Source organism: Synchiropus splendidus, chromosome 7 (genome assembly GCF_027744825.2).
Source record: "Synchiropus splendidus isolate RoL2022-P1 chromosome 7, RoL_Sspl_1.0, whole genome shotgun sequence".
Lineage (NCBI taxonomy): Eukaryota > Metazoa > Chordata > Actinopteri > Syngnathiformes > Callionymidae > Synchiropus > Synchiropus splendidus.
In genome coordinates this window covers 7886842-8175199 of record NC_071340.1, presented here as the reverse complement: position 1 = coordinate 8175199, position 288358 = coordinate 7886842, and the positions used below count along the sequence as shown (strand labels likewise).

At 41.8% G+C, this 288358-nt stretch overlaps 2 protein-coding genes across 3 annotated transcripts; both read left to right on the top strand.

Moving 5' to 3' along the window:
• Positions 1 to 39093: 39093 nt before the first annotated feature.
• On the top strand, positions 39094 to 75950 carry smarca2 (SWI/SNF related, matrix associated, actin dependent regulator of chromatin, subfamily a, member 2). Its single transcript, XM_053870311.1, has 34 exons — positions 39094 to 39243; positions 40752 to 41012; positions 41192 to 41321; positions 42619 to 42990; positions 43075 to 43176; positions 44612 to 44864; positions 47877 to 48003; positions 48525 to 48698; positions 49005 to 49178; positions 49973 to 50143; positions 50929 to 50979; positions 51800 to 51930; positions 52237 to 52294; positions 52505 to 52602; positions 52880 to 53027; positions 53840 to 54003; positions 56333 to 56399; positions 56478 to 56588; positions 57881 to 58123; positions 58404 to 58517; positions 59252 to 59356; positions 59681 to 59767; positions 60581 to 60627; positions 61354 to 61520; positions 62377 to 62540; positions 62881 to 63108; positions 63253 to 63330; positions 63786 to 64004; positions 65583 to 65806; positions 69922 to 70027; positions 71080 to 71181; positions 71788 to 71914; positions 72971 to 73104; positions 74005 to 75950. Exons 2-34 carry the CDS (start codon positions 40782 to 40784, stop codon positions 74032 to 74034), a joined length of 4737 nt encoding a protein of 1578 aa, XP_053726286.1. The 5' UTR covers positions 39094 to 39243; positions 40752 to 40781; the 3' UTR covers positions 74035 to 75950.
• A 56879-nt stretch (positions 75951 to 132829) lies between these two features.
• adamts3 (ADAM metallopeptidase with thrombospondin type 1 motif, 3) lies at positions 132830 to 262079 on the top strand. Of its 2 annotated transcripts, none has more exons than XM_053871529.1 (22): positions 132830 to 133115; positions 133440 to 133461; positions 139916 to 140322; positions 159419 to 159575; positions 191781 to 191974; positions 200887 to 200970; positions 201778 to 201934; positions 207556 to 207661; positions 219699 to 219842; positions 221109 to 221241; positions 223431 to 223544; positions 223656 to 223801; positions 224720 to 224895; positions 226454 to 226587; positions 229508 to 229631; positions 230935 to 231015; positions 236234 to 236397; positions 240964 to 241120; positions 241422 to 241554; positions 251232 to 251439; positions 256673 to 256790; positions 258128 to 262079. In XM_053871529.1, the coding sequence occupies exons 1-22, from the start codon at positions 133056 to 133058 to the stop codon at positions 258589 to 258591; spliced, it is 3483 nt and encodes a 1160-aa protein (XP_053727504.1). In that variant the 5' UTR covers positions 132830 to 133055; the 3' UTR covers positions 258592 to 262079. The 2 variants fall into 2 exon arrangements, with proteins under 2 accessions (XP_053727504.1, XP_053727502.1); XM_053871527.1 differs by lacking the exon at positions 230935 to 231015 and adding an exon at positions 230546 to 230629.
• The last annotated feature ends 26279 nt before the right edge of the window (positions 262080 to 288358 follow it).

Sequence of the window (288358 nt, the reverse complement as noted above, 5' to 3'; positions counted from 1 at the left end):
ACTTACTGCTGGTGCCCTGTAGTTGTTGCTAACATGGCTGGTGTTGTAACTGGACATGAGCTCTTTGAAGAGGAAATAACACTCTCAATAAGCACAAAAGGGGCCCCACAGTCACAAACTTCACCAGCCAGTTCTCTACAGGAAACCCCGGTGTGCGTTGATTTAAAAAAAAAAGGGAAAATAAACTGTTGTAATCGAATCTATGAAATCTTACCTGTAGTAGAATCACAATATAATTCAAGTTGTCTTACACATATCGGGATAAAATGTAGTCTGAGCAAAAGCATATGGTCCCAGCTCCAATGTTGAGAAGCTCTGGAGAAGCACGTGTTTTGCTTAGGTGTTATGTATATCTCATGATTGCACAGCTGCTTAAATAATGTTTCTAATATTTCAAACACTAAAATACATGGAGTGGATGGAACAAAGGGAGAAGCAATCCCTTCTTACCTAACCTTCTTGACTTCAGGCTGGCGCACGCTCAGTTTGACCCATTTATGTCAGCTGAAGTGTTGTCCTGCGACAAGTATGACAGTGACTTGTAATAAGAATAATGACTTCACAAAAGCTGCCAGAAAGAACTTTGGACTCACAGGTTCAGTTTTGGAACCATCAGGAGGCATGATACAAGTTTAACCTGAAGCCTGCTGAGGTCTGTAGTGAAGTCCTACAATGCAATGTCAAACATTCCATCTAGTGCCAGGTTAAGTTCAAAGTTCATCAACTTTTAGATTGACTCAGAATCTCGAGAATGAATTTATTTTCCCTGGTGGTCAGCAAGAAGGTCAGTTAGATTTCAGCTCAGGCAACCCTCCGGGTGGACCTTTCCTTGTGCCTGCGTGGGCTTTGGCTGGGCACTCCGGCTACTTCCCACAGCCCAAAACCATAGACATGTTTAACTGATAATGCTGTGTTGCCCATGAGGGTATGTACTGCAAGATGCAACAAGATCAGGGTTTTCCCCTCTGTTCACCCCAAACATCTTGGATGAGAGGTCCAGCTACTCATGGCATGAATGAATGGAAGAAGTAGAATCATTCACAGTTTTAATGAAGACACAAAAGTCAATCATTTCAGTAAAATGAAATACTCGACACTTGAGTGAAGAAAAAAAAAAAAAAAAACATCCACCAGTATTACACGTCTTTTACATACGCCAAGCCAACGGGGCATTTGCCCAACGGAGCTCATCACATTTCTTATTAGATCAATTTAAAAGGCAGATTTATGCAAAAGGAAGGCTTGGAAAATGTCATAGCCGTAGGATACTGTTACATAAACTCAGAAACCAACTTTTTTTAGATGTAAAGTCCCCAAAAATGTGCCCCTTCTGTCTGTCTTCTTAAAATAAAAAGGTTATTTTAATCACTTATTTTATTACTACAAATAAAACTCTAGAAACTGAGCCTTCCAACAGCTATTTTTTGTCTTGGCCAAGACACGTTTATAGCATTAAGACTATGTCTAATACCAGGAAAAGTTAAAGTTAATATGTAAAACCAATCAAACATTTTTTCATTTCAATTGCTAGGATTATATGCACTACATTTTTAACAGAAATTGTGTGAAGTACCGATTGATGTTTTAAACAGCTGCAAAATTGTTCCACGGAGCTATCAGTTAAAAACCCAAGAATCAGGTTTGTGAAGTAAAAAATATAATTGTGCCAAAAACAACGGATAGGCCAACGGGACCTGATCAAATAAGTTACATTCCAGCCGACACATGTGTCCCTGCAGCCTGACATAAAAGCGAAGGTGTAAGTCGATGTCCGTGACCTCGCATAAACACTTGCAGTAAAAGTTAACAGAGGATTTAAAACTCTGCTGCTCCTTGATGTGGCCTCGCTGATGACCGACACAGATCTGCTTCTCCCGGCGGAGACCAGCTGCTAGTGCGGCTACTCCGCTGTGACGCAGCTATTTCCGTGCAAACAGGTTACAATAGGAAGAGGAATTCTCACAAAGCGGTAAAGATCTCAAATGGTGGATCTGGAATCTAGATTGGAACTTATAAAACCAAGCATGTTATCTCGGCAGGGGTTTTCGTGGTGTGGAAGTGGTTTTCCACACAGATACAGTAGGATGAACACTACTGTACACAGCTCAGACTTGGACAGTCCAACATGCTGCTCTTAGAGTTAATCTTTTGTTCTTTTTTTTGTCTATAAAAATGTGGTCTCACATAAGACGCAACAATGCGAACAGAACCATGGAATAAATCCACAATAATCTAAGTACAAAGAAATAAAAACACTCAGTGACGATGATCAAACACACGCTCGTGGTGACAGCCTAAGGCACGGGTTACAAACTGGTCCTCAGAGGGCCGCGGTGTGTGCAGACCCTTTTGTGGACCCTGGCCAAAGGTCCAGTCTAAGCAACGGTACATAACATGGTCAAAAACTCACACATGGGGAAGAGAGAAGAATGGGAGAGGCAGAAATACAGTGGCTTTATGGATCACTTAACTATAAAAGCTCAAGGATGCAAACATGAAGAGAAAACAGAGCGAGAACAAACAAGCTCCACATTGTCTGCACTGTCGATCTGGCACACACCTGAGGGAGAGAAGAGGGCTTGTAACAGGTGAGTTGATGGCAGGTGCGCGTCATCTCCGGCACTCTCTGGGAAAACAGAGGGAGAAGTGATGAGCGACAAAAAATAAAAATAAAAGCTAAGCATGACAGTCCTGTCATTGTGAGGAGAAATATTTGGGCCTGAACTAGCCTACTCTTGTGGCTCAAGTGTCGGTTATATTGGGCAATATTATATTGGAAAAGCTTTTTATACAGTATTGGAACCATTGTGAATGACTTATATGTAGTAAAAGGCAGAAGGTGAAGATTGTTAGAACGACCTGTAAAGCATGTTTGGTCATACTGTGCTCAGCTTGCGCTCTTATACAGAAACCCAGTGAATAAATCAGATGAGCGCTCCGTCTTCTCCTGAAACCATCCGTCCTTTTGTTCTTTTTTTGTTCACATGTGCCCGATATATCAGAGCGGCTTTATCGCCTTATCCCTTTGTTTATCATCTCCCTGGATAACCATGTGGAATCCCCATCTCACCCGCTCCCTCCCATCGCTGAACCCACTTTTACAAGCCACCAGTTGCCGGGTCTAATGGGTTGCAGCAGCAGAGCTGGTAGCACACATGATATCTTGAATGTAACAATCAAAAAGGCATGCGAGATTTTGGTATTTCCGTCGGCCTACAGAGGGACGTCCAGCTCCAGAAGCAGTTCTTTAAATAAGAGACAGGAGGGAGGAATAAACAGAGAACTTCAAACAAGGAACATCTTACTGCCATGTGTCACCGGCATTGAAGATATCTTCTGCAGAATAGGTTAATATGAGCCTCAAAATGTAGGTTATAACTTCCGTCAACAACTGGCACGAGTGGCTGGAAAAGAAAAATAAAACAATAATATTATATCCACTAACATCAAAAATATATGCATTTATTAACAGCAAGGTCATTTGCTTTATACTTTTTCTTGGTGGAAAGTGAATGATTGCCTGCCGCCTTGTTTTAATAATCATAAACTTACACGTCGACCAAAATGTTTCTTTCAATTTTGGAGAGATAAAGCACATGTTCATGTTTCAATTTGTCTGAGGCCCCTTGAGTTTCTGGTCGGCTTTGGTGCAACACGTGTGCTTAATGTAAAGCAAACTCCTCACTGCCTGATGCCTTTCAGATGTGTCTGCTGCATATGAATCCTGCAGCACATGCGCCTTCGATTATAAAATAATCTCACAGAAGGTATAAATAAATCTTTAGCGGTTTCCTTTAATTCCACTGACGCCTGATTTATACCTTTCTTCCTTTGGAGATGGGAAGTAATTAGAAGCATGTTTGTGGAGGAGATACAAGCAAACCGTCACAGCTTGTTGGCATTGAAGCAACAATTGATGTTTGCTTTCCTTTCTTTTGAGCAGAAAGACACTCTGAGAAGGTAGAGCTCTGTCAAGCAGCTCCTTTGCTGAGACCTTTGACACACACACAGTAGACTATCAAATCAACAATCTTGGCTCCCAAATCACTGCATATGCTCAATTGAAGTTCCCGCACCAACTGAAGAATGGTCATTGAAGGTATGGAGGATCTTGAAAAATGCTTTGAGCAAGCTGTAATTCGCCTTTGTCGAACCCCATCTTTTCTGCGCAATGTTACATACGGTTCTGGATATGGGCGGAGCCTTCTGTCCGTGCTCTGCGTTCATGTCATCTATATTTCTTCTTGTTTCCACAAAGCGTACGGATACGGACCGGACAGAGCAGTACCATTGTGTTGTGTTGCCCGATACGTAGGTATTTGTCATTGGCATTACTTTTGACTCTGGACTCCTCCCTCAGTGGCTATATTGGTGATGGTGTCACTACATATGATGAAAGACATGAGACAGTGACCAACTACACATTTGAGTGTTTCTAGCATCTCTGCTGTCACTTGCTACATACTCCATCGACCCTGGCAAGGGAGTAGTCTGTCAAGTATGGAATTCAATTAGATTTTAGTTCTTCCTAGATTCTGGTCTGGGAAAATAAATGTGAGGTTTGTGACAGGCTTCTGTGTCCCGCAGCATGTTTGTGTTCAGTTGTTTGCTGCTCCTTATGATGAAAGAGTTGAAGATTTTCTGTTATTTAGAATACATTGGAACAATTGAGATCCACTCTGTAGTCTGCAGGTGTTGCTGTGAAGTGATGATTTTTGGGGAGAGGGCAGAGACCGATTGGGTCGTGACATCATTGCTTCAAAACGTTGCAGACCAGCTGTCCACTCAAGTATCCGGATGTTCAATACAGAACAGGGGCATACAATCGATTTTGTCACGGGTCAAGGACGTGGAGCGGGACCCAAGTGCAGTGGTGAAAGTTACAGGGAGGCAGGAGCGAGTCAAAAATAATCTTTTAATCATTAAACAAGAAAAACTACAACAGAAAGCGTCACCGAACCAGGAGAAACAGAGCAAAAACTGAATGTCCAAACGGAGTAACCAAAACTAGCAGAAGTCCATAAACATGAGTAAAAAAAGTCCAAACAGAAAGCGTCACCGAACCGGGAGAAAACTAACTTAAATCACAGGGAACTAGAGGAGACGAAAGCACAATGAACCGAGAGTCAATCACAAAAGAAATCAGGAAACGCACGTAAACAGGAAGAAACAAAACAGTAACTCAGGCACCAGGGTTTGAGACAAAGTAATCAAAATAAGCTATCTAGCGCACAGAACGGGAGAACGAATGAGGAGAGCCAATTTACCGCAGGGAACAAGAGGAGTAGCGTCACCGAACCGGGAGAAACAAACAAACTCAAATCACAGGGAACAATAGGAGACAATCACAGGGAGCAAAAGGAGACGATCTGGCACACGGTGCTGGAGTCCAGGTGTTTTTGTACATAGGTGAGAAACGGAGGGAGAAAACAAAAACAGGACTCACGTGACAAAATAAGAGCAGAGTTATGACAAATTTCGTTTCAGTGACATGGCTTTAGCTAGAGCAGAGATGAGGACAAATGGCAAATGAGTTTGATAGATAGATGCGTCACCATTCATCTATTTTGAATGTGTTGCTGAAAGCGATTGCGTGGTGTTCTTCCCACTATTATGTGTTCTACAAGTGACTAAAAATGATGAAGAAAATGCTGTTAAATACTTAGATTGTTGTTGTGTTTAATGAGTGGATTTGTTCTTTTAATATCCTTTTAAATAAGAAAAATAAAGAAAACACTGCACACACTGCAAACAAACCGTCATAAATATCTAGATGTTTTCCATGACGTACAAAAGTGTACCAATGTGTCCGTGGAATCCTCGTGCGCGTGACTGAGTCTTCATAAAAATCATATCACGACGACTGATGGCCGAATCCAAAGGAAAAGCACGACTGTGGTTGCAAAGAAAATACTCAATAACAGACCGACATTTAATCTTCCACGTAAAGATGGCAGGATAAATCACATCACCTTTCCCCTGAGAGCTGAAGACGTTCCAAGGAGTGAATTCAGCATTCGCACTGTAAATCACAGGCTCAAAGGCAGCAGGAGCAGCGCTTGGACGGCTCTCAGGTTCTCAGAGGAAGCCAGAAGGTCTGTTTGCCTGCACAGCTTTTGTGCCGAAATATCTTCATGTGCATCTCTCAAGCAAATGGAGACAGAATAACTTGGAACATGATTTAGTTCTCAATCAGCAGAGACAAACTATATTTTAATTCTTTAGTTCAAGTGTATGTTTAAATTCTGGATTCACTTGCAACATTTGCAGCAGAGTGACACACAGTTATGAAAAAGGGCAACACATGTTTTTGTCTTTTTTGATTCCATGTGTGTTATGTACGGAGTAGTGGTAGGTTTGACCACTGCACTTCCGTAGGTAAATCAACCTTCTGGGTGAAGGTTGACTTTGTATCGCCTCAGTGTGTTTGTAGGACACTGAGCCGCGATGGTGCACCGACTGGAGAAGACTGTGGGGACTTTCCATGAAATCCGCCACTCGTATTCAGCAAAGGAGAAATTCTTGTTACAGTGGAAAATAATGACAAGCCGTGTTGTGATGCAAAACATCATGTCTCATATTAGAGGACGCCTCATAGCTGTTTGCACGCCTGAAATGTGTGCAAAACAGCTGCACTTGCTATGTAATAATGAAGTACAGAGTGGTCGGTGATATAAATGAAGACACACATTAAAAGGTAATGCAATTATAATGTGAAATATGATAAGAAAACAACAAATTATCACAAAAAGAACTGCAAATTGTTACTTGATTTTTTCTTAGTTGCAAAACAGTGAATCAGAATAAAATTGGAATGCAAAAAAGCCAAATAGTTTAGACTAAAATCTCATAAAATAAACAGTGGAAAAACGAACAGAAAAGAGAATCTACTGAAGCTGAAGCTAATACCCCAACAGCTCCTTTTACTCTTGATAAATGATTTCTTGTAGGCTTCAGTACAGCTGGACCTAATGAGGCTCTGCGTCAAAGCTTAAACCCCTAACACAGATGTATAAATCAAGAACAGATTTGTTCCTCAGGCCCTTTGCAGCGGTTTAACTGGGTGATGAAAAAAAAAAAAAAAGAGTCCGGATTTGAAGTCTCGGTAGCGCTTCTTGAATTGGACAAGAAATGACTGGACTCTTCAACACGTGCTTAAAAGGTTCTTAGTGATCTTGGGCATATGAGTAAGCTCGGTCAGGGACGCTGACAGTCTCTATTACCGCTAAGCTGGAGAGGAAAAATATGCTTTGTGCCTCATGAGTCGGTCAAGTGGAGTGACCCCATCTGGCCTGGTCAGACTGTCTGGTAACTGTGGCGTAGAATTAAGTGAGAAAATAAGGATTTAACTTCATACTGCCAAACAAAACAACTAAACTGTATTCCTTAGAATAGTCCAGTCTACATCTGCAATGTAGTGACAGACTTAAGAACTGACTGTTATGACTTATTATGTCTAGATCGAACACTGCCACTGCAAGTTAGCTTGTAGTTTGGTAAGTTCCTCCTTTGGAACATTTAAACACTCCTTTTAGTTTACAAATTTACAAATGGATTGCAACTTATAGCTATTAGGTGCAGAAGTTAGCTTGTTTTCACTGCTCTTAAGTTTTGATCTCGACTCACAGTGTGAGGTTGGCTGGGTTACAGCTGCGGTCACAGTTTGCAAGACTTTGGCTATAATGGTTTATAAAAGTTTATCAATAGTGTTTGGAATTAAGCTATTTACATAACTACAAAAAAGGGCAAATAAAAGCCTTTCAATTTGTTCTACATGTGTTTGTTAAATACATGTTTAACTGAATTAATAGGTGGTTTTTATTGAATATGTTGACAGAAGTCAGAAGACTAAAAGATATCTCAGGTCTTGCTTGATGTTGAAGTTAAATAGCACATTTCAAGGTGCTGAATACTGAAGAAGGTGAAGCAACTTTTAAAAATACCTTTTCCTTTCTCAAACTGATTATCATGACTAAAGATCATGATACTGTGTGGTCTTTGAACCTGTGGCGTAAATGGGTCATGCATGCACAAAGTCATTGTACATGTGAGATGATGGCATTTAGCAACATCTAGGACCACCAATAGCTATTTTCCTTAGTTGGTTACAGTCCTCCTGTAGTTTAAGAATCAGCTCTGGGAACCTCTACTTGTTATACTTTACACTGCATATGCACTGAGCTGCCACTGGATGGATGATGTTTTAAATGTTTTTATGCGTGAGAAATATCCCGTCTTGTGGGAGAGTGTGTGAAATGGTTGTAATGCGAGGGAATTGAGAGCCCTGTGTTTGCTTGATTTGTTGACAAAGTTGCTGATGCAGTGTTGATAATACTTACATACTTAATGTAATAGGCAAATGAAACTGTCATAAAAAGTGTGTTCAGAGTGATTTCCTTGCGACATGACACGCAGGTGATGCAAATTTTTGCCATATTCTTGCAGTCATTACTCATCTGTGTTTGTGCTTCTTTCTTTGGCCTGAAAATGATCGCACATTAACCCTGTATGTACCATTGCATTTAAACAAGCCAAGCTACGAACATGGAGCCTGATGTAGTTAGTACTTTACACAAGTAGTAGTGTGACTTCTTTACCTGTAACTTTAGTCTGAGCAATATTTTGGGCATGTATCTATCAATGTGTAAATAGACTATGAAAAGCATTCTCCGGCCAAGGAGACAATGGAGGCTGTAGTTTCATAGTAGATGAAGGTCAAGCGCAGGGATACAGAAAGTGGCGCCAGAGTAGTGACAGGGACACATACCAGCGCTGATGCATCTCTGTGCCTGGAGACATGGTCGAGGCGTGGTTTAAACACTGCCCAACCATCATCATTGTTGTTTGTAAGATGAAGAAACGCATCACTAGTGGTCCATATAAATGTCTGTAAAGGTTACGCGCAGTGCACTATGGCGCTGCCTAGTGATCTCATAATATACCCATCAGATGAGTGAGTTTACTTCTGCTAACCATTTTCAAGCTACAGCCTTTCAAATTGGTGATGTCAAAGTGGAATATTTCATTGCATAAACTTCATTGACAAAAGGGACAAGGTTTTCTCCTGAGACCCTCCTGATTCTGAGATTCCTCAAAACATGTTCGAAATAGGATCCAAGCTTTCATTGAATGACAGGATGCTAGTGACTGCAGTGACCTTCTGCATTCTCTTCAGGTAACACTCAGGTATTCTACTTTTCAAGTGATTTCTTGCCTGATCTGACCTTTGTTCCTTCAATTTTAATATAAAAGAAACCCAACTGAAGCAGCGGAGGCTTGTTAACTCTCACATTATTGAACTTAAAACACGAGCTAAACTGAATCTCTGACTGGTGACTATTCTTCTCCAAGACTTTGTCTTACCAAGATTACAAGCAGCCACAAAAGACATAATCACTTTGGCAGAAGCCAGGAAACTGAAGAAAACCTCAAAGTGTGATTGAACAAAAATATGTCACTGCTGCTCGCCACATTATCCAAAACCCAGTAAAAATATTCAGCATGGTGGTGTGACTGTCGACGGAAACTTGACCCTGGTTTCTGTGAAAATACAACATTGCACTTTTATGAGCCAATCACATTTAATGGCTTCCCAAGTAATGAAACTATAGAAACAGATTAACTCAAAATGAAAGCACACTTTATGGTTGATGATGTCACGCCGCCACAGAGACTATTTTGGTGTTTTGGGGGGAAAGCTCTCACACTGTGGAGGTTTGCACAGTATTCTTACCCAAAGTCTTTGCATTGATGTTTCACAGTGTAGGAGTGATTTACACGCCGATGGCTGTCTTTCTGTTAAACACCAGACTGACTTTGGCAGCTGACACCATGATTAATAGTACACATCACTGGTGCAAGGATGTATTTTCAGTCTTTTCCAATACTTGCTGCGGTGTGTGCACATCTTGTGAGAATAATCAGCGCAAGCCAGGCCCTTAAGCAACAGTTTAAACTTGTTGCATCAAGCAATGAGGCTCAATGGAACGATGAAAAGAGTGTTTTGGTAGCAGAATAAAGTTTGAAGCGCAAGGTGAAGCGGGACGTTTCTTCTCCTGTGTGAGTTGGAATCCATTGGTTAGACCTTAGGTTGTAAACCACCTGACTTCAGGTGACAAGTTGCACCAGAGACAGTTTTGACTTTATAAACGTCAATAATGTATCATAATCATTTATAGTTGAACGTTTCAACCTCACCATCTCCAATTTATATACAGTTAATACCTTCCGATAGTGAGAGGTTGAGGCTTTATTGCTCAGATGAGAACACAGTATTTCAACATCCAAACTAAACTTATCTATCAATACTGGAATCTCAGTTTTTCTAGTCATCTTTTTTACATTTTGTTTTGTTACAACAACAAAACAATTTGTCTGACCATTCTACTCTATCATTTTGCAAATGATAAACTCCACCAATAGTCAGTATCTATAAATTAGCATTTTACTCACTCAATAAAGTATGTTGATACAAATTTGATGGCATTTCCAAACAGAAACAAAATTAATACATAAATCAAAAATAGAGTGAGAATTAAAGTGACTGCCTGACTTGAAACGGATTGTAGAAACCATCTTCATTCTCCAATGTTCTCCTCTGTGGAAATCAAATTTTACATCCTTTCTTTTATTTGATTTTATTCGTTCCGGCAAAGTCCACTATACATATGTTGACAACCACCAATAGTGAAAAACATGTGATCATCCTTACAGTTGTGTGTAGTCAAATATATATAATATAGGAGGTCAATGTGCACATTTCATTCAATGTATATATTTATTTCAAACAATTCAATTTTTGCGAACAGTATTTTGCCATCTGCAGTCCGTGGAGCTCATTGAAAATATGCTGTTTTTGACTCAGTAATTTGGTTTGCATATAGTGAATAGTAGCGGATCATGAAAAGCATTTTGACTTTCTGCAGAGAAATGCTGCGTCTAATAAGTGAAGGGAACTATCAAAGAAGCAATGTGACTGAGGAAGGATTTCACCTTTATTTTGCTCTGAGAGAAAAGGGCTGAGGTCAGTTCTACACACTTAGCAATAGAAAGTATCGTCCAACAGATGAAAAAACAAACAGGATAAACATGGGAAGCAATTAAAGTTGAGTGGTCTTCCAGCGCGTAACTCTCGACGTCTGGAGAAGAGATAAACCTTCACTTTCTGCTGCTCCTTCTCCACCGCGCGACCCCCTTAACGCATGGCTATTTATTTGCTTACACAGCTTTACAGCGACCGGCTGAGCCCCGGAAAGGTCAACAAGCCCTCAGCACCTGCCTGAGTCAAGACTAATTGGAACACAGTCTGCCGTGTTCTTTGTTTTGAATACTTGTTCTTTGACACAAAATATTTTGATATACTTTAATGGATTTTTAATTGACGACCATTGAAGTGTGTGACGGCTTCATGTGAATCATGTTTAGACTATTTACACATGCTAGAGTGTGCACTTGTTTACACTCATGAGGACACGCACACATTACTACACACACGTTATGTTTTTATGTTTGGCTAACCTCAACCAGGACTCTGAACAAACATAAATTCAATTTCAAACAGACATTTTACTGCTAAAATGGGGGCTTAAACTTGTGAGGACCGGCAAAAAGTCCCCACAAATATAGCTACACGAGGACAGACGCACACACACACAAAGCAAAATGTCCTCACAAGAAGGTGGCTTGTCAAGACTTGGCACTCACAAGTATGATAAAACCTGCCCGCACACACACACACACACACACACGTTTGTCTTCCTATCTTAGTGAGAACTGTCACTGACATACATTAAAAAACCTTTACACTTAACCAAACTAAATCCCTATTATTATCCAGATATTTTGGAGTTTTAACCCTCAAAATGAGGCTTGACAAAGCAAGGCCTGGCCAAAATGTCCTCACTTTGCAAAAATGTCCACACTCTGTTGACTAAAAACTCACACAGATTCTCACAAAGATAGAACTACAAGAACACACACACACTCAGCGAAAGAAAACCTGTCTGCTTGTGTTGAGTATTTATGGTGAGAAGAGAGGACACCAGTGGAACCTGACACCACATTTACTGGTGATTGCTGTGGAATGATGAAGAGGCCCGTTCGGTTCAGATTCATTGTTGGTCTCTTTGTTCAGAACCTCTGATGATCCATCATGTCAGGCAGTCAGCGGGAGGTCCGTGTGTGTGTGTAGAACGGTGGGGCTAATGATTATATTTTGGATTTAGACAAATGAGTACCTGTGGTGAAGAAAAACTGTATGAGTTGAGGATGTACTCGGTCAGATGTTCTAACCAAAAAACAACAAAAAAGAAATAATAATAATTTAGCGATACAACTAAGAATAATTAAACTTATGTATGTATTGAACTAGAATGTATTCATGTATTCAATGTTTGATTTATAGATAGATTGTTTATTCAAGAATAAAAACAAGTGTAAATAAAAGAATATAGTACATTAATAAAGACAAATGAAACGTCAATGTTAAAAATGTGGAATTAAAATGCTATTTAAAAAGTATGTGTATGAAAGTAGAAAAAGATGTAAAGTCAGTTTTCAAATGACCATCTTGCTAAATCCTAGTATATGTTTATATTTTCTGGGAAAATTGATGACTGAATTGAATTGAATAATGAATTCATTAAAATGTAAAAAATTATGTTACAATTTTGACAAAACAGTAACAGAGCATGCTTAATGTATTTAACACCTTACAAGATGTTGCACATTATAGACATTAATTTATTTTCTAAGCTGTTGAAATATCAAGCAACATGGTTCCATAAAAAAAAGAATAATTCAAAGCGAATTGCATGATTGAGGATAGCTCTTCTCTTTGGCCTGGTACGAGCGTTCTGTTTCCGCAACAGCAGCAGAGTTCACAGAGAAGCGTAGCGACGTCTAAATCATCTGGGCTCACCGAGCTGCAGTTGTTTTAACTTTTGCCTGCTTCTGGTTTTACTGCCAGACAGATTTTGGCTCTCGTCTTCCCTCTGCCGAGTCCTACAATCCGCACCAAATGTTTCACATTACCCCAGTGTGAAAACCCTCCTTCTTCTCGGATTCTTTTTTACAAGCCCATACTTCCACAGAAATTTGATATTTCATATTTCATTCTGGTTTGTGGATGTCATTGCAAGTGGACGCCCGTTCACATGCAACCGCCCGAACTGTGGCCTTTGATCAGCCTGACCAAGACTAATTGTCGCCGGAGAACAAATGAAAGCAATATCGGCAGATTTCATGGGAATTGCCACTCTGCCCTGAGCTGCCCGCCGCTGCTATTAGCAGTTAAAATAGTTAGCAGTTGGTTTCCTTGTGTGCTATTGCAGCAATTCCAGTGAGACCCAGGGATTATAACACTTGTTATTGCTAAAATCTTGAAATCCTTCGTTTGTTTACACAAAAACATCAGTGTTTCTCGACTTCATCACTTCAAATGACCTCACTGGTGAAAGTCCTTTGACAGTCACCTGAATATTGGAAATTTGCACGAGAAAATCAGACTTCATTTTGCATGGAAGCCTCAGAGTTAAGTGTTATTATATTAAGAACACTCTTTTCATTTTACATGATAAAATCTTGACTCATTAGATAAGGCTATATTTGTAGCACAAAAGCTCACAAGCCTTTTTCTGCATCACAGCAGTTATCACAAGATTGCTGCTTAACAAATATACAGTAACATGTGCCCAGAAAATTGACATTACTATTAAAAAATATAGCAGGAGATGACGGTAAAAAGTAAAAGCCCAAGCCATTAATGTTGCAGTTTCACAAAGCAACATGCAATAAGTGAGACCTGATATATTTTTGGACAGTAGTGCTACTGAACGCACTTGAGTGAAGTGCTGTAAGTGACAGCAGGTGTAACATAGTCCGACGCAAGTCAACACTAAGCCGTTGAAATGACTCCAATGAAGACTTGTTTCATTGAGAGCTAAGAACAGACAGATGGCTCAAACTGCGAAGAGTAAGATTTCTCTTGATGTTATGATAGAGACCCCAAGTCTTCTGACCAATTTCATGTTTCCTTTGTGTGCATCAAGAAACAAGATTGTCCCAGCAAGTTAAATTCATTCCACAGCCAAATATCGAGGGAAAACGTTACGGGGAAGGAAGAAGCAAAATTTAAAGCGGTGTAAATGTTCCAAATGTTTTAGTTTGGTCAGGGAATCCCGAGGGGCTCGTTCACTGTTGCGCTTTGTTCCGCGCACAGGATGTGAGCTGGTTTTAATCCCAGCTCGGACCATTTATTATTTCCTTCTTGGAGCAGGTTTTGGTTCGCGGGGTCGGCTGAAACAAAACAATTTGGTTTACAAACATGGCAATAAGTGATGTGTCCATCAAAGTAGCACGCTGACCTGCGCTGCTTTAGCCGACGTTTGTTAAAAAGGCGGCCGATTTTCTGGTTAGCAAGGCAGGTTAGCCACGGTCCCAGCAGCAGGTGACTGGAATGAGGTCATGATGTGGTCATGGGAGGGTGGAGGGGGGATAGACAGGCCGAGTGTGTGTGTGTGTGTGTGTACAAATGTGTGTGTTGAAACTTTGGAACAACTGCTGTGAGGGAGGTGGAAGACATCAGAGGCAGAGCTGCACCGTGTTTTCTCTCCTTTTCCTCTCGGATCAAGGTGTCGTTTCACACCGACGATCCCTTCTGCTGCCCGGTTGTCAAAGTGACAGCGCTGGATTGATTTGCTCCTCCATGAAAGAGATGGGCCGCTACTATGAGCCCCGGGAGATAACTGATCACCACCATGGAGAAAGACTCAACCACCTGTGATGCATTTAGAGCGCTTTCCTCAGATCTGCCTTCTTATTGCTGGCAAAGTGGAGTCCAGAATCAAGAGCCAGCTATTATTTGGACTTCACCTTCCACTTAACCAGGAAACACGACAAATGTCCCCTGCTTGTGTCCAAATGTTGTGGAAGTTGAACCACTTGCTGCAGTTAGTGTCCTGCTGAGCGCTGGGCGTGTGTTTAATGGTGCATTCAGGGGCTCCTTGTAAACAAAACAATACCATTAGTCAGAGGGTGACAGGTGTAACAGCAGTAAAATAGGAACATAAATGATGGATATGATTTGCTGCATCAACATGCTACAGGGGTCTTGCTACACTTGTAAACACACTTTAAGACCCTGTAATTCTTAACACAATGATTTGTTTCACACATAATAGTACAAGCCTTGTTTGCACCTCAACTCACTCCATTCCTCAAATCCAGATTTTTTTTATCCAGCATCCCCAGTATATTAGCTACATGAAACAAAAGTGTCATAAAGACAGCTGAAGTAAATGTGATTTTTCAAAAGTTATTATCAGTTTGAAACCTTAATGCTGCATTGCATCGTAAATCCCGTCGTCCAGATTGGAGCAAAGTACACACTTCAAGTTTCATTCCGCCCTTAGCATCATTCATCTTGTGTCAGTGGTTAAGTGCTATCGCTGCGCACCCGTCTTTCATCTGCGGCCTGCAGTGGCGTTCGGCGGCAGTTAAGGCCACTCGCTGACTCTGCTGGGCATCCGTGGGGCTTGGCATGTTTTGGCAAGTCTTCCCCTCGATATCGTGTTCAGTGAGGTGTCTGCTTTCAATCCTTCACTTCCCATTGCACTCTATGTTGCTGCAGAGGCGACAAAGAGTCATAAATCTCTTGAACAACCTGTCTGATATCAGGCCAAAGACATCCACCCATCCTTGCCTCCGCTGGGAGCTGCATTGGGTCTCAGAAAGACAAATAGTAAGAAGTTGGGATAGAATATTTAAAATGTAACCTGTTATCTGAGATGATTCAGTGAGTTGCCTTGAGAAGGGTAGTTGGCTGTCTCACCTTCTCCACTTGATGTCTCAGGCCTTCACATACAACAAGATGAATGAGCTTGATGACTTCTTCAGTTTCCATCTCACATTTGGCTTTCAAAGATACGCTCATTTGCAGCTGAGCTACTTTACGGGAGTCCTGAGAGAAGCCGTCGTCAAGGCATGACTTGATAGGACGTTGTGAGCTGATCCAAAGTGAGAGATAGTAAAAGAGAATGGGAGGAAAAAGGGCTGTAATGCATCATAAATTGTGCCTTTTACGGAATGCCGTGATTTGATCCGGGTGTCAGCTCAGCCGAATAGATCGAAGCGTGGTGGGGTTTCTCCGGCTGTTTGTGCTCCAGATGGCCCTGGATTTGAGAAGAGAGGCCCAAACAATTGGTCACCATGGATTGATGGAACGCTATGGTGCCAAAAACAAGGAGAAATGAGAATCTCAGATGTGATGATCGGAAAAGTCGGGGCTGGTTGATCTGTTTGTAGATTTTGTTTCAATGCAGAAATTGAAGGTCATTTCCAACATTCTCTTGGACGATTAATCTTGGCCTGGATTTCGACTCCGGCTGCAGTCACTCCGTCACTGTTGTATAGCGTCATCGCTTTTGTTTTTCAGCACACAAAAATTGTCGTCAAATGTAATCCGTTAAAGGGGACTGAGAGTGTCGTGCTTTATTGATGCATTTTTTTTCTTTTCAGTAACGTTGGGCATGGAGCTTTTTTTGAGTACCGTAATTACTGGACTTTAAGCCGCTACTTTTTTCTCGAGATATTGAGCTTCGTCACATCACACAGGCATTTTATTTACCTTGAAGCGCACAAAATTTGCTACTTACGCCCGGAGTCTGCAGCCCTGCCAACAGAGCCGATCTCCTGGAGGACCTGAAAAGCAGCAGCTGACCATGACTCTGGTGTCTGACGTGGGTGAAAGCAGCACAATTTGTGTACTTTAATGTAAATAAAATTTGTAAGGAGTTCATGATTCAAGTTCAGAACAGAAATGATCCTCATGCATTTTTAGGAACCACTGACCTTACTACGGTGTCGACAGCACCGCTGCACCCACAGCTTATATGTGGCTTGCCGTATGTATGAACAAGAGCTATTTTCTATCCCAAATTTACTAGGTGTGGCTAATATTCTTGATAGCGCTTGATAGTTGATAATTCTGTTGTCAGCCAAACTGGACAAACTCTGCAGCTTTTTGTTCTGAGCCCATGTTTTGTAACAAATTAAGAAAACATTCTCTGTGTGTATCTACAGTATGTTGGTATATTATAAGGGTGACATTCTCAAGTGTTTTTCAACTTTGCACATTCTGGGCTAACACGTTCCTAAGCGTTTAACACTTGACTTGGATATTTCAAAGGTTGATCGCCTCCTGCTGTCAGTACGGGGTCAAATCCCAAAAACCTGTCAGGAAGATTTCTTCTCTGTCGATCATCAAGTAATCCACCCAGATCTTCTCTTTGTCTGCCGAACTTTTGTAAGTTATTTATGTGCGCAACAGGTGATAAAACCTCTGTTCTTGCTTTTCATTTGCGTCCATATTAAATGATAATTTTCTGTGCCGGCTCACATTTTTCAAAAAGTTACGACTCGGTTGTAGCGAAACATTTGAGCAGGAGGGTATCGAATCCCCTTGAAGTGGAGCACAAAACATCAGACGGCTCAAGAAGAGTCTCAGCAAGTGCGGCCGTCACATTCCACGTTTTTAACAAGTATCTCACCAAACTCACGCTGTAACCAAGTCAAACCATATGGACCTAAGGGAGAGGTGGGGTCTACTGGGGGGCAAGGGGGTGGACTAACAGAGGAATCCCTTCTCAGGATCAAGTCATAAGTCATGATGAAATACCTCGCAGGAATACAACGTGTGGACAATTGCCATCAGGGAGGTGGAAAACAAAAACCAGCAGTCAGTTAACACAGTGATAAGACTGCTCAACTTTATTGGTCCAAGTGGAGGGAAGTGTGTGGTAACAGATGAAAAGTTACTACGCTCTGCAGCAAAGTGCTTCTGAAAAGTTGTGAAAATAAGTGCACGTCTATGACATTACAGGCTGCTATAAGGAGGAGGAGGATGGTGAAGAATTGTAATTATTACTCAATTAAATGATAAAAACAAACAAACATTTATCCATTCATAATATGAACAGTAAGGTGAGTACAACATTTTAAATTCAGAGTTTATATTCGTCAGCTTTTCTGCTACAAGATGTGAAGAAGAACCATTTCCCTCTTCTGCTTATTAAGATAAAGAACCGTCTTCCTGCGTGACGGCCAGCAGATGAGTGAATAATCGTGTTTCTAATGTCGGGGCCAGTTAAAAGTATCTGTGGCAGAGTAAAAAATGACCCTGCTGCTCAATTGGCCAAACTTTCCACCCAGTGAGACATGCAGAATGTTTTAGTTCTACACAGCAGGAGACTCGCTGGTCAGACACCTGGTTCCACTGCAGTTTTTTTTTTTTTTTATGTGGGAATTTCAGACTAATTCGGGAAGGAATGTCAGATGTTTTCTCAAGATGATGCACCTGATACTAAAAAGCACTTCACAAGAGCTTCAGTGGAAGACGAATCGCTCCCCGGGGAGATCTGCAACTTTTCCAGCAACAGAGACGCCTGCTGGTCCAAACTGGAGAGCCCTGAATCTTGTCACCTAAAATCTGCAAGAGTTATGGTCATAAATGGGCACCTGGTCCAGTTCATTGCACATCACTAGAAACATGCACTGGGTACAAAGAGTGATGCCAGAAACCTGTCCTGTGAACTTGGACTATAAAAATGACAAGCTGGGACCAGCAGGGCTCAGCTCAGCCAGGGGAAGTGGGTCTGCTATGCCTAAAAGAATTTGGCATTCAATTCATGGGGCACATCAGGATCAGATCGATGAAGTTGTGCATATCTGTGCCCTTATTTAAAATCATTTTTTTGGAAGATTGGAACTTCTTTGTCAGTCGGAAGAGGGGAGACAGGTTTTTTCTTCAGTCCTGATTCCCCAATCGGTGTAACCTGATGAAGCCAACCGATGAACAGGCCAGTGGAACCTTCACTCTGCTCCTGTTTAACCTCTCACACCAATGAAAAGGCCTTCACACACATCTTAACTATTGGAAGTTTGCAGGAGACACCTCTTGTATACTGCGCGCAACAATAGCAGCACTTTTCACATCATCTGCTGTTTCAATAGTTATTATGTTGTATGTTAAAAAAACATTGGTAGCCAGTGATTTAGCTTTCAACTGCAAAACACAATGCCTGGTTTCCTTAAGAATTTCTACACTTTGATTACGGTTTTGGAAGGACTTGGATTCTCACCATAAAGACAGTTTAAATCCAGGCCAGAATTCCATATGTTTAGTGTAAGGCTTATGCACTGTAGCAGGGTTGTTTTAAAAGCAGCAGGGAAGAATAAACACCCCTCCTCTGGGTTTCCATCACTCACCAAAGCCACTGACATTGGAGTTGAATTTGTGAACTCAGTGGGGCGGTCCACAGCCGTGGGGTCGGAACTGACCTCAAAACTAAAGAGCTCTCCAACTGTCACTGTGAGGTACAAAATGAGCAGCTTATCACTACATATAGATTTTTTCTTTCTTAGATTTGTTGAAGGCAAAATAATATCTTGATCTTGACATTGTCACTCGAGTTGCATAATATATTGACATTGGAGAAGTGGACTTCTGCCCCATGTATTGACGCAGAAGGTGGTCTAAAGCGGAGCCTAAAGCATGGTGACACATCAGGCTTTCAACTGAAGCACATGCTCTGGCCTCTGCAGCATGTCCTGACACCGTGGGGCGCACGACACGTAAAAGTAAGACGGAGGTTGGGGTTAGATAAGGCATGGTATGGCGCTCCTTTCATTCTACATGAAGCAATGTGTCAGTTACTACATTATTTAGAGGCTGTGAATTGGCTCGTGCATTTCAGTCACGGTGGCTTCAGAGTAGGATGCAACAGTGCACCTACTCAACGTGAACATATTACGCCATGTGAGTGAGGATGAGTTGAAACTGCAGAAGGTGGGAGCAAAACACGTTCCCGTTACACTGTTTATTGATGTTAAAGTCCGCCTTATTATCATTTTCTTTGTGAATAAACAAATTAGGCTACTGCTAGTTCTTACAAAAATAACGTTTTAGAGAGGGATAATTTTACAGACAGTAAAAGATGTAGGTATGTTTGTCATCGTCTGTGACAGGAAAGAAAGTGATGGACGCTGGTATGCAAATCTGTCGAGTTAGGAAAATCAGCAGCGCCTATCTTCTCCTGGGGCGACCGTAAAAGCGAGGAAAAGCCCACTGGGAGATTTTAGTGGGCTTTTTAAAACTTTTTTTAAATGACCTTCAATACTGTCAGCGATATCTGGGTTGACCTGCAGCAGTGGCCACACACTCTCTCCGTTGTTGAGAAGAATTGCCCATTAAAACACAAGTGAGTTTCATTTTTGTGAGCAGACTTAGTCTCTGTCTTCCAGTAACTCATCAACCAGTGGCTCCATTTGGGTGGCCATATGTTGAAATGACTCACATGGTACTTTCTCCCACCACCAGAGCGGAGCGAAGCATTCCTGACACATCAATAAAGCGCTTCACATGCAGAAAATACCAAACTATCAGTCAAACAGCAGGCGGTAGGGTCGAGTCCCAGGACTTGATCTCACGTCCTCTCCAGACCATGTGTGTTCAGAATGCATGCCACCTTTTCTCTCCTTCACACTACTGAAAAAAAGACAGACTATAAATCATATTTAACCTCCTCCTTTGTGTCCCATCCTTCAAACATGGATTCAGACCTGCGGAGGTGATTGAGAGCTTTGAAGGCTGAGACATACAAAAGCAATGAAGCCAAATGTTTGAATCTGAAGTGCTTGGAAATATAGCTGATTTTCACAAGCACTGTGTAAAATTCTTTATGTCAAACAGGTGGTAACAAGAGTTTTCACTAATAATTAAAATAATAGTTTTTGCATTGAAAATCATGATAAAATAATGAAAGCCAATTTTCTACAGTAGTTTTCCAAATGTTTTTTCATCTTTACTAAAAACGTTTTAGTATAAATATAGACGATGAAGTTGCTAGAAAACACCATTCCCTGAACCTGCTGAACCAACTGAAAACTGAGTCTCATTCCTGGTTCCTACTCTGCGGGAATGCAGGTATTTAGATATTTAATGATGGACTATCATCACAAACCACCGAAGAAGACTGATATGATTACGACCAGTGATAAATCCTGATATGGTGAGAGCAAGAACAGAAACAGCAGCATTATTTTCTGAGATGTCATTCTAAATCGACCGCTATAGTATGATGGACGGCTGCGATCGCCATCCTGGGTTCGTGATGAACTCTGACTCACTGAGTTTGAAAAATTCCCTCACGGGTTTGAGATCTTTGCTTTGATGATGACCAGAAAAATCTCTCCTCTGATCTCGGTGGTACAGTACCAACACCTGCATAAGTGTTGTTTAGCTCTGCTCCATTGGCGGTCAATCCGTGCAAGCGCTGATAGACCGCCCGGTCTGCCTACCAAACACGAGACCGACCCACCGGTGGCAAGAAACTCCCAGGAGAGTTGAACAATTCAGCTGTAGCCGAGACCAGTGGGAAATGTAAATAAGATGAGCTGATAAATGAACACAAAAAGGTGCAAATGAAACACTTTATTATTCTTATCTGAAGCACACTGCAGCTCTACACTAGATTGAGTTGAGATTATTACCAACACTGAAATACTACACTGTGTTTTTACGGTTAGTTTTACGGTATCAACCCATGCATGGCATGACCTGCAATACACTGCCTTTTCATCAGTCTTATCGCCTGTACTTAGTAATATAAAAGTAATGCACTTCATTTTGGAACCATCTTCAGAATTATGTTGCCTGAACATTTGCCGAAAAACCTTCACCTCGCTGAATTGACAAGCATAATCTTGAAAAGAAGAGCTAAATGCTGTGACTTAACACACTGTGACGCCACGCTTGGCAGTGTTGGGAGTGAAGAACCTGAGTCTTGCTTGGTTGCCAGATCTCTCTCTTTGGGCACGTATTCACAGGCTGTTGAAAATACTTGCCATGACACACATTGACAGGTGAGACAAATACCAAATTCCTATGTGAATTAGTGCAATAGTATAGTAGTGAATTGATCTTATCTGAACAAGATTGAAAGCCAGAGTTTTCAAGGGAGACGATAATGATAAATACTGACCCGACTGGATGAGTGTTAGGAGCTGGACCGGCAACGGTACCGCGAGGGTTCAATCCAGGTCATTTATTAGCCTGACTCGTTTTATGAATCCTGTGCATGACAGTTTTCTCTACTTCAGTTGGGACACCTTCATATTAGGAGATGAACAGTCTTTCTAGTCATGTGGCCTTTTTGCGGATCTACTGAATTATTTCTTTTGATGCATGGTTAAATCTCAATAAGAATGACATGCTCTTCCAAGATGACATCATAGGAGCATTTTTCAAAGAGAGCAACAGCTGCTGGAACACTTTTAATACTCGAGCTTTTATGAGCTCCTTTGTCCACAACAGTGCTCCCGTCCCTCGGGGGTCATTACCCAGCTCCGGACTTCATATTAGTACTCAACGATTCCAATAAAGGGGGATCCAGTGACTCCGAACAGCCCTGCAGACACTTAAGTGTTCTTGAGTGGAGGGAGCTGATGATTGAATCAGGGGGATAATCCGGGATACACGACAAACGTCCGGCTCAGATCCTCTGAGCAGATCTGCCGTCGACATTACACATGACGGCTTGGCGCCAACTTGAGGGGAACCCCGAGCCATGTGCCACCGGTCAGTGGTGAGAAGTACTGCTCAACTGACAGACTTGTCAAAGCAGCACTGGTATCTCTGCTGCGATCAAAGATCCTTGGCAGGATCTGCCTCTGTGCACCAAGCTCATTGCATCTGTCCAAAAATGGCCTCTCAAAACAAAACAGTGACTTTGTGGCTGTTTCTGTCAGTTTCAAGCACTGTCAGTGTTAGAGGTCGACATTTATGGCATTACGTTAGATCGGTGCTGGGAATTTTTTTGAACTGTGTTGATAGGAATATCAAGATTGGGGTACACATATCACCTATTGATAAACTTTTGATTTATTTATTATTTTTTATGATTAATATTTGGTTATTTAGTGTTTAGTGTGACCTTTCGGTGACTATTCCAGGGTAAAATCTGATCACTCTCGCTCACTAATCCATACTTGAATGATTCATTAATGGCTAACATGCTGAAAATAAATAAATAATAAAAAAAATATATATTTTGTGTAATAAATGTTAATCTAAAGTGACCCATGATCTTTTGTTTTGCATTTAGAAATGTTATGAAAACATATGAACATTAATGTTCATATGGTGCACAGTTGGATTTAAACATATCGTGAAATATAAATTAATTATAGATTTCATTCCAAGATTATGTCAGTGTAAGCACCAAATAAAAGCTATTATTATTATTATTATTATTATTATTGTTGTTGTTGTTGTTATATTATAATACATCCATGGTGTGTTACAAATATTGTTGACATTATTAATTTTGTTTTAAAATGGACGGAAACAGATTGGAAAAACAGGACAAAACTAGACTAAAGAAGATTAAGCAACACCTTTGAAATAAGATAATAAGTAATAATGTTACGAGCAACTTTACAAATAGATGATTGTTCACTTAACTGCTAACTGCTGTAACTTGCTCCTGTGTCTTATCAAGGTAGAAAAGTGAGTACACCAATGTTGGGGTAGCTTTAGGAAGTACTTCTACTCTACTGTACGCTAAATAGATATGAGATGTATATGAAAGAAAATATAACATCTTACGGGAAAATGATGCTTGTAAGATCAAGTTGTGGGATGTCCTCTGTGTTTTGATGCAGTGGTGTCAGGCCTGGTGGAAGGCTGCACATGTGTGCACGTGAAACTGCTCAAGACAAGGGAAAAAATATTTCTTCATTCTGGTCTGCCCCAGCTTGTCAAAACAGCTCTCTCTATCAAAGAAACATTTCTGACAGCTCTTTCTAAAGTATCACTTTAGCTTGATTTGCATCACTTTAAAAATAACACCTGATCACATTTGCCTTCTGGGTTCATGAACGTGACATATCGCTGTTGTCTTTGCCTTTTGTTGTATGTTCCATCATGAAGTCAGTTGGCATTTGCAACTGCCAAGACATAATCTCTCCGTGCTGAGTGAAGGATGTAGCGGTGTTGTTCAAGGATTGAGATTCACTGGAGCCAGTTGCGCTTCTCATGAAACGGTTTCTTTTTTTTACTCCTTCATACTCTACGACATTCATTCAATGAAATGTATTAAATGCTGCTGACAAGTCCCTTCTGGATAATTGTTGCTTCAGTAGTGCCTGCCCAACTATTTCATCTTTGTTTCGATAATACACAGCCATGTTTGAATATTAAATAAACATCCAGGGTTGACTTGTATTTATCCAACTTGGTTTTAAAGGGTACCATTACTCTCATCAAACAAGCGGCAGCTGTTATGTAAATATGAACACATTCACTCTTACTGGGAATATGGCACATGTTTTGCTGCAGGTTGGGATCTCAGAGCTGACTGGGTAGCAACACTGACAAACAAGGGCTTAGTGGATCATTTAAATATTTGGTTTGAAAGCAAACAAGTCCATTTTTGATGATAATGGTGCACTTGTCTGCCTCATTCTTCCGTTGAGGTACAGCAGAGTGTAAAGTGCAGTTGAAACGACCTGCCCTCTTTTTGGTTTATATATATAGCGTATACAGCATTGCATTCCTACAGAAGAAACGCTATCAAGAAAGGGCAGGAATCCTTTACTAGCTCATGATTCGATTTAGATTTCTGGGGCCAAGATTTGAATTAAAATCAGTTTTTTGATTCAAAACTTTTTTTTTTTTTTCATACTGATGACAGCTCTGTGTCTGTGGTCTCTGGGTGACGCCTCTCAATACAAGCTGGCACATTTGCTGGGTTGCCTAACTTGAGTTTTGCTATGCTTGCACTCTATATACGCCATTTGTGCGGCATTTGGTAAAACCTGAAATGACGCCAAACTCTAGACTTTATCTTAGAGGCAGCTGGTTGGGGTCGCTCTTCTGCCATCTTTGTTTTGGTATTTTCCCGTGTGTTCCAGGAAGAGCTGCACAGTGACATAGTTGCAAAATAGCGGAAAGCTGTCAGATTTTTGGGACATTTTAAATCAATTCTGAATCGTTTCTATATGAATCCATTTTTTATCCACCCACTGTATCAATGTACTGCCACAGTCATTCATGAAAGTAATGCTGAAGTGACTTTTTTCTGTATCAGGTCTCTCAAATTTCGATTTGTAATATGAGATATGTAATATGTAATATTTGCTTGTAACATGAGATTGGCTGGTTTGCGACCACAGACAAACATGTATTAAGGAATAAGTTTCTTTCACTGACTTTTCAGTTTCTTCACCTGACCAGCGTGTAGACTCGGCACCAGCTCGGCCCAACGGCTTGACACTCTCTGGTTTCTCTCTCCTGTGCATGTGCAACTCTGCTGTGTGTGTCACTGGCCTCTTCCTGACCCTGTTTCTCATTTGCATGCGCATTTTGACAAATCACATGTGAATTTAACAGAAAAAAATGGGAAATAAGAAATATACCAGCTCCCATATTAGCTCAAAGAACCTGTAGTTGCGCCGCATTGTGCTGCATGTATATTTCCACTCGGTGAGCGTGTGAAATTTGGAAAATGCTTGTGTTACACTATAAAGACTTGAGAGCCTTGCTGTGTGCTGCTTCAAATAAAATGTTCTTTGGCTTACGATTCAGAGACGATTATTTTTCAACAGGATCTAAATTCCAATCATCTGTACTTGCACTAGCCACTGTCAATCAATCCATCATTCATTCATTTTTTCCCTTTATAACAGGGAAAGAAGTCTGCCAAAGTTCATAGTGTGATGACATTTAAAAGTCACAACATGAAAACGCACAAAACAATAACCCACAGAAATGCAGAGGCTACACTGATTTTTCTAAATACAGCACAACTGCCTTCTCTGTCTTTTCCTTAAATTCCTTTGTGTGACTCGATCTGATACTTTTATGTGCTTTTGGAATTCCTGACTTCAAAAGCTATTATCCCCTACTTCAGTGTGACTGTGTTCGTGTACTTCTACCTTTGTGAGAACCACTATGAGTTTTTAACCAACAGATTTTTGCAAAGTGAGGACATTTTGGGCGGATTATTGGGTTTTAGAATAAAGGTTCACTTTAGAGAGGTCGGAGAAAGCATTATGTCAATGACGGATAGAAAGACAAACGTGACTGTGTGTGTGTTTATGCATATATATATATATATATATATATATATATATATATAAACCTTATGGGTTCATGCTTCACAGGTGCAACCTTTCAAATGCTGCAAGTTCTTTTGAAGTAAAACAAGATTTCAAACGGCAACGGAAACACTGCAACACTTGAGACGTGACTTTCACGGAGCAATCTGCACCAATTCACAAGTACAATAAGTTACTGTCAAATAAAAGAGTTTCGCATATCCGCAGTGTTGTTGCTGCAATGCTGATCCACACACGCAGAGCATGATTGATAGACTTATAGGGCTAAATCTTGCGGCTTTGTAACATGACGCAGGCTGGCACACGCTCAACAATCGGATCATATTTCAATAAAAGTGCAGCTATATCTGAAAAGTGCACGTCAACTCGCGCTATTGAAGGACAAGTGCTCTCGTTCAACACCTTTTCTCACGAGCTGGCTTAATTTTAGCAAGTGAAAGGAGCTTGCTGCGTTCCTCTCTGACACTTTTCATTTTCACCTGCACAAAAAACAACAACAGTGAATGACAAGGAAGAAGAGGAGAAGTGGAAACCTGTCGCTACCCCCAAGCTCATTTATCATCACCATAGGTATCTGATGTGAGTGTGTGTCAATAAAGCTCAGTGAAACTGGAGCTGATTTCTTGCTAAATTCCGTCATTAGTCACAGGCCCATAGTTAAGGATTAGTCGAACCTAAAAGGAGTGACTGTGGCTCATAGCTGTCTCTTTTGAGAGCATCTGGCACTTAACATCTACGAGGTGTTTGTTTAGCCAAAACCATCTTTCTTTATGGAAAAAGCCATGTCATTCTTGCGCACGGTTGAATTCCTCAGCTTGAGCGGTGTTATGCTTGGTCGGAGGGCACATGGAAACATGACGTGTTTACTTTCTGGATGTGGTCAGTTTTCATGTTTCCATTGTCTGTAAGTGATGCACAGATGGAGCCTGTGTCTTGTTGACTTCTGAAGCCAAGGTGACGTTCTCTCCGTTGAAAGATCACTGAATTGGTCGGAGGCGAAGCAGTCGAACTGAACGTCTGCAAAGGAATGCCTCAGTAAACCAGTCAGAGAAGGCAGGAGTGCCGATCGCGAGCGAGGTGTGGCGTCAGTGTGAGCTGTCAGTAAGCACTAGCTCACTTATGCTTTTCCTCTTTTATTCCTGGGCACCCGCTTACTCACCAAGTGTAACTGTATACCAGACAGCTGCTAGTAAACACAAATAATGGACTGATCCCGGCTAATGGAGAAGGTCATTTGTCACACGCAGAAGCAGATGACAATTTAACAACCTACCCCTTAGGTACGGAGCCAAAATAAGAATTTTATTTGAGAGTAGCATTGCTGAGTTGATCTTGAATCACAGTGCAGTCAGAGAAATGGCTTCGATCACTTGTCTCATTGTCAGTCAGTCATTGATACGTGCTAAAATGGCTGAATTCAGGGGCTCAACTTCTTTGCCATTCCTTTGCCTTCTTCACTGTTGCCTGCATGGTGTAAAGAAGGGGTCTCAAATTGTGGCCCACTTGAAGCAGTTCGGTGACCATCCACTAGGTGTCCAATTATAGCGTGGGTGTGGCCTCATATGGGCACTCTTGATCATATTAAATGGTTAGAAAACAGTGTAAGTGAATTCCTGTGATGACATATGAGCTTGAAAATGTGTACTTAAATTGTAAACTAAAGGTGCAGATGCCCCACTTATATTTGTACTACACTGAATTTTGCAAGTTTGGTGGATGTAGCAAGCAATTTTTGTCACTTGTCCAAGAATAGTCATCATACTGTGCCCTTCAACCACTCCTGTATTGTGCAATGCAGGCTGGGAAGGTGACAATAGCAGCCTAGAATCAAGGCGATTCAAGGCAGTTTATTTCAAAATATATTTCCAATATTCCTTCCATGTATTTTGAGGAACAAGAAAAACACACAAAAATGGCCAGTGAAATAGACTCCAAACAAGAACATGCTACATTTACTGATGAAGTGGTGGTGTTGACTAAAAAAGAAAAAAAAGCAGAAAAATTACCACATATCAGTTGTAGTTTTAGTTTGACATCAAAAGGGCCACGAAAATACAGCCATCGGGCCGCATATGGCCCCCGGGCCACACTTTGCTCTGGTGTAGCCTGCCCACCCTGCAATGGTCTCCAACACTGTATGGATTGAAGTCGCTACTCTGAATATTTCCAAAATATTTGAACTGCGAAAGAGATTTGTCTTTGCTTTTAATGTTTGACTGCTGCACTTCCAATTATGAATTGATAACAGCAGCATTACATTCTTCTTTGAAAGGTCAGTACTGAGTGAGAGTGGCCCTAATGGTTGAGTGCGTGGTCCAAAAATCTAATGCCGCTCCATTACGGTTGCTGTCGTAGTGACCTCTTGAAAACTACTGAAGTATATAAATGTGTGCCATTATTATTATAAGTAAGGTTCAAATGTAACTAGTTCTGCCAAAGAGGTGAGTGTTTGTCTGAGATGACAAAATGTTCCAGACGTCTATCTGGGTCCATGACTCTTGAAGAGAGGGAGCGGAGCTGCAGTGCGAGTTTGCTATTTACTGTATATAAAACTGTGAGTAGGACTGTGATACGGGGTAAAAACAAACAAAACAACAACATAGATATAAATGAGCGGACTCGGTCTGAGCACTCTTCAAGGTTTTTTTTTTGGTGGTTATTTGGCATTTCAATTTTTTCAAAAAGTGATGTGTTAATCCAGAACAAAGTGGGACAGTTGCTCTTGAAGTTGATGCATCTTTTCGAGGTATTCCACACATCAAGCATGTTAAATAGTTTTCCTATCTGGGGACACTTTTAGCACCTGTAACAAGAACCACCAAGGACTTCACCATTATTTGCAACCTTATCCCATTTGATTCCAGTGAAAGGAAATAGCTCTCATTGAGCTCAGCGAGACACTATTACTTATGGTCAGCGTCTCCCTTGTGGTTAGAGGGGAAACCAAAATATTCCGTTCAGAACAAGCTTCCACAGGCTTGAACTCGTGGTGAACTGCTTGTTAATGATTATAACCCAGATATATGCTGGTATAGATGGTATATGAGGGCACACTTAGGAAAACCACAGGGGCCTTGTTATGCGTTTGCTATTTTCTTACAGCTTAAGGAGGTCCACCTGTTCCCAGTTGAGTCAAACCATGTTACTGTGAACTGGGAATATTTTACTCAGCGCTGTCAACGAGTCACATCCAATCATTCATGTTCATGTCCCCTAATGAAAACATAATACCCCACAGTTGGATATTAGGGCCCACACTAATTCATAAATGAATCATTAAAGAAAGGCTCCTCCGTGCAATATTCACTAATATCAATGAAATACAGCTGCAAAAGTGTAACAAAGCTTTTTTTTTTGAGTCATGCAGCGGGCAGTCACCTAAGGTAGTCCTGGATGGTATGTACCAGCAACTATGGCAACAGGTTTCTCTATGTCTCTATGATATAAAAGTAAGATAACAAAATAACTTAACTGAAGAACTAAAGAAACATACAACGAATTGATTCTAATTGCATTTTAAACAATGTTTAGAATTTGGTTTCAGTTGTCAAGTTTTTGTCTTTGTCATAAAAGCATGAGTTTTTAAACTTTTTTTCGCTCATTTGAACAAGATCCTTGTTTACTGTGCAGACACTCATCGCAAGAGGCATTTGTCACCATATTTGTAGTTGCATATAAAAGAGTTATATAGATGTATATATAGATATATAGATACATGCACATGTGTGCAGTTCCAAATAATATCTATGATATACTCAAATTCAGTCAAATAGGACCCTGAATTATGCCTCAAGTATTGTTGGTTGTTTTTTTAATGCATTTGAAACTGAACTGTTTTTTTCTCACATTACTTAAGCATTCAGTTCCATGTTAATTTCACCACTGGACTTGCTAAGAGAATGTTTCTGAACAAAGGCGGCACAGCTGTGCGTGGAAAAAGACCTGGGGAATTAATCACCAATTTGAATGTTACTGTCTGTCAGGTGTCTTTTGGAGAAACATTGTTGCCTGTGTGTACATGAACTCTCTTAATGCAACAGGAGCCATCAATAATATTTATTTATTCAGACGACCTAAGAGAGATTAAACAGTTTCTCTTTCAGATTGGCCTGGGGATAGCGCTGCATGGACAAGTTTCTTCATCACTCCACCGGGTAAGGGGTCCTCGCATAGTCTCATGAATGCACTCGGTGTTACAAAACATAGACTTGACAAATGTGACATGTTGGCGTGTTTGTGTGCGACGAGTTGTCACAGGATTCCTGCGCTGGGTGAAATCACTTCACATCTGCGCGGAGAGACGAGAAAGTCTCTCTATTATGGTTTCACCTGCAGAATTGTGGAGGGATTTGAAGGTCCAGACTGACGTGCAGGAAACACTGACAAGCACCTTATGAACAGAGGACTCTCATATAATTGCTGTGCAATGTCAAAGATTTCAGTGAGTAATGTCACAGGATTGCATCCAACTACTAAATAGTTATCCCGTCTTTTGTCCTTTTGAAGTGACTGTTGAGTCAAGAGATGAAGGATGATGCATCTGAAGAGCTCCAGAAACCCAGAAAAAGGCCTTGCGTTCTTCCAACACACTCTTTCCTCTGCAGAAGGACCAGTGTCGACTTGTTTAAATATCCAATACAATCAATGTATGAGGTCATGGAAATCCAGCCTGGACTTTACATACTGTATGTAGAGAGTTATAAATGAAGCCATGCATCGTTCTTCACCATCTCACATTCTGTTCAGGGAGATATGCAGAACAATGACAATAATACCGATTACGTGAGACTTCATAAAGAGAGATGGATGTGGTGAGAACTCCAGCCTTGCGGATCCAATAAGGTCCATGAAGTCACAACTGCAGACCTATGAATCAATATGAATCAGTATGGGGTCCAACCTTTGCTGTTTTCTTGTTTGTAGGTCTGTCTCTTGTGGTTCAGTGAGAGCTTGAATCATCAATAAACAGAGCTCAGTAATCCAAACTAGTACATCCATAGTCCGAAACAAAGACTACACTAAATCTACGCTAACAGTCTGAGGAGAATGGCATGCCAGTTTGGAGACGTGATCATCTAGCATTGCATTCATGGATGCTGGATCCTTTTCAATGGCGCGAAGGTGAGGACTTCTGGTTTCCTCCAGCCGTTTGCATCAACCAGGAGCAGAAAGTGTTTTGTTCACTACACGTTGTTCCAAAGCACTTTCCTAGTTGGTGCGATCCTCACTGACCTTGGAAATAAAGCTGACTCTAATTCTGATACATCAGCACTGCTCTCAAGTTTTCATCGCAACACGTGGCATGTGTTTGCAACCACTTGCGTAGTGGTTGGGACTGCAGACGATGGCGGCTGTGGCGACCGCTGGGTCCAACAGTGTGCAAGACTTTGGCTAAAATGGTTTATAAAGGTCTACAGTATAAACAGTGATGTTAGTTCAGAACATTTAACAGCCATTGAAGGGTCTCATATATAATGCATTATTACAAGATTCATAACACATTTTAATGTATTTATAAGGTTCCACAGACAATGTTCTAAATGTTCAAAATGATGTATGGTAACTTATAACAAGATTTAACTTAGTTAGGAATATCCCTTAACCTTAACCCTTAACCTGAAAATATAATTCATCAGATAAATAAGATAACGCTACTCCTTCAAATTCTGCACCGTATAATACTTAATAAACCATAGTTTAAGTTGCCACACATGATTATGAAGATTCATAACATCTTCTTTGAAGCCTCATACCGCAAAACTATTATGAATGTCGCATTATTAACGCATTATATATGTGACCTGCAAAGTGACGTGCAACCCAAAAAGGATTTATTTAAAGTTGTCAGTTCAAGTGAATAATTATGTAATGTTTTGAAAACTATAGAAAGGGTACTCTTCACATATCAGTATACATATAGGTCCACTGACACTGTAGCATATTCATATTAAAATCAAATAACTCATTTGAAGGCACTGAATATCATAGCACTTGATGCAACTCCCATTTGTTTTTATCCTTTCTCGAACAGCAAAGGATGTCTCGATTCTGAAGCAGAGGAGCGAGATTGAGGAGTATCTTCCTCAATTTTTAGACTTGGCACCTACTTTAGGATTGAGGAATACTCAGCCTACCCAGATTGCTTTGCATATTTTCAGCCTATAGAAAATGCCGTCCAAAGCAGCAAAGAAAGCGAGCTACAAATGTAAGAATTGTCTTTGTTAATGGATTTTCTTAGCCCATTTTATGGCCTATTCACCTCCTTGTCGCACACATTTACTTTTATTTTACTTTTATTGTCAAGCTTGTTCTTCTTCTTCTGAATTGGCAAACTGCATAATGCTGCCCCCCGCAGTCAGACGACGTATCTGCAGTTTAAACTGTGTCCCATTTCTAACACTTGGTTTTGAGGTCTGAGGGCTGAGTGTTAAGATTAAGGGCATCCCTTTTGAAGGACAAATGTTCTGACCTTTAATGAGTAAGTTGCCACATACGCTCCTGCTGTTACAAGTTCAAGTTCAGATTTTCTTGTTTTATTAAACCACTGTGATACAAGGTGTCATTTGCTTAGTGGAATCTAATGAAAAATTATACAGTGTAATGTGTGTCTCATAGTTCTCTAGGGGGGCACAACTGCCCGATAAGCTCTTGAAAAATTCAAACATAAATCTTAAAGTTGTGTGTTTCCTTGTGCAAACTGTCAAGCATCTCGCCAAACAGCCCATAAGCAAGATGAGATGTCATGTCTTTAAATAGCAGAGAGACAAATGGTGAAAGCAAAGTTGACAAAGAACCAAAACTCGAATGAAGAAATGCTGTGTCATATATTATCTCTGTCATGTCGCTGAGGCTGAGCATGTCTTGTTCTGTTGGGCGTTTCTTGGAGCCATTTGTAAAAGCTGAGAAAATATTTCACAGTTCTTATTTTTGGTTCACACTTGTTACACAAGTCAGGTCAGTTGAACTTGGTTAGATTTGGGGTTGGTGAATTGTCATTGTTATTTATTTGTCTACAATTCATCCAAACTAGCGCACATACATCTTGATATTCATTCATGTTTTAGAATGAAATAATGCGACCAAAATCAGACTAGCGTGAGACAGATTCATTTAACCATTGAAGAGGTTGAATTTCAACATTTGTTCACCAGTCGAAGTTAGCTTTACTATGTGCAGGTGCCAAGGCATTTGTGAGGCTGTAAAGAAAGGCATTTCTGATCTGTTATCAGAAGGAAGGAAAGAAGTAGTCAGAGCATCTGGTGATGAAAACATAGTCTTAAAAAGAGCCTCAAATGTGTTTTCATGGCAGGCAAAGATTCATGTTGACATCTGAATTATAAAGCAGTGAATCGGTCAAAGGACAGGAAAGCGGCTTGACCCCTGATTCGACAAAACAACATCTGAAACACTCGAGTGATTTCAAAGTGAATTCCTCCTGTCAAGTCATTTTGGATGATTTAGGGCGAGGCAGTTATTTTTGTTGGACTCCAACTGATGTTTGTTTCCATTTGTCACGACTTTTAAAAAGCACCGCTACGCTTTCCATTGAATGCCCAGATCACTTTTCTCTTGGCTCGATCGACATCACTCGAAGCAGCACTCGCCTTAACTATCATTTATTTATTTCATCTAGACGGACTGAGTCACCTGGATTGCTGCAGCTCACACGCTGCCTGACAGGTACAGAGGGATCTGAACTGCCTTTCCTCGCACCTTCACACACTAACCTCACGTCTGTGATGGAGCATAAGACAAAGTGTTCCTAACAGCTCACAGATGCTCAGGCTGCTTTGGCGGTGGCCTGTTCTTCTCTTCTGACTTCATCCTCCAGTGATTCACTGTGACAAGTTGAAAACACATGCCGGCTTTACACGTCCAGCTTCTCCTCCTCTGCAGGTTGGCTGGATACTCACCCGAGGAGGTGTGAAGTAGCCAAATATTCACATTACATTCAACACATATGATTCAATTTTGCTCCGACAGGAGATCAAACAACTCAATCGCTGGCTATTAATACAAGTGTTGTTGTCTATTATTACTAGTCTATTAAACTTACCTTTATGGAGGGATAAAAAAGGAACTATTTCATGTGAGTTCGTGTTTGACTGTCATGATGAAAGCAATGTGCTGCTTTACTAATTAAGACACGATACAAATCTGATTACTGAAAATGCATTTCTTAAATAAATTCCTTAAATTTCTAATAATAATTTTTTTTTCTGCCACTAGGATCATCATTTGTCTGATCATCAGTTCTTACATTTTAAACTGTCTGATCAATAATGTGTCAAAATAAATAAATGTTGGCAAAAATAGTCAAACAGGTCCACAAAAAGGTCCACTTAATATATAGTTCAAATATATTTTGAACATTGATGTAGAATGTGACAATATTTGGAAATAGAAAAATGAAAGTAATGAATATCAGAATTTATAATAATAATAGTAGTCACATTATTTAGTGACACATGTCTAAATAATTCTTGACTGACATGGAAAGATGAAAAAGGAAAAAAGCCTTGATGTCAAATGGTCTGAAATTTAAGAATATAAACGTCCAGCACAATTTTAATGAATACAGTAAAGACTGCGTAGAACAGTATGTAAAAAAAAAGAAAAGCTTGGAAATCATTGACAGTACATCAAGACTGCTAAAGAATACAACTTCACATGTTTACCGATACACACACTGAATACATTGCTCACGTTCTGCATAATGACCATAATGAACATGACTCGTCTCGGCTCCACCTTGGTGTCTGGGTAGGAACAGTCATTGCAGATATTGTTGAGTGAGATTCTCCTGCTGTGGCTGCGGCCACCAGATGCCAGGCGTGTCGTCCAATAAAACAGACACAATAAATGGCAGAACACCTGCAACAAAGTCAACTACAAAGATCGTTCCTCTGACAGCATTTCCTGTCCTCCTGGCCTCTTACATGACCTCCAGCACCATCTTGAAAAGAGATCTTCGTGCCGGATAGGATGCCAGACATCAGGACAATAATGCAGACGGCGTAATAAAAGCCCATCTGCCTCTTTAATCAAGGTTTCATCCGGAGAAGAAAAATTCTCCCAACATCAGCATGAGAAATGCGTTCAACTGGTCGATCTCCAAAATGACTTCAGCTGACTCTACAAACATAAATGCGCGACAGTGTTGTCGTTGGGATTCCTGTGCAGGTTGCACAAACATAGGCAGTTACAGGGGTAAACTTAATCCACATTGCACAGTTGCAAAAAATTTGACATGCAAATGAGCATGTGATCTTGAAAGAGCCAAAATGGGTAAAAACTGCCGCTAAGCAGTAGGATGGCTTCATCAAGATAAAAGAGATAGGAATCAAAATCCTGTCTAGTGATGTGTTAGTCATTTCAACGGCTGCTTTGTTCTCCTCTGATGCAAAAAACAACAACATCATCATATTACATTTAATAAACATAATAATTTTATACATTTATAAAGCACTGTGTGAACGGCATTAAAAAGTTATATATAAATAAAATGTATTATAATATATTCTGTAAGAGCTTTCCACATAAATATGACTCCTGAAATCCATATATAAATATAAACCATGTAATACAATGACTTTAAAAATGCTGATGGTTGAGTGCTATGAAAATGGGGAAAAAACAAAAACAGTGTAGCACTTGACTTCCTTGGTAGCAACTGCTACATATGGGGGTTTTCTGTCTGCATTTTAAACAAAGTAGTGCCTCCGACTAATGCTTTCCCTCAGCCTGACATAACACTGTTACAAACGTCAAACACTTCAGTCACTAAGCACAATACATTTCCCATAGAAAAGTACCTTACAAAAAAACAAAGTAAAGCAATTATTTCAATGATATTATGTACTTCTTAAAATGTTTTTTCTTTTTTATAATGAGATTAAAGTTAACTGGATACAAATTAACACAGTTTGTTTTACATTTCTATCAGCAGTTACTAATCTAATAAAAGAGAGAACCTGTTTGTAAATTACTTTTCAATAATGACAGCAATTAACAGAAGTCTTGTTGCGGCAGCTTGCTATTAAATATTTGTATTTCGTGGGATGTTCATCCACTTTCAACTGTCGACCGTCAGGATATTTCTGGTCATGAATGCGCCCTCTGTATATTTCTGATGCTGCTTTCTGCGCTGTTCAAACAGTCACTCCATCATCTGCCAGAAATAAAATAAGTGCCCCTCGATGTAAGCACTGGTTATGCAAATGAGGCTCTCCGATAACACAGTGAACCAGCTCCCTGTCAAATGTGGCTCATGTCAAAGTAATTATAGCACACCCTTGTTTGCACACACCTGCGTGTGTGTGTGTGTCTTTGTATGGCTTATGTCAAAATTGTTGTTTCAGGACTGTCAAAGGATTTATTTCTGTTTGAAACCCTTCTAGTACATTAAAAGATTATTGCCTTCAAGCAAGTACACAAGCGTGTGTTAACTTTTTGTTCCGCCCTTTATTGAGGAAGAGCATATTTTAGATGAACACATGAATGTATTGTGTTTCTTTTCAATAACCTTAGGAATCTAATTTCTGAATTTACTATTAGCCAGTTATCTCTTACTCGCAGACATGCCATTGTAATGACTTAACATGTCACTATGCATGTTGAAGTTAAGTGAAGATGAGGCAACTGCGTAATTCGATGATCTTTTAATGACATTTCAAGCCAATAAAAGTTGAACTTTCTTAGGTTATGAAAGGATGTGGTGGAAGAGAGATGACCTCTATCCTTCTGTGAACGAGCCTTCTATTGTTCTGCCTCATCATTTAAAAACCGAAGCAGTTTGAATAAAATCTCATGCCTGTGATTCACTCACCGGAGCTTTTAACAGACGCTTTCAAGGTGAGTGGAAGCCACAACCACTCATCTTTTCACTGTCAAATGACTGCGGCCAAGCCTTTTCCTGCATGGGTGAACTTGAGGGGGTCAGCGACTCCCGCCGCAAAGTTAATTAGGTTATTTTATTTGGCTAAAATTTACATCCACATCCTATATGGGAAGAAATAAGAAAGGAGCAGAACTGTCAAAGGAGGGGAAGTTCAGGTCAAAGTTCAAGTGCTTTGTTTTGTGGGATCTGAGAGGTATTCAAATATTTTAGATGCTTTGTGTCTTCAGGGTTCATATAGGAGTCATCAGTCATATAGGAAACTAGACGACGACATCTGCCGACGGAGCGTTTTGAGCCGCACGTGCTAAATGAAGAGGAAAATTTAAAGCGATTCCAGCTGTCACCATGATGTTGACAGTTATGGTTTTACAAAATAAATACATAAACATAAAAACATTCAAGTGCATTTCACTTGCTCCCACATTCCTGTCTGACAGCGAATGCTGACTGAATCCAGCACTTTGGTGCTTCTTTTTTGCACCTGCTGTTCAGTTATTATACAAAAAGTTTGAATTTCATGATGTCTAGAATATATTGAGTGAGTGGGTTGGTGCGTCTTAAAATGGTGTAGCATGGAAGGGTTGTTGTATGTGAGGGTGGGTTTTATATAGTTAGAGGAGGTAAGTAGGCAGGATGGGTTTGGAAACTATTTCTTAAGTTCCCCAAGTAAGTAAAAGGTTAAGTTAAAAGCAAAGCATAAAAGAGGAAAGAGGATATCTTCTATGTGAAATGTGGGTCTGAACTCCAACAAGAAATACACAGAAAAAAACCCCTTTGTCATTGACAGTTCACTCATTCCTTTCTGTTTGTGTTTGCAGCAACCACAACATCATTCGGACTTTATTGTGCTTTCATTTGTTGACACATTTGTCGACACTTAGATTGTGCAAAAGTGAATCAATACCAGGAGGGGCCCCCGGGGAAGACCCAGGACTCGCTGGAGAGATTATGTCTCCGGTCTGGCCTGGGAACGCCTCGGGATCCCCCGGGAAGAGCTGGAGGAGGTTTGTGCGGACCGGGAAGTTTGGGCTTCCCTGCTCCGAATGCTGCCTCCGCGACCCGACCCCGGATAAGCGGCTGAAGAAGGTCCAAGGACCAAGGTTTTTCTCCCGTATTATCAGAGCTTCTCAATCGTATTGCTCTGAAATAGCTTTAAAAGTATCTAGACATGGAACGTGTTGAGCGAAATACATCTCTGTTTCAGTATCTCCATGTAAATACAAACAGAGCACTGTGTGAACACTGCACAAACAGCATCATCGCAACATAAACAAAACAGAGTTTATGGTATCAGAAGAATGCAAATGATTCTCAACTAAAGCTGTGTCGTATTTGCATGACATGTCTGTCAATATCAACATTGTTGTGACAAGAAATGCTCAGCGAAAGCAAATGAGGTCATCACTCACGCGAACAGGCTTCAGTCAGGAGAGAACCAGCGGCGAATGCCTCCATCTTGTGTTCATGTTGAGAACTGGACACTCAGTGGGGATCATGAAAATAAACCCCTGACAGTGAATTGCACAAAGAAGGAGAAGAACACTCCTAAAGAAGGAGTGGTGAAATTGCCAATGCAATCCGTCAATATTATGCAAATATAATTCAAAACTAAAGCATTAAACGCACTAATATTTTTGAATCGACACTCGCGACTACATAATAACGAGCTGTTATCAGAAATGTATTTGTAGGACATACATTGGTTTGTATCATGTGAACCCTAATACGATTACATGAATACACAAGGGCGACACAATAGTGTCGGCGCCACAATGAAGTTGCATGAAAAGCAGATTCTATGGAAAACGTTGCACGAGTCGTCTGCACAAAAATCCAATGGCGAGATCTTGATATAGATTGATATAATTTGGCATGAGCGACATTCAGTTTGACTGTTTGCAACTCCGAACAACAGTACAGTAACGGAGCAAACACACACACCCAATGAAGAACCCCTTGTGATTGACGTTCTTCCAGGACCAATGGTTGCAGAGAATAGGCGGGTCTATCTGTGACATTGACAAATCAGCAATGGCGACACGAGCCAAACTTTAACCTGTCAGCAAAACAACATCGAGGGGGAGTGAACTTGTGGACTGCAGTCATATTTTGGGAGAAACAATATAACACTTTCACCGATTTGTGTGCAGATTCAGTTCCTACAAGAGGTAAATACGCCTGTTAAGTTTCACATTGCAGTGTACTCGGCGTGTTACGAACACAGCGCGGAGCTAACGGTCAAAACTTTCTGACAGATTCTCTAACGAGAAGCAGCGCCACCCAGGATTGTTAGCATGCTAAGCGCTAGCACAGCTCCTCCGCGAACGCGCTGGAGGCACAACACGTAATGTCTGCGGTATTACACGTTATATCCCTCCGCCGTATGTTCGTAGGTGAACGTCGATGTCTGAATCACCCACCTTGGTCGCAATAGAAGCGTGACGTCCTGTCGAAGTGTGCAATTTTTACCCATATGGTTGATGGCCACCAGTTTTTTGGGGGAAGCCATGATCCAATCAGTGCCCTCTTTACAGTGAGAGTGAAGCAGCAGGCTAGCGCTACTGTTACTGTCCTCCATGATCATCGACATTTGTCTCATTTCATCACATGAAATGGCTTTTCCTCTCTATTTTGCTTCGTGAATTTCCGGGTAAATACGTTATACAACCATTATTACTCGCTAAAAGGACACGTTTATTTCGTAAAATGTTGTTTGTTTATGCAGAAAATACCACGAAGGGCCTGTACATCATCATTATTTTTAACATCGGAAAAATTATTATAGAGTTATTTAGCGACATTTACTCGTGTAATGCTCATTCTCACCAGCCAAAAGTTAATAAAAACAATATCCCGACAATGTCATTAATGTACGCGGGTTTAGTATTATCGGACAATTATAGTCTCTTCGGGCATGATGAAAATATTTGAACAAAGTATCATCACAAATTAACTCGTGTTTGTACTGTGGCCTCCATTGTTTCTGTAAATACAGAATACACGTGTGATGAGTGCCATACCTGACAGTTCTCGTGAAGACACCTTGTTGCGTTGCACTGCATTTACTGTATTTAATACTTAATGGTACATTTACATTGTCAGGTGTTGTTCAGATGATAAAGCACCATCTCAAATTGGAATTGTTATGTGGCTTCTAGGGATTGGAAAAAAGGGCTTTCGAGGGTTTTCTAACACGTAATGAATGTGTCCTGCACTGAATAAAGAACATGCACATGACTTAATTCATTTAGGTGTTCCGAATTTTACCAGGGGCAAAGTGTGTAATAGCATGTGCATGTACCTTGAGATGTATTTGCTGTTGTTTTATTAAATTTGCATTATAATGTACATGCTTTTCTGTTAATACAAGAACAATGACTTTATTGCATGAGCTCACTATCTTACAAATGAAAAACAAAATTTATACTCACACACACACACACACACTCACTCACACTCACACACACACACACACACACACACACACACACACACACACACACACACACACACACACACACACACACACACACACACACACACACACACACACACACACACACACACATACATATATACCATTTTGAATGGTAAATGCCATAATCAAAAGTAAATAGGAAACAATAATTGTATGAAGCCTTATACATTAATTTACTGCATCTTTTCTTTCTTTTAGCTGTCTGGTTTGATTCCAGCGGTTCATTAGATGTCCACCCCAGAAACATCAGGAGGTATGTCCCATCCTGGCCCTTCTCCTGGTGCAGGATTATCCCCAGGTCCAATCCTGGGTCCCAGCCCTGGACCAGACCCTTCTCCTGGCTCGGTTCACAGCATGATGGGCCCAGGTTCTGGCCCTGGAACACCGAATGCACCACATGGCATGCCTGGCCAGGCTCAGAGCGAGTTCTCTCAGGATAGCATGTATTCTATGCACAAGGTAAAACACTCCTTTAATCAAAGTACTGGAGATTATACACTACTTTGACCTATATACTGATGCGATTATTCTACTTCTATACCATTGGAGTTACAGAACAGGAAGAACAAAAAAATATTTTCATATTTCTTTCTTTTAATGTTGCATCATGCGCATATCTATGTTTTATATTTCTTCAGCCCATGGATGCAATGAATGATAAATCCATGACAGATCCTCTGCACTATGGACATATGAAAGATGTGAGGATGAGATCGCTCCACAGTGGCATGGGTCATCCACAGAGTCCAATGGACCAACATAGCCAAGGTATCGTCTTGCCTTTTTAAACTCTTTGGTTGACTCCATTCACATTGGAATGCTTAAGTGGGAGATTTTAGGTTAGATGATATAAATAAAGCTTTATTTATGTGGCACCTTTGAGAACACTGTTCACCAAGTGCATTTACCCATAGTTCTGTTCACAGGATTATAACCACTTAAAAAGATTGGTAGCACTTTTTTTATTACTGCATTATTAGTACATTCATGACACATCATGATGCGTATATAAGACTTTGCAGATGATGTAATGAATGTTCATAATCATGTATGGTAACTTATGACAGGGTCAATATAGTATTAGAAGTCGTGGATTTAATTCCATATAGTTACAAAGTCTCCAGAGCGCTTAACCATGACCCTGACTGTAACTGTAACCTTAACCTAGCCACTTAGTATAACATTATTCGACAAGACAAGATTACACTATTGTTTAACTTTTACCTTTTAATGCTTAATAAACCTTGTTATAAGTTGTCATACATGATTTTGAACATTCATAACATCTTCTATAAAGCATTATAAATGCATTATGATGTCTTATAAATGTAGCAATAATGCTTTATAGGTGAGGTCTTCAAGTAAAGTATAATGAAAATATCTTATCTTGTGTTCTTAATGTGTGTAACATGAATCGAAAATGTTTTGTGGTCCACTGCCAGTGCAAGTTTGTTTTCTTTGTAGTTTTAAAATGAAGAAAAATAAGACATGTGTTGGGTGAAAATGACATGCAGTTAGCCATGGACCGGATCTGTCGCCGTTTTGGAGTCAGGGGCAGCGTTAGTCAGCCACCTTAACCTGAAACTTTCATGAATGCAGTGTTCTCCGTCTCAGAGTCCCGCTACTAGCGGACATAGCACAGTCTCTAGAGATTCACCAAACTGTGACCTCTGACATCTAATGAAATGTTTTTCAGTTGTCCTTTCGACAGAATAGTTGCAGCATTCTGCTAGGGTTTTCTATTTTTTTGCCTCCTTGAAGAGGTATATGAAAACGTGTATCAATTAAAATGATTTAATGGTTATTTTCACATCATGTACACAGGAAGTCTCATCGTTTTAATTACAAATTCATTGTCATTCCATGTGATCGGTAATGGTGATTGGCAGCAAAAATCGGAGCATCCCTACTGTAAATTCTGGATGAACTAGGGCTACAATTTCAGTGGCAATGGCGTCACATCCACTACTTACCACCACCTTATCAAATTAGGCAGTTTTATTTAGCCTAATACCAGTGAACATTTATAATGTATTAGTCTTTTAACAGTTTTTCTCTCTTTCAGGATACATGTCCCCTCATCCATCGCCAATGGGTGTCCATGAGCATGCATCTAGCCCCATGTCATCGGGTGGAGGAGGAAGTGGACCCACACCTCCACACATGCCTCCGTCACAGTCAGGTCCCATGATGCCAATGGACACTCAAGGATCAGGTCCCAGCATGGGTCAACAAGGCCGCGGACCTTCTGCTTTCAGCCCAGTTCAGCTTCAGCAGCTCAGAGCCCAAATCTTGGCCTATAAGATTTTGGGACGTGGACAACCATTGCCTGAAAACCTCCAGCTTGCTGTACAGGGTAAGAGGAGTCTACCAACATTGCCACAGCAGCAGCAGCCGCAGCAGACGCCTGGGTCTAGTCCCTACAGCAGACCTCCAGGTGAGATGAGTTTAAGGCTTACAATTGAAAATAATCAATCCTTTTTATTGGACAAATTGTATTCATATATTTTCTTGGTAACAGGCATGCCCATGGCACAAATGGGTGGTAGCCAATCAAGTCCCTGCCCGACTCCGGCCATGCAAGGTCACAGTCAGAGCTCAGGGCCAAAGCCGTGGTCTGATGGTAAGAGTGATGAAAATTACGTGTCTGGTACAAACACAAGAGTGAGGTGTCAAAGTCAGACACTGAATGAGTTAAATGAAAAATATTTGTATTGAACTTGTCATGTACTAATTATCATTTACTAACCAGATTTTTCATGAAATAGTCAGGTGGGTTGGTCCTGTCGTCTTTATATTAAGATTAATACTAGTGTATAGATGTGTTTCTGAACATGGATCATAGATGCCCCATCATCTTAACTCTGATACGGATATTAGAGCTGCTCAATTAAATGATTTTTTATCAGGATTACGATTATGTCTTCCTACGATTATAAAAACATGATAATCGTCATTATTTAGCCTCTGTTTACACAGAATGGGTTACGCTAATATTAGCCACTGTTAGCTCGGTCGCCTCTAAACGGCGACATGGTATTCAGTACCTCCAAGGAGCAGACGCTCATCCAGCGTTCTGAGTCACAACAGCAATGTTAGCTGCTGGTTGGCGCTGTTTCAAAAACCAGTGATTATTTGGAAGAGGATAAATGCATAAGAACAATCGCTCGCGCTCAACCTGAGATGGGGTGATAAAATCAAGTGCTCCTCCTCATTCCACATTGTTTCCTGTCTCCACTGTTCTCTGAAGCCTGACCATACAGATTGGTGTTTCTAGAGAGAAATATTTAACCTACATCAAGAAGGTTAAATATAACTGTTAGATTATTATTTAAATTTTACACATTGCTTTATTGTAGTTCATCGTTCAATAAAGTTTGAAAGTTTAATGACAGCTAAATCTTAAGTCGTTCAATAATCGTTTGAATAATCGTGATTATAATACAAATCAAAATAAGTGGTTATGATATAAGAGAATTCTTAGATTGGCTCCCAAAATGGTTGTAAATGTTAATCATAATAAGTTGTAAATCACACGACTTCAGTCTTGTTCTTGTGCTTTGTTAAGTTTGAATGAGAAATTGCTGTCAAACCGTCATTTTTTTCCATGCATGATGTGGAACATTATAGCGATCACTGTTTGATTTAAACATAATACTTGCTACAAAGCATGGAGTGAGGGGCCGACCTGCCTCTCTCACTGAAGGCTTCAAATAATGATCGGTGCAAAACAAACTATCACTTATGAATATAGTGTGTTTGACAGTTCAACTGACTTCACAGCCAACAGAAAAGGATCACAAATGACGCTGTACGGTTATATAGAATCATTTTTCCTTATTGGATCTTTTCCCACAGAAGACCCAATACTCAAACTTCCCTGCAAGCACTTCCCCTGGATGAGACCATTGGCGTTCTTATTTATCACTAACATACTTAGCAAATGAATTGTGCTTCACAGTCAGTGATTGGATGTGTGACTGGTTTTATTGTACACTTATGTAAACAGAATGTATAACTCCTTCATTGCTCAACCATTCTATAAAATTCCTCTCTAGGCTCAGGTGGTGAGAATCAAGTCAATGCCCAGAAACATCTCACTCCTGCCACCAGCGGACGCCCATCACCTGCGCCACCACAGACCCTCGGGGTGCCCTCTGCTCCACTGCCTGGCGGTTCACTCGCCCCGCAAGTACCAGGCCAGCAGGTGTCGCCAATGCTCCAGATACAACAGAAGCAGAATCGCATCACACCAATCCAGAAACCTCAGGGCTTGGACCCAGTGGGGATCCTGCAGGAGCGCGAGTACAGGTATTTCTATCCCTTAATGCAGGGGTGTCCAAACTTTTTGCAAAGGGGGCCAGATTTGGTGTGGTAAAAATGTGGGGGGCCGACCTTGGCTGACGTCCTTTACGTACAACAACAATATATTTAAGCAAATTTTAGCCGGCCATTATGTGCTTGCTTTTTTATTATAATTTCAACAATCTTAAGCATGTGTTTTGGTTCATTTGGAACATGCATATCACATGCAGCTGAATATTCACTTAACTTAAGAAGTAATTGTACTCTGGAGTGCAAATTACATGAAACATGAAATATATCACCATGGCAGTTCAATGTTAAGTGAAAGGTGCTCAGTGAAAGGTTTGCAATGCTTTGCGATCAGTGCTGCTACCTCATAACTAGCCTTTGTAGCATTCTCATTTGACTCTCGGGCTCTTGCGAAATACTGCTGCTGTGAGATTAAACTAGCTTCAAGTTGCTTCATTTTCTTGCTGCGTTCCTTCCCTGTAATCTTGTCGTACGTGTCAGCGTGTCTCATTTGGTAATGTCGCTTGACAATGAACTCTTTAAAAACAGCCACTGTCTCTTGGCAAATGAGGCAGACACAGTTGTTGCGTATTTCAGTGAAGAAATAGTCCAATTTCCAACTATCATTGAAGCGTTGGCCCTCACAGTCAACTTTCCTTTTTTTGTTTATTGTCGCCATTTTAGAAAAAAGTGCTGCTGCCCTCTAGTGGGTAAATGAGTAACAGCATTTAGTGTGTAAGCTACTTCATATGCTGGTAGCAGTACTGCTGCTCAATTTAATAAGTCTATGTGCGGGCCAGACGTTATTGATTTTATGACAGAGGCTGCGGGCTGGATGATATTTGACCACGGGCCGCATTTGGCCCCCGGGCTGGACTTTGGACATGTCTGCCTTAATGTCAACCCCCAGATATATTTGTTTTTATTTGTTATTACAATATATTGTCCGGTGTTATTGATACACATTTCATCTGTTGACAAAGGTATTTCTTGAGATTTTTAGAGTCAAAATGAAACCTGCCCTCCTGCACTTCTCCACATGCTGTATTGCAGGATTTCCACTACATGTAAACAATGTGTACCACCTGGGCAAGATAAAAGCAGAAATGCCTTCAGAATTGTGATTTATTTTTAGGGATCACAAATAAAAAATCAGCAAATGAGACTCTGTTCAGCAGATATTTGAATATGAAAAACGCACACTGGAGTCTCAAATTTATTTCAGGTTGCACTGCTTTTCACTCAAGCGTGGTGGCAGCATAGAGGGATAAAAAGATGATAAAAACCTGCTTCCTTGTTTCTCTGTTGGATCACATTCTCATATTCTCTACGTCTTAAGGTAGTTTATAGCTACATGAGCGATTAACGGATGCTTTTACAGCCTCTGTGAAAGTGCTGTTCATTAACTTTGTGCTCATAGACACATGTCGCGGTTCAATGGTGGATTCAATGCTGCATGTTAAGTGGATCTGCAGGGGTTCCTGCCGTGCAGCAAGACTTTACTTACTTTACTTGATTTTAGCATTTAGCGCGAGCCTTCCTTTTGCACTTCCAATGTTTCTAAAGCCAGGGGCCGTAATCAGTTACACAGCAGGATGAAAACACTTTTTTCTGGGCTTCGTGTTGCTGCCTAAAATACTAATTCACTGTGTTCCAGCAGCTTTAATTTAATTCCAGCGTAAACCATTTTTAGATGTTGAGTCGGTGTGACATGTTTTTGTCTTTTTCTCTCTCTAGTTTCTGTGTGTGTCCATGCAGCCAATTTAGTTGTGTTCACAGTGATTTGGTCCAGGATTGCTGCGACTGCTGTTAGCTACTTTTGGGGCGGCAGGGACTGATCCATGCTATCTGATTAAAAACGCGCTTGAAAAATAGATTTTTCCATTTTATGTTGGAAAATGATTGGTAGAAGTATGGCCTGAAGTATTCCAATGTAGCTTGTCGAGCAGGATGTGTCTTTATCATCCAGGCCACAAAATGTACATTAAAAAGTTGCCAGGAAAATCACTGTAACGTGAACAAATCTGAAACGTATGTAATTATGTGTAACAGTAAATAAATGATAAATGCCTCCACAACATACTGGATAGAACTAATGTAAATCAAAGTGTTTTCTTTTTTTGGTAAATCATTAATTTGTTCTATTACCGGTATTTAAATTTGTATTCCTGTACTCTCTTAGTCATACTATTTCTTGCTTCACTGTGGTCTTATTATAAATCCATGAGTACTACCTCTGGCTGAACTATTGCCTGCAGACATATGCAATTAATTAACTCGAAGTAAATTTAATTGCATTACTGCTGAAACTTTGTGAATTCAATTGGCATTAACACAATTAAAATATTGTATGAAAACATAAAAAAGAAAATCCTCCAAAAATGTACTTCGTTTCCCCCCTTCCGTAAGCTTCATTTTGCTTGTCTTCTTCCTGTTCTGCTTGTTCGTCCTCCACTAGATGCTATTTGCTGGTCAATGGAGTATTTTTTTTCCATTGTTAGCTGACCGTTGATTTCACTGTTGCCTTCAGTTGGGTGCATATGTTTTCCCCTTGTGATCGCGCCTGACCTGCACCAGTCAGGGGGCACTTTTTTGGACTTTTGAGCTACCTGCCTTAGGGATCTTTTTTTTCCATAATTCTTCAGGACTGTCCCCCCCTTCTGATTCATTGGATTATTGTATTTTTTTTCATTTCATCATTATTATTTTTGATTTCACTGTCTGCTCTTCTTTTACTTTCACGTTTATGAGAACCTACTCGTAATCCATATTAAAGTCAGTTTAATTCATAGGGGGTAAAACAAGGGCAAAGTGGGCGGCGAAGTAGGTGGTGTGGCGCGAAACTGTATATGGTAATGAGCCCAGTGGGTGACGAAGTGGGCGGTGATTTTCCCGACCAAATATGGTAATGAGAAAAAAACCTACAGATAATTTGTGGTGTTCATCTCTTAGTCCAGTGCAAATGGCAAACCAGCTTCTTTGAGTAACTGTTCTCATTATGTCTTTCAGATTACAGGCTCGAATTGCACATCGAATTCAGGAGCTGGAGAGTCTTCCAGGCTCTCTCCCTCCAGATCTGAGGACCAAAGCCACAGTGGAGCTCAAAGCTCTGCGCCTACTCAACTTCCAACGGCAGGTCAGCGGCAGTTGATCAAAACAGCATGAATACCGATCTTTCTTGCACCGTTTTCTTTGACCTCTCAAAAAGGCATAAAATATGAACTGCTGCTGGCTCACAGTCGCCTTCCATTGATACAGATTTGATGTTGTTTAATTAATAGCTCTCAATAAGTAAAATCTTTCAATCTTAAACCCCAACTTAACTGAGCTATATATATGTTCACATTCTTCAATTGTGTTTTTCTTCATTTTCTCGATAATGAAGAAACAGTGAATCTAATTCTTCATGTAGTTACAGATATTGTGTGATAGTTACATGTTAAGCATGTCAGCACTCATTTCAGGGTCTTTTAAGTGATATGGAACATGTCATAATTTTCGTAGTAATTTTCTGATGTACGGATAACATATCAGTTTGGTTTTTATCTTTACCATCTTGATTAGCTTTTCTCAATCTAGTTAGCCCTCATGAGAAGAATGCATGTTGTTATGTAATGTCTGTATTGATTTTAATGATCTTCCGTCTTCTCTTTGTAGTTGAGGCAGGATGTGGTGGCATGCATGAGGAGAGACACAACTCTTGAGACTGCCCTTAACTCCAAGGCTTACCGACGCAGCAAGCGACAGACTCTCAGAGAAGCTCGAATGACTGAGAAGCTGGAGAAGCAGCAGAAGCTTGAGCAGGAGAAAAAGCGCAGACAGAAGCATCAGGTGATTGACAGAAATACAGTTGAAAAATAACCACCCATCTGTAGAAAGATACTTGAAACACCTACACTGTGTTTGAACTACTTACTTTTGCAATGCTATTAATACCTTGAATTGCATCCTCATGAAGTGGGGAAAGAAGTGGGGAAAAAAGCAAAAGACCAGGGGAAATGACTGCTTCATTCACAGCATGTCAAATCAAAGTGTTAAAAATAAAAAAGTGGAGTGTAGTAGCTTTTCCTCATGGGATTTGTTTTGAGGTGAGATTAATCAACCGGTCCCTGAAAGTTTTATATAATTTGTTTTTAGGAATATCTAAACAGCATTCTCCAGCATGCTAAAGACTTCAAGGAGTATCACCGCTCTGTGTCGGGCAAAATCCAGAAGCTCACCAGGGCCATTGCCACTTGGCACACCAACACAGAGCGGGAGCAGAAGAAGGAGACTGAGAGAATCGAGAAGGAGAGAATGAGAAGGCTTATGGTAAGAAAGTGTCTGTGAAACAATTATGAGTATCATTGAACTATATGAAACTGGGAATCCATGCTTCAGCCTTTGAAATATTACAATAATAATGCATTTATTCATTTCCTATTGCATATTGAATATGGTATGTTAGGGTCCCATTCCGATTCACTCAACCTAAACATGCCAGAGGTGGGGGATGCCACAGACTAGCAATGCAAAAAAAAATATTAATAATAAAAATTCATTTCAGAACCGTAGTTGTGAGTGTTGAGTGACACTGTCCACATAAGCAGAAGCTGCTGGTTTGTTGCATTTTTCTAGGCTTGCCCAAAGGGACCGCAATATTCTGTTCCCCTCCTGAGCTACACAATATTTTATTATATCAGTAACGGCTGGAGTTCACTGTGAGAATCCATTTGAATGGAAATGCAGAGTCAGTGTTTATTTTGTCGTAGCTTTCCTTATAAGCCGTGGAGCAACTGCAAAGCATGTCCGAACAGGCAATATGTTGATGAATTTAAACAACGTCTTCACGGCTTTACTCATTCTGAATTTAGACACTTTTCATTGACGTTGGTTTATTTAAATGTTATTGCACTCATGTTTTCTTCATTGGCATATTTCGCCATTGTAATGCATTTGTAGTACAACACATGGGCATCGACTATTGTATCTTGATTTTTTTTGGACATAATGAAAGTATAAATCTAAGTGTTTTCACTTTTCTATTGTATCTATGCCTTTCATACTATGGCATTTTGTTTTGTCCTTATTTCGGTGCTCATAACTGGTGTGAAATCTTCATCCAGGCAGAAGATGAGGAGGGCTATCGAAAGCTTATTGACCAAAAGAAAGACAAGCGTCTGGCGTACTTGCTGCAGCAGACGGATGAATACGTTGCCAACCTCACTTCCTTAGTGTACGAGCACAAGGCGGCGCAAGCTGCAAAGGAGAAGAAGAGAAGGAAGAAGAAAAAGAAGGTAGGAATGTGGTTAATGTGCAATGTGCTCTGTAGTCTTTGGCGTTTTATACAAATTGTTGTATGTGTTTCTGGAATGAATGATTTGCTTTCCAGTTAAAAAAATATTTTGAAAATATTTAAAAATTGTCTTTGGTGTGTAAGCAGGCTCTTGATAGGTTTTATTTTGATAGGAATGTTTTGAGCTCTTGTTTGAGCTCTTGACATGGATGGAGGAACTGTATCTGTCTTCAGACTGTAGGCAAATTAGGCTTCACGATTACAAGTGTGATGACAAAGACAGTGTTGTCAAAACAGACAGCTGAGATGGGCTTTCTAGAAAATACCTCGAGCACCCTCATTACGATGTTTCTGGACAGGGCAGATGGTTTTGTGTCAACCAGACTGTCATTACTGGTGGCAACAGTGATGGACTCTCATGGTATCATTCCTCATTAGCTTCAGGTTCTGGTGCCACATTTAAGGAAAGTGCTGATCCTCAGCTGCAGCTGTGACAGTGGCTAGCTGGGACGCCTCGTGAAACATCAACATGCACTGTAATGAGATGAACTTATTCAACATCTGCAGATATAGAATGCAGCCCGTCTAGGGGATTATGGGTTCACTGGGGCGCTCTGTGTCTGGATGGTTATTTTTTCTGGAAAGTCAGTAATTGGCATCTTTGCAACTAAACTCAAGTGGGCTGCTGCATAAAGCTGAAGCCTGTTTTGATCCTGCCATGCTGGGGCATTCAATGATGTTTGTGAAGCTGTCTAAGGTTAAGAGCTGCTCTTTTCTCCTGCACAGAAGGTGGATGGAGACGGTGAGGGAACCAGTGCAATCGGTCCAGATGGAGAGGTAAGTTTAAAGACGCTGCGTTTACTTAGGCTTATTATCAGGTTGCCACTCTCCTTCCACTTATATTTAAAAATACTGTTATTAATTTAAACTCTATGCTCCCATAATGTATTGCACTATTTGAAGTATTATATATTAATGCACTCTTAATTACAAGCATTGTTTGTCTTTGCTTAATTGAACTGTTGCAGCGAAAGCCTGTAATGGCTATACATAAAGTTATTTTAAATTTACAAGATAACTTAAAGCTATGCAATATTAATATGCAGTACTTCGTCTGGGCTGTATTTGCTGCGATGGCAGTCTGAACTTCTGTCGGGTGCCTGCTGACGGTGAAGCTTTAGCAGCCACCCTCATATGCATCCCCTTTGTTGCCCCAAGATATGTTTGTTTTCAATGTGTGAGACTTGTGAGAAGCAGCCTTTGCTTTACTTTTGTTATTTATTATTGTCAATTTTTGTCTTTTTTAATTTTTTATTTACAATAAACCCTTTCGTTCATTTTTCCTATTCCGCTCATAATTCTTGTCTTTATTCCTTTATAATCTTTGTAATGCAATTTCAATTATTTATCAATTCACTACTCAGTTCCTTGTGTTGCTTCACTTGATAATTCTTTTATAGTTCTTTAATTCTATGTAATTACTTAATTCATTTTATCTCTGGCCTTACTTAGTCCTTCTTTCATTCCTCAGTGTATAATCCTTGCTTAACTCTTTCACGACCTCATTAAATCCTTTGTAAATTCATTCTTGACTAACGGAATAAACCAACAACGAAAAAAAAAACCTTTTGTAATGTTTTCTTTTATTGATTTGCAGCCCATGGATGAGAGCAGCCAGATGAGTGAGCTCCCTGTCAAAGTGATTCAGACGGAAACTGGCAAAGTCCTGCAGGGAACAGATGCTCCCAAATCCAGCCAACTGGAGGCCTGGCTGGAGATGAACCCGGGGTATGCTAGAACATGTTTATAACACTGGTGAATACATCAGTAAAATTAATGTTCGGGTTTTGACAAAAAAAGAACAGTTTTCCAAACAATAACACGCTTCATTTTCTGTCCAACAGGTGTCACATAAAAACGCATAAAGTATAACCTCAGAGTTGCCCATTTTTTATTGGCACATTCTTTCTCTTTTCCAAAAAGTTCCTGTTTCATTTTATGATCTTGTCCACGTATCTTAACACACAATCCACCGTGACACTGTATGTTAATGAAAAAACGTATTTACTAAACTTCTAATTTCCTCCTAATTAGGTATGAAGTGGCCCCAAGGTCTGACAGCGAGGAGAGCGGCTCTGATTATGATGACGAGGTTTGCAACTTTCTCCTTTATTATAGTAAATCAAATGGAACGACAATTTCACGATTTGTTTTTGCTTTCACATTAACATAAAATACTCTTGAGGCACCACCAGGGGGCTGTAGCTTTACACATCAGTGTGACTCCACCGTTCCTTCTTTGATGTTCTTGCAGTTTTTATTGACTCTTTACTCACTCATCCACCATCTCACTTTCTTTCAGGAAGAGGAGGAAGCGACCAAGGCAGAACCGGATGAGAAGAAGATAGCAGATCCCAGTGGAGAAGGAGTATTTGTTACTGCTGCCAAGCATATCATCGAGTAGGTTATTCCCTCTCTCCTTTGATTGGAGATGGAAGTTTCAAGCAGAAACCATTTCAAATCAATTCAGTGTATTATTTTAGAAAACCGAGGAAATGAATAGAAGAAAAAGAAGTCTCACAGTTGACATTTTGTGGTGGACCAGTTAAATCTTTGATTTGATTTAGATTAACTAGGATAGTTTAGATTTAGGACGAGACCTCCTTTTGTATGTGTTATGCTTTTTGATGTTTGAAATATAGAAGGAGATTAAATATGATCTTTTTTCCTTTCTCAGGTCAGCCAAGCAGGATGTAGATGATGAGTACAGTGTTGATGCAGGACAGACCAGCTCCCAGTCCTACTATGGTGTGGCTCACGCTGTTATTGAGAGGGTGGAGAAGCAATCTTCCCTGCTCATTAATGGGACGCTCAAACATTACCAGGTGAATATGGGCATTTATTCTTTTACAATTTGTCTTCTTTGTTTTCAGGCATGTCCTGTAGTGGAGACTCCTCTATCCCAAATACGAACCTCCGTGTTTTCGTCTTTTTCCCAGTTCACATTTCTAACATTCCTTAACCAACGTGTGGGCTGTCTCCTCTCCATCTGATCTTAGTCTCCAAACTTTCCCGACGATATACTTATTTCCAATCTTCCCGTGTCACCCCCAAAGAAAACCTGAGCATCTTCAACTTTGACAACAACTGTCTCTGCTTCTTGTTTTTGTGTCAGAGCCACTGTTCTCCAGTAAAGGAGGTAGACAGATTCTATGGAGTGAACAAACCAATCTGTGCACTTTCTAATGTCGGCCCTCTGGCCTATAAGGCAGGATATCACGTTATATGAAATCTTAAAAAATATTGCATCATAATGCTCTCCAATTACTGCATTCAAAGAAAAATAAAGTATCTCGTGAGATAGACAAGTTATTGAGGTGGTTTCATGCTTGATCACTGTTTTTTAAGAGAGTTGAACCATTTTGTAAAAGAAGTTGATACGGACATGAAAGGGTACTTCAAAGGCTACGTTTCTCATGCTTAAATAACCTTCTTCAGACACTTCTAAAGGTTTGTGTCATTTGAGATTCGGAAGCAGTTTAAACCCTTTCCATTTTGGCAAATTATACTTTAAGGAGTTGCTTTGGTGGAGGTGAAAATAGTTGTTTCTGACCTTACTTTGCCATGAGCATGCCGCAGCATGACATGAGCATCAGATGCTTGATGCTTAAAAATTGTGAAATATGTCTGTGTTCAGATCCAGGGGCTGGAGTGGATGGTGTCCCTGTACAACAATAATTTGAATGGCATCCTGGCTGATGAGATGGGTCTTGGCAAAACCATCCAAACCATCGCACTCATCACCTACTTGATGGAGCACAAAAGACTCAACGGTCCCTATCTCATCATTGTTCCTCTTTCGTAAGTACCATCCCTGGGAGCCTACTGTTTTTGATGAGCAATAGTAAATTATCACAGACAGCGAAAATGTTCGGAACATTCAGTTTCAGTCGATTAGTGTGACAGCAGCATCAATGCTTCACTCAGAAAAAGTAAGGTTAGCAAGGAATAGGAAATTAAAAAAAAGACCTACTTGGATATTTGCACTTTTTCTATGGATTTTTAATTACATATAATTAAATCCATATCAAATGCAGTGCACATTGTGCTGTTGTAAGGGGCTGTCAAACTAAAAGGCCTGAGAAGTGAATAAGAAGAACCCTAATGGGGAAATGTGAGAAAAAAATGATGAAAAGAAAAAGACAGGTTTAAGTACTGTACATGCTGTACATACAAGATGTCAACAATATGCTTAAGGAGGGCTTCCAAGGGATCCAACTTTCCTGACTCATACATATGTTTCTCTCCACGATGCAGTCTCTCATCAAGTCCCCCCTCATGTTTTGAAGTCATTGCTTTATAAAGTTCTCCCTGGCCTGAAACCTCCGTGAACAAGTACCACCTCTGAACCACCTGCGCATTAGATTGAGCTTTGCTGAAGAGACGTGTCTGCTTTGCATCAGAGATACAATGTCTGATTCAAGTCAGTTAGTTCAGCATTTCACATTGTTAGAATCTTAATTAACATGAGTTGTTTGTGCACATTAACAACACACACTCACAGCACTGGTGAAATGGTCTCTTCTGGAGTGATTTGTCCAAGCAGCCGTGGAAGAGAGAGACACAGAACTGAGCCATGTCTCAGTAATTTACCAGTATTAAGCACAAAATTGCTCTCAATTGAATTTGGAGACAGATTGCAGTAATGCGTAGAACATTTTAAATAACTGTATTAATTTTGCTTGCTTCATTTTTAATTTTATTTTAAGCTTCATTTGAAGCTTGCTTCATTTGTACAATTTTTTTCTCTCTTGACATTTTGGAGCACATTTACTTGGTTCTGCACTTAGTTTAGTGAACTTTTAAACAACAAAGCTTTAACTAGTCTATGAGTGTGGCATTGAAGCCATTTAACTCTCTTCCCTGCAGAGCATTTCCTTGTGCATGTGCTGCAGGATGTCAACTTGACATGACAGATAGAAGAAGCCTCTACAGCAGACATGCTGCCATGAGTGAGCAGTGAGTAGGTAGAGAGGGAGAGGGAGGAGTGGACTCATCACTACCCGCGGGGCTTCATCTGAGATTTCGGCTGATTACGATTGATCGATTGGCTCATCCCCACTTAAAACTACACTTCTTCACATGTAATTTACGGTTGGCACTAAATATCATTATATATGTATGTATGTTTTCCATTGTGAGTTATACATGATATTGAGAGGCAGTGTTTCAGTTTTCCCATAAAGCTCATCTGCTCAACGAAGACATTACTTTTCATCAAGCATTTTTTCACAACTGTAAGTAGTTGTATAGAATGAAAGATGAAAGAGTATTTTTTAAATTGAAACAGCAATGAGTATTGCCTGGATGCAATGAGTCCATTGAATGGCTGTCATTGATATCACCCATCTATATGGGCTAGTTGTCCGCGCTTAGCCCAGGTCTGGTCTAGTTGCATGTCTGTTCTGTATAACATTTGTAACACAAGAACAGTAAGGTCTCTGGAATCATATATTGTCTCCAATTGTTTTTCTATTCCATTAAATTCCTTTGTAAATCACCTTTCTAAAGGAGCACACCTGGCTAAAGGTCACTATGAGTGGGGTTAATGGTCAGTGGCAGAGAAATGACGTCTCTTCTGAAAGTGGACTTCACAGCAAAAGAAAAGAGAGTGACTGGTGGAGAGGCAGTGCCTGAATCCTGAAGTGCTTTTAAAGAGAGCGGAGTTGGAGGAGGAATAGTCCAGGGATGATAACCTTGGGAGGTGACTGGGATGACATCCAATGTTTGCAGCAAAGTACTGATGCAGGACTCATCTGTCTGATGTTGGTTGCATGCTAATGTGACTTTTGTGATTGTTGCCTTGTCTGTGGAAGTCAGACACAGTGTCGCGAGGCAGTAACTCTCACCTGATAAGGGAAAAGGAACTGATTATAAAAAAAAAAAATGTTCATGATGAAGCCACAATGCTGTGTTGGTCAAAATACTGTGCACCAACTTTATTGCAAATAATAGTTTTGTGTCACATCACTACGTCAAACACAATTATACTGTTGTTGCAAATGACAAGAAGTTTTCTTACACACATTGGGGAGAAGTTACTTTTTTAAAAAACTCTCTGGATTGAGTTGTGTTTTGCAAATGTCCTTAGTTGTTCTGTGTTTGACGCTCGATGTCTATGTTCCCTCAGGACTTTGTCAAACTGGGTGTACGAACTTGATAAGTGGGCGCCATCTGTTGTGAAGATTGCCTACAAGGTGAAGAAAAGTCCTGCTGAAATCATTGTTTCACTTAATTGTGTGGCCAAACCTAACTGCTGGTTTTCGTCTTGACAGGGCACCCCAGGTTTGCGTCGTGGACTGGTGCCTCAACTGCGCAGTGGCAAATTCAATGTTTTGATCACGACTTACGAGTACATCATCAAGGACAAACAAATACTTGCCAAGGTAAAATGACTCCTGTTCACTCCCAGCTCTCAGACTTAGTAGGGAACATGGTGGAAGTTAGAACAACCAAATCATTTTATGTGCCCTGGTGGATACACCGGTAAGAATGTCATTCATTATCTTACATTGTATTAGATTAATTAGTCCTGTGACTTACTTTTTTAATTACAAAAATGTGTTCATGTAATTTGCACAAATGAGGCACAATAGTAGATAAACCCTTGACTTGTTGTCAGCAAGGCTCTATATCAGTATTTTGGAATGTGAGTCAACATATCGATTTGGTTAAGAAAAAGTAAGCTGCTTGAATCAAGCAAATCATGTCAATATAGCTAAGGTGGAATTTGTTCTTAAGTCCCTGTGTCTCAGGCCTTGAACAGCTGTAAAATCACCCCGATGTGACCTTCATTCATTCATCCATTATTCAACACGTGGTCTGTAAGGCTGTTGCCATTCTCAATTATCATCTGAGGTGAACATCCTGGATAGGTCAGAGGTTCCACGCAGGTCACCCAGTGGCAATTGCTCACATTCACATTCACACCTTTGGACAGTTTAGAGGGCAGCATGTCAGTAGATAGGATTTGAACCCCTTAGTTTCCAAAGCATGGAGTTGTTTTAATGCCGTCATTGGTTCTGTGAGAATCTTTTGCAAATCAACTGGGGTTATTGTAAAAAACAGACCATTTGATGACATGTCCCGTAAGATGCTGTGAGTCAAGTTCTGGAAAAAAAACAGAACAAAAAAGTAAACTTTTTAATGGTTTTAACATGTCACTATGTTTCATGCATGTTGTCACAATGTTTTTTTTTTTTAACCTGCGATAGATATGTAAATATTACAACAAATAAAAACCAAACCAAATCCAGTATTTGCTTACTCATGGTCGGGAGCTTTTCCTCTGAATCTTAACCACACAGAGAAGTGTACTGGCAAGAGATGTCGATGGAATGTAGCTCCTACTCTTGTCTATTTTTCAAACTTGGAGCAGTACAAAAGAATTCACTTCAACATGAGTTGTTTTTCAGACCCCCTACTGTGAATGTGGTAGAACTTTCTGGTATGAAGTTCATTATGTGAACTTTGAAGTTTATAATTTCAACCAATCATGTCCTGCTGGTCTGTTATAAGGTGAAATCGATCAATATTTTCCATGGTTTCTGCCTTTTTATCACTCTTTGCAAAGTTTTTTAGGGCAGCTATTAGCAGCCAAAACTTTTTGTGTTGGATCAGTGTCCTTTGCCTGGTGTTCAATGCGGAATTATGGCCTTGAAATTCTTTCCTACTTCAGATTCGTTGGAAGTACATGATAGTGGATGAAGGTCACCGTATGAAGAACCACCACTGCAAACTGACACAGGTGCTTAACACCCACTACGTGGCTCCTCGTCGCCTCCTGCTCACCGGCACACCACTGCAGAACAAGCTGCCGGAGCTCTGGGCTCTTCTCAATTTCCTCCTGCCAACCATCTTCAAGAGCTGCAGTACCTTTGAGCAGTGGTTCAACGCTCCGTTTGCCATGACTGGAGAACGGGTATGTTTCATGGCACATTTTCCAAGATTAGAATTCAGAATTCAGAAATGATTTTCTGGCAAACCAACAAAATGCTATGCCTTCATATCAAAACTAAAATTATGCTTCATTCCGTCAGTCTGAACCTGTTAGAATTTACCCAGATTTATGTTTGATCTTGGAGCGGCTGAAATTGAATATGACTGTGTTAATTGTTGCAGTTTTCAGATATCTTGGCTGGAAAACAGTATTTGAAATGCTTGCCAAAAGCAATTCACCTTAACATTTTGCACATTTGTAGGTTGATCTGAATGAAGAAGAGACCATCTTGATCATTCGGCGTTTACACAAAGTGCTCCGCCCTTTTTTGCTGCGTCGACTTAAGAAAGAGGTCGAGTCCCAGCTGCCAGAGAAGGTACTTTATTTACTTGGGCTACATTGTGTTTGTGTTCCAGAGAGGGCCATGTTTTGTTTGTAGTGCAATCTTTTCTTATTTTCACTTTGTTTGTCATTGATTGTGACGCGGGCAGGAAGTCACTGGAGGGCTAGAATATGATCTGGTTGAATATGATCAGTCCTGCCGTGAGCAATCCAACACTCCTGAAATTAAACATTATAGTTAAGTAATATATATAGCCAAAAAGAAAATGAAAGAATTTGTGCTGCGCAATTTGTGTTTTGGTACATGATGCAAGAAAATCCTATCAATTACACACAAGATCAGTCTGGAACACTCCCTCGACAGATCTTTGTACATATCTATCTGTCGAAGTTAGATTAGCGTGTTAACAGAGATTATTCCACTGCCACGGTCAATCTGATTTAAATTTTTAATGCAACTAACCCATCTGCAGCACAGACTCAAAGAATGCCAATTTTTTGTTCACATGAACTGTTACATTTTTTTTTATATTGTTCATTTCCATTTACACTACAGCAACCCTATTGGTTAATCTCAATAAAGATGTTTGTCGTCTGCTGCTTTTTACACATTGCTTTAGTCACAAATTGAGAATGTTTTTTCCATTTTCACTTTTTCCTCTGCCATTTCAGTTGTTTCTCCACATCCTCATTTATACCTCTCCATTGACAGGACTACGATGAATGTCAGTTAAAACAAAGGTATTTGACAACGTGTCATTCCCGCAGGTGGAGTACGTCATCAAATGTGACATGTCTGCCATACAGAAGGTTTTGTACCGCCACATGCAGAAAGGCATCCTTCTCACTGACGGCTCAGAGAAAGACAAGAAGGTAAACACACCGACCTTTTGTGTTTGTTGAAGCGTGAGGCTGTGATTTGTTCGTTTGCTTAAGCCTTCTGACGTGCAGCTCAGACCACAGTAATGAGTGAACTTTTAAAGTTGTATCGGGTAGAGGGTCCTCAAATTTTATTCATTTGAGAATTACAAAATGTTGAGAAATATTAAACCATTTTCCTGGAAGACATAATGGAAAGTGAATTAAGCTGAAAATGTTGAACAAACTGATGACAATGTTCTACCCTGTTGTATTTGTTTGTACCATGGAAGAGGTGGGAGATAGGTTGATAATTTTATTTACTTCTAACCTCTTCAGGGAAAAGGGGGAGCGAAGACCCTAATGAACACCATAATGCAACTGAAGAAAATCTGTAACCATCCCTACATGTTCCAGCACATCGAGGTAAATGTTTTTACCGTTTACGTCTGACTGTATGCAAATCCATTCAAACAGTGAGTTGCTGGTGTAGTGTTTGTTTGAATAACCATGTAGTCAGGCTGGACGATATGGCAAATAATAACTTGTATTTTTTCTCCGTCTCATTTGATCAAAATGCCGGTTTTCAAGTGTCTATATAAAGCAATAAAATTGAATAACTATAATAACATTAGATCAATCTCCACTCATCAAACTGAGATTGAATCGCAGGTGTGTCGTCGTGTTGGAACTGGTGGCTAGTACTATAAACTGACTCTGTGATCTTCAGAAAAAGTTACCCAAAATGCCAAAACATACAAACTGCCTTGTAGATCAGTTTAATTCATGTACTCAATTATAGTCCTGCAACAAGAGATTACATACACTATATTTTGAGCTGGTTCATTTTGCAGTCAGTGTCGTCATCCATCAGATTTACAACACGCCAACTCAGTTTGCTCAAAACAGCAAAAGTGAATTTGTTGCAGTTCAGCGAAAATGTAAACAAGATAACTGGAAAGACATTGTTAACTGCTCCTACTGTGCCTGTATTTGGATGGGGGTGTCAACTTCGTTGTATTCAGTGGTTTGTTTTCCTGTGTTTCGGATTGTAACTGATCATTTAACTTCTTTGAACGAGATAAGTTTATCGACTTGAAACCCTGACGCCACATGATTGTATAGTAATCTGTCATGTCAATTTTGCAACAAATGACGAGACATATGTAGCACCTCAAGGAATCTCAGGTGGAAAGGATTTTTCCATGCTGCCAACTAAATGAATGTCTTTTGTTGTAGGAATCTTTTGCTGAGCACTTGGGTTATCCAAACGGCATCATCAGTGGGTAAGTTTGATTTTAAAGCCTCTTATTGTTTCTGACAGTGACACTCAAAAGATGACATTTTGTAGAATGAACAGATCGTTATTTGTTTCACCTGACAGCAATATTCTGATAAACAAATTGATTTTATGTCTTTTTTTGAGTTAGTTCTCAGGTGGTTGGTTATGAGTCCCTGAAAAAATGCCATCAATAAATGCCATCTCTTGATTTCTTTTATGAAAGGAAATTTACCATAGGTATATTCGATTTTCACATTACTCTAAGCTTCTTGTCTAGACTAACTTATTGAAATCAGTCTGTGTTGCTCTTTTGCTTTCAAGACTGAACAAGAAATTGCCTGAACACCAAGCTGAACTGTGCTACAAAACGTCATTAGTTCTGTATAGATGTCAGTTTTTCTTTGGTTCGAGTTCGAGTTGCGCTGTCAAGTAACACTTTAGGACTGATAATAATTTGTCCAGGCAGTGTAACTTAAACTAAAGCTGGTTAATTTTTCTCTCAACATTATACATTGTATTTCAAAAACTGGCCTGTGTTGGATAAACTTAAACTCAGTCTTATGATCAAGTTTGCAGTCCTTCTATAACCTGAACAGTGATAGTGTAATTCCTGTCATTATACAGGTTCACCTGTCAGTACCGTATGAACTCCTAATTTTTCCTCACGTTTGTGCATGTGACATGTGAACCAGTGCTGACCGCTGTTTTGTTTGCGTGCTCTGCCACTCAGGCATGACCTGTATCGTGCGTCCGGAAAGTTTGAGCTGCTTGATCGGATCCTGCCGAAGCTGCAGGCCACCAACCACAGAGTCCTGCTTTTTTGCCAGATGACCTCCCTCATGACTATAATGGAAGATTACTTCGGCTATCGCAACTTTCAATATCTGCGCTTGGATGGTAGGTGTTTAAAACTTACTTGATTGATAAGACATTAGATGATAGACACAGCAGAGTTGAACTGCGAAGCTGGGTTTATGCATATTGAACTGCAGATGGTGGGCTGGAATCTATTTTAAAAAGTATTGGGTGTGAAGCGAGGCCATCCACTACAGACTCAGAGAAGACTCACCGTTTCTCTGCAATGAAAGGGTTTTTGTTTTGAGATAAATAAACTATAAATGTGCAGTTAACCACACAATATCATCTCAACTTCTGATGGAAAGTTATTGAGTATTGAGAAATCCAAAGAAAGTTTGCTCAGAATATAAAAAAAGAATGCTTAACGGTGTCTGAGGACAAAAGTCCACCCCACTCAGCATGACACCTCAGCTCGACTTCTCAAACAAAAGACCCTCCAATTAGTCTCAAGGCTTGCTATGTCATTGCCTTTCCTTAGATTGTGTGACTCATTTGCTCCCTGGAGGCAACAATCGAGGGCCACTGTTCGATCGCTTCAGCAACTACAACTTAATAACTTGATTGAAATGTTCACATATGAACATGTCGTCGTTCCATGTGTCATAGATGAGATACAGCAACATAGCTGCTGCCATCATCTTCATCATCCAGTGGTTCTCACAGTGCCAATTAAATTATTCCTAAGTCATAAGTCACTAACTTCTTGTGCCTGAATTAAACCAAAGCTGTGTGAGTAGACAACCAAGACTTGAACTTTGGATACAATTAGAGGTTGAATTTAATTGGTCAGTCAAGTTTGCAGCGCCTTGTCAAGTGACACTTTGCCTCTCTGTTAAACAATATCCGTTTTTATAGTGACGTGTCAGACACCGGATGTTTGCCTTCGATCTTTCAGGAACCACCAAATCGGAAGACAGAGCAATGCTGCTGAAGAAATTTAATGAGGAAGGGTCTCAGTACTTCATCTTCCTGCTCAGCACCAGAGCTGGGGGACTGGGGCTCAACCTGCAGGCTGCTGACACTGTCATCATATTCGATAGTGACTGGAACCCCCATCAGGTCGGTCCAGCAGTAATGGCTTCAAAACAAGTGATTTATCTATTTTTTATTCTGCTTTATATTTTTTTGAGGACATAGCAAGCATCTTGCATCTGCCTTTGGATCCTTGCAGAAGCATTTATTTGCTTTATGTTTTGGATTATTTTGCTCTCACTTAGATATGGTACAACGTAAAAGTCAAGACACTGGAGAAATGAAATCGTAGCCTTTCTCCTCCAACCCGAACACCACCCAGCAACGGGTGTTTATAAGTGCAGCTTTGAAGGTTAATCCAATTAAAGGCGTTTCTCATAAATGTTCAAGACGACCTTATATCCTTATCTCCCCCGGTGACTTTTAGGACCTTCAGGCTCAGGACCGTGCTCATCGCATCGGTCAGCAGAACGAAGTGCGGGTCCTTCGTCTCTGCACTGTCAACAGCGTGGAGGAGAAAATCCTGGCAGCTGCCAAATATAAACTCAACGTGGATCAGAAGGTCATCCAGGCTGGGATGTTTGACCAGAAGTCTTCAAGCCATGAGCGTCGTGCGTTCCTCCAAGCCATTTTGGAGCATGAGGAACAGAACGAGGTAAACACAGAGCATGTATGAAAAGTATCATCACTTTATAAACCTCTTGCTAAAGTATTAATGAATTCTGTTTTTCAACCTGACTCTAAATCAATACTGTCATTTGTAGCATTGCATCTTACAATATCTTTTCAATACATCCAGGAAGAAGATGAGGTGCCAGATGATGAAACTCTCAATCAGATGATCGCCCGTAATGAGGACGAGTTTGAGCTCTACATGGTAAGAAAACGTCTCCCGTCACTGTTGTAGTTGAAATTCAAAGCGTATCCTTCGCTACTCGAAAATCTCTTCAGACAGAATGACTTTGACAGCAGTTTTTCTTTCATCTTGCTCCAGTAATTACAGTTGTCAAGACTGATATTTTTCTGAAATATTATCAGCCACCTTCAGTAGACACAAACTACTTTTAATTAATTTCCCTGTGGCTGGCATCGGCGATACACAGGTCGGCTACGAGAACCTGTGGATCATGTTCTGTGCACATATTAATCACGGATTTGTTTAATTTCTATATCTAAACCATCTATTAAGACTGAGATCCTTGTCTCTGAGGTGGACACCAGCTACGCAGCGCTTGTGCAAGCCTCTTGCAACCATATTCAGATTGATTTAGGAACTTGTGACCAATAAATGTGCTGTTGGTGGTCCTGAAAATGTGCTGCCTCCCATGGCAGCGCTTCGACATGGACCGGCGCCGTGAGGATGCCAGGAACCCAAAACGTAAACCACGTCTCATGGAGGAGGATGAACTACCCTCTTGGATTATCAAAGATGATGCTGAAGTGGAACGACTCACCTACGAAGAAGAGGAGGAGAAACTTTTCGGCCGTGGATCTCGCTGTCGTCGCGATGTGGACTACAGTGATGCTCTGACTGAGAAACAATGGCTGCGGGTAAAGTCTGACCTCCACTTATCAGTCATGAGTTAATTATGTCTGAATTTATAAACATACAAAAGTGGAACTGCTCTCCAATATCTCTCTAATGTTTAATTATCATATGAAAAATGAGCACATTGGCAATCTAACTTTTATCTGTTTCATCAGAAGAACAGCTATGGAACATAATGTTTATTGTCGATAGAAACTCATCCAATTATGTTTTTTTTTTTGCGATTTAGACACAAACAGGCTGATAATGTGCTTAGATTGTAATCTGTATGATCCCAGCGACTGAGTAAATTTTATCTTTCTGGGACATCAGTAAATCATCTGTGTCAGTACATAAGTTTTCATTCCTGTTAGAAAGTCAAACACATCATTATTCAGGTCCATAACCACTCAATATTGCTGGTCCGCAATGCTGATCAAACTCCTGTCACCCCCGTCATATAGTAGCATTTGGACAAATATAGTTTCAATGATTTGTAGGCTGTTCAAACCTTGGCTCAAGAGTATTCTCATTTTACCTCTCTTCCTGTTTTTAACTTTGTTTTGAGCACACAATCCCATATGGATGTGTCATGATCACTGCTGTTCCTAACTTTAAATTCTTTTAATGTCAAACTAAAAGCATTTCTTCAATCAAAATCCATATCCTATAAAGTGAAATAGGCTTCAATCAAAACAAACAATAGACACCATAGGATTCATCCTATGGTTCACTTTCGCTCGATGCTAATCACATCCAACCACAAGCAAAACACTCTTTCCCTGGAGAGATACTTAACAACAGCCGCTCTGCTCTGCTCTGGTGTTTTGGGCCCAAAAGAATAGGTGTGTCAGAATGCTTTCTGTGGTTTCTCTTATTAAAGTTGAGAAGCAACACGGAACCAGCAACAGCTTCTTTTAGAAGCGTTACATTCGTTGAAAAAAACATTTTCTAATTTGGAGAAATGTATCTTGGAGCCTCTTGATAGCATGCAAACCAAGTATTATTTTTTATTCATTTTGTGCCGGTGAGAATAAATACATTTAACGAGCCAGCAGTGCTCAAATTCCCAGCTCTGTTATTTATGACTAATACTGATAAACGAGAAACATTTTCTGCAATGTTTTATTTATGGAGCATTACATAGAATCTGTGTGTGTGTGTATTATTACCTCAGATATGAAGAACAAATAAAATAAATCCATGCCAATCGCAATAACATGGTTATTGTGTGATTATCATCTACTTATTTCTTTTGCCATGACTTAAAAATATTGTCCTTATTTGTCTTTCTAAGTCATTCAGTTCTTATAGTCAAACAAACTAAAAATGACAGCCAAGTGAAGCCCACTTATTTCCACGGGGAAAACAAGTGCTGAGCTTCTAATATTTTACTGTCAAAAAAACTCGCAAAAAAACTCAAAGAAATCTCTTTCATGACAGATGGAAATTCTCGCAATCAGATGACTGTCACTTCAATTCTTGGGATGATTTGCGTCCATTTTACTCCGATTGACAATTGTCCTGTTACTCAACACTGTGTATGTAGGTTGACTGATTGCATGTACTGTATGTCTCCCCCCACCCACACACCCACTCAGGCTATTGAGGATGGAAATCTGGAAGAGATGGAGGAGGAGATTCGACTGAAGAAGCGGAAACGTAAGAGACGTCAGGACAAGGACTCTTTGAGCAGAGAGGAGTGGGGTAACAAGGCCAAGAAGAGACGCGGACGTCCACCAGCTGAGAAACTCTCTCCAAATCCCCCGAAACTCACCAAGCAAATGAACACCATCATTGATACCGTCATCAACTACAGAGATGGGTAAGTATTCAACAAGAGAAACACAGAGACATGCTTTTTTTTACCGTTTTACATTATTTTCAGAAACAAACCAATTTACTGTTGTGTTGTGTAGTGTTCCAACAGGTCAAAACTCAGAATCCAGTGATGTTAGTTTGGCAGCTTTCCTGGTATTTTGTCACCTAAGTCACATCGAAGTTAATTCGTTTTTGTGATTCCATTCTATGTTGTTCCGAATGAAGCCAGTTTTTTGCTAGCTCTGAATGGAGGTGGGCACGCTAGCAGCAGTGGCCTGAAGCCATTCGAGTGAAGGACAAATCATTAGAAACCTTTCTGGAGCATCTGTTCAGTGTTCCTTTGTCAATATTTCTGAAAGAAAAATAACGACAGGGAGGAAACTGTCCTTGACAACTTGCATCATGTTGCACTTGTTTGTTCAAGCAGTGCAAATAAGCCTCACATACTAAAGAAATAATTTCTCCTACTTGACGTCTCTTCTGGCTGCGCTCATCATTTTGAAAACAAAGGACTCTCGAGCCTTTAATCAGAATTGGTTTTATGTGAATGCTCATACTTGGAATTCTGTGTTGGCTGATTCTTGTCATCGTCAAATATACCCAAAATATGCTATAAAAGTGCCAGGCATATAAAAATCCCTGCACGTTTTAACAACAAAAAACAACATTGCAGTTCCTTCTATCGACACATACGCAGTTGGACATAAATGCTGCATCATTAAAGTGCCGATGTGAAGATGGGCGAGTGTCTTGTCACCTTGCCACTGCAACAAGGGATTAGTGGATCACCAGAGTGGAGTGGGGTGTTTTAGAGCCAAACATTACACTTTTTTTAAAGGATATGAAAGAAGACGATGCAGTAAGTTTCAGCTTTGTTTCTTTTCAATTGCTTTAAGCCAAACTGAAGCTCTTGCAAATTTAGATCCGCTAAAATAGTCAGTTTCAGGAAGGGAGTTGAAGCACTAAAGTACCTTGGCTTATTTTTGTATCTTCTTTAATATGACTGGGCTTAGTTATCCATCAGGAGGTGAAACTCAGTAGTTTAACCCCAGGCATCTCTCTGTTGGTGAAGAAAGGCTGGCAAGTGGAAGGATTTATGACTTGTGGTCCATCATCAATACTTATCGAGTTCCTATATGTATATGTTTCCATATGTAGATTTTTTTATTTTCTATTTCTGTCAATCCTATCCTCGCTGCAGTCATCACTACCATCTTCCAAAACAAACTCCATATATTAATTGGTGGTACAGATATATGTTACAGGTATAAGATGCTGGCCAGTGCTGAAATCCGAATCATTTCTTATTGCCCTGACAACTTCGATCAACACCAATCTGAAGTGGATCATCAAATGTTTACCAATAACGTATTTTCTAGGGTTGCAGTGCCAATTGCACTGCACTCAAGACATTTAGGAAAAATTGCAATTGTGTTAATCATTCTTCACTCAGTGCAAGGTGAATGAAAGCTAAATTGCATGTGGGTTGTGTCTGTGTTGTCTAAGTGGTTTTATGTCTCTCTGCTGTACGCCTACTCACAGAACAACATGTGTGTTCCTCTTCCTCAAGTATGCTCTGTATTTTTGCTTGCTGGACCCTGCCTTTCCAGATGTTGAGTTCTTTCCACTCCGTATTAATGGTTGTTGTCAGTGCATCTCCATCAAAGTGGTGGCACCCTGTAGATTATACGATGGACGAAATGGTGCGCTGAATTTCTCGGAGGCTTCAAACTCTTTTACCATGCGGTCCTGAACCTTTTGAAGTAACTGTATAGCCTAAGTTCCTAGAAATTCTGATTGTTCAACATTGGTATGAGCGGCATTGCAGCTCCACATCAAAGGGGTAAAACCCTGTTTAATCACACCATTCACCCTTGTCATTTTAGCAGTTTACACAATGGATTTAAGCTTGGAGGCGCCACTCTATGGTGACTGAATAATATCCCTCGAGTTTGGATCCATTGGAATTCAACAGGTTTTCGGCAAGTTATTTCAACCCACTTTCCTGGGAAAACGTTCTGTCATGGAAGTGGATGCTGTTTGTTTTTTATTTCGATATGTTTTAGATTCACTTCATAGCAGTTTTATGCTGATGCGTGGATTACAAATAAAGTCACAAATCGGGCTGCAGGCTTCAGTCTTGCTGTGAGATGGCATTTTTAGGCCAGATGTTGAGACAAATCGTCGACCACGTGAATGCAGAGAGTTGATGGACATGGTAAATGATTGCATCCTGGAAGATAGTTTCCAAAGGAAGAAGGTGTGTGAAAGTGGGTCAGAGCAGATCAAGGGAAACCAATTTAAATAAGGCAGGATCCTCTCCCCCACGTCTTCTTTTCTCAATCTAAGTAGAAGGAGGAAGGGTTTGATTCCACTTGGGACGAAGGAGAGCAGGACGTCTGCAACTCTTTGCAGTGGTGGGCCCAGCATGAAAACAGCTTTGGAGTTTGGCAAAAGTTGTGCAGACATTCTCCTGCTGTGTGAGCCCCTGGCTCACCCAGCACTTGGTCTTTATCTCAGGCTCTATGTCTAAATATCTGACACAGGTAGAGGGTGTTTTCACACGTAACGCAAGATCACACTAACTAAAGATCTGTGTGTGTGATTGAGGTGATGTGTCAGTTGTCACTGATGGAAATGGTCTTCCTCCCTCCCAAAAATGTGTGGATGGCTAAAACTAAAGTATGATGTCATCATATTACCTGTATTTTGAAGCACATGCTTCATTGGGCTGGTTTCCTGCATGATGAGGCACTCTGTTTCTTCAGTGGACAGTGGCAAATGTTGGCGTATCACTTGGTCTTGTTCGCTGCACATTTGCTAAAAAGTGATCTTCCATTTATGAACAAATGTATTTCTGGGGAGCTGTCAGCTGATGTTTGTAGTGGAAGCCATTTATGTTTGTGTTTGTTCTTCGTGAATTCCTCAGGTCTAATTGGGTGTATAGAGGCTTCTGTTGCCTGCAGGGTCACTGCCTCTTCACTCTATTATGATGAAGGCATCCAAAGATATCTCTCAACTCACACCACTAATTATGATTTTATTCATTTGTCTTGTGCTGGTATTGCCCTTGACTTAAGCGTCGATGAAATGCAAACTAAAGTGTACTGTTAAGTGCATGTAAAGACAGCTTCACCGGGGAAGGCAGAGCATCAGTTGATATCAGCAAGACAAATTATGGTGCTCTGCTGTTTGGTTGCGTGATGGGAAAATCACAGTCGTTTCTTTACTTGTCCCATTTTCCCAAACTTTGACTGAGCTAAGACCTGACAGGCTGTATTTATAGTCCAACTGGGAAGTACTTTGAATATTTGTTTTTCTTTTTTCTAATTTCTCTGGGATGAAGTTTACAAGTAATGAACATGCTTCGGCTGTTTATTTTTTATGAGCAGTACTAACATTTACACAATAGTATTTGCATCAATTGTGCAAAAATGCTTTTGTTGAGTGATAGCCCGTATTAATGATTTTGTATTTCTTTTTTTTTTTCTTGTGTCTACATCCCATTAAACCCCTGACAAGTCAGAGCAAAAACATGCCTGAATTTATGCTTACATGTACATGCTTACATGTTCATAATGCGAAACAAGAACACAGTTTTTGCTCCATGTTTTACATCTATTCATAAAAAAAAAGAATCCAATAATGGATTGGGGGCTTGCATTTTTTTCACTCTGACAGACTTAAATGTCATGGTGGAAGTGCTCCAGTGATAAGCAGTGCATGAAGTAGACAAAACAATACACAAAGCATTTTCGGTGCTTCTTCCTTCAAGTTTTCTGCAGCTCTTCAGCGCAATCTCCTTTAGGTTCCTTTATGATCAGTGCTTTGGTTATGACATCACACTGTCTTTCACAGTGTGTGAAAGACAGTGTATCTGCAATTGATTTATTTGTGTCAATGAATTACTTTTTCTGCAATTAATTGATCATATTTAATCTATTAAAGTCCCAGTAATGAATTACTGAAGTACTGAATTAGTAGTGTCTTCAAATATTAGCCTCACTTTCGTGAAAAAAATAATTATGTGCTCACAATCCAGGTCTGAAATAGCGTGAACACATTAATGAACTCTGTTAACATTCCGACATGCTAACTTTGACAGTGTTTCTTTTTCAGGTCCGGAAGACAACTGAGTGAAGTCTTTGTCCAACTGCCATCCAGAAAGGAGCTTCCTGAATACTATGAGCTTATTAGAAAGCCTGTGGACTTCAAGAAAATCAAGGTATGAAGCAGGATGAGTGTCAGCTGCAGTTCCATGTTTTGTTCAAATTTACGGACGTATGAAACTAAAGACTTGTGAAACTAAAAAACTAGTGAATGAATATAATTTCCCATGGAACATTGGGGGCTCTAATTCTACAGAGGGTCATGAGGATCAAATGAAGATTAGAATTAAGAAAGTCAATATGGTTGATGTTTATCTTATACTTCAAGTTCTCCTCATGATGATGCGGAAGTGATTAGATCAACAATGATTCTAAAATGTTTCTAACATTATGCTTGAATTATAACGGTCTAGAATCCTGACCATCGACAAAACTGGGGATGCCATTTTTGTCCCCAAAAAACGAGTAGGACTTGCAGTACTTGCATTTGAGTACTCACTGATACCGAATACTTGCGGCATTACACATTAAGATATGAGTTTTTCATTTATATTGTGTGTATCTCTCATCCTGGAGCTGGGAAGTGTGCTACTATAAAGGTGAAACACAGTTTAATCCTCTATATCCAAGTAGCTCTTCTGTTTGACTTGGAAATACAGCAATAAAACCTACGAATGACCAGATAATTTGTTGCTCTTCTTCTTCTTTATTGTTTTATAAGATAAAATCACAGCCAAAAAAATGTTTACCTCATGTTTCACATAATGCAATGATGTATTACTGCACTGAATCACGTCCAAAGTGACAGACTTTAACAGAGTTTATTTGCCAAGTGTTACATATCTGAATTGCATTGTTGTACAGAATAAAACTGCTCGGCAGTTTAAACACTGCCATGGCCTGCAGTTGCTGATGCAGATTGAATCAGGATATGATTTTATAATTTATTATTATATTTATTATATTATTATGTTCATTTATTATATTTATAATTAGTGAGGCAAAAGAAAGAGGGGGCAGTGTTGAGCCTCTGTGGTGGTTTAAATGAGCGGCACTTATATAGCTGTTCATTCATTAATGCACTCTTGATGCAGTGTACTTTATTCAGATCTGAGGAAGTATATGATGCATGGATTGAGTTAATGGTTGTGTTTCTCTCTGTTTTCAGGAACGAGTGCGAAACCATAAGTACAGAAGTGTGGCTGACCTGGAGAAGGATGTCATGCTGCTCTGTTTCAATGCCCAGACTTTCAATCTGGAGGGATCCCAGGTCAGATGGCCCCTCTTGCTTCTTTGACATATCAATATTAGTTTTCCAAGAGCATCTCAACTGTTTTTTCTCGTGAAACAAAATGCTGAAATGACATGATAAATTCTGCACAGTGTCTGCATGATGGTTGTTGAATGATGAAAACATCATTAAAAATAAATCGGTCAGTTGACAATGTCATGTGTGAAGGCCTAGTCAGCACCTTTACTTTATTCTATGTAGGCCAGGAAGATAAACACTGAAATAAAAAAAGGTTATTAAGGGTTTCATCCCAGAGTCTTTGCTGCATTCCGTTGTTGATCCCTGTGGCAGAATTTCTTTGTAATTGTTATTCATTTTTTGGTTTCTTGCAATTTTGCCCTTTATTTTTGTTGTCCCCATTTCTTAGTACTGCGCTCACGGGATGAAGTTGCATTTGTGTTTGCGTGATGTGTTGCCGTGTGCTTCCAACTGGAGCATGAGCACCAGTGCTCCAAATGATTCTGAGCCGATACTTTCAGACAAATGACTTTGTGGACGATGGTAGTGAGTGGGAATATTTATGTCAGCTTGTCTGTATTGCATCAGGTAAATGACTCACACTTAATTTTTTTGTTTTTCCCTCAGATTTATGAAGACTCTATCGTCCTTCAATCTGTCTTCAAGAGCGCCAGGCAGAAAATAGCCAAGGATGACGACAGTGAGGACGACAGTGAAGAGGATGAAGACGACGAGGATGACTCAGAAACTGAAGGTAGAACATGTCACATGAAATGGGTTGATTTTATTTGTGGTTCACAAGTTAGTTTTATACAGTTTATTGGTGCACGTCCATTTGCTATTTCTGTTTGTTGTAGCTGTGGGAAAAAGTCAGTACTGAGCCTCATAACCTTCAGACTGTGGAGTTAATGGGTTGAGTACAAAATGCAAACAAAAAAATCAACAAGTATAGTGAGTTAGTGGTCAGACTTTGGTTTAAGGATGTCATGATACCACATTTTTACAGTACGAGTAACGTCATTTGAGCACTTGCCGATCCAGAGTACCGATACGAATAATTAATACTCATAACAACCATTTTAGTTGATTCAGTTCCCTGAACAAACATGACATCACTGCCACAGATTTCCCTGTCAAGTTTGGCCTGGGCTAAAATCTATGCACATGCTGAGATATGATGTATAAGTTCTAGGTACTGCCTACTGGTTTACATGTACAATGTTTCATCATTGATCCTGGGAGTTGGGTTCCGATGTGATAGCACCATAACGGAAGGAAGTGGCAGCACCATCATGTCTGTCTGTCCTGTCTGAACAATGCTCGCTCTGAAAAACACAACACGCCACCCATTGGGGACTACTACCTGCCTACCTTACATACCTGCAACCACCCTCATTTGCGTGACAGCTAAAGGCTAAGCATCATTATTATAAGGGTTTATAGATGTTTATAGATGTTATGCATGGTTGTACTCATGTATGATGACTTTCTTTCAAGGTTTCTACAGTATTTTAAGTTGCTTAGTGCAAGAGACATCCCGCATCTTTAAATCATTTAGCTTCACAGACTTGTCTGTAATTTACATTGCTATTTTAAAATGCTTGAAGTACACAAGTAAAAAGCCTACCGGTAATTAAAGTTGTGTTTCACAGCGTGAGGGACACACTCTACATTATAACTTCCTCAAGAGTATTTTTTTTTTCATTTAATTGCATGTAAGCACTTGAAATCAACAGCATCAGTCAAATGCCCGCTGTGAGCAAACTTTGAAAATCAGTTGAACAACAGTTTCCTCTTTTGCCTCCCCCAGCAAAGTCAGTGCGAGTCAAGATCAAGTTGAGCAAAGAGTCCCGCGGCCATGACAAAGGTAAGAAGAGACAGTGTCGAAGCAAGGCCAAGCCGGTGGTCAGCGATGACGACAGTGAGGACGACCTGGATGACAATGTAGGTCATTCTGCCTAATTTCCTGTGACTGCAGCGTGAGTCAAAGTTGTCAAGAAAAATAGGTGACCAAAAATGATCGGACAAAGTCGAAGCTATCTTTTTGCTTTATGGGCAGAGTGCTGTGTTTTTGCTAAAGAAATGGAGAAGATTAAATGTTAGATGAAAATCGATCTTGGGTCAAAACTTCAATGCAAGTGGATGTAATGACGGAGACAGAGAATAACTCTGATTTATTTCACCATTTGTACGCCTCTGGCAATAAAGTCCTTGAACAAGTCTTTACCATTAATAATAATATTAACAGTGAAATGTGCTTGTCCCCCTGAAATTCCTAAAAAAAAAACATTTTCAGACAGAGATTTGGGCACAAATCTTCCCAAAGCTCTTAAAGTCTGCAGAGTTAAAACATGAATTGCTTCTCTGAAGATAGTGCTAAAACAACTGTCCCCACGCCGACACACCGAGTCTGAAAAAGCGCACTTCCTCCGACAGCAAACTTTTTATTTGTCTCACAGTTGATGCCGCAGCTCTTCACACGTTTGTCCAATATTCCCTCGGCTGTTCCCGCTCCCCTCCGCTGCCCTGTGGTCTGCAAGCTTGCTTTGCCAGGCAGTCGTTTATTCCCTTCAATTGCCTTTTCTTTCATGACTGTCGGCCTCCTGGTCGCGCTGAGAAGCATCGCGGCACTGAACATTGATTGACACAAAGATATGCTCCGAGAGACTCTCGAGCCGAGCTTCTTTTGAAGTCTGTTTCTGTTTTGGGGTAATCTGGTGAGAGTCACTGAGAGTGCCGACATCAGCGATGAATCACAAGCAATACACTCCCTGTATACCCCAAAATGAAATGTGGGGTCACGACTGTTAAAGCACTGAGACGCTTTCTCTATTGTTCCTGCAGGATCAGTCGGACAAGAGCGACGACGAGTGAGGACGAGGATGCTCTTCCTCCAGGATTTTATTTGTTGGGGTCACAAACAGATGTTCTCCAGCCCCGTTTTTATTTCTCTTCTGTGTTTGTTTTGTCCTTCATTTAGCTTGGAAATGTTTGATGAACATCCAGCAATATCAGTCTGCTTTCTACTGCCCTTTCTAAGCAACATTTTCTAGTATATGTTTACCTACAAAATATTACTGTTAGTTTCGCATCACTTTTAATTGCTTGCCTGCACTTTGAACAATGAATATTCACTTTTTTTTTTTTTTTTTTTTAAAGTTAAAATATATTTTTTCATATGTCACCCTGTGGAGCTGCACGATCTCAGAAGCCTCTGAGTCATGTATCAAATATCTACGCTTTTTATCCCTTTGAATGTTCATACGTGCCAAAAAGAACTAAAATAATTACACTGCACAGCAGTGTGATCCAGATTCACAGAATCAGACAGGAAGTGCAAACATGAAAAATGACCAAATGTTGCTGTAGAAGCACTTAATAAACATTCGCACTTTAAATTAATATCAGCACCTTCACCTCTGCCAAAATCCAGAGCGCAGTCAGAGTTAAAGTGAATTAAAAAGAGCACTTCCCTTCTCATCCATATAATGTGATGGCATTGACATATTCAGCATATCTGGAGTGATGACGTCGTGCAGCCCTATCCCCAAGGTGGTTCTGCGACTGCTCCAAAGTAGGAATGATCAGTCGTAGCTTGTTGTGTGTCTCCTTGATGACCATGTTCTTGCAGTGCCAAACACATAGAGCTGAATTTAGCAGTAAGTCCTTCTATTTTGATCTTGTCCTGACGTGTGTGGACCTCCTATGGCCAGCTGTGATCAGACAATCTCTCCAAGGGGTGGACCCGCTTTAATTCATATGAGGAGCCGTTTTAAATTGACCCCAGGCTGCAGCCAGACTGCTGCCTTTTCCCTTTAAGAACGTCTTCTGCCGGGCGAAGGTCATGGCTGTCGGTGTGGCCTGAGGGCTCAGCAAGGAGGCGTTCAGTTTATTTACCAGTTTTTATTTGTGGTGTTTTTCATCTCACCCTTCAGCCAACAGCTGAGATTACCTTGACCTTGACCCTGAGGCACATGACTGACTTTGAAGATTAATTCTTGCCTCTTACCATTTTACAGCTTAATTTGAAAAAGCCAGAATAGAGGATGCATCAGTTTGAGAGTTGCATTCATGACAAATATTCGTGAGGTTTTATTACGTTGACTATTTTCCTTTCTGTCTTGGTCATCAACCAGCGTTTTTCAATGACCCATATTGACCCGCCGGCGCTGGGAAGACCCTCGAGTTGATGAGTGATTGGCTGAAATGTGTGCAGTCACTCACTTCTGGCTGTCAGGTCGACGGCTTGTAAAACAAAAGTGCAGTAGTGTTTTCTGTCAGATGTTTTGCCTAGTGAAGCAGCGTCACTTCAAATGGCTTTTATTATCAGTCCTAACTCGCGGCACATCAAGTTTTCTTTTCTATATCCTCGTGAAAATAAGCTTCATTTATGCCAATGTTTGTTGTTGGAGCACTGTCTTATCGACAAAAACAGCCCATAAACGCAGTTTTGTTTTCAAGAGGAAAATGTGCTCGCACCCTGCAGCGCCTTTTCCAGCTGCTCGTAAAGCAGCCAATCTGGGCTGGAACTCTGCAGTTGGCAACACATCAGTATTAGAAGTTTTCAAATTTAGATTTTTGTACGATGAGCCGTTCGTTGTTTGTGGCATGTTTTCTTTCTCGCAGTATACCGTGTTCTGGTCAAGTGCAGACGTTTGTTTTGCTTTGCGTGACGTGCTTGCCGACGTTTAAGTGTGTCTTACCCATTGCTTTCTTTGCACAGTGTCTATGTGGGTGTAACTTGTAGCCCGGGGCGAATAAAATCTCACCGATTTTCAGCACAGATCATGTACATTTGTTGTTTCTTTGTGTGTGTTTGTATGAAACCTTTTCTTTCATGTGCGCTGCCTCAGGCGCTCAGTGAAGTCAGTGTTTCCTCTTGAGTGTTGCCCAGATAACAGACGGAACTTGTGAAGGTCTGACTGCTGCCAGGTCTTGACTCTCAGTCTTTATTCACTTTTTGGATGTCACTCCACAATTCCACTGAAAAGTTCAGGCTAGTTTATCTTGCAGTGTTAAAGGTGACTTTCTCCCGACGTGCATCTCCGGCTGCCGCTGAATCTTAAGCGAGGAAGTGTGTAGCTGTGGGGACCTGCAGCTGCTCCTGCTGTGACTCTAAATGATCCAATCTGAGTGAGATTAACTGTTGATCTGGAGAGTTATTGAACTCTGAAGCAAAGAGATTAGGATTATTTATGTCAGATAGCATGTGTTCCTGACGTGTGTTTCACTGCTAAGTGTTCTAGTACGGCCCTAAAAGATCATTTATCTTCACTAATTCAACAGTATTAATGAGTGACTCGCTCCATAACGCTGTACTCAATAATTTAAAAATATATTGTGCTTTCTCACGATAATAATTTCTTATCAATTTATATTTGATAAGAAAATAAGAATTGATATTATACAACATTTTTAAAGATTTTCTTAGCCACATGCTTATAAAAACTTTAGTTGTGTGTAAGCACAACGACGTTACATTTCTTTAATCATTTCATGGGTTTGAAAGTAAACTGTGTTTTAATTTTTGTGAAAAGTGAAATGAGCTGCTGGATCAACTTTCTGGCTTCAAATAAACTTGTGAATCCAAAGTCACAGTGGAAAGCAACAAGCTGGGATGGTGGATGGCACAATAAAAACACACAATCTCAAATATCAGCATGAAGATGTATGGAAAAATCTTTGTTTCAAAAGGTTTGACTACATTGTACAGACACAAACAAGTACCTAACTAAATTGGTAACAGTTTCATTTCTCAACACCGGTGTCAATGTCAACAAATAACAGCGATGTATACAAAACTGAACGAAAACTTGAACACATCAGATTAATATTTTTTAGTCATGCTATGAGCACACAGTGGAATGCATGGGGTGTCCGAAAACATTTTTCCAACACAGTAAGTAACGGAGGTGTTCTAGGACAGACCAGTGGTCTGAGAACCACAAGCAGCTGACGTGTCTTTCTCAAGAGTCAGTTGAGGTGATCTGGCATCAGGAAGAGAGCAGATCTGGGACGATAAGAAGCTGTGTTTTTGAAAGAAGCCTTCATACAGAATGATTAAAAACACCAGGAGTCCGCTGTACTGTTGGATCTATTTCAATTTCAGGAACCACGTAAAGAAAGATTCTGATTCAAGTCAGGGACAAATTGAACATTCACGTTTCACTCATGTGACTTCGGGAAGCTTCAACGTGACATTCGGAGAAGCACCCAGATGTTTCCACGTACAAGAAAGAGAAAGTTTCATCTAAGTTGTCGCTATGTTTTCAGCATGCTCCCCGCCGTAAAGACGCGTAACTCATATGGAGAAAAAGGAATATTAAAACCATTCCACGGCTGATTTTTGAAACTTGAAAAAAGTCCTCCGTAGCCTGCATCATTTCACTGAATGATGTCTCTGCAGTCATCAATTATTCAGTCAGACGTTGAACGGCAGCTGACATTTCCCCAATCAATAGTGTCATTTATTTTCTCATGAAAAGCCCCATCAAAGAATGAGTTTGTTCAAAAGAATGCATGGTGGTGCTTGGAGACCTGTTGCATGCGGATTGCAAAGTCAGGTTTAAAAAATGTCAGAGCAAATAGCACAAAGAAAAAGTACTTTTTACTCAGCGATACAGTGGACGGAGGCACTTTGGAGCAATGATCCATCGAAGAGCCAGTATCAAACTAAACCAGGAGGCATGGCACCACAGCTCTGAGTCACTTTAACTTGGGAAATTTAAACATAGAGATTGTGTTTGATTTGGAATGAATTGTGAAGTAAAGCAACGTGTGACCTTGAAGTGCAGAAGACATTTACAATTCAACATCTTACCATACAAATCAGCAGTTTACAACACATTTTGCAAAAGTTGGATTATTTTCACATTAATGTGATGACAGCTTTCCTACCGAACAGACAAGTCTGACTCTCTAGTTCTGAGGAATCTCTAGACAACGTAGAGCAGGGTAACCACAGCCCACCCACATGACTGCCACATCATTTTACGGCTCCTGTGCCCAGCTAACTCAGCAGCGACCATTCATTATCATCGTGGCAGAGGCAATAGTTCACAGTGAAGAGTCTAGGAAGAGAAAGTGTGAATCTGACAGAGCAAAAGAACCAGGGATGACTGAAGAGCTCAGGTGCTGAAATGACAGTCTTTGTACTCGTCTTGTCAGTTATTATCTGTGTTTACCGTGAGTCCTGGGTGTGTTATCAAATGTGGGGAACTTATATTTGAGATGCTAACAAACGTGTGTCTACTCATTTTATTGTGTTTATTAAAGTGTAGCTATAGCCAGCAAAAGCTCTGACTTTAGACGATAGCATTTAGCCGATTTACTGTCATTAGCAGAGTTGATGGACTCTCTGGTTTGGACAAGTGCGACATGTTCTATCATAACTGCGTCTGCAGCTGCTGCAGACTGTGACCCGCTCGGAGCTGAGAGACGCCACCAACATTTCAACATCCCTTGCGATTGTTCTGGAACTTACTGAAGAAGTTTCTAACCCTGATGTCTGTCCCCACAGTCAACTCGAAATAAAAGTGTAAACAGACATTTTGGCGCTCTGATCGATGTTTGTCTGCTCCTTACTGACACATGCCGAGTCATGATGTTATGAAGTTGGAAGGGAAATTAAGTGGCACCTTGGTTTTTATTATTCAATAGCATTTCCGCTACAATCGAGGCGGTGCACTGCCAGGCCGTCAGAAAAATCTCTTTAAAGATGCACTCTCACGTGATCAAACATATAAACAAAATATCTGAACAGGTGGTTGGCACGTAATGGAGGTTGAGAAAAATGTAAAAAAAAAGCATATTTTTCAGGAGAATCCTGGCAGTAACTCCACGAAGACCGATGGCCGTTACATGCGGAATCCATGTTTCGTATTGTGGATGGACAGACTGTGTGCAGACAGCTGCAGATTGGAGACAGATTTATTTCTCATAACTAAAAGACAGCGTTCTTTTGTCACCAAATGTCAAGACTTTCCCCTCTACTTCATTCTGAAACGTACAGTCGAAATAAAGTTGTATTATCTGGGTCCGTCGGTTGGGCAGCTGCTTCAGCCTCTTGCTGGATCCTGCCTCTGCTCATTGGGTGAATCACAAAGTTCGATCCTGATGTTGAATGATAGATGTTTCTAGAGTCCTTTTTCCAGTATAAGATTGACAGTGTTGTGTATATTGCATTGTGTGACGACATATTTCGCTGTTTCGCCGCAGTCTTTCCTCCCAAACAAACAAATGTTGGGTGGGGGGCAGAGACTGGGAAGGTTTACTACAGTTACTTTTGTTGATATTTTCTTCATCATCTGAAAATCTGTGGTCACAGTTCTCAGGTCTTCTTTCTTGACCCTGATCCTGCGGAGTGAACTAGGACAATACGGAGAGGAGACGTGAAAAACGTATGGAACGCTAGAAAGATATTTTAATGTTTTAAAATGAAACAAAAAGAACTGACTTTGGAAATATTCAGAAGTTTCCCATTTTATTTTTTAACGTTTCATTTTTTTGCTTTTAAAACTTTTTTTCAGCTTTTTCTCCAGTTTCTTTTCTCCAGCTCAAAACTTTTCAAAGTCAGTACTTTTGACCCTGGTTTATCTCCAAAGAACCCAACTGTGAAAGACCAAGCTTGAATAATGGCCAATGTCGTAGGCACACTGGAGCCAAACAACAGCAGTGAGTAAGCTGAAGATGCCGGTGAATCTCAAGTTGTTTTTTTCTTCATCATTCAGAGCGAAAGTCTTCTAGAGGGAGACCATGAGATTCCTTTAGCTTTGACTGACTTATTTCGATACAGCAAGGAAGCAGCTCCTTGAGTGTCAGGCAGATAATGTAAACCTCCTTTATGAGGGGAAATGGTTTCTGCTGGTTCTGTCCACCTTCCCCTTTTTTGCTCACTCACAAAATACTTTCCCGCCTGTTATCTTGAATCCGCCCGTTAGTGAAACATGTTTGGAATTTTCCTACTCTCTTATGGCGCTTCCATCTCTGTGGCAACTTACTGTACCTCAGTCCTGTCAGTCACACTTGACTGCACATGGAAACACTGCTCCTGCTTTTGATCCTCCTGTCATTTTAAACAAAGCCCGGCAGAGGTCATTCCTGCAGGAAGAACAAGCGGACGGCGCTTCCTTTTATGTCGGACTCCGAAGCGCCCACTTGTTGGGACTGACCTGAGCTCCGAATGAAAGAAGCATGATTGGAACTTAATCCTTGTCCAAGTGTCAGAGATGTTGGCTGGAAAAATGTCAGGTGCCGCGGCAATTCCGGCTGTGCGGCTTTTGTCTGCGACTCTGCCATCAACACATTGGATCGGAGGCTCGTCCATGCAATCTGCGAGTGATTCAGGGATTCCTGTCTCCCTGAAAAGGCCAGGTGTCCTGTATTATAGGAGAGTTTGCTTCAACGCTTTTTGCATATCCAGCCTGAAAAACGGACCTCATTGCCGCCAACGGCTGCACGACTTAAAAGGAACTGCGCGAAAAGGCTTTGTACCCCGCCGAATTCCAGAGTTCACCATCAGTTTAACGCATGATTGGAAGGTGTTTTCAACACTGAAGAAGAAAGAGAGATTAGTACATGAAGTCCAGAGAAACGTTCCATTTACAGTCACCAATGAATCCCTGGGCTGTTGGACGACACCCCTGCAAGCCAGGAGGAACATACTGGACTCATCCAGATGGTCTGAAACCAGGCCCTGGTCCTGACGTTAAACTGTCCTGGAGAGACCCCCTGTGTCAAAGGCTGACCCACACCCCAGCCTCTACCTCCCGCATCCTTCTCCCTAACTTCACACTTCAGATATCACTACTTGGATGCAAAAAAGTACTTTGAGAACAAAAAGCTGTTTTCAGGCAGATGGTCTTAATAGGTTCCTCACAACAGAGGGATGCTGAGATTAACACACCTCCATCTGCTGTTAGAAAACTTCTGGAGTGGAGATATGAAGATGCATTAGTAGTAAACTTTTGTTAATCTAGAGATTAAAGAGCATGATGACCCCAATTCTCCGCCAGATGGCTGTGTGTTGAAGGGCTAAGAGAGTGGCACACCTGGGGCAGAAGCTCCATCATCTGTGCACCTGCAACCTGCTTGCCCGAGTTCTTGAGACAGATTCCACAGTACAACATGAGCTACTCATTCACCTCACTATCATTTTTGTGTTTGGCAGACTGCTTCTCATTTTCAGAACCCATGGTGCTCAATAATCTGTTCAACCTTCGGGTGGGCCTTTTGGTAGATGGTGTGCGGATGAGATAAGATGTCATGGTGGAACACACCCAAGTGCTAAACTGTAGCTGGCTCACAGAAGACTCACACACAAACAAGGTCAAGTTTAACAAAATGTAATACACAACAAACAAGAAAATAACAGGGCACATACAGGAAACGAGGAACTAAAGACGTCGCCACCAAAATGCGGAGCGAGGGAAGCACTCAAGGACGGGGGTAAAACCTGAAACAGAAGAGAGGCGAATTATAGTCAAGCCTAACTAACGGGGACAACAGAAACGCACTCGGATAAACTCACGAGGTCGGAAACAACGAAAAACGCTCGGTGGTGGAAGACTCAAACACACACGCGAGAAAGAAAAAGCCAACAAGAGGAAAACAGGACGTGAGTACAAAAACTCCCACACAAACACAAACACTGATGGAAAAGGATGGAAACTAAACTTGGAAGAAACCAAGGAAGCGACAGAAAAGGCATGCACAATCGAAAGTTAACAAGAACGCGATTGAACTAGGTCTTTACAAGAGGATGCGCACCAACCATCTGGCAGTGCAGACCCAGGTGTAGAAATCATCGAGCTTGATCAGGATGAGTTCCAGCTGCGCTGCTGTGAAGTTGGAGGGAACATAGGAAACGGAAACAAGAAATAAAAAGACAGGAGAAAAAGAAATAACAAAACGACATTAGAGACATTTTAGAGCAAGTCCATCTCCATACACCCATTCGGTCTATATCCTCTGGAGCTGAAGTTACACACAAGTACACAGACCTCTTCAAAAGTGATGCTGAATTGTGGCTTCTTCTCTCACAGTCAATTACATCTCTCTGGGGACATGGCATGGAAAGCTACGTCTGTCCCTGAAATCTCTCCTTTTAAGCTGCCTGCTCTGACCAGGGCTCTGTTTGATGACATCAAAGCGAGTGGTGCTGACATACTCAAGTATTCGGGGACTCAGCGTGACAGCAATCTTTGATAGCTGGTGGATGAGAGAGCATCACCGCTGAGTATTATAAGACTAAATGATACCTCATACACAGTCTGATCCTGCACACCTGGGGAGGATTGGGTTAGATTCAAATGGGACGGAACTGAGACACACAGGACTCATCGATGCCTTGCTGCTGTAGCTGCCTCATTTAAGCGTCGACTTCAACAAATCGTGTGGAACAAACAGAACGTCGTCAGGCCTCTGAACACTCGAGCTCAAGTCCCCATAAAGGTGATTCATGCAGCTCTTAGCATGGTGACATGGACTGACACGAGTCAGCGCTTTGCTCATCCCATAAAGCTTTCAGCGGAATGAATGGATCAAATTCACCAAAGGGCAAAAGAGAGATTTTACAAAAGAGAACTATCCAGATCTCATACATTTTCTTTTATACCATACAGACCATATTCAGGAGGTTGTGGGACTTGTTCTGAAAGGTCACATGAGGATGTCAGGTCATGTTCTTCCAACGTTCATGTCAGTGGATCACGTCCTAAATCAACATGACTGGCCTGCAGTCTTCAACTCACTCCGGAGCTGATGGTGCAGCAGCACAACTGCAGAGCTTGGCCTTTCATGAGCCAGTATTTACTCCATCAGAGTGCATTGTTGTGTCTGCTGCAGCCATTTTTTCCCTTAAAGACAGTGTTGAAGTTGACAGTATACAAGCGCCGTCACAGGCTGTGTGTTCAACATTGCTGATCAGCATCAGGACCATCCTGAATACAATGCACCTGCTCAGCTGAAATGTCTGAGGAAATAGTGTTGAAAGTGTGTTACTTTCTTTCTACATGAGTGTTGGGTTACTGTTTCTCCATGAACACCCACAAGTATAAAGCATCAAGCTCCACCTACTGAGCTCTAGATGACATGAATAGAAGTTAAAAACTGATGACAAGCTGCAAAAATAAATAAAAATGGGTCCAAAACATTCCAAAAGTTCCCGATGGAACTAACTCCTTATCTGCACATAGCCGGTGTCTGCGAAAAGGAACTTTTTTTCATAGAATTTGGCCTGTGATCCACACAAAAACCTCAAGGTTGACAGATTGGATGCAGCTGCAGCGAAGACAGCCTTTGAAAAACTCTTGAAGGAGCACTGAAACCAGGAAGTACAAGCACAAAATAAAGGTGATTATCTTGTAAGAAGGTCCAGACTTGAACCAAGTTAACAGAACATCCTACTGAAAATGCAGCCTTCTGATTGGTCAAGCTAGTGTTGCAGTACTCGAGACTGGTCTTGGTCTCAAGGCTTGTCTCAAGACCACTATTTTAAGGTTTTAAGGTCTTGCATTTCCACTCGGTCGTGTCTCGGTCTCGCACTTGATGGACTCAGGATTTCTATTTAAGACCCGTTGAGACCGACAAAGAAAGCTGTTAGCATAGTTGGCAAAAGAAGGATTCAGGTTCAGTTTTGTTTTTTCTTTGATATTTATCTTATCTTTACCTGTCTTGGTCTTGATCTCCAAATGCCTCGGTCTTTTCTTGCTCCAGTCTTTTTTTTTTTTTTTTATCACAGCAGGATCACAGATGCCCATCGGATCAAGTCCATCTGACGTTAGCAGCTTTTGTGTATCTCTATATTCTGCAAACTTTCGAGTTGCCATGATGATTTATTTTGATTCTGTGCAGAGAAAGTATGACGCGGCTTCAGAACCTTCTGAATATAAGAGAAGCGGGTTTGGATGGACCCATGGTCTGGTCTGCCTCGGGCTCCTGGGCCAGAGGAGGAACAGAGGATGGTGAACGCTGAGCCAGGAAAGTCAGAAGGCTATTCCATTGTGATCCACCGTCCCCCCACGGACTGACCCGACACTCTGGTTGGTCTGAAAAATCAGATAAGCAGCTGGAATCACCGTCCCATTATGGCCTATAATCCCTACTGAAGTGATCAGTAATGTTGTGTGTTTGTGAGTGGATCAGTCGCGCCAGCTTCTCTCTCGCTCTGCCATCAGCTTCAGCTCTTCGGCTGAAGCCGCAAATGCCACTGTTGACGGGGAGATTATGGGATGTAGGAGGATCACCGTCACCCTGATTGAATAGATATTGCAGAGCCATTTTCTCATTTACAGTCGTGTTGATGTGCTGCAGGAACTGGAATTACAATAGTCATCACATCTGTCGGACGACATGGCTCCAGCTTCAGTTCCAGCTCATTGGCAGTGTGTCCTTTTAAGACTTTACGTTAAAGTAGCCTTGACCAGTGTAGATGAGGACGGGACTGTGTTTAAAGCTGCTAGCAAGAAGGTTGTGGGTTTGATTCCGGTTTGGGCCAACTCTTGGAATGAACCTGGGGCCCTTCTCTATGTACTCCTGGTGCTGGGGTGCTCTGGTTTCTTCCCACAGTGCAAAAATGTCTGCAGGTCAGTGGTTTCTCGTCTATAATGCCTCTCACCCTGAGTAGGTGGGTTAGTCTCCATGAGGGAGTAATGTTTGAGCTACTTTACAGTGCCATCGCAACATACAATGAAGAAAAAATGAGTCACCACTTCCTGTTCAGAGGGCTCGGATTGCTTGCAATCGCTGATACAGAGCAGTTTAAAAGACGTTTTCAGATGCATCACACCCTCCATTTAGACAACTCAGTTTGTGTGAAGTTTCCTTTTTCACCTCATACAGAGCCTTGAATTACATTAATGGGGTCTCTACGCTTCAGCTGTTCCTCCTCAGAACATCTCTGAAGCTTCAGAGATTTGATAAGTTATTGTCAGAGGATGAAAATCGCCATGGCTCTTACACTAAAACAGCTTTTTTAGTGAACATGAGAACTAAGGTCTGATGGACCCGCTGAATGTAGATTAAAGAAGAGAGCAATTCTTGAAAAAAGGAAAAATAACCTGAGTGATCCTGATCTTATTACTCAAGTATTAATTCCTTTTTTTCATTCATTTAAACAGACACCTGTGCAGCTTTTGCAGCGTTTCTGAGCCTGGTCATGAAAGATGGACGAGATGTGTTCATCTGTCATGTGACAGCCGGTTTCAGCCTCACTGGTGAATTCAAATGATGTGGACAGAAGACTGACATTCAACGCTGCATTTTTCCCCTAATTATTAACATGAGTTGATGGAAAATTGAACCTGACACAGGTTTGGAAATGTGTTGCTTCGATTAATGACAGGGAAATGTAGGGTGGCAGCGGATCACAGCTGGGAGATGAAAGCGGAAATATTACTGGCACTCAAAACTCTTTGTCCTTTTTTTTTTTTTTGCCTAAACATATTCTGCTTCTGCTGTTTGTTCTGTCATTTAAATGTCACAGAAAATGGAAGCGTAATAGTTTAGAGACAAATCAAGAGCGTGTGATCAGAGCTGAACTTGGAAGGAGAAAACCTGCACAACTGAGAGATGCTCCGCTTCGAATGAGAAGCCAGATTTCACGTGTTGGAGTCGGAACGCTGCAGTCGCTATCATGTATTTATGATTTTATTGTCATCTTAAATCATATAGTACTTATGTAGGGATGCACCAAACCAAGATCAATGCAATACAATCACATAAAATATATTCAAGCTTCAGATAAATCTATAACAAAATAGTGAAAATATTCAAAACAAAACACAGTTGAACCCACACATGAATGATGACAGGCTTCGAACTGACAGGCCAAAGATTGTAACAACAAAAACAAAAAGTGCCTTTAAGTGACGTTCATTTTTGCATGTATTAATGGGATTACAACAACAAAGTGATATCAGAACACGTGCAACTGCTGAAAGAGATAACAATATTTTCTCTGCGGGTTGAAAACATCGTTCATCACAACAAAGAAGCCATGGCTCATATGTGAACTGTGGGCACAGCAGACAACAAGGGTGCAGAGAGACGAGCCAGTTTTTCTCTGCACTTCTCTCTCTCGCTGGTTCTCTGCATCCATGTGAGCTGCTTCATTTCTACAGTCAAACAATGATCTTCATAAGCTCACGTTCAGCTGCAATAGCAATGGGTGTTGACAGACTCTATAAAGAGTGTGGTGGTCAAATGTTTTCACTCTGCAGTCTGCTGCCATTAAAGGATTATGATCGTAACACCTGGTTTTGTCTTTGTTGTTTCAGTGGTATGATAACCCAAAGTGCACTTTTGGGACACTTTGGGCAGAAATGTTTAAATTTTACATAGGGCTAGGTCAAAGTTAACCCGTTAAAAATGCGTTAACTCAAGTCAGTCTTATCACTGCTAATATTACTGACATGATATAACGTGCATGTTTGCCCGCACACCTCCCCGTGGATGCATTTTGAATTACCTTCAGCAGTATGGAAATCCAGAAGCCCAGCCGCTGAGACTACAATGGAGGTGGACGTGAAGCAGCGATGCAACAGATTATGCAGCAAAAAAGGAGACCAGTAGCAAGCCAAATCATTCCTGAGACGGGGAAAACTTCTGGACCGTCTCGGTCTGAATCTGGAATCGGAGCTGTCACCTCTCCTCTTGGAGAAGTTTAGCTACCAAATTAGTAATACTGCAACATTTCTTCTGTTTGTTGAGTTGGTATTCAGGATAAGTTAGCAGGAAGCAAGCAGCTATCGATCTGCCAACTGATGCTAATGAAGAGCCTTCAGCTATGGGCTTTAAGAATGGTGTTTAGAAGTTTTAGGACCTCAAACTTAGTAATAACAGTTGACTATGTTTTAGACATGAAACACAAGTGTGCGGTGGGAAGGCCTCAGAACTGGTAAGGTACTGGCTCAGTCCCTGCTTAAAGCAGCTCCTCTTCTCCTTCTGACATCAGAAAGATTTTAAACTAACCAGGGGCCTTGTGCAGAAAGACGTGCTGGTCGGATCAGAGTCAACCCTTCTCATCCTGGTCAAGGACTGTTTGTTCCTCTTTCCTCTGGCAGGAGGTTACGGTCCATCCAGACCAGAACCTCCTGTCACAGAAACAGCTTCTTCCCCTCGGCCGTCAGACTCTTGAATTCGTGAACAGCTTTGTTGTTTATTTTATTTTAGTGGAGTTTACAATAAATGACACAACAGAAAGACTGAATGATGAAGCTGTGAACTTTTCGCCTCGGTGGTGTGGAGAGCCAGCACCTCCCCTGTGACACTCTACCACGGTCCAGTGTGGAGACAGGAAAGGTTTTACACCTCAATATGAAGGAAAAACAGTCAGTAAACGGGACATGTCTGTATACAGAGGCTGCGTTATACACAATAACAAAGCGCGTCGTGGGTCAGCTGATCGGTCCGCGCACGTTATGGTTTTTTCCGGCATTCGAGTTCTGGATTTTCGTTCGAAATCCGAAGCAAAAAAGTCTCAAAATCGAATTCTGCTTTGTTTGAATTCTGGGACGTTCGAAAACCGAGGTACCACTGTAGTGGCTGTATTTTTGGCTCTCTCCTCACGCTTCTGTTATTCACTGCCGTGTAGCCAGCAGCTTGACACGTGAGCTGCCCGCGTGTTGAAAACGTGACTGGCGTGTCCCGCACATGACGTCATGCCCAAAGATGCAGTTGTAGAACGATTTCATTTCCCGACAATGGCAACAATAGTCACGCACGGTGACTTAGACAAGTAACTTTGATTGGATGACTTTGTTTGAAATAGTAAAAGGTTGTGATATAAGAGTAGCACGTTACTAAGTAACGCATCACTGGCATCACTGCTGAGGACTGAAGAGAAAGTAGTACCAGCCTGTACCTTTGACGGAGGCTTCTCTCCAGCGAGACTTGCTTTGTTCCTGCTTCACTAATACATGCAGGTGAGCAGCCACCTGTGCTTTAAGGAGACGACCAGTGAGAGAATGGTATCCTCCCCACATCTGGAGGATGATTAAACACGCAGGGTGACGTGGAATTGAAACTTTAACTGCTCCCTTCAAATGTGTATCGCGGAAATGAAGCGGCTTGTCTGAAATCCCATCAACTATAAATGGTGCGTTCACATCTGTCGCCGTCTTTGTAAAAATTCTATGATGCCAACAAAACCTGTAAAGCTGAGCATCTGTTTTCTCCTTCTGTGGTTCAAATATGTCTCCATGGACTCAGTGGGATGAGGTGACTCAATCAGTTTTCTGATGGCTGATGGTGAGGTGGCGTCTCCGTGTTACTGCTCAGGACAGGATGAGGAGAGAAGGGAAAATAACGTGAGCCACCTGCAGTGAGTGGGCGAGGCGTAGCTTCAGTCCTCCATGCGTGAGCCAGACGCCCATCAGGAGCCATTGTGTTATCAAACCCAACATGTATCCACCGCCAACACAGAGCCCACCGGGGAGTCAGGTCACCGCCAGGTGCTCTGTTGGGAGGCAGATACAGGCAAGTGAAGGCAGGTTTAGTTCCACTCTCAAGATAGGTAAACTGAATTTAAAGTTAAAATGACTGAGCTAGTGAGAGAACTGACCTCAGTGTGATGCTTGTTTTAACATTTTTTCCTGTGACAAATGAGCGTGACATGCTGGTTGGATGGACACGAACCTATCTGGATGCTCACTGGCACACATTGGCCCCCTGAGATTACAGTGCCTCTGTTGGAAATGGCCAACAGCTGGCATCAATCTGAGTGATTTATCAGCTGATCTCTGGAGTTCTGCAGAAGCTGACGAGGGAAAACCTCTGGAGAGAACTTTTAGGAAGAACGTGTGAGCAACATCAGCATGAGCCAGAGCTGATGCCGACAGGAGGTGGGTTATTAGGGCCGTGGGCGCTGACTTTTGACTGGAGGATGCCGCGCGATAAAACGGCGTCAGCGGGAATCTTCACTGAGGTGGAGGGGGATCTTTCCGCCGTCCTTCTAATCCCTGGTTTCTTTTCTTGGTTTAATGAGTTGTTTGAGGACGGCGTCCTGGTGATGCATCACAGTCCTGACAGGGCCAAGTGTTAGCTTGTCCTCTGTAGACCAAGCTATAGTTGTGTAAAAATACTTCAGCTTCAACAGAAAAGCTGTTGGAGTTTCCAGCTGGATGCAGGACAAATGAAGTCAGATAGAAACTATTACGTGGCAGAATTCAGCCTTTTTTGTGCACTTCCATTTTATAAATGTCGAGCAGCTGCTGATTTCATTCAGTCATTTATTTTATTTTATTATATTTATTTTATTCAGAATTTATTCAGTTTTCCCAATTTCCTCAACAGTTTGCATCAAGTGTATTTTTTTTTTGTTTTGTTTAGTAAATTTGATGAACATGACTTACACCTGGTTCTGCTGGAGGTTTGGGCTTTTCAATGACAAATAAATGTCTTTGCATGGTTTCATGTCATTTCACAAGCACAGCAGGAACAGACTGCTACACTGGATCTGAAAGGGCTCCTATCCGGAGCAAAGCTCCTTTTTAAGTGTTTGACGGTCAAAGGTCAAGCTCAAGGTAAAGTTTATTTATACAGCACATGAACATGGTGCTGTATCATGACATAACAAACAAACATTAAGGCATAAAGCAAGATCAAAATGAAGATAATAAAAAACTAAGATAAAAAAAAAAATCACTGTATTACACACTTCTCTGAGTGAAGACCTTGAATGGTTGCATGATCCATTAAGCATATTTTTGTTTGACAGAATTTTGTAACTGCAAGCACTGCATAAAGTCTGATAAATACAGCCTCTACTGTTCCTGTCTGACACCTAGCCATTCAACATGGCGTCATCATTGCGTCTGTTGAAGCAATAAAAGAATTCCTTCACTTACATTTCTGTCGACGATGTTGGTCTGCCTCAATTGATAGCCTTTTAAAAGGCCACTAAACTAATGGCAAACTAGCAGCGCTCTTGTCCCTGCACTTCATCATTTGTCGAAATACTGTGACAACACCAGCCTGATCTGATGTGTCTCAGAGGAGGAACAAGAGGACTGACACTGTACTCATATATTAAATCTCTAAGGACATGGTTGAACTTGAGTCTATGGCTTTTGAGGGGGCACTTCTCTGTTGGTGGCGTCGGGATGGAGAGAATAAGCACACTCTCAGAGAGCAGACTCAGTCTGGGATGACTGTCTGGGATGGCAGATCGGTCAGGTGGCTGGGGTCGGATGAGAGGACGAGGAGGAGCCAAAACTTGTCAATACATTGTGCACATGCAGGAACAGGACCGACAAATGCTTTTGTTTGAATCCCAATCACTGAAGCCTCATATGAAGGCAAGTTTTTTTGGTCAAAAGTTGCATCTTCAACACATTCTCGGTCCTAGCCCGTCAAATAGCGACTATGTTAAGGGGAATGTTTTGTCCCCGAGTGACACCAAAGTCAGCGTTGGATGTTGATGCATGAGGCACTCAATGACATCACATGCGTTGCCTTCCGTGGTATATCCTGACATCGTCGCATAAATGAAAAGAAAGGAGGTTGGAGTTGACCCAAGGGCTGCAAGCTCCTTCCGTTCTGAATATTCATTTGTGTCACTTGGAATATATGGCATCTCAAATGATTGCCGTCATTTCTGGAAAATAAGCCACTACTTTTTTCTCGCTGTCTGAACCCTGCAGCTCATACTACATCGTGGCTAATATTTGGATTTTTACGGCTTAAGAGTGTCATGCTGCCAAAATATTGAGCTTCGCCACATCAAACCGATGAAACCACAGGCGTTTAACTGACTTTAAAGTGCTCAAAATGCACTGTTTTCATCTGCGTGTCCACTGCTCCTCCTACAGAGCCGATCACCTGGAGGACTGGAGACGAGAAGCAGCAGCTGAGACCAGCTGTGGTGTCGGAACTTCATACATGAGGGCGAAAAATGCACATTTTCAGTGCTTTCAAATAAATAACTAAGTAAGTTCAGAACATTGCCGGGTTTGTTTCGTGAGTCAACTACTTTCGAAGTGAGCATCATGCATTTTTAAGCCGGGTGCACCACTGAACTGGACCAGTGCGACTTAAGTACAAACAAAATTTTCTTAAATTTAGTGGGTGCGGCTAATATTCTGGTATAGTGCAGAAATGACGGTACACGTTTCTGTGCTTAGTCACGGTGCTACGTGACATCTATACTGATCGTCACCTCATGCATGTCCTGACACCAACCCCTCCTTTTGGGCTCTCATTCATTCTCATTTGACTCCATTATTTATTTTTGATGGGAATAAGGTTTTGGCAGCGGCAGCCAAAAAAATTCTAAGGGGGCTGTGCCAATTATGTGCCTCTCTGTTCCTAAAAAATGGTCTTCTCCTTCCTCCAAAATGGGAAACTCCCTGTCAGGCCCATGTTTCCACCCATTCCTCGCCCCACAACACAAGTTCATTGCTACTCCAAACGTGCATACCTTGTATGATGCAGCTCTTGCTCTTCAAGTGTTTTTCCGCCTCCTATATTCTTGTGGTGTGGTTGTCGTGGGTTTTGATTTGCAGGGTGGAATTCCCTCCACCAACAATCATGAAGGCTCTGCTCCTCTGTTGCAGTTCGTGACAGCTCCGCGTTGTGTTTTTTTCTCGCACACTTTAAATATTTGGTTTGTGGTTTAGCCCCGTTTCTTGGTTGTGCAACAGTTTTCTGGGAGCAAAGAGCACTCAAGGTCAGACGTTTCTCTCCGGTGAATCGATTGCATTCATCGGCTGCATCTGCTACCTGCTGCTACATTGTGTTTTTGAGGTCACTCTTCTGCATGAAGTCCACAGGTGATGTCACTTCACACTTCTGATGGCGGTGTGGTTCAAGTGCAGCTTGGGTTTGTTGTCCCTGCACTCCACTTTCCACCCACAGTCTAAAGCAGAAAGGACGACCCTAAACTGTTTATGTGTGACTGTGAGTGGTTGTTTGCAATGCACTGATGTCCTGTCCACGTGTCCAACCGCCGACTCTGTAAAGGGAGCAATGGATGAATGAAAGAACATTTCAATGACAGAAAAACACAATGCTTAGTGTTAGGTTTGCTAATAAAAAACCCTCCTAATGATCATCTCCATGGCAACCACGTATTTTTATCTTAAAGCCTGTAAAGCCGACAGACGCAGGAGAGGGACTGGGGAGGAGGCTGAAGTATCGGAGTCTTACTTTCCCACACTAGAGAATTTCTTGAGAGTGTCTGTTGAGTGAGACGGAGCTGATGGAGGCAGATGTTCTGTCTGTTTACGACAATAATTACTGTATTAGCTGGTATCTCCAGGCGAACTTCACTGCTCACAGTTGCACACTTTGTGTTTGAAATTCCACTATCGTCCTGCCTGCGTCCTACAGAAGTCCGGCAGCAAATGAACCCCCGACGGCTGTCATTTCCGTCAGAGCGTGTTTTAAGTACGTCTCTTTGAAAGAACAGAAACACACTTCTCTTTCACTTCAGACACTCCAAAAGTTTCCATATACCTCTAGATGTTGCAGAAAAAATATCTTACAAAGGAAATGTGACTTTTCATTCAAATGATTTGATGGGCTCAGAGCAGCGATGCGTTGTTGAGGTTACAGCAAGGTGTTGCAGTTCGTGTGTTCTGCAGAGTGATGTGGGTATGTGAGGTTTTCTTCACACTCTGGTTTCCTCCCATGTCCAAAAACATATTGACCACAATTTTCTGGAGGTGAGCAGCAGAATGAAAATCAGAATCAGCTTTCAGCTTGGCCAAGGCCAATAAAATAAAATAAAAAGACTGATCACAAAATCAACAGTCTGATCGCCGAGGGGAAGAAGCTGTTCCTGTGACGGGAGGTTCTGGTCTGGATGGACCGTAGCCTCCTGCCAGAGGGAAGAGGAACAAACAGTCCATGACCAGGATGAGAAGGGTCAACTCTGATCCGACCTGCACATCTCTGGGTCCTGGAGACATACAGGTCCTGAAGAGGTGGCAGGCTGCAACCAATCACCTTCTCAGCAAAACGCACGAAGCGCTGCAGTCTGCTCTTGACCCTGGAGGTGGCGCTGTTGTACCAGACAGTGATAAGGGAGGTGAGGATGGACTGGATGATGGCTGTGTAGAACTCCGCTAGCATCTTTGGCGACAGTCGTAGTTTCCTTAGCTGCTGCAAGAAGAACATTCTCTGCTGGCAGCTCTCTTTTGAGATTGGCGGAGATGTTTGAGCTTCCCACTGATGCTAGAAGAAAAACTGGTCTTAGTTAAGGGACCAGAAGTAGGACTTCAATGGAGAGACGACCCAAGTGGAGAAGTTTAGAGACAAAGTTTGGGAGGTCAGATGACAGATGAGTTGGACCAAGAATGGCGGAGGTGAAAGACGGGGACCCACTGAGGTTCATTAAAAGTGGTTAATGAGGCCTTGGCGATGATGATCAAGACAGATGGATGAGGCCGACTTGCTGCGGTCGAAAGACAACGAAGAAAGCAAACAGATTTATCTTCACCGTCCACATGGCCTGGCGCATACAAATTTATCATTAGAATTGCATCTTTCTATCTAGTGTCTGGATGATGTCTGTTTGCATGGCTGAAGCTCAAGATCACCATTTGGGTCCTGAAGATATCAGTTGTTAAGATTTTTTCTTTTTTTGTTTTTTTTACTAAAGATACAATTCTGGATGCATCTGTTTAATGTAGTTTGGCAGCAAGTCTTACTCCTTCATGAGCTTGACCTGAACATCGACCTCCACGGCCTCGAGAGGCTCCCACCTGTGTTATGCTTGTCTCGTCTGCCAGGATGTCGCTCTCTGGCGGGTGGTGACCAGGACGTCCTTGGTGGGTCGCCTGGCACCAGCTCTCCCACACGTCTGTGTCTCCTCACAGCAAAACGGAATGTATCAGTCAGAAATAAATCATTTGACAGTCAAAACAAGATGATCAGAGTTTTCACACGCAGAGTTGTCAACAGTAGGGAGCACTGTCATGCACACAAATCCAACAACCTCTGCACGCATGAGATTTGATATAAATTGCTTGAATTTTATGCTCCTGAGTTACACCCTCAACAGTGAGGTACATCTTGTACGTGACCTCGGTGTGAGCCGCTTTAGGTGATGCCATGTGATGAGTGATGGCTGTTTTGTGGTCTGTATCTCCACAACTCTCCTTCCACGAGCAGCTTGCACTTGAACAGTGTCTCTCAGAAGAAGTTGCCACGTCACTGGCCGTAGATCAGACACCTATGGTTTTTGAAACAGGACTTTGTTTCCAGTGCTTCAAAAAAAAACTTCTGTAGCCGGCGTGACTGGAGTCTCCTGCCTGTCAGGCACTTCTGTGTGACCAGATTTAATGAATGGAAATTCAGAGCAGTTTGTGCTGCTGTGTTATTGATCCCCTGTGAGCGGCTGGAGATGGCTTTGCGAGCCACAGGTAGTTTCCTGTTAGCCAGAGCCGCTCGACATGACAACAGTCCTCAGATGAAGGGGAGAGCTAAAGTTTGTTATTTATGAAACTGTCAGTCAATGAAATGAAGTCTGTGGGTGAGTCGTTCGCCCAGAGAAAATGGTTTCCGCACAAGAGCACAGCAGAATATGAAACGTGGGAAGCGCCTGCCGCCTTTTGATGTGGCTGAATAGGGGTTTCTATCAGGATTAGTTTGTCAACAATCCAAAAACTTTGTGAGTGAAATGTAAAATCACATGGCACCAAGTTGACGAAGAGTGTTCTGGCAACCTAAATGTCTCCGACATCCAATCGTGCAGACACGGATATACGGCCGTCGCCATCTTTGATAGACACTTAATCTGCTCTGACACGTCCAACTCTCTTTCCAAAGTCTCTCTTTCAGAACAGTGAGAAAAAAAAAAACTCAGGGTGAGGCAAGAGTCTCGGATCTTTTTGAGCGTTTTGATGAAGATTCCTTTTGAGGGGGCAGTGTTGCACCATAACCCTGGAGTAGGTGAAACTTGATTTAATTTAAGTGTTTCATCTGCTCCACTGCTTTATCAAAGAGCTGGAGATGTTTGCGTCTCCATGCGCTGGAGATGTCGTGGCCGGATGAATAAATGCCAGGCGAGGATAGAACTTTTGGAGCAGCGCAGCGATCAATACTGAGAAAGTTTCCACCCTCAGTGTGATATTTTTTTTATCCCAGACATTTAACTTTACTTCAATGCATATGCGATTAGTCTTGGCTTTGACCCGAATGATTTTTTTTTTTCTTTACTGTGCCACAAATCTCCACATTAAATCCATAACTTTCCACTTAAGACTCACAAAAATGACCCTGATGGGCCAGTTCGGGGGTAATTCACGAATGAATTTATTCATGAATCTTTGAGTGGCTGTGAGTTTTGAAGTACTTTAGGTTCATTGCACGTCTTCTCATGATTTCACAAGATTTAATATTCAGCTGCGAATATTGCTGATTATTTGTGGAGTATCCTCATGAATATTGTCCTTCCTTACAAAGTTGGAAATATTGTTTTCATCATCAAGCAAATGTTGATATAAGTACTTAATAATGTATAATAATAATAATAATAATTTTACATAAAATCATAATTTTGTAACCGTACTTGTAATTTGGGGGCATCCATGAATGAAACGAAATAAAATTATGGAAAAACAACAAGTCCAGAAATTCTGTATGAGTCTGTATGATAGAAGATCCATTACTAATGTTTAAAAAAACAAATAGGTCTCCTGCTCTTCATGTATCAAAATAAGGTAGGTTTATGAAGCTTCGTGACGCCTCATTTTCAGATCCCACGGAATAGCACACTCTGCTCCTGCAGTAATATATTTGACCTTGAACAAGTGAATTCTCACATCATGTTTATAACTACAAAACCAGAGCACCACCTCCTGAAGCTTCATGAAGCTTCATCGTCCCTATGATCTTACTGACTGTGTCACTACTAATATGCACATTAGTTCACACATCATCATTGAAGGCAAAAAGTTTCTCATGTTTTATATACAAGTCACTGAAAAAACACATCCAAGGTTCTAAGAATCTTCAATCATCCTGCTACTTGACTGTGGTTCCATTTCTTCTTTCCACCAACAAGAGCAGCTTCATGAGAAGAATAAAACAACACAGGAGGTTTAGCTTTCAACTCAGACATCTGGCATTTAAGAGAGCACCTGGTTCAAAAGGAAAGCTGGTCAGGAAAGAGGTTCTGGATAAGAGTCACTGTGTTGACAGTGATCAACTCATCGCTTCATTCCATCGCTTGACCCTGATGTGCTCTGGAGGAATTCGGCGTGTGAAAGAGAAGCGGGATTATAGAAGCTCTGGCTGAAGCAGGTGCACAATTGTAAGGGAAGAAGATTGCAAGTCGTGTGTTGGCTCAGCGGTTCAACCTTCTGAAAACATTTTTGATGCAGCTGCACCATCTGGACCGGTATAAAAAGAATTTCCCATCTCCACAGAGACTCGCTCGTTCTTCACTTCCAGCCCTTGTGAATACAAGTTGATTTTTCGGATAGTCCGATCGATTTGATGTGATAACCAAAGCACGGCAAGTCTTTTGGTGTTTGTCTCGGCTCATGTTTGTTTGTCCAGCACGCTGAAATCCAGCCGAACGGAACGTCAGACAAATTCAAAAGTTGTTTATTCTAGCCTTCGTGTTTGAGAAGGGTTCAGAGTTCTTCAGCAAAGGTCTCATTAGAGAGAAAGCCTTTCCCCCTGGACCACAGACTGAACAGCACGCTTCAGTGGCTCCAGGTAAATGCTTGTGCAGAAGATGAGGAGGAAAGTGGGAATTAACTACTGAGCCCAAACTGGACCAGCCAATTGTTGCGGCCAGATTAATTGCGTTCCACTGTAAAGGCTGCTGTGTCCATTCTGGCAACGGGAGAAACCTCATTGAATAAATGAGACACATGAGAACAACAAAAAGTCTCACTCTTTTAAGATTAACCTACTGTACAAGTCACATCCGACTTACAACCTGCTCAACTTACGTGCACCCGTACTTACGACCACGGCCAGCAGATGCTTGTTATTTTTTATTAAATGTCTGGCACCGCAGCACGTAGCAGCCCGGCAACGTGTACGACAGTTACAGCAGCACAGTGTCCCAGCACCTCACTCTCACACAGCCATCTACCTCGACAGTAGCACCTATAACCCTTGTGTCGGCTATTTTGAATGGCATTCGACTTACGTTCAATCTGACTTTCGACTGGTTGGTCAGAACCACTCCTGGAAGTAAGTCAGATCTTACTTGTTTAAGGCAGAGGTGCCCACACCTTTTCAGCTCACAAGCTACTTATACATGACCAAGTCACAGAGATCACATATTTCTTTATAAGTATTCCATATTGTTCTTGTTTGTTACTCTGTCTCTCTCTCTGCAGCAGGTTCAGAAAAAGAGGCTGGATTTTGAGACTGGTCAATTCTCCTCTGAGACAGGAGCTTACTCACAGTCTGTGGCGGTGGAGCGGACTCATGGACTTAAACAGCATATTTGGGAGCTTTAGTGTCAACAAAATATATTTTTAAATGTGTAATTTCATAGGCCGGTTGTGACAAGGCTAGATCTTGGTGACGCAAAGCTTGTTTGCCTATAAATTCATATACCACTGATCCACCACCGACCACATTGGTTGACTGGGCTGCAGAGCATCATGGGAACTGTTGAGGTTCAAGTCACCATAACCAAGTTTAATGTTGAGAGTGATAGCACCTCACATGCTGAATGAACAGTTGAATAAATGACTACATTTGCCACACCGACCCTGTCTGTCCCATCAGGTGTCCGAATAGCAGGCACAAACTGTGCTTCTGTGAGCAGTGGATGTGTTCCAGTCATTTAGTTATTACAGTTGCAAGTAGTTGTAGCATATGTTTCTTTCAGGATTCTCTGTACAATAACCATTAAAATGCAAAACCACTGAACACCCCTGAAAGTCCATATACAGGATTAGAGAACAGTAAACTGTAGAATGAAAAGTCAGCTACATAACAACCAAGTGGTGGAATCAGAGGACAAAAATGAAGCAAAGCTAACATATATAGAACTGATGCAAAGACATGAAGAAATAGAAGAAAGTTTGGCAATTGTCCTGAAGACGAATACCACCATCAGCTCCTTCATTCCACTCTGAATCAGATGCCATGTCTTTGTGGTTATCTGTAATATGGATTGATTTAGAGATTACAACTACGACTAAATGCTGACTTTGAAGTCTAAAAAAGTTGCTCTTCCAGAGGTCAAAGGTGGAGCTACTCCTAAAGATAAATATTGGCTCTCCCTCAGGCTAAAAGTGAGGCTTTTCTGAGGCAAAATCCAGACAGTCGGTCGCCTCAAAACTAACTTTTTCTGTCCTCATGTGACATCAATGAAATTGTCTCTCTTTTCTTCACTGGGATGTAAAAACACAGCGATCTACTAGTGAGCCATTTAGTGAAGCATTAAAAAAATAATTTGCACAGAAAAAGTCATTAAATCTCATCTGTTCATGGAAAAAGCTGGAATAATTGATTTCCGGTCTCCGTCACCTGCAGGATGGACTCGACCCAATTATCCACTCTTCATGTCCGAAGACAGGTGTCGTCTTCCAAGGCTTCACCCTGAATGAAACACCTCCAGAGCCATTTCTTTCTTGTTTGAAAAGGTCAGATATGATGCACATCAAACCGATTCACCAGTTGAGAAACAAAGCATCAGTATAGACTAAAGCAGCCCAGCTATAAAACCATCTCGGGCTACAGTTCAGTCTTCTCACACAACAAAAACCTTTCCTTATGGAGCACTGAGGCTTTCCTCATTTGTGTCTGGGGTCTGATCCTGGGTATCTACAATCTTGACCCTCAGGTAACCGCTGGTGAGAAGTGGAACTCAGCACAGCTTAAGATGCTGCGCTATCTCAAACTCCATCCATCACTCACTCATGAACAAGATCTAGAGATACAAGAAAGCAGGTGCTCTCTTCAAGCGATAAGCACCTCAGAATAAGCAGAAGGACCAGGCTGCTAAATCTTACAGCTCTCAGGTGTTTGTGTTGATGGAAACTGCATCAGGGAGTAAGAGTGCAGAACAAACAAGTGAGAATCCAGACGGTGATGTGAGAACTGTTATTTCAAAAAACATTTATCTGAATTCCAGCACGCCTCACGTGAACTTGTTCATCCGTGCACTTCAAAAGGACGAGTCAAATTGGGTGAAAACGGGTCGAATTGAACAGCCAGGCTCGAGAATTAAATCCCAAGTAGAGGTCTCTAATAGATACAAAACCTTATCTGGATGACACAGAGGGAGGATCAAAGGGAGTGCAGAACGACTCGTTGAAAAGAACAAAAAAAATCATGTCAAACTTTGAGAGGTGTTTTTAATTATCCCATAGTGTCAGGGGGAGCGTGTGGCCTTCACTCATACACGAGGAAAGTCCGTCCTGTTGGCAGAGGAAGACATTAAAGGAGCTGTCGTGTATGAAGAGGAAAAGGGGGAGAATTATCATTTACCATTTTTGACTTCACTGTACACGTCATTTAAAATGTTGAGCACCGAGGACCTTGCCAAGTGCCTGCGCTGGTTACCTCTGACATGACTGGAGTTGGAGATTTCACCGGACTTGTGGTGATCCTCTGGCTATATCTGCTCATGAGAGCATTAATGGGAGCATCTCACGAAGCAAGAGAAACTCTTCAATTGGCCCAGAACTCCAAACAGGGCTTCATTTTGCAGCCTGCCCACACATACCGTCCTGACCAAATATTCAGAAGGCATGTTGGCAAAACCATCGCTCCGCATTCCTCAAATCCTCCAGGGCCCGGAGAAACAAGAGGTTCATGGAGATCACATAAGGACTCTGAAAGACGACTTTCTGAAACCAAACAGCGGCGGAGGGGGGGTGGAGGAGGGTGGGAGGGTTTACAAATAACCCTCAAATTAGTTTATTTACAAATTCATGCACGCTATAAATACGCAAGTCAGCGCAAATGAGAGCCGATGCTTGGACATGCCACTGAAGATTCAGGTTAAAAAAATATTCTCAGTTTTCTTTTTTTTTATTCTTGAAATCGTAGCAAAAATAGCATCATTTTTTTGTCAATTGAATATACAGTATGGTTGGTCAGCAACAACGTGTCATTGCTGAATCAAACATTATTGGTCTTATAAAGTATAAGAAGGCAAGCAGTGTTTTCATTGCATTTTTTGATCAAATTCAACCTGTGCAACGTCAGAAGACTTGGCTACCATTGTAGTTTGCGAACGGGGCAAGAAAAATTTGTCAGATCCAGAGGTCAGAGCCACACCACCTGACACCTTTCTGAAAACAGGCCCCACACCTGTGACACTCATTTTCTTTGAGTTGGAAGCTGTGTGAAGCCGAGTCCTCATTTTCAGAACACAGTGGGTGCCACGGTCAGTTTGAAATTGATGTGAAGTTTCATTAAAATAAAAGCGAGCAGGGAGTGGAACCGTTGTTGAGCATGACACAGGTGAAATGGAAAACAAAACAATGCCCCTATTTCAGAATCAACAACTTGAATTCAACTGCACTCCAATAACTCTCCTCATACTCTACAACTGTTCGAAATCCTCTGAGGTCGTAGACACCAATGTTCCCTCAAATTTTTCATTCAAACACACAAACTCTCTGAGCGGTCACATGGACCGAACAGGTTTTTTTCACTGACTGCACTGTTAATTTCCTCACCTGACTAGCGTGTAGTCTCTGTGTATTGTAGTCTGAAAGCTGCACTGCAACGATTCTCTCATTTCTCTCTCCTGTGCGTAACTCCGCCGCCCAATTGGCTCAGTGCATGCGCACATTTTGACCAATCACAAGTGTCTTTAAGAGGAAGCAGCTCTTGCTCCATGTCAGAAGCCCTGTAGTTTTTTACCGGAATTACCGGAAATTGCGGTAATTTATATTCAATTCAGGATGAATTTTTGTTGCGCAGCATAGATATTTTTTGTGCGCTGAGATCGTATCGGCTCGATCGTAAAACATTGGTAGACACCTGACAGATTAATGCCACCCAGTGGCACAGACTCTCCCTTCCATAGCCTCGGCTTCACTTCCCTGAATGCTATTTATGAGTCTCAGTGGCCGGCAATTGTTTCATATTACAGTGTTTTTTTATTTGCAACCAGGCTCTCGTGCCTCTGATCATGAGACGATTGCCTTTGTCACTTATTTACTGGGTGGTAAGGCCGGCAAATGGGCCATTCACGGCTGACACGCCTCATGTGTTTGATGCGCCCCTTGCTGCTTACTCAGAACTAGTCAATAGTCTTCATTTGACACAGAATGTGCTCTCTGCTAGCAATTCTGCAAGTCTGTATTCCTCAGCAGTTTGCTTCGAAAGACCTTCACCACGGCTCTTAACCCGGGGGGAGCTGTTTAACCCAGATAAGATGGGTTGGACTCTGCCCATGTGCTCAATGTGAATGTTAGTAGAGCATCACCCAGCTCTCCGCTGCCCTCACTTTGGTCCTGCGGTGTAATGACATGGTGGGGATTTCATGTCGTGTCTTCTCATCCTCTGCTATTGCTCTACAGCTATCTTGGCTTGTCAGTGCAACACTAGTGTTTCTGTTGTGTCTCACTGTGTCGCCCCCTTAACTTCCCTCATGTCAACTAAGCCATGTGTTCCATTATTTGGTGTCTGGACTCGCTGCGGTTCTTGGTGGAGGTGGATGCTTCAGACCCTGGTGTTACGGTTGTTCATTACCAGGGTGGCCCATCGACGTCCACCCTTGAGTTTTGCTGTCCAGGAATTTGTATAAAGCTGAATGAGGCTGTTGTGAGGTCCTGTTCCTGGTCGTGACTGACCACTGAATCTTAGCACCCTTTGCCGCATTCCCAGGAGTGACCTGATCCTGGCTTGGGACTGGCAGACAACCAACTTGTGAGATCTGACTACAAACTCTATTTGTAGGTGGCAACCCCGAGCTGGACTGTCACCCTGCTGCCTCGAAAAATTCTTGAGATCCTGCACCACAAATGCACTTTAACGTCATGTGCAACAGATCCCAGTCGAAATATATTTGTCCCAAGGTGTGGCACATGTCCATCCAGTCATTGGGAGAAAACAATTGCTTTGTCGACTGAAATTGGTTTGAGGTAAAATAGCAGGGTCTAGATTCCATCAATCTCAACTGCTGATGTCAATGAGCAGCACTGCACACCTTCTCAGAAAAGCTGTTAGTCATCCGCACCGAGCGTCACTGCAGCCACACGTCTGGACACATACTTATTTTTGGCTATGTTTCACAAGTAGAGAGAGATTTCAGCCTCGGATGAGGGAGAATCTCCTTCCGAGAATGTTGAGTCAGAGCTGTCTCGGACAGCATCCATCAGATGTGTCTTGGCAGATTTCCTCCTTTGTAAAGTTGTGAGATTGGTAAAATCTGTCACGCCTGCAGGCTCAATAGAGACTCCAACTAGTCGCCTGACGGCATCACACACACCGAGTATGTACAAAGTATTCGCATCAGTTAAACTGACTTCACTAAAAAAGTTTTTGACTGAAGGGGACGTGATCATACGGGCAATCAGGGGCCAGCTCTGCGATTTCACTCAACATTTTAACATCAATCAACGGCAGCGTTAACTTCTGGCTTCCACTCAAATATAAGCACTGTTGCCGAGCAACCACTGTCTATGACCAGTACTGCACTGCCCACAAAGCCACTCTGTGGAAGAGTAATGATGTGCGCAGATGAACAGCAATCACCACACTTGTTTAACTCCCCGCTTCTGAAGAAAGAACGATTCCAACTTCCCTTAGAACGGGTGACTCTTTTCTGTATTCACTGATGGAAAGAAACAGCACGCGAACACCTTTAAAACGTTTGATTTCATTTTCCTTGCCAATTGAATCCAGGAGTTGTTACCAGTCTTTGTTCATGGATTGTCTGGATTTTCAAGTTCATAAATCTCATTAGTTCTATTAGTTCCTGTCTCTTTTTTTCCAGTTAGTTTATGTTTTCAGATTTTATTTGGAATCAGTTTTCAAATTTTTTTACTTGTTTTAGTCGTCCACATAAATCCACTGAAAACAATTGTAAATCTGGTAGACAGACACATCCATTTTGGAGTGACTAGCGCTCAAGCCAGGAAAAGTCTTGTTGTTTCGTTGTTTTCGAGTAGCGCAACACCAGGTATGGGATTTTTATTTTTCACTCGAAAAATGTCATCGAAACTTCACAAGAGGGATAGTTATGTCTACTGTCTGCCATGGGCTCAAACGCATTCACTACGTGTGGTGAAAATGCAAGAAAACAAAGCGGTAATACAGTAGAGGATAAATTTACAAATAAATAAACATTTTTGCAATGACTATGTGCTGATTCTGCTGTCATGCATAATCTGCCAAAAATATGTAAATGCAGATGGTTTCTGTTGTGGTAAATGTCTTTACTCTGTTGCACATCAAGGATACTGCCCCCTTCATCCTTTTCAAATTCGAATATTCTATAATAATAGAAATGCATTACATAGAGAATATATATTCATGGAGAATGGCCATACATGTGTGACTGCAGCAGTAAGTCCCTCTAGTTCAACAGACACTGAACTGTTTTTAGAATAGGACCACAGTGAAGACCACTATATTGAACTGCTACACAAACTGAACGGTCAGCTAGTTTAACTGAGGAGGTCCAGAATCAACGCATCTGTACGATGGTTCCACCCTGCTGTCTTCATAGTCAACATAGTAGAACGCTATAAGTGGATTGAAAAAAAAGTTTCAGAATAAAATAAAACATTTAGAGAGGATGTGGTGAGCACCTTGAATCGCTAGAATGATCCAATGTATATAAATATAATTGTCTCAGTACCAAATGTAGTTTGTGCTCAAAACATTCACGACTGCTACTTTAAAAAACAAAGCGTGAAACCACATGAAAGCTCACAGATGCTGCTCACAGACCTGACGGCAGCAACTGAGAAGCTCATGAATACAAAAAGACAAGTGCACACAAACACTACAACAGCAACATAAGTGCTTACAAGCACACAGTCACATAAAATCTCTTTTTGTGCAGGTAGCATGAAAAAGGGTTTCATCAATAGTGTTTATCAAAGGCACACGTTTGGTATTCTGGGCGCCTGTGACACCAGAACTAATGTCTTCATGCATAGAATGACTGAGGGACCATCAAATGGGAGTTCTGAAAACAGTTCAACGTGGTTTCAAGTTTTTAAAAGACTGTTAAACATTTGCACAACAGAGCAGTTCTCTCTCATTTCTTTGTGTGTGTGTGTGCTTGTGAGAGAGTCCTGGTTTTCATCAGCAAGTGTTGCACTTCTGCGATGCTCATGCCATTTTTTTGTGTCAACACCTCAACTTTACGCAACACTGTTGAATGTAAAAGTCTTTCATCTGTTTCAGAAGCAACAACATGAGAGGTCTGTCAAACTTCTAATCTCTATCACAATATGTGTGGAAGAAATCTGTCATTTTTTCAAACAATGCCTCTTTTTATTCCATGAGTTTCTCTAGTTTCTGCTCTTCTGAAGAATTGATCTTGAGCATCACATTGCCTGTTTTTGTCTCGTCCTTCAGATCAATTCACTGCTGGGTGCTTTTCAGCTAAGTTTACATTCACTTTGTCTTCTCTATCGGTTCACTTTTCCCACTGCCTTGCTCTCAACTGCAGATTCACCAGACATGTTCCAATCTTCAAAACACGCTGATGAAATTCAATAAAATATCGATTTCACGGCTCACTGAAATACTTCAACCAGTTTTGTGTTTGCATCAGCGGGTAACAGATCACCGCTCAAACAGTGTGTGTCTTGTCATCGGAATTTAAAGATTTTGTTTTACCTGAATAAAGCCCTTTCTCTTGAGGGGACCAACTGAAATATGACAGTTTTATCCATGGTCCTTGTTGGTTGTCTCTCTCACCTCCCTTTTGTCTCCAACATTCTTGGCCCAGCACTGTCTGTCCTCCCCATCTGGCATAATCCTCTTTATTGGCTGAAATAGGTGTCCTTCCTGGAACAAATAAATAAAAGTTATATTTGCCTCGCCGATATATCGGCTCTCATGTGTGATGCGCTACGTATGTATCTGACTCACTCTGCCCCAAACCATCTTTAAAACTCAGGCAGCTGTAGTAAGAAGCAGCCTACCATAATCTAAGTGACCATAGTTCTCATGAGCAGAGACCGGCTTGGGGTCCCAGCAAACCTGTCTTCTTCACTGATGACCAAAATGATCTGACAGAAGTCACATGACTCTTGGAAAGATGGAAATTCAGTCTACATTAAAAGACCCTACTCACTTGTTGTGTTGACATGGGTCACTGTAATCAGAATAAACGCCGAATCTGAATGAAAATACTGCACGTAAATCTATGACTTGGAATTAAATGTTCCAACTCAGCTCATTCAAGGGCGTGCCATGGCCAGTACATTTGATTCTTCAACAGTCTTCACTACTCTAGCAACATCCCTCTCTACAGCTGTACAGCAGCAATAGCTCCACAGACAATGCTGCTTGCAGCACCGGGTGAAGGTCAGTTTCAAAATAATGTATTAACCATAAACTGATACAAATAACTGCAATAATGTAGTGCACCTTTCCGGAAGGTGTTGCTTGGTTTCAGATGGCGGTTTGTTTACAGATAGTGGAAGTAGTGTGGTGCAAGAGTATCCGACGCTTTCAGATATTTAAGCTTGGCTCATTGCTGCACTATGTATGTATCTGTCCGTATCAAACAATGTTACCGATCATGTGCTTTGATGCGCTCTTTATGTTAGTATTGCTGTTCACCAATATATCCACCAGGGGGGCGCAGCAAAGAGTCAATATTTTATGATAAAGACAAACCCCAAAACCGACATGGCGACTGTGGCAGAAGTATTGATAATGTACCTGTGGTTGCCAACCAGTTACTGTGTTGCTGAAATTAGCCACATCCTACAAATATGTGAAGCTGTAAGGCTCACCTCACACAGCTGGTCATGTGACCTAGCGACAGTATGCGGTTAAAGCACATCTCTGTGTGTCACAAGGTTGCTGCTTCACGTATGTCTCTTGTGCATGTATTTTTAAACTTCATGCATTTTACCACGATCCTCCTTGAAATATCAAGCGGCGTAAATGGAAGGGCTTCGAGCTTATGCAAGTTTATTGTTTATGTTTCGCAGTTATATGCAAGTCAAAGTCTTTGCCGGAATAGCTCTTACTTTTTGTCTTATTTTCTGTATAAATGATCATCTCAATAGCAACTTCCAAATCGCAGCCAGTTCAGCTCATTTGGTGAAGAGCCGAATGAAACTGGCGAAAGAGCTGCATGCTGTCTTACACAAAAGAGGAAAACAGAGGCAGCGTTGTAGGAGGCGGTGAGCGAGAATTTCTGCTATTGTGATGTCTTCTTCATGTCTCATTAGAGCTACGTATTGGGTAGTAACAAAGCAACACTGCCCCCCATGGTCTTTGGTGGTACTGCTCGAGAGCGCCTGTATCTGTAAGTTTTGTGGAAACATGCAGAAATTTGGGCGAAATGAACGCCCAGCATGAACGGAGGGCTCCGTCCATATCCGGATCCTAATGGAACGTTGCGTATTAATGGGTTTAAATGGTGGGTTCCAGTTATGTTCAGAACTCTAGTCACACTTTGCATGATGAAAACAGGGAAGAATAAATATCTGATGAGAATACATTCACCGACATTCAGTGCAACTGCCCCTGTAATGTTACTGGACTCTGGGTGAATTTTTTGGCTCTCGGCATCAGATTATACACAAATATTAGAGTCACAATCAATTAGAAGATTTCATTCAAGAAATAAATAAATAATATGTACAATAATAATTTGGCAGAGAATGTCCTGAAGTCTTTTGGTTGCCATGTTCCCTGTAGATTTAGGGATTTCACAGTGAAGTGGTCTCTCCAAAAGTGATCTCATGGTTAATGGCAAATATACAAATGCAGGGCAAAGCTATCAGTCTGTCGAGGCCTGGGGATCTCAGTTCATGCTTTTGGTTTCCGCTCCATCTTTTGCATCAGGAGAGATGAAAATCTTCGCTCCACAAAGTCCCTCTGTGATCGCCAGACCATTGATCCCCGCATGCTTCTTTCCCTCAGCAGCCAGTCTCGGTCATGACCCCACGACAGCCGCGCCGGGAGCATAGTCAACAGTTTAGTCAGTCGTCTCATGCCAGCAAATGTTTTGAGCTCAACACGTGAGAGTGGAGTACACAATCCTCAATCTCATTCTGCCACTACAAGCTGCTGGCATCATCCCACACTCACAGCTGCCAACTTCCCGTCTGCCACCTCGTGTCTCTGGTCTTCACACTGCGCTTGTCAACAGTGCGCTCTCTTCCTGGCTCCTTCAGTTTCCTTAACAGTCTGTCCCTGTTAAACTTATTTTTCTGAAGGATGGAACTCAATATGTGTTGTTGCATTGCATTAACAATACCACTCTGTTGGTCAGAGTGTGATTTCCTTAAATTTCTCTTGGCGCTCTGAGGTCACGAGGCGCAGCTGAGAGTGTACTGTGTCAAGATTTATCTGAAAGACTGAGTGAAATGAAGGCTGACATCCAGACATTCTGTGTCTAAAGAGGAATGGAAATTATCAATGTGTTTCCACAATGTAATTGAGTCAAAAGCAAATTGGAGATGAATATTCATCCACAAACCTGGAAGAAAAACACATCATATATATCACCAAACAACACCTGGTCCATTACATGATTGGAGGAAAGAAGATGAAAACGTGATGAGAATGACAATGGGATTCAGTTAGTCACAGTTGCAATGACACGGAAATTTAGTGGGTTTTTTATGGGAACATTCGATTTGTTAGTAAAGGCAAGTGGCAACGTCCACAGGTGTTGTTCCACAATGTAAATGTGACCATTAACATACACAGTGTGAGAGGCAACCTGCTATATATTATGGCTCCTTGTGCTTTAATGTGTTAAACACAAGCTTGTCAGAATCTTTGCAGAATATCTGGCAGGTGCCGTGGGGTTCCGGTGGATATGGCCTCACTTTTTGCTGTTCATACACATGAAAGAGAGTTGATGGATGTGCAGATTTTACTTTATACTGCAGGTGAAAAGAATGATTGTGGCAGGTGTTTGAATAGATAGGTGCAGTGTTTGACCCCATGGAAAGAAGAACACCAAAGAAGCCAGTCAGTCTGTCACTTGTGTGAAGCTGAGCTGAGAATCACTAAAATCATTTATGTTCAGGAGCCAGTGCATCTACAAAAATCTCTCTGCCCCCTTGAGCATGAAAATGATCTGATGAGCCGATCTTCAGATGAATTGATCTTACACATGGAAGATACTCAACAGGCTACTGGAGTACAAAAAAGAGAAGATAGAACTTCCAAATTTCATCTGTACAGGAAGCACTAAGAGAGAAGGTAAACAGGCCATCACAGGGGAATTTAATACCTTTTTTGTGAACGTTGGACCTACACTTGGCAAGCAAGTACGGGCTCAAAAAAAAAAAAGGGCTAGTGGAAAGCTGGGAGAGAGTGGGAGAAGTTGGGCCCTTCAGATCCATGTTCATGATTGGAGTAGTCGAGGAAGACATTATGGACGTGGTATCAAGCTTAGACAACAAGACATCTGAGGACAGCGATGGCATCGACAGGTACATTGTTAAACTATATACTGCACGACTGTGAGCCTATGACATACATAAGTAACATTTCACTACAAAGTGCAACGTTTCCACAAAGGAAGAAGGTCGCCAGGTGACGAGTAAAACTTGAGTGCCGACCACTATCACTATTTTCAAAAATACTACTAAAGCTGTTTGTACAAAGACTAGACACATTCGGGTTTGGGTTCAGGAGTGGGAGAACGAACGCCACTACAATGATGCGTCTAATCGATGACATAGCAGAAGCAGTTGACATAAAAAGGTATGCGACAGGAACATTTCTAGTTTTAAAAAAAGCATGTGACACCACTGACCATGGCGTCCACTGACCAGCGACTCTATGGAGATGAGGTGTGTGAGAACACCTACCAAACACAAGACCATTGCTCATACCAACAAAGTGTAAGATTACTAAAGTTACCAGAACTAAAAGAGTGACAAACACTGTTAGTCATGTTCAGAGGCAGAAATGGACTGCTACTGGATCATCTACAGTACAATGGCTATTTATTCTGAGTGATATAAAGGAGGACCAGAGAAGAAGAGGGACCTTCTACCAACCATATGCTAGAACCACACTGGGACAAGTGTATGCGGCAATAGTAGGACTGAAAATGTTGAAGTCACTGACAAAGGAATTGAAAAACCTGCACAACATGATGGTTTTCCAGAAAACGTATCTGACACAAGTATTAAAATAAACACACACACACACACACACACACACAAACAGACGTTTATGTGATTAAAGTCAACCCATCTGCGGCTAAATTTTGAGTCCACCCGGTGTTTTGGATCGCCTGCGGACAGTCCGCATGACATGACACACTCCCGCTCTTGGCAATCTCCGTGGGTGATGTCAATCAGCAACTACCCTGTGGAAGAAGAGCAGGTCTCCAAATAAAAGAAAAATAATGAATTCCTTTGGCAGATCATCTATGAATGAAAATGTCGGTCCTGTGTAATTTATTCATTCATGTAAATCATTCCTGCTGAAAACGTATACATTGAAGTCAAATTTGACCAATATGCCACATATGTTAAAGTGACCACCGGGGGCCCAAACCTGGCCCACCAAATAATTCAGCAGAGATTTAAAGGTCAATACTAATTTAAAGTGCCCCACACCTAGTGGGTCAGGCCACCCATGTACAGCACATCAAAGTTTTGTTTCTAAGGTGGGGTATGTACATGAGGATTTTCCAAATGCTGTGATATTTTTCTGTCAGGGACGCCACTTATGAAGATAGAAAAGTATGGACGGAATTACATGTTTTTTAAAACCGCATAAGAAAAGTGAAAACAAAATGACAGTTACGTATTGGCTGCTTGTGGGATGAAAGTAAGTTGTGCATGACGCCTGATGGACCAGATCAGATGGAGACGCTGGTAGATGTGAGTGAGAGACGTACTCTTCATGAGTACGTCTTCAATTCAATACACGTCAACCCCTGTTTGCTTTCTTGTTTCTCAGTCAGATTGATAGGCTACATTTTGCTCCACATGGCAGCGATATAATAGTAAGTCATAATATAGAATATAATAGTATGTATTGAACACAAATAATATTTACATGATAATTATTGGGACAAATAGGTTCGTTCTCAGTTCACTTTTTTTTTAAAAGTATTAAATTTAAAATCATTTATCTGTGATACACATATGATTATTGATGATTAATATATATATTTACAATCAAAAATGTCTGTTCAACGTGCCCTAGACTGGTCTTGATTTACTTTGATTTCTTATTTTATTTTATTTATTTATTTATTCTTGCAACTGAATGTCTTGACTAGACTCTCATTGTAGTCTATTTACATCCTCATCAGACTACTGTACAATAAGTCCTGTGGGTAACATATTTCGCCAGCCAAAAAATGGTTTCACATGTCTATTTACACTCAAAAATCACCGAATGAGAAGCAAATCAAGAGCACTGTGGGCAGGTGGAGCAGTCCACCAGCGTGGATGAAGAGCCATATATTTGCCCAAACAACATCATTATTGGCTTGAGTGAAGTTTATTTTCTAAAAAAATAATTGCTTGCCAAATAGTTTTCTTTCAGCTTCGAAAACCATGTATTTGTGCATCACAAAAGGGTCACTAAAATATATATCAACTGACTTTGAATCTTTTGTTCTTTTGTTCTTTTCACAACAGATCTTTCTGTTGTGAAACTCATGAGATTGTTTCCTCACGGTATTGCTCTTAGTACCTGTGCTCCGACTATGAACGTGGGTGAGCAGTTGAAACTTGAGCATTCTTCAAAAGGAAGGATGACCGTCATACTTCGCTCAAAGAACAGATCAGTCATGACCTGTCTGGACCTGACATGTCGACATGCACCTTCTTACCAGAGACTAACCCACGGAGGGTGAGTCAAACACTGTGTAATCCGTATCGTGTTTTCACCTGTCATTCCATGTATTGGAATTCTTTCAGCTTGTGATGAAATATTGAACACACCAGTGTCTGTTCGCACAAAATTCTTGAAGAATATGTTCATAAGCACCGCTCATTAAAAATGCTTTGTTTCCCGGCAACTGAAATCTTTGTGCTGTCATTGGTCAGGAGGTAACCTTCAGCCCGTATCTGACAACGCCATGAAACTCCGCAGTTGGAAGCTAAAGCTGTTGTTTAGAGATGAAAATAAAACCTTGAATGACAGACACGTCTCTGCCACGGCTTGATCTCAAAAGGAGATGGACGGGATCAACTCGGCGCTGGAGGCAGAGCGAAGCTACTACTGTGATGGAGCGTCACCATGGTGAGGAACTTACTGCATCATGGAAAGAAGGACTTGAACATCTGAAATATGAGGGAGTCAGGAAACTTGCATCTGGGTATAGTTGCTCTCTGAAGAATATTAAAAAAGACAGTTAAAATGTTATTCTACTCTCTTTGAAGCATGGATTTCTGTGTCTGCTTTCTCTCCCAAACAAAATGTTGCTGCATGAATTCAAGTTGAAAGAATATTTTGTCCAAGACAGATTTAAATAAGCGAACGTGTGGTTGGTCCTCTGGTACCACAAGCCTTCAATGTGGCCTCGGCCTGTTCGCCCATCTGCCGGGACGTGTCTAAATCACAATTAAGCCAATTCTAAATTCTCTGCTGCAACTAAATTAAGAATGGTTAACACAGGATTTCTGCGCATAGTTTCCCGTTTGCTGAATGTTCCCAAAATTAAATGACCCAGACTCACTTCATATTTCACTGGGGAACGTGTACGACTGTCTGTGGTCTGTCAGCTCGAGGCTAAAACTGATGTTTACTTCCTCCATCGGGATATTAACTAGAGATGGAGAAGATCTGGTGAATTCACAAATACAAAATCTGCTAAGGAAAACACAATTCATGCTTTTATACTACTGATTTTTATTGATTTATTTGTTCATTTTTTAAAGCTAAAAGATAATATTTTGCTAATTCAAACATGCCTCCTCCACAGATTCAGCAATCATTATCATCTGCTGTTCCAGTGCTATGTGCCAGACTGACTGTGCAGCGTGCAGGTAACTTGGCCTTCACCAAACCCAAGAGCAGAGCAGACAAAGGCTGTGTCCCATGTCGTGTTCACTTACGTTACGCATAAAGACAACGTGTCATTGGCTGCCGTGCTGTGTTTTGTTTCCTGCATATACTGTGTTGGAGACGTTTTGGAAATGCCAGCTCCAGCGTTTTTGCAACCTCCTGCATCAGCGCTGATAATTTTACTTGGTTTGGTGAACCAGCAAAGAAAGTGAGCAGCCAAAACCAGGTGTGCTGCTATGTTGCAGTTTGGCTGTGACAAAGTCATAAACCAAGTAACGCTCTGTCCCAGACTCGCCTCATCCCTGTCCCAGCTCCAGCCCACAACAGGACATCAAACCCTGGAGTGTGCGCTCCAGCCTCGGAGGTGTTGAGGGGCACCACGGTCCAGTGTGGAGACAGGAAAGGTTTTACACCTCAATATGAAGAAAAAACAGTCAGTAAATGTAGCTAACGGGACACGTCTGCATACAGAGGCTGCGTTATACACAATAACAAAGCGCGTCGTGGATCAGCTGATCGGTCCGCGCACGTTATGGTTCTTCCGGCTTTTTTCGGGGGCGTTCGAGTTCTGGATTTGTTCGAACTCCGATTTGTTCAAAGTCTGGGACGTTCGAAAACCGAGAGCGGGCTGTACTTTGCTATCCTGGAAATGTATCTACACATCATATTCCCATTTCGTTTCAAGTCAGCTCCGGAGCTCCCTCGGTTTAAAGGGATCATTTCAAGTGGTGAATGGCAAGTTCCCTCTTAGGATAATTGGGACACACTACACTTAAACGTGAACGTGCAAAACCGAGTGTCAGGGTGAAAATCGAGTGTTAGGGTGAGAAATGGGACACAGCCTTATTTTGAGGGCTCGAGATCAAAACCAAAGATGTGTGACCGAGGCAAAACTGAGTACAGAAGCTCAAGTCTATCTGCCATGTACACACTTCACATATGTTACTGAACACTAGTCATTTGTTCTCAGGAACAAACTTTTGAAGAGAAGCAAATTATCGTAAACACAATGAGCAAACATTTCAAGAATCAAATGGAGTCACGGACATCAAGTCAACCAGGACATCATTGGAAAGAAGAAAAATGTGATTTTATTATGTGAAAAAAACTATAAATTTTTATTTTCATATACAACCATAGATCACATGGTAATTCAGATGTGATAACACATTCTCACTTATAATATAAGATATTAACGGTACAGAAAGTGGACTTTTGGGTCTTACGTTGACACCGATGGCAGCCTTCTGCGCTGCATGCCGCATTAGGCTTTCAATTAGAGCACACGTTCCGCTACATATCCTGATGCTGTGTGCAGCACGTGATGTAAAAGAAAGACAGAGGTTGAGATTAGCTAAACTATGGGATGTAGATCGAGTACATAAAGCCCCTCAAACATGTCACTCTGACTTTCTGACACTGTCATTAAGGAGAGAGCCACGTTAGGGGTTATAAACAGCTACTAACATCCAGTGTAATTCACTGAAGAGAGCTTCCAAACGCCTCAATGTGCCTCAACGCACATGACCCACAGCTCAGTTCGGAACACTACATGGGAAGGAAAACGTTTTATTACTCCATTGGCACACCTTGGCTTCAATAGGCAACGCAGAAAACTGCATTTACTGTCAGTACAGGATGCAAACATCCACTTTCCCAACATCAATATATTACACCAGGGGAGTGTATGCACTAAAGCTGAGGAAGATGCTGCAATATCAGCCAAGGTTTAAACCATTTGCCAGTTATTGAGGAAGGAGAACAGACTCATGTAAATGAAGGACTTATTTTTTATTGAAACCACGTGGTTCTGGAAGCTATGGCTCGCACTCGTCAGAGAATCGACATTGCAGATTTACTGAGAGTCGGACATTATTCAGCTCTGTAACACTGAATGATCATATGAAAATGATCAGAATCAGAATCAGAAAAACAAAATTATGTTCGTAACATGCTCTGTCCTCAACATATCACAATAAATTAAAAAGAAATAATATTATAAAGTGCAAAAACGAAGCTATACTAAAGAGCTTACAAACCATGTGAACAATATGCAAGAAAATGCAGTTCAAGAAGAATCCTTCATCGTGATTTTTTCAGAGATGAATCATACGTTTTTATTGCCACAGAGAGAAAGGACCTCCTGTGGCACTCAGTCTTTGAGTTGGGTAGTCTCAGTCTGTTGGTACGTGTGCTACTGTATTGGACGGGTTACGCAGATTAAGTGGGTGTTGTACTCTCTTAAGAATGCTCATCAGTACATATATATATACGTGGTTCTCCCTAGGTACAACCCAGTGCAGTTTTTTATTCATTTATGAATGTTGTAATTCAACAGAACCAACTTCGGAGACAATATATGATCATTTCATACCAAACATTTCCACATAGTTCCACAGCCTTGTTGGCGAATCTGAGTATCGTCGCATTGTTGGAAGATGATTCACTGAAGCATTGTGTTGCCTGAAGGCTCTCTCCACTGGTACTGATGCACCTTCAAGGCCAGACTGGTCCCTGACACATGGTGATCAGAATATGCAAATCATCAAACCTTTTATTAAACAACTGTTCGCCCGTGTGTCTGCGTATCCTTGAATACAAGCACTTGAGTTCAGCTCCTCACGGTTCCTCGCAACAATAACCAAGTACAATGGATATGATTTTCTTTTCAAAATGTCTTTGCGGTGCATTCTGGGACTGGTGGAATTGTACAGGCCATAAAACCTATGTTACACAAACGCTAAAAAAGAACTGTGAATATTCATGAAATTCGAAGTCAAGCATGGAAGTCTCAGCACAAACCCTGACACACTCACCAGTGGGCTGAATGGATCATAAACACACAACATTTCTGGCATGATTTCCATTAGAGAACGAGTGGGCTGAGCAACCAACGCAAACATGCATTCTTCTGACACTTGGAGCTATCGATCCCTGTGCTCATCATTAACATATTTGATTCCGATGTTTCTGCGGTGGCACCCTGTTGATTTTTCAAGTGTCTCTGCTGTATCACATCACATCGCTGGCTTTGCTGCCTGACAGGTTCAATAAACATTCTTCAGTTCTGACTCAGATGATATGAATGTTGATCTGCGCAAAAGTGTAATGTGACTGCAGCACAAGATTTGAATGGTCTATCTCTTTAGATTCTGCCTGGATGTGCAACAACATCCTGTGCCTGTGGCCTCCTGCCTAGAATTGTACATTGTGAACCACACAGCCAAACCGATTGACACAAGTGCATCATCCATCATGGAAGAATTACAATCCAACCAAGCCTCTCACCCTTGAGGAAGAGATGCACTAAAGTGAGCTGTTGCATTTTAAGGAATATTCATAGAGTCTCAGATGTTGTTGGAGAACTTGCTCCAAGATTTTGGGGCCACAGACAGATTGATTTTCTTGAGCTCAAATGATTCTCTGAGTGGTTTCGCCAGGAAGCCGATTGGTTATGCTGAGCAGAGTGGATGAGGGGATGAGGGTCAGCTTCACCATTTTCATACTTTTTCATACAGCGCTCCTGATCCATCAGTTGGAAGTCTCCTACTAGATTCTGGCGGCGAGTGATGCGCTGATGAAACATCTTGAAACAGTGTCCTTGTTTTCAACAGTCGCAAGATGGCCCTCTCTGTTCCCTAGTCACTGACTTTCACTCACTGTTTCAGTGACACCTACTGAGCACACAGTTTCATATCATCTCTGTTCCACAGCTTCAACTCATGGTGCCTCCCCAAGACAATTTAACAACGTCACTTGGTAGGTAACATCTTCTCATCTAGAAGCTATTTGAAAGCTATGACTCTCTCTCAGTGTTTACCTGGAGTGTGTGCACAGGAGAGCGATGCTGACCAAACCCCCAACTTGTCCTCTTCATCATCTGCGGTACCTCTGCAGGCTGGTTGATCCACCCTTTTCTATTCACGTTTTTGTCTTTGAGTTTTATATTTTGCGACCGTGGTTCTCTGTCCCCCTCTTGCTCACTATCACTCGCTCTCGCCTACATCATCCCCTGACATTTTTTTGTCCTTATTTTACATTGTGAATTCTGACTGTGTAAGTCAGATGGTTCTACTGGAACACTTCACAGAACTGTAATCCCAACTATCACAAAGAGACACTCATTTAAAGTTATTCTTTTACTCGTGTTACATCACCGTCCTAATGAGATTGTATTCGGTGCCGTGATGTCCTTTTCTGCTCGGATCTTTCCAGTGCAACCTCGCACATTGATGCAAATTGTGGCCTTTCCAATGCAGTCCAAATGTGGAGAAGTGTTGTGTTACATAACAAATGCATAAATATTCAATGAAGGAAGCAGCCTCTGGACTCTCGCATGTAAAAATGTTCCGTTTATTTACGGCTCTGGCAGGTCCATCACATCTCAAAGGTCAACTGTGTAAGAAGGATTTCTGTGATGGACTAGGTGCTATGATGCTAAAGCTGCTGCCATTTCTTTTAAATATTATATTTTTTTCTACACGAGGAACTATACTTCACTAATTCATGGACTAGGATAGTATCAACTAGGATGATGATCAACACAGGCTGCGGTGGCAGAAGCTGACCTGCTGCTGCAACCCCAGGTGAGAAACACCAGAAAATGTTTTTCCACTTTTCAACAATGGCTTAGTTCCAGCAAGTTATTAGCTATTGTGATGCACGTGTGGTGCACATGGTGTTCTTCATATGCCAAATATTCAAGTAGAAAAAAAGCAACTCTTTTAAACCTTTTTATTTTCTTACCCAACTTTATTTCCCCACATTACCTGGAGAATTACAAGAGCGATCCAACATCATAACATGTTTCACCGTTTTAATTAGGTAATGCATTTCCACAGCTGTTTTCTGGCAGGAATTCTGCAATAACAATAACAGCAAAGCATGATGTGCATCCTGCCGACTCTAGGAAACCTGATCATTAACTGAAAGGAGCCTGTTCAAAACAATTGCAGTGTGGAGTTCAATGAGTGGGGAAAACAGGTGGCCCTTATTTAAAGGTGAAGGCAACTGATGCTGCATCTGCTGGCTCCACATTTCTGCCTGATAAACAGAGTACAATGGGTTGTTCAAGACATTGTTCATCAGAAGCATTCTTTGAATTAGGAGAGAGGAAAACCCCAGGAAGAAGTGCAGAAAACGATTGGCTTGGTGGCTTTGAAATCGCAACCGAAACAATGACAGGCGGCATCACATCACTCCGGTCTTTACTGCACTGGCTCCTGCTCCATTTTAGCCTTTAATATTTTATTGATAACGTTTACAGCCTGTCTCGGCCTTGCCCCCGACAGCATTGTAGAACTGCTGACCCCCTATGACCCAACCAGATGCTCAAGTGAGTCTCTGAGTCTCCGAAAGTCAAGACATAAATTTCTTTCTAGACAAGCTTCTGCAATGTCAGAAAAAGATTTATTTCCATCCAGTGTTGCATTAATTTTTCACCAAGTTCTTGCATTGATGATGTAGAGTCTGACCGCTGCGCAAAGCCTTCTCCAGCACATCCCAAAGATTCTCAGTGGGGTTGAGGTCTGGACTCTGGTGTGGCCAATCCATGTGTGAACATGATGTCTCATGCTCCCTGAACCAGTCTTTCACAATTTCAGCCCGATGAATCCTGGCATTGTCATCTTGGAATATGCCCGTGCCATCAGGGAAGAAAACAATCCATTGATGGAATAAACTGGTCATTCAGGTAGTCAGTTGACCTCACTCTTTGAGCACATAATGTTGCTGAACCTGGACCTGACCAACTGACCTATTTGCTCAGTTAAATCCAGGTGGCAACTTTTTTTTCTTCGGCCAGGCAGTGTATAAACATTACGTCAAGCTTTCCTGAAATTTTTATTGAAATCTATTTTTCTGTTTTTTTTTTTGCCATCAGACAGGGAGTTAAAAATAAAAGTCAAAGAGATGCTGCAGCATAACAAGCAAAAGAAGCTGACAGAGAGACGGCATGTATCTTGAAAACTTAAACTGAGACCCTGAAGATCGTCCTGAAGCAGGGAACTCACAAACCGTCAGCCATATGACCACTAACCAGAATTACCTTGAATCCAACCCCTGAACTTGAATCTGAAATTGACTCCTCACATGACAGGTGGTCATAATGTAACGGTCCATTGTTCAACATGAAATTTGAACAATTAATGAGTGCTCAGTCACTTTGTTTTATTATTGGAAGTCAGCACTAAAGAAGACCAGAAATGCCTCCACAACGTGAAGCTCAAGTGTAGCGCAAGGTTTCCAATGGTCTGCTTGTAAATTGGTCTCCACGTGGACGAGGATAACAGCCGTCATACGCCAGCACAGTTGCTGAATAATGCTTGGGTGTTCGTCTTTTTCATCTTGAGTTTACAAGGAAATGTGTAAAACGATCAGTCAGCACAACATGACCCAGTTCTAACTCTGTATGGGGCCACTTATTCACAATTTTGGCACAGTTTATAGCTGTTTTCACTGAGCTGCTGCTCAAGTTGGACTATAAAAGAAGACAGGGGGTGAGTTTGCACCTCTCACATCTCATTATTCGCCATTGTGTGGTCGGTTTGTGTTTGACAGAACAGGAAGTAAGCTGTGACTGTTCTTAAAAAGAAATACTGATGAGCAGTTGGAGGTACTGTCGGGCTCCGCAGTGTGTGTCCAGACACCATCAGAAAAATTAGACCTTGAGATCTGAGACACCAACATGGCTGCTGAATACCTCTGTTTTTGAAGGTAATGTGTTTTGATATGTTTGCTTGAGACAAAATTTGACAGCTCTCCTCCACCAAATATTTCATGTCAAGTTAATCTACTTGACTCTAACCACTTGGACCACTTCACAAAGTCTTTTTTTTAAATTGAGATAGCAGCTGTCTGACAGTGTAGGAGGAGATATCTGTTGGAAGATGACAGCTGGGATTATCCGCACCTTCTGACTGGCCGGAGAAGCACCTCCGAACACATGAATGAAAATGGACATATGCATATAGCTCAGCTTTTGTGCTGACCTCATCTTTTTCAAGTGTGTTTTTTGATGTTGAAGGCATTCAATCCAGACACAAGCAAAAGCATGAATCACTCCTCTGTAGACCGAGGCCACATCTCCACGCCAGAATGGCAGATGGGTCCTGTCAGTGGTTCGGGGCAGCTTCAGAACTTGGCAGCACCTTGCTGGAGGATAGAAGTTCTTTTTACTATCCTCTTTCTGCTGGGTTTTTAGACAGTTGCGGGGAAGTGTGTCATGTAGAGGTTGCACACGATGCCTCGCTGTTGGGGACAGTAATTCATTCATGTGACCCCAATCTGTAGTTGTAGCATTTGCGGAATACAGTTTGAAGTGAAGTTTGACACATGCTTCTGAAATAGTGAAACAGTGGTGCAGTATATTGTCTGAATGATGCATTATATTCAGGTCAGGCACTGCTGAATGGTTGCAGTGATTAGGGAGGTTTAAACAAGACAACTATGTTCTGCGTAGAGTAAGAATATAGTTAAAAAATGTCAGTGGAAACAAGCTCTGTCCCGCAGTTCTGCATCTGACCACACCCAGGCCTGGCCACCAGGCGTCACCACTTCCACTGACAAGCACCATTGGCTACCCAGAACCACATCCACCAATCAGGAAACAGGACCACATATTGGTAATAACCAGGGCTACTGTTGTAAACTGACTCTGTTGAACTATTCAAGTGTGACTTTAAAAACACTGTTTCTGTTGCTTCTGATTTTTCCAAACAAGGAAATGAAAACAACTCAAAATGTGAAGAACAAGCGCCGTCAAGATTAACATTCTTGCCAAACTTTGGCGGCGAAACTGCTATAAATGAAGTCAGTAAAATTCCGTTTTCAAAAATAAAGAGTTATAAAGCTGTTAGAAAACAGACGTTTATTCTCAAGTTCAAGTTTTTATCTGCAGGCTCCATTTAGTGAGGAGTGATGGCTGCGGTGTCATGGTCTGTCAGCCTCTTCTTGCAGTGAATGATTGGACCGATCCTCAAGGATTTTTTTTCCCCCTCTGGAGACAGTTAAATCATTTTAAGCAATTGTTGCCACACAACACTCATAATGCCTTTCCAACCTCTAAACAAAAAGGCACTAGCCTGAGATGACTGAGCGCTCCACCCTTCAGAGGAAGATAGCAGGACAGTATTGCAAATAATTCAATGAAACCTCATGTCATTTCTGACCCAAGAGCGCCATCTATTGTCCTCTGATAATCAGGACACTGCTTCATCAGCCCTGCAATACTGTTTCGTGACACCTCATCTACCCATCACTAGCAGTGCGCCATATTGGATCTTCATAGAGCCCTGAGTGTGACACACACCCAGGTCCGATCCGTCCTCCGGCCAGAACAGTGTTACCCAAAGGTGCAGAACTGATGCTGTGTTGTACTGGAACCAGCTCCCGCCTTCCATATCCCCCCACCCTCATAACAAACCTTCATAGTTGCGAAGGTGGTAGGTATTGAGGGATGTGTAACACCTGGTCCCAGACTGTATGGCCGTGTAAGTATTAAAAATATCAAACTTGTTTCACTACCATAAAGATGACACAATTGACACGCTGGATTTTCACCCAGAAGCATAACCATTTAGTCAATCACAGCTGCCAACGCATTTGGCACTGCATGCAGTTTTCTCTTGTTGGACATTTTCGGATTAATTCTGACACATAATTGCCACTCGTGGGCCTATAAAACGTTGCAATTTGTGGCAAGATTTTCTCCGCCAGTCACAAAAATGACATGCTTTCAGGGAGACCAAGTTCTTGTCGCTGTACGATTTGAATTGGTTTTATTACCAGTCTGATCTCTGGAAGACCACATGTAACTGTGTGGTATGCTGGATTTGGAACTATTTTATTGGCGTGTACTGAATGTCTGCATTAAAGTCTCCACAGAAAGAGGCGGCGGGAATTCACTGGGATTCTCCTGCACCCAGACAAACCCGATATCCTGATTTAACAGGGGAAAAGATTCTGAAACGGAAAAACAACGGCAAGGATTAAACCTGAAATAATATGGGATATTTTAACATTTCTTTCCAAAAGAGAGGAAGCATATCATTGGTTGAGGGATTGGACAAAGCGTTTGCCACGATCCTCAGTTGAAGGACAGGACAGGTAACTGAGCTGATGTTATTCTGGCAGATCAGGAAAGTGGCTAATAGATTTGATTCCAGTGGAGGACAAGAAGAGTGCTGACAGAAAGTGAGCCATTAGCTCGACAGGACACAATTTTGGCTTTTGTGGTCGACCTAAAGTATATAAGTTACTTGTCTGGGGAAAACCATTTTCTCTCGATTACAAATCCAGAGCTCATTGTTTTCCCTGCTTGTTATCCTTGTCATTTTTGGAGCTCAATTTGGGCGTCCTATAGAGTCATTGATCTTATAAGACTTTCTCTTGATGTTATTCCTTCTCCTCTCTTTTAAAGTACAATATTTAGTGTGAGAAATAAAGGCATCTGACAGATTACAGTCGTGTCTCCACTCCTGCATGTCCTTCCCCAACTGGCCAAATAAACCAGTTGGCTGATGATAATATTAGCAAGTGCAGCAGCACAACATGATGGTGACTGGAACCGTCCTGTCTGGCAGGAATGATGAGGCGTAATCTGTGATGCTATGTATGTGTTATTTACAGTTGCACGGTGTTCATTTTCAGTCAGTCTACAATCTGCTCAAACAATTCAAAGGTAGATGTTGGAGACAAGCTTGACTGAGTTTTTGGTGACAGTTAGTGAGGTGGCCTGCCTAGACCACTCTGTCAAGTGTCAGCTGGAACGTTCAGAGTGTAAAGGGAATGAAAAAAGCACTTTGAATCGAAAGTAAAGGACTGAAATCAAAAGAGGTGAAGAAGAAGGTGAAGCCAAGGTGGAATTGGTAAAGATAACCGAGAGGATGTGAAAGGGAAGGGGCAGTAGAGAGACCTGCCATGATGTATTGTTTAAAGGCAGTAACTCAGCATGAGACAAGTTGAGAAGAAATGCCTAAATATGAAGAGTGACTTCGTTTCAGCCTCATTCTTGAGAACTTTTCAATACTTGGACTCTGGGGCCACCTTTAACATGACATCACATCCTTTGTAAATAACCTCCCAGCGTCTTGCTGAGGAGTTTTCAGCTTCATGGCGGGAGAGCAACAGAAACATGTCTTGTCTGTAGAGGCGAATTTGCCTGTTGCCATGACCTTCTCAGCATTAACATCCTGTGTCCATCTCGCTGCTTCTGAGCTGCTCCTCTGTACATCAGTTACTATGGAAACTACTGTAAAGAAATAATTGGAAAAGTGAAAGCGGTAGATCAGTGGTGTTCAACTCGACAAAGATTGTTTTTTCAGGCCACTGGAACCTGACCAACTGCTCCATCATCTGCAGGCAAGAGCAGTGAGGTGCTCCACGTGGCACCAGAGGTGAAGCCACACACTGAGGTGTTCTATGTTGTGTTAATTATTCATGCGACTCTTCCTCTCATGTGGAGCTTCACCGAATCCCGCAGGATGATCACGGACGGATCACATTTACATCAGGCTCAAACAAAGGCCGCTGGGGCCTAAAATCACACATCATCTGGAAAACAACTTTTTCTATTCCCCCCCGGGACTGCTAAATAAATTATACACAAGCGGACAACTACAGGATTTCTCAGAAAGTTTCACACCAAAAAATCACACAGTTATCAGTGGAGCCTCTGCATTTCAGACAGTTTGTGAAAACCTGGGACAGAAACGTTCATGGATTGTCTGTGAGCCAAGTAGAGCAGGAAGTGTGAAGTGAAAGTGGAAATCTTCCACTGTGTCCAGGCAAGTATGCATTGGGACATTTAAATAATCCTGCTGTTCACAAGTTTCAATATATATTATACCTTTATGTTGCTTAAACCGCTTTTATTATACAAAAAATACTATATAAATTAACATTGTAAGTGTTTAAGATGATTTATTTTGCCATTCATTAACAGTTATTTTGGACATTTTTAATTCAACAATGAAACTTTTCCCAATCATTATAAAAATCCTTAAAACAGAAAATTATTTTCCTTAAAAATATTGTCTATTCAGAACCTCATCTTGTCCTATATGATAGAACAAATTGGATTAAATAGAGTCAGAGTTTAAAACAAACAAACAGAAGCACAAAAAAACAAACCAAAAATATATATTGTGAGGGTGTGAACAGGTGAGATCTGAGATGAAGTCTAAAGGTGTGTTAAAAGGTTGTTGTACTCTGTATGGTACACGTATTTTGATAATCGTAGTGCCATTTGTATTTCCTCATTCCACGCTTTTTCAGTACAGTGTTTGTAGAGCTATTTATTTCAGAATATATTACTTTACATTATAAATTATACAGTGTAACATCCTATAATTCCCTCGATCAAAATACTGACATTTTCCCCTCACATGAAGTAATGTAGAATGTAGGGGCAAGTGCTTTATATTCATGTATTTCTGAGGACATGACACTCACCACTGACACACTTTTTTAAAAATGAAAAAGACTCCACTCATCCAACCAGATGGAGATTCTCTTCAAAGAAGAGATCTGGAATTCAACCTATCGCAACATTCCAAACCGTATGATTTGTGTAGTTGTGTGGAACTACAGTACAGCTGAGTCTGTTGTGAGAGTCACTTTGAAAGTAGTTTTAATTTGAAGTTTGTCAAAGGAGCCATCAAAGTTGTTTGAAGCCAAACTATACATAAACACAATTCTGCTCCCGAGCATGATGAAAACGAATATGATCCCATCCTTTGCTCATTTTGTTTCATTGTGTTTATCTGCTAACATGAAAGGGGAGCAATTTACACGCTCAATAGGGGGTCATTAATTTTTATCTAGAGGGTCGCGTGTCGAGCGACAGCATAGGTTCATTTTTTTAAGTCTAAAAATATTTTAAAAGTCAAGATGAAAGGCCAGCAAACCCTGCAGACATTGACCCAGTGATCCCTGATGTAAGCGGATGAGAGTCGACATAAGTTTAAACGTGTGTGTTATGGCATGAATTAACCCTGGGAGGATGGAAATTTGTTTTTAAATATCTCTGTCAAAGCTTCCCGTCACCAGTTCGAGACAACCCAAGGGGCCGCGTGCTGCTCCTCCTCTGAGTCACTACCATTGCCTGGCCACTTTTTTGAAGATCAGACATCAGACACATGGTTTTATCTCTCTCTCTCTCATTGTGATCATGCCCCTTCTCTACTATAAAACACGTCCATCAGAACATCCAACCCACTTAAAAAGAGTATCACCATGATCTCCTTTGTTCTCCCTTTAGCCAGTCAGTCTTGCTCAAATCTCAGTGTTACTTCTTCTCCTTCACTGTGACTCGCATCACATTTGTTTCTCTTGGAACATGAACATTTTCCCCCTCTCACACAAACCACTGAAACTTGTTGAAAACAGTACTTTTCACTCATGCGCATTTCTTCTCAAAATTCAGCACCTTTAATAAATGAATTCAAATATAAATATAATAAAAAATATGTGACATGGTTAAATATATTTCATTTAAAAAGTACAAGAATGTTTCCTAATATCTCACCGCATGTATATTTGGACAAAGGCAGCCGGACTATGGAACTCAATCGAGCTACTGCCTGAGTTAACTATGGATGCATATAAAAAAGCAAAAGATCACAGAGCAGTGATGGGCTGATGAGGCTTCATGAAACATTTTCAGAGCCCACTAGATGACACTCTCTGCTCTAAAATCTTTGGGTTAAACAACCATTTCCATGAAACCTCATGTCATTTTCAAATCAAGGACGCCTCCTGCTGAGATCTGAAAATGAGACACTGTTTCATGAAGCCTCATCAGTCCATTGCTAGAACAGAGGGAGCCATTTATTGGGTTCTGAACATGAGGCTTCATGAAGTTTCATCAGCAGATCATTAGAAGCAGGAGGCCCTCAATATAAATGCGCATCATATCAGGCATTATTGTGGCACCGACATTGCCACCTACTCCAAGCCCACATCCCTGGGCCACTCTGGCCTCAGGTGTGGCTCATGGCATCTAACTCTGGAGCAGACCTCGAGATGAACCTTTATCATATATAAATAACTACATTTGTTCCATAAACACTCATGCTGAATTAAGAGATCCGTGCCTGGCTGTATTCTCATCATAAGCTTTCCAGACGCGTGAGTCACATTTTAATTCAACACTTCCTCTCCATTCATTGTAACCCCAAGTAGCGCTCCATGTCGACCTTTCTCCCTCGTTCTTCAACAGGCCTTATGTAAGAGCCGCAGGAAACAAAGCAAAACAATGCAAAACACACAACCCTCGTCTCTTGGCTCTAATTGAGAATATGACAGTCCCGTTCTAAATGATGCCGAACCCCAGCGCTGCCCCCCCCCGCTGCTGGAATGTCTCCTTTAGCAGCGAAGAATTTTATGACCCCACCTTCCCACTGTTGACGGGACAAAAACCAGGGCTGACCCCATGGGGCATCTGTATGGCTCGCCACCAAGATGCACATTGTGGCCGTGGCATAACTTCGCTGTTAGACGTCACCAGTCATTGTGTCGGGGCCTTTTTTTGTGTTCGGGACAAAGCGTGAAAGAGTGAAAAGAAAACAATCCAAATGCCTTCACCCCCTTTTATCATGCAAGTGGGGCTCAGCTTTGTTTAAAACGTGGCAATCGTGTCAAAGCACATACCTACGTCCTGTAATTAGGTTAGCCGTTGCCCTCAGTCCGGACTCTGACTTCTCACGTGGACCGTTTGTATTGAGAAGAAAAACCAAACACAGCTCGATGACAATGGGGATCAGATGCCCATTTTGTTTTGACTTTTTACTGTAAATATCTTGGGAGAACTAACTAAACCGTTGTTGGAGTTATTGTCCTTTTGTGCACCCGTTTACATTGTGAAACGAATGACAGAAGAGGACATTTAGAGTGAAAGCATGTGGAACAGGACGTTGGCGACACTGCATCTGTATCCTGCAATTCAAATTTAATTTCTTTTTCAGTAAAAGAATGGATTAATACAAGGTTTGTGAAGAGCAATTAACCAACATAGCCTCCATGGAAATGATGCGATCTGCAAAATCACCATCAAATATTAAAATATTGGGAGGGTAGTAACAGATGACTACATTTCACTGGTGTTCCAAATGACCATCTGGCTCCGAGGATCCGTGCAGAAGGAGATGCAGCTCTCTTTTTGCTCAAATCACTCAGATGCACAAGCACATTTTTAATTGCTATTGCCACCTACTGTCCGGATAAGTTCATTGCTGCCACCCATATTTCAAATGCTATATTTAAATTATGCCAGAACACTCTCTGAGTTCTTTTCTTGTTATCAACCTTTACTGGAAGTATTTTAACTTTCATTTGGATGAAATTATTCATATATTTTTGGCAAATGATTGCATTTTTTTTTAACTCTTCAAACACTCAACACTCAAACAGCGTCTCTGATAGGTTATTTTCATTTATCAAGGGCTCATACACACATTAACCTCCGTCCCTTCACCCCCCCTCATTCTTATCATGTCCTTAATCTTTTATTCTGGCACTGACATCACATGAAGTTGCAAGTCCTGCTTCTAATACACTTTATGTGACTACAATCTTCTTGCAGCAGTTTTGTGTGTTGAAATCTGACCAGATGTTGCGCTCTGTGGCCAGCTGAAGGGAGTCCAGTGGTCTGTGTGTCTGCAGCGGGTCGTGGATGAACAGGATGTTGATAAAATAAAAATACCAAAAAGGAAAAAAAAAAAGAAATCCTTAAAGACCCTGGCTCACTCTCGTCACAGCTGTTGCATCCTATTTCATCTCTTCCCAACTTTAAACTTTTAAGCTCCCCCTCAATTTGCCTCAACCCAAACGTCTCACCTACTTTCTCTCACCTTATTTGATTCTCACTCTCCCACAGTGCAAAGACCATAAGGCGTGCAGATGTGCCCGTCAATATGCCGTAGCTTCCATACGTCTCACATACCCTGAAGCACTGCAGTAGGAGCCTTGCTTTAAACTTCACCTTCTCACTGAGTACTCCTCACTTTACTGCCAAGTGAACAGGCACTCATGTCTCATCCTAAACTGCCTCTCAGCAGCGCCATCACAGGCTGAATCTAGCAGGGTTGAATTGTTCCTGTACCCCTTAATAAAGAGGAACCTTGTCTTGTCTCTTATTCAGCTGATATCTAACTTGAATTCAGTACAGACACGACATTATTTCACTGTCACACACATTACACTGAACAATGTGAAATTCAAGCGCATCATATCTGGGCTTTATCGAAATCTTTGCATAACTGGAACAACTTTGACTCCAAAACAACTTCAATTGTTGATGATGGTCATGTTAATATGTACCCTTTGACATGCATGACAGCCTTTGTATCGATAATACTTGCTTCAACAATGTCATGTGAGTTCTGGAGTTTCATCTGACAGGTTCCTTTCCTATCAGACAGTAGTGTGTCACATTCAGCTAAAAAGATGTCACACATAGTGCAGAAAGAAAGACTACATCTCCACCTGATGATGCAACCGACAAGGTAAGGTTTGAAAGTATTTCCTATTCATTTAACAACAAACACAATCTTAAAACTGAAATTATTTTTCCTTAAAAATACTGTCATTCCTTCTATCAAAATACTGTCATTTTCCCCTAGTGTGAATGTAGATGTAATGTAGAATCTAGGGGGACGACTACATCTCCACCTGCTAATGCAACTGACTAGGAAAGGTTTGACAGCATTTTCTATTCCTTTTACGGCAAACCTCGGTTGGGGGTGGGCTTCAGCGAACCTGGGTCACGGCTGTGTCGACAAATTTCAATAATGTTTTGATAAGAAAAGAATACCACTGTAAACCACACATCAGTGAACTTGGCTGCAAACATTCAAATTTCCTCTCGCTGCTCAAACGTTCCAAAGCCATCTTGCTTCGTCCAGCTCCCATCTCATCGCACAGCTCAGAAAAAAATCTTACCTCTAGACCTTTCTGACCTCTCTGTGTATGATGCTGTGGTTCCAGTGCGCATTGGCCCAGAGTGCCCGGAGCCACTTTTTTTTCTGTCATGATGTGCGCTCTGTCTTCGCAAACACCCACGTATGTCACTAAAATAAACAGTAAAGAACAGTCTGGACTGTGGACAGTCAAGTCCTTTACCAGGGTCCACTGTTTCGATGTCCAGCCTCTGGATGGTGATGGGGTGATGGAGCTCTACTGCAAGCTCAGTCATCATGATGAGACTTTCAGTCGAGAAATGTAAAAGAAATGTAGACAGAACAGTGCCTTGAGGAGCTCCAGTATTGAGCCTCTGTTTTCTCTGGAGGCAAGTGAAAAGAGGATCAGTTTGGAAGGGTGGTGTCAAGGATTTTGGCCTTGATATTTGCCCTTCAGCCCTAACAATAGAAGAGGAGGTATTGGCAGGAGATATGTATCATAATAACAAAAAAGGACAAATATCAGATTCAGAATACTGTTGAGATTCCTCTTAGCCTGTGTTTAAAATAGGCCAGTGTAAGGTCGGCAACATCTGCAGGCACCAATGCTGATATCCAGCCAGTGCAAATCCCACAGCCCTGAAGTTGCCAGCAAGAAACGACGCACAAGGCCCCATCTATCACTTATCTCCTTTCACGGCTGGTCATTTAATGACTCCAGCAGCAGCATGAGAAGACAGCTCCTGGGCGTAATATTGCAGACGGATGAAGAGCTGCAAGGGGAGGAGAGGAAAATGAACAGAATGTCTTGACACAGAATAGAAGGAAGCCGCGGCGTACCCAATAAAAGAGCTGATATATGATCATGTGTCTTCCATGTGAGACGCGTGGAGTTGGACCTGGTTTCGGGGCTCTGTCTGACAGTTCACACTCACTGCACGAACCACAAAAGGGAGAGCAATATCTTGAGCATTATTTAACAGTCTTACGTAAGGCTGTAATGGAAGGAAACTCTTTTAATTGTGGTCACTTTGTTAGCTCAGCTGTCATCAGTGCAAATAACATCCACATGTGCTCGGCAGAATGGATTTATTTGTCAAAATGAGCGAAGATAGATTTACATTTTTGAGCTGTTTCATAGGTTTCATGGTCTGAAAAAGTCTGCGATGAAGAACGTCATCATGTGTTGTTCAAACTCAGTCGCTCAAGGGGCAGAACTATATCCAGATCAACCTGCAAAACAAGGAGCATATTTATTGGAACTGTAACGGAAAATAGAAATGGAAACAGAATGTGATGTCAGTGTTGAGTCTGAAAATAAAGGATTACTCTCCATCAACACCAGAGAGCATCAGCACTTTTACAATCTTCATAGGTCAGATATCAACATGCATTGAGAGCAAATTCTGTCTATCTCACACACGTAATTGGTGAGTGAGATACTTGTCTTAGCTAGATTGCAGCACTGAAAATGAAGAAAATGAACATGAATTGTGACTGAAGAGCAAGGGCCCTTCTTCGTTCCTGCATTCACAAATGAAAATGGGAATCTTGAGATGCCACTCTTCAGGAGAGGCTCCCACAGAACATGGTTTCCTGTCGGTTCCTGCTGAAAGCCAAGGAAGTTGTGACTTTTATCCTTTCCACTAACCGAGGGCAATGGATCCTCTGGGAGCTGCAGATGAGGCTAAAAGAGCAGGTGAGTCAAACTCGATCATGCCAGGGGCAGCGTTTGCTAACACAGGCCAAGTCGTGGGCTGAGCAGTATTTATTTGGGTGAGTGTAGTAGAATACAGAATGTCTCTTGTGCTCACTTTTATCCTTGCACCACAAACATACTGTACATCTGCATTTTCTCCCTTTAATTATTATTTTTTTTGGGGGGGTTAAGCCTTTTTTTCCATGAAATATTCCACTCTGATATCACTATTTCAAGAGGTTGTAACTTGAAAACAGTCAGAGAAAAATGTATACTGTAAATGAGAAAAATCTTCATCTTATTTGCATATAATGATGTCACCAGGTGGCGGCCATCGTGAATTACTTGACTTGTACAGATGTTTATCAGATCCACTGGAGATCTTCCTCATCTCACTCTCATTGATGATGTTGGCATCATCTCTGTCATATATGGTGGGACCGTGATCACCACCTCCACTGCCACCGCGTCGGCTGCTGTTTTTCCACGGTCCCACTACCTCCATCAGCGTTTTGACTGTCCCTGCGCTTGATGGCTGTCACTCAGCGCTGAAGCAGTGCTGCACCTGCACTTTCCGTTACACTGACTGGCCGATCTTCATCAGTGTGAATATTCCTCTTCAGAATCTCAGTCAGTCACATTCGCTCTCCTGCTCTCTGATGTGCTCCTATTACAAAACCACAGGCTTTTTCCCTGTCCTCAGCTAGGGGTGATTTTCAATCTTTATTCACTCAAAAAGTTTGATAGAAACACACCAACAAATGTTGCACAGATTGAAGTTACAGGTGTCTGCCAACTGCTGGTGTGAAGTAGTAACTACATCAGGCTTCATATTTGCAGCTTGGCTTGCTTAAATGCCACAATGTTGCCTGACATGATTTTGTGACTTTGGTGACAGAATCAGAATCAGAATCAGAATCAACTTTATTGCCATGGACAGTGGGGATCCCATCAACTTGGGAAGTGCTTCGGAATAAAGTACTGCCAATAAAATAAAATAAAATAAAAAAGGCTCAACAGACAACAGACTTAACTTGTCACTGCTGCTAGAAAACAGCTGAACTTGAAACACTAGTCTCTTCATGAGCCACAATGATGACATGCTTTTCGGGACACATACAATGAATTGGTGGGCCGAATTTGGCCCACAGGCCTTGACGTTGACGTGTGTGATAGGGCATGATCTACCAAAACTGTTGCAGCCTTCTGTCACTTCAGCCTTGCCAAACCTTGTGCAGTTATCCGCTTCATATACAGTGGAAAACGTTGACAGACCAACTTGTATCCAAGATGTAGGGATTAAGGTTTCAATTGATTGACTGATTTGGTAACTGCACCAAACAGTTTCTGCAACTCATTGATCTAATGGGGAATCGAAAACCACTGATTCATTGACATTCAAATATGCTGACTATCTGGAACTAGCCAATAAAAAATGTGATTCAGGAGAGCTTAACCCAAGAGCTGTTAGACGAGTACAATGTACCAGGAGACATGCCAAAAGCAAGTGACATCAGGAATGTCATGATGATGTTGCACCAGGTCCAGAGGAGCCAATATGCCACATGTCATCGATCAGCAGCAGAAACTCACATATTCAGCAGCAGTTCATCTCAAGTCCGATGTTTTGTCAGAGGAACAAAGGTGGAGAACTTGATGTGGCTCGTGCTCCTTACTCACCAGTCAAGGTCAGTGGGAGGGTTGTTTTTCAAACGAGTCATTTTGATATTTTGTGAGTGAAGTCCCAAGATCTTGTGTGAGTGAGTGTGACCCTGACGCATCCCACGGGTCAGTAAGAGGACAGCAACACCGTGAGAGACCAGCTTCATGAGGCCATCGGCAGGAAGTGAGTTTATTTATTGTTTCTTGGCCTCAATCAATGGCCCTGTGTATCTTGGAGGTTGGACATATTCGGAGTTAAAAGTTCACTCATGCTGAGTGAACGCTCCAAGCTCTCGCATCATATGGGAGTCTTGGGCCGCTGGATGATGCAAAACTTTGTAGTAAATCCACAAGCACACAGCCGTATGGATGGAGCGTCTCCGCTGTTTAATCATTTCTTGGACAATACTGAGGCAGCCAGCATGGTCTAGAAAGTTTTAAAGGCTGAGCTGTCTGAAAGCAACACCACACACATTGACTTTATGTTGGAGGCTCATGTCTCTGGGTGAGAAAACATGTTGGACCCAGGAGGTTATTAACTTACGTCTGACCATTACACAGTCTGCCCAAAGCCAGTCGTGTTTTTTTGCAAGTGATATTTAGGACTTCGCGTCAAGAAAAAAGTGAAATCCTACTCAACAGCTTTTAATGAGCCATTATGACATTGCTTTACTGCATTTATTCTTCCTTTTTTGGTGAGAAAAATGCTTTGTAATCAAGTCAATAATCCCGCAATACATATTTCAAAGCATGGAGCAGACGGGGTCCAGCTCAGGCCCATTTATGCTCTTTTAGGGGCTTTTGAATTAACAGTAGACATCAGTGGAGCACTAGACCACACCATTTTAAATGAAATACTCATACTTAGCTACAGTTTGACTGAAACTATTTATGGCTGGATATAATTTGATCTCCTCCTCTGCCCAAGCAACATGCTGAGACCCAATATTGACAGTGGGATTTGAGTTCTATTTGGTGCCTGGGTCCTCAGTTTGACAAATAATTTCAGTAAAATGTAGTATAAGCTGGTCCCCGACACCTGACTGACTCACCCCAAGACTTTGAAGACAAGGTTGTAAATATAGTGTAAGGCTTGACAGGCACATGTCATGTGTATGATCGTCCAGCAGTACACTATATTTGTGTCACAACTTCAGACACGACTCTGCTGCAGAGAGACTTGAGTGTCCCATCCTCTGCCGGGATGAGAAGCAGAGGATCCCCCTCCTCCTCCGGCATCTGTCCTACCATGTGTTCAGGCCGAGGCGCTGTGACGTCACACAGGGCTGGTCTTTCTTATTAGCCAGGAGAGCCGAGTTCCAGGTTGCAGGGGCTTCACACTGCAGCTCTGTCCGGCCGGAGGCAGAGGGGATGTCTGGACTCACCCAAAAACTTTCTACCGAAGTCACCTCGTTAAACTAACTTTTTTTCCTGTGTTGAAACAGAGACACGATCGGCACATTCACTTGAGTCACTTGTGAATGACTTTTCCATCCTCCTCTCTCGCGCTCTCTCTTTTTTATTTTTTATAAACTTCTCTTTGGGATACGCTTCCAAGACACGTAATGGCTTTGCTATCACTCGCGTTACTCCTGGTAGGATTTGTAGTGACTTCAGCTGTCAAGGTAAGCGTTCGAAATTCGCGTAATATTGCATGTAATGCGGCTGCGAAGCGGAAGAGCAACAGGTTTTCTTTGCTCTCCAGAAAAAGTTCGTGCTGCGTAAAAGCGCACAGTGTTTCCTCTGTGCGCTGTGTTGACGCTGCACTCCCCGATATATGAGCGCACGCTCTTACATAACATGCGAAATAGAGGTATTTCTGTGAAAGGTTTTACAAGGCGACACGAAAGTTCCGGCTGCCGCCACCGCTGCTGGACATGTCAAACTATCAGTTGCTTCTGGTGCGTGGACGCTTTTAACGACTCTTTCTCCTCCTCCTCCTCTTGCAGGCTGGCGAAGACGCGAGAGAGGGTGAGTCTTGTTTAAATTCCCTTGTTGGTTCCTGTTTAGAATGAGATGTGAGGGAGCCGATGAGGGGCTAGGGCCACTTCACTCAGTAACTTGGGTGCACTGAGAGCAGTGGGAGGGGAGCTGGAGCATGTGTGGAACTTTGGAAGACAACCCTCCCACACGGCAACACACACACACACGCTCATGCCAAATCCACAATAATGCGCTCTTAAGACACATTTATTGGACGAAAAAGCCACCGTTTTCTCCAAGCCTGAACACACATGTTCAGTCACTGAAGTTAGGATGGATTTGTACCATCTGCAGCACAACTGGGTTATACGAGGGAACCCCCAAAAGTTACTAGATATTCATGAAAAAGAAGCGGTTGGATTTATACAGTCAACTTCCTGATCTTCACTGAGCTCATCATTTTTGTCAGAATGCGGTTAGTGAGCCATCATTTCTTGGAATAAAAAGTTTCGGTGTTGTCTTGTAACCCCACTGCAGCGCTCCCGTAATACACCACAGAATATGTTGCAATCGGAATGACACCATATCACGTCATTTCTGACAATGACGCATGGCCTTGAAGAAAGCTGTTGTTACAGTAAAAAAAAGAGCAATGTAAAATAGATTTAGCAAGTGGTCCAAGTTGTAAAAGAGGAAGATGCTGCACCTAAGCACAGATGGAGGGCGATTTCACTGCTGAGTTCTTAGGGTCGCCCAGTATTATGCTTTGGCAATAGAATAGAATAGAATAGAATAGAATCCTTGTACAGTGTACAACAAAATTTGAGCGCTACTCCCTTGGTGCAAACAATGTACAAAAGAATATATCAAAAAACAATCAAGCATGCAGAGAACAACCAGTAGGTACTAAAAAAAAAAAAAAAAGTATATACACAAGTAGCAGCAGTAAAAGAGCGTAATGACAGAAAGTGGCACTTATCCGGATGTAAACTTCAGTATTGTGCTTTGGCAAGAACCCCAACTCACCTTGTCCTAGTGTGTATGAATGATATGGAGGCTGGAGCGGATGTTAGGCTGACATTGACAGCCTGCCGTGAATATTGATCTGGCTATGGTGAAAAGTGCTGTGTAAATTGTTATAGTGTTTGTCAATCTTTGAGACAGGCACACGCAAGCACATAACCCTGGCACTGTTTCCCTGCCTGCATCACGAGGAGAGAAACAGAGGTGGGAAAAGTTTTTAACCAGAAAGAGGAACATTTTCGTTTTGAGTTTCAATACTAGCTTGATATTATTCGTGTGTTGCTGCGCTGGGTGACTCAAGCAAGTGGTGCTGCACCGAAATCTAATGACAACACAAACTATGACGCAGCACCTCATTATTTTGAGCACAAAAACAATTGTAATTGATGTCAGAATAATACTGAAACTCAACATATGGTGACGCAGTCAGAGTGATGGGGTTAATATAATGACTGGGGTCAGTCCTCAAACTGATCGTTGGTTGTGACCCTCACAAACATGAAGTTGGTCAGCTGCCACAACGTATTTCAGTTCATTTAAAGCAGCATTTGCTCCCACACAGACGCACACACTTTACTATCTGATGTGTGAACTGCTCGGAGGGCTTTGTCATACAGGAAAGAAAATTCCGCTCCAAAATCCTGCACATCTGTTATCCATTCTGAGGTTAAGAAACAAGTGAGCTGCAACATTGTCCACGTAGGATCCTTTTACCCCGGCTTCAGAGCCCCAGCACGTCACGCTGACAGTTGTCAGCTCTGGTGGTTGAGTCACTGCAGTCAGACTGCGCGCTATCACCACCTCCACCACCATCATCACCTCTACCCAGCCTTTATCAGCCTCATAAAGCAGCCATTTCCTCCGTTAATTGTGGTTTCGCCATTTTTTTTCCTCACTTCCGTCCGTCCCCCCCATTGCTTTGCCACTTAAAGACATCTGGCTCTGATCAAGGAACACATGTATGAACAGATTTACCCTCCAGTCTGACATCACTGAGGAGAGTTTGAAGCCACCATCTTCTTCATTTGGACCACAGTATTGTCCACCCAGCTGTTGATAATCCTGCTCTGTACACCGGTGAACAATTGAGCTTGGAGACACAAGAATGAGGTGAGAATGTTTGGATCCCAGAGGCCTCTGGTGAACATATTATAGCCAAGGAAATCTCTGGCCAGTTAGCTCCTCCATCTTTTTCGGCTGCGTCTCCAGTGTGTTCAGTGTGAATACAAATGCCTCCTACAGTAGGTCTTCATATTATTTTTTGTTCGGCTTCATGCTGTCAGTGGCCAGCATCTTCAGACACAGTACACAAGGTGGTTCCCCCAGTTTGAAAACCATTGAAATTCACCAAGTCAAACTGTGAATAGCCCATTGCTCATAGAATTTAAAGGATCAAAAGTACTTAAAAAAAATCCCTATAAACAGTGTCTGAGCCTCCCACCATACTTAACTTCGACAGTATTTCAGTAGAATGTACACAAGTGAATGTTAAAATTCAGTTCATAAAAATGCTTCTGAAAAAAGGACGGAAATGACGAAAATCCAAAATTGAATTTCCTTTTAAATGTCCTTTAACTTATTCACATAACTGGGTCACACGGGCCAGAGAATATCCCGAGAGGCACCGTTCATCTCTTCACTATCTTTTAGTGTAAAAAGTCTATTTCCATTTTAAATTTAAAACAGCTAAGCGAAGTTCCCAGGAAGATGTGAAATAAGTAAATGTAGCACTGTGGAGGCCCTGAGGCCCATTATTTTCGGTATGAACGGCCATAGACTAGACTGAACGTCATTGTTTTAGGCAAAGTTATTCCACCATTGTTGGATTTAATGGACTTTTGTCTTCTCCGCCGAAGCAAACAAAAGAAATGGAATAAAAGTTTCAAACGTGGCTTAAGCAGCGACCCTGAGCAAATCATTGGTGGCGTCCCGCTACTTCCATTTTCAACACTTGTCTCTCCTCTCCATTTTTTTAAAGTCATCTGGAGTCCAAACTTCTCCACCTCAGCTGCCCGTCAGATCATTTGGATCTGTCACTCACTTTGGATCTTGTTCTTTCTAGTTGTGATGGGTAGAAGAGGTACATTCTACATGTTACAGCAAACAGCGCCATCTGGTGGTCTCTGAAAACCAGGACACTGTTTCATGAACGCTCATCAACCCTTCACTACTGTCTAGTCCTAAAAAAACCTCACTGAATCACTGAATTCCTGTCACAGATCAGGCCTGTCAGTCACAGCCACCTGTTCCACCTTGGCTGCACTCTCTTCTTCACCTAACCTCTTCCCAGTCTAAGGCTGTTGTCTTGTTTTCTGCCTGACCTGCGTTTTACACAAAAGATATGACACTAATTGGTGTTGTTAAATATTTATGAACAACTTCAAATCTTGTTAGAGTGTTACAGAAGAAGTTCAGAGAAAGCGTGACCTCATTGTTAAATCAAACTCTTGCTTATTTCAACTGGCAGCATTTGCATTTGACATTTTAGATATTTATCTACTCCATGCACATTTGCATAGGAAGTGAAGTGAAGCGAAGAGATGTCTTCATTTCTGTGATTTGTTCCCACTGGATGGTTATAGAATACGAAATAGATGGTGTGTCATAGCACGACTGTTCACCAGAAACAATTCGAGCAATTATGAATCATTTCTAAAGCCAGAGAAAGCAGTGAAAGCATTTTAAAAGTATCAAAGTGAAGCTTGTCTGTCACGCCACAGAAACAATTGAGCCCACAGTGCCTGTTGTGACCTTTAGTGCAGACAGACTTGAAGCTCTGAAGTCAGTCTTTTTTTTATCTAAATTTAAAGACATGTCTGGAGGAGTGGTTTGGTTTTTAGCACTTAAAACGACCTTGAACATACTCTGCTTGAAATCAGTCAAATAAAACGACACGTATTCTTTTCTATTCTTGTTCAGTCTGATTTAGTTGCGCTTGACTTCAGGAAAATATTGCACGTTTCATCTCTGATGTAGCAATGCGGCATCAAAGTTTGTGGAAGAATTAAGACTGTACACATGCGGTTTGTTAAACATGACTGGATGCCTCTGTAGTACTCACATAGAAAACAGAGAGCACATCCATGACTTTTTGCTGCGTGGGCTGTAATGGATGGTGGGATCCGAACTGCAGCAGTCTGTGATGGTTCCCGTCTTGTTCTGGCTCATCCTCATTTGTGTGCCAGAGAACTCTACCACCATCTGAAGGCAATGTTCTCCACGGAGCTACGTTGCCGAGGCCATTTTACCTCCTGAAGGGTCTCCACTCTGTCAGCTGACGCCCACAAAGCCAAGAACGCACCTGAAGGTCATGCCCGATCGTGACCTTCAAATGAATGATAATTCACATGAGAAAATTTAGCAGGGCTCAGGAAGCCATCAGACCTACAAGTGTGAAGCCTGAACACCTGACTCTCAGGAGTCCAAATTGAACTTGTCGTGTCAATGGAAATAAAACCAAAACCAAACGAAATGGCTGTATGATAAGATGCTTTTTTTTAGACGTTAACAGCCAGAATCCAATAGCATTCATGCTCTGGAACTGGAGCTAGTCTCCACTTTGTAAGATTTCGGCATTGAGATTGTAGTGCTGAACACAGTCTTTATGATTGAAACACCGACGATCACATGGCGTCCTTGGATGACATAACAAAGACATGAACTTCTGTGTTTTTGCTGTTATTTATAGATAATAATATTTATATTTATATATTTAGTTCATCAGATGCATCTGTGGTCACTACCCTGGGCATTTAGCAAGTTCATCATCTGGAATTTAAATCAAATCTTAGTCACAAATCTGGCTCAGAACTAGATGCCTTAACCGCGTGAGTCCTCACAATGTTTTCTGCAACTATAGATGGGAGTCTGGGAAGGCAAAGAAAAGAGTGTTTTTCTGAAATGAGCACCCCTGAGGCCTCCGAAACAGCTATGCTGCTGGAATAAATCTACACACGTTGCATGCATCATTTTCTAGCCGTTCAGTAGCAACGTTTTCTTTTATCCCATACATAATTGTGGTCAATTTCAGAGCTCTTCCTCATACATTACTTTTTTTTCTCTATTCAGTCACTCAGATCTGTCTCTCAGATTCATGTGTTTGAATATCCCCCCTAAGAATAGGGAAGCATGTCGCTTTGCAGACGTATAATTTAGTTTTCACTACTGACACCTGTTTGAACGTCTTCTGGTAAAAACCTAGAAGGTAATTATGGGATTGGATTGTTCGCATTTTTTTGTGCAGCTCAAAAATAAAAGTTAAAAACCAGGTAGTTTGAGCATTTTCATCGCTCATTAAAGATTGCCACTCTTGTTGCATTGTCATTCACCGTGAAGCCTAAAAAAAAGTTTTGAATCAGTTTTGTTGATAATTTCAAATCTCAGATCTCTTTTGTCCTGTGGTTATTCATCAGCAGCCAAAATGATTTTCTTGCTCCAGACATTTTTCAGAGTGCAGATGCCATTTCATGGCCCAACAGCATTGATAATTGAGCGATAATAAGCGCATGTAATGGCTGCATACAAACACTGGCATTAAAACGTTGTGGCACAAGCTACAGATTGTTTGGCAGATTGAATACTTCACAAAACAGAACTCGGTGACAGTGCTGCACTGACACATTCTTTACCCTGAGGTGTCAAAGTTTGTCTGTTCTCTGAGGGACTTCTGTGTTTGACACATGCAGAAGTGACCGGTCTGTGTTGCATGGTCTGCGCCATAGTCAGCTTTCTGCGTTGTATTTCAATTAAAGCACGTTTTCTTCTGCGGCAAATGCCGACGCCCTGAGTGCTGTGTCATGTAAAAGAACGAGTTTGAGATTCAGGCTGAAGGCCGTGGGCAGTCATTGTCGTGCACATGCTCGTGTGTATGTCCTAACCATCACCCATGGGAGGAGAATCATTTACAGAGCTCTCAAGTATGAGACTTTAAACATTACACACACTCACACGCAAGACGGGGTATTTCACAGGCTATTTCTCACGTATAAAAACATCGTCCACCGGGTGACACTGCAATACGTACAGAACATACCGTCTTTTGAGGTGTGCTACAGGAGGTGGTTCATGTTAAAGAGTAGAAGGAGTGTGAGAGGAGGCTTTACCCTCCTCATGAAAAAAAAGGCCCACAGTGAATCGATAATGAACCAGGCTTTTTACATCCACTCACGCAGTCCGTCTCTTCATATAGCTGATTGAAATGTGCCACTTGAGTTCTGCGAGCAACAGACGTCAATCATCATGCGGTATCGTGTTGGAATTTTTTGTGAACTGCCACAAATATATTACATATTGTAGTCAGTGAGAAATAGTGTTTTATCCACTTTTCTTTCTTCAATGTTAGTTTTTTCTTTACTCAACTATTTTTTAATTGGCTTTGGGGCACTGAAAGCTGTCCTTTTTATCACCACTTTTGTTGAGCTTTGAGGACACTATTCCCCTGTCTTCGGTTCCCTTTTATCACTCTTTCTTTCTTCTTCAGGTCCTTTAACCAGCCGACTGAAGGAATACGGCCTGGTCACTCCATTCAGCACCGACTCTCACGGAAATTACTTGTCGCACCTGTTGTCTGCCACTCACAAGCAGCGGGTGAAAAGGGAGACTGTTCCTGCTGCAGAACAGGAGCAGAGACTTTTCTTCAACATCACCGCCTTCGGTAAAGAGTTTCACCTGCGACTGCGACCAAACACCCGGCTGGTGGCCCCTGGCGCGGTGGTGGAGTGGCACGACGATGAAGGGAATTCCAGCGACAACACGTTTGGCATGAACCAGACAGACTCGCCAGAGAGGACAGGGCGACGCGAGCTGCTCAAGACGGACTGCACCTTCGTCGGCGACATCACAGATGTCCCCGGGGCCTCTGTTGCTATAAACAACTGTGATGGATTGGTAAGTTGCGTCCATCTATACAGCTTCCCACACTCTGTCTATTCAGCCAGGCACCATGACCTTATCAACGGAGACTAAAGGAATGTGGATGTCTGTAATTCTAAGTTTGGCTTTTCTTTACGTCAGCATTTTTACAGACATATTCTTCAAGCCGGTGAATGAAATGGCTTTTTTGTACCAGTGTTTTTCACGGGTGAACAGCCTCCCATTGCAGGCTAAACCCTTCCCAACATAAAACACCAGCTCCCCTTTGTTTACCACAAAAGTCTGCAACACTAGCCTCTCCATCACCCCTCATAAAACACTCCAGCTGTAATTGGGGAATGACCTGGACAGAGGTCCTTGCGGTTTTTATCAACCAAAAAACAGGATGCGCTTTATTCCTAACCACCTGAAATGCATTCGAGAGTGACTCTTAACCTTTATCCAGCAAAATGGCTTTTTCAAGGCAACGTTTAAATCTATTTTGTACCTCCCTGAAGTGATGTTATCGAGTCTGTTCAATGGTGTTTATCAATTATCCAAACCCATCAAAGACGAACCAAAAGTATTTATTAGCCAATTAATAGGTGAAGAATCGAGTGTAATAAGGGTGGAAACGACTAACAGTGGTTTGACATCAGAGTAGCAGCGAGGGTGAAAGGGAAGCTTTACAGAACACTCTTGAGATGATGTATGGTTTAGAGAAAGTAGCTCAGACACCAAGAGAGGAATCAGAGCTAGATGTGTCAGAGATAAAGAACCTATAGATAACCTTTATTAGACCCGCAGTAGGAGTCATGAACAGAGAGGACAAGGCCAAAAATAGTAAATCAGAGGGACAGCTCATGTGGAGACTACTGTATGTCAGGGAGGCCAGACTCAGATGGTTTGGAGAGACCACCAAGAGTTGCCAACCAATGAGGTGCATGGGTGTGGTGAAGGAGGACAGGAACAGGATTGGAGTGAGTTGTGAGGATGATGGCTTCAGGTGGAAGTGGCGGTCAAAAATGAGCCACCGCTATTCCTCAATGAAGCACATTCTTCCCTGATCTTAGATGAGTTGATACGTACTTGTCTCGTCTTTCATCCGTACATATATAACTACTTGCGTAACTTCATTTAAATACGGCTAACATTTAAGTGCTTGGACGCGTCTCACTTCGATGTGTTTTAGATCCTATTGAAACCTCTAGCGATGCTAAATGCTAACCAAATAGGGCTGCACAACGGAAAGATTGAGTACATGCAGATAGACGAGAGAGTTGTGTATCAAGATCAAGATCAGGGGAGAGCAAATGTCATTATGGAGTAGAGGTGCCGTGTTCCTTTGAAGTGTCAAGCAATAATGCTCTTATTGCATCGAACAACCTTCACTTAAGTCTACCTACGGAAAGTTGAGATGACAGAGTTGTATGTTTGATGTAGGATTGAAAGAAAATACTACTACGACCAGTACATTTAATGAATTGTTCTGGACAAATGGAAGCCTATATCTTTATCCTTTCATCACTATGCTTTGAGGCTCACAGGTGGACACATAAACCACCAGCACAGTGACACTTTGGACAACAAGGTTCATGTCAGGACATGATGCCATTGCCAATAAATCCTCATAAAAATGCATGTCTTAATCAATCCACGCTCCGTTCATGATGGACTGCCTAAACAAGATGTCTTCTAATGTCACTTTTATGAAGCAGAGTGTCCTGGCTCAGGCTCAGTGATGGGGATAGTTAAACAGGAAATGACTCTTTTCCTGCCTTTTACGATGAAACAGCCTCTTGAACGTCCCTCTGAAACAGTTCTTCCCTGACCTCAAATGGCAGAGCGCAGCGCAATCATGAATAAGTATTTCAGCTTCATCTCACCATGAGTAAATATTACCCTATTTCTCTTGGATTGTGTTTGAGTTGTGTGTCCACCGAGTAACATGTCTATAATAAAATGATCTTCTTTGCATAACAGAGAAACTGCCACGAACTGCAGAAGAGCTCGGGCCTTTAGTCATGTTGTGACCACAAACTGAATATACACTATTTGGCATTCTTCAAAGACATTGTTTAAGGCGCAAAAGTACTTCTGCCCTAGAGTCAAAACTTGTGCATCTGCCTTTTGCTGCAAGCCTTTTGAGGTACCTGTCTGTTATAAGACATCTATGGATTGAGATGTTATCTCATTTGCAGCCAAAGCTCCTTCAGAAAAAACAGAGGAAGCCCATGAACCGCGGTTTCAGACCTCTGCCAATGATTCTTTATTAGAGAGTTGTTGTCTGGTTTGGACTTTGACTGGGCTGTTCTACCAAAGGAGTCAGTTTCGTACCTTAAAAGTTTTTTCAATGAAATAGTCCACTTTGACATCACTATTTCAAATTGCTATAGCGTGAAAAATGGCTAGAAATAAAGGCGTACTGTAAAAACAAACGAAAAAAAAAACATCAGTATGTACTTAAGTTTGGGATGGAAGCAAACTCACTCATCTGATTTGTGTATTATGCATATTATTTATACTGCATCCATGTCAAAATCAATGCTACTAATTAAAAGAATTGAATTGAATTTAATATTTCATTTCAGTATAGCTGTATGAAGTACTGTAGTAATAAGTACATGTTTTGTCATTTTTTTTTCTGACCTCATGAGGGCCGTAAATATTCTGGCAAAGGGCCACATTTGGTTCATGCATGGATTACATGATGCCCTTTCAAACATTGTAAACTTGGAAATTGTCTTATGTGATGCTACTTACCGCTGCAAAACTTCATCCTCATAGACTTTTTATTTCCATCAGAATGAAGATATTGATGATAAATCACAAATGAATATCAAGTAATGAATACTTGATATTCATTAGTATTCAAGAACTACTTCATATACTAATGAAAGTAGTTGCTGGGTTCAGTCAATAACCATGGTTTAGTCACTGCTCTATGTGTTTGGTGGCTTCATATGCCTGCAGTAAAGTCAGGAGTCACTAACATAGAGTCACTAACAAGTCTTGGCTCAAGCAGTGGAGTCTCATTTGCTTGGCATGTGTTCTTCTGGCAATGGGATTGAAGGTGAGCAGAATTAAGAAGGGTCTTTGGGGGTCAGGTGCTCGGTCATTGAAGCAATACTTAACCAGAGGCGGTGAACAAAACCACAAGATACTTAAACTAACTCCACTTTTTTCGCCTTTTTCAACCTGCAAAAAAGAGAAATTGGATTCTCAGGCCTTGTGCTAAATGGTTCCAAAGGTACCATTGCATTTCCAATTCAGGATAGATCACAGAAATTTACCATGTACAGAAGAGGACAAGTCTAAATGTCAAGATACATCTTGTTATTTGTGGCTAGTTTTCTCTGGGGAAAGAAAAGAGCATTTCTATTATAGCAGAGTGAAGCAGAACACCCTGTGACAAAATAACACTGAAATGTGAAAAGAGATTTGATCAATAAGTCATACAATCAGAAGGTCGCAAACTCTTTTGAAGACTGCAATAAATCCCTAGGAAAGGAGTCGTAGGCCGCCTTTATTGTTCAACGCTGTTCGCGTTCTGTCTATATTTATACCTCTTCTTTTTTCTTCTGGACTTTCAACTTTTACAGGATGTGTTCATCAGGCATCTGTATAACAATATAAAGCTTTGAATAATAATAATAATAATACTTATTATTATTATTATTTTTATTATCATATAATACATTTATATTCATTACCACTTTTTGCCTCTTGGTGATGGCCTGAAGATGTCACCTGGTTTCCTTCTTCCATAGTCAAATCTCACATCGTATGAGAGAAACTTTGCATTTCATGGCTGTATTTTCAAGGATATCTCTAGATAAAACAAAAAAAATGCTGCCCTGGATGAATCACTGTTTTCTGTAGCTGCCATATTTGCTTATTAGTTTAACATAAATAAATAATAAATGGATGAACCATGTTCTTTCACACTTCGGTATATGTTAAGTTCACAGCACTAAAGATTAAGACATGGGAAAGCAAAATCGGGCCCCTCTAACTTATGGGTGCCCTTAAAGATGCCCAGTGTTGGCTGCATGTATATATATTTCTGGAACAGCCTTTGTGTGTCATCAGTGACACACTTTATTTCTGAAAGTTCAAGCATGAAGTTTAAAGGTCCTGTGGAGTGATAATGTCTGCGTGACCTTCAAGTCAGACGTGCGTCCACAGACTAGTCCTAGTGGTTGGACAGAAAGCGGAAAAACAGCTACTCGAACAGGGGAGATCTCTTCGTCGGAGGAGCAAGGAATACAACTTTCAAGAATAGCTCTACCTTTTTGACTTAAATGTATCAATTTATTCCTAATCATGGCCATGAATGATGAAACGGTGTTGTTATTCCCTGGACACTGGGATTTTCTCTCCCTGTCCAAAAACATACAGACATTACTTGGTGATTCCAAACTGCTCCACTGGTATATGTAGGTCACATGGGCACTTGAAACCTCAGTCTGAATGACTGTATTCTGATGGTGATTAAATCATCCACGTCCACTTAGTGCACAATGCTACCATCCGAATCAGATGTCAGTACTCAACCAGCAAGCATTTACTTTTTACAAACTGAACTACTCTGACATGCACAGTATCTGGAATTAGCCGGTAATAGCCAACTAGCCGGGAGTGTAACACTACTTCCACAAGCATTTTGTACACAAACAGCTGTGTGTTACCTAGCAACACGTTCTAGCAAATAAAAAATGAATAAATATAATATAATAATCATATAATATATTAAATTATCATTTTATTTTCATGGTGACGCTAACCCATTGCAGTTTTGATTGTGTTGCTTTCGCAGTTGATGTGGACAACTCTGTTGGTGTGCATTCTCCTTCAGTGGTGCCGAAGGCTCGAGTTTATTCAACCCATCCTCACCCTCATGGCGTAGTATATTGACTTTGACTTTGACTTTCTGCGTCCAATATTGAAACCAAAGGCAGCTTTCTGCATTGCATGTTGACACAAAGGTATTTCGATGGATTAAAAAACATGTTTCTTCCTGTGTAGTGTGCCAGGCAGACCTCTCTTCTCTGAGTTAAACTGGGTGTCAGTTGCTATTTATAACCCCTTAGGTGACTCTCCTCCTTACGTAAGGAGGAAAAGTCACAGTGAATGAAACACACATTTTGTGGGACTTTATATAGCAATTAACACCTTGCCACATGTAGAATGAAAGCTTCGCCATTCGCCAAGTTGTTTTTTTTTTTAATGTGTCACTCTGCCCACAGCGTCAGGATACGCAGAGGAAGGTGAAACGTGCTTCAATTGAAAGCATAACACATCAACATGGTATGGTCAAAGCTGCCTTTGGTGTATGGAGTATAGGATGCAAAAGTCCACTTTCCAAACATCGATTTATTACACCATGGGAGTGAGGATGGGTGGGTTTATTCAGATTTAATGTTCTGGTGACAGTACATCACTTGTGCTAAACATGAGCAGTGACCAATCTACATAAACCACCCTCTCGCTCGGGTTTCATTCAGGACATCTGGCTTGACTACATGTTTTAGCCCATGCAACAGGTAGAAAAGGGCCAGAAAAGCGAACGAAAAGAATCAATTAAGTGAAAACATTGTTTAGAGAACGCTGCTCCACACTAGGTAACATATTCCATCATCCATTAGCTAGATTTTCACACATTTTTTTCCAACATTTCTCCCATTTCTATTCCTCAAAAATGATGAAAAAGAGGTGCTTTTACTAAGCTATTAAGGTTCACTGTGTGTTTTCTTTTTCCATGCAAATCTTGAATCAGCAGAAGTGTATAAGGTCCCTACCCACCTCCTGTGGAGACGTGGTTTTCTCTGCACCGTGGCTATTAGAAAAAAAATACATTTTTTGCTGTTTGTATTGTTTGCAGCCTAATTGCAAAGAACTGCATAACAGAAGATCAAACGTTTGCCAGCGTAGCAGTTTGTAGAGGAAAGCCCTGTCGTTGAGGGCCCGTGCTCTTTGATCTCAAGTGGTAGCCCGAGCTCCGTATGTGCTTTACTGTCTCCTAATTATAGCTAGTCGGCTGTCTCAAGACTTGACTGCAACCGACCGGCCGCCACGCTGCTGCTGAAGCTGGAGGTCAGCTTCAGCAGCAGAAGTGATGAGGGACATGTTCAATAAATATCATGACCACCGTGTTGAATTCATGCCACTTGTTGACTCTTGAAAGAAGCATGATTTGTAAGATGGTCAAGTGCATCATGTACGTGACTGTTTGAAAAATCCTTTCTACATGTTCACGTCAAACACAAGCGCTGATCTTGACAAGACGACCCGAGTGCGTCACGATCATTTCGTTTTGAAACTGAGGTCTTCTCTTGTGTGATACAAGCCGGTGTTTTTATTATTTAGCGGTGAATTCAAAACTGCATTTGATTTGCCAACCTGAGTCAAGAACTTGAGTGAATATATCTTGTAGGTTTCATTTATAAGGCGACGGGTTTGCTGAGGCTTTTCCGCTGGTTCAAGTGAACGTGGACTCAGTGGTTCTGAAGAGTGACTTGTTTATGAAACTTCTCTCTGCCGAGGAACACTGCAGCTTTGTGTGATGCTGAGGCAAAGCAGAACTGGACTCTCTTGGATAGATGCAGGGCCCTTCAGAACTGGACATTTTAGATCTCTACAGCAGTTTTTCTGTCTCACGCAAACTAAACCTTCACGGAACTGTCTTTATAATACACTAAAAATACTACTTAGCCATACATTGTTTTTGGAAATGTGACCGGCTAAACAGCATTTCCTTCTGTTGACATGATATAATGACAGAGCCTGAGACTTTAAACACACCTGGTCTGTACAGGGCTATTTATTTGGTTTTACAAGAAGTGTAACACCATCATAAACCGTCACGTGCTCGAAAACGGGCAGTGCTGTGCAGGCTCGGTAATTTCACTTGGGTTTTCGTTCACATGAATGAAAACATTCAGCTTATGCTCTTAAGAAAAACGATAAGAGCAAACAGGGAAGGAATGCAGCTGACCTCGAGATGTCAGAAGTGGGTGTATACGGTATAATTCCCAGCCTCCTCCTCCCCTACATGGCTGTAAGTTCACGTCTGGCCTCCCCTCCTCTAAACTTATGTGCACACTGGTGGGTCTTGTCGCTGAGAGGATGGTCGACATGCTTCAAATGTTTTATCTGTGAAGGTCCAACTCTATGCTTGGAAGTTAAATCAGCAGTGGGAGAGACTAATGATGGGTTTTGGGTTCTGGTTTTCATCGACGTTAATGGAGACACACAGATGCTGAGAAGGAGCTCGCTGTAGTAGCTACACTAACTCGCTGAACAGAACTCCTGGATGCTAAGTGTGGCCTATCTCCAGTTCTTGACTTGTTTGTAATGTACCCCCAACAGACTCTCGCCAATCTCTGAGCAGTTCTCTCCCGCTGAAACAATTCATCCTCTCAACCTCCCGTGTAACACATACATTCAGCTTGATTTAGAATATAAGCCATGTTTAGAATAGAAATGGTCTTTGCTCTTATACCTTTTTATATTTCATGGTACTAAACACGGAGACAGGGAAGATACTACGTTTTTGTTGGTTACAAGAAGACGTATGTAGACCACCTTGAGCTTGAAGACCATGAGGTCTGCACCATTCCACTTCAAGACACTTTTAGCAACTATTTTTTATGTTGCTCATACAGCGAATGCGACAGTGGAATAATAGACTGAGCGGTCCACCAGATGGCACTGCACACTGTGATGACTTGGGATCACACTTTAAATTTTGTTATTTGAAGTGTTCTGGATGTATTAAGGACAAATTAAAAGTTTTATGGTTGTTGCAAACAAGGTCCTCAACAACGTGGCTCTGTTGTCCACGCAGAGTGGGTTTGAAGTCAGCCGACTATTTTTTGAGGCAACTGGTCCATTCTGTCTGACTATGGTGTGTCCTGCTTGTATTGACTGCCATTTAAATAACAGTCCTTCTTTCTGTTTTTTTTGTTCTGTGTCTTTGTCTTTAAGAATTTCCTACCAGTGGTTACCACTGCTTCCTCCATCTTACCCTGTTCTGACCATTCCATATACCCAGATGACAAAAGAGGCCGGTTCAACTTGAATTTTGGTCAGATTGGTTGAATGCTGAGCAGTTTCAACGTTGATTCAATGCTAATCCCTTTGTTGCCTCAACATTGATTCAATTGAATGTACCCGTCCTTGTGTCACGATTGTCTCTTTACATTGGCATTGCGGCCAAACGGTGTTATCGGTATTGGAATCTTACACACATGTACACACGTAGTGACAGTCCAGACCACGACCTACAAAGATTCAGTTTCCTGTTGGGCTGATACTCCTCTAACTTGACCACTCATCTTTGCCTCCAGGTCCTAACCATAATTTCAAACCTTTATTTTCAATCATAGAGCATCAACGTGAACCTCATTGTTTCATAGGTGGCTTTAAACTTCATGCTCATGATAAATTTTGCCATTTCGCCAATAACGATAATGATCACGATAAAAACGTGTCGGACACACTGGAGTCTCTCTTGAAAGTGTTTTATGATTAAACTTATTAGTGGAGTTTGTCTCCAACATCATCATGTGTTTATGTTTCAAAATAATAGTTAAGTGTAGAGATGAAAAATTCAGTGTTTCACGTCTCTGCCAGCTTTATTTAGGGGTTAACTAACTATAGAAGAAATATTACGAATAATGTGAATAAATCACCATTCAGTCATATTCAATTGTGGAAATTATATAAAATGTACCAGTCCTTTGTCTAGTGAAATGAAAAAAGCTTTTCACAATTGATTCACGATATCCAACTACAGTGGTACCTCGGTTTTCGAACGTTCCAGACTTCGAACAAATCGGAGTTCGATGAAAATTTCGAGATTTTTGGGCTTTTGTTTTGGGACGAAAATCCAGAACTTGAACGCTCCTGAAAAAAGCTGGAAAAAAACATAACGTGCGCGGACCGATCAGCTGGCCCACGACGCTTTGTTATTGTGTATAACACAGCCTCTGTATACAGACGTGTCCCGTTAGCTACATTTACTGACTGTTTTTTCTTCATATTGAGGTGTAAAACCTTTCCTGTCTCCGCACTGGACCGTGGTAGAGTTTCACAGGGGAGGTGCTCTCTCTCCACACCTCCGAGGCTGGAGCGCTCACTCCAGGGTTTGATGTCCTGTTGTGGGCTGGAGCTGGGACAGGGATGAGGCAAGTCTGGGACAGAGCGTTACTTGGTTTATGACTTTGTCACAGCCAAACTGCACAGAAGCTCACATTCAGAGCTGGACACGCACCGGGCACCTCTTCACTTCTGGAGAGATGTCACTCACTCAGCAACCCCTCCCACATGCAGCGGCCACACACATAGAGGAACAACGCACCTGCAGCAGACACTCTACTGTACATTCACTCCTACAAAAGACTATTTTAAGGCTTGGAACGCTTTATTTCTTTTTCCATTCATTGTAATGGGAAAAATCGATTCAGATTTCGAACAAATCACTTCTCGAACTTCTGGAACGGATTGTGGTAGAGAACCGAGGTTCCACTGTATTTTCACCAAGGTGTTTTGCCGAGGCGCCAACACAGCAGTCGACCTGGATGTGTTGATATGAACCAAGGCAGGCGACCGCGTCAGAGAACCTATGAGGACCACTCCATCTACTAAAACAAACACTGATCCAGAGACTCAGAATCGACAAGTGACATTATCCTAATTTTGCTGTATTAAAAATACGTTTAAAACTACGAACCGGAACTCTCCACAACTGTCACATTCCAGTGTCGGCTGTCAAACGTTCATGTCGTGTTCATGTATGCAAGTCCAATGCAGCGAGTGTGCAGTGTGTTTATCAAATTTATTGTGAGATACAAAATTCTCTTGTGGGGATTGTGTTTGGCGGTATATCGTGTGTGATAAGTGATCGCCCATCCCATATTCTTTCTATGTCATGTTATCCTCCCTCCAGCACTGACACAGCTGTGTGATTCTACTCTCAGAGACTTGTTTCATTCTGACATTGTTGCCGTAATGTGACCTTCCTGATATTAAATTGCAATTTTGCACTTGAGTGAACTGGTAGATCTCAACACACTATACACATAGATCCAACAGTTAAAAAAGGCTGGTGACCGGCTGTTCTAAAACACACATCTTGGCAGCTCTCACTACTGTCCTCGAAATCTTCTCTTTCATATTAGTGCTACCCTGTTGTCACCCTTGACAGTCAGCTCCACCCATTCCACCCTTGCACTTTCTTTACCCCCTTCTGATGATTAATTCTACTTTCCCTCGAAAGCCCATTAGATCAGTTAATAAAGACGGCAAAGCTCCTTAGTAAAACATTCCATTATTTAACCAGCCTTCAGTGGGATGGCCATAATGTTGCGTGTCTCAGTGCATGTGATGTCAGTTGTAATAACTTCATGATCATCATTTTGGTAGTTCACAAAAAACATCTCCTCCGCATTCAGTGTACCGTTCAGTCTTGTCATTTCGTCAACTGCTGTTTAGTACCAGTTCTTTTATTCGCTGTCAAAAACTTGTGTTTCACTTCCAATGTAAAAGCTGCTTCAAATAAAATGTGGCGGACAAAAAAAAGAAAAGAAAATCTCTTTTGTCAGCCGTGAGTGGAGCCAAAAGAAGATAGAATCTAAGTACACAGCCATTGACGCTATTCTTTCCCCCTCTCCAAACTTGGCCTCCTTCAAATGTGTGTCATGTTGCATAATCACTCGGGTCTGCCAAAAAGTGCTGCTCCGTCTGTAGCGCCAGACTTGCACTTGCAGTTTTATCCTCACAATCCTCAGGATTTGGTTTGAGCTTTGAACCAGCTCTCTTACCGATGGCACCGGAGCTCACTTGTCGTGTTTGACTGGGCCATTGCAGTTTTCAGGACACAATTCAAGACTCTGGGTAACTTTATCTCAGTGAGGTTGCAGATCAAATGCTGTACTATAAAGCTCTGGTCTCAACTTCTCCGCTGTCAGAGACCAATGATACTTGTCAAAGTAAACAAAAAATAAGTTCATACATTGGTGTGAAACTACATGAGACATTTATTTCGCTGTGTTTGATGGAGATCATCATGTTGCATTTTTACCTCTGACATTGTGGTGACGTTGAGATTGTCATCTTGCTCCCATCTTGCTCCCATAGGAAGATTTAAATGCAAAATAATAAATTAATGCAAAAGTATTTGAAAGCAACACCATAGAACCAATACCAAGAAATGCTGAAAATTCTGTGTGGGCTGGACATTCTAATTGTGAAGGTGTGGACCAGTCCTTCTTCCCCAAAGATGTGGCTCACCATTAAAAAGAGGTGATGCTAGTTCAGTGAACAAGGGACAAGTGAAGTGGCAACCAACGCTGCCTTCTGTACTCTGCAGTAAACCATTTTTGAGGACCCCACTGCTATACATAAAACCTGTGGCCAGTTTTTATTTTCCAAGATAGATACATTAAAGATTATATCAACCTACTGTATCAAAGTGGCAGAGAAAAGCAACTCAAAACTCTGCCAGACAATATTTTAGGCTGTAATTGACAAATGACTCAAATGTTATCTGATATTTCTCGCAACACCTTATATGAGAATGTGACATATTTAAATATTTAGATTTAGATTTAGAGTATTTGTGTGTGTGTGTGTGTGTGTGAGATAGCTTTTTAAGGGAACGTTCTGAAAACCGTGTGGGTTGGCATCAATAAAAGTTCTACTCTTCCACAGCAATATAAAGCAAACTAATAGTCAGTTAGGCTATACCTTTTCTTTTTTTTAATGAGCAAAATATTAGGATGTTATCCACAGTTCAGCTTCCCAACCATAAGCGCCTCCTGTCTTCCGACAACGGGTGTCTCTTCATACATCTGGCCGGGATGCGCGACTGAAGTTCCAATCTGTACTGGTCATTTTGTTGTTCTTGTGTGTCTTTCGAGATTTGTCTGCTCGAAACGTACCAACGGCCACCATAGTCTTGTCCACCTCCATGATGAACATTGTGTTTTCCATTCAGTTTTGATGTTTCCACTTTTTCATCTTTGATCACATGACATCTAAAAAAAAAAGCTGAGTGGGAAACAATAATTCTGAAGGCGTGGTGGCTTTCTCTTTGCGGTGGTGGGGATTCCTTGAATAAATGCACTCATTTTTTTTTAGATCCACTCCTGTTAGTCTTGGTTTCTTTAGTCGTGGTTGAATTCATTTCACGGACCCACTCTTGAAGAGTCATCTCTTCCATTCGTGAATCACATTGTGGGCTCATATTCACTGGACACTCCACAGAAGTGTGGATATTGAGCACATATATTCCAGCCATCTCTGATTATGTTGCTCCATATCTGCCTTTTGCTCTTGGGATATATCATGCTCTCAGTAGTCAGTTTCCTCCTGAGCCGGGAGGAAACACAACAAGATCTAGACCGAGCGAAAACATAACGCATGCTCATATGTAGCTGAATCTATGTGTGTTTGCAGCCTGAACCGTGAGCCATCAGAACATAGAAGCGCTCCCTAAAGGTACACACAATTCTGCGGTAAACTGCTATCAGGTTCAAGAGTTTGATTCTCTAATAGTTCTTCATGTATCACTTAGCTTGAGGCTTGTTGTGATGCTTGACCCCAGAGCTGTTTGGATTTTATGGTTTGCGGTGCCACAGGCTGAGCAAAGCCAGATATCTGTTCCAGAAAATCTTCCACAGTTCACCCTGATATTTATTCAATAACACATTTTCAATATTGACCTATTTAACATGAGAGAAGCCACACTTGCTGCTGTCCTTTCACATTCAGAACCGTTCACAGGCTTCAAGTTTCGGTTCTTCTCAGACCACCGGCGACGACACTGCTTTGATGGAGCAGTTTAAAAACGGAAGAGCTGGTTTTGAGGATTAGTGGCGTATAGTTTGTGTTTTTCATGAAAACATTATGAGTAAAAGGAGTGTAATGTAACTGAAATAGGTTTTAAAAAAGAGGTCATAGAAAAATAGAGGTCCCATTGTCATGATTATCAATACTTGTTGGTGGTATTAAATAATCTATTTCTCCCTTTAAAAGTGAGGGATGAAAATGGCAGGTGAGATGACGAAGGTTTGCTCACATTTTGGAAAGCAAACCCACCTTTGAACAACACAGAGGGTGAAAGGTGGCAGTGTCCCCAGCTCAATCCAAACTGTTTTTTTTTGGACTTGCAATACCTCAACTCTCACTTTCTCTCTTTTTTTTTCCTCAAAAGTGAGTTCATAGCGACCTCCTTAAGAAGTTTGAACTGAAAGAGGCTGTTTTAGAAAAACTGGAGCCTTCAGCTGAATCCCATATGTTTTCTTTGGCGGATGTGCGCTGTCTGCTTGGCCGGCCGGGGCCTTCCTTGGCGTTGTTGAACTGACGGTGCGCTGGAGCCTTGATCTCATTTTCAGCTTTCTGATTAAATGTTAACTGGCCAGTGCTGGTCATTGTCGTCTCAAATCAAACACATTATTTAGACCTTCCCTCTGAGGATGTGACATATCCACTCAGATGTCGCTCCCTGAATCATAGAACCCAAATAAATCATAACATTTTTTTGAGTAGTTTCTTCACTTGTTTACTTTTTTGTTTCATAAAACATTTTGTGTGAGATGTTTTTAGAAGAAGATGGTTAACTGTGTTCCTAAATTCTTAACATATATTTTTAATGTAGTAAATGCCAACAGTATTATATAACTGGAATACTATTGCTCTTGCATTCTTATGTTTAACTCTTTGATATCAGTTGAGTACAAAGAAGATTTAATGCTTGTGTGCTCCCGCTCATTTCCTGACCCTCAGTCATGATGAAATCTCAAAATGACAGAATCACAGAGCAGCAACCCTCTGCCCACTCAGTTCTTCACACATTTGGTCAATTGTGTTGAAATGAACAAGCATATTTTTGTAATCGCTCTTTGGTGGAGTGAGTGTAATGGAATTTTATAGAGCTCATTTTCACCAAGTCTGTTTCTGAAACGGCTGTAAACTGCTGGCTGTCATAGCGCTCCATCTCCACAGTCCCTCTGTCCTCTCACCTGCAAATATATACACCAAATTCCTCTTCACAATGATTCTATATGAAGGAACGGTGTCATTAAATCTTCTACATTTGATGTGCCTGCACCTTTTATGAAGAGACACCTAGGTGGTGACAGCAGACAAGAACAGTGGAGCAACGGCCATGACCATAACTCCCACAAGACAACTTGGTCGAACACAAACCGAAGGTCTCAACAATGAAACCTATGTCAAACTAGCTGACAGAGGGACTTTTACTGAATTGATAAAAAATCAACCCCTGTTCTGAATTTCCTACCGTAGCATATTATGTAAAATCTTATTGACTTATTGACATATTGACAAAGTCAATATGCATCCTATGCTGACTCCAAAGGCAGTCTTCCGCGTTGCAGGTTATATCTTCATAATCGACAACATTTAAAAGGTTCTTTATCGTCTTCGGGTTTAACCTCAGCAAAGATGACCGATTTTATTTACGTGACGCACTGCCCACAGCACCAGGTTATGCTGCAGAAGGTGGGACATTTCTTAAATTGAAAGCGTAATGCGTCAATATGTCACACTGAAGTCTGCCTTTCTCGTCAACATAGGATTGATATATTTACAGCATGGAAGTGAGGGTGTGTTGTTATTTACCTTTTGTCCATAACCAATAGACAGAGTCAGCAGTTTGAGTAATAAATTCAGTGCATGTTGATATCATGACCTTTTCATGTCAGTGTTCAGACAGTGTTGCCACAGGGAAATGTTGGATGAAAATCATTTTTCATGATCAAAATAAGAATCAGATGAATGAGCTGTTGTGACAAAAACACTGTGGTGTGATGGTGTAGTCATGAGCAATGGCGTGCTACAGTGTGAAGTGGCACGTCTGATCACCCAGCCAATCCTGCTCTTTGTTTTGAGACAAATACACCGGTGAAAACATGTCACATGGGAAGTGACACCTTCAGGCCTCATGGTGGTTATTGATTATCGCACAAATAGTACGTCTGGAAATGCTGGTCCAAGCTTTGCCCTTTGACAGGCTGGTTTGTAGCGAGAGGAGGTTTAAATGTCAACAATTAACTGGGAAAAATAACGCAGAAGAAAGGAAGTGCTGTCAGTTATATTCCCTTGGTGAAGTATAGACTTTGTTTGCCAAGTTACTTTGGCATGTTTTCAACTCCGTGGCCCTTTGTGTGATTGAGTTTGCTTCAAAGCATCAACAATTTCCTTGATAGCAATGAGCAATTTTGGTCCTTATCACATAAAAAATAGCCTTTTAAGAACCGTCATCACTCAAGCATTAACAACCAAAAGTGCTGAATGAGTTTTGCGTAATATTTTTACTGTACGATGAAGAGAAATAGAAAACAGCAAAGAAGAAGAATGGGGACGCTGTGTATTACCACCTAATGAACTGGTCTGGAGGTAGTCTGATGCCAACAACCTCAAGTGTTTTATCAGCGACTGACCCCATTAACTCCTGCATCCATTTTCTTGCACAATTTGAATTGCAAATGAGGCAAAGCTAGATCTGCTTTTATTCGTAGCATGGCTCAGAGCTCAGTCACTGTCAGCATGCCGGTCCTGCAGGTGTCAATCAAGGCTGAGAGCGAGCCGAGAGCGTAAAGAAAATTCAGAATATAGGGGCATGTGTGAGGATAATCCGCTGACCTTGTTAGTAAACACAACTCCATCTCTGTACTTTGTAACTGCTGTATTGGAAGCAAACAGCGTGAGAGCCCAACAATGTCTGCTCCATACAAGTCTTTAAAATGTGACGCCTGCAGGAAGAAGATAAATAAGCACTGTAGTCAATAATTATATCAACAGATGTTTCAGTCACAAGACAGTTGGAAAAGACATCAGTTACTTCACATGAACCATTATACATCTCCTCGCCTTCTCCTAGTGCATCACCAACTGCTCAATATGTGTTTATTTATTCATCCGTTTAGCTCTGCAGCTTTTGAAAAATATTGTATGTCTTTTATAAGTTTCCTGCTTGTAAACATTGTGAAGAAATTTTGGGATCTTCTATTCAGGGTAAAGCACATGTCTCTCTACGTCTCAATAGAAGGGGTGAGATGTGTGTGTGTAGGCCACGTCCACGTAAACAGACAAAATTATGTCAATATTGTCTCGAGTGCACGCTGTGGTCTCCTTCTTGATCAAAGAAGAAACAAGACTGTGCGACGAGTTTCAGCCAACTTGTCCTCAAATATAGTGTAGGATTATGAATCGGAACGATAAGAAAAGTTCCACAGACAACAGGCTTTTAATTTTTTTATATTTCTTCCTGTTCCTTCTTCTTCTTGTTCTCCTTTTTCTAGTAACGATTACTAATACAAATACTAATACTATACGACCACTACTATAATACTAATAACTACTACTAATAATAATAAAAATATTTTTTTGCACATAGTTCTCCTTCCCACGTATTTGGATCCTCAAAATTATTAAACATTGCTTTTGTCATATTCTTAATTGTCCGTTTAATCCCTAAATTACCTTTTTCATCATTGATTTTAATTGAGTTATTTCTCCATTGAATACATTTTTATCAGTTTTCTGTTTCCTACAAATCACATGACCAAATACCAAGTCAAATGATACAATGACCAAATATCTTTTACTTTCTTTCATTTTTGGTTCATATTTTTAATATTTTAATACTTCTTGTGTTTCTTTATTCCACTTCTTTCCTTGTAAAATTGTATTATTATTATTATTATTAGTAGTAGTAGTAGTAATAGTGGCGGTAGTATTAATAATAGCAGTTCACAACAGCCGATCTTGTGTCCGATCATGTGGTGATGCAAAGTGTCAGCAATTGTTATATTCTTGTTGAACTCTCTGTGAGCTTTCGGACATCATTTGACTTGGCTGTTTTTCTGTAGCGTATTGAGCGTTGAGAGGGTTTTGTTTCTGTTTCAGTTCCCGTAAGTGCAGGATAAAAAAAAAAAAAAAAGGATCCAATTGGCTTGTTTATTGAAGTCTACTTCAGTCTTTTCAAAAGAATTGAAAGAATAGCGGCTCAATAGCCCAGGAATGAGGGTCATGATATGTTTGGGACCGTGTGGGTGGTGGCGGTGTTATTGCCAATTCCTTTGCTATCATCTGGCTGTTCTTTTCGACTTCAATTTTCAGGCTCCGACTCTGCACTGTACCCTAAAGTTCTGACTGTCAACAGCCCCCTCGGTCGTCTGGGCCCAATTTTACACCACTTCAGAGCCATTCTTTTCTGGTCTTTGAGGCGCTTCTTCTGGACTCCAGCTGGCCCAGCCAAGTCTTGAGGGCTCTGACACACAACCATGTTGGCTGGCATGATAAGTGTGGCAGTCACGACTGAAAGATGCTTTATTATCCCGAAACTCACTACAAGCTTCTGTATGTGCTCCATAGACGCAGTGTAGTGATGGGTTCCGTCAAGCAGGTGGATCATGTCAAGCCATCTTAGCTTTGGCTTCTATCGTAAACACAATTAACTTTCATGCAGATTCATGCAGAACACTTGGAGGAAACATCTGGTGGATGTGAGCCTATATTCATTATTCATATTCATTTTACAGTTGAGTTGAACAGTGTAAGAGCAGAGCCTTAATATCTAACAGTGAGCAGTCGCTGATCCAGAGTGCTTGCTGTGCAAATCACTGACAGAACCTGCTTCAAGTTCTGTTTTCTATGTCATGGAACAGGATGGTCACATTACGGGTGGGATTCCAAGTTACGATCTGCATCCCCCAGTTTTTTCAAGGATGAATTACGAAAACAAATCTACAGCGTGAGCTCTGCTGAACTTTTACTTCGAGTGTTGTGCAAGAGGGTCCCAGAACCCAACTGCCACCCGCTGTCTAAATTAGCTTCAATGATATTTCAAATGCTAAAATAAAGCTATCCAATTAAACAGATACAATAAACTCAAGGCAATGACAATGGGTGAAATTGCACTTTTTGGTTTCTTTTTCCTGAATTTTCTTGGTAAATCTTGTCGTCCAGACCACATATCCAAGACTTTGAGAGCAACTGTCTACACGAGGCCCCAAATGCAGAGACAGAGTGAGAGTTCAACTAAGGTTTATTCCAGAGAAAGCGATTAACAAAGGGACCACAAAAGGAAGGCGATGTGAAAAAACTCCTCAATAACTCCAACTACAAAAGGCGCTTCACGTAGAAGGATAACAAGGGGAATACTGGCGATGTACATGCACAAGGCTTGACTTTACTTGACTCAACGTGACACAGACTTGATAAGAAGACAGACAATAAACACAGAAAACACGGGGCAGATAAGGGGAATAAGGCAAGACACCTGGTGCAAGACAAGACACGCCAAAATAAAACAGGAAGTGAGTGTCAACAGAAAGTTCAGAGTAAGAAAAATCTCCCTGCATAAACATAACAGAACTTAAAATAACCAATGACTTGTAACACGAGACCAATGACAGGAACAAACAATGAATAGAGAACACATTCCTAGTTTGTTCCAATGATATTTCAGTGGATTTATTTTGAAAATATTTTAGTTTCTAGTGCAGAAAACAAAACAAAACAACAAAAAAATCGACTCGTTCTTGGTCTTGGCTTTAGCCTGTGGCTCAATCCCTGTTATTGGACCAGATCTCCGTGTCCTCTGGTTTGGGTCTTGGTCTGGGGTGTGCAGGTTCATAATTGCTCTGAAGAAGAAAAATGGTTCCGTCCTAACGTGCGCTCCAAACCTCCACATTACAATCCTCAATAGACGATCATAATGACTGTAAATGTTTGCAGAGCACCACCGGTCCAAGTCGTGCTCCGCTGGCGAGAGACTGTCATTTGGACCTGATCACCAGAGCGCTTTGTTCATTCCGACATGTTTGGTGCGGCTCGACGAGCCTCACCTTATAAATCTTCCTGCTAACAAGGACAGGGTTTGCGTCTGATCGCAGAAAACGTGAAGGCAGCAGGAAGCCATCAAAAAGCAATTTTTTGTCCTAATGGTGTGGTGCTTTGTGCTCAGTGATTGATTTCAGCAGACTATGCCATTGAGTCCAATGTATTTATAAATGGTATCATGGAGGTGTGAATCAAAATGGCTCCTTGATGTTTGTTTTTTGGTGTCTGGATCAATGTCGTTTTTGTTTTTTTTTAGGCTGGAATGATTCGCACAGATGCAGACGAGTACTTCATCGAGCCTCTGGAGAGAGGGACCCAGGAGCTGGAGGATGAAGGCCGGGTCCACGTGGTGTACCGCAGGTCGGCTGTTCTGCAGGCCTCCTCCGACGTCTCTCGGGATTACCAGGAAAAAGGTAACAACGCTCTCACGTGGAGCTTCTTGTGAGTGAAGTAAATGGCTGCCGTGTCAGTGAGGGCTGTTTCTTTTCACGCATGCATCGTCCCTCCCTCTCGTATGCCTCTTGTCAAAACCCATCACAGCTGAAAGAGAAATGAATGATAATCAAAGCTTCGTTCTATTCCCGTGCAGGAGACTGAATTGATCTAGGCAGAATGCGCTGCATCTGTATTCAGCTTGTTCCGTCACAGAGGACACGAGCGGAGCACTCTTTAATATCCTAGGAAATGCTTCTGATCATGACCGCCAAACAATAGTCCTGCCAGTGAAAATGTGGCCTTACCTCTAACATGTTTTTCTTACACTTGCTATTCCTCGCTGGAGCATCTGCGTTGCACTTTTCATGTCACGTTCCTCTCTCTGGAGTGGTTTTGCATCGATGAGTTGAAGAGTGCCGTGAATGAGAAGTTTCCATCTGCATTTGATTTGAAGGCAAATGCTCTTGACACTTATATGTTTTTACATGTTTTTCTGCAAACAATGAACAGTTTTTAAGACGACTAAGCTTTTAACTACTTCATCTTCTACTGCGAATAGCCTTGGAGGCACTTGATACATGAGGAACAAAAAGACAGAGATGGAATTGATTGAGAATGCATTAATACCGGAATAGCAGTCCAAACCATGCAGAGGTTTCCAGTTGAGGCTGAGGCCAAAGACAGGGTTCATGATTCATATATGGCCGATTGTGAGTGAACAAGGTGGTGATAAAAGGACGTGGAAAGGGGCATGCGTGGGTAAGGTGACAGCACTGGAAACCCAGCTGGGGGTGAAGCTGTGCATGACTGGACCAAAGACGTGACATATACAGATTAGTACGTTTGTTACAGGAAAGGCCCGTTTCTTCGAGTTAAACACAGTCATGCGACAAAATGTGAATATCAACCACCACATTTAATTCCATGTGAGATGTCGCTGTTTGTTGAATCTCTAGAGACTTAGCTGAGTCTGTGAATTTTTGACATACTGACCTGGGACTCCGAATCCGAGAGCACTGCATTTATGAATGTTTCCACCCCAGATATTTTCAAAAGTTTTAGATTCACGAAAGGTGCACCTGTCTCCAAAATGGCAGCAGACTCGTTCATTTCCGTCTCCACATAAATGTCACCTGAGAAAGGCTGCTGGAACTTTAAACGCCGTGTTTAATTCGAAGGCGCTTCCCTGCACTCCATTGTCCTGTGCATGTGCTGCAGGACGCAAACTTGACAGATTGAAATAACTTTCACGGCGGACATACTGCTGCCCAGTGAGCAGCGACTGTTGTGATCGGCAATGACAGGTCGTGATCTGTATTCACGATTGGTGACCGATCGATTGGAGCATCCGTAATTTTCAGTCCACTAAATTGTGTGTGGGCCACAAAAAGACTTTGCAGGGCAGAATTTGTCCTTTGGGCCTTTAGTTTGACACATGATTTAGTGTGAAATACATAGTCCCCCCATGATGATTGTGTGCTGTCTAGAGTCTTATAGCCACTGGCACAAGGCGTTAAAGAATAGAAGAAGTCGACCATACAATCGGCATCTAATAGCATATCTCTTCAGCCAGCTCAACATATATTTGAGCTTGACAATTCTAAGTTTAGTGAAGCTCTCAGTGTAGTCACTCCAGGGATGGGTTTATACCTGTTGGTTTTCTGAAGCAATCTAACCTCCTGGTGAGCCATGGCAATAGAGTGCTGCTTCACCCCTCAACGCTCCTACTGCAAGTACATCTAAAGCTACCTCTACAGGGACTTGAGCCCCAGCACCCGCTGTGTCAATTGCTACTGTCACAGAAAAGAGCATGTGAATTACCGAGGGAAATAGCTGCTGATGTTTGAATGGATATAATAATCTCCCGGCATCACATCACTTTAGAAATTCACATCATTTTTTAACTACACAATTTTTGACTGGTGAATGCAGAGATACTGTAAGCCCAACTGAGATGTCTGCCCCTTAAAAGTGGAGAAGAGATTCAGTCATTTTGGGTTGTGTGACCTCCACTCGGGCAAAGGAACGTTTGAGTGATGACATGTCTGTGGGAGCTGGACTGTCCCCTCGTTTAACTTGAAAATACTTCTGCATCTTCCAACAGAACACAACCAAAGTGTCTCGTCTCCTGCCAGCCTGCCGCCATTCATGAACCTTTGAGCACTTGATTTAAGATGTCATTTCGATGTTGTTGACTAGATCAATACGAAAGAATTCATCTGAGCCAAACATTACCTGGATGGCAATATAAGACGTGACAATCAGGTTTTCAAGGGCTCAAACTCAAAGAAAGGGGGGGGGATTACATTCTTTATTCAGTTGATCTTTTCAATTAAAAGTTGACAACAAGGTGGCTGCCTCGGGATGCTCATCCTTGGTAGTTGTAAAGTGAAGCAGAGAGAGATATATGTCACTGTTGATGCGGATGCAGCTGGACCCCTCTCGAAGAATGGGGTCAGGGGAGTTGTAGGAATTAAACTCAGGAAAAAAAATGTTTTGCAATTGTGTCAAAATGTATTAATTATGTTTCCAATCCAGGCAAAAGTTCAGGTCATTGTCTCTCCATTCGCATAGGTGTTCGGTGAAGCACTGGCGCGTGAATTACAAGAGAATAGGGATGAAGTCCAGGAGCTTATGCTCTGCACAATTCTCCAGAGCTTTTGCACTGAATGAGATGTTGCTATAATGAATAGATACTGACTGTCAAAGGATTGCTCATAAGTTTAAAATGATTTTATGTTTCCGAGTGATTCTTTTCCATAGCAATGTGAGCTGTGTGAGTGGTGTTGCAACGTCTGTGATGCAGTGTGGAAGAGATAGGAATCGTCAGTACGGGGTCTTGTTGAAGAGCTTAAGGAGCTTGAACTCATGTCACATGACCTCAGGTCTCTGCAATAGGAGCCCCACGTTGGCAAACAAAGGTGGAATCACCTCTGATCTTAGGTCACTAGAGTGCTCAAATCAGCCATGTTGAACATGTCAGCTACAAATGTCAGAATAGTTTCAGGAGTTTCAGTCTTGCAAGAGCATAATAGTAGTTCTCTGAGTGAGGGGTTTGGGAGTAAGCTCGCCTGCGGACCCTAAATTGGACTAATGTCTTTATTGCTTTTAGGCAGCGTTCAAGTTACGCAGTTTTTTTTTTGTTTTGTTTTGTTTTGATTCTAATCTAAAGACCAAATTAATGGTATCATTCCAACGGCAACGATGTTGCTCATTACTTATTTTGAACTAGATTCATGGCCTGCATTCCTAAAGGGAGTCTGTTTTAAATTGGAATGATCCGCTCTGGCAGCCTTCAGTAAACATCTCGCAGGGAATGCAGGAAGTGTGGAACTTTTATTTTCATCTGATGGCCATTAAGCAGACCCCACTGGGACACATTTTCGACTACTGAAATAATGTATACACTAACTAAGCTGTTGAAATTCTTCATCTTGATCATAGATGACTGCGGGAAGGTCTCTTAGGATGATAAGGTTTTCATTCGAGGCAGAGTTTTAAGATAATTCTACACAGAATGGCGTCTTTCTTAATACACTGGGGGGCATGTCGCTCTGTGTTGAAGCACACGCTTCAAAAAATCATACTTGCAAATTGATTTCTCTCTTTATAATGATTTCCCCTGCTACAGTCATCGGCTAAGATGAATACATTGTGGCGAAGAAATGCAGTAACCTATTTGAATTCATCTGCTGCTCATTATAACAAAAGATTATTTGAAGAGTTTGAGGTCAGCAGCTGCAGCTGAATGTGCATTTTGAAGTGACAACTTACAGGTCTGTGGACTGGAGCGGGGTGATCAAACTCAGTCACACAAAATGCAATGCAGGGTGTATTTAAGCAACGCATCCTGGCTCCCAGGGCATGACCTGTTGAGGTTTGTCAGGTTTGACCTTTTCGTCCAGTGTTGCAGCCTTCTGCATTGCATGTTCCCCATATAGGCTTTTCATTTGATTCAAGTGTTTACCCACCTATGATGATGCTAATAGGTTTGACTTATGGTGCTGAAAATGTGGCAGCTCGAGTCAAACTCAAGGTCCCATGAGGTGTTATATGTATCAACTGTTTCTCATCATACAGTAAGATTGGAACCTTATGGATCCAGTGTCTTAGCCCTTACTACTGCTCATCTTTTTTAGCGTGTTGGACAGTCTGGTGAAGCGCTGCCATCGGCATCAGGAAATGCCATGGAAGGGGAACCATTGGATTCAGTTGAAAGTCTAATGCCTCAACATGAATGCCTTCTATGTCATCCTGGGATCTTAAGGTGTACTTGATAACTGTAGGTATGTGACGCCTTGTGTTGAATGAACCAGGAGAATCAAAAGGATCGAAGATGTTGCTTCCTTTTACCTATTTTTGCATAAAGCATCTCAGTGTTTGGTGTCAGGACGCTCAACTTCGTGAGCTTGATAAAACAGTGCACTCCCCTCTCTTTCATCAAATTCCCTTTCACCTAAGGTAGCATTTTCCAGGCTGCTTCTTTTCTACAACACTTTGCTATTTCAGTCCCACTTTACAGCTTACGTACTACAATCTAAAGGGTGCCTTGTTGTTTTGGTCATGACCCAGAATTCATGGCGATAGCTGAAGGGAATAAAAATCTTCAAAAGAAAATGTATTTTGAGAGGTTGCTCAAGCTTAAGAACACATTAGTTTGAATTAAAGATCTCACGTGAAACCCAGTGCCCTTAACCATGCAAGCTTTATGGATCTCTGCTTGTTGTTGGTGAGACAATGGATCAATAGAAGTGTGAGTGGGAGGCAGTAGAGGTGGTCTTTGTGCTGTGATAGCTGGCCATCGTGAGCTGATCCTAAGCTTCAATTCATCTGTTCCATGCTTTTTAGGATCATTTTAGTGGCTGATTAAGTTTGTGACGCTCCGTAGTTGGTGTTGGAGCGTTCCAAATTATGATGCTAATGAGTTTGGATGAAAGTGGCTGGCAGTTTGTGAGATTGAGAAATTAAAAATGGCTCAGTCCCCGAGGACTCAATGTTAGTGGCACCGGTTCAATATTCACACGCAGAATCATGATTTATTTTTCTTAATGGAGGTTGAGGGGCTCGACGAATAAAAGGGACAATTTAATTCTTGAATACATTAACTACAAATTCAATGTGAAAAGACTGATCAAATTAAGTGCAAATATAATGCTGCCTATGACTCAGACCAGTAAATCTGCCTGGAAATTGCAGTGGAGTCAAAAAGTTTCTTGTCTTTTTTCTCAGCAAGTTTTGCCACCAACTCAGCCTAAACTGTTTCAGAAGCTCTTGTGATGATATTCCAATGTGAGGCAGTGTGAATTTTCATAGCAGGGAACTTGTTTTCCGATAACGTTCTGCCTTCTGTCAGCGTCAGATAACAATATGCTGATTAGAAAACAAAGTGCAGGTGGAAAGAGAGGAGCACTGGAAACCAACATGCAGGACAGATAATGGGGCTCAGACTTCAGGAAGGAAAAGTCAAAACAGTTGCGCATTAAAAATGCAATCCCTGCACAGCTGGTGCAAATACCAGAACGCAGATCGAACTCAAGGGCCTAAGACCAGATACACGCTGTGGTCATGCACTCACTTTTTAAGTGTTTTCCAAGTGTGATATTCAAGTGAGAGCAGCTCAAGCCGCCGTCCATTCACCTCTTTATTGTGGAAGAGTAAAAACAGCTAATGTTTACGCACACTTCGTCTTTCACTGCAGGTGAGAGAAACAGAGCAAATTAAATAAAACGGGTCGACGGACTCTTTGGTGTCAGCAACAAGAGTAGAGGTGAAATTGTCTTCTCCTGCAGGTCAGAAGTTCAAACAAACAACTGAAGAGCTTTCGTGTCTGAGGTCGGCTGAGGTTGGAGCTAGAATTATGCTGGATTCCAACCAAATAAATCAAAGACAGACACAACAATTCAGTCTCACAGAGATCTAGTGTCTCGTCCCTGAGATTGATGGGAGCAATTAAACTACAGGAGCTTGTGGTCAATAGAACTGCTGAGTAAATGGCTGCAAAACTGCTGTTGAATTTTGATCACGATTGTTAGAGACTCAGGCTCAGGCTGTTATCCATCTGTACAGCCTCCACTTTTGTACTGAGAGGCATGGTCTCAGACTTAAGGAAGGCGTTTTGCACAGAAGATTGCAGACGCTGGGCTCTGTGATTATTTGGTTTGGTCGGAAAATGAATGACCTCTCAGCACTCTTGACTTCAAGGGCTGAATAGAAAGAAAGAGTAGCGACGTGGGACGGTGATAAGAAGTGTAGCAGAAGATTCACCCAGGCATAAAAAGCTCAGCGTTTTGTTTCATCAACACCAGTGCATCCGGGGAGCAGATTAAACAGACTTTGTTTCTTGTAGATGGTTCACTTGCCTTTTGTTTCTATCCATTTATCGTGTTATGAACAGGCCTATAATGACACTGCTCTTGTGTAGGAGTGAGTGAAACCTCTTTCATTTCAGAAGAGTAATCGGCGAGTTTGTCTCAGAGGCTTGAGGAAGGGTTCAGCTCGGTGCAAGTCTCAGTTCAGTTCTCCTCCACTCAGTCATGCTCTTGTGAACTAAACTTTCTGCATGTGGGTGGACTGTGGCCAGACAATAAATCAAAGTGTGCTGAAGCACCGAAACATTTGGACTGAAGACATCCAAGAAAGAGATGCAACCTTTTGACCACAACATTGTTGGATGAGGGAGTGTCCTTGGTCTTTGCTGCAGCTTCTTAAATGGTGGGAATATTAAAGTCAAAAAGGCTACGTGGCCATTTGGGAAGTACATTTCAGGCTCAATGAATGATGAGGTTTTTGCTTAATTTTTGCTGTTGTGCTTGCTGTAACGGCATTCTGCTGACAGCATGAAAGTAAAACAGCTGTGAGCCTTTCCTTATTTCCCTTTAAAACAAATGTCTGTGATATGGGACGCCAAAGAAAGCAAACAAAAGCCCGGGGATTACTCTGAGAAAGGTGCTAATAATCAGCCAGAACATTGTTTCTTTATAGAGCTTAGAGAGCTTCAGTGAGGAGATGTTTTTTCATCTGCACGGAACTGTTGCTGCTTAAAATGCTGGCAGGGTTAGATCTTACGCCGGAACTGAAAGCAAACAGAAAACTTCTTTGCGTAACCAGTAATTCTGGATTCACAGAGGCAAACAGGTGTTATTAGTTTTATCACGTCATTGATGTAGATGTGGATCATCTGTGTCCAACTGGGTTAATTCATATCATAGAAATACGCTGGCTTGCGTGTGAGATGAATAAAAGGACATCATGCGCTGAATGCGTGAGAGTTGAGAGTGTCCTTCAGGGTCCCGAAACTTTGCACAGAATGACGGAGCGATATTAAAAAAAAAAAATACAAAAATAATATACAGCCACCTGCTGCTATAACAACAGCCACCTGCTATGCACCGGGCGCAGTGAAATGTGTGCTTTATGCTATGATGGAAACCTTTGTTGAAGAAAATATCAAAATGTATTACCTTTTCTCCACATTTTACAGCATTTCAAGATGTTAGGAATGTTTGTGTTATGTTTATCCTCCTACAGAAACCATATTGAAACAAAAACTATATATTCACCCTCATTAGGGATGAGCAATAAACCAAAATTTACCACATCCACCGACATCATGTCGGGGTCATGTGACGTTCACAATACAGTGGTACCTTGGTTTTCAAATGTCCCGGAGTTCGAACAAATATTTTGAGATTTTTTTGCTTTGGATTTCGAACGAAAATCCAGAACTCGAACGCCCCAGAAAAACGTGCGCGGACCGATCCGCTGACCCACAACGCGCTTTGTTATTGTGTATAACGCAGTCTCTGGCTGCAGATGTGTCCCGTTAGCTACATTTACTGACTGTTTTTTCTTCATATTGAGGTGTAAAACCTTTCCTGTCTCCGCACTGGACCGTGGTAGAGTGTCAGAGGGGACACCTCCGAGGCTGGAGCGCTCACTCCAGGGTTTGATGTCCTGTTGTGGGCTGGAGCTGGGACAGGGATGAGGCGAGTCTGGGACAGAGCGTTACTTGGTTTATGACTTTGTCACAGCCAAACTGCACAGAAGCGCACATTCAGAGCTGGACACGCACCGGGCACCTCTTCACTTCTAGAGAGACGTCACTCACTCGCCAACCCCTCCCACATGCAGCGGCCACACACATAGACGAACAGCGCACCTGCAGCAGACACTCTACATTCACTCCTACAAAAGACTATTTTAAGGCTTGGAACGCATTATTTCTTTTTCCATTCATTGTAATGGGAAAAATCGATACAGATTTGAACAATCCGCTTCTCGAACGGCCGTCTGGAACAGATTGTGGTCGGGAACCGAGGTACCACTGTATTAACAAATCACAAAATCAGCTAAATCCATTCACCCCGCTCATCATGTGACGACAGTGATCAACGTCACTTTTGCACTTTTCTTTCACAGCGGAACTAAAACACCAGCCAACCACAAACCTTGTTTCATGCTTGCCGCTAATCGACAGCTGGAGCCAGACTGACAAATGGCTTTTTTGAAGGCACCACAAATACGTTCAGGTACATGCTCAACAGAGCAACATGTCAAAAACACGTTCAATATATGCGGCAAACGTTTATTTTAGGAACCAAATCAAACAAAAACTTGAGGCAATGCATACCTCCACCTCGTGCAGGTAGATGATGCAAATTGAGTTAGCTGGTTTAACACAATGAATATACTGGAGGTCTGTCATGCAGTATAAGAGACAATATCATTGTCACACAACAGTACTGAGTACGGGTACTACGCTACATGTAGATGGCTCAGGTCATGTAGGAATACATGTCGGAAAATAGTGTGGAGGTTAGATACCATTTCTCATTGCACGGAATCTTGATCTTTGTGATTTGGAAAACACACTAATGGAAAACATGTGTTGAATCTTTTAGGGGTGGAAAGTCTCTATTGTTCGAAAAAACTGTCACCATATCCATCTGAGCTTGTTCAATATGTGGCGTGAAGGCACACAAACAAGAAAGAACCTCGCGAAAAGGGCAAGGAGTACTCCGATTTTATCTGGTGATCAGCAGAATGTGTCTCCCGGAGACACAGCTGTGATTTCCAAAGCTCACAGTGTGTTTGGAAAGGACACTGTTGTCAGATCAGTATGGTAGACAGGGATTAATGTTGGACTTTGCTTTGAGCACCTGAGACAGTAGAATGATTCGTTCCAAAGATTAGCTTTATAGGCAGGAAGGAATGTAATTATTTATCAGCAGCGAGTCAACATCCCTTTCAAATGAGTGGCCCACATTTTAGAATGTGCTTCTCGTTCTGTGTTCGCTTGTGTGTCGCTCCTCACACTCAGGCTGCTGTACTACGCAACTCTACACTAGAACTTCTCTTGAACAGACTGTCCAACCAACGGTGCTGTTAGAGTGTAAGCATCAGCAAAAATGTGATCATCTGGAGTCTGAGAAGATTAGCACGGGATAAATAGATTCTTGTTTCGTTTATGTCATCGTGTCACTAACTTGCTTGCTGTATGTGACAGTACGTCATTCAGTAAGTCAGGTAGTGAGTGACACAATCATGCTGACAGATACGGCTATATCACGCCTGGGGGAATCAAAAATGACTGTCACAGCAAATGTCTTGTCAGACCTCTTAGGGTAAGCTGATCTCCTGATACGCTTGACACCCAGCCCAGGGATTTACCGCCAGCAGGTTGCTGTTGTTGCTTTCTGCCGACACTGGAGTAAAGCCATGTGTGTGCTCTGAGTGTGTATTAAGTAGTCGAATGCAGATTTGTGTATTTGAACATATTAGGAACAATTCCATGGGATATGGAAGTCAGAAGTTTAGTGAACTTTCATTGACTTTTATGCAAGTCTAAATAAACTAGAAAAGCACTCATGGACCACTTACTTTTGCTCATTTCATGTAACGTTTTTAAACACAGAGTTCATACTGTCCTATCAACTGAGCATCTTCCATAGTTAAAGAGCTGTGTTGCCCTTTTCTGAGCTTGAGCCCAGGTGCCACTTTGGCTTCGATACGTTGCTATGTCATCAGCAAGGGTACGTCTAACGCTTTAGCAAGACATGATGCACGAATGCAAGCTGTGAATCAGAAACAAAAGTGTCGATATACCGACAAGAATATTCAGTGGCAAATAAACAGTGGCAGAAGTATAGGAGAAATACAAACATGAAGTAATGCGATGGTCAAGGCTCGCACAATGTAATAACAGAATTGAAAATGCACTTAGCCGAAGAAAGAAAAGGCAGAGTAACAAAAAGCAGTGGAGGATCAGAAACACACTCTAAAAAAGACTGAACACTGAAGCACTAAAGGCCATATATGACAGTGAATACAAGGAACCATGGTTGTGGTCCAAGCATCGAACCCATGACCTTCTAGCTGCAAGGCGAACGTGCTTACCACTAGGCCACCACCGTGTGGCCCTTCTTGAATATAGCTAATCTATAAGGGGTGTCAAAAACGTTCTTGGAGCTTGAAGAGGACAAAAGATATGTCTGGGGTGTGAAACTGATGTGTCCATGGTATGCGTTCAGAAGCCTGTCAGCAGTGTCAGGTAGCCCCCAGGGACATGTACTGATACATCCTTATTTGAGCCTGAGCAGCAGTCCTTACTGCCTGCAGGAGAAAGGTGTCCCCTCTGGGACTATTTAGTCTAATATTTTGAACTAGCTCAAGGGAAAATGACTCACCGGCAACCTTTAGTTTTCCTCCTTTAGTTTTCCTCTTCTGCGCACCTGACTTGAAATGAAGTTTATTGCTAGAATCACATTACAAACATGTCTAGAAATGACTCTAAATATCTGCACAGTTCATGTTTGGGAATGAAACCATGGCATGTGCAGCCATTCAGTGATGACCGCAATCCGAAGAAGGTCAACTCGCGAACCAGAGGGCAGAGCAAAGCTAATTCATTCTAAACTGCACCTCATTCTGCAAACACATTCGTCCAGGGAATCAATGAGCTCTGAGGAAATGAAGGAAGCTTCATGGATGCACCACCAGGACTTGCCATTTAGGGCAATTGAGCCCAAATCGATGTGACAAGAAAATCACAGGTTTTACCTCTTTTATCACAGCTCTTCTCTCTGTAATCACATTTTGAGATCATGAGGACTGTGGGTGCAGTGTCCAGGCCCTCATCATCATGACGTGATGACTGCCGAGTTGAGGTGATACGCGTCTTCTGAATAACTACCCAGCCCGACTAGGAAAGAGCCCTGTCTGTGTTTTTGGCAGCACTCAGAGAGAAAGCTTTTTCATCTAAAGATACTCTTTTGTTAAAAGGTATATGGGTCTTTTGAAGCCGTGGCAGGGTTATTTTGTCTCCGTTTGTCTGAATGAGTAACGCTCAGGGATGGCGTTTCACCATCATGCATTTCATCCAGAGTCCGACCGAAGACAAGTTGAATTATCCGTTTTAAAGAAACCCGACTCCAAGAAATCACTGAGCATCATTGGGGTCATATTTTTCAGCTGCTTTGTAGCGTATATTCGCTCACTGTGTAGAGAGATTTTGGAAAAGTGTAGCTACTGGAACATTGGCAACATAATGAAAGCATACTTTTGCAAATACATTCTGGCGTCCTTCGACAGTCCACAACATACAAAGGTCACACTCAGGAGGACTTTCACAATCTTGTGAGATAATTTAGCTGTCACAAACCCGAAACATGATATATATATATATATATATATATATATATATATATATATATTTATATATATATATATATATATATATATATATATATATGCACATAGTCTTAGTTTGAATATTCCCCAGAACTTTGTGTTGTTGCGATGGCAAAAAAAAACAAGAAAACATGCTGACTATGGCAGTTAATAAGCCGATTACTCATGCTGGCAAAAACTTCAGAATTCAGCAAAGCCCAGGTGCATCTGAGCGGCATTGAGCACAGATTAAAAAGGCCTGCTCTGCCACATAATACCTGGCTGAGTCTGAAGGAAGTCCTCAGCATTGTATGCAAAACCCGTCTTCCTTTGCCAAGAGAAGGCGGGGAATTGATTTCAAGGTTTGATCAGGAAATTACTTCATACATCTTGTTTTGGCACTTGAATTTGCTCCAACGTGGGCAGAGGGAAATGAAGGACTTCAATGTGAACAATGCTAAATAGTGATGCTGAGCAGCCAGGCAGCCTGGACGGGATGAAAAGGGTCCTTCCTTTGCTCAGAATCTCAGACACGCTTGATGCTTTTGTGTGTGCGCATGTGGAGGTGGGGTCAAAGGAGCGCCGCCTGGCTCTTTTGCCTCTGCTCTCAGATACTGTTCTCTCCTGTGAGCGGCTCAGCAAAGTCCTTTCATCCTCGGGAGCTGTACAAGCTCTTTGACTTGCAGAGAAAGTGCTTGCAAGATTCCAAGCAGGCCTCATTTTTTGGGATGAATGTCTTGCTGAAGTCTCTTTCCTGTCTGTTTTCTGTTTTCTATTGCACAAAGAAGTGGTTTAAGATGCGGACAAAACATGTGATGGCAACGTGGGAGCCAAGTTTAAAATAAATGTGGGAGAAAATGCAGGGAGGATGAAGCAGGGAAATCTGAGTGGAACACACTCATAATGTGAAATCAATTCACACTGCCTCAGGCACAACTTGATTCAGCTAGCTCAGTCTGTGATTTAACAAACATAGTTTCTAAAACATAACCAAACATAGCACAGGCTTTTGACAGATGGCAAGCATCATCTTCTTTTCGTTTCTGTGAGCAAGTCTTTGTGACAAGTTGGAGCAGAAAACTATTTTTGGCTGTGTCTTGTCCCGACAATGGGAGAATGAAGAAGAAGCCGCCTTTGCTTTGCCGCCAGACTGCTGAAGGTTGGGACCCACTCTTTGTGGCAAAAGTCTTCCAGACTCTTGAAAGTTCAGAGGGATGAGTTCAGTCTGAGAGTTTTCACTTGTTTTCTTTTCAGTGCCTCTGCATCTTCAGTGTTCCTCCTGCCTCCCTCCCATTCACGCATGCATTGTACTGACGTTCATTCCTCTTCTCTGATCGTACCTCCACTTCTCCAGCTCCTCCTCCACACTATGGCGACTCTTCCCTAACTTCATCTGTCGGGCACACAGTGATCCTCACCGTTGCCTCACTCTCCTCATATTCACCTTCTTCAGATGCTTCCACAACCAGTACCAAACTTCCTCCTGGATTTAATTGTAAACAAGGCAGGCCTGTCCACAACATGCAGTTGGACTTGATATCGGAATAATCTCAGCTCAAATTAAAATTTTGCCTCACTATCAAAACAGTGCAAAAATGTTTCTGATCTTGGCAAGAACTTTACGTGTATGTTGACGTCTCAAAGTCCTTTGGTCTGGCATCAAGTAGTATCACTTTTGCTTCAGTACAGAAAGTATATCTCGATGTTTTTATCTTTCTAAGGGCAACTGAGATCAAGCCGCACACCATGTACATGGCATCATTAATTACACATGAACTCTTTTTTCAGATACATTTTGAGAAGTATTCGATTTCAAGGCCATAGTGAAGGATGAAATGTATGTTATTTGATTATTTTGGCCAAAGTGTGGAAATCAGCAGTAACTGATCAGCAGATGAGTTCCAGCTGCGCTGCTGTGAAGTTGGAGCAAACAAAGGAAACGGAAACAACAGACAGGAGAACAGGAAATAACAAAATAATAGCACACAAAAAACAAAACACGACAGATCTAAATAAGATCATCTGCCATACAGGAATTTGAATTACGATGAATGAGTCCATCACTTTCATTTATTAAAGATATGTCCATATTTATCACTAAACATCACTGACTGAAATCCGTCTGCTGACTATGACTCGACTTGCCTGGCTTATCTTACTACTCGCGGGTGATTGATTCCTTCAGATGGCGAGGTGTACTGCTCACGATAATATCACCCACATTAGTAAATAACAAATTATGAGCACCCACACCTGCTCTCAGGACTTACAGTGGAGCTACACTGGCATTTTCAGGCCTCGGTTTAATCGGGATGCGCCTCCTGACATTTTGTATCATTGTCTGTGTCTGCAGGGAGTTGTGTCTGCCATCATCTATCACCGCAATTGTTCATCTCCTGCAAGTGCCGTGCATCCCAGCCACAGAACTCCACATTAATTTAGCAGTTACACGGCAAACATTGGCCGTTTATTTGTGAAAGCACTGTTGTCGCTGTCGCAGTCAAAAGCATAAAAAGAACGAGACGCTGAGAGGTAGAGAGTATGAATGTGCAAACCAAAGACTAGATAATAGATCAGCAAAGTCAATGTGATTAAAAGTCGAGCTTGAGAAAAAAGACTCGACTGAGAGGAGTCAGACTCCACCAGGATTTTGTAGGATTAATAGCCTATACAAAAATTTTAGAAGACACAATGTTGTTTCACAGTGAGTTAACTGTCGGTGGGAAAATGAAGACTTCAAATATAAATTGTAATGTTAAAAAAGTAATAAGATATTTAACAATTCAAATACATGTAAGTAAATAAAATATATAATATTTCTTTTACTTTTATATTTATTCATTTAAGAGTCAATATCGTGGGGAACAGCAAAGGATTGAATGCGATTTAAGGAATGTGGACTTTTGCATTGAAAAAGAAATCAATAAAAAGAAAAATGTCAGGGAAAAAATGTTCCACCAAGCAGTTCCTATAATTTCACGCAATAATGTTTTCTGATCTACAGTTTATGTACATAATTAGATGGCTTTGACTGCAGCATTGAAACATCATTACTCATCAAATTTCATGGGACAGCAGGGGGCAGTAGTGTTCCGGAACTTCATTTCCGTATGGAAATGACTTGTTCTTTGTCCAAACAGCAACATTTGTGTGATTTTTTTATTACAATCTCTTCATTTCTTTTGACGTTATTGCGCTGAAAGACAGTCCGGAAAAACATACGTTGAACTGCTAAGATTAAGATTGAAATAGTTATTACATCAGATATGTTCAACTATAATGACATCATTAGCAGCACAACTGAATCAACATTAAGATGAGACCCTACATTGATACAACAAAAAAACATGGAAATTTTCTCTGTCATTTTCATAGTGGGGTCATGTAACTGCAGGAAAACTTCCACTTGGACCCTCTTTGCCTGCATGATGCATTTTGTGTGGCTGTCCGAAACTTTTGTTTTTATTATTTATTTGTCATTAATGGGTCCAAACCTGTTACTCAAATCGAACTGAACCTGAAAGCTGCTTGGATTCCCTCATGTGCTCTGACTCTCATCAACTATACCTAGTTTTGACGAAATTCAGTGCCATGAAAGACGTCAGAATCCTGGGAGCATAAAATGGTTAAACAGTATATCACCTTGTTGCATCACTGACATCCCCCGAATCTACTGAAACCTTGTGACATTCATGTATCCGAACGTCTTCATCTAAACTTCAGACTAAGTTAGATATTTGATTCCATTTGTTTCACATTTATGCTGAGTCATGTGACCAGTGGTAGAAGGAAGCAGATGGTCATTATATCAGACATACGGTAATAACACTTGGCAGTATGTTACACATTTATGTTGTGACGATACATTTTCACCATTTATCATTGTTAAAAGTACCATTTACAACTGATCCCTATTACTTAATGGAATGTAGAGTTGTGGAAGGAGTCCAAAACAGAAACCAAAGCACTTATTTCAGTAAAACTCATAAAAGCCATTTCAACAAAAGAGGCCATATTGTTTATGCATGAGCAGTTATAAACACTTATCTCTGTTTGTCCTGAGTCGTGTGCTGACTTTTCCCTCTTATCTTTCTCTGTCTGTGAGTCACAAGTGGAGGGTGTTTCTGGTGTTCCTTTGACTCAGAGCACGTCCCTGCTGAACCTGGACAACGGTGGGCCTTGTTGGGGTCAGTCAGTTACAACATGCAGCCAAACTTAGGCTTCATTCATGAAGGGGTGCGAACTGAAACGCATGCTGTATTTCCTCTCGGAGAGTTCAATATAGTTTGGTGACCTGCATCCGTTTTTTTCTGAGTGGACCTCTTTCTGTCAGGGGACAAACGGGCCAATGTCATCACGGCGAGGGGCCGAATGGTAAACTTTTTTTTCCTGAACTTTCCTCTTCAGGAAACACAAAAGTAAAGTTCATGGATGGGACTAAAGCAGCTCTCTGTCTCTTTGGGCTGCTCTGTTTACTGTCAGCCTAAATATTGTAACAACATCAACTTCTAATGTTTATTTCATTAACAACTGCTGTAAACAAACTAAATGAGTACAAGCCCCGCCGCAGACAGCGCTTTGTTCGGTGATTGCGCAACATGTTTTCCATATTTTCTAGCTCATTTGCTCTTTATTGTGATGTTGAAAATGCATAAAATATGCAAATGAAAACAACAGTTGATGTGTGTTTAGCGGAGTTAGCTTTTGCAATGAGCGTAGCATTATCTGAGCGCCAGTGTTAGCGTATAATACGAGCATTACTCTGTGAAAGTTTCAGCTATTGTCACAGAATGCAATAGCGCACTAGCATTGTCATGCTATCAAGCATGTCACGATTTGCTGCCTGACTGTGAGTGTGTGATGTTGCCCTTCACACCCGTTCAGTTCTGGCTGGAAATGTTCTGTTTGATTTTTAAAAAAGCAAAAGCCTCTATAAGCCGAAGATGCCTGGGCTAATTCTAGAGACAGATGGTTCAGAGGAATAAATTTAAGAAAAAAAAAAGAACTATCCACAGACTTCAGATAAAGACAAAAGTGCGCTGGAGCTAAAAACTTAACTTCAAAAAGAACAATCGCCTTGTTTTCAGTCATAAGTCCTGGTGGTGGGCACTTTTTTTTTTTAGATATCTTGCCATTATGAAGTATGATGGTGGATGGCAAAAAGGTTTTTCTCATGCACTTACATTTTGTCTCACAAGTTGATGCAACGTTTCTCGCGGCTGATTAAAAAGGATGATGGGAAATCAGTCACATGGGTGAGACAGATTTAAACCAAAAGTTTCAGATGATTCTCGCAGAGGGCTTTAAGAAGTGAACACAGCTTGTCAAGTATTGGCGAGTCTAAGCAACGTTTTTGACACCCCTCAGCTTTTGTCAGTGTGCTGCTAATGCACTTTTGAAGCTGTGTTTCGATTGTGTTTGCAGTACAGGGCGTTGCTGACTAGATATGAATTTGTTCATCAATCCATATGTACCATGTTTTTATCGCCTGAACTCAGAGCTTTAATGATGATAGCTAACAAGAAATGTAGGGATGCTTTGAATTCCGTCAGTAGTGAGTGAGCGCAGCTATGCAAGATAAAGGGCTGAGCATTGCTTTGCTGTGCACACATGACGGTGATATTCCAGTGCACAGATACACTCCTACACAGACAGTTTTGCACTGTAAGGAGTGACGTGCTTATGTGGCTCGACCAAGCAGCATGAGTGGAAAAGAAGAAAGAGATGCTCAACAAGCGTCCAGCTGTGAGGTGACTGTTGGAAAGTGGGCAATTCAGAGAAAAGCCGCTCTATTTTCCCTGAAATATTGCTTAATACTTTAAAGGCCTTTTCCATCCCCCTGCTCTTTGCCTTTCTTCGCTTATTGTCACAACGTCTCCCGTGGAAAGAACCCATCAGACACATTGAAAGTTCATATTTGGTACGACGTGAGGCAATGTGTTGGATTGAAAGGACAGTAAATACACTCACTGTCCTCTTGGGAATTTAATTTTATGATGCAATCCATTTATTCCAGACGTTCATTTTACTCTTGTTCTGCAGAAGTGTTTTATGTTTTCTTTTCCTGACAGGTAGACAGACAGAACGCTGACGGTGCAATAACCTTCCTGGTGAAGGAAAAGTAAACACCGGTAAATCTCGACCCATGCAGTAGGTTTTCTGCTGGGAGACATGCTTTTCACACTTAACTGCTAAGAGCTCTAACAGGGAATGTGGCCATCAGAAGTGGGCATTTGTCAAGCAGAGGTGGGTGGCCTCAACTAATGTATCATATTTTTGTGAAACTACAGTGCACTGTCTGCTCTTTATATAAGGCCTATGTATGAAGGCTTGTGACCCCAGGAGTGGAATACGTATTTGAGGCCTGCTTAGATATGAAGTTGGGAATACTGTGGTTCCATCTGAAATATTTGTATATACCATCACGCTAAAGAAAACAAAGGTTTTTACGTTTGCATTTGGCGTGTTTCGAAAATGATTTTAAGATTACAGCAATCTTGAATTTCCCCACTGTGGGAATAATAATCTCATCTAATCTCATCTAATCTTGTTGGAACTCTAGCGGTCCATGAAAGACCATTCACTGTCTCCGCAACCGCAGCCCGTCCAGAAAGCAGATATGTGTGGAATCTCTCAGTGGAAAACATGAAGTGATTATGGTAAAGCACAGAGCTCTCACTTCTGTTTTGTGCCAAGGGTTCCATCGACTTGCGCTATTACTTTGTAATTACCTGAGCGATTCGTCTGACTGAAGCTCAGTGGTAAACGTTATCATGCAGGTGTGAAATGCAATTGCTGTTGCACAAAACTAGAGCGCCACATGCAACAGGTTGCAAAGCAATTTCAGTTACAGTTGCAAGAGAAGCTCTTCACGTTCGTTATTTGATGAGACTTCTAGGCCGTCCACTGTGAGGAGGTGGGTTTCAACAGTCCAGACCTGATCTGGAACCCTGACACTCCAAGTCCATTTGTAGCAAAAGATGATGAAAGACATGTGACATGTGTGAAATACAGACAGTACAGATTTGTTGAAGCAGGTCGATGCATCACCTTTTCATTCAAATGTTTTATTTACTCATTTAAAATTGGTCTAAAAAAAGTCAAGTCCAAACAGAATTCATTTTTATCAGTCATTGTAGAACACTGTAAAATGATGATTGTTGTTATTATTATTATTGTTATTATTATTATTATTATTATTATTATTATTATTATTATTATTATTATTATTATTATTATTATTATTATCACAAAGCTGTATGTATGTTGGCTTGAAATAATTTTACCGTCACTGATCACATACTTCCCTGGGTTCTTTGCATTGGTATTGCTGTTTATCAATATATCCACCAGAGGGAGCATTTAAAAGTTTATGACAATGGCAAACTCCAAAACCAACATGGCTACTGTGGAAGAAGCATTGATTGTGTACCGCTTGGACAAAAGACAGTGTTGTGGTCGGTGAGGCCGTCAAATGTACCGCGATTGGAGGTCAGAGATTTTTTTTCCGCTATTGTTATGTCTTCTGTGTGTCTCATTAGAGCTATATATAGTAATAGCTACACTGCCCCTACTGTTTCAGGTGGTACGGCTCTGTTTGGTCTGGATCCGTAAGCTTCGTTGAAATGTGCAGAAATACAGATGACATGAACTTAGTGCGCAGACAGAAGGTCCGTATCTGCATGTACCTCCTACGCCCTCTGGCTGGCCTCCAACTGCCCCCATGTTTGGTGTCAAAATGCTTTCCTCAATTGTGCTACCTCACCGTGGACACTGACTCCATGACTGAAATAGCATTCCAATCTTCCAGGTTCATTGACCAAAAACTCTTCCACACACTGTTTCAGGGTGATGAAATGCCCTCTAGTGTTTTCTGCTCTCAAGCATTACAGGATGTGGCAACTACCAAAGCTCCATAAAACTATGTGATGATGACACAAAGCAGGTCCAAACCAGAAGCACTGCAAATCTAAACGTTATCCCGATGAGCCACTTCAAACGCTTCAGCGAGCCTCAGTCAGAATACGTTGCTCCAGAGGGCTGCTTCCATTTCAAGCACAAGTCGCCTCACGAACGCTGCCACGTACCCTTGAGCAAGTTCTAAAGTGAAAGACACTTTCTTCTCTTTCTGCGGTTGATGGTGAATACTTCTCTGAGCTCTTCAGCGGGCAAGATGATTCTACTGTTGTTGCCTTCATGGGTCGCTTCAAAAACTGTCACCATGAAGTCAGACCCTCTGATTATTCCTCATACCTGTAATTTAACTATAGCCCATTGGACGATCAAGCTGCTCTCCTGACGAAATACTGCGAATGCTAGTTTGCTTCCATTCTTCCACCCAACTGTTGCTTCGTCTCACAGGCAGCTGGTTTCCCTTGTTAAAAGTGTTGCGCTGCAGGTGGGCAATATGTGAGTGATTTTCATGCGTGGCAAATAATTCCGAAACCTCAAGGCCACACGGCACCTTACTGGTGCTTCGCCTAGCATTTTTCACTCACACGGCAGCCGCAGGTAATCGCTGCTTATGCGTCTAATGAGTGTCAACCCTCATTAACCGCTGCGACAGAAACGGTTTAATAATATTGCCTCAGTCATAAAATTTTCTGAAGCCTCCTGAGGGAGAGAGAAATCCCTTTGTTTGACAGGATTTAAAAGTGTGATGAAAGTGGCGCTCTTTAGCAACATGATGTGCCTGACGCACTTGAGCTTGTGTTCCACTTCACACTGCTTTCCTGATTCAGAAAAGTGGATCTGCCCTTCCATTGTGAGGATGTGTTCTAAAATGGCCCCTTGTAGGACCCCCGGTGCTCACAGTGCCTGATAACTCCTGTCTGTAAATAACCTGTTTGCATGCAGATGCATTAACAGAGAAGATATGAAAGCTAAATCATTCAGTCCAGTTCAGTCATTCTTCTTTTATTGAATCCCCATGTGAGGCGATCATCCTCTCACTTTGTAACAGAAGGTTGAAGTTCTTTGAAAAATGAATGCATTGTCCTTTTTCGTTTTGGAACAATGTACAAAGCACTAAAGTACAAAGACCTGCAAGGTGTCTTGACAGGTCTATTTTTAGACAGCATTATGAGTGTGTTTGGAGGTTTTAATCAAACTTCAGACTTCAGATGAGAGAAGAGGAGTTTACTGGAGCAAACTTGCACCTGGATTCATGGACATGGTGATGAACTGTCATTGACTAGACTCCTTCATTTACAGCTTCTTCTTGAGCTGTACATCTGAGTTTGATAGCCAGGTGTCATGGAGGACATGGACATGGATGAGGTGCTGTTGGTTTGTTTGCTGTCATAGTGGTCTACTTTCTTTATCATCTATCACCAGAAACCTGTATGTGTTTGCAGTTGGGGGGAAATGTGAAGAAAATGTTTATTAGTTCCTGAAGCACACGTCCTTCTAGTTACACAGTGTCAAAGCAATTACTTTTTCTTTCTTCATAATTATGACTTTTTCCTCGGATGAATGAATCTGTTTTCACTGTCCTCTCCAAAGTCGATGAGCCACTCATCAGTGGCTTAAAGTGAAAGCATGATTTCAGTCCAGAAAAGTAGCAGATGAGTTGGTGATCTGAAGAAACACCCTGGTAGCTGGGTTCTGTCAGCAGTCTGTGAGTGGAGGATGTCGGCCTGCTCTTCTTGTTTGATCCTGAACTCCACATTGAGTTTGGCATGGGATCCTGCCTTCAGGCGTTCAGCCATTACATGAGAGTCTTAAGAAGTGTCATCGCTGCACAGAGAGAGATGAGCTGTCCCACTCGGCTGCCTCACCAAACACCATTTCTGGGCGCATCCGTCCGTGTTGTCACCCTTCCCTGTCTCTCACAGTTTCCCCTCTGGTCCCACTAATCGAGCATGAGTATGCGAAACCACCGCTCTCTGTGGTGTATGTGAATATAATGCTTCTCTTTCTGCAGTTTAAAATGCACCATCGATGACACGCATGCTGCTGACACAGAAGCTTCTGTCTTTTTTCTACCCAAGAAATGCACTGTCAGTGTGTCCCTAATAATGGTGAGGTATCAATACCTCAAAATTCATTTCAGTAAATCCAAAAAAAAGATATTGCCTCTTAAGATTAGTTTTTGATTCCATGTTGTGGTCACTAGATTTAAGTACAAGTTTGAATTACGTTTTTAGGGTTCTGCAGAAAGTAAAATTTGAAATGCACCTTTTCATAATGCCACACAGTTTGTCAATGAAGAAAGTTTTTATCTGACTCAGACTAACGTCTGGCTCCAAGGCTAAGATCAATGAAGTACAGCATCTTTCTCCACAAATACAGCCTCTTTTGTTCCCTGGAGAATTTTCTGACAGCGGCCCAGTTGCCTGTCATTGTGGCTCATCCTGAAATAGCACTGAAAGACATCTTAATTTCAATGTTATTGCCTTGGTTTTGTACTGAAAAGGTTGCACTTGCATTAGAGTTGCTGTGCGTACTTACTGTATAATTGATGTCTCCTCTGTCCCTCTCCACGGCACGATGCAAATTGCCGTAATTTCTCACTTTGTTCAAATTGAATTTCCTGAACTATCAATTGGAAATAAATGAGCGCTCCCAGTGTAGCAACAAATCAAGGAAGAGAATAATGCCCACATTTAAATTCAAATGTGATTCAGATCACTGCTCCTTCCCCCAATTTTTTTTTTTTCAGTGGCAAAGCAGCTTCATACATATTTATTGGGTCAACAGTCAGATTTATTTCCAGTTTGAAACAACACACTTACAGACCACCTTGTGCAGATCTGGGTCACGTCTTCCTTTTGTTGCTGTGATAAAGCCATCTCTGTAGTGCAGCATGATAATGTCACCTTTGTGTCTCATTTGTTTTTTTCAGATGTCATTTGTTGCTTTCCGAGTGCTTTTAGAGCCATGCATCACTTTTGTATGAGCTGATATGGCATGGAGGAGTTTGTCCCCAGTTTGGTTGAATTCAAAAGAGACAAAAAACGTTTTAGTTTTACTGCCAGTTTGAATCTCCCAAAGTAATTGAGGGACAGTTTGGCGCATGTGTAATTGTGTTTTGAAACAGTAGTAGTCATTTCAACCTCTCAGCGGCCACACACTATGATGTGATGGGTCAGCTTTGCCTGGGTCTTCCTTTTGTCTTGAAATGGCTACTGGGCTCTGGTCACATGGCACCACATGGTCCAGTATATTATATAGACACAAATAAAATGGGAACATCTTGATTTTCAATATCGTACTGTTGTCCCATGGGGCCTGCGTGAGCTTGATACTGAAGGTACTGAAGGCGATTCTGCTGCATTTCCTGGAATATATGGTGAATTACTGTCGTGTTTTGGGCCGTACGAACCATTCCAAGTGTGAGAAACATTTGGGATTTTATCGACTTCCAAAAGTTATTACAAATCAAGGAGAACAATGCTAGAAGTTGTCGGAAGAAAGGAGGTGATTGTGGTTAGCGAAGCTGAACTGGGGATAACAACCACAACAACAATACTTTGGTCACAAAAAAAAGGAAAAGCATAGTCTAAATGACTTTAACTTTTATCAGAACATATTTAACCCACACAGTTTTCAGAACGTTCCCTTAAAAAGCTATCACACACACAAAACACTGAAGCACAAGCTAAAATAGCACACAAACTCAAAATGAAACATCAAAATATTTAAATATGTCACATTCTCATTTAAGGTGCAAATGTCATCTATGACTTGGTTGAGCAGTTCCCTGACCCATCCGCATTTCAGACATTTCAGGTCCTCAGCGGTGTATGGACGAGGCAAAAAAACAAACAAAAAACAGGTAATTGAGGATATCAGGATACGTAACCAATGGCAGAGTGTCCGAGTTGTTGTTCACCCACCACGACAGAGCCAACTCATACGGGTCTGCACCACCAATAAAGCTCAACTTCTCCAAGTGTCGTGCATTTTCATGTTCATTAAGTTTTTCCATCGCACTCCATTCACGGTCTATGGGGGTGTTTACAAGGAGTATCCCCAACATGGCAGTTTCTGGGCTTCCCTCTATTTGAGCTACCTAATTTTCAATACTTATTTGAAGTCTACCAAAAAGATCAGTTCTGATGTTTGTTGAGATCTTGAGCAACAGAGATAAGAGTGTTGAAACTTGGCTGGAAACTGAACCTGTGAACTTCCAAAAGAGAAAAGTTGATCTACAACCAATGCACATTGAGACAAAGAGTGATGCTGATATGAATGCTGTAAGAATCAAGTGGGAGTCTGGATGTGTTCTGTTTATGCTTCCTGTGAAAAAGTGATCTATTCTTCCACGCGAGGATTATAGGTACTGCTGAATAGGATACACGATGAATACTATTATATACCAATCTGTTTACAGCCTTAACTGTCGTACGCGTTGTCGGGCTGCTACGTGCTGCAGTGCCAGACATTGAATAATAAAAAAATCTGCTGGCCGTGGTCTTAAGTACAGGTGGACGTAAGTCGAGCAGGTCGTAGGTCGGATGTTACTTAAATATACTTACAAAACCTCATTTACATTAGTTAGACCATAGCTTGTCGAGCAGATTGAACTCAGTAGCTGAGTTGGTGGAGGTTTACAGAAGACTTGGGAGAGTGAGGGTAGTTTTAACAAATTATAATAAATAATGTACACATATAATGAACACAAAAGACGAACAGGAACGATGAACCAAGGACGTCAACATCAAAACGCGGAGTGAGGAAACACAAGCCGGGGCAGGGAAGAACCTGAAACAGGCGAATAAGATTAAGCCTGACAAAGGGGGACAACGGAAAACACATTCAGAGGTTACTCACAAGGTCCAAGTAACAAAAAGCGCTCGGTGGTGGATCTACTCATACACACATGAGGAATAACTATAACGTGGAGCAGAAACAGAAAAGGTGAGTCTAAACAAAAGTACTCACACACAAAACAGCAGCAAGAAGCAATAAAAGATGAACCAGAGTAACTACGGAGGCGGCAGACAGAAAACGCCACGTCAAGCACACACAGAATTTAGAAATACAGGCGCACGAGAGAAGCAAGGGTCGAGAGATAGTTTACCGTGAGGACGCAAAGCAACCCTCTGGCGACACGAGCTGGAGCCCAGGTGTTGAAATCCATGCGAGCTTGATTAGCAAAGGAGTCCCAGCCGTGTCGCTCGGAAATTGGGGACAAACAAGGAAATGGAAACATGGAACGGAACAGGCAATAACAAAATAAAACCACGAGAAAAAACAGAACATAACAAGTTAAGCCCTTTGTGCTGCAGGAGCTCACACTTTATGCTGTAAAGCTGTCGTTAAAATGAGGTGCAGCTGAGAAGAATGCACAAAAATCAATCACTTCAAAAGCAGTTACGATTTTTCTTCACTTTTTAATCCCCTAAAAACGTCTACAAAATGAGTCTGACTCGTCTTAGTAAATGTGTTGTGAACAAAGTTGGAAGGAAATTAGTCTGCGGAGAAACAAAAGTTCATTTTTTAAATCATTGAATGGAAAAATCACTTCTGATGCCGCTTAGGACAGTTTAAAAAAGCAAACTTGGTGTTGCTTAATCTGACTCTTTTTTGCTATACTGTGGAGTTGATAATAAGCAGCACTTGATGATGTCCGAAGTTATTCTTTCACACACTAATGTTTGAGTTTGCAGAGGGTTTTGCTGCTGCAACTGGGCCTTCATGATTAAGATCAAGATTCTACCTCTACGAGTATTGGAATTAAGTCACTGTGAAGTCTGATGTCATGGCTGCCGTGAGTTTCCTTTCTTTAAAGCAGCCCATTTTGATGAACCCCAGCAGATGAGAAGACCTCGGTGTCATCTCAGGCTTTTTCCTGCAGAGATTGCAAATGGGGATATTAATGGCGTCACAGCAGACACAGTAGATTTCCACTCCGGGTTAGTGGCAAGGTGCCTGACGTCTACATTTGTGACATTTTTAGTCTGTGGCCGAGAGCTCTGGCTGGCCTCGTTGCCACCTTGCAGTATTGTGCCACGTGTGGGCAGAAGCTGGCAGGGGGCTGCGACTGCTGCTGCTCCCAGGGGACTTGGCTGTTGACCAGGGCGGGCCAAGGCGGAGTAATGGCTGGTACGGCTGTGAGCTTAGCGCTGACTGAAGCACACTAGCGGTCTTAAGCAGCTCTGCTGAGGGGAAGTCCTGTACGTTTGAAGTGCGGACCACAGAAGCCTGTTTACACAGGAGAGGGAGGGGGCGCTGGCTTGCTGCACAAGAATGCCTGTGTCATGACGGGAGGAGGAATGCGCTCCACAATTCCAACACTGTAGAAGTCGGGCCACAGCTGAGGTGGCAGCAGTTTCTTCCTATTTATTTTAGCTGCAGCTCCACTCAATCACAGGCCCTGTCTGCAGCTCTGAGCAAAGAAAATGCCCTGCCATTTTATTTATGGCGTGGAGTTTCCAAGTATTGGTAAGTTTAGTATCTTCATCCGATGCAGATAAAAAATAAACTGTCTCATTTTGTTGGTGTTTATCTACTCTATATAGTCTGTACAAAAGATTTAGGTTTAGCTTTGAAGTTCAAGATGTGAAAATGTCTGGAACTGTCAGTTGGATTGAATCTTTTGTAAGTCAAGTGTACAATATGAATATAAAATCCATCCTCATATTCTCTCCATGCAGTGGCTGGAGCCAGTGGCTCCCACTTTGGTCAAGAGGTGGTGGAAACGAGTCCATGGCTGGACACAAACACTCACACTAATGTACAATATGGAGTCATTAATTTGCATCTGTGTTTGTGGACTGTGAGAGGAAACCAGAGTTCCCATTGGAAAGCCATCAAGATCGAAAATAGTCTAAAACGTTCCGCGAAATATGCCAGTAATTAGGACAGGAATTAATATATGGTGAATACGACTGAATCATTTTTTCCTGTTCAAGGCCTGACAAAATTCGGAGCCTCAGACCTGACGTGGCAAATGAAATAGATATAGAAATTGTGGCCACGAAATAAGTGAAACGGCCGCACAAAACACTTGTTCAAGACAACACGAAATACTACTTTGGTCACGTACATGTGAATCGAGTGCCAGCATTAGCCAATGTTGCAGTCCCATTTATGTTGAGATGTACGTGTAAAATGGATTAAGACGGACTGAGCACTCTGGCCATTCGTCATGGCATCAGAAGTAAAATGCAGTGAAGCGATGCGATCTAACGGAACAAGAGGGAACGGTGCTCTTTAGGGCCCTCACGACCGTCAACAAAATAAAATGTATTTTGTATGTATGTACCTCCCATCAAATGAACCGAACTCATGTCACAATACTACATTCATCATTGTCGTCTCCCCGTAACAAAGTGTGCTCCATTTGTGCCTGTTCCGTGGCCACAATTTAATATTTCAATCCCATGAATTAGTTTTTGTTCCCTCAAATTACTATTGGGCATGTTTTACTGATTTCGTGGCCAATTTTTGTTTGTTTTTTTCCCATGTCAGGTCAGTTTTCTTTCTACCGTGTGTTGCACAGACGTGAGTTTGAACATGATTTTTTTTTACTTTTAAAAAAGTTAGAGGTTTCTGCAGGTGCAGAGTTCGTTCTCTGAGAATCTCTTCCATATTCAAGAAAATGTGGCATAAATTAACTGGAATACCCCTAACCAGACATGGCGATATTGTCCTCCGTCCACTGTGATAATGTGGCTTAGCACAAGTTTAAATATATAAATGCGCTCAAACCGCCTATTTCTACTCACATTTTTTCACCCAATATTATTGCCTGCTTATATTTTGTCCATGTATCTCTGACTGCAACACGCTAAATCTGACAGAAGGTGGCGATAGTGTTGCAAAGAGAAGGTGCTGCGTATAAATCCAAATGATACCATTTTCATTGAAATATACTATGTTTGTTTTATTGTATGTATTTCTATTGTGTATATTTCATAGGGTTTCTAGTTGGTTTGGAGAGTGAAATGATTTTAATGTAGAGCTGCTTGCCTGTGATCATTTGCAAGGCAGTGGAAAGTATGTGTAACATATAAGCTGCATGTCACCTCCAAATGTTTAAGTCCATGGACCATTGTGAACCCTATTTTAAGGTCAAGGGCGGCACTTTCCCTCACAGATTGAGATTTATGCGGCAAAGGAACAATGACCTCTTGCCTTTAGTTTATACTGACTTTCTCCATGTATGTGTGGCCTGGATTCATCGACACCTATTTTAAACACAGCGAAGGTCAACAAAAGAGAGCGAAACCAAGATTTTAAAAATATATATTTATTTTTTAGCTTTGCATTTTCCACCAAGAAAAAAGGACTGAACTGCACAGTGCCTGTGGAGCTCAGACCCTCACTTGTGAACAAGGTCCAACTGGGACATGATCTCAAATCCAACAGTTGCCATCGTAAAAACACGTCTGAAGGAGCAACTCAAACCACAACCCTGATCACAAGAATGCAGTTCTTGTTCTGAATGAATGACACCCTGAGGTTTCATTCCAGTATGTTTGCGCCAGAATTACCCTGCTGTAGAACATCCAACACTCCTGGGGCTCAATTTTATGGCAAAGCAAGCTGCTGATCTCTCAAGTGAATCCCGATCGTCTGACTTTTTATCTATCATTGCAGCTAATGGGGGCGGATGTTAAACTGGGTGGTCAGGCGGGGTTCCCATTACAAGCTGTTTGCTCAGGCAGCATTGCCCAGGAGGGCAGACGAAGGATTTGAGTGCCCGGAAGGTTTGACAGCAGGCTTGTGTGTGTGTATGTGTGAGTGTGTGTGTAGTTAAGCAGCGTTATTATAGCGGCACTAATAGTCATCTTATAACACAGTCACCCGTCATTTTGCTTCCTCCTTCGTGAGAAGCCGAATATGCCCTTCAAATGGCACTTAAATCATCCACTCATCAGCATGCTGCTTCCACCACAACTCATAATTTATAGACGTTTACTGGAAAGGAAAAGCAATTTCACAGTGCACATCTTCATCGAGGTGCTGGTTTAAGCAACATTATGGAAACAAGGCATACTGTCACTAGTGACATTAACTACGATAAGCTGGTCACATACATGTTGAGTTGTGGAGTTTTTATTATAAGATGCTGTTATTATATTTATTTATTTTATTTTTATTCCATTTGTTTTTGCAAAACATGTAAGCATTTGAGCTGTGGCAGAGAATGATGAATCCACAACTACTAAAACGCTATCATCATCTAGCCGAAGCCTACAAATGTAAAAATACTGAACAGAAATTGAAACGTAACTATTATAGTAATTTCCGGACTATTGAGCGCACCTGACTATAAGCCGCACCCACTAAATTTAAGAAGAAAAAATGTTTTGTACTTATATAAGCCGCAGGTGTCCATGTTGTAACAAGAGACATTTACACAGATTTTTTCTAAACTTTTTTATTAAATAAATGCTTTCTTTTCAAACAGTGCAGTAAGCAACAGTAATAGTGCAGTAACACGTCATTCAGAGTGCAGTAACACAGCAGTAATGTGGTTTATTAAAAGTCAGTGATCATCATCTTCACCTTCCTCCTGCGTGCTAAATCCGCTGATGTCGTCGTCTTCTGTGTCGGAATTGAACAGTCTCAGAATTTGTTCATCGCACACGTTGTCAGACTCTCTTTCGCTGTCGCTCTCAATACAGCTTTGCACTTCAGCTCGTGTTGTCCTCTTCACCAAGCAGCAGTCCAGTCTTTCGAAACCCATTGGTAATTGTGGATTTTTTGACGCTACTCCATGATGTCAGGATCCTCTGGCAGACTTCGGCAAAAGTTGCTCTTCGCATGCGGCCAGTTTTACACTCAACTCGGAGTGTGGCTTTAAATGCACGATTCACACTAATGTCCAGCGGCTGCAAAAACTTCGTTGTGCTCCCAGGAATCATGGCAGGAATTGAGTTTGTCCTTTTGATGGCCGCTTCAACAGAATCTGTTACATGGGCGCTCATGCTGCCCAAAACGAGCAGTGCTTTTTTTCTGTGAAAAAATCCTCCCGGCCGCTTGGCGTAGCACTCCGTCAGTCATTCCGTCGTCAGACTTTCTGTACCACCCTTTCTTGTTGACTTTCACAGCGATTTCTTTCAGGAGTTTTTCTTTTGGCATCGTCATCCACTTAAAAATCACCATGGGTGGAAGCTTTAGTCCGGATGCCGTGCAGCTCAGAACACAAATGATGTGCGTTCTCTCATGGCCGGTTGTTTTCAGCGTGACGGACAATTCACCTTTCTTGCTAACAGTCCGAGTGAGAGGCAGGTCGAACGTCAAAGGTACTCCGTCCATATTTATGATGTCGATGGAATTCTCCGCTATCTTTGTTTGAATGAATTTGTGGAAGTTTTTCCTCGTAGTTGTGGCGGACTTGCTGACACATACTCGTCCGTGCCCTGATAGACAAGCCTTTTGGCCTCATAAATCTGAAACACCACGATGGTCCACCTTTAAAACCTGCAATCTTCTTTTCAGTGGCGATTGTTTTTGCTTTCATTCTGATCTGCTCGCTGTAAAAGTCCCCAGTCTTCATGAATGTTTTCAAGTTCGGGCCATCTGCATTTATTACCTCTGAGAGCTTTTGTCGTCTTTTTGCATTAAGTCAGTTCTTTGCGCTGTCGCCTCCAATGTCTCACCATCGATTCCTTTATGCCAAGCTTACGTGCAGCAGCTCTATTTCCTACTCCGACAGCTAGATTGATTGCTCTTAACTTAAAAGCTGCGTCGTATACATGTCTGCGTTGATTCTCCATGATTAGGGTATGTGCATGAAGCGCAAAATAACGGACTGGAAGAATTTAGTGCCCGCCAATTTGATTCCTTTGATTGGTCCACTGTGATCTGTTCGGTAATTTCATTGGTCCGCTGCGACCAGGCAAAAACGTATTGTTGCACATATGAAGCACGGCGTAAAAATCTATACATAAGCCGCATCGTCGGATAAGCAGCAGGGCTCAAAGCGCGAGAAAAAAGTCGCAGCTTATAGTCCGGAAAATACGGTGTATGTTACTCTCTTATTGTTAAGCGTTTTTCACAGTTCATTATTTACCAGACAAGTTTAATGGTGAGACTGCGTCATGGCAAAATTCTTTGTTTTCGTCTTCATTATTGTCCTAAAAAAGTGTTTTGAGATGATTTCAAATCTGTATATTTTTGCTCATCTGTCGGCAGGTGCACCATGTCAGGTGGTGACATCATTTGTGTTGACGACCCGACCTGACAACGCTGACTAGCGCTTTTTTTTTTTACATGGTGTCTTTTGTTGAGTTTTTATTATTGACTATTTTTGTGACCTTTTTCTGTCTTTAATCTTCGTCCAATACCCAATTTTGAAGGAAATAAACAAACTAACTAATACTAACACTATAACTAATAAAATCTAAAACTGAAGCATTTTTCAAAAAGTGAAACAAATGTCAACTATCCGACCCTCTCTAAAAACTAAAAGACAAAAATTCAAAACTACATAAAAACGAAAAATGAAAAATCTAAAACATTTATAACCTTGGTGATTAAAGACAGTGTCAAAAGTGGCACTTGTCCTGTCAACATGACGCCACAGATGCCTGCAGCTGTGAGGCAGCGTGCTGTCAGCATGCTGTCCACCATTATTCGCTTACAGAACCGTTGGGAAGCAGAGCTAGCCAGCCATACACACGTACACCACGTGTCCCCACCTGGATCAATGCTGATGCAGCAGCGTGATCGCTCTGACCTGCCACGCACACACCTGATAAAGTTGCTGTTTGAGTTCTTGTCCTCACAGGCTGGCAGAACAGCCTTAGAAAAACCTAACCCCTTTGGCGGCAGTAGAATCATGCATATAAGACAGATGTCTACTCCCAGGGTTCAGATTTTTTTTTTTACCTCAAGGTCCTTTAGTCGTTCCAAGTCATACCATCTTCATTTAGCTCAAGGAAAAAGCAGTAGAACATTAATTTATGGATATAAAGTATCTTCAGTGGTTTACGTTGGAATAAAAGGTTGGAAAATGAACACTGTATCTTGTTGTTTGACCTGAAATCTTGGTCACAGTAGTGCAAGACTAATTACTGCTTTGACTTCTATGGCCTTGCATCTTCGCGACAGCCCCATAAATGTGTGTGCGTGACCGCACCTCGCACCTTGAGGTCTCAATTCATTATCCAAGACAAGAAAGCAAGAGCAAGAGCGTACTTAAACATCTGATCAAGACACTGACAGCAGGATTGTTAAATTGGCTCCGGCGGGAAGTCAACAATTCAGAAGGTAAACTGACAGAGAGAGAGAGTGAATGTGTGGACCTTAAAGTGTCAATCAAGTCACGCGATGGAGAGAGTCAGTAAACAACTAGATACATGCCTCAAGTTTGATAGAAGGATGTTTGAGTTGGAATTATCAACACAAGCAAGTCTCAGACGTGTTGTTTGATGTGAGCAGGATTTAGTCAAAGAGCCATTAATAGATGTCATATTTTCCTCCTGTGCTATTGAAGGACCTGCTGACCATTTGTTTTCTCATGCTCAATATTCAAATTTCTCCTCAGATGACGCATGGATGACATTTATCTCCACATGTGGGGACTAATAGCTGTGTGTTTATTGAACTTTCAGAACCCGATCTGGATATAAGCGGAACGCTCGACTCCCTGGCGAGACAAGTCAACGAGACTGTCAACCGTCGCCGGCGCCGCGATGCGGGGGAAGACGACTACAACATTGAAGTTCTGCTGGGAGTTGATGACTCGGTTGTTCGCTTTCATGGGAAGGAACATGTACAGAACTACCTCCTGACACTCATGAATATTGTAAGTCCTCACACGTTTTCATCTATCCAGCCTCAGCGGCACCACAGACAGTGTTTACGGATGAGTTTATAGGCTGCGTTGCATTGCTGGATGGAAAAAAGTCGAATTTTGTTTTTAGATCAAAGGCTTGCTTTTTAAAACCCTTTAGGATTTGATTTTTTCAATGAAATACTCCACTTTGATATGACTATTTCAAAAGACTGTCACTTGAAAACACTGACTGAATGGAAGTAAATTCACTCATGTAAATTGTGTATTATGTCACCAGGTGGCGGCCATAGTGGAGTACACAGCTCTTACAATGCCTACAATGCCTTCACATCCACTGGTGACATTGTTCCGTATCTCGCAATGGTGATGACAATATTGCATCATCACTGTTGTTTATGGCAGAGACCATTACTCTTCTTCTACAAAAACTTGCTTTACTCTCACCCCAAATGCAACTTGGCAATACGTGTCATGCTAATCGCACTGGAATGGTTCTTTTACCTCCTTAAAAAAAATATAATAATAATAATAAGATTTGGATGCTGATGCGTCTGCTTCCATCAGATGCTTCCGACATGCTTTAAGATCAGTGTGTTGTAATCGGCTTCTCTCACGTTTTGCTGCTTGAAATGCTCTGAAACTGCGACTCTGTTGCCTCAAACATGTTGCATCCCCCCGCTATGTGTCCTGCTCTACATTGACTTCACATGTAAATCAGTTGCTTTTGTAGCTAAATTCAGACTTGGTGTGAACGTGTGGCTGCCCTCAGTTCAGTCTCTGTCTGGAGTGGGACTCATACGCTCAAGGATATGGTCTTGCTCTCTTGAATTCTTAATCTTGTCTTGGGCTTGGTGCTCTGGTCTCGGGTCAGGTGGTCATGACTACAGCACTTTGGGCGGAGTTGGAGGAAAAAGTTAGGGAGGCTTGGTGGTGCGGCCACTTGAAGGCGGAAGACAGTGTTGGGCCAATGATGGTGGAAATGGTACGTAGTAACTGAGGGCATGATCATGAGCCGCTTATACTCCGTCTAAAAGGAGAACACCTAGACATCACCCCGTGAGCCTTTGTCATGTGTAGTCACTTTACAAATAAAGAGTGCGAACATGGCGCTAAGTCATGTGTCTATTTGACTCCACGCAGGAGATCTCATTAAATATGTGTTTGTAGACATGCGCATTTTGAGGCATTATGAGGTTTCATTCCTTAGTTGATGAGAAAAAAAGTTGCTATTTTAGGATATAATGGGTTCCCACTTGGTCATGGTACAGGAAGGCATTCTCTTTAATGACCCAATTCGGCCAGCAACATATGTTGCAACCTTGACTACAAAGCTGTGGATGGCTGTTTCTCAGCGATGCCTTTTCTGATGTGCACCACGTCCCTGGTGGTCTGGCTGATGCTGGGAATTTTGTGTTCATGTGCGCTCAGATGCACGTCGCCCCATGTGTTGAGAAGATGCAGGTTATTAAAATAATTCTGTTATCAGCAGTAAGAAGGATGAGAAAAGGAACGCTGCATCGTAGCAGGCAGATTTGTGGGGCTGACTGGTGAGAGCAGGGAGCATGAGCTGTGGTTAGTGTTGTAACGGCAGAAGCACATTCAATGATCACGGCGCAAACAATTTTTTTTTTTTTTTCTGGAGTCAAAGAGCAATCGTTTGTACTGCTAGATGGAACCTCCAAACAAACTAGGGGCCTCGTGCTTTTCCTATTACATACTGACAGTATAATCACCCATATACACACTACACATTTCATTCTACCTGGTTATTTGAAGAGGCTGTTGCCATGGTGTTGATGCATTTTCCCCCCGCATCCTTCACATTGTTAAAAAAAGATACATTGAAATGACTTCAATTTTCAAGGCAACCCTTTGCTGTAAGCTTTTTGAATTGTGTCAACGGCATGTTTCATTGCTGTACCAATTACATTTCTGCGGTTCTGTGTATTGTTATTGCTATTAATTCACATCTGCTACCACAATTGTATAGGCATCAATTACATGGTAGAATAAAGATTAAAAACTAAAAGAAAATGATGAGCCAACATGCAAGACGATGAAAGCATTAACAGTGGCACGGTTGAGAAGAAGAGATACAATTTGGTTTAAAGAAGGAGTTTCTTCTGCAGTGACCGTACTTTCCTTGGAGACATGTTGAGTCTCCAGAGTGTACTTGAGAGCCTTTGGATATGAGATATCGAGAACATACAGTAATCCAAAAAGGTGTCCAAGTGCTGATGGAAGGTCTGGCACATCCTCCAGCGCAATGGTCTCCTCCAAAATCATAGACATGTTCTGCACTTTCCCCATGAAGCTCCACTCCTGTGACCACACTGCTAACCACACGGGGACACAGGGCCATTCACAATCACATATTGAGCCACATATTATTTGTCTGACATGTATTTTACTGTTAAAAGTTTGTCATTTTAATTTTCTAGTTCAGGCAATTAACAATGCTGACTGTTGAAAAGATTGCTGTTGTCTTTTTTACAGTTTCCTCATACTTAAATTATATGATCACGTATGTGTTTTATATTTATATTTAAATTATTGTCCACATTTTTGCTGCACGTCTTGTCCAAAGATAATCTCCTCCAAACAGCCCATTTTCAGTTTGTTGTGGTCCAGCGACAATGAGTAACGTTCCCTTCTTCATAATTGGTAATAACTGGTTCCAGGGAAGCGTCAACATTCGTGAACTCCGACTGCCTCAGGGTTAGATGCTAGTTTGCGGACACTGATTTAATCTTAATTCCATCACCCCTTAACTGAACTAGAGAGCAGATATTGTTCTCCAGTGAGAAGATGATGGCCCTCGAGATTAAGTTGGAGGAAGGAGCTGCAGGAAACGGATCAAGTTCTTTACAGTTTCTCCTGATGAAAAGGGGCTTAGCAATATCTCATGAATGACCATGGTATATGACTGAATGGATGAAGATGGTTGGAACCATGTTGGAGCCATACATTGGTCTACAGCCAATGTTTTGCCATGAACAAAGGCAGTGCAGGAGGTGTGCAGTAGTAAGTGATTTGGCCAAGTTCCTTCTGAGATTTTCTTCTTCACTAAATAAACGGTTAACTCTTTCAAGCTTGGAACCATTGGAGAATTATTCATAATCCACGATGACTTTCGATCATCAAGGTCTTCTTCTCTATCTTTTCCTTTGATCCTTCTGATGCTGCTATTCATCCATCTTTCTTCTGTCTTTCATCTATCTTTCGTCCTCAATTCTATCTCTTTTCCTTCTTTGATACCGTTTGTTAATTCCTCTTTTCTCTTTCATCTGGTTGCTTCTATCTCCTGCTACATCTTACCTGATCTCTCAGTTGTTCTCTCACCCTTTCACTCCACCTTACCACGTCTCACCTCACCTCAGTCTTCATTTATACCACCAGCTTACAGACTTCCAAAATCCGCCATGTAATTGAATACCATTGATAACTTGGGGTATAAATCTCACATTTTTCTACCCGCGTAGAACAATGCACCACACCTGTAGTGGATCATTGTCTAAGTTGGTGATTCCATGTTAGATGGCACTGGTGGCTGGAATTGTTTAGTCACAGCACTTTGTAGACGGGATCGGCGCCAACAACGCACCAGTCCACACCAGCCGAGTTGCGATGGAAGCTGTGCTTGACTATGGCTACAAACTCCTCCCTCACCCACCCTACGCTCCTCACCTTGCCCCCAGTGAATTCCACCTCTTTCCCAGGCTGAAAAAACATCTTCAGAGCCATAGATTTCAGGAGGAGGATGAGTTGACTTCTGCGGTGGAGGGTTGGTCAGGAGACTATAATGTTGAAGGAGTTGGAAAGGGACAGTGTCTGTATTGATATCCCCTTGTACATGGACAGTTTGCATTTTCCGTGTCTGTATCCCACATTCAGCAGCGTATTTTAACCCTGCTCGCTGGTTTCATCAGCGCCTTCTTGTGTATCTACTTTCTTGTGCCATTTTATTGCTCAGTACAAACAATGCTCCTGGTATTTTGGAGCTACGTGACCTTTTTGAAGAGTCTCTGTCAAACAATATCAATCTGGTTGTGACCATTGGTACGTACGGCGAGCCGACAGGTCAATCATCCATGCAGTCTTGAGCACGACCCCAACATACAGGTCGTTAAACTCTTCTAATTCAGCACAACAGGAACATCTGCTCTTTTCCCACCCAGCATGGCCTTGAACTGATGCTCCTCTCTGAATCTTGCTGATATCAGCACTACACATTTGTGTCTCAAAATAAATGTGATGGTGTAATGAACTTACAACATGCACGAGTGAGGATGTCAAATAAAAAACAACTTTACTGACAAGTTTAACAAAGGACTTTAGGAGGAGATGTGGAATGTTCAATAGGAGATGTGGTTGGAGGTGGGAAACATGTTTTGTTTGGACATTGAACGTGCTTTTATTTTGCTATGAATCAATACCTGATTTGTCCTGTATTCATGCCGTAGATGCTTGTCAACCATGGCTTTATCCTGCTGAACAGACTCAGACCTCTTTCACATCTCCCATAGATCTTCTGGCACGAGACAATTATTCAAAAATAAACATTGACATTAAAAAAGAAAAAGAATAAAAGCCAATGTTGCTTGCAAGCTCAACCTAGTATGCTGAATTTTGAGTATGAATGAGAAATAATCCGAACTTCACCAGTGAAGTCAGTTCGACACTGACGGTGCAGAGTAAATCCATGTTGAGCTGTGGCTCCTCTTGCGCAGTGTGAGGAGGTTTTTGCATACATAACTTCTGAAATGTAGTCTAAACGTTACCATTGACGTAAACATATTGTAGTGCCTTTTCATGTTTAGATCCGCTAAAGACAATTTCTGTATGTGTACTGAATTCAACATCACAGAAGCTCAATATTTTGAAATTAATAATGCATTTTTATAAAAACAGAGTTATGTTCAGAGATATTTTTATGGAGAATGTTGTTTTTTTACAAAGGCTGGATGAGGAAATACAAACATTCCAAGAGGCTTTTGTCACTGTACAGTGTCCTACAGTGGGGATGAAAAATACACAAGTTAATTAAGTTAACATTGCCTTGCACTCTCCAGGAGCCTCCTGTGGCTGAGACAACCGTGTGGTGTAATGCTGGTGCTCTGTATATTGAGCTGGCTGAGATTCAGAGTTCATGTTGAGGAAGGTCAAAGTTAATTTGCTTTGGATTTGATTTTTTTTTTTCTTGCTGGAATGGAAAGCCTTGAATATGGAAGTATGAGGTTCATTACATGTGAAGGGCCATCAGGTGTTCTGCTACCTGATTTCTTTCAAGTGTATCTTGGCTGAATCTAGGACAGGGGAGCGGTGGGCTTCATTAATACTGTTTTCAGGTATAGAACTGTTGGAACTATATATAGCTGCAACATAATCAAGTATGTTGCCTCCCGCTCACTGGTGAGCACATTATATTTTTATCCTCTGTCACATGGCGCGTCAAGCATGAGCCTGGACAGAAGAGACGTTTACCATGTCAACTGCAAGTTGAGGAGTCTGCCTATGCAAACCGTGGCAACACTCATTCCTGACAGTGAAAATAAGATTATGTTCCAATCCTAGGTTCCAGGCAACTAGAGACGAAGAGGGGCAGTAAGATGGCAGTCAACATCTTCTTTCCCTTATGGATCAGTTTGTTCTGTTACCACAGACTTTGAGTTCAGGAAAAGAGTATGTAAATTTGTTTCTGCAAATATGTCCAAAGCATCTTGAGGTATACATTGTAGATGCCATATTTTTGAGGCTTTCTATTATGGTCTAGATTTAATATGTAGCAGTTGATGCTATAATGTGTCAAACAAGCCTTATTGATATGACATTTTCCTGACAGGGAATGGTAACCTTTCCATTGAATATTCCAGTGTGTACTGTATGCATATGTCATGGACAGAAACCTTAACTCACACACGACTCTGGGGATTTGTCAGTGGTTTGAGAGACCAACCGTGTCTCTTCTACTGAGTGCAGGAAATATTGCTGAATTAGTTTAATAATTCTTGGATGAATGATTCATCCAACAGACCCTGAGAAAATAGAAAGGATGAACACAGTTATTTTTTTTAGTCATTTAGCATTCAGTTACATGCTGCTACCACGTTGTTTTCAGGCGCTCAGAGGGAAAAAGCGGTTAAAGGAAGCAGAGAAACAAAACGCTAAACTGTCAGGCTGGTAGTCTGATGTTGCAATGATACGCTTAGAGTGAACCAATCACAAACAAGCATTTTGGGCAGAAATACAAGATAAAAGTTGCTTATTTGTACAGAAACAAGCTTGTAGGAGTCTTGCACTAAAGTCTTCAGAATTTTAAAATGGTCTTGTTGCATATGAGTGAAATGTGTTCAAATGTTGTTTGCATTGCTGAATATCCAACATGGTGACACAGTCATTTTTGTAAGCTGCTGGCAGAGATGTGTGCTGGTCCTACGTCTCCCAGCTTGAAAACAGTAGGTTCCATTCCAACTCTCGCTAACCTGCGTTCTTCACACGGGCTTTGTGTATATACAATTCTGAGATCCTCCGTGAGGATGTTGTGGCTACAGTGGAGCCAGTATTGCTGTGTTTAATGTGACCCAGATATCTGCAGATAGAATGAGAATTTAGTCCACAGAGAGGAAATTTGATCCTTGTGGCTGATTAACTTTACACACCAGGTGCAGGCTGTATATCATGTGGAGATGCACCAGGTAAAAAGCTACTTGGTGTCTACAAGAAAAGCACAGCAAGGTTTTTATTGTACTTCAACAAGTGTCAATGGGTATTGTTACTCTGAAGAGGTGTGCTGACTCATCCACTTCACCTGTGAGGAACGTAGTCAGGAGACCCACATGCAGCAGACAGACAGGAGGTTGAGTTCAGCATATTTAACAACACTCACTTCAAGTACTAAATCTCAGTACAGAAAAACCAAGAACAAAAGGACCTAACAAGAAAAATTCTACTCTACTTCTAATCACAAAGGAGGATCTAAGAGATTATATGAACTATAAATAACTAAAGGAGAGGAAAAATAAAATAAAATACAAAAACACAACAGATGGCGACGGAGTCCAAAAGCCAAAAACCAAATCATTCGAATGAGTCAACAAGCGTCCGTGAGCGCGTAGCAAGTCCACAGGATTGGGGGGGAAGAGGAACCAGGGTCACAGGCACAGACACACTGGAAAACAAGAGACCATTCTCACGAATGGAAAGCGCATGGCAAAATGTCCATGGTCTAGATACGAATCATTCAGGATGTCGAGATGAACATGGGGTGTCATACCAGGGAGAAAACATGTGACGAACTGACGCCGGTTGTCAACCGTGTGTGTGTGTCTGTGGCGGGAAAAAGACCCCCAGTCCTGGAAGAGAGGCGGAAAAAATTGTGGGACAGAAAGCAGTTCAAACCAAATTGAACAGACGGAGGGGGGTTTGTGACGTCATCTCCTCATTCATCATACCGTAGAATGGACTTGCAGGTCTAAATTTCACCTTGAGTATTTATTATTATTATTATTGTTATTATTATTATATTTCAGAAAGCGTCATTACACAGTACAATTAGCAGAAAATATGTCAGTGACATCGCATACTTTTACCACTATGCTACTACGCTGTTAATTTTACTACCAGCTGCGCTGCTATGAAGCTGGGGAGAAACAAGGAAAAGGAAATGACACACGAAATAACAAAATGAGGAGAAACTGAACATGACATTTGGAGCTTTAAGGTGTCAAACCCCTGGCCCAAGGGCAAAATCTAGCCCTGCAAGTAACTTTATGTGGCCTGTAAAAGCTATTGATGATACTGTAGATGACTACACTTTAATTTGGAACTACTTTTTCCTACCTCACAACCTGATGAACAATAAAAAATAATTGTGTTTGATAGCTGAATTTGACAATAGCGATTCACGTTTGGACTGGACATCTGCCGCGATCTTCAGGGCAACAGCCCCGCTCCACTGACGGTGACATTGCAAGTCTCACTACATGACAACAGAAACAAAACTCTGGACTTCTCTATAAAGCTACGTGTCTTATACCAGCATAGGGGGATAAATCCCAGTGTAGAAGGGGACTACACAGCTAAAGCACTGGGGAGAACCCTACACTGTGCACTTTTGGTGTGAAGTGAAGTGTGACTCATTAAGAGGAGGGAAAGGCTGTGAAAATGTAATGATAAGACAATTGTTACTTGAAACCACCTTTTTAGTTCAAATAAATGGTCTGTCAATCCCGGGCTCGAGCACCAAAAATGGTCCCTGAAGTAATAAAACATAAAAAAATAAAAAATATATATAATGTTGATACCATACAGCAACCTTCAAAGATTAGTGTTGTGTAGACATCCTCGCAAGTAGGGATTATCAATGTCCGGAATTCATCTAGAAAATTCCTAAAACACTGATGCTGGATAAAGGGACTTTGATGATAGATGGCATTGCAGATGGAAGCTTGTCTCCCGTGCTGTGAGTCAGTGATGTGGAGCCGTGCAATTTAGAGAAGCCTTGAGTTGCTGCCAATAACTAAAAGGGACAATGATCGAGGAATTTTTTTTCAACTTCTTTTTCCTGACAAACAATCCCAATTATATTCTTCTCTATAAACATTCATTTTGACTGGCCCTCAAAGTTCAACACCACTGGTCGAACCCAGTGTCATATGTCCACCGACCAATGTGTCCTTGAGATTGAAGGTGTAGCCATGCAGTGCACCGTCCACTTCAGTCAGAAGAAAACACTAAATGAAGGCTGTCAATCTAGTCATATCTTATAATTCTTCCCAAGTGGAGCATAGGTGTCCACTCGTGCCAAGGACTCGTGATTGCAGTCTTTCACCAGGCTACACTACGATGTGCATGACGCAGGTGATCGGCGCTGCAGAGCGTGTAACGTCCCTCATTGATCCAATGTTCTTTCTGCTTCATAGGTGAATGAGATTTACCACGACGAATCACTGGGGGTCCACATCAACGTGGTCCTTGTGAGGATGATCATGCTGGGGTACGCCAAGGTAAGTCTCTGCTGATTTTAAAATGATGCTCATCGCAGCGGGGGGCTACCTTCATCTGACAGAACATTTTATTAAGCTGTGTCTAACCTTCACCAAAGCCACAGATTGACCGCAAGTAGTGGACTTTTTAAAAGCACCTGCTGAATCCTGAGTTCAGGCTTGAAAAGACTGAAATGTCAACTTACTTAGTGCACAATATTTCAGGTTTCTTCCAGAAAAGAAGGCAGCAAAGGCCTGAGTTTACACGCCACGAACAACCAATCAGACGTTTTGTTCTAGGGTGCAATGTTTTTGTGTCAGGAGCCAGGCAGCAAGGGAAAAGCATCTGCTTTGTTGTGAAGCACTGTGGTACTGCTGATCAGTCACTTCACTCTGTGGACCATCGGCGAATTGCTGCCCGCTGCAGCGTTATGTGCCCCTCAGTTCCACTAAAAACATCAAGTGAGATTGTCTTTCACCTCTATTTTGAAAATTGACTGATCCACTTAGTTTTTCAATCAGTTTGGACCTGAAGGTTTTGCTGTGCTATAAATTGGAACAGCACTGTCTGGTGGAAACGCTCTCATTGACTAAGGTGAGGAATATCAATATGCAACTGTGTGGTCACCTCTCAGCAAGAGAAAGTGGTTGAGTCTTCACTTCTACAGTCATTGAACATTTTCTGATGTCACCCAGGGCTAAAGTGTTCCAACTGTTATCGTGCTAACATTTCTAATCGAACCCTCTCCATGACTGCATTGCCAGCAATGTAGTTTTTGTTGAAAGTGCCCACTGTCAGCTGCACTGTCTCTCTCTGTTTCCCATCAGTCCATCAGCCTCATTGAAAGAGGAAACCCATCACGGAGCCTTGAGAACGTGTGCCGCTGGGCGTTTGTGCAGCAGAAGGCCGACACAGAACATGCCGAACATCACGACCACGCAATTTTCCTCACTCGCCAAGGTTTCGGCCCCACTGGAATGCAGGGTAAGTCCGTCACGAATCCGCCGGCGGAGGTGAGATGACCTTTCACCGTGGAGAGCTCACCCTACATCTTTATCTTGGTGATCAACAGTGAGTCATTCACTGAATAGTAATATTCCCATGTCTTTTTTTTCAAGAGGACATCTTGAAAATAAAATTGTTCTCTGGACCATGAGATGTGACACACCTTAATGAGTGATCTGTTTAGATACAAACAGTGCTGTGATTCTGTGTAGTGTTCTGTCATGAAAGACCAGCAGAAGTTGCTCTCATTCATGAATTTATTTTCTTGTTTGAAAAGCAGCTCAGAAGTGAAAGATTGTTTGTTTGGGATTAGGCTAATCCTTTCCTAGTTCTTTCTTCTTTGTACAGTGAAGCGGGGAGATTATTACCCAGTGGCTTGTTCTCCACACGTGTCAGATCATCCTCCTTGGAGGACTCTCCATTTTACGTGGAAGAGAAACACGTTCTCAGATAAACAGGATCGAAGGTTTTCTGTCATTCAAATGAGCCATATGTGGACAGCATTTATGGGGTTGCTATATAATAATGATAAAAATGGATGAGCAGATTTTAATGAAAAATGAACACGGACAGGGAATCGATTACATTTCAACCAGTTGAGGCGTGGAAAGACGTGTCATTACCTAAAGTTGATGCCTAGAAAAAGACGTAAGGAAGAAAAAGCTAATTTGCCCCCTGGCAAGCGGAGGTGGCACAGGCTCACTGCCGCTCCAGCTGTGCCACTTTTCCTAAGGATAATAATGAGATACTGCGCTACTTGAGGCAAGAAATGGCTTTGCACTTGTGGTAAACATCCCAGGAGTGACATGTGGTTTCTTCATATTCCATGAGATCACATCTCCACATCTCCACGTGCAGAATATCATTGGTCTTGTGGTTGTGTTTTAGGTGGCATGCGTTGTTAATGTTCATTGCAGAGGGCAAAAGGGCATGTGCTTGAGCACCACTAGGGGTCTATGTGTGCCCTCACTGGCATCCTCTGCTTCATGACACATTCTGACGCAAATCCAGGACAAGACTTCAGCGTTTCAGATGTCTATGTAGGAACATAGATGCATTTTTCTATGTAGAAGGCCTGAGCTTGTATCGTTTCTCTTGCGTTTTCATGCCGCACTCATGTGATTAGGTCACACGGATGTTGCAGCTGAGCTGTCACTGGCTGTTCCGATCCCCCGATTTCATGGACTGAGAAAGATCGTAAGCTGCAAGCTGCAAGAGTATTTTTACCTCCCTCCTCTCATTCTTTCTCTACGATGACGCAAATGAGTGCTTGCTTCTTTTAAAAGTAGTCACAGGTTTTATCATGACAAAAGCTTGGTATCCATGTTTGTGTTTCCCCTCGGTGCTGCGCAAAGTGTGTACCGTTCGTCTTTGGATGCCTCTGGTTTTCAATACGACGGCATGTCAAATGCATGTGACTGCTGATGAAATCCAATTTCCCTGGAGGAAGACAACACACATATGTTGAGTGTGGAGAGGTCTGTATGTTCCATGCCAGATCAGTATAAGATTTCAGTGATGATCACGGTCTAGCAAGAACATCATTGTTGTGCTTTTATTGCTATATTAAAAAAAAACAAAACAGATATGCACTGCGTGTGAAACGTATGGTCATTGTATACAGTACGTATATCCCAAGTGACATGCCATGCTTCAAAGGACAGACCCAGCGGCTCATGGATGCTATAAGGTTTGTCCCTCCTTTTATCTTGACGTTGCAACGTAGAAGACTGACTTTGGTCCATCTTACCAGTTTGTGAGTTCCAACCTTACCGGTACTTAGAATACAATTGGATCACGTGCACCTCACAGGGTTGGGTAATTGTGTTTGAACCCACTGTTTTAGTTTGGAATGTTCCACTGTGCCAACACCTATAGAAACTTAGATTGAACAGGAGCAGGAGTGAGTACTTCTGCGAGGTTTATGTCTACCGTGGTGCGGTGCTTGAGTTTGTTTATGTTGTTGGATTTAAAAGAAAATACAATATCAGATTAAAAAACATACAATTTCGAAGTAAAAAAAACCAAACTATTTTAGTACGTAAAAAACTCCATCGCCTTTGTGTGATATAACCATGTACGCATGCGCTTACCAATAAACGTCAGTTGGTAAAACATGCGCAATTTCCGGTTCCAGCACTACATCAGGCAGGTGGACCAGATCAGGCAGTGATAACAGGGAGCACTGAGCCGCCACGGGCCGATGGGCTAATGATAGCGTCGACATCAAGCCCTTCTTTTCCTGTTCATCACAGGAATGTTAACAAAATGGCTTTTGAGATGTTACTGACTTGTGTTAAATGTCAATTTGTTGGCTCTCCCCTTGCAGCCTGTATGAACTATAAGACAGTGCTGTGGCATCACGTCTTCAGATCGACTCCACCTTCACCCCTCAGACTTTAACATTTAATCTGCTCTGTGCTTTTAACCGCACTTTTTTTTATTGTAATCTGAAGTGTTTCATGAGTTTAGCACCTCATGCATAAATATTATTATTGTTTCTGAGGGTGCTCTCTAGTGACCGCAGAGTTTCTCTTATGACATCAGTGTGACATGATCGGCTTAATGGCTCCCCCCACCAAGACTCTGCAGGTCATGGGCTGAACTACTTCAGTGTTGTCGGGGGAAAACATGATATGAACACTCATCTGTTCAGACCAGACGTTTGATTGTCAAAAGCCCGGCAGATTTTGTGTAAGGAATCTGCCATTAAGCCTCTCAGTCTGTGTGTGACATGGTTTGAAATGGAATGATTTTTGTCCTCTGGAATAAACAAAGCCATTGACCAGATTTATCCGGTGGCCAGTGAGTTGGAAATTAAGGGAGAAATATAGCTGAAATACCTGATGGTCTAACTAAATCATAGAACATCTCCATGGAACACGGCACGACAGCAAAGTGCTGATGATGCTGGAACTCGATCTCCTGGGGAGATAAGGAGTGTATTTCTTGGTATTTGTGCAAAGACATATCGCCTTCTTCTTCAAATGACATCATTTGTTTATATAAGGAGGAGAGCAGTTTAGCATCTGAGGACCAATATATTGAAAATAATGGTTTGTTTCTCAACATTTCTTATCTTGGCTGTCTTCTTAGCTCCCCCAGTCGTCTTCATGTCCTCTCTCACCACAACTCCTGAGCTTTGGTCCAACACGTGTCCAAACCGCACCACCTCCCTAACTTTATATCCAAACTTCTTCTGTGTGGTGTTTTTTGAAATCACATTGTCCGGTCTCTCCCTGTTTTGGGGAGCAACTTGGTGAGCTCCTAGAACTGAACCACGACACTGAAATTGGGTGCATTGATGTCTTTTAGATCGCATGGACTGTTCAGGAATGTAAAAATGCTTGCTAATCTTCAGGTCTTGAGTTGTAATCTTATGTTGTAGTAGCAGGTTGCTGTCAGAATGAAGAGACAGCTGAGAACTCTTGGAGGGAAGAAGGACAGGTACCAAGCGAGTTGGTAAAGACATTGGTCCAGAAGAAACCTGTAGATGTTGAACCGTAATTCTGTGTCTTATTTGCACATTACGCTACACGTTATTAGCAGTTACAAGCTAGCATTAGCTTGTGAAGGAATGGCAAACTGTCTAATACAAATGACCCGCTAGAACATATTAAGGACGAATCTTGACACTCCTGTTGTATTAGAATTCAGAAGTAGATTATTATTTTACATATTTTTGACGGATGGATTTGGGAACCCATTCTAACGCCTGACTTAATATTGTCAAAGCACATCTACTTGGACTGCACACACACACACACACACACACACACACACACATGTTTGTATTGCTATCCCCGTGGTGACATTGCAAGGTTTCTCATTGACATAACCCTTTCCCCAGCCTCTCACCCTGAAGCCAACCATCCAAAACACATGGCCCAATGACCCAGTTATTTGGAAGTTTTCATCCTTAAATTGAGGTTTGGACATGTGGGGACCGGCAAAAGGTCCCCACAAGCACATAACGTCCCCACGAGGATAGTGTGTTGTCAGGAATTGGTCCCCATGAGGCAGTATGAACAAGCCCACACTCCCACATCCACAGACGCAGGTTTGTCACACCATCATTGTGGGGTCCACTCATTGTCATAACCCTTTCCCCAGCCTCTCACGTTAAACTTAACCATCCAAAACAAATGACTAACCTTAACTAGGACTCTGAACCAAACTGACACCCAATTATAATGATATTTTGGATACTCATATTGAGGCTTAAACTTGTGGAGTCTGGCCAAAGGGCCCACAAAAAAGGCTTAAGGGCCCCACAAGGAGCTGTTTAACCCAGAATTGGACCTCACTGGATATGCTTACAAACACACACACTCAATCCCACTTACTTGATAACCTCAAGTAAGTGGAATGCGACCCCCAGATCCAAAAGCAAGCCATAAATATATTTACTATGTTCAGGTAGCACACCCAGCATGAACAGTACATGCAGTAAAGGAAAGCTCTTTTTCAACTGGCTTCTAATCTAATGGAAGCAACGTGACCTCCATCTTTTCTGTCACACTGCATATACACTCTTTCTACGCCAGGTTTCTCTCTGTAGTCTAATCGAAATGACTTCTTTGATGTTGTGTGTGGGTCCTTTCATGATGGACACAAAGTTGGGTGTTGTTATTTTTTTGGCAGTACTGCTTTCAAATACATCAGCTTTCAGTCCCTGACAAAGTGAATGTAATTACTGTGCTATAGTCCCGCAGGAAGGCGACATGCCACCATCATCATAATTATTGAGCCTCAAGCTGACAAAGGCTCTCTTCCTTCCTTCCCTCCCTCCATCCGAGGCTTCATGCAGTGCTCGCGGGGTTGATCATTCATTCTAGTATGTGACTCGTGGAAGCAGCGGCAGCTTCAGACCAACTGAAAGGTCAATTCACCGGGGAATTAAATCCTGATTTTTCCAGACACTTGAGCTGTCAAGTGCATGTCTTAGCGAAAACTTTCATTGAGTCATGTGACCACCATTATGTGGTGGGCATGTCAAGGCAGTGAATAGTTGTCGTGAGTTTGTTCTTATAGAAACTGTAGCTTTTCAGGAAGATGCTTTGACTCCACTAGGATGAGGCTGAATTGAGATTCTTTGCATTTACAGGAAACAGTAAGAGAACTGAAAATGCAGCATGCAGGTGTGATATACTGTGTTTTCTTTAGGGGTGGGACTTAATTGAAAAAAAGTTATTTAGAGAGTTTACTAACCTTGCATTCTTGCAATGAACATTATCGCATAAGAACTTTTTTTTCCTGAGGGACTTATTCAAACCTCTCTGGGAAGTTGCAGACACATGTTTTGTAAATTCTCCTCAATGCAACACCGGTGCAACACTGTACCACTCTTAATATGAAGGTAGAAATTTAAAGTGACTACCACACCGATACCACAGTCTTCTTGCCTGATGCTTGGCGTCTCTTTGCTGTTACACTGAGGAGGCTACTCACCTTCAGAGAGGGATCAGCACACATTTTTTTCAATCTATGCTGTCACTATGGCAACTTCACTGTGACTCAGTAGCTGATGACAAACCAGAGTTTAGTGGAGGTTTCATGGGTCATTTTCTGAGCCGTTGTCTTCCTCCTCTCTCTCACAGGATACGCTCCAGTAACAGGCATGTGTCATCCAGTCAGGAGTTGCACCCTCAACCATGAAGATGGCTTCTCATCCGCCTTTGTTGTGGCTCACGAGACGGGACACGTGTAGGTCAAGCTTCGTTCTCTTGTTCTGTTCTGTAATGTGTCATCAACCTCGACATCTTCTACAGGGAGCGAGGTGAGACCAAGTCCTTCCTGTGTAGAACAAACATGGGAATTGTGTGCACTAAGTACATTTACTGTACGGCTGCTTGTCTTAAATGTATCGAAGGTACATTAGGTGATGTCTCGTGAACTCTGTCAGAGAAGAGAAGAGCTGAGTCAAAAGGCACTGGTGAGCTTTGGGTCCAGACCAAAAGAAACAGTGGCAGTTATTTTCATGATGACACATGTCATATGGCTTCCTACAGTACAACACATATTAATTTATATATATCTATATAATCCTGATGTTTTCGCCAACTGCCTCCCTCAGTGTGTCCGCAGAGGCAAATTCGGATTTGCAAGCATAAAAATGTTTATTTGAAAGGTTACTTTTATGAATTACTTTAGTTACTTAGTTGAGAATGATTTGGACGTGACTTAGAATCTGAATAAAAAGCATAAAAAGTATATACTGTAGAAGAAAACAGGTACCACAGTAGAACACCGATGAACACCATTGGTATTAGCTTACTTTATGGATGCATTAATACAAAACTGTAGTATATGTATATATTAATAATTTAAGTAGTGTACAAAAATTGACATGGTAATACTTCATTTCAGTGAACCAGGTAACCACAGTGTAGTAGACATGAGTACTGTTACCTTGAGAGCCGGATGGTGACGTGAGATGATGTATGTATTTGATACTCTCTTTTGTAATCTTCCCTCCCCTTCAATTTGATAATGGTCATGGTACGATTGGTACTTCTTCACTTTGCACTGAAATGTCACTAAATCAGTGCCTCCATTGTGATATTGCTGGAAAAGCTACTGTAGAAACATGGGCCTCTGGAATCTTTCTTTGATTCATCCCCAGAGTGAAAATCCTGTTATTCATGCTGCGGTGATGGATGAGAGCAGCACTCTGGAAAGGCAGCGACAAACTTTAAAAAAAAAGAACTTTCAGGCTTTTGTGAGTTTTGTCTTTCCATCTGTCACCATCACAGCTACACTGAATTCAGTGAGCAATGGATATAATTTGCTAGTTTGTCACAGAGCATGTCAGAGCCTGAAAAATACAACCTTGCAGCCACTGCATTTAAAGTGAATCATAGGTATGAAGCTTGAATTGATGTGAACACCTGTGAGAATGCAACAAAAAAAAACATTTTTTAGCTGGTTTTTCTTTTGTACAAATGTATACTTGGAACTTTAGTAGAAGTTGAGTGAAAACCGGCTGCTGTTAACTTAACGCAGCATCACTTCTGTTGATGAAAGTTAGATGTAATGAGAGATAATATCTGTGAGCATTTGGCTGAACTCAGATGTCCAGAAACAATACCCAACAATGTGCTGAATTACTTTGTAGCGGTATCTGCCTTGATATGAACAGTGGGGTTTCATATTTAGATCTGCTGTGTAGTTTCTCAGCAGCCTGCTATCCATCCATATAGTGGCACCCAAACACAACTGACAGTCAGTCTTGTTGGAGCATTATAGTGGGAAGAGAAAAAAAAGTTTTATTTTGGGGAGACTATTGACCTTCGGAAACACCATCAAAAGATCATTTTCAGCTGGTTGCATTCTTTAAGGCCTTTGTCATAAGCTGCAAATAAACTCAAAATAAACTCTAAAATCTGTGCATCGCTTTCATACTGGAGTCCAAATTGGGCAACACAAATGCAGGCCCATATGAGAATGTCTTGCCTATGAGAGCATTCATGAGAATCCCTTTTTAAAACTAAAGTAAGTATAGAGCCTCTTGCTAAGCATTCAGAGTTTCGTCTCTGGCTCGTACTGTTGGATGGCTACCATCAGGTTGGTTTGGCCTGTAGGATCGTCTTGTGTGATTGTGATCTTTGTGGGAGAATCCAGGTGACAAATAGGAGGTAGTACAGTTGTCATTACTAGTTTCATAGTTGACAGGCTGTTAGCCCATAGTAGGGTTGTAGGATGTATTGGGGAGACAGTTTTGAAAAGCGTTAGAGCAGTGCTTTTTTAAGCCAAGGCACAATTCGCTCATTGACAAAGTCTCGAGGCGCACCACCAAAGGAACCTTGGCCACTGCGCAGTTGTACTTAGTCGAAAGTCCTGCAGAAAATCCCTTTTAATTTGTAAACAGTTGTAGCTACTGACACTATTTTCGCGGCTATTTTACAGAAACAAAAGGCAGAAAATGTATTTGTATAAAAATGTCTCCAGAAAGGGTGGGCAATATAGCAAAAATACATATCGTGAGCTATTTATTTTAAATAGCTCTTATGGTTATCATGTAAACTCTTTTGCATGGTTTAATTATAGTTTGGGGAATGACCAGACAAACCTTGAACATTCATGGCTTCTGCTTCATAACAACAATTACTCTTTATCGCTACACATTTTGCAGTGCATTTATTTGGTTCTGCATTTACTTTGGAGCCGAGTTGTAAACCACCAAGCAAACTATGGTGGTCTAAAGTGTCTATGAAGTTTAGAAGTGAGACGTCATGTTAGCCATTAGCTCTGTCAGTCGATGACACCGTGGGCCCGGCAAGGATCACTCCATCGTTCTGTCGTGAAAGTGTGCGGTCAAGTTAGAGGCGCATCCGGTTTAACTTGAAGTTGCACATTTGACCGGCTTCTTCACTGTGAATGTCTGTGGGAAGAGGAGCACCATGCAGAGCTCCGCTGCAAAAGTTAGGGAGGAGTCAACACATCAGTATAGATCTATAGTGTATGTAAAGAATGTGACCGAATCCACGTAATCTCCTCACGATAGTAGATCATCAACACGTTCAAATAGTTCATGATTTAATGTTATCACAGCACCCACCTCTATATTAGGTGAAACTGGATCATTTCCCACGGCACACTAGGTTGAAAAACACTGTGTTAGATTCTGTTCTTTCATACCCAGAAGCTTTTTCAACAGTGTGTAATATTACAGGAATATTATTTGAGAGCAATTGTGGGTCAGACTTTCCAAAGTGTTTAAATGTTTGGTTTTGGGAGTGACTGTAGAAAGCTACTGGTGCTGGAGAAGTATCCAAGAGAGTGTGAAAACTGTATTTAAAACATGGGCGCCCAAATCTATGTAAAAAACCTTTGCAGAAATAACACTCACAAAGCTCTTGAACATATTGTATATACTCTCAGACAGCCATTAAGTGTCTGTCTTATCAGTAATGTGAATATATGTATGTTCATACGGTTAGCAAAACAGACTCAAGGGAAGTTTGTATTCTCACTTGGTGAAGGAGAGCTCCCTGGACAACAAAACACTGGTTGTCTCCTGCGTCTGCCCAATAAGCTTCTGGGAGAAAAACAATAAACAACCAGTCCAAACTGCTGAGAATATATCTCAGATTATTGACTAAACCAGAGACGGCAGTGGGGTGTGATCGATACCTTAAAGTTTGCTGTTTTCTGTTTGAACAGCAGTTCAACTTTTGCTGAGATGCTTTTTTAAATGGGTGCACAGCCCTGAGATACATGATGTGAAACTGAAAGGTAAAATAAATTACACAGTCAAATGTAAATAAATGTAAATAAATGACAAATAAATGTAAATAAATGTATAATAAATGTATAAACATGAATGTGTCTTCCAACAGACACTCAGCAAACAACGCTCTGATGTACTAAACAAATAAAGACATGTTCTCAAAACAATGAATACTAAATTGCACAAACCATAATCAGAGACCAAACAAAACATTGACATACCGCGCAGACACAAACACGATATACTGTATGAAGAATAAACAGTTTTGCTGTCGCTTACAATTTGTGAATATGGTGTGCATAAGCCAGTTATTAAAGTCATTTTAGTACATCTTAGGTTTGAAAGTTGAAAAAGTCGGGTTTTGCGCTCCAAGTCTCTTGAGAGTGTAGGTGAGATGGAAGGTGAATGTTGGCTAGCTGAGCTGCTTTAATGATATGCAGTGGACTCAAAACGGCTCCAACTGATTCTCACGTCTTCCACTTGAAAGCAGCTTCACGTTCCAGCCCAGCTCTCCTGGGCCGTGGCCCTCCGTCTCTGACTGAAAGGTCTCTCATGACTTTGAGATACACTGAACCAGAGAAGATCAGCTCCGCCTGCGTCCTGTTTTAGGTGTGGAGTGAAGAACTTGCTCCACGGTGCAGAAAAACCCACTCACCTTTAGTGTCTTTAACACTCTTGGTTCTGTGTTGCATATGGACTTTATTGAGTTTCAAACTCTTCTACAGTGGAATACATTTAACGTTGTTTCAATTCCAAATAAAAAATGGCGTGTGCATGTTAGCGAATCACCCTGCTGGCAAAATTATTTTTTTTTGTGAGGTTGGACTGGGCCCTCAAAGAGAGTGTCGCTACGAACCCTCAGCCTTTGAAGCTACTTCACAAATGCACCAACAGTTATCCATCCGCAAGTAGTGGCAAGTTTTTCTTCTTTAATATATTTGATGTTGCATGACCGACAGACAGCAGTTAAAGCTGAACATTGTCAGTCTGAGAGTCATGATCGTCCTTTGTTTCCGAGAAAGAGGACCTCCTACTTCAGGCCCTGTGACTTCCACAAGCTTCTCAGCTCACTATTCTTGGGGCACCTAATTGGAGGCCTCTCGGCTGTAGTCACGGTGGTGGAACTTCAGAACTACCGGGAATGAATTTAAACCTTCATCTCTGAACACAGAGTTTCATAATGAGTGCTGCACTGAGCGCTGCTGATCGCTTTGCCGATGTTCAACGCTGGAGCTAATTAGGTCAAACCCAAGAGTGTTCTTGGTGCAATCTGAAATCCCATCATAATCTGTATTATTTAGAGCTGCTTATCTATAATGTCTACTTGCAGAATGTCCAACACTCGACAAGCGTTACGAAGTCACTGGCGAATGAAGAGGCGTATACAGGAAGTTTCTGCAGCTGATTTGGCCGCAGCAATATACATGCAACAGCAAATACAAAGAAATTCAGTCCGAAATTTTTCCAAATAGATTTGATATACATTTGTTTGTTATTCAGCCAAACAATGTTGCTCATTATTTCCCTTCTGTGTTTAAACTTCTGGCCAACAATTGACAGAATTCATGAAGTAGATGAGGCAATTCATTTCATAAATGAATCTGAGAAATGTAATACTGCAGGTGATTTCTCTCATTTTGTTCCCTCTGATTTTAATATTGTATTTTTAAGTATGTCTACAATTTTCTAAAATGGCAGAGCTATTAAGCAGCATGAGCTCTTTCTGCCAGGGCTCCTAATTTTCTTCAGTATTTTTTACACTTACAATGTGCCAGCAGAACTCACTTTCTACAAGACAGTGAAATACAAAAGTGGTTGTTTTGAATTCAAAATGTTCGATGAATGGGGAGCGGAGGAGACAAATTTGGGAAGCATCTCTGGCGTTCCTTCTTCTTTGTCTTCCGGTATTTTGCATCAGTGGTTTTCACAGCAGGTCTGACCCTTCCTCTCCTCTCCTCTCCTCTCCTTGTGTCGACCTCCCAAGCTGGTCTCCAAACAAGGTGGGTTGGTGTCAGCATTGGTGGAGGTGGCTGACTCGGTATGGCAGCCCCTGAAAAGCGTCCCCTTATGTCATGAGCAGTCACTTGAAAATTAGCACCACAGTTTTAAGCATTGGCGTCAGATGGGATATGAACCAGTACTCCACCCTCAAACTCATCTCTTTTAAACAGTTTGCTGACATGACATGAGGTAGATGTTTTTGGACTTCCTCTGCTCCACGTATAGTGCATCACCTTCTTGTGATTGGAATATCAACCTTTCTCAAACTTTTATATGCCATTAATAGAGGGCTTCCTGACTGTGTGCACACAGCAAGCCTTGTCATAACCAATCCTGTATCCCTTACAATTGAGCTGTAAAAAAGTTCTAAGAAGTGTAAGGTACAACCTGCTTCCTACTTGAAAGTCTTTTCACAACCTGATGGGAGCAGATTTTTTTCCTAGATTTCTTCCAAGTAAGCACTGGGTATTGGTACTGAGGCGGAAAAGCATGAATAATTCACGCGAACATTTTTGCTTCAGTTTTGCTACTGGAGAAAATGAGCAAGGGAATACAACTATTGGAGTTCATGGATGTGATAAAGGGGGAATGAAGAGGGTAGATGTGACTGGAGGAGGCCGACTTGCTGCGCAGCTCTGGCTGAAAGTCAGGTATATATATCTTCAATTGAGCATATATGTATATTTTTTCAACTTTTAAGGATTTCAGTTATAGTTGGTGGAAGAAGCAATTTATTTTCAATCAGCCTAAATAACAGTAAATGAATCATATGATCATTAGTATTTAAATTTTGGCATGCACACGAGTATATGTTGCTTCTGTTAAGTACATTGGAGGTTCAAATTCATTAGAATATATTGGTGCATGCAGACAGCATGATGTTCAATGTCAAGACTTCAGGATGAATTCAGACTGTGTAGGCTATACATGAAGAGATGTGTGTGAAATGAACAAAATGGCATTGACAAGACGTGAATCCATTTGTGCAGCTTCATCAGGCATAGCTACACTACCATCGATGTCACTTCCTATCTCTTTCAAAAAGACATCCAGAATCACCATATAGGTTCCAGAACTTTACACATACGTGTTAGAAATGGATTAAATATCAGTAAGCATAGTGAGAAAACAAATTTTAACACAGTACTCGGTGAGCACCATCAATGAGCAGACTAGATAGTCCACGACACATTGGTGTCACCCCCAATTTCACAGTGCTGGAGCCCAGCCCTACTTAAATCACATGTTGATCGCTGATCTGATCCAAGTCAGGTGACTGTGTCTCAAGTCTGAACAGATGGACATCTGAGTCTCGATAACTATTGTCATTCACTCAGACCATGCTGCTTTGTTGTGGTGTCCTTCAGCCAGGATGGAGCAGGTTCTGATCCAAGTCAGGGGTCATCTACATTCCCACTGGGACAGACAGAAACTGTAATATCAAAAATTGTTGCTAAGTTTCTTCTGTAAGCTGTACAGCTACGATAAGGAAAAAAAAATCTACGCTCCATGCTGTTTTGTTTTTGTGTCGGTGTCCACCTGTGTATGACCTATTATTTACATTGCTCTTTAAAAAAAAATGCAAATGAAGTTAACATGTAATTTTTTACCATGGAAATGTTCTGTTACCACTTCACTTTTCACTGACTGACTGTCCAACTGTTCTCTTGTTATTGTTACACTGTTTTTTTTTATATTTTTAAAAGCCAGTCAGGTATTTTCACAATCTTGTTTGCTGATGGCTCGCAGTCCACATCCACCAATTACACTAGTCCCATAAAGTACTGCAACATATGAAGCTGTTTTGACAGTGAATGTTATAAAAGCCTTGCATCAAGAGGGATATAGGTATGATTGCATTGCAGGCAGACTGACTCCGTTCCGCAGTCCAAAAGAGGGGTGAATTGATGATTCTCTATGGTCTGTAGGCGTGAGTGCCTGCGTGAATGTTGTTCTTCTGTATGAATCCTGTTTAGAGGGAGTCAAATAATTGCTCCTCTCACTTGGCCCCTTTGCTTTGAGCCTTCCATCCTTGTTAGTGAAGCCAAGAGATTACCATACTGAGCACACGGTGGAAGTGTGGCCAGCTCTTCTTCAGGGAGCTGTTACGCCAGTAATCTCCCTGTTTCACTTCACTGACTGGTAAACTTTTCACCTACGAACCTCAAGATGTTTTTGGGATCAGAAACGGCGTTAAATCTTTTTTTAGGAAATGACAAACTGTCAAACCAGAATTAATTTCATCTTGTAGCAGGCACCTTTTCAATCTGCCTAATCCAGTAGATCTTCTCTTCGTAATCCCTGATTGACTTTAGGACTCAAAATTGAGGATGCAGTTTTGCTCTAGAATAATGTTTTTTTTTTTAAAGAACAGGGATCAAATGCTTTGACGTGACTGAACTAGGAAAGCATGGATAGGTGCCTTTTTTGGGGGGCTTTATTGCCATGAATCTTCTTGAAAATTTGGGTAGGCTGGTTCAAATAATCCCGCTAATAATGTGCAATTTTGGTATTAATGATTTTGAGTTTTGTGCAACTTGTCGAAGTGACTGAAAGGGGGTTTTCAGTTGGACATAAATACAATATAGATCAACTCATCCTGACTACAGTAAATGTCCATTCATTTATTCATTTTTTTTTTTTATTCCATAATCATTTCTTACATCAAACAGATTAAAGTACCCTGAACACTGAATTCATTGCTCTGTGTTTTTCACCTGTCACATTGATGATACAGTCTGGACATTCATGTTCTTATCCATCAGATTTGTTGATGCCGGACATCAATAAAATCAGTTCACAGATGTGATTTCACAAGAATCGTCCACAAAAAATCACACCCAAATCAAGCTGTTTTGTGGAGCCAGGAGGATTGAAAGGCTTTGAATGTTGTTTCAGGACTTTGTGGCTTCTCATAGCGGAAGAGACGGAACACAGGACATAATGACTGACGCTGCGTGGTGAGATTGGTTAAACCCTCTGCAGCCTCCTGCTGTAATGATGCATCAAAGCAAAGCATCAACCATCTGTTGTTGTTTGCCAAGACTTTGTTGCTGCTGAAGATCTATTGTATTTCAAGCCTGACACAAGAGGCAATTGTTGAGGTCTTTGCTTCATTAATCTACTTAATTTGTTGCTTTTTATGTCGGATTTCTCCTGTGGGTTGTTTGAGGTAAGAGTAGGAAGAGCAGGTAGCACAAGCATGTTGAGCAACTCAGCATCTGCTGTGGCAACGAGTGGTCCAGCCCAAATAGGTGGCATATGCAAGGATGTTTTAGTTCTCACTTATCTGTTATAGTTGAGCATGAAGGAACCTATAGGACATTCATTTGAAAGTCTTGCTCGCTGCTGTCAGGAAGAGGCGTCTATCAAAGGAGGATCGATGGATGATGCAGTTCACTGTATTCACAACAAGGAAGTCATGTACCGTATGTTTTACGTCAAGGCCTCTACTTCTAAGGCTGGAACTTAGCGCCTGGCAGAGAAACTGTGGCAGAGACTGACCACCCCTCAGGGCATTGTGAGCTGTAGCAGCCACTGTCTCATTGACCTGTGTAATGTTATGGTTTTCAGCTCAGATACGACCAACACGCATGAATAAAGAATGCCTCTGGGATTCAGCTACAGAGCAGGCGAACATGCATGACATTTACCCAGCCAAGGAGTTCAAATGGACGGGTCAGTCTTCGGAGTGACTAAAGCAGTTTCATGTTGCCAAACAGAAACAGACTCTTTTTTACTTCCTTGTCCTTTCTAGAGCAGCAGGATGTGCGGCCAAGGAAAAAAATACATCACATATATGGCTCTTGCTACTGTAAATTCGGACTGTACAGTGCACCGGAATAGTAGCGCACCCTGTTTTCGCCCACGTATCCGAATTTTTAACACCACAGCCGGTCTTGTTTCTCGTCTCTAGTCCTCCAGGAGATCAGCCCTGTCGATGGAGCTGTTAACACGCGGGCAAAAACAGCACATTTTGAGCGCTTTAAGGTCAATAAAGCGGTTTCATCAGTTTGATGTGGTTCATAGGTTTTGACCAAGTTTCAATATTTTGGCATCATGACACTCTCTAGTCTGTAAAAATCCATATGGTTGGCACCTTGCTGCAGCAGGATTCAGACCACGGGAAAAAGGTAGCGGCTTATAGTCCGGAAGTTATGGACTCTAATTGAAAAAAAAAAAATGTCAGTTATGGCACACGCTTGAACAAAGACCACAGGCAGTTCCATTGTTTCTTCTTTCTCCAGTGAATTTGCTTATTTATTCTGGAGCAAAGATGAAAGCAAAATAGTCCATAATGCACAGATACTGACTGGTTCTGCAGTTAATTAAAATAATTCTCTTAGACCTTAATTCTTTTCACCAATGCGTGTTTCAGTGTCAGTTTTAATTGAAAATCTGTGAGTTTATGCCTTGCAGACTTGGGTTGGGGAAGATTACAATGTGGTGCTGCTGCTGTTCACAATTAGGGAGATAAAAGGAAAAATAGAATAGAAACATCCGTGATATATGAGGGTCGGTGGACGAGTTGGGATGAATGGGCCATTCAATTAATGCAATGCATTACATAAACAGAGATATCTCAAGACGTGGAACGTTCATGGTCATGTTCTGCCAGTGACTTCAGCCCTAGGAAGTACAGACCTGGCCTGAAGTATGGCTACTGTGTTGTCACAGTACTGAACCCTGTGGTGTCGAAACTAGCATTTTGTCATTCTTCTGTCTCCAAGGTTTTACTGGACAGGATTGCTCGACTCAACAACCTCCTATTGCTCCAGTTGTGGTCTCAATCCATTCATTTCACTCCAGAAATGCATCAGCTCTTCTGTGCTGCACGGGCACCAAGCTGTATGCTGCCGTTGTGTTTAAGTGGGACCTCAGTAAATGCACGCAGCTTTGTGACCACAGTGCAGCAGGCAGGCGGAGAAGGATCCAACCGCAGCTTTACATGGTTCAATACAGTACATTTCACTGCAGCACAGTCAGAGACAGTAAACAAATTACATGCTGTCAAAAGTATACATACAACCTGATAACCAATGGTAGTCATTGAAAAATGAAAGAGGGAGGCAGCACCATATCGTGCACAAAAAAGACTTGAAGTTAAAAGGTCATCGCTTCTTCATTCCACAGAAAATGTGGTGCATTAATTGTCCAACATTCTGAATGATGTCTGCTTCTTGCTTAAACCTCCTGAGACCCTGCATCCTCACGAAAGAACAACACATTTGTTCCCCTCTCAAGCACCATCACATTTATTCGTCTTATAACTTTGACCTGTTGGCCTCATTAGACACACCAGCCACACCATCTATATCAAAGCATTACACTCGTCTGTGTGTTGGGAGGAATGTCAGGGAAACAGTTGTACAGTGTTACAGCTACTAAAAAAAGATGTGTGTAAACATTATATTCATTCACTACAGCCAATATTCTTCGCCATTTATTCCACAAAAGTATCAAGTTCCCTAACATCTTAAAATTAGGAAGTATTTAAGAAAACAGTAATAATGTTTTCAATAACTTAATACAGTAATGTGTAATAACATAGGCAGTAATGCAATGAAAATAATTTTTTTCCATGTTTGCAAAACCTACTGATATGTCATAGGTTCATCATGGGTTGGTGAAATGCTTTATATTGAAGTTGTATATAAGTAAACCTGAAAAAGAAAGGTTGCCTGAAAGAGAAATGAGGGATGAAACGAAATGATAATAAATATAATAACCTTATCATCTGTTATTTTGGAACATCATGACAGTATCATGAAACATTTCGACTAAGTCATTTTAACCTCGATCTGAAAAGGGCCAGATAAAAGCAGGCTCGAGTGGCTCCCTGGTTCCCCCTGTGCCTCCTTGATCCATTCTCATTTTACTGGTATTCAAAGCAGCTTGACAGTATTTGTCTTTTTGAAATATTTCCTGCTTTGTGACACGCATCTAATATCTCACCACAACAAACAACAAACAAATCTGAGACATCAATCTGGATGAGCAACATAACGGTGAAGGGATGAATTCACTTTGTGGCTGCTTGGATCATTGAATCATTGAAGTAGCCATTTGCTTTTTATTTGTTTTTCATATGTGCTACATTAGTTTCACCTGAAAAAAAATGTCAATGGCTGTTAAAGTAACTGCTTTTGTTGTCAAACTGATGGATGACTTTGGAGCTAATGAAACAGAATGTTGTTGAAAAGGCTTCATTATAACTGATCATTGTTTACACTGCACTTCACACTCAGCTCCATCACTATACTGTTTTCAATTGAGTCTATTGGGTGGTCAGATGCATACAAATGGCTGTTAAATGCACACTCTCATGGCAGTATCAGTATAGCACTTGACATAAATGCACACCTTCAGCAAATTCTTAAAATATGCATACAACATGCAAATGTAATCATCATCTGCATGACCTGTGAAGATGTATTCGGGGGCGACTCATGTAAGGGCGACACCTTGAAGAGTCCTCCTGTCTGATCAGATGTCGGTGTGTCTCTGCAGGCTGGGCATGGAGCATGATGGTCAAGGCAACCGCTGCGGGGATGAGACGGCGATGGGGAGTGTGATGGCTCCTCTGGTGCAGGCAGCTTTTCACCGCTACCACTGGTCCATGTGCAGCGGGCAGGAGCTGAAGAGATACATCCAGTACGTGGTGACGGTAACACAACGTGGTCATTTGTGAGGTCACTTTCTTCAATAAGAAAGTCTCGTGTGCACAGAGGATGTGGTAGACCAGACCTGTCAAAGTGGGACCCGTTGATATGCATATTTCACAGCAGAGCATTTAAACGCCTCAACCTAGCTCCCTCGATTTGAGATTCACTTTATGATGTGTGATCACAAAACTGCTGCCAAAAGGAGCAGTCCCACACAACTGTACTGTCATTTGATGGAGACAGGAAAGTCAGATCAGACTGTAGGGCCTTGTTCACTCCGTGGCGGTGCAAGGTTGTCTGATCGATAGCTGCAATTTGTTCTGGGTATAAAAGAAAGCTTTGATGGAAGGAAGTGATAGTGAAATCCAAATAAATAAATAAAGATACACAATTTTTATCTGCCTGGAGCTCGAGCATTTGCTCGACGTGAGGGGCTGACTGCAGCTGAGGCGCTTTTCCCCACCTGGTCCCATCCAGCCGTCATCTACTTTTTTTTTTTTTTTTTTTTGAGGGAGAGAGGAAGAGGAGCAGAGGAGTCTAAATCTAAATGTGTCTCTGCTTGACATTCGAAGCAACTCTTTAAAACAATTGCTCAAATGTTTCTCTTCAGAATACCCAGTATAGTTATGACTACTTTTCATGTCGAAAGCTTGTTAGTATTTGAGTATTCATGAAGGTGATAGTGGAAATGAAACAGCATCAAATAAAGCAGTTATAATTCATTATTTCAAGTTCACCTTATTACAGTTATATCTGATTTTGTCTTGACTTTAACTAGTTATTTACTACAATTGTAATGCAACAGTTAGAAAGAAACTTTAATGTTAATCCCAATGTAACATCTTTGAAGTAAATGCTCACTCTCCATTGTGCATTCTTGGAAATATCTAAAATGGAAAACCATCCGTAAATGTATCCATATATCTATATATATGGATAAAATTTCCCATCTTTGGACACAGAATCCAAATTCACTGTCATACAACTTATTTATAAACATATAACCACTGTGATGAAGGACTACAAAACACATCAACAATAAAAGCAGTAATAATATTGATGATCAGGAGAACTAAGATCAAAGTGCTCAGTGAGTACAAACCTCCACCAAACTCCTCTTTTATTGTCCACCCATTCATTGACTGAAGAAAGTCTAGTTCACTGTTTACATCTTTCACTTCTAAGTGACTTCAGTTTTCTGTTTCACACTGTTTAACCATCAGACTACAGTTGATTTTGTACGTCTCTCTCTCAGCACGTATGACTGCCTCCTGGACGACCCCTTCAAACATGACTGGCCGCAGCTTCCTGAGCTCCCTGGTATCAACTACTCCATGGATGAGCAGTGCCGCTTCGACTTTGGTGTTGGCTACAAGATCTGCACATCGGTGAGCGTAGTTTATTGTGTCTTTAGCGGAAATCCTGGACTTGTTTAAGATAAAACATTAGCTGTTTGACTGTATGGCAGAGATCTACTCATATGGAGGGATTGTTGGTAGCGTCTGCATGTGGGATCCCAAGTATCGTCACATTCATGGTCAAAGATAAGATAAGACGACGCAGTCCCAGCTGCTGGAGCCACATCTCCCACCGTGTGATGGCTAATCTTCCAGATCTACTTTGTCAAAACCACTTTTATCTCTGCACATAATTCCTGCTTTTTAGAGCGCTGCTCTGCTAATTAGCACACACGTCTGATAGAGATTTAATCTCTCACCTTACAAATGGTGAAGTTTAGATTCTCATCCTTTGTTGTCAAGAAATTGAAACGGCGAGCAAGCAGGGTAAAACAGGAGCACAAACATGAGTTTCTGAAGGTCAGAAAGCACCAGGTGAGTACTTGATGTTTCAGGAGCAGCCGTGGCATCGAGTCACGCAACATGACATTTCTGCAGAAAATCCCACTTTGGATCAATACGTTTTGATTCATGCAGTGTGTGTGCTATGTGACTTTTGCCTACTGCCTTGCAAATGTCATATGTATGGATATATAATGGGCATCAATAACATTAAAGCAATAACTGTTCAATGTAGCGTTTCTGTCGAGAGACCTGTCCGACAGACAACTGACAGCTGGCTATGATGATCCACTCAGCTGAGGGCACGAGGTACAGTACTGGAGTCATGAGAACACACGCCTTTCATCCAAATTTCCAATGAGTACTAATAAGGGGCGAGGTCCCGCCTTGTGCCTGGGATGTTTTGATTCGTTCTCCACCCAGATAGGCTGAACCCTCTGAATGCATTCCCCTGTTTCCCGCTCCCTGTCTCCTTGTGGAAACTCAGTAGCAGAAGATAGTGTCGGCTGGGTGAGCAGTTAGAGGGCTCTGCTTGTTGTATATTGATAGAACCAAGGTTACATGCAGGTAACTGCTACTTCTGCGATGTACATTCTCCGCCCTCTGATCGCTATTGCTTACACACCTACAGTAGGTGAAGTCCGTAGAAACTAACTCCCGGCTTGGCCTCTCATCAGAGCAACACCATGAGAGATATCATTACTAACTCCCAATGGGAGGCTGAGGAAACAAGCCATGAATGAGCCCAAGAACTGGCAGCCGTATTATCTCATTGAGGTGTGTCTGCACGAAAGCTGATGACCTGGAGGCAGCTTGACAAATATGCTCCATGGAAACTCTGCTGAACACTATAGCAAAAGAAGAAGGAAGAGTGAGCCTTTCAACCCTTCCAGGCCTCAGCTCCAGCGGCTCTATAAGCCTCAATGATGGCTCCACGAATACAGTGAGGGAGGTGTTGTGCCGTCACCGTAGCACAAAGACAAAGGGACTCCTTGTCCATCTGAGTCAGAGGGTAAAATGCCTTCAAGGATGTTACCGTTGACAAGGAGGTGACCCTGACTCTGAAAGATGATGTGATTACTAAGCTACTAAAGGTAGGTTAAGTAGCCAAGTCCGTCGGGTGGCTAGCAGACAAGTCACTTACTCTTGCAGCCGACACCTGCTGTCTCTGATGCCACTGTTTGGACAGTCTCTTTGTTCTCACTTGAGTCAAAGCTGCCCCTGAAGCTGAGAGCTGAGGCTCCTTAGTGGAAAAGTATCAAATATGCAAGTCGTGTTTCAGTTCGGGAGGCATGTGTTTCAAGTGATGTTACAATAGAACATAGACTTGAACTGCAAGTTGAGTCATAGATAGACTCCCAGAATGGTTCAACTGACTCCAGGATTTGTGCAAGTTAACTAGAAATGCTGACCCTGTGTTTCTTAAAAAAGATGCTAGCATCTGTCCAAACCAAACAGAATGAAGTTATTTTCGTGATAAGAGAACAGCTGCTCTGATATTTGAACCCAATTCAAGAGTAATAGACTGTGCGAGTAAAAACTCAAAGGGGTAGAAATCCACTGGGAGATTGAGGGCAGATATATTTTTTTTTAATCAATGCTTCCAGGAAAATAGTTTCACAACTAACAGCTGTGTGTCAGTGGATTAGGAACGAGATGAATATGCAGGATGACACACTATTGTCAGTTGTTTTTTAATACTGAAAATCTACTTTATGGACATGACTCTAGGTGAATTCCTTTTCACAATAGAGTCCTCTCTGAATTTCTTGTTTCAGTTCCGCACATTCGACCCATGTAAGCAGCTGTGGTGCAGCCACCCTGACAACCCTTACTTCTGCAAAACCAAAAAGGGCCCTCCACTGGACGGGACAGAATGTGCTCCGGGGAAGGTAAGGTCACCATACATAGTTTTACTTTACACAGTCATGTCTCTATTGAGAGCATCTTCAAGCTGAAAATGTAATTTAAAATTTGTTTTTTATTTTTTAAATGTCTCCTAGTGGTGCTATAAAGGTCACTGCATGTGGAAGAACCCGAACCAGGTCAAACAAGATGGCGCCTGGGGTGCCTGGGGCAAGTTTGGGTCGTGCTCCCGCTCATGTGGCACAGGAGTTCGCTTCAGGACACGACAATGCAACAACCCAGCGTAAGTGCTCAGCTTGTTTGTGTCCAAACAGAGCAAAGAAATCTACATCCCTCTGAAGCAGTCATGATTTGGGGCAAAGGTGGGTGCAATGCTGGGATTATCCGCACAAAATGATAGGCACTTGTCAGGGTTTCTGCTACATGTAAGTGATCGTGCCACAGCCTCATAGCTCAGACGTGAGCATAAAAAGAGAATAATCTCTTTTTTAAAGGAGAACTCTCACGTGATCATGTGTATTAAAATGAAGTCAAAACGTCAAAATGTGGGAAGAACATGACTGCGTATGCTGCTCGCGGAACTTAATTCGCACAGCCGGCCGGACAAAGGAACAGACTGGCTGCAGATTGGATTTTAAACTTTTTTTATTGTTGCCAATTCAGTAAGACTCCCCACTCTTCCCTGCGTGTCTGTCAGATCGCATCTTGAGTGGCTTCGCTCTGTACTTGTCCCCCATGGTCTCAAGAGATCCTGGCGAAAACCCTGCATTTAGATTTTTGTTTCCATGTGCCTTCTATCGGCTGTGCTTTGCATAAAACTGCTTCACCAACTTACTACAGCGGAAGTGGAGCTATAGAGCCTGTTGTTATTTACACGTGCAGCCAGTACTCACCCAGGAAACACCACACGCCATTCAGCCTGGTGCCTCACCCAGCACCTTGTCAGCTGTTGTTGATTCTCCATTCAAGGGCACCATCCTCAGAATTTGACAGACCCATTGATAATAACAGTAAATCCTTTTTTGAGCCTTTAAATCTGCCACCTTCTGTCACTGTGTGCTCTCTCCAAGCAAATTGTATCTTCAGAAATACACCATGGAACTCAGGTATTGTTGACAGGGAGGGGGGTGTTTATCAAACCTGAAGATGGAGCAGCAAGTCTGAGTTGTGTCACTGACCCTGGTTCATTGCTCTGGTGTAGACCCTCCAGTGGTGGCCAGGACTGCGGTGGTCTCAACTACGAGTATCAGCTATGTAACACGGACGACTGCCCCAAGCACTTTGAAGACTTCCGAGCTCAGCAGTGTCAGCAGCGCAACGCCCACTTTGAATTCCAAAACTCTAAACACCATTGGCTTCCCTATGAACATCCAGATGGTAAGCCATTTATTTATCTATTTTTTTAGTCTTATCTTGTGGGTAAGTAAACAAATGTGTTTTTTTTCTCTTTTCAAACGCAGATGTTTTAATAGTTATATAAGCAAGACACTGTGAGGTGGGCAGTCTCCTTTCAACACGGTCCTCAACCAAGCATGTGTGTCTCGCTCACTGATATGTTGGATATTCAGATGTTAGTCTGATCATTGACTATGGATAAGCAGACAGTCTGGAGTGGCAGCACATCTCCACTGACTTGAAAATGTATGCTAAACTTGTCATCCGGGAGAATCAGTTCAACATGCATTGATTCTGCTCATGAAGCGGGTTGGACTGAAATTGAATTTGCCACGAAATGTGCTACCCCAGAACAAAATTCCTCTTGACGTTGGAAACCTCAATCCATTTGCTGATGTGATTGGGCTCGAGTAGGATGACTCTATCGACTTTCAGTTGGGCTTTAATATAGGAGGCTTCTATTGCATGACGTGATCTCTTGACTTTGCGAGGATATTGAACTATAGGGCAATTTTATCCTTCACTGTTTTTCTGATCGGTTTCCTTTGAAATGGCTCAGTAGAAACGGCACACGTAGACAAGCTCAGCACTTCCCTTTCTTTTTCAGACTGTGGTTTTTGCAACACTACTTCTCTTCATCTATACCTGAACATCCTGCCTGTACTCAATGCTTAGATCCATCCATCGTCAAACCTCTTCAAAGGAAATGAATCACTGCAGTGTGTGTATCTATGCTTTTTCAATCTGATTCTTATCGGGGCGATATGGCTTTCCTTCTTTGGGCTGCGTGCCTCCTATAGCTCACTGACTGATGTTTGAAAGCCATTTGTGGGGAAAGGAGGTGAGATGCTGGCGGTGAGCACAGCTGCAGTGCAGGATAAATAGCTCTCTAAAGACCTTTGTTCAATTCTGTTCTGGATTTTTATCCCAAATCCACTTGGCACACAATGGGGTGAGAAAATGAGTGTGTGCATTCATGTCATGTTCCAAACTATAAGTCAGGAATGTGGTGTGCTCCTTCTCGTGCTGTCTGATATTGGCCCGGATCAATAAAACAAATCTTTAAGAACAATAAATGAAATTACGCTGTGTCGTGAATAACTAGAGCTTCTCACTTTCAGATATGACATGGTTTTCACCTGCATCTAATGCTCATTCTTGATTGTTTTTTTTGTTGTTTGTCCCCAATGAGACTGCTCCAAGTTGGAAAGGCTTTAGCAATCTTCCAGAAACCTTAACATGAAACTTTCAAAAATGTTTTTTTTCGTTTTCTTTGTAAATTGCTGTGCACTTTGGATTAGCTGGCCTTTTTTAGTCCCACAGTGGGGACATTCAATATGTGTTGAGTCCTTTGCAAGATGGCTGGTTACATGCCAGTCCTGAATACGTACCACCAATGTTTTTATGACTTTCTCTTTCTTCGTGCGTTAGTTTTCGAGTTTGCTCATGGATGAAGGCAGCCATCAAGGAAACACCCGTAGTTGAGTGCTTAGAATCTTTGTTTGTTTGAACTATCCTTTCCTATCCTCTTCATCTGCAGGCAACAAGAGATGCCACTTGTACTGCCTGTCGAAGGAAACAGGAGATGTTGCTTATATGAAGCAGCTGGTGCATGATGGGACAAGGTGTTCGTACAAGGATGCATACAGCATATGTGTCCGAGGGGAGTGTGTGGTAAGATACATTAAAATTATATACTATACTGTACACTATGTGTATATATATATATATATATATATATATATATATATATATATATATATATATATATATATATATGATTTGCATATATGCATTTGTTTTTTTGTAGTTTGTTTTGAAGGATTAATCCCACACATTTGGAAGTATAATTTTATGATATTCAGTCTACATTTTATGAAAAACACTATTTTGGATACGAAAGTGAAATTCATTTCCCTTGCTTCCATTATATGCCATTGAAAATCAAAATTCCTCCTCCACACACAGAAGCCCAATAACTGGCACTCTGAGTGGAGGAGGAATTTGAAATGAAAAAATAACACTGAACTGCTGTTTCTGGAAAAAAAGAAAAGAAAGGAAGAAAGAAATCAATTGCATTGTTTCTTCTGGACCTAGATGAAACAAGATGCGGTGTATGCCAAGAGGAACAAGACTCATTCACCCTTCATTTTCCATTGCACTATACTGACACTGAGTCGGTCATGCTGTGGTGTTTTATTATCCATGTCACTGAAACCATTTATTCTGAACGTACATCCTCACCAAACGTGCTTTTGTTGGATTCTGGCACTAAAAGTCACAATAAAAAAAATGTACCAATCTGCACATTCCGCTAGTTCTGGTAGAAACAAAATAGTTTTCTAGCAGGCTGATATATAAAGAGCACGACTCACCAGAAAAGCCCATTGTTTCGCGTACATTCCTCCAGGCCAGGGCTGTTCGACCTCTGCCGGTAGAAGAGACCATTAGGGACATACGTACCGCTTGGACTCTGCATCTTCGCAGGAAATACATGACAGCTCCACCTCAATCAAACTAGCAAGCTGTTGTTCAGATCACCTCTTGTTTTCTTGCTGTGCTGTTGGTTAACAAAGAACTTTGAGTGTAATTTGAGCCATTTCATTTTCGTCGTTGCCCTGTGACGAAGCCTAAATAGAGATGCTTGTTGTTAAATAATAACCTAAACATATTAATGGGATTTCTTTGTAAAATTGTTAGGATTGTTCGGAACTCATTAATCCCTGACATAACACTCGTGGAATATTTAGTTTTTGGGGGTTTTTTTAAGGCAAAATAACACAAAACACATCTAAATAATAAAAATTAAAGTGCATTTTATGTTTTATCAACCATCACGTCTTTAACAGGCTGTAATTGTAGGTACAATGCACATCCAAACTATTTCTCTCCACATGCCTTCCTAATGCCTGATTTTTATTCTGGTGACAAATTACATCATATATTTAAAAAACCAAACTGTCTCTTCAATTTAAATCTTATTTTATTTATTTATCATTATTTTTTTGTTTTTAAACACAGACAGGTCTTTCACAGTTTGTCTTATGCAGTGTGTTTCCACTAGACCTCTAGGTACACTGTTTTACCAAAAGTATTTGCTCACCTGCCTTGACAGAGCTGAGTCACAAGACGAAGCTCTCGATCGATCTACGTTCCCACCCTCACCTATCGTAGCGAGCTTTGGGTAATGACCGAAAGGATGAGATCGGGGATACAAGCGGCTGAGATGAGTTTCCTCCGCAGGGTGGCTGGGCGCACCCTTAGAGATAGGGTGAGGAGTTCGGTCATCCGGGAGGAGCTCAGAGTGGAGCCGCTGCTCCTCCACATCGAGAGGAACCAGCTGAGGTGGCTCGGGCATCTGATCCGGATGTCCCCTGGACGCCTCCCTGGGGAGGTGTTCAGGGCATGTCCTACCGGGAGGAGACCCCGGGGAAGACTCAGGACTCGCTGGAGAGATTATGTCTCCAGTCTGGCCTGGGAACGCCTCGGGATCCCCCGGGAAGAGCTGGAGGAGGTTTGTGCGGACCGGGAAGTTTGGGCTTCCTTGCTCCAAATGCTGCCTCCGCAACCCGACCCCGGATAAGCGGCAGAAGAAGGTGAAGGTGAAGGTGAGGCCTTGACAGAGATTATGAACTTAAGTGGCATCCGATTCCAAACCCATTGGGTTCAATATGATATGGGTCCACCTTTTGCAGCTATTACAGCTTCAACTTGTTGCACAGGTGGCATCCTCTGACAGTTTCATGCTGGAATTCACTGAGCTCCTGAGATTCTTTCACAGATGTTGGTCAAAACCATTTGGATGGGTGAGCAAGTACTTTTGCTAATATAGTGTACTGACACTATAGTGACAGGATTCAGTTGCGGATTCAAGCATTTTTGTCTGTGAAACCTGGACGAAAATGTCAGAACAAAATAAAAAACCTTTGGGTGACTATCACTGAAGTGCATGGACTTGCCCCCAACTAAAAGTGGATGGGACTGAAATTGATAAAAACTAAAATGAAAGACTACATTGAAATTAAAAAAAGTAAAACAAGGCACCTAAACAACAACAGCAGGACAGCACAAGAATGCCAGAAATGGCTTCCCACTTCTCAGCCTCCCTTTGTAACGCGACATGTTTTCGTATGTAATAGCAGCTCTACATTGTGAGCACACATCATTCATTTGTTTCTATCCCATTCATTTGGTGTGGCTGTTCCATCAATCTGCCAATGTGGAAGATACTCATTCTACTCTGCACAACGCCACCGTTGACTAGCAAAGATGATGCAGTGCTGTTTCCAATGACACGACGATGACTGCCAAGTGGACTTTTGGACACAGGAGTTGGAATTCCGCTTTGCTTATTCATACAGTCGGCTTTGAATTGAATCCCCAGCATTTCCTGACGTCATAGGCAGCACTTCACCGGCCTGTGCTCTTGAAATACATGTTCATGTCACTCGCTTTATAAAGTGACAAAGGATGCACCAAATTTTGGGTGACTCAATTTTTTCGGCTGAAGAAATGTGCTTTGATGTGCTGTATATACTGTGTAACAAGCATGAGACAGAGTTGCTTACTGTCTCATTTTTCTGCTGATGCGTAGAAAGTTGGCTGCGATCGAGAAATCGGTTCAGCCAAAGTGGAGGACAAATGTGGCGTCTGTGGAGGGGATAACTCTCACTGCCGCACCGTGAAGGGAACCTTCACTCGCACACCCAAGAAACCTGGTAAGAATTTGGAAATTTGAGTTTTTTCTTTTTTATTTGGTTAATGCGGAAAGACTCTCCTGCCAATAAGTTTGCTCTGAAATATGTCTGTCTATCTATCTATCTATCTCTCTCTCTCTCTCTCTCTCTCTCTCTCTCACTTGTCGGTTTGGTCAGTAAATGTTCCAGACTGAACTCAGCCACCCCGTCACTCTAACCACTGACATTCTTAACAGGGAAACACTTAAGCAAGAGAGCCCAAAAAGAAACCGCTCTTTTGGAAGAGTCAACATGCAAGTATCCAGTGATCGTGAATGCCTCATCACTTTCCTTTTGTTGCAGTTTCCTGTCCAGCTTTTTTTAGCAGATCAGCCACTTCACGCCAAGCAGTCACCTCAGTGGCTGCTTATTGCTCTTCTTGCTTTTTGTCTCTTTAGGTGTTGTAGCCGTCCGATTAGCTGATTTGTTTTCATCTGTCGTGTAGTTTTGCAGAAACTCCTTTCGCAGACTAACTTGAAGTCGGTCAGTCTGTGCTGTCAGTGTTGATTTGTCTGCAGTGGGCTTGAATCAATTGTGGCATACTCAGATTTGGCTCCTCCGGAAGCCATCACTGTGTTCATGGGTTTTCTTTAGAGCCTCCTGTGGCGCAGACAACTTTTCCTGATTTGGCAGCTCACCAACACTCACTCGGAAGCAAAGACATTCTCAAATTAATTTGGCGTCTGGGACGAACGCCTGAGTCAGCAACTATCCTGCATGTTGAAGTCAATTCATTTGACACTGCGGGTCCATGTCATTTTTGATTCATACACATCTCTGCAACACTTCAGTGCCTGAGCCCTGTAGGTGCAGCAGGAAATAAACAACCATCTATTTCAATAGCTCAGATGTTTCTGACGTGAGACTACCAAACTAACGCGTCATTTCATTTGAAGGGAAGACGAGAGGAGCCTTCTCGCTGCCGAAAGGAGCTCGCAATGTGATTTTAAATGAAACCGAGGACTCTAGAAATGTTCTTGGTGAGTCAGAGTCGGTTTGTAAGTGGTGGACATTGCAGCCAGAAGACTTTGCTGCTTTCCTGCCTCATTAAAACATGGCCACAGGTGTTTTCATAATCCACTCAAAGTCACCCTGGAATGAAAAGCCGTACATGTTTTACCTGGCAGACTTTTACTGTTCTGTGTTGAGCAAAGTGGCAAACACTTCTGCAACCGTCCACTGCTACAAACCCTTGTGTAGTGCTGTGATATGTGTAACGTTTCCCCTCTCTGTCTTATCTTTCCTAACCTGTCCTTCTGCTGCTGCCAATCCTGGCTACCTAAAGGCTACCTAAAGATGTTTCTTATTCCTCCTGGAGCTAGACATGTGATCATCCAAGAACATGAGGCCTCCCCTCAAATTCTTGGTAAGTGTGACCTCATAACACACTCACACATGCGTAGAGGCCTAAATCTACATCATCACTAACCTCTGCATGTCGCTGGTTCATCAAAACTTCTGTGTTTTTGTGCTTTGCATTATTTATCTGTTGTTGCCTCAAAGGCACAAAAACTGTGCACAGATTTCACATGTATAATTCATCGATGTATAAAAGTGTAGTAAATAAGTAAAATGTTTTGATTTTGTTCATTTATTTGGAGTACAATTGACAATTCTCCTTGGGAGTTAATAAATTAGGAACAGTGTCGTTGCCTTAATTCATGTTTGATGGTTCACTGAGCTGTGACTCCTGCCAATTGAGCTGTGATTCTGATTTAGAGTCAGTTTCACCTCCACAGTGTCAGTGTCAGACTTTTCGACTGTCGTACCAGGCTGATTTATAGATGAGAATTATGAAGTGGGTGATATGTGTCCAGTACTGCATTTGCATTTGACATTGTAGCTTTGCCAGTTGTTTGATAACTTCTTCCTTTTACCCAAAAGGCAGCAAACAAATGTTCCATTTTTTTTAACATTAACGTGCCACTTGTCAAAGTACAGCATACCAGAGTATTGGTAGTTGGTTACACTGTAGTTACGGCCGATGAAGCTTCATGTAACTATTCGTAATTTTCAGAGCACGGTAGTTGTCAACCTCTGGTTTTGAGCAACTGTCTTGATGACACCTTACATTTTAACCCCCAAGTGCCACTGTATCACGAAGCTTCATCAACCCAGCTCTGCAAAACAGTATGAATGCTAGAGCTGTACTCACACGGGCTCAGTCACTGCATCTGTCCTACCAGACCATCAGAGCCTTGCCTTGTTCTTAAGCTGAATGACGACAGCAAGGACTGGAAAATTGGCTAGTTCAACTTCAGCTCTCATAGAATGTTTGATACTAAAATTGAGTTTATTTAATAAACTAATCTATTAGTCTGTTTATTGATGTCTGTTTGTAACAGTAGCCATCAAGGTCTTGACACAGCGTGATGTCAGTTCCTGCAACTCGATGTGAGTGTGCTGAGCGCAGGTGGTTCTTTCATTGCTGCATTGCCAACTGTTCCTACATATTTTGACTGGAGATCTGATTTTAGATTTAAAATTAAGACATTACAGTTCTTTATTCCTGCTAAATTGCACCCTGCTAATGCATTCAGACAACACTTGTATTGACGTATAAATGTAGTATTTTACCTTGTCTACCACAGATAATTGTTTTAAGCATTCATCACTCACGAAATCACGAAAAATAGAATAAAATGAAATTACATTAACTCCATCATGATCCAAAGCACTGACAGATGAGTGACAGGATTCCTAAGTGGCTGTTTTTAGCTCATTCATTTGTCTCACGTCTTTGTTGTGGGGGCATTATCTTTTGTTAACTTGCTTTCTGGATTAAATTATCACTTGACCTGTGTATGTTTTTGGACTGTGGGAGCAAAGTGAAATACCAATGTCACAAAGTCTTCTTTGAGATGAAAACACTGGAGCTTTAGCTGTTGGCAGCAGTGTCTCTGGCTAAAGGCTGAGATTATGACCACAGATGTGAAGCAGAAAGGAAGTAAAACCAAGTGCAGTTAAGACCACTTTGAAGAAACATGTCCCTTCATTCCATAGTTGCAAGTTTCTGACCCTCTTTTTTCCATCAAGAAAGTTGAAGTTGTTCAAACTGATTTAATAACAGTTACTGATTTCAGGTTCCATCAGACACAGCTGATTGGAAGCCAAAGAACAAGTTGACAAATTATGATTTTCTTTAAATAACAGAATGTCCTGACAGTTCAAATAGTGCTTTGATGGCAACCAGCATCTCTTTGCAGGCGGCTGGTCCATCGATAGATGTTTAAGATGGGGGTGGTGAAGACATCATTTCAGCGGCGTGGTCATACTTGAGCGGCAAATCCTCACGGATGGAAAAAAAAAAAGATTTACAAAATACACAATCACTTTCTGACAGCCGGGTGAAGATGAAGATATTTTTATTAACAATTTCTCCCCAATGGAAAAAAACAGCCTTCACATCTCCACACTTCATTTGCCAGGCTGCTCATTAATGCTATTCAAAGATGAGAAAATATGTATATTTAAGCACACAAGAGGCAGCAGGCCAGTAGGCATTTTTATTCCCCTCACTTTTGTTATTCGGATGCGCTGCTGCTGTCTGCCACTATTGTTGTGAGGAAAATGAAAATGTAGATGCATCTGTAAAACAACTGAGAATCGTGACAGCATTGTTTAATTAGTTTTGCCGCGCTATGTGCCTCCTCAAACTGCTATTTGCCTTCCTGTCATTCACCGAGCGAGACATTTCATTTCAAACGCTAGATGTACATGCATTACCTAGATATCTGCAACTCAAAGAGCCGACCTTCCCAATGCTTCACAAACTCACAAACATACAGTGTAGAAGTTAAACTCAATGGACAGACTTTGTTAGGTGGTGACGTTCATAAGCTGCCTCCAAGGCGTGTGTCCCTCCCAGTCCACAACGATATTGTTGACCACGGTGGTGGTCGTCGACAAGGAGTGGGTAAAGAGTACCGTCATCGGGAATGTTGAAGGGGGCTCATGGTGAAAAGCTTTAGGAGGGAGATGTCTTAGATGCAGAAACCGAACTGTATTGTTATCACTGGCTACTTCCAAAGGACCAGCCGGTCACATTACCAGCTTATTTACTGCTAATAATTGTGGTGCTGTTTAGAGCATCATGTGCGTGGCTCATCGTCAAAAAAAAGAAAAAAGAAACACGTTTTACTACTATATAGCTCAAGGCATGGCACGGATCACGCATCGCAGAGCATGTTGAGCAACACGTGGAGACGTGCTGAAATCACTCTCTTCACTGAAGGAGACTGGATGTCAGTTGCTATTTGTAAGCCTTTACGTGGCTCACCTCTAGTGGCGGTACTGAAAGCCACTCTGACTAAAATGCATGTAGAATGAGTGGAACGACATCCCATAGCTTATGTTCCCAACCTATGTCTTTTTTTCCACGGGTCACACTGCCAATGTGAAGGCTGCCTTTTTTTGTCAGTATAGGATACAAAAGGCAACATTCCCAATGTGGATATACGACACCATGGGAGTGAGGACGTGTTGCATTGTCAGGTTTACCGAGATGCAAGATCAGATCGATGCACCTATGAATAATTGTTTTTTTTTTTTTTTTTTTAGTGTGTGTTCCATAATCTCAAGTTACTTTTTTTTAGCTGCAACCTATTTTATTTTATTTTATATTATTTTAAGTTGTGACCACTTATGGTTCTGCAACAACATGACAGGACCTTTGTAAATTAGATTGTAAAAAAATCGGAATGTGGACATTCATGAATCGATTCAGAATGGTTCACATCCAAATTGCAACCCTTGGCAGCGATATTTTTGGGGCCAATGATCTCAACATTGAGATCAAGACTCGCGCAAGAAGTTGATTGCGCCTCGCAGCGAGTCAGATCAGCTCTGGTTAGGCTCTAGACAGAGCTGTAGTGGTGGGTCTGAGTCTGAACAGAGGGGACAGCTGCATCACCCTCTTGCAGTGGGAAGGCAGCTGGCTATATAACTCCACCATGATGCCCTGCGTGCAGTAAAGAAAGGGTAGTCATTGGCATTGGTTGACAAAAATAGCATCAGCATTGAAATACTAGGAAAACAGCATCATTGAAATGTGACGTTTCACGTCAAATGACTGGAAATACTAGGCTACAGCAGTGTGTAATTTCCTCTGCATGAATGACACATTATGTGAATGTCAAAAAGGTAGTGAAAATGGCTTCAAAAGACCCCCACAGCCAATTCTGTCTCCAGACAATATGTCTGCCGTCATTGAGTGGAGATTGCTCCCTCTTCATATAGACTGAAACACATGGCAGCAAGTTTATTTTTTGATGAGGACAGCTTGTTAGACATGAGAGTCTCCAAGTTGGTTTATTTTAGCTTGAAAAAAAGGTTGTAAAAATAGCTGTGCTTTCAGGTTGTTTCAGTCACAGGAGCTGAAGTGTCGATCAATGAAGCAAAGTAAAGTTATGCATGTCAATCTGTGATGCTGCTGAGTCTTAAAGATGCGTTTTTATTGCTTCTCTCAGCAGATGAGTTTAACATTCGAAACAAGTCACACTGATTCAACATCCGGTCGTCGTCGTCTGACTATAAAATGAACATGATTGTGTGAGTAGATGTCTACGTTTCTCCAGTGATGGACTGGCATCCTCACCCTCATGTATACTGGTCAGCGGTCGCAACAATAGAAACAAAGGGAGCAACATTAATAGCTGTGTAGGTTGCTGTGGACTTGAATCCCAGTGGGATTCTTTGGACAAAGGCGCCTTTAAATTGGCTTCTTTTAATAATTTAAAAATTATTCTGAAACATTGATGGTTGAGCCTTTAACCAATTGAAACAAGATTTTCCATCAGTGATGGGCTAATGAAGATTCCTGACATGGTGCCCTCATTTCCTGCGCTCAGTAGTTTTTTTTTAATTAAATGCATGTTATTAAAATTATCATAAAATGCATATTATTATTGGTAGGCGCTTGATAGTGTAGTTTAGCAGGCAGTCTTTATAAATAAAATGTTTATACTCAACTTAAAATCACTTCCTTGCTAGTTTAGTTTAGTTGAAACTGTTTCACCCTGCAGCATGGTTGAGTGACATCCTGTCTTCTCCGTCCTGTTACTGATATATGTTAGCTAATGGGCTGAGACATCAAAGGCTTGGTTTCACTTTCACGTTTGGTGTGTTTTATGATAGTGAAGAAGAAAGTCTTCAAGCCGCATAAGATATCATAGAAACAAATTCTCAATTCTTTGTCATGTGGTTACACATCTTGCTTGCTTTGTCCCCAGTACAATGATGAATGAAACATGATCCTTAAAATTCAATTCAGCGTTTGATGATATTAATAGTCATATATGGCTATTATTTTTTGTGATTGTAGTTACTGTTGAAGCACCGACATTTCTATGTTGTTGTTTTTTTTCCTCTTTTTTTGTTGTTGTGTTTTGCTGTTAAATCAGTCTAAGTGACCGACCATCAAATGTGCTTTAAAGCATTCATTCGCCTTAACATTTCTGGAGCAAAAAAACTCACTTAGATTTAAGAATCTGTTTGTCCTCCTCTGATAAAGTCGATTCATCTGTGTTAAACACTCATCGGCGTGTTGCGAGATGCTTTTGTCAATGCTCAGTGACTGATTGCAGCCATCAAGAATCAGGCGACTGGCCACTACATTCTCAACGGGAAAGGAGAGGAAGCCAAATCCCGGAGCTTCATAGACTTGGGTGTGGAGTGGAACTACATCTTAGAAGGAGACGTGGAGACTCTGCACACAGACGGACCTCTGCACGACCCCGTCGTGGTTCTGGTAATCAAATACTGTTATTATTATTATGATTTATTTTGTTATTGATTTTGTGAAGCTGCTTCAAGCAAAATGCCTTTTTAAAATGCCGAGTTCATTCTGTTGATTTTGTCATTCAGAAGCTTCTTTTGTCCTCTAACACATGGAGCAGCAGCACATTAAACAGGTTCCGTCCCAACTAAGCAGAGCAGCTAGTGCGGTGCAACAGCAATCCCCGTCTACACAATGCGCTCAGTCAGTGACAATTACATGCTTATTATCGCACTGCAAAGCACGACTGACTAATGAGCAGTGAAGGTCACAGGATGTACAACTGCACACAGAAACCTTCTCAATGAAATTCCACTGACCCTAAATAGTTGATCTTGCTTATTAAGAGTGTTGAAATGCTTTGAGTCTGGGTTGCAGGGCGTCGCTCCTGGTAGCATTTCTCCAAGATCTCGATACTTCTCCCATAGCCACTTTTTTAAACTCCACTTTGAGGCAAATATTTCAGGCATATATTATTAGAATGGATGCGCTCATACACTGCTCAAGATAACTTGTTTCAGACTTCTCATTAACGTCAAGACCACATTCCCCCGTGACACTGGCCACTGCAGGGAAATATGAGAGCTGGACATGCGTGACCGTGGGTGATGGCTTTGCTCACTAAAGTCCTGCTGCAGTGAATTAAGTGGTCAGCATCTGAATATTTATCATTGCCAGGGGACAAGCGACTTTCTGGTCAGCTTAAATAACAAAAAGGAACACAGGGTGCTTTCAAGTTGCCATTTAAACAAGTTATTTTGTCAAAAATAAACAGCCTTGTGGCGCAGTGAGAAAGAGGACAGGTCAGCCCAGACGGGAGGGTCTTTCCTCAGGTGTCAACACTGAAACAGGCACAAACTGAATAGAGGAAGCAAGTCCTCAGATACAAACCCAAATATGTTTCAGGAGTCACAAACAGTCTATAGAAGTGATGAGCTGATGAAGCTTCACAAAAAGTGACCTTATTCCCGGATACTCGAGCTGGCTCTGTCTGCTCTGCAGTCTCCAGCTTTGAGCATCTCCAAAAAATGAGCCCATCACTAGTCTGCAGTCCTGACCTCCCCGCCATGACCAACAGAAACATCGCAATCCCAAATTTAGTCGAGGCGTACCCAGCTCCTTGTTGGGCAGCTCTGCAGAAAGTTTATTTCCATTATCTGATCCATTACAGACATTTTACTTACATGCTATATGCCACTGAGCTTCTTGATTGATACACTGTATACAGTTCTGTCAACATTTCTTCTTCTTCCCATGATACAGAGATTGAAAATGAGCAGAGTGAAGAACAGTTCTTATGATGTCTGCCCATTTATTCTGTTCCCTATTTTCGGATCAGAGGTGTCACTGCATGATAACTGCATGTGAAGTAATGTATTTACTTAACAGGGACGGGTTTGTTTATATACTCTGAAACATCATCATTATAGGCTGTGTAAAACAGAACTAAAATGAAATGTAATAAATAAGGGAAGTACAGTGGTCCCTCGGTTCTCTACCACAATCCGTTGCGGACGGCTGTTCGAGAAGCGATTTGTTCGAAATCTGAATCGATTTTTCCCATTACAATGAATGGAAAAAGAAAATGCGTTCCAAGCCTTAAAAGAGGCTTTTGTAGGAGTGAATGTAGAGTGTCTGCTGCAGGTCCGCTGCATGTGGGAGGGGTTGCCGAGTGAGTGACGTCTCTCCAGAAGTGAAGAGGTGCCCGGTGCGTGTCCAGCTCTGAATGTGCGCTTCTGTGCAGTTTGGCTGTGACAAAGTCATAAACCAAGTAACGCTCTGTCCCAGACTCGCCTCATCCCTGTCCCAGCTCCAGCCCACAACAGGACATCAAACCCTGGAGTGAGCGCTCCAGCCTCGGAGGCGTCGAGAGCGAGCATACAGAGGCTGCGTTATGCACAATAACAGAGCGTGTCGTCGGTCAGCTGATCGGTTCGCGCACGTTATGTTTTCCGGCTTTTTTGGATTCGGAGTTCTGGATTTTCGTTTGAAATCTGAAGCAAAAAAATCTCGACATTTTTGTTCGAACACCAATTTGTTCAAAATATGGGATGTTCGAAAACCGAGGTACCACTGTATAGGAAGAGGTCACAATACAGTATGTATGTTTCAGTGTGTTTCTCTCATCCAGTGATGAGGCTAGGGACTGGAGATCATGAACCATTGTTAAACATTCAGTCTATAATAGTCCAAGTAAAGAAAAGGCCTCAGTTACGCAAACATACTTGGCTCAAAATGGTGACATAATCTGGCTCATTACCATTAAAGAAGTGGTGCTGGAGACAATGAAGCAGATGCTGAAGGTCGACAGGGCCACATAGAAAGCTCACAGCAAACGGGTGAAAGCAGGAAGTGGCTGATAAAAAATAAAAGTTTGTTTAACTAATCTAGATGCTGTGTATTGTCGGGTTGTGTCTCAACCACACTTTAATGCTCTGATTTGTTTCACATCGTAAAGAGGCGAAGGGCATTATCAGAGCGTGTTGTGGCTAATATGAGCGGAGATGAAAGGAGAGGCCACTAGAAATAGACTAGGGAGATGAGTTAGGCCAGCGTCATCGTCTGTGTTGCAACTCTCCAGGCCATCGTCAGTGTTATAATCGCCCCTTCTAGACGAAATGACTCAAAATTACCAGACTCCGATGCAGGCATTTGCAAACAGAGCGAAAAGTTCTTGTAACTCTTTCATCAGTGGACAGCTGAAGTTGGAAAAGTGATCTCACGTAGAAGGGTGAGGAACGCTGATATGTTTATTTCTTAAATCATGTGAGTGAAAGAGCATTTGAAAAGTCGCGAGTTTTCAAAACCAGCCATTCATATTCATATTCATATAGTGTGTGACTGCTTTTGTTTTGTCATGTCAGGTGAACACCATTCTGTCAGGCAGAGCGGGTTTTGGCGTCACTGTGATCCTCCAGATATGGATATGAATTAAGCAATGTATTGTAATAACTTGCTAATATACATCTGAAGATAACGTTCACCCACGCATATGAGATATTTTAATCATGCCAATCATATTAGATTCATGTTCACTCTCATGGAAATGAGACGTCAGAAGTTCTGTAGGAGACTAATCATCTGTGAGTCATGTTCCATGTGTTGGAGATGTACACACAGGCAAAGATTTCATATTCCCGTATTTAGTGTTTTTTTTTGTTTTTTTTTTTGTTCACTGGCTACAGTTCACTGTAAGTTGCGTACAATCCATCTGGTTCGTGTTAGCGGTCGGTAGGTTGCTAGTGCGTGTGTCTATTATTTAGATCCTCGGGAGTGAGGTGACCTGACAGATTACATATGAACATTAACATCACTGAATCCGTTGTTGTATGAAACAGCATGAGTCCCAAATATTCTGTGGTGGCACAGTGTTAGCTGGGCATTACCACGGTCAGCGCGCGTCAGGAACATGACATGTTGTGACAAAAAGATTCAAGTTCACGTGGGCTCACGGTTTTGTTTCAGGAATGCCAAAATGCCTATTCAATCCTTTTAAATGGCAACTGAGAAACCCCAAATATTCCTGTTGCCCTGCAAAGATACACACATTTTAGCCCACTCTTGCTTGTTGCTTGCTCGGTTTTCTTCTATTTCCCTGTGGACTGTGATTAGCCTCCAAAAACCTCTTTAACAATCTAAATCTGGTCCTTTTTTTTTGAGATCCCTGTGGACTCGGCATGTACACAGACATTTTTTGAGCTGGTGCTCAAGCTAGAAAAAAGGCTCCCACCGCAAAAAAATACTGTTGCTGCTGGGTCGATACATCGATTTTAATGTGTCTAATGTGACAAAAATATGTTGTGGTTGTGCAAACTTGAGCACTTTATGTGACTCTATGGAAGGCAGCCATTTGCGTAGCGTGTTGACATCTTGTGCTTTCAACCGGACCATGCTTTGTCTTTCACTGTGTATCCCAACCTCGTGGTTAGCACGTCATGTTCAACAAAACCTGAGTTCTTAGTTTTTTAAACAACCACTCAACAATGCACAATCTTTTTATAAGATGCATCCAATACTCCCTTCTGATGCTGCGGGCGGGGCAGCTGCTTGACTGCTGCTCGGAGAGGGAGGGGCCACAGCACGCGTCTGTGAGCGTTGCAGTGCAGGTCGATACCAAAGTACATTTGGCCGACCTGATGAGAAATAATATTTGTTCTCAATTTTCATGCAGTAAAGGGTTAGTGCTCAAGCTCCGCTCACTGTTGATGTCCCTGTGGACGTATAGATGAGCTGCAAAATGGCCTTTAAAGTGAATCTGTTCAGTAGGTTTAACTTCATTATTCGCTTCACTTAAAATTAAATTAACATCTGAAAGTATTCTCACTAATATTATATGTATAAAGGTCACACTTAGAAGGTGAGAGAATTACAGTAGGTGTTTCAGCTGAAAAAAAAAAGACCAAGTCCTGTTCTCATATGAAGAAGCACAGATGGTTATGGTAACACTTCCTCATTGATTTGTACTGTACTCGTACACAATGTCCCCATGCACTTGTCATATCGACTCATCTTTGTTTTGTTTCCTTTCACTCTCTTTAGATTATACCCAAGGACAATGAAACGCGGTCTACATTAATGTACAAGTACATAATTCACGAAGATTCCGTTCCTGTGAACAACAATAATGTGATTCAAGAGGACACTTATGAGTGGGCTCTGAAGAGCTGGTCTCCCTGTTCCAAGCCATGTGCCGGAGGTAAGAGATGAACACACTGCCCTGTATGGAGTGTTGTGCTTTGTCAGTCACTGTGTCTTGTCACTCATTCAGAAAAGAGCCGCTTTAATTTTGTTTGCACATCACACACCGTCCAACCCTCGGGCCTTTTACTGACTCAGTATCAGTGTGTGGCTCTAGAACCACGAGGACTGGACCCGTAATTGTATCTCATTTCACCTGTCTTGCCTCACTCGAAATTCATTTTGCTAATGTTTGCTTGCCATACTACAAGGACAAAAGTGATTTGAATATTTATGGAGAGGTGCATTGTCATGTCCAGGTTACCAATATACCAAGTACGGTTGCCGTAAGAAGGGTGACACCAAAATGGTCCACAGGGGATACTGTGATGTCAGCAAGAAACCCAAACCAATCCGTCGAATGTGCAACCTTCAGGACTGCACGCAGCCTCAGTGAGTGCACGTTTCATTCCTTTATTTGTCGATGAAAACCAGGTCTTGAATGTTGATGTCAAATTTCATGAAAATACTCGCTGAGTTGGGAAGCATCTTCGTTTTTTTTGAAGGCACAAAATGTAGTTGCACTCATAGAATACTGTTCTATCAGTGTAACTTTGAGACCCAAACATCCTGACAAGATATTCTTGATGACTACTTCACAAAAGTGACCCATAACCTCAAGATTTAGTGCATTTACAGGCCACTGAAACCCACATTCAACTGTCCTACATTAGGCATCCTAGCAGCTGCTTGTGCGCCCTACTGCTCGCTGTCATTGTCACGTCAGATCAGAACTATTAGCTCCCCTGAGACCACCATGTTTGGGTGGACAGAAGTGCTGTAAACCACAGTGATGATGCCCAGCCATCATCATCATCATCACCATTCACTATTCACTAGTGAATCTCATCTACATATATAGATGGGAAAGTGTTTTTTAATGACTACGGCGACATCATAATATAGATCTCAAATAGTTTTCAAGCTACAGCCTTTTGAAATAGTGATGTGAATATTTCATTGAAAAAGGTAAAGCCTCTCAGTTTCAGACCTGTGCAACACAGGGCCCTCTTCTCACTCTCTACCTGGCTATCATGACGTCAGTATGAAACTAACTCTACTTTGCTGGTATTTAAATTTATGTTTATAGTGGGGTGGGAATCGTTTAAAAAAAACTCAATTAGATTATATTGATTATATTATATTTAGACTGCTTTTATTCTTCCTACTATAGCAAAATTTGTGTTGCTGCAGCAGTATACAAACGTTAAAGACAAACATTGAACTTTAAAGACATAAACAAAGCAACAACATATTCAACACTGAACAAATAAAACACTGTAGATACAGAAAAGTGAACATCATGACAAAAATGCAGTACACTTAAATACAATAAAACAAATGCCGTTTGAGGCGCTTTGTTTTAAGAGCCCTTATTTGAGGACTGCATCATTCCACACCTCAGATTGGTTTGGATCTGCCAAATGACGATTTAAGGAGATTAAAAATGCTGGCTGAGACGATGTGTGTGAAAAAAAATGGTTGGAGAGAGGAGAAGCCAGGATAAGCTGATCATTGGTGGAACCAAAGGCTACTGAGCTCTACATAAAGAGGACGTCAAAAAAATATTTCCATCAAATCTCCAGCTTCTTTGCAGTTGCTCCGGACATCTATACCCAGAGATGACGCAGCATTTGCATAGCAGAGAACATGAAGAGCTGTTTTTGTTTGTTTTTACCCAGCAGCAAAATTGCTTACATGTATGCCTCTCAAACATCTTGAAAAAAAACTAATTGATTTTCTGTTTCAATTCATTTTTAAACCTCAAGTGAACACAATTTTTTTTTTTAAATCTGAAGATCAGCTAATTCTGTCGCACATTTTACTGAGTACATGTGTTTAAAAAGTGAAGAAATTGGTTCTTCTTTCACATATTCTCATTCCTGGCATGTAAGGTAGCAGGGGGTTATGGCTGACAGCTACAAACCGCACAGCCACACTTTCACGGCCCCAAACCAAACTGCAGGCCTCTGATGCTTACGATCAAAATGGTATTTTGAAACAGCCTTGCCACATTCCACTTGTGATTCTCATGTGCCTTCTGTTTGGGAGAAACTATAGATTATATACAGTGAGTCTTCCCAGATCACCGAAAAGCAATTTGCCCTGGGAAAACACATGGCAGAACTTGATTGAGCTATCAGAAAAGAGTAGTTTCCAGGCTCAAGACTGGAGCTTCTCACATCAGGTGGTCCACGGCTAGATAGGCTTTGATCCCAGACTCTACTGTAAAAAGAAAAAAAGCCCAAAAAAACAGGCTAACCGCGTTCACGAAAAATGGTCCTGCACCATGGCACTTCTTGTGACAGATATGAAATCCATGTCTAATGTCTGAGAACATTTTTAATAATTGTGAGGCGGTGCACAGCTTTCTGCCTGGAGGCTGTCTTTCCATTCTGCTATTGTGCCAATGGATGTGATGGATTTGACAGTCAGTGATGCAACTCTCTTTTGGAGGATGAGCTCCAACCTGAGCAAAAAGGAAAAGGTGAAGAAACTATTGTCTCTGCATCAATAAATTAACGGTTTGTTTTATTTAATTTGGTTTCCATGTTAAATACACTCAACAAACTTTATTCAAGAGTTCATCCTATCACTCCACATGCAGGACGCAGAAACGTTTAAATAAATAACAGTAAGACTAAGAGATCTACAGTAAGAGATCTACATCAATGTAGAGATCAAGATCATGATAAAGTTTTCTTATAACTCTAATAAGTGGTATTTCTAATTAAGACGACTTCATAATTGTCACCATAAAAACATTTCTGAAATGGACTTGTGCTCAGCTGTCAAACTGCAATTTAGTTTATCAGTCGGCAACCATTTTTGCTTTGTTTTGTTGAGACACCTGGTCAAACTGGATGAGTAAAATCCTGGTCAAGATCTGATGCAGGTTGGAAAATGATTTGCTTTGGGCACTGTCAAACTTTCAGGACAACAAAGTTCTATTCCAAGTAGATGGAGTTATTCCAGAAGTTATTGCTACCTTAGTTACAACAGTGACAAGTTTAGTTCTCCAGTTTAGTTCTGCAGCGACTGGCTGGTTTCAAGTTTCCTCACGGTAGACGACCAACTAGCCGCGTTAGCCAAACAGCTTGGCTAACGCTATCACGTTTTTACTTTCAGCTTCTTCACTCGACAGCCCAGAGTTTTTCCACAGCTCAATAACCTTAACAGCGAACGTGTGGCCCCATTGTAATAAAGTAGCCACACATCCAACAGTGTTAAAGAGGAAACTAGCATCATGCTGGGCTACGATGTTAATGGCTACTAATGGCTGACTTGACACGCTTCTTCTGCGTGAGTGTTGATCTCCGCCATCATTCTTCAGCTGTTGCGTGGGTGACGTCAGTGTGTTGACTGACATTGAAGGCAGAGTGTGCGGACTTTTTTTCAAATTGAATTACTAAGCGAAAAAAAACCCTAAAAAAGAAACTGAGTTACTTTACAGATTATTTAAATTTATAAGTGACTAACTTACAAGTTTTTAAGTTTCATTTAACAGCTGCCGACAACAGCACTCATCACCTACACAGAATTTTCATGGCAAGTTTGAGGTTGTGTTCCTGAAGTGAGGCTACAATCCATTTTTCAGCACAAACTCAGCAGTGTGAATGTACAGTCAGTAAATGATTTTTGACTTGTATTAACACAATGGAACTAAAATCACACACATACTCACAAATCTGAGTGTGGAAATAAAACCTACCCCGCGTTGACTACTGTTTTTAGAGTCATAATATTTTAGTTTATAATACTTTCAGAAATGTGTGCGCATTTACAAAACAAAGTGATAAAAATGCAAGAAATGTCCCAGGTGATATTTAAGAGCTATTTTCAAAACAGCCATTTACCTGCGTTTTACTGATTACTCTAGGGACACTAGCGTCTCCATGCTTTGACTATCAACAGAAGCACATCAGCACTGTTATTTCTTGAACCAAACAAAAACCATCCTGAAAAGTGTAGTAAAACTCAACCACTCAGTTGATTTAAAATGTATCGGTATATCGTTTTGAGTCTGTACTTGTGTCAGACCTTATACTGGATTAGAGGAGACGATAGAATAGAATAGAATAGAATATATATATATATATATATATATATATATATATATATATATATATATATATATATATATATATATATATATATATATATATATATATATATATATTATTATATATATTATTATATATATTCTATTCTATTCTGAGGAAATATGCATGTTTGCAGAACGATATGAGTAAATAAATCCTCCCAGTTTTGGGACGAATATAAAGCAGGGTGTTGTAACGTCTGTGATTGCTTGTTCCATATGAGAGTTAAGGGTGGTGATGGGTCTGTTCTTCAGCCTGTTTGTAACTACAGCTGAAGCATCTCCCGGAAGGAAGCAGCTCGACCAGCTGGAAGCCAGGATGAGGACTGTCCTTCAGGAGATTGTTAGCTCTGCTGAGGAAGCAGGTGGAGTAGATGTCCATCAGGGATGATCTTCTGTGCTGCTTTGAATGTCCTCCGTACCAGGCTGTAAAGCAGAACGTCAGTATGCTCTCGATAGAGGAGCGGTAGAAGGCCAGCAGCAGCTTCCTCTTCAAATTGTTCTTCCTGAGGCGGGCGGGTCAGTTTTCTTCCTTATGAAGTCGATAAATACCTCCTTAGACTTAGTGGTGTTCGGAGCTAGGTTGTTGACTGAACCACAGGTTGTGAGTTTCTGGACCTCCTCTCTGTAGGCTCCCTCGCCTCCCTTTGAGATCAGACTGACTACTGTGGTGTCGTCAGCAAACTTGGTTATGATGTTGTTCCTGTGGGTCGGGCAGCAGCAGTCAGAGGTGTAGAGACAATACAAGAGGGGGCCCAGCACGCAGTCTTGGGGCGGACCAATGCTCAGCGTGTGGGTAAAGGTTTGAGTTTTGTCCTGTTGTGTTGGAGGAGCAGCCTCTCGAAGCACTATAACACCAATAACCTCCTCTTGGATGGAACTTTTTGGTGTCCATGACTAGAATGAGGACAAATATATGAACTGAGGAAGCAAGAGCGTCCGAAAAGCCCTTGCGTGAGATTCAATTACTGAAGAGGAAGAACACCACACAAAGGGCTCTTTAACTCAAATGCATCATCGAGTGCTTCATTCTGCTCAAACATTATGTCAGGTGTTACAATCGCAGCAAAGGAGGGATCCACAATCTGGTGTGGAAACTATTTTCTTTTTTCCTCCTTACAAAAATATGTTTCAGCGGCACTGGCCTTGAACACACACTGACAATGTGTGATGTCGCTCGTGTTGGCAGCTTGTGCACCAAGCTGTCGTTGGAGTCATCTTGTAGTACACATAGCTCATTTATCACAGTATGCAGTTTTTAGTTTTCCATTTGGAGCGCGGATATGTAATCATTTACGACACTGAGGTTGACACGCCTCGTGATTTCTGCTCCTTTGTCCATGAGCCGACCAAACTCCTGCCTTCCTTTTAGCTGTTATTACAGCCCAGTTTCATTGGTGTGAAACCTCCACTGATAACGTAAAATAGAGCATCATAATCGTCAGTGTAGAAATGTGTTCACCCACAACAAGAGCCCATTAATTCAGTTTGGTGACAAGGCTCGCAGAGATGGACTTCTATTTGAAGGCAACACTACACACTACACGCCTCAAGTTAACTTCAGTCTTGAGAGAGAAATACACGCTGAAATGGAATAATAATCAATATCGAAACGCTGCTTCCTCAGTGATCTTTGCTACGCGACGGAAAAAGTGACTGAAAATAATTATATGTCACATGCAGTAGCAGCAGTTATCTGGCGTCCGATGCAAGGGCCGACATTTATGAGAGTCCTCTCTTGATAAAGTTTGAACCTACCTCACAGCCTTACGGGACGGCTTCCCTCAATTGGAGACTCACTTCCACCTCTCATGAACTATTGTCCCTAACTCGACCATCATAACTGTGTTCACATCTATCCAACTGACCAGGACCCAAAAGCAGCCCATTTACCTGTTAAACTTTCATGCTTAGAAAGCACTGAGGTCTCAAGGTTACAAGATACCAGAACCTCATCAGTTTTACTCTTCTTCCAACTGCTGTGAGCCAATTCTCCATCAGCAGAAGAAAACTATTCTCTTAACTGAGGAGGTGTTTTTTGTGTTTGTACCGTACAGAGGCTTTAATGAGAGGCTTTTAGGGACACTCTACTTGAAGACAAGGTTGTCTTTTATGAAGCTGTGGACCATAAACAAGAAATGGAAATCATGTTAATTGAAACCATTTGGACTTGACATACTTTTAGTAAACCGAGCGATTCGTCTCTAATGAGTCTCTGATCACTAACATATTGGGCACGTCATCATTCAGGGGAGCAGGTGGTTTGGAAGAGCGCAAAGATCAAACACTAAAGCACTTTGAAGAATGTCTCTGAAGCATTTGCAGTGCTCATTTCCATGCAAGCTGAGGGAGGCATTGGAGCTCGGTTTACTCCATGATGGGTTTAGGGCCACTCAGGCCATCAAATCTCTCAAAGTAAATGAATCTGACTTTCCAAATTTCCAAAAACGTTGAATGTGTTCAAGTTTTCAAATACAAACTGTATTGGAGAACAGAAAATCTAGAAACACAAAACCATATTTCAAGAAGCTGCAATTCAAATCTTCTGAAGCTAGACAAGTCTGCACAAATCATTTAACAACTATTGTAACAATTATTAATGAGGGAACCCTGAGTCTGATGGTTTGGAGGAGACAGTATGAAAAAAAAATGCATATGAAATACACAGTGATAAATAAACAAATCAATGAATAAATAAATAAACACAGAACTAAAAACATAAATAAATAAATTATTCTGATACTACAGTTTATTTATACATTTCTACACTTGTGCTAGGTTTTTTTTAACTATATATTATTACTATATATTACTACTATTATTACTATACATTATTTTCTGTATTTAATTTATTTTGCATTATTGTATTTCTTTCTTCATTCAATTATTGTTTTACTTATTCACACATTTCTGTATTTCTATGATTTATTTATCTCCACATTTCTGTATCCACTTTGTAGGAAATTATCGACAAATTGTCAGTTAACCTGCATTCTCAGTCCTGTTCAGGGATGCAGGGAGTGCTGGAGCCTGTCCCAGTGGTCATTGGAGACCAGGCAGGAATACATCCAGTCCATTACAGGGCACACACACACACCAGTCACGCACACCAAGGGGCAATTTTAGAGTGTCTTTCAGAGTGCTTTCGAGGAATGTGAATGGTCATTGTATGGTCGTAAGGAATGTGTCTCCTCATTGTGGAAAATCTAGGAAAAAACAATAAAAACTTTTCATGATTTGCTTTGACTTCTCCGAGAACAATAGTTGCTTTGTTAGCTTGATGTAGTGTCACCGCCTCCTCATCTTGTGCCCTGCTGTTTCTCCCTGGCGTATGTGTCCCTGAAACAGCAGGGAATTCTTGTAAAGGTCTTCACCTGGACACAGAATTGTTATTGTCATAGTTCTGAAGGCAATATTTCAAGAGGTCATTTGGCATCAATAGTGCTCATCTCTTCGTTGTAAAACACCTGTGCCCTGCGGTGCTGCCCTGTCCGGACTGTGAAATGAGTCTTTAATAAATGACATATATTCTGATCACAGCCTTTTGGCGGCGTCACCTGCTCATTCGATCTGGGGGCGATGTTGTCTGCTGATTCTAACTGGCAGCTGTCACGTACGCTCATTCACAAGGCAGGACATCCTCTGTCTCCCAAATACATGACCACCTGGCTCAGACTGCATCCACCTGCGGAATCAAACCAATGCAAGAGCAGAGTTCAAGAGGTTAAAGTCAGCGCTGAATTCTAAGAATTATTTCCAAGTGCACATTGATTACAAAGTTACCTTCCCCATCTTAGTTATGAATAGCGGAAGGAAACATTTGCTCGGGTAGATATTTTCTAAAAAAGTCTGGCTAGTTTACTGGAAAATTACTGCTATCAACCTCTTTCATTAGAGAACAGGACAGCAGAGGAATGGAAAACTGGACAAATAAACCAGCCACCCTCGAGTTCTGGAATTGGCTTCCTCCGAAAGGGAAATGATTGTTTTAATGCTTCACTGCAAGTCTTTGTGTCGATTGTTTCCAGCATATCAAAACAGACCTTGTAGGAAACAGAACTGAAACAACAGAAACCACATACAAATACACATATGATCTTGTAGCTGTGTGGTCATTTTCATGTTCAACCTAAATATTCAACAAAATCTATCCAGCTCATGTCTGTTTACTAGCCTGCTCTCAAAGGCTCTATCAACTTGATCTGGAGATACTTGCTCCCTTCCTCAATATTCCAAAAGTATCGGTGTCTCTTCTTTCCTTTTTTGACACTCCAACGCAATTGAATTTTTCATTTTCACACAGCGGATAAAACAAGTTCATGTGTTTATATCCCCACATAAAAAGAAGAGAGAGAGATGGAGCCAACAAGAGAACCAAGCTCAGTACCAGGACCTGGTGGAGGAGTGCAGGGAGAGGCCTGAGAACCTTCTCTGAGCCTATAGAAGTCAGGTGTAGGGCTTCCGTGCAAAGCCTTTAGTCACTTGGGCATCATAGGGGTGGTGTGGAAGAAGGCCATTAAAGCCACCAGTGAAGCAGCAGAGAAGGTCACACCGTGGTTTTGGATTAAGAGGGTTGATCGTGGACTGATGCGAGTCGGGATTTGGTCTGCCTTTGTATTGGTGAGGGAGTATGATGTTGTGAGACCCGAAACACTCAGTGATCGCAGGATGCACCACTGAAGATGCGCCCCAGTGCATCCATGAGGTGTTCCCTGCATAGCAGTTATGAAATTATTCCCAGTCTCCATAGCCCAATGCAGACTTGCTTTCTTTTAATACCTCTTGCCAGTAAATCGCAATATGTTAACTGTCCCCAGATATGTGAAAACTTGCTGATTTATTATTGCATTATCTTTCCAGTCACTTTTTAGACTCACCTCAGCCTTTTTTTCCATCAAGGATGTGTTTCCTCAAGCAAATGAATACTTCCTTTTGTATCATAATTTTATTGAAGTGATGCTCCGTGGCTCAAAATATCTTACAAAACCAAGAATAAAATCCTGGAACATACTGGCATCTTTACGAGTCTGTGCTATTTAGAATGTGACATTGACATTGACAGCACTGATGACTAGACGAGGCTTCATGAAACAGTGTCCTGATTTTCACAGGCCACCAGATGGCGCTGTCTGCTGCACTGTCTGGACCTGAACGCCGCATTAAATGAAACCTCACATAATTTCTAAACCAAGAGCACCATCTAGTGGCTCCTGAAAATTATGACACTGTTTCATCTACCCTGCAATACTGTTTCATGATACCTCATCTACCCATCACTACTGAACAGGTAGTGACACAAGTCTGCATGATGTAACATGAAAAATCAAGCAAAAAAAGACGTATTAGACATTCACTGTTGGTTGTAGTATTTTGGTTTTATTCCCAACATCTCAACTGTTGTTTGAGAATTCAGTAGTATAATTTATGATTTTTGATAGACCATTGATACCAGATTGGTCATGTGTTGGTCTCAGGAGTTTGAAAACGAATGATAAAAATACAGAGTGTAGCGTAATACCGTCAGTTGCAGCGTAGCTGCAAGCAAGATCTCAGTAAATGTGGCATCAACATCCGCTGGCACAAACCAGATACACAGCTTTTTCAGATGTCAATTCCACTCAGCAGGGTATAGCGTTGATAGCTCATGAGACCTGGAGGTCCACAGCAAATGGAGATGGCCCACTGAATACCATTGTTGTTGACTGAAATCGGAGATGTGAAAAGCAGTGTGATTGACTCAATTAAATGGAATTGCAGGAAACAACAAGAGTTGTTGTGGAAGTGGCCAAGTACATTTAGAAAGGGGAGGCATAACAGGACTATTGTGAGGGCCCTACCAACCAATGTAGAACAGCGTGGGGGAGGGAATACTTCAGTGTTTTATGAAGTTAACAGAAGGAAGTTTTGAGACAAAATCAAACTTTACAGTATCCATTTTTGTAACACTTTCTTGAATGTTGTCCGGCAGATGGATCTCAGAGGACTGGGAGCATTGTACCAAAACTTGCGGCAGCCTGGGATTTCAGATCCGGACAGTTCGCTGCATGCAGTTCCTCCATGACGGCACCAACCGCTCCATCCACAGCAAATACTGCAGCGGAGAGAAGCCGGAGAGTCGGCGATCCTGCAACCGAGTTCCCTGTCCTTCTCAGTGGAGGGCTGGCGCCTGGTCAGAGGTACCGCCAACCCAGCATAATTTATTTTTAAAGTGCCACTTTAATGCAGTTTTAATGCAGCTGTAGTTTTATTATTTAGTGTTCCATTAATCGATCCCAAAGCCATTACACTTCAAGGGGTCTTATACGGAAGTGGAGATGGCTTAGTGTCAGCCATTTCAGCTATAAAAAAGTTCAGCCCAGCAGTATCAGGAGATCAGCGGCAGGTTGTATGAATATCAAGAAGAAAATAGATTATATAGTTAGTGTGTCTTGATCCGGTTATATGACAGAACCAGAACAATGCTGTCAGACACAGAACTGACATCATTGCAGCGAGGATTCGATAAGGACTTGAGCCCTGACAGGAGAAGAGGGTGATGTGGACGGGGCTCTCATTAGTAAGCCTGACATGTGGGGTCCTCGGTTCAGTCTCTCAGACCCGTTAGATCAGTTCCTCAGCAGGACACCGGAGGATAATGGCTGTACATCAGGTTTGAGTCTTGATCCTTCATTCATGTGCTGCTTTCTCTCACAGTATGTATTGTAAAACCATGGTAACATACATTATACAGTACATGCAGCTGCATTATTTACTGCTCGAGCAAAAGGAGGTGTATTTCAGTGTGCAATGCAAGTGTGAGTGAAGCTTCCTGTCCAGCAGCTAGTGGAGACTTAGTTCCAGCATTTTAAGCATGGATGGGCAATAAGTCCAGATGACTCTTGATGTGATGGTGCAGCAAGCTAGTTAACTGATGAAGAGTGAAGGAAACAGTTGATCTGTGCAGCTCATTGATCCAACACACACTTGATCGAGTCATTGCATCTGAAGCCTTTAATCCGTTAAGTCACATTTCAGGACACTTCCTGCACCGTTTTGTACTGACCAAACAACATTGCTCCCATAATAATGAAGCTTTTAATGTTAAGAAGCCTGGCACTAGCCAACTGTCAGCTTTTTTTTTTTCCTTGTTTTCACATAAATAAGTTTGGTACAGTTAGAGTGAGACAGCTGATGTTAAGTGTTCCCATTGGATCATGGGCATTGTGACATCACAATTCTCTCTTGCCGGTTTCAGCTATGGCCAATGTAGGTAACCACCCAGGGCACAATTCCCAGTTTCCAGAAACAGATAACACATCATGGAGGTGGACTTTAACTTGGCGGTTTTCTGAGCATTTTGAATGCGATTTTATTTATTTATTTTTAGTTCCAATAACGCCACAGCGGGCAGATGCCCGATTCACCCCACCTAAGATCCGCCGCTATCTGAAACATAGCACTATAAATAGCACTTTTGAACATCATCCGAAGTATTGTAAACACTTATGTAGTGTTAAATGTCCTGAAAGTTGACATTTTTAACGGTTTATCGGTTTTCTGAGCATTTCGAATGGAAAAATCGCAAAAGCAATATCATATTAGCTGAAGCATTTCACTGTCGCCATCTGCTTTTCCATGACAAGTTAGTCATGACAGCTTGCTGCTAAGGCAGGAGGGGCCTTTTTTCTACACAATTTATATGCTGTTTTATTTACCGAGCAAATGGAAGTTGTGATTATTGCAAAAGTAAAAAAAAAAAAAAGTAAATAAAGAAAATCCTCCTTTAGATTGGACTCAGCCACACATATTAACTTTATTCCTTCACTCGCTCTAAAACCTGTGCATACAGGATGCTGTAATTCACATGTATGAGGAGAGTGTTTGTTTGATGATGCTTCCTGGCATCTGCACGTGTTCAGAGTTTCTGATCAAGAACAGCCACGTTCATGCCTGAATCAACTAATTTGAGAGTGTGCTTTGTTAAGAGCTTTAGAGTGCGGACAAATGAGAAGCCAGCTGTCAGACACCAAGAGGGTCTTCATTCGTTGTTCTGCACAAACCTCATTAGGTGTGGGAGAGTCTTGAAGTCCTGGTGGGATTAATATTGTTCTCTCGTCCGGTAGATGTGACAATGCATCACGTTGTGTTAATGTCTTTACACCTCGAACCAAAGCACCGATTTAAAGACTCATTCGAAGACAGGTGCTGAATAAGGTCTTTTATTTGCGTTTCTATTGAAATGGTTTTTGTTGTGATTGACCAGGAAAATACCTATGTTTGCTTTTTAAGATCTAGATCTTGAAAATTCTCTAAAAACAAATGACATGATAACTGTTGTCATGCTAATATGCATAAATGCTAATATGAATCAAGTTCAAGTACCTGCTAGATTCATGTATAGTCCATATCATTATGGAAATGTCATCACTATTTATGTCGATGAATTCAGACACAGAATCAAATGAAGAGCTTAGTGGCATAATTTGCCTTTGCTAGTTCAGTCAGGGATGAAGTGCCATGGTATGCGCCAACAGATAAGTGATGAATCAAGCGAGATCACTTGAGTCTATCTGAGATGGAATTTGGCTGGACTCCTGCGGAAGCCCTGAACTCTCCCAGACAGGATGTTTCTGTCGTCCAAGGGCACCTGCCAACAATGTGTTCAAAGCACATTTAAATACCAAAGCATTCAAAAGTGAATAGCTTTTTTATTCAATGTGTCGCCCACAACCGGCTCTGCTGCACTAAAGCTGTTTCTTTTCTTCAAGCTCTATTCATCTTCGGAAACCTCGGACGCTGACTTAGTCTCGACACTGATAAGCAGGAAGCAACTGAAGTGCTGGAGCCCTTCTTATTTCCAAAGTCTTTGTTAATGTTCAGGAAATATTTGTATATAGTTTATTATATTTTTGTATTTTGTTGAAGAAAAAGAAAGACTTCTCAATATAGAGCGGGTTTGCTGCCATTTTCCCCACACACTGAATTGTTCAATTCTGTTTGACTTTGGGTCGCAGCCATCGAGACCTTGATGCCTCTTCATTTGGAAGCCTTGTCAAACATCCCAAGAACAGCCTGGAGAAGTAATCCAACAGTGTCCCGGGTCTGACATGGGACCTCGATACATGTGGATGTGGCCAGGACCCACAGCTCATAGGTCGTTGGTTCGATGCCAGAGCCAGAAGTGTTTATTATTGTTTGTTTCAGACAGTGGCGGATCTTAGGTAGAATGTTTCAGACAGTGGCAGATCTTAGGTAGAATGTTTCGCACATTGGCGGATCTTAGGTAGAATGTTTCAGACAGTGGCGGATCTTAGGTAGAATGTTTCAGACAGTGGTGGATCTTAGGTAGAATGTTTCAGACAGTGGTGGATCTTAGGTAGAATGGTTCAGACAGTGGCGGATCTTAGGTAGAATGTTTCAGACAGTGGCGGATCTTAGGTAGAATGTTTCAGGCAGTGGCGGATCTTAGGTAGAATGTTTCAGACAGTGGCGGATCTTAGGTAAAATGTTTGAGACAGTGGTGGATCTTAGGTAGAATGTTTGAGACAGTGGTGGATCTTAGGTAGAATGTTTCAGACAGTGGTGGATCTTAGGTAGAATGTTTCAGACAGTGGCGGATCTTAGGTAGAATGTTTCAGACAGTGGCAGATCTTAGGTAGAATGTTTCAGGCAGTGGCGGATCTTAGGTAGAATGTTTCAGGCAGTGGCGGATCTTAGGTAGAATGTTTCAGGCAGTGGCGGATCTTAGGTAGGGGCGAATCGGGCATCTGCCTGAAGCGGCGTTATTGGAAGAAAAAATGAATATATATAATCTCACCGGGGGACAGTCGCCATGTTACACCGGTGCAACACACGACTGTCACGCTCTGACACTGACAGTAGGACTGGAAAATTAACTGCAAATGAAAATCAGAATCTTTCCAAACCACGAAACTACTGCAAAGTGACATGACTTGATGCCCAACAGAGTATTATAACAATAGCATTGATTGCCATACCGCAGCTTGGACTGGACATAGATCGGGATACTTCATGTAGCGCAAAATGGCATGACACTTAGGCTGTCATTCAAAAAAGGCAAGTTTCATATATTCAACTGGGTGGGAGGCATCAGCCAAGTAGGTTCACTTGAGGACCGGCACTGGTTTCAGACAGCGTGCTCATCTTACCGCACACATCACATGCTGACTGGTCGACTAACCGTTTAAATAGTCGGTGGCTAGTCTGTAGTTATTAGTTGCAACTAGTGACTGATCAGCTTCTCATGCTTGTTATTAAGGATGGCACTGGACAGAGTTCATAATGCCTGTGATCCTGTTCTTTGGTCATAGCTCAAATCCGCAGGAGCATGGATCGATCAGGAAATCCAGAGCTTTGCCTTTTGAGTCAGCTCGTGCGTGGTCATTAACGAAGACGTGTCGCCCGTCTGTGTGTCAATCTCATCCTCCATCCTTTGCTCATTCCTCCAGTTAGGGCATGGACACACCTCAATCCATGAAGGAGCATTGCTCTCCTTCTATCTGATTCTTCTCCTGACACCGTCCCCCTCGCTGCGGCCCATTCAACTGACTGCTGGATGTCTCCGAATCATGTTGACGACAAATAGCAGTGATCCTGAGGCCACTGCACCAAAAATAAATGAAAGTTGATGTTTACATTCTGCTCAAATCAGCCAGAGAGATACATCATTTTTGTGAAGCTGCTGAACCAATGAATTTATGCAAGTTTTGAACAGCTGTACCGGTGCGAGGGCTACAAATATGAGTTTCTGTCACAGTGGAAACATGGCTATATGTGGATGTACTCAGATTTCCCCAGAGTGTCAGAATCAAAAATTGCAGTTCGCTCTAAGCTGCACGTGCGCCATTGCACACTGTTGATACGATCTCAGCGCACAAAAATATCTACGCTGCACAACAAACATGAATCCTGAATGGAATATAAATTCTGCCTTCTTGCCGTCAAGACATAAAGCCTTGTGACATTAGACCAATAAAATGAATCACTGACTGTCATATATATATATATATATATATATATATATATACAATTCAAAGACAATTGAAAGGCTTTTATTTCTACCTTTTTATTGTTTAATTTCACACCTTTTCAAATCCTTAATCTGAATTATACAAATTCCCATCTCTGTTTTAAAGGCTTGTAAACTATTGCAGCAGTAACCACAGCCGACGACGAGAGATCGCTCACAGTGGTCCAAGTGACTGCTCAGAGCATTTGTGTGTTTGCTCAGACACATTCAAAAATCTGAGGGAGCACTGCACTCTAGTCAAAAGTCCCAGTCGGAAGACGAGTGGAACACCCCATGAATGTCTGCAAGGTTGAGGGAATACATCCGCACTCTGTCTGGGGAATTGGTATGTTCCTCCAGGCAACTTCTTCCTGTTTCATCACTAAAATCATCGCCCACAGTGTTCCGTGACTTGTGGTGATGGAATGGAGCGACGACTGGTCACTTGCCGGATTGGAGACCAGTGTAGCGGGGACAAACCTGAAAATGTACGAACCTGCAGACCTGGACCCTGCCATGGTGAGCATCTCAACTTAACACCTGTGGTGAATGACTATCCATCACATTTGTGGTCTGAAACTGAGATGTGAATGAAGGGAGTGGGAAAGGTTGTCGTCACCCCAGCAGTTGTGCGTAACACTGTCCTCCAAAATCAGAGACAGAATTCAGATTAAATAAGCTCAATGAATGTGAAAGCAAACTTTTCATGATCATTTTATTAGTACGCTGAGAACACTTTGAACCACAGTAGAAATACAATGAGGAATTCAACACTTTGATGGTAAATGGCCACACAGGGTAGTAGTTTTTTAGATTTAAGTCACTCGTCTACTCACTACAACTGCATGAGCAATGCAGCCTTTTAAGCTGTGCCTAAATGCAGGCAGTGTATTTCTGTAAAACTGAGTCTGAAATCAATGATGTTGACTTTGTGTCTTTTGTAAATATGCTGAGTGGAGAATATTGATGACTGGCTGCCATTCTAGAGTTAAGTGGGATTTAATGCCTTGTTTCGTTTAATTCACGACATACACATACACAGGTCATGTCCTTGTTGACAGAGATAACCAACGTATTCATCTCGAAGGGGCATTTTGAAGCGTTAGTTATGCACAGACATGAGATTTAGTGTGTCCACAGGGTGTCATGGTTAAGGCCTTCCAACGTTCCCATTGGCATCACCAAAAGGGAACAGATCAAGGGCCCATTAAAATGTAGCTTCCTGATTTATTAATGTCTTTCAAATAATAAAAACCTGAACACGTGAAAAAGTCTATTGTTTTTGAGGTCATGAGATCATCTGCCTGAGTAAGAAAGGTTCTGAAGGTATTTGAACGGCATCTTCAATATGTACTCATGAGTTTCATCTGAATCCAAGAAGATTTTGAAAGATTTGTTTGTGTCTTACATAAAATGAAATCACTAAGTCTATGGAACTAACTCTATATGAGCGCATGTATATCACGCAACAGTAGATTTATTAACTTGAGTCCACTTTATTTTTTTTCTCTTGAAAAAGCTCGAATGCTCAGTGAAGCGGTTTTGTAATGAGTCCTTCATTGATCCTCCGTTGAGCAGATCTATAACTCCAGCGATGGTGTGACTCAAATCATGAGTGGGTTTATGACCAGAGTGTACTCTGAGGGTGTGGAACTTGCAAGCCACTGCAGAAGTGTCAACCGAAAACTTGAAATGTATTGCTTCACTTCTTCAGAGCTGTTTGTGCCGCCGGGCTCTGGGTGTGATTAAAGGCTTTACCTCACCGATCTGCAAATGTACACATATCGGCCTTCTCTTTGTTAAGGTCACACTGATCTTAATCTCAGATCTGACTTCGCATCCCCTTTGACTTTCAGATGAGCCATGCAATGGAGACAAATCTATCTTCTGCCAAATGGAGGTGCTGGCGAGGTACTGCTCCATCCCTGGCTACAACAAACTCTGCTGCGACTCGTGCAGCAGGCGCACGGGTGCCTTCTCTCTCTTCTCGGAGGCGGCTGAGACAGAGGAGCACATCCGTTTCGGCTCTGCCTCGCAGCTGCTTGAGACCCTCACGGCTTCTGTCGCTGCCAACGGCACTCGCAACGGTAAACAAATCCTGGGCAAAGGATCCGTGACGCAGGGCAACTCCATGAAACGCACCACCCCAGTGACCATCAAGAAGACACCGGCCAAGACCACCACGGTGCCAAAGCGAGTTCCAAGGCACGCCGACCTCATCGCGGATGCTTCATCCCTGTCAGATCCGGCTCCGGGTCAGAGAGCTGGCAGCTTCACGCACAGTCAGTGGCCTGCGGTAGACTCTGAAGTGGAGAGATGAGAGTGATGCCCTTGCGCTATAGGACTCAAAATGTACAATAGGTATCCAGCTTCACCCCGAGTCTTCTCACACCAGAAACAACTTTTTTTTTTAAAGTGCTGGTTCACTTTGGCTCTATAATCACCCATTTTCTCGAGAATTTCAGTAAGACTTCAACACCAATTCTCACTGCAACATTTTTTAAACCACAGTATCAAAGAGGGAACAGCAACTGAACAACCTGGCGAATCAATTGACACAACACTGGGTTCATTACTTTAACTGCTCCTTGTTAGTAAACAAACAAAGCTGCAAAAAATACAGCGCCTCCTGTTGTTCAATAGAACACTGTGAATGGCCGTATCATAATAGTTGGCTGCTGCTGTCCAAAGCTGTGTGTACCTCAATAGGCTTTTTTTTCCCACAGTTGTTTCATTTTATTGGTGCAAATTATGGAATCCAGACAGTCTCTAACTTCACATTTGAGCTCCCACTGAATTCAACAAATGGACGGAAGGGACATAGCCTCACATACAGTCTGAGTATCTCTTTGTTTTAAACTACAGTCCCTCTGAGAGCACAAATGAATCTGTTCCTTTAGTGCAGTAGAAGAGAAAGCAACTGACAACTAGCAAGTTAAAGAACAGCTTGCAGTTGGACCAATCAGAAGACAGCAATTCTGGGTGAAGGATGATTAGTGTATAGATGCTGACATTTAATTTCCTTTCTCCAGAATCTTTCTACACAACACGATCCTGGGGCAGACGCTCCGTCAGTCTCGTCCTGTCCATCAAGCTCAGCCATTGAAAGCAGCTGTTTAAACTGCAGACTGTTTCTCTCGACGTCGCCACAGACATTCAACAATCATTCACACTATTTATTAAAACCTCTGTCAACTCAGTACACAACTCTATCAGCAGAGTCATTCTATTGTGGAGGAGTGGATGATAATGGCCCACTGTTTATTTACTGCAGGCGCCGACAAGAGTCACTTTCGTGGTGACAATTACCATCAGTTCAGGGAGGAGACAACAACCCTCAAAGGCTGCTGGTAATTTCCAACACTGCGTGGTCGGAGAGCCAAATCTGAGTCGCATCGCTCCAAAGTAGCCGACCCATTCTAAGGGAATTCATGCCATTCAAAAGAGAGAAAATCTCCGCCTGGCAATAAAACATAGTCAAAAGAGTAAATTACCAATGAAAGATTCAGTAACTGCTGCCAACTCCGAACATGATATTTGACTCTTTGTAGTCAAGGAGAAACCGATGGCAGCTTGAAAGAGAGACATTTTCTATTGTTGAGACGACACAGCAAGAAGGTGTCTGCCTTCTCTTTCTGCTCCGCTTGTGTTTGATCTTGTCATTTCATGACTGGAGTCCCTGCAGAGCATGCAGCAGGGTCTCTGAGCGGTGGCATGGAGGGAACATGCCAACGGATGCACTCATTACGGCTGAGTCTGCGAGGAAATGTATGCAGAAGGCAAACTATACCTCCAGATGAAGAGAAATGTGGCCAACACCTCTGTCATACAACATGCTTTTGTTTTTGGTGCTAGAAAAAGTGAGACAGGTTTTTCAACCAACAATACCAAACTTTTCATTTACTTTTCACATGACTGACCACAATTTTTTTGTCTTCTTACAGGCTATAAGAACGAATAGGAAATGACTTAATAAACCAAAGAAATGGGTGCTGAATAATAGCAGACCAAGTCAGCTGAGTTTGTCTACCTCACAAGTCACACAAACATTCTGTTTACATCAAAAGCAATATCGGTCACAGAGAACTGAAATGAGTGAATCATGGCAACTCTTGGATACTTGACTCTAGGCTTCCCATCAGGGGTCCCCACTGCTCCTACTTGACAACACATTCTCACTCTCACTCCTGAGGCATCACTTATGGACTGTCGGGACTTTGAACAGAGTCAGTTTCAAGCTCTCATTGAGAACATCAGATGTGACTTGGCAAATGCGATCGCTGTCGACATTGAAAGCTAAATGCATTCACATGCAACTTCTGCATCACTTGGGGACAGTAGTTGACATTACCTTTTGCCTTAGGGAGTGAGAATGCGATTGTGGTCATCCATCTTCGTCTCATTCATATTCATGAACCTCATTGGTTGTCTTCCTCTTTTTACTAGCATCTCCATTCTGAATATGATAACAAATGTGAACCATGGAATGAATATAAAGTTTTGAAACGCATTTAGTTGCAGCCGACCAACCAATGTGTGTTCGGATCAGCTGTGCTTAGCGAAAAAGTTGCATTTCTTATTTACTACACTGAGAAAATAAATGTATGTTTCTGCCCTTAACCAGGGTTTTTTTGTTGGACAAAACTTCAAGTTACAGTTTAACATATTATGCATCAACATCTACACATCTTGAAAATAATGCTCCAAAATCATTTCTGCCGAGATCAGCTGATAAATACTCATTCATTCGATACACTTGAAGCTGTGTAATCATTGTTGACAAAAGCCGTGCCAAACTCCCATAGAAGCCGTGGAAGCGTCAATAACCCTTCACACTTCCAAAATGATTGTTTCATGAGGCTTCCAGCTGATTCCACTCCATTAAGCCTTGTGTTCTTTGTGTTTCTCATTTTTATTTAACAGTGATTTGTTATCTGGGGTTGAAAAGTTTGAAGGGAGGAAGCTTAGAAGATATTTATTTAAATAAAGAAAATAAGGATTTCGTCTCAACCACATGCATTTGACTGCAATAACAAGAACACCACGTTGTGTTTTTCTTCTCAACAAGGAAATAGCGGGCAACTATTCACACTCACTCCTGTGTGCCAATGTATAAAACATGTATATAGCATTGAGTACAGTTCTATTTATTAAAACGCTAGAGGGCTTTTTTTCTTTTTTTTTTTTTTTTTTTTTGTTTACAGTATGTGCAGTGCCAAATGACCGACAAGCTCGTCAACAGAAAACTGACAAAAACCTTCTTTACTACAATTGTTAGGATAGTAATGACATTGTTTTCTCGCAAACAATTAGTTGTAAATATACCTGCTCAATTTTGAGATGTTATTTTGTGTCAGAAAGCTGTTTTTTCCACAGCTGTTTTGTAGAAGTCTTGAGGAAGCTGTTGTGTTACGGCGATGTGTGCGGACCAGATAAAGAGATGCTTCACTTTAACCATTAAAACATTATCAATGTAGGGTTATTTTTTGTTTGTTTTGTTTTCTTAAACAGTATTTGTAGTGTTTTCTAACCATTTTACATTTCCTCCCAAGTTCTTGTTTACTTGTAGCCTCTAAAAACATTGCTGCTATTGTTATGCAGAGCTTGTAATGATGAGATAGTTGTAGGTCTTGACAATCCCTGAACCGCAGACAGATAAACTGCATAGGATCCGCTGGTCACCGTTCCCTGTAAGTCTCCGAGCTGCTTTGGTTACACATGCGAGTCACTCTGCTTTGTTTGCTTTTCTATGTATTTGTGTAGATCAAAGTGTACTACTGAAGCTGTTTGTAATATTGGGGAGCACATAGAAATAAATGACATGATTAACAACATGTGTCTCTTGGTCCATTTCCCACGATATGGAGCTGCACTAATAAACAATGTTTAAAAGTTACACCCAGGCTGGCAAAACTAAAACAAAAAAGTCACTTAAAATCGATTTGGAGGTAATATCTCTTGAGATGTTGAACCCCATCAACACATTTTACTCCAAACACACAGAATTCAGGTGGGTGCGAGAGAGGGAGGAAGAGTGAAGATGAAGAGTAGAGGTGATGAAAACAAGAAGAATGCAACAATGTGTGGAGACGACTGTCAGAGGTGAGTCGTGTGAGAAGGATAGCCACTAGCAAGAAAGACACAGAAGTGAGCGCTGCCTCAGTGCGTCATTTCGAACTCTGTCTATCTCGGTCTCTGGTCAAAATCCATTTGGCTTGAGTGCAGCAAGTGTTTGTGTTGATCTTGTGTCCACAGAGAAAAAAGAATTTATCAGAATGTAGCATCAGTTCTATGGGAAAGTTGAACTGTCGACCTCAGATTACTAAGAACCCAACACACCGATCTGTGCCAGTGACAAACAGTGTCTTACTTTGTGGCCATGGATGGAAGGATGAGGTGGACTGGAGATGTGGGAGGAGGCGAGCAGCTTTCGGAGGGCGTGTCCTGGCTGTCAAGCGGGACATGTTGGCAGGGACGGAATCGCTGCGTCCAGGTGGAGGTGGCGTCCTCTGAGCTGTCGAGTTCAGTTTAGATCATATAAGATAAAAGGCTGAACTAACTAATGATTATTCTTTAAAAAATAAATAAATAAATAAAATTCTTCCCTACACGGTTTGATGTAACAAATTCCAGGACGCTGCTTTACGAAATGTACAGAAGCAATTTCTCATTCCTAGTGCTGAAAATATCCCCGCAGTATTTGCTACCGCATCATGTCAGCACATCAGGTGTAATGATGGATGGGTTGGTTTGAGGACACCTGCCGCTTCTTTTTCCTCTGCTGAAAAAGAAAAAAGGAGATGCAATGAAGACAGTCACATCTGAGCCCAAAAACTGTATACCTGGCCATGTGTGGTGTCATTCTTTCAGATGATATTTTATTTTATTTTCACATTCTGCATTAACACATTGGACCAAAAACTACTCAGAAAAATAAACAATAATTCTAAGAATGAAAAAGGTTTTCTCCCTGTGAAAACCGCAGATATGATGAAATCTACATGATGATTTAGATAAAAATGCCAGAAATGCCCCAGGTGTTTTTGAAGATGTCCCTATCCATTAGTGTATTAGTGTCCCGCACACGCATGCACAGTATTGAAAGGTTCATGAAACAGCGTCCTGGTTTTCAGAGGCCACCAGATGGCGCTGTCTGCAGAAAAATGTCTGGACTTGAACAACTTATTCAATGAAAGTTTCATCAGTCCCGCAATACTGTTTCATGATACTTCATCTACCCATATCTACTAGATAGTGCCCCGAAGTTCCTGGTGGTGAACCACACCACCATGATTCAGCACCCATGCTTGTTACAGCTCACCAAGAAACTTATGTTGGTAAAATGATGCGCTAGTGAGATAGATGAGCGTCACAAACTGCCGAAGTCGATCAACACTTTTTAGAGGACACTTTCTTCAAGTTCCCTACATCACCTCAATCTCATACAGCAGACCTCACCAGATCATGACACCACAAAGGAGAGGTCTTTTACTGCATATATGTTTTGCCTCGGTTTATTAGTCTCAGTTGAAAGAATTAAATATGGACACATGAAACATTTACGTCATTTCTCTCAGAACATTTATTTTCAGAAAAGACACCATCAGAAACAATGTCAGTATGAGGTCACACTTTCATCTAAGCGCAACAAACACAATGGGAACAGACCTCCTCTGCATGCTCCTGCATCCTGACATCAGTAGATACACTTTGTCTCTGTTGTCACTCACGTCCTGTTTCCCAAATATGTGCTGGAAGAAATTGGGAGGAAACATTGCAAATGCAATGCTTGGTGCTGGAAGAAAGAGTTCTGCGGTGGTGTGTTCTCGCCCGCCTCACTTTCAAAGCCGTGAATCCTGACTGGAGCAGCGAGTCAGTTCCCAGGGATTATCTGCTCCCCTTTCAAGGTGCAGATTCAGATCCAGGGAGGACGAAGAGGGGGCTTGTCCTAAACATACACTGTGATCATCTCAGACTCCAAATTAACCACCATCATTAACCTCTTGAGTCGTGAATCATTTTTGACTCTCACTCAGATGTGGAGACCAAACACTCCTTGGATCTGTGAGCATCCTGGGCCACACTGTTCCTGTCCGTCACTACTGTGTAGATTCAATGAGTTACATATCGGACTCAGTCACTGAAGACAAAAGCGTCACATGATGGGACTAAGGCGGAGCCCTTTGGAGGTCAATACCAGAAAAACCACTCGAGTAACAGAGGCCAATTTACCAGTGTGGGACAATCTGGTGCAGCGGACTGGACTTCAGGCTACAGTAGTGCAGGGGGAGTGGTTAGCCCATTGGTTGTTATGGGTCAAGACATGGGGAGGGACTTACAGGAGGCAAGGGACGGAGCAAGGTACAATATTTAATAATTCACAACAATGAAACCAGAACAGAAAGTCTCACCGAGGAGAAAAAAATCGAAGTCTAAATGTCCAAAATCAAAGCGTCACCAAACCGGGAGAATCAAACAAACTTAAATGTGTAAACAGAGAGAGGAAAACACAGTGAACAGAAATTGTAAATCACCGAACAAACCAGGAAACAGAGGAAGGAACAAAACACTAACTCAGGCACCAGGGTTTCTGGAGGAGTAACCACAATAAGCAAACAATCGTGCAGAGAGCACGAACAAGGAGAGCCAATTTACCACAGGAACAAGAGGAGTCGATCTGGCACACGTTGCTGGAGTCCAGGTGTTCTTATACACAGGTGTTCAGAGGATGATTGGCTCCAGCCGTGTGCCACAGGAACAGGAAGGAAGGAGAGAGAAACAAAGCGAGAATCAAGGGACAAAATAGAAGTGGAATCAAAAAGTGGAAAACACTAAAGGAAGTCAACAAAAAAAAAATCATCTATTATTCATCGTATTCTCTTCAATGGCTGGATCCGGGTCCCGGGACCAATGGGCGGGAGACGGCGTCTCTGCCCATCACAGAGACAAGCGATCACACCACACAACTACAGACAGTTTGGAGTACTCCATCGACCTTTGATTCTCTATGGACAGTGGGAGAAAGCAAGAGTGTGGAGTAAACACACACAAGCCCTGGGAGCACATAACAAACTCCACACAGAAAGGACTGAGAAGCAAATTTACTACGACTGACACATTAGCCCAACAGCAACTTTGGTAGTTGGATCTGTGTCCCTGCTTCTACTTTTCTTATAATCTTTGTCTGTGGAGAAGGACTAAAGATTAGACTGCCCCTTGCCCAAAAAAACACAATTACTTGAATGCTGAATGAAAAACAACACATTTCCATCTGCAACCTTCTCGGTCCAACACTGTCTGTCCTCTCCATGTGTCCCAACCATCTGGCCTCCCTGCCTTGGTCTTCCAACCTCTCGGCGCGACCAAATACATCTGACACAGACATGTTGAGCCATGTTATGTGACACGCTTCTATGTTTAAAGAACAAAGCACACACTGTTTGACGTTTTCTCAGAATCACTCTAATTGAATCACCTTAAGAACTTTTTTTTTTCTGCAGATAAGTCATGGATTGAGTTACAGATTGGTGAAGCATGATCTGGCAGAAGTGATGGAGGCTTCGATCGACAGTCGTGACAAGTGAAGAGCAACTCAAACCTTCTGTGGATACTTTTTTTTAATCACCTGCTGCTGGATTTCAGGCCATAAATTGTCAGAGACTTTTGGTCCTGCCGAGTAACACCAGTGCCAGTACTGTTCATCAGCTTCATTGTCAACTATAGATTCAATTATATTAATTCAATAGTCAGCTGGGATGGACAGACAGGTCTGATCTAATCAGCCGAGGCGGTAATTACATACACGGGGTGACGGGCTTGCTGAGGAATGACAGTCTTCTGAGAGGAGAGAGCATGAGCATCAATAATGCAGCTGTTCACTTTATTTCAACCTTTGGACAAAGCTGTAAGGTGCACGACAAGATAGGAGCACGGCGGCGACAGCATTACTGAGGAGGAGGAGGCACATGTGCACGTGATGTAGGCAGATCAAACTGGTCATGGCTCTGGAAACTGGGTAGCAGGGACTGGCTCTCCTCTCCAGGTGTTTATTCTGCTGCCTGAGTGTGTCTCTGTCCTTTGACCTCTCACTCATGACTCTGTCCACTCACCTACAGCGGAGGCTTCAAACTGAATTAGCGGACGACGACTTACTCAGAGGACTCGCAACTCAAAACCTTGAGTCCCAGTGTATGCATTTATGCAGGGGGATGCAAGCGTAGTGAGATTCTGATCTCAACTTCAATTCTTTCTTCAACTCCACACAAAAATACAACACTGCAAATGTTTAAAGCTCAACAAAGTATTAAGTAAACCTGGCCTGCATCAACCCATTTGTTCCACAGACCAATTTCATGATCCTCTCTCACTGCTTGACCCCATTCTTGACATGGATTGGGTCAAGGTGGACAGAGATGGACAAGGACAGGAGAGGTCAAGATCTATTGGTGTATTGAAGCACATATTCCTTATTCAGTTATTGGTTACGAGTACCAGAGTCCTAAGAAAAGAAATGTAACAATGGCATTTAATGTGCACGTATTTACTGCACTGTTATGGTCGATGTATCCCTTGTTGAATTGCTGTTGACTGTTGCTGTTAGACTCATTCTGATGCATCCTGGGAGATGCTGAAGAATCAGAAGTTCATAAGCATCATGATGAATCTCAGATCTGTGATTTACAATGGAATACCACAGAGGAAGGAGGAGAGGCAGATGTGGTTGCTAGGGTTCGCCTTCAATCAGCAAGTTCACTGTGGCGTTCTCACTTAAGATGAGCTGAGTCAAGTTCAGAGATTAGTGAGAGGTTGACATCTTGGGAGCTGAACTGCAACTCAACCTTGGGCCTTGTCTGGACTCAGACCAAGAAATCTTCCCTCCACTTCTCACAACACAAGTGGCTCTCCACCAGACTGAACTTCAGGTCCTGCTAACAGCGCATGCACAGAGTTGCCAAGCCTCGGCGTTGTGCGCGGAACCAAAAGTCTTCAATGCTCATCCAAAATGTCGTAGTGTACTTCATCTGCCATAAATACTCTTCGCGAACCTCAGCCCACCTCTCGTGGACTGGTTTAAGCTAATGCAAATCAAGTTTTGTTGCACCAAGCCAATCTGATTCAGGGACCAGAGACCTTGGCCCAGGCCTTCTTCACTTCAGCTCATGGTTCGACTCCACTGCGTTGTCCAGCCTCCCTGCATCTCCAGCCTGCCAAACCTGAGCCCTTCCCCCTGCAAGCCTCTGGCCATCCACCTCCAGATGACGTTGTAAGACAGGCGTCACTGCATAGGCGCCACTGAGATAATTTATTTCCATCATTTTCATTGTACAATTCTGTGACCTGAATTGTTTAGTCACTCTTGCTCTTTACGGTAATAGTTTCCCTTTTTTTGTTTTTTGTTTCCTTCTTTGTTTTTTTCTTTTTTTGCCTACATTTCCTCAGAGCAGTGCTGATGTTCCACATATTCCAGAAGATGAATGAAGCATAATAAGAGCGATAACAAGAGACCAGTGGAGATCATGACAAATGAACAAATCAAAGTCATGCAGCATTGAATTTAATGAGGTCCTTGACAGAATAGGTGGGATTCCTGGATTCCAGGTGAGACAAGTGGAAACCTGTGGCATGAAGGACCTGCCATCACCTGCATGGAGTGTGACAAATGAACCCTTGCGGTCCTGTCCTTTGGCTTCATCTTTTTTTTTTTTCTGTGGAGAGGAGTAAAGGATCGGATTTTCAGAAAAGAACAGGTGGTCGTGGCAGTTCAGGAAGAGCCATAGCCATTCAGGGTTGTGACTCATGTCTGCAGAAACTCCATGAGAGAGAAATCTAATGATGGAGTGAAGAGCAGGGGGTTCAGCCATCCAAGCAGGTGGAGCAGGCAAAGGTGAGTGTAGTGAAAATAGGAAATACTGCGTCTGTGACGTGGATATTATAAGAATAATATCACCTCGAAATTTGGGGCACCACCTGAGATACAGTTTTCAGGAAACTAAGATCATTGATTGTATCAAAATAATTCATAAAATAACGTAATTAATATCTTTACCTAAAGTCACTACTTAACTATCATGATTTCATGTCTTTTACCGATCAGTCTCTTAAATTGACGACAATACATTCCCAAGTAACGCAAGTACGACCAAGGTCATTTCATAAGTTTATTAAAGAAAAGCAGCACATATGGAACAGGAAAGAACATACAGTGAGATGAAATGGACATGATCCCTTCAATATCGTCAGCCCTGAAGTCATCTCAGACACGGGCATAAACCTGAAAGTTACTTTGTGGTGGTGGATGGAAGGATGAGGAGGGATGACAAGATGCATTGATGAGGGTGAGATGAGTCAATGAAATGGTTGGACTGGAAACGTGGGAGGAGGGCGGTGTCCTGGCTCTCAAGCGGGACGCGTTGGCAGGGGTGGAATCGCTGCGTCCAGGTAGAGGTGGCGTACTTGGAGCGTCTGGACTGTCTAGGGTCCTTCATTGCAGACAGGAAGTGACCATGGTTGAACGAGTCGGCGTCACCAACCGACAACGTAACTTTACTCAGTTCAGATGGTCTGTAGCAACCTTGTTCCTTCGCAGGCATGTGAGCCTGAGAGTGGGTGATGCACAGGTCAGGCCTGCAAGGTCAGCCTTGGTTCATCATCTTATCATGTGGAATGCTCTTCCTATTAGGTTCTCCAAACAATCGGCACTTTGTGGCCACTCTGGCAAATCCCTCAAATCTCTGAAGCTGGATAGTGAGGCCATAAAGCCAGAGGGGTTGTCATGGGTTTTGACGTTAACCATTCATAAGACTCCACTCTCGTATCTTTGAGGAATTACATGAGTGTTATGGAGAATCTAATTTTCATTATTCATGTCAACATCTTACTCTCGAGTTCTGGTTTATGTGGATGACTTTGCTGTTGACATTGTTTCTGACACTGTTGCGAGACCTGTGTCCAAGGTCATGAAGCTACAGTTTCTAAGCTCTGAGACATCAGAGCCTCACTGGATTCTGTGCACACAGTGTCTGAGGACTGCTCTCCTACAATTTTTCAATACATTTCTTGCTTTGCTTCAACTCATCCAGGTTTCAATGATTGTACTTCCGACCTCACATAAGCCAATGGTGAGGCAAAATGACAAGATAAACCTGCTGCCCTGATACTTGCGCGCGTCCTTTGTTATTCTAAATTCTCAACTTAAAAGTGGACTGGGTGTCATAGACCAGTCAATCGGTACACATTTTGTTCCCCCTGTAACTGGGACGGTATTAAAAATGTCCTCATTCAGTTTGGGTTTGCACTAATTTCTAGTCCTGATTCTGATCTTTGGTTTGCAAACATCTGTGATATAGTAATTGTTGTTTTTGAAACGTGAAGAATAGAAAAAAAAACAGTTGCAGACGTGTCCCGTTAGCTACATTTACTGACTGTTTTTTCTTCATATTGAGGTGTAAAACCTTTCCTGTCTCCACACTGGACCGTGGTAGAGTGTCACAGGGGAGGTGCTCTCTCTCCACACCTCCGAGGCTGGAGCGCTCACTCCAGGGTTTGATGTCCTGTTGTCGACTGGAGCTGGGACAGGGATGAGGCGAGTCTGGGACAGAGCGTTACTTGGTTTATGACTTTGTCACAGCCAAACTGCACAGAAGCGCACATTCAAAGCTGGACATGCACCGGGCACCTCTTCACTTCTGGAGAGACGTCACTCACTCGGCAACCCCTCCCACATGCAGCCGCCACACACATAGAGGAACAGCGCTCCTGCAGCAGACACTCTACATTCACTCCTACAAAAGCCTATTTTAAGGCTTGGAACGCATTATATCTTTTTCCATACATTGTAATGGGAAAAATCGATTCAGATTTCGAACAAAGCGCTTCTCAAATGGCCGTCTAGAACGGATTGCGGTCGAGAACCGAGGGACCATTATATATATGTGTGTGTGTGTGTGTGTTGTCTATCCCACGGAAAAAATAGAGTTTAAAGTATATTTCATTCAGTTTACTGCAACTGGAATTACAAGTGTGACTGTCACTCCGGAGGGTGTAAACTATTTTCACACTTCAAAAGCCCCCACATTGAAGATACAGCCCAGAGTACAGCTCTACAGCAAGTGAGGTGGGTCCATGACTGCAGGTGGAGAAAGTGCCAACATCAGCAGGCATTCTTAATGCTCACATCTGGATTAAAACACGTTGATGTCGGCTCCTTTCACACGAGGTACATTATACCCTGTAAGCACATACCAAATGATACGTACATAGTACAAGATGTTTTCACGATTCAGAGCACTTTGAAGGAAGACCTCCAGCAGTGGGTGACTTACTTCCATTGTGTTGCACTACAAACATCCAGACACTTGACACGAACCGCTTGTGCATGACTGATGTGTGCGTTTGCTCCGAGCTGACACACTGTAAAGCTGCTTTGCGCTTGGGTGGTAGCTTCTGGCAGATGAACAAGTCTATGATCTAAGGAGGCAGCAGGCGAGCCACGGGTCTCTGACTTAACCCGATATGTGGTGGCTGATGTTGCTTTTGTTTTGGGCTGTCAGTATGACAGTAAGCCAGCCGTCCTGTGATCTGACAACTCCTTTATCCCTCTCCGGCAAATGCAGTTCATGTCACATCTCAATTGGAGATCAGCAAAACAGACTACCTAAGTTGTCATTTCAGTTAGAGCTGGATCTGATTTGGGGCCAGGGGGCATATGTGACTCTTTTACTGTACTTCGATCAGGATTCTGACTGATGATGAGACCTTCTGTGTATATGATGTAAAATCATTAAATAATTTAAATTCAGACATGCTTTTATATATGTCTTCAAGGAGGCAAAAAAACTGAAAAACCTTGCAGAATGCAGCAATTATTCTGTCAAAGGGACAACTGAAAAACACTTGGATTTGACATGAGACTGAATCTCTTGAGACTATATCGGTGAAACATTTACACGCTGGCCTCTTGTAGCGGGACTCCGAGACAGAGTCATTTCAGTCTCTGAGAAAGGCTGGTCATCTAGCTAGGTGAAATGAATGGTTATTTCTCGGTGCAATTTGCGGAGCGTTCCGAATGTCACGCTCAGGCTGGCGGGTGTTGCAAAGCATTCGCGCCTGCTTATATTGTTATAACAGCCTGCTTATTTAATTTTAACACGCTTCCCTGCACAGCATTTTCCAGAGCAAGGGCTGCAGGATGCAAACTTTACATGACATGCTGCTGCTGAGTGAGCAGCGGGTAGGGAGGACAAGGAGCGCGGCTTCATCAGAGCGCCGGCTGTCACACCTGATCAACAGATAGTGATCGGCAGTCATCCATCACATTGATATCGGCCGATCATAATTGGTGATTGGTGAGTGCTTTTGTGATGTATTTTTGTGATTTACGCTCCTAATAAAATGTCGATTCAATTAAACAAGACACAATAAAAGAAGGTTAGCCCATTTCTAGTGTTAGTGTTTGGTGGAGTTTGGTGGAGTCGCCTGCTATGTAGGAATCCTGAGGCCTAGAAGTTCGTCTGACTGCCCCTTTCAAATGGAAACAAACAGCTAAAGATGATACCAAAACAGTGGGGAGAAAAAGTGCAAACGAGTGCTGTGTGCCACATCAATGGTACCATGCTGCTAACTTCTTTCTGTACGACCTGCGTTCTCTTTATTCTGCTGGGTGTGAGTTGGCCCACCACATGCTTGTTTGTTTGCTCTGTTTTTTTGTACCCTGATGTGACTCCACATCATCTTCTCTTTTTGTAGTGTTGCTCAATGGGAATGATCATTTGAGCATTTTGCACTCACGTGCATTGTGTGTTTCTGTTGTATGTATTCTGATTCTTGCTTGTGTTCAGTGTTCAGACTTCTTCTGGTTCATGTTTCTCTCACAGTACTGAGAGAACTGTACTTGTAATTTCTCCAGAAATTACAAGTACATGGTTCCACTCCATGCAGTTCCTCAAGAGTACGTCCCTTGTTATGTTATATATGAATATATCTTATATACACTACCATTGAGTGTTTTGTATGTCCATCTCTGATCTTTCACTGTTAAAGCTCATTTATATCCCTTCACGTGCAAAATTGTACCCGTCTGTTTCAGACAATGTTACTGTCACTCATCACATACTTCCATGCATTCTTTATGTTGGTGTTGCTGTTTTCCAATGTAACCACCAGGGGGAGCAGCCCACAGTCAAAACTTTATGACATTAACTCCAAAACAAACATGGTGACTGTTGAAGAAGCATTGAAAATGTACCTGTTGCACAAAAGATGGAATGTATGTGTCATGTTAAGTGTTTTCTCTCATGCTTTTGTTGTGTTGTTGCCTGTTCGTTTCTGTTTCGGTCTTGGTTTCCAGCTTTCCGCGCGACACGGATGGGATTCATTTGCGAAGCAACCTCACATGGATTTCAACACCTCGCTCCCAGCTCGTGTTGCCAGATGGTCGCTTCCCATCCTCACGGGAAAACTCCTTTGATCCTCACTTCCCTCGTTTCCCTGTCGTTCCAAATTCTGTGCGTGCTTGATGTCTTTTCTCCACCGCCTCCTTAGTTAGTCTCGTTCCTCTGCCTTTGTTTACTTCTTGCTGCTGTTGTGCGTGAGAGTGTTTTGATTAGACTCACTTTTTCTGTCTCCAGCGTTGCAGTTTTGCCTTGTGTGTGTGTGATTTAGATCCACCAAGCGCTTTTGGTTACTTGGGCCTCGTGAGCAACCTCCAAGTGCGTCTTCTGTTGTCCCCCTTAGTCAGGCTTCTTATCAATCACCTGTTTTCTGTTTCAGGTTTCTCCCTGCCCCTGTTCGTGTTTCCTCTCTTCGCACTTGGTGATTGACGCCCTCGTTCCTGTTCGTCTTTGTGTTTATATTATTTAGATTAATACTTTGTAAAACTGTCCTCGCTCTCCCTTGTCTTCTGTAAACCTGCACCAATCCAGCTACTGGGTTTCACATCCAAGACAAGCCACGACAGAATGATGCAATGGTCGGGTAATTTCCACCATTGTTATGTCTTCTTCGTCTCTCATGTTTCAAGTAGTTACAGCAACACTGCCCCCAAGGTTTTTGATGGTATGCTGCTATTCATTTATTTTTGAACAGTCTTGTGATCATTCATTCCACCTTCGGTGGACCCCGTCCTGATTTAGATTAAAGTTACCAAATTGAGTGCAATCGCTCGCCTGTGTGTGACTTGCACTGTCAATGAATTTATAGGAGCCAAAATAGCTTCAGCTAGTGGTAAATAAATCAGGGCGCACATACACCAAGTTGTCTTCATTACACTCCAATAGTGGGAGTGAAAACGCGGAACACACTGACAAAGGAAATAAAAAAACATGAGAGTTTCAATAATATAAATATAATAAAATACCCAAGGTTATTCTAGAGAAGGGACTTCAAAGATCAGAACAACTGATACAACATAAACAGACAACTGATTGACAATGACACATCGTACGCAACGTAACAACATAAGGACCTTCGCAGACGCATGCATACACACAGTTATAAAATAGTTGTTCAGGAGTACAGAGAATGAGGATTGGAAATATGAAAACTGTTCATCATCCTGGTCCTTTTTAACCTCTAAATAAGAATAGGAAGAATCAATATCGTATACTGCAGGGAAATGTAAGTCACACAAATGTCAACTATAATTACTATTGGAGTATTATTTCATAATGCACTGCTAATTCCAGAACAGTCACAAATGATCACTATCAAAAGGATTACTTCTACGGTCATGTAGAATTTACATTGTAATTATTCAAATGATTCATAAGTCATGAACCATTTGCAATGATATCTGAAACATATCTGAAAACCTAATGATAGTTTCTGATGTAGAGTGGCATTTCTGTCATTTGATCTATGGAAAATAAAGCCTTGGCTGCTTACATTCCCACCTCAAACTTTTGTTCAGAGAACCAAATAAAAGTGAAATCTCCAGACAAAATCCACTGACAAAACCTTTGAGGAGCCAGACCAGGACCATCTTGGAGAAATGTTGGACCACATACGAGCTCGCTCTCAGACAAACCCCCAAAGTGGAACAGGGGTGGATTCATAAAGGGAAACAGCAAGACAAGAATCATGGAGGTGAGACCAGTTCTCACAGATAATGCAAGCACTAGTTGTATCCATAGAAAAAAATCCATAGAACAAACCTTTTGAAATATCACATTTCAAAAGGTTGCATTTTGGTGTTGGAGATTTATGATTGTGCCACTGAGGGGCAAGACGTGAGGGTCCCAACACTCTCTCCAAAGACAAAGGAAGAGCAGTGGAAATCCATTGGTCGCAACCTGTTGAACGGATTTCGGGACCATGGATATGTCCCATGTAGGATAGCACAAGGATTCAGTGTTGCTCCACTGTTTGGTGAAAAATCTGTCAGATCAGACTTGCACTCAGCAACTGTTTGTCGACATCCGTAATGACCTCAGCTCAATGAAGAGAATTGTTTCTCTCGTACATCAGCACGGAAGAACAGGATGTTATGAACTGAGCTTCACAAGAAAATCTTGACAGTGAAGAGCAAGAGGAATTTTTTTTTTATATATACATTTATAGACCCACTGGGAGCCTTGTCCATCCCAGCTGAAGACAACTTGAAAGCTTCACTTCAGTCTTGGTCAAAACTGATTCCCACCATCCAACGCATGCTCTAGATAAAATGTCAGAGGTAATAGGTTTGAACTTCATACAGGCTTTTGGTAGTCTGGGCCATATTCAACAAATCTATGAAAAAGTGAACCCCACCTCAAAGAAAGTTCTCAAGCTTCTGAATATTTGCGACAAGCAGAGTACTAAAGTCAATGTTACTTACAGCAGTATATCAGAGGACTTGATCCACTTGGCCTGAGAAAGCTTTTTTGACTACCGGCTCTGACAAGCTTTGTGTTGACAAAATAAATATAGCTTTTACACTTCAGGATGGACAGTTACGCACACATGTGGGTCTGCTTTGGAACTCCCCCGGAAATACATGTCCTTCCCGAAGTTTGGGGTACAGTTTGATCAGATTCTCAGAAGCAAGATGTGCACTGTTATACAGCGCATAGAGAAATTACGCATCTCCTGTCAGATACGGCGCTCTGTGTGTTTGTTTTCTGATGGGAGTTTTGGCAGTGTACTTGTACTTTGTATGTTATTATTAGTATTTTATGTTATTGTTAGCATGTGCATATTTTAGGGCTGTCGACGTTAACGCGTTAATCTACGAGATTAATGTAACTACGGCATTAACATCATTTATGTCACTGAGCATGCGCGACACCTGACACCGAAGCCGGAAACTGTTGGACATCCGGGTTTTGCATGTAATCTACTGCCGCTAACACCAGATTGGATGCGATGGAGAACGTTGGAAGAGGATTGTTGAATGGAAAGTTTTTTTTTCAAAACGCTGAGTGACGGAACAACAGACCGCTCTAAAGTTGTGTGCTCAATTTGTAAGTCTGAATTCCGCTACCATCGTTGTACTTCCACGCTAAAATATCATTTGAAAGCGAAACACCCAACGGAAAGCACCGCATCTTCTGCCAGCCGCCAGACAACGCTCCCCGAGTACAGTCGGTCAATCTCCAAACCCGTGAAAGAAAAAATCACGAATGCTTTGGCGGTTTGGGTCGCCGGCGATTGTCGGCCAGTTAACATTGTGGAGGATGCTGGACTTAAGCCTGTCTCACGATTGGCATCGGGGACAGTTCTTTTGAACTACTATCAAGGAGCACAGTTATGACTCACATTCATAAACTCTTTGACACTGAAAGAGCACTCGTGATGAGCATGCTTGACAAAGCTGCTTACGTCGCCCTCACTGGTGACCACTGGACATCGTTCATCAATGACAACTACCTCGGTGTCACAGCACATTTTATTGACAACGACTGGAAAATGCGATCGCTTGCTTTGACTGTAAAGAAAAAAGCTTGTGATTTAAGAGCACAACAGACTGCACTCGGACAGCAGGAAGAATCACTGGCTCAGGATGTCTCCATCCGATCAAACGAATACAACGAAACAAGGATCCACTGGCTGCAGCCCTGGCTCAGCACAAGACCAACATTGTGATGTTGACAGCACGAGAGCTTTCTAAACTGGAGAAGCTGGAGCACTTACTTGAGCCATGCAGACAAGTACATCTTTTGTCCTCTCTCTTATGTGGTTCTGTATGTGCAGTGTGTGTTTCTGTCTGCGTGTGTGTGTCAGGGCATGTTTTACAGTACTTGTGAGTACCAACTCTTGACAGGCCACCTTCTTGTGAGGACATTTGGTCTGTCCTCACAGGGTTTAGAGGGTGAAACATCAGTAAAAGTAGTTTATTTTAATTAGGTGGTTCAGAATCCTGGTTAAGGTTAGCCATATGTTTTGGATGGTTGAGGGTTAGAGGCTGGGGATTATGTCAATGAGAGGTCCTCACAGAAATCATGAAATACAACTGTTTATTGGTTGCTTGAAAAAAGGCCCTAAAACTGTACCTTCTATTGCAGATATGTCACTGAACTACTTGGAGGAGAGCAGTATGTTTCATGTTCAGTGGTCTTGCCAGCCTTGTGCCACTTGTCCAGAGTGATGGCGGTGACTGACGATGACTCTGCCTATGTTTGAAAATTTAAAGAAACCTTCAGAGCAGACCTTGTCAGCCGTGAAGCGAGAACCAATCTACCTTGGTTGAAGATTGCAACTGTGTATGACCCAAGGTTCAAGGACTTGAAGTGCCTTCTCAAAGAGGAACGAGGTGAGGTATGGGAGTTACTTCACAAGCTGATGCTAGAGAACGAAAGTGGGAAGCGTTCTTCATCTGAAAGAAGAGAGGTAGATGAGCCAAAGAAGAAGAAGCAGAAGACATTCCCCTTCTTGATGGCCTCCTCTGATACAGAATCAGATGAGAAGTCGGAGGAGTCTGAAAACGAAGCTTTGGCTCGCTACAGAGCAGCGCCAAAAATACAGTTTGGGGACTGTCCATTAAAGTGGTGGTCAGAAAGGCAACAGTCTCGCAGGTATAGCTCAGAAATACCTGTCAACCCCTGCTACCACAGTGTCCTGTGAACTTCTGTTTTCACTCTCAGGCCACACTGTCCAAAAGAAAAGAGCAGCATTGACTCCAGAAAATGTAAATAAGCTTGTGTGTCTCAGTAACTGGCTGCAAGAAAAGCAAAGTTAAGCCTAATTCAGTTTAGAAAGCCTTAAAGTGTTAAAGTGTCTCGTCTTTCTTGTCTTTTTAGCATTAATTCCTTAAATGCTGGATATGTTTCTCTTCCTGACACACAAGGATGAAAGCCAGCGGACTTTTACAGCCCAGCACCACACATCTATCTGCTCATCTGCTGCTGTATGAGGATGAGTTTCACTTCCCACTCTTGATACCCACCTGCAGGTGACCTAACCGATGACTTGAAAGAGGTTTTGATCCAGTGGTTTCCTCGCCATCTTCAGCGCAGAGAGTGTGAACTTGATAGAAAAATATGTTTCCCATGAGCTTAAGTGAATCCCACAGTGGATGTGTGAAGATGAGATGAAAACTATTTGGCATTACTCTTCCTCAGCTGCTCTGTCAATGGTGGCTATGCCGAAGTCATTTACATCCAAAGGGGCCACACACTTAAACATAATTATAATTTGTCAGAGACCCTCCACACACACACAGTAATCTGCGGTTGATCATTATATCTGTGTTGCTCCCCAATAACCTCAATGCTGTGCACATCAGGATTCTGTCCCAACACGGGTCGAGGAGGTTGTCCTCCGAACAAAAAACATTGCTTGATTTAAATGAAGTGGAAACATCACAACTAGTTGAAAACACAGCACAAAACATTTCTTTCCCTTATTTTAACCGCTGAATCCTGAAATAAGGAAAAATTATAAACGAAAAATATTTTTGTTTACAATTCAACATCCGTCAAAACTCCCCCTTTGCTTCTGTGTTTTTCTGGCCGAAAGCTTCTTTTTCAGCTGCTCCCGCTGTGTGTTGCACTTTAAGTCAGGGGGCGATCGGCTCTCCCCACATTTTGGGCTTGGACTCTTGGACATTTGGACTCTTGTAAGAGTCACGATTTGGTCAGGAAGGAGCAAAATCGTGACAAAAACAACATGGTCGCTTTGTGTGAGGCCCCCTTCATGGCAGCAGAGCGTTCTCTTTCTTTCACAATGACAGACAGAAAGGACCACGCCGCCAAAGAGTGACACATATAAAGGGATGCATCTGAAACTGAAACTGATTCCAAACAAGGAATCTGAAACACACAAGGCAATAAAGCCCAAATACTCACAGCGGTCTGCACACAATTGTGGAATGTCCAATAAATCACGCGCATACCACACAATACCATGCAACATATCATAGAAAAAAGTTTGTGGAGGTCTTAAACAATTGGCAGAGAGACAGAGAGGTGTGTACATAGAGCATGCAGAAACAAGCTCATGGAACAAACCAATAAAAATGTCAAGCATGAGAACAGGAGGTGAACATGACTACAATAGGAAGGCCAATTTGTCACAATCACAATGGACTCAAACTGTTGAGTCCATTGTGTTTGGAGAGTGTATTCCATTTGGTGGAAGTTCCCTAGGGAACCCAGTGCAGGGGGAAGAGGAGATGCAGATACAAAATAAACCGAAACATAACACTTTGAATGCATTCTTACTGATCTGGTTTAGAACTGTGTCCTTCTTTCCATGATTCCGTAAGTGCCACATCATGATGATGCTCCGTTTTGAAGTAGTTGCTAGTTTTCCTCATGAAATCTCGGTGAACACGCGGTCACGAGAGTGAAGCCCACTGTTACATGATGGTGGGCCACACACTTCCTCCAGCGCAGCTCTGACCCCGCCCACCTCCTTGCTGGATTCAGCCAAGCTGGAAAGACAAGTCTGCTATGATCATTCAAGTTAGGTAGTTCAGTGTCTTTACACTGAGTTATTTAGTTTCTACTAAGGTGTAAACCTCCAAGGGCCACTGGCAAGGTATCAGACCAATAGTAAGAGAACTTGCAACAGCATTAAAAAAGCATGAGGCTCCATAACACTGATGACTCCATCAGCAACTACAGTAGAAGAGTTGATGAGCTCCCAGTGTGAAGATTAAGGGAGGGAGAGGTGCAGAGGCAGGAAGAGGAAGCAGGTAAATAAGGGAAAAAATAATAGAGTCTAAGAACCAAAGCAGCATAAAAACATAAACTGGACCCAGCGCAAATATATATATATATATATATATATATATATATATATATATATATATATATATATATATATATATATATATAAAACGACTCAATGGAGCAAAACACAAGAAGAATAGTCCACAGTGTAAGATCCAAGAATCAGAGTCCATGAAACAAGTTCGTAGTTCAGTAGAGCCAGGCACCATCGGGGAGCCCACGACACAAACAACTAAAATACAATATATAAATAAAATATATCACCATCACATTCTGACTGTTGTCACACAAAGCATTTAAACCACAGCAGAATCCGTAACATGAGCAATGTGAGTAATTCATTTAAAACCTGCCTGTTTGTGCCATGTCTTTGTATTTCATCTTCACTTTCAAGTACATTTTGCTTTCACATTGAACAGAAGTCACACGGAGGTGTAATTTATTTTATTCAATAAAAAAGCTATTGTATACCACACGTGTTCTTGTCCCTTTGTTTTTACAACAGGCTTGTGCTGTGCATATGCAGACTTCCTTGATATTGAGACCTCTGTGGCTTGGGCTTATTGTCGCTGGTTACCATAGCAAAGCTTGTCTTCTGCGTTCCATTGAAGAAGGGTTTTCATATCCTCATGCATGAGCTGAAAGCACCATCACCATTGAGATGAGAGGGTGATTGGCTGAACTAGCGGTTGGCACACTCTTCTGAAAATGAAAACTCGATTTCTCATTTTAAACTGGACATCCTGTGCCTTCAGGTTTCTCTGCCGCTTTGGTGAACCAGCTTCTTGAAATGGGCCCCAGGTACAGTATTTTCTAAATTAACAATGAAAATAAAGACATTTGTGTAATTATAATGCAACATTTTTCCAATTCCTGCAACACCAAGAGAATATTGGTGGTTCTAAGTCTGTTTTTGGGTCCAGAGACGCTCTGGTGATGTCATCTGGAATAGCAGTGTTTGATGCTGCGCTCAGATTCAGTAGTTGGATGGAGTGTATTTGAGTGAATCAATTTGAGACTCAAAAGAGAAGAAAAGGTTGTGAGGGTGAACCACAGTGTCAAGGATGTTGTGGTACATGTGTTCTGCTGCCTGATCCTTCTATGGAAAACCACAATCCTGGAGGCCATACTTTAAAATAACGGACCACTGTGAACCAGCAACAACAAATTTTCTTTTATTATTGAAAGTTCTGAACGTTCTCTAAATGCAGCACATTGGTGGCATGCACTCAAAGGAGATTTCAGTTCCAAGTCGACCTTTAAATACCTCATCTAATTGAAAGAGTAGTGTAGGTTGTGTAGGTTGTGAAGGTCTGACAGAGATTTGCCACTGTCATTTATCTGGTGAACCTGTTTCTGCTCCTGGGCCCACCTTGGTTCCACCTCCAAGTGTGTTTGGCTGGACATGATTTGATGCCGTGGATTCAGTAGCAGGTCAAATGGCTGTGTTATTTTGTACTTGATGCCAGTTGTCCAAATTTGTCCTGTGGTTTTAGGGTTCTAAATGCACAACTGATTGTTGTTTGTTTCTCAGGTGCCGGCCTCACTGGCAGCAGCCCAGTTTCCCCGTGGTGGTCTCACTCACTTTAGTTGCAGTGTCACGGGCCACGGATGATTCGTACATGGACTTTCTCCACTTTATTGATCACATTAAATATGAGCTGCCAGAGTGTCAGAAGTTGCGTTTGCACATCTTTTGTTTTTATCCACAGTGATCTATTTTCATTCAGATTTCCATCTCACATTTGAATCAGTCCAGTCTGGCTTCCTGTGACAGTGTGCATGAATGGTTGTTCGTCTGTATGTGCCCTGCAATTCGGTGCTACCCCTAACCTGCCTCTCGCTCCCAGACAGCTGGGATCGGTTCGAGCCTCCGACCTCCCCATCCACACGAGAATGAATCTGAAGAGAGCCAGGTGGCTGACAACAGAAGGACTGCGTCCTCTCTGGCCTACTTTAATCTCCATGGCAAATCCTTGCATGGTCTCTTTCCATGCTCCGGTTTGTAACCTCGAGAATGAAATAGCAATGTGCTTCAGTTTCCTACGTTTTATTCCAGTTTGAAGCCCATCAGGTGCTTGTGTGTTTGTAGTATTTTCTGAGTGTAATGACTCGCGGCAACTGAGTGCCAGTCAATAGAACTTGCGTTGTAAACAATTTGAGTTCAATTCAAAGCCTCAGTGTATCATTTCATCAACACATCTGTCCTTCAGCACCAAGACACGTAGATGTTAGCTCCAATAACAACTCGGGAATCAGCTGTGTTGTGCATTATATGTACGGGGCTGCTTGACTCCATCCCACTGGTACTAGTGTAAAGCTGCTCACTTATTAATTCTGCCACTTATTAACCCCCGCGCCCAGAGTTAAGTCCTTGGGAAAACATTCATAACGCTCTGAAGCGAGGTTTTACTGACAGTGTTGGGGGAAAATAAAAATCATTTGTAGACTAATGGGCAAATAAAACAACAAATTTTGTTGCGTTTTTCACACTGACTTTGAATACTTCATTTGCATTTTTTTTTAATGTGGTCTTTTGTTTCACAAATTCACATATTGTACAATCTGAGCCACTTGGCAAGCGCTTTGTGTCCAGGCTGCCAGTATAGTATATAGACAGTCATTGTGTGCAATTCCATGCATAATATGCATACCATTATATAAATTTAAACTTTACATAAAGGCCTCATCTATAATGCATTAGAAGTGCATATTTACAGAAGATGATATGAATGTCCAAAATCGTGTATGGCAACTTATCACAAGGTTTATAAAATATAATTAATTGTGGATTTAACTCTAGTTACAGTATAAAGACTCAAGAGCCCTTAACCTAACCACATAGTATAATATTATTACAAATAATTAACTATTTTTTCCAATTATGCACCTTGACAAACTTGTCACACATTATTATGAACATTTGTCTTCTATGTAGCCTTATAAATGCACTGCAATGGTGTCCTTTGAATGTAGTAATAATGCATTATAGATGAGTCCTTGAAGTAGAGCCTGAAAATGCCATGTGAGAACTGATGTCTTGAGAACTGTGTTGTACGAAAAAAAGGATGATGGTAAATGTCTTGCCTTTTTCAAGGGGGTGGGGGGAGATGGTGGGCTCGGAGTGTGTCTGACCCTGGGTGTAATTCAGTGTAGGACCACCACTGACAGCATGACACTCATGAGACTGTCTGATGGAAAAAGAAAGCCTTTTCTAGCACAAAACGTGGCCGTGATCTCTGACACTCACTGGGGCGGAATTAATCTGAATATTCTCAGCTGTCATGCATCTCTCCAGCAGTCTGCAATTTATTCCAGCAATCGTCGGGAGGTCTGACACGACTCTTCGAGGCAAGCACATCTCATGTCAAAGCAAAATGTAGCATCATTATTGTCTGCTGGAAAAAAAAAGTGGTGACTCTTATCCAGGGGTCACCAACCTTTTAGCAACCGCGAGCTACTCTCGCGGCACTGTGTGACCCAAAGGGCTACCATCGGTTCAAGTACACACGACTGAAATCACGATAAACAATGCATGATACATTTTCTCAAATACTTGTCTTATTGTTGAATTTTCATAATAATTGCTGACGGTGTAACAAAAAAAAAAAAAAAAAAACAGAAGAAGAGGGTTATTACATGAAAATTAGAATCATTATTATTATTTATTTGTTCTTTTAACATTTACTCCCTTGGCCTCTACGTGCCCAACATGTGGGTGACCTCTGCTCTAAACCTTAGAACTTGATGAAAAAACATTAGAAATGGACATACAAGGTAAAAGAAGAAGCCGAAGACAACCAAAGATGTTCATGGATGCCTTAAAGGAGGACATGAAGAAGATGGGTTGGAGTAGAAAATTATCTTAAAATGATCTGGTTCTGGAGGCCGACTTGCCGTGGCAATCTCTGACAAGAAATCTCTTGCTTTCTCAAGTGTCTGACTCCAGTCTTCTCACTGACTGGAGTTTTTGTCTTAACCCTTTGTCTCAGGGGTCGAAAGTTCACTCATTGTAGTTTAATAGTGTTAGGTTTGAGTTAAAGTGCCAAACATTCATTGTCTTTATTGGCATGGCCCGTAATTCCATTACCCGAGTTCAGAATTCACGGTTTGATGAACTTGTAGAGGGCAAAAGCAATGAGCAGAAAGAATGGCCTTGCGTTTGTTAAAATGATCCAGAACAACCAGATGGGCAAAACACCTACAGTCACCAGAGACAATGACTACACAACGGTTGATACAGAATGGCTCAGCATAATGTTCATGAATTGAAGTGACAATATGCCACTGAATGATTGTTTTTTCTGGTCCCTCAGGATCCGTCAGGCAACCTTCCACTCTCACTATGTCTGGTCACATGGACTCATTCAGTGGTTCCTTCCACTACTGCTTTAACAAGGATGAACAGAGGAGAAGAGGCTTCAGAACACAGACCTGTACCTGTGAAAAAGCAAGTGAATGAGTGTGAGGGTGATGCTGCCTGCTTTACTGCAAACATTGCCCAACAGGCAGAGCACGGCATCACATTTTCTAAATTGAAATGCTTAGCTACACGCGCCACACAGCAAATGTGATGTGGATTGATGTAAATGACTTGTTAACACTCTATCCAAGCTCAGTCTCAGTTTTTTGTATCAAAAAACTGCATTGTATCAAATCCATAAAAGTGCTCAGCTCACACACAAAGCCTTGACCCTCAGTCGGACCTGCACTCCAGTGTTTGAAATCATAGACTGTGGACAACTTGGACACTCACAGGTTTTCCTTAAAGACATGTTCAGCAGGCAGCCTCGTGCCTCGAGCCCCTCCCTGTCACCAAGCAGAGGTCTGTCTCACTCACTGAAGTGTCACCAATTGTATGGAGTCTGATTCATCTTGGTGATCGTACGCTGTGTTTTTCCCAGTCTTTTGTACAATGACTGACCTATATAAATCAGATCACATGTTCCTGATTCTATGAGGAGTAAATGACTGTTACGGTTTAGGTTTCACTGGAAGATGCTATTCATAAACAATGTCTTGGAATGTTTTGAGGGAGTCACTGGTGATGTGATTCAGTTGGACACCTCACATTTCTGTCTGTGAACTGACACAGCGAAGAGTGAGCCTGCCTTGGTTTGATGTCTGTGACCTTAGCTTTCACATAAAGTACCACAACCCCTTGATGTTCCTTTGGGGCGTGAAATTCACACTACTTTTCACCTCAACGGGAAATATATCCACCTCACTCTCTCCTGAGATCTCGAGGTTATACACCTGATCTCACTCACACACATGTTTGACACGTTGACAGTGGAACTATTGACCATTGAAACTCAAACTATTACTGGTTTAAATCAGCCGTAGTGGTGCTCTTATCTCAGTTCAACTGTCCTCTTCATAAAAACGTGGTCAATAAGACCTTCTGCTGACAATGACATTGTAGTCCGTGTCTCAACCCATACATTGCTGCTGGAGTATATAATTGAATAGGAGGGGTTTTGGTAATATGTTCAAGCTAGATGGAACCACAACTACTTCTTGTAGTTGTGGTTCACAACTACAATTGAAAACATGGAAAAAGAGATTACAACTTTTGACCTGGCTTTCTATGTCATACCATAAAAATGTATCTGCTATTCACAGTTAGCCAGTTTCGGCAGCTACTTCTCTCTCTGAGTTTTTTTTTTTTTTTTTAGGTCTGCTGTTGGATTTTTGCTTTGGATTGGTGGATCCAACATGGAGAGTGATTCCCTTGCATCTAATGGTTCTGCCCATCACGAACGTGCCATTGTCCACACCCCGGATCATAGTTAGTATTACACGCTAACTCCATGCTGGTGATGTGACCTCGCTGGTGTTCCCACAGTGATGAGCTGGAAGCTTTGTTACCGTGCTTTTCTGTTTCTACGGTGTTTTTTTTGTTTGTTTGTTTCTATAGTGATGATGAAAGATTAATGTTTAGTGTTTGTCTTTAATGTTTTATGATTACTGCAGTAACAACCCAAATCCCAATTATGGGAAGAACAATGTCATGGTTTGTGCTTTTACTTTGTCGCTTCCCGTGTTCCGGTTCCTTGTTTTCTTGTTTTCTTGTTTGCTCTCACCCCCTCCAGCTTCATGGCAGCGCAGCTGGTTCTCATTCCACTGACTGCCTCTGCAGAGATTTATACACCTGGAGAACCAGCATGTGCTGACAGATGATCGTCTTTTGTTCTCACAGTATGTTCTCTCTCGATTGTTCTGTTCGCTTGTGACCCTGTTTATCTCTCTGTTTTGCTCTCTGTTCATCTCGTTGTTCTGTCACCTTTGTTCTCTTCTTGCTCTATCTAGCTCTCCTATCGCTAGCTCCCTGTCTTTGGCTCCGTGTTAGCTTCCTCAAGTGTTTGTTACTCGCTACTTTAGTTCAGCCTGTGTGCTAGTTATTTCCTCGGTTAGAGTGTTTTCACCTCTACCGAGCATCTTTAGTTTTGTATTAGCCTTGTGAGAGTTATATCTGAGTGTTTTAGTTGTCCCCGTTTTCAGGCTTGTATTTCTTACACCTGCTTTCTGTTTCAGGTTTTATCCCCTCCGTTCGTGTTTGTTCTCTGCTCTCCACTTCTGGTGTCGTCGCCTTCAGTTTAGATTTCTGTCAGTGTATTGTTTATTGTATTATTATTGTTAACCTCACTTGTCCGAGGCCTCTGAGTTCAAAGTCATCTTAGCTTAGCAGTTATGACAAACAAAGGCAGTCTAATCTAATAAAAGTGATTCCGCTCAGCTAAGAATACTTTAGTGTTTCAGAAGCTGTGGCATGCTGGAAAGGATGCATTTTTAATGTTCAGGCTGTCACCTACTCTGCATATTGGACATGACTCGCACTCCTGCAACTGAATGAGCCGACTGTCAAAGTAGAGTGTGAGTGTAGCGGATGGTTCAGATGTGCTTCTGCTGGCGGAATCCACAACCACATTCTCAGAGTGGGCAACAGTATTTGTTGAAATAAACTTTCAAGAGACGATGTGAAACACTTTCCATCACTCAATGAGTTTTCCACTTTACTCAACACTTCTTTGACTAATTACATTAAGTGCGCTATCAATTCTGGAAAAACAAAACAGCATTTTTGGAAACATGCTCGGCAAATGCTTAAAACAACCTAAAAAATTAAATAAACATAGTAAAGAATCATACAATTTAAATTAATGCAGTGAGCAACTGCGTTTTCACCTAATGAAAATGATGAATGGTGGCCAGTGAGGAGGCTGGTACCGTGTGAGCGACAATGCGAGCTGGACAACATCATAAATCCTTATAATGAAGTAAAGGAAAATGACAGGTGATTTACGAAGCTGTGCCGATATCTGTTGCTGTGCTGCCTGCTGAATGTGCACAGGTCGTGCACTGCCTGTCGCGTTATCATTTCATGACGGGTTCACTGAAATATATTAACTTTTCAAGTTATTTGGTGGCAAAAGACAAACACTGGCAGCAATAAATTCTCGTCGACAGATGCAGTAATGATGCTACTTATACCAGAAGAATACATATATTGCTAATTTTGCATTTTTGAACCTCCAAATTTTATTGATCATGTTGTATATTTGACATGAAGCCATTCTGTACCAGAACACTTGAGTGTGAGTGGTTATTTCATAGGCAAATGCCACAAGTTGTGCATGCTCCCTTCACCTCAGTGCCTCAGTGGAAAGAAACAACAGATGAGCCTCTTGTTCCGAAAAATGAAGCTCCCCTGATGTGCTGGACAAGTCGGATGCCTTGGTACCTCAGGAGTAGCTTGCGTGGTAGAATTTTCTCTAAAACTGGACAAGTTAATCGCATGGACCTGTTTTATTATGAGGGGAATGCCATTCATTTTGTTTACACTTACACTTGTTATTGTTCACAATCACGCCTTGTTCAGCCTCATATGGTTGAGAGCAAAGGCACTGATGTCCAGTTCAAGGACATGCATCTCCATGCACATGCACCTTTACATTTTCTAATACTTGAAGTATTGTTTTTGTGTGTCCTATGATATTGTTGCGTGATTAGTGCGAGAAGTTTAAAATGACTACTAAAACGGGGCAATTTCTCTGCACTAGAAGCATTTGCGTGGAAGTTTATTGCAGACTGCTTTGTTTTTATTGTGTATTTGACATTCCAAGGATAACATGTCCAAGTAGTTTTACACACATACACAAGCAGAGGGATATGGTACTGGAATGTTTGCAATTATTCCAGTTCAGACTTCAAAATCAAGTCCAAATCTTGGTGCAAAATCTGAGTCCAAAATGATTTAGGTCTAAAGTTCACCCAAGTATTCCTCCCAGCGAGCACGTCCAGGATAAAGTGTGTTATTCCAAGGCTGGCTTCTTAAAAGTGAATAAAAATAAAATGAGCCAAATGACTCCTTTGAATGGCTGTTTGGAATGGATCCTCCAGAGTTGGCTCCGTCCAAAGAGCCACGAAGCCCATGACTATCAGTCAGTCACATTCAAACAGTCGCATTTTCTGCTTTGTTTTAAACTGAGATTTAAGTGACTGACCTTTTCTCTGTTGGTTCTCGTCCAAAATGTGAACAAGTGAAAAAATATTATGTCCGACAGTTGCCACAATTTGGCTGTAAAATAAGATAATGTGCTGATAAAGCATATTTTAATGAGGATTCTGAGCCGCCAGTCTCTCCAAATGTAATCTACTTGCACTGTTCCGCCATAAATTGATCGTCCTGAGACTGTGAAAGTGCTGAGGGGAGCTGTGAGGTGGAATATGAGAGGCATCATTTAACTGATGAGATGGAAATGATCTCTTATTTACATAATCATTATCTGAACTGAGTCCAGACAGCCAACTTCTTCTCCAAAATTCCCTCCACTTGTAAGACATGTATATTCAGGCAATAAAGACACCTCCAATAAAAACATTTCCATTACATTTTTGACGATTGTTTGTTTCGTGGCTTCCAATCATTTCAGTTTT

Excerpts from the sequence above, each read along its gene's own strand:
- smarca2 (XM_053870311.1), top strand. The coding sequence starts at position 40,782 with ATGTCCACCCCAGAAACATCAGGAGGTATGTCCCATCCTGGCCCTTCT. Across the intron at positions 59,357-59,680 it reads GCTCAGAGAAAGACAAGAAG|GGAAAAGGGGGAGCGAAGAC; the intron begins GTAAACACACCG and ends TAACCTCTTCAG. Across the intron at positions 60,628-61,353 it reads CCAAACGGCATCATCAGTGG|GCATGACCTGTATCGTGCGT; the intron begins GTAAGTTTGATT and ends TCTGCCACTCAG.
- adamts3 (XM_053871527.1), top strand. The coding sequence starts at position 133,056 with ATGGCTTTGCTATCACTCGCGTTACTCCTGGTAGGATTTGTAGTGACT. Across the intron at positions 140,323-159,418 it reads TAAACAACTGTGATGGATTG|GCTGGAATGATTCGCACAGA; the intron begins GTAAGTTGCGTC and ends GTTTTTTTTTAG. Across the intron at positions 207,662-219,698 it reads GCTCACGAGACGGGACACGT|GCTGGGCATGGAGCATGATG; the intron begins GTAGGTCAAGCT and ends GTGTCTCTGCAG.